At 33.7% G+C, this 278161-nt stretch overlaps 34 protein-coding genes and 1 long non-coding RNA gene across 63 annotated transcripts; 23 read left to right on the top strand and 12 right to left on the bottom strand.

Annotated features, from left to right (window-relative positions):
* Positions 1-11757: 11757 nt before the first annotated feature.
* On the bottom strand, positions 11758-16200 carry LOC137821882 (beta-galactosidase 13-like). Its single transcript, XM_068626675.1, has 17 exons — positions 15659-16200; positions 15462-15557; positions 15257-15369; positions 15108-15174; positions 14933-15025; positions 14704-14847; positions 14528-14622; positions 14331-14436; positions 14042-14245; positions 13788-13955; positions 13520-13698; positions 13316-13425; positions 13119-13228; positions 12902-13009; positions 12713-12817; positions 12464-12609; positions 11758-12365 (listed from the first exon to the last, which is right to left on the bottom strand). Exons 1-17 carry the CDS (start codon positions 15875-15877, stop codon positions 11897-11899), a joined length of 2532 nt encoding a protein of 843 aa, XP_068482776.1. The 5' UTR covers positions 15878-16200; the 3' UTR covers positions 11758-11896.
* A 7140-nt stretch (positions 16201-23340) lies between these two features.
* LOC137821364 (beta-galactosidase 13-like) lies at positions 23341-27633 on the bottom strand. The gene is made up of 17 exons (XM_068625920.1): positions 27268-27633; positions 27071-27166; positions 26869-26981; positions 26721-26787; positions 26546-26638; positions 26317-26460; positions 26141-26235; positions 25943-26048; positions 25654-25857; positions 25400-25567; positions 25132-25310; positions 24928-25037; positions 24731-24840; positions 24514-24621; positions 24325-24429; positions 24076-24221; positions 23341-23977 (listed from the first exon to the last, which is right to left on the bottom strand). Exons 1-17 carry the CDS (start codon positions 27484-27486, stop codon positions 23509-23511), a joined length of 2532 nt encoding a protein of 843 aa, XP_068482021.1. The 5' UTR covers positions 27487-27633; the 3' UTR covers positions 23341-23508.
* Positions 27634-28945: 1312 nt separating this feature from the next.
* Positions 28946-32294, top strand: LOC137821365 (uncharacterized). Its single transcript, XM_068625921.1, has 11 exons — positions 28946-29169; positions 29266-29437; positions 29548-29622; positions 29720-29957; positions 30063-30187; positions 30934-30967; positions 31060-31106; positions 31213-31356; positions 31482-31546; positions 31641-31710; positions 31806-32294. The coding sequence occupies exons 1-11, from the start codon at positions 29085-29087 to the stop codon at positions 31969-31971; spliced, it is 1221 nt and encodes a 406-aa protein (XP_068482022.1). The 5' UTR covers positions 28946-29084; the 3' UTR covers positions 31972-32294.
* Positions 32295-46005: 13711 nt separating this feature from the next.
* On the bottom strand, positions 46006-50277 carry LOC137821965 (beta-galactosidase 13-like). Its single transcript, XM_068626790.1, has 17 exons — positions 49950-50277; positions 49753-49848; positions 49551-49663; positions 49391-49457; positions 49217-49309; positions 48987-49130; positions 48811-48905; positions 48613-48718; positions 48315-48518; positions 48067-48234; positions 47798-47976; positions 47594-47703; positions 47392-47501; positions 47175-47282; positions 46986-47090; positions 46732-46877; positions 46006-46631 (listed from the first exon to the last, which is right to left on the bottom strand). The coding sequence occupies exons 1-17, from the start codon at positions 50172-50174 to the stop codon at positions 46163-46165; spliced, it is 2538 nt and encodes an 845-aa protein (XP_068482891.1). The 5' UTR covers positions 50175-50277; the 3' UTR covers positions 46006-46162.
* Positions 50278-52129: 1852 nt separating this feature from the next.
* Positions 52130-53148, bottom strand: LOC137820860 (heavy metal-associated isoprenylated plant protein 26). The gene is made up of 2 exons (XM_068625154.1): positions 52879-53148; positions 52130-52759 (listed from the first exon to the last, which is right to left on the bottom strand). Exons 1-2 carry the CDS (start codon positions 52957-52959, stop codon positions 52376-52378), a joined length of 465 nt encoding a protein of 154 aa, XP_068481255.1. The 5' UTR covers positions 52960-53148; the 3' UTR covers positions 52130-52375.
* Positions 53149-56642: 3494 nt separating this feature from the next.
* Positions 56643-58902, top strand: LOC137822278 (protein MAIN-LIKE 1-like). Its single transcript, XM_068627166.1, has 4 exons — positions 56643-56702; positions 57125-57358; positions 57433-58662; positions 58735-58902. Exons 2-4 carry the CDS (start codon positions 57125-57127, stop codon positions 58900-58902), a joined length of 1632 nt encoding a protein of 543 aa, XP_068483267.1. The 5' UTR covers positions 56643-56702.
* Positions 58903-59419: 517 nt separating this feature from the next.
* Positions 59420-61762, bottom strand: LOC137822277 (uncharacterized). Its single transcript, XM_068627165.1, has 4 exons — positions 61530-61762; positions 59906-61412; positions 59639-59830; positions 59420-59566 (listed from the first exon to the last, which is right to left on the bottom strand). Exons 1-4 carry the CDS (start codon positions 61760-61762, stop codon positions 59420-59422), a joined length of 2079 nt encoding a protein of 692 aa, XP_068483266.1.
* A 13756-nt stretch (positions 61763-75518) lies between these two features.
* LOC137822750 (probable BOI-related E3 ubiquitin-protein ligase 3) lies at positions 75519-76854 on the top strand. The gene is made up of 2 exons (XM_068627741.1): positions 75519-75997; positions 76269-76854. Exons 1-2 carry the CDS (start codon positions 75668-75670, stop codon positions 76824-76826), a joined length of 888 nt encoding a protein of 295 aa, XP_068483842.1. The 5' UTR covers positions 75519-75667; the 3' UTR covers positions 76827-76854.
* Positions 76855-80096: 3242 nt separating this feature from the next.
* Positions 80097-82100, bottom strand: LOC137821725 (chloroplast protein FOR GROWTH AND FERTILITY 2-like). The gene is made up of 2 exons (XM_068626460.1): positions 81662-82100; positions 80097-81123 (listed from the first exon to the last, which is right to left on the bottom strand). The coding sequence occupies exons 1-2, from the start codon at positions 81959-81961 to the stop codon at positions 80293-80295; spliced, it is 1131 nt and encodes a 376-aa protein (XP_068482561.1). The 5' UTR covers positions 81962-82100; the 3' UTR covers positions 80097-80292.
* A 6350-nt stretch (positions 82101-88450) lies between these two features.
* LOC137821396 (uncharacterized) lies at positions 88451-93875 on the top strand. Of its 3 annotated transcripts, none has more exons than XM_068625966.1 (13): positions 88451-89277; positions 89384-89521; positions 89622-89703; positions 89862-89938; positions 90135-90235; positions 90571-90700; positions 90950-91066; positions 91154-91236; positions 92095-92161; positions 92388-92466; positions 92788-92879; positions 93251-93394; positions 93479-93875. In XM_068625966.1, exons 1-13 carry the CDS (start codon positions 89167-89169, stop codon positions 93512-93514), a joined length of 1257 nt encoding a protein of 418 aa, XP_068482067.1. In that variant the 5' UTR covers positions 88451-89166; the 3' UTR covers positions 93515-93875. The 3 variants fall into 3 exon arrangements, 2 of the variants coding, with proteins under 2 accessions (XP_068482067.1, XP_068482068.1); XM_068625967.1 differs by having other exon boundaries at positions 88532-89277; positions 89627-89703; XR_011082790.1 differs by having other exon boundaries at positions 88629-89277; positions 92388-92523.
* A 7658-nt stretch (positions 93876-101533) lies between these two features.
* LOC137820322 (probable aquaporin PIP2-8) lies at positions 101534-103092 on the top strand. Its single transcript, XM_068624352.1, has 4 exons — positions 101534-102008; positions 102095-102390; positions 102488-102628; positions 102716-103092. Exons 1-4 carry the CDS (start codon positions 101729-101731, stop codon positions 102833-102835), a joined length of 837 nt encoding a protein of 278 aa, XP_068480453.1. The 5' UTR covers positions 101534-101728; the 3' UTR covers positions 102836-103092.
* Positions 103093-104461: 1369 nt separating this feature from the next.
* On the bottom strand, positions 104462-106878 carry LOC137822915 (uncharacterized). The gene is made up of 4 exons (XM_068627939.1): positions 106614-106878; positions 106387-106527; positions 105516-105739; positions 104462-105415 (listed from the first exon to the last, which is right to left on the bottom strand). The coding sequence occupies exons 1-4, from the start codon at positions 106714-106716 to the stop codon at positions 104651-104653; spliced, it is 1233 nt and encodes a 410-aa protein (XP_068484040.1). The 5' UTR covers positions 106717-106878; the 3' UTR covers positions 104462-104650.
* Positions 106879-111673: 4795 nt separating this feature from the next.
* LOC137821096 (uncharacterized) lies at positions 111674-144176 on the top strand. 2 transcript variants are annotated; one of them, XM_068625520.1, is made up of 28 exons: positions 111674-112269; positions 112356-112516; positions 112988-113053; positions 115171-115288; positions 115393-115502; positions 115605-115700; positions 117844-117967; positions 118623-118690; positions 119559-119645; positions 119902-120054; positions 120186-120281; positions 121330-121389; positions 121495-121613; positions 121749-121836; positions 122580-122684; positions 123393-123497; positions 123580-123632; positions 123720-123783; positions 126399-126533; positions 132514-132626; positions 132707-132800; positions 134952-135171; positions 135492-135622; positions 136783-136929; positions 137077-137205; positions 137518-137616; positions 137920-137958; positions 143473-144176. In XM_068625520.1, exons 1-28 carry the CDS (start codon positions 112032-112034, stop codon positions 143608-143610), a joined length of 3156 nt encoding a protein of 1051 aa, XP_068481621.1. In that variant the 5' UTR covers positions 111674-112031; the 3' UTR covers positions 143611-144176. The 2 variants fall into 2 exon arrangements, with proteins under 2 accessions (XP_068481621.1, XP_068481622.1); XM_068625521.1 differs by having other exon boundaries at positions 111693-112269; positions 123396-123497.
* A 1146-nt stretch (positions 144177-145322) lies between these two features.
* Positions 145323-146933, top strand: LOC137821095 (GATA transcription factor 25-like). Of its 2 annotated transcripts, none has more exons than XM_068625519.1 (5): positions 145323-145622; positions 145713-145855; positions 145953-146033; positions 146366-146465; positions 146552-146933. In XM_068625519.1, exons 2-5 carry the CDS (start codon positions 145725-145727, stop codon positions 146579-146581), a joined length of 342 nt encoding a protein of 113 aa, XP_068481620.1. In that variant the 5' UTR covers positions 145323-145622; positions 145713-145724; the 3' UTR covers positions 146582-146933. The 2 variants fall into 2 exon arrangements, with proteins under 2 accessions (XP_068481620.1, XP_068481619.1); XM_068625518.1 differs by having other exon boundaries at positions 146360-146465.
* A 130-nt stretch (positions 146934-147063) lies between these two features.
* LOC137821093 (glutamate-1-semialdehyde 2,1-aminomutase, chloroplastic) lies at positions 147064-149214 on the top strand. The gene is made up of 3 exons (XM_068625516.1): positions 147064-147357; positions 147428-147601; positions 147922-149214. Exons 1-3 carry the CDS (start codon positions 147184-147186, stop codon positions 148987-148989), a joined length of 1416 nt encoding a protein of 471 aa, XP_068481617.1. The 5' UTR covers positions 147064-147183; the 3' UTR covers positions 148990-149214.
* Positions 149215-150127: 913 nt separating this feature from the next.
* LOC137821094 (uncharacterized) lies at positions 150128-152576 on the bottom strand. The gene is made up of 5 exons (XM_068625517.1): positions 152407-152576; positions 152064-152328; positions 151691-151800; positions 151185-151295; positions 150128-150327 (listed from the first exon to the last, which is right to left on the bottom strand). The coding sequence occupies exons 1-5, from the start codon at positions 152509-152511 to the stop codon at positions 150166-150168; spliced, it is 753 nt and encodes a 250-aa protein (XP_068481618.1). The 5' UTR covers positions 152512-152576; the 3' UTR covers positions 150128-150165.
* Positions 152577-159464: 6888 nt separating this feature from the next.
* Positions 159465-165861, top strand: LOC137821154 (uncharacterized). 3 transcript variants are annotated; one of them, XM_068625618.1, is made up of 6 exons: positions 159465-159650; positions 159745-159776; positions 161142-161330; positions 164674-164721; positions 165420-165487; positions 165575-165861. In XM_068625618.1, the coding sequence occupies exons 1-6, from the start codon at positions 159574-159576 to the stop codon at positions 165632-165634; spliced, it is 474 nt and encodes a 157-aa protein (XP_068481719.1). In that variant the 5' UTR covers positions 159465-159573; the 3' UTR covers positions 165635-165861. The 3 variants fall into 3 exon arrangements, with proteins under 3 accessions (XP_068481719.1, XP_068481718.1, XP_068481717.1); XM_068625617.1 differs by having other exon boundaries at positions 165572-165861; XM_068625616.1 differs by having other exon boundaries at positions 165420-165861.
* A 1151-nt stretch (positions 165862-167012) lies between these two features.
* Positions 167013-171720, top strand: LOC137823033 (DEAD-box ATP-dependent RNA helicase 50). Its single transcript, XM_068628110.1, has 7 exons — positions 167013-167635; positions 167777-167971; positions 168087-168274; positions 169047-169260; positions 170757-170888; positions 170995-171170; positions 171264-171720. The coding sequence occupies exons 1-7, from the start codon at positions 167108-167110 to the stop codon at positions 171487-171489; spliced, it is 1659 nt and encodes a 552-aa protein (XP_068484211.1). The 5' UTR covers positions 167013-167107; the 3' UTR covers positions 171490-171720.
* Positions 171721-172668: 948 nt separating this feature from the next.
* LOC137823032 (protein FAR1-RELATED SEQUENCE 2) lies at positions 172669-177038 on the top strand. Of its 8 annotated transcripts, none has more exons than XM_068628104.1 (9): positions 172669-172805; positions 173555-175671; positions 175765-175821; positions 175904-175957; positions 176115-176180; positions 176261-176323; positions 176400-176468; positions 176554-176628; positions 176710-177038. In XM_068628104.1, the coding sequence occupies exons 2-9, from the start codon at positions 173587-173589 to the stop codon at positions 176782-176784; spliced, it is 2544 nt and encodes an 847-aa protein (XP_068484205.1). In that variant the 5' UTR covers positions 172669-172805; positions 173555-173586; the 3' UTR covers positions 176785-177038. The 8 variants fall into 8 exon arrangements, with proteins under 8 accessions (XP_068484205.1, XP_068484210.1, XP_068484206.1 ...); XM_068628109.1 differs by having other exon boundaries at positions 172678-172805; positions 176400-176465; positions 176714-177038; XM_068628105.1 differs by having other exon boundaries at positions 172678-172805; positions 176400-176465.
* A 3565-nt stretch (positions 177039-180603) lies between these two features.
* Positions 180604-182667, top strand: LOC137821955 (histone chaperone ASF1B-like). Its single transcript, XM_068626778.1, has 3 exons — positions 180604-180939; positions 181885-182000; positions 182097-182667. Exons 1-3 carry the CDS (start codon positions 180831-180833, stop codon positions 182445-182447), a joined length of 576 nt encoding a protein of 191 aa, XP_068482879.1. The 5' UTR covers positions 180604-180830; the 3' UTR covers positions 182448-182667.
* Positions 182668-184002: 1335 nt separating this feature from the next.
* Positions 184003-188764, top strand: LOC137820119 (uncharacterized). Its single transcript, XM_068623951.1, has 11 exons — positions 184003-185149; positions 186485-186598; positions 186681-186713; positions 186806-186977; positions 187074-187252; positions 187324-187460; positions 187592-187687; positions 187846-187915; positions 188005-188082; positions 188158-188275; positions 188488-188764. Exons 1-11 carry the CDS (start codon positions 184148-184150, stop codon positions 188547-188549), a joined length of 2061 nt encoding a protein of 686 aa, XP_068480052.1. The 5' UTR covers positions 184003-184147; the 3' UTR covers positions 188550-188764.
* Positions 188765-189757: 993 nt separating this feature from the next.
* On the top strand, positions 189758-195358 carry LOC137820120 (MLO-like protein 1). Its single transcript, XM_068623952.1, has 13 exons — positions 189758-190213; positions 190292-190548; positions 190635-190751; positions 190866-190926; positions 191172-191266; positions 191747-191821; positions 191930-192018; positions 192159-192208; positions 192586-192626; positions 194074-194283; positions 194459-194526; positions 194642-194702; positions 194797-195358. Exons 1-13 carry the CDS (start codon positions 190027-190029, stop codon positions 195025-195027), a joined length of 1542 nt encoding a protein of 513 aa, XP_068480053.1. The 5' UTR covers positions 189758-190026; the 3' UTR covers positions 195028-195358.
* A 906-nt stretch (positions 195359-196264) lies between these two features.
* LOC137820129 (UTP--glucose-1-phosphate uridylyltransferase-like) lies at positions 196265-205212 on the top strand. Its single transcript, XM_068623969.1, has 19 exons — positions 196265-197063; positions 197143-197231; positions 197337-197427; positions 197938-197998; positions 198197-198274; positions 198347-198397; positions 198480-198532; positions 200147-200219; positions 200435-200492; positions 200615-200661; positions 200753-200797; positions 201220-201252; positions 201433-201470; positions 201553-201628; positions 202662-202745; positions 202847-202945; positions 203023-203127; positions 204276-204347; positions 204728-205212. The coding sequence occupies exons 1-19, from the start codon at positions 196432-196434 to the stop codon at positions 204752-204754; spliced, it is 1812 nt and encodes a 603-aa protein (XP_068480070.1). The 5' UTR covers positions 196265-196431; the 3' UTR covers positions 204755-205212.
* Positions 205213-206478: 1266 nt separating this feature from the next.
* LOC137822276 (protein MAIN-LIKE 1-like) lies at positions 206479-207446 on the top strand. The gene is made up of 2 exons (XM_068627164.1): positions 206479-206712; positions 206787-207446. Exons 1-2 carry the CDS (start codon positions 206479-206481, stop codon positions 207444-207446), a joined length of 894 nt encoding a protein of 297 aa, XP_068483265.1.
* A 17-nt stretch (positions 207447-207463) lies between these two features.
* On the top strand, positions 207464-208337 carry LOC137821338 (uncharacterized). Its single transcript, XM_068625886.1, has 2 exons — positions 207464-208016; positions 208089-208337. Exons 1-2 carry the CDS (start codon positions 207480-207482, stop codon positions 208254-208256), a joined length of 705 nt encoding a protein of 234 aa, XP_068481987.1. The 5' UTR covers positions 207464-207479; the 3' UTR covers positions 208257-208337.
* Positions 208338-208550: 213 nt separating this feature from the next.
* On the bottom strand, positions 208551-212314 carry LOC137822858 (protein FAR1-RELATED SEQUENCE 6-like). Of its 2 annotated transcripts, XM_068627872.1 has the most exons (4): positions 211544-212314; positions 209285-211441; positions 209018-209209; positions 208551-208945 (listed from the first exon to the last, which is right to left on the bottom strand). In XM_068627872.1, the coding sequence occupies exons 1-4, from the start codon at positions 211694-211696 to the stop codon at positions 208799-208801; spliced, it is 2649 nt and encodes an 882-aa protein (XP_068483973.1). In that variant the 5' UTR covers positions 211697-212314; the 3' UTR covers positions 208551-208798. The 2 variants fall into 2 exon arrangements, with proteins under 2 accessions (XP_068483973.1, XP_068483972.1); XM_068627871.1 differs by having other exon boundaries at positions 209018-211441.
* An 11-nt stretch (positions 212315-212325) lies between these two features.
* On the top strand, positions 212326-213657 carry LOC137822861 (large ribosomal subunit protein uL3c). Its single transcript, XM_068627874.1, has 2 exons — positions 212326-212983; positions 213235-213657. The coding sequence occupies exons 1-2, from the start codon at positions 212470-212472 to the stop codon at positions 213522-213524; spliced, it is 804 nt and encodes a 267-aa protein (XP_068483975.1). The 5' UTR covers positions 212326-212469; the 3' UTR covers positions 213525-213657.
* Positions 213658-214421: 764 nt separating this feature from the next.
* Positions 214422-216616, top strand: LOC137822860 (cytoplasmic tRNA 2-thiolation protein 1). Of its 3 annotated transcripts, none has more exons than XR_011083011.1 (7): positions 214422-215080; positions 215162-215254; positions 215333-215373; positions 215468-215534; positions 215621-215732; positions 215816-216155; positions 216389-216616. XR_011083011.1 is itself a non-coding variant. In XM_068627873.1 (6 exons), the coding sequence occupies exons 1-6, from the start codon at positions 214488-214490 to the stop codon at positions 215972-215974; spliced, it is 1065 nt and encodes a 354-aa protein (XP_068483974.1). In that variant the 5' UTR covers positions 214422-214487; the 3' UTR covers positions 215975-216293. The 3 variants fall into 3 exon arrangements, 1 of the variants encoding a protein (XP_068483974.1); XR_011083010.1 differs by having other exon boundaries at positions 216383-216616; XM_068627873.1 differs by lacking the exon at positions 216389-216616 and having other exon boundaries at positions 215816-216293.
* Positions 216617-225775: 9159 nt separating this feature from the next.
* On the bottom strand, positions 225776-232557 carry LOC137821098 (chromo domain-containing protein LHP1-like). The gene is made up of 6 exons (XM_068625522.1): positions 231813-232557; positions 231661-231686; positions 231482-231568; positions 230760-231410; positions 226221-226281; positions 225776-226084 (listed from the first exon to the last, which is right to left on the bottom strand). Exons 1-6 carry the CDS (start codon positions 232002-232004, stop codon positions 226037-226039), a joined length of 1065 nt encoding a protein of 354 aa, XP_068481623.1. The 5' UTR covers positions 232005-232557; the 3' UTR covers positions 225776-226036.
* Positions 232558-233675: 1118 nt separating this feature from the next.
* On the bottom strand, positions 233676-237293 carry LOC137821132 (uncharacterized). 3 transcript variants are annotated; one of them, XM_068625580.1, is made up of 5 exons: positions 237168-237293; positions 234917-235057; positions 234697-234815; positions 234461-234508; positions 233813-234046 (listed from the first exon to the last, which is right to left on the bottom strand). In XM_068625580.1, exons 2-5 carry the CDS (start codon positions 235011-235013, stop codon positions 233999-234001), a joined length of 312 nt encoding a protein of 103 aa, XP_068481681.1. In that variant the 5' UTR covers positions 235014-235057; positions 237168-237293; the 3' UTR covers positions 233813-233998. The 3 variants fall into 3 exon arrangements, 2 of the variants coding, with proteins under 2 accessions (XP_068481681.1, XP_068481680.1); XR_011082748.1 differs by lacking the exon at positions 237168-237293 and having other exon boundaries at positions 233676-234046; positions 234642-234815; positions 234917-235650; XM_068625579.1 differs by lacking the exon at positions 237168-237293 and having other exon boundaries at positions 234917-235141.
* An 822-nt stretch (positions 237294-238115) lies between these two features.
* Positions 238116-243002, bottom strand: LOC137821131 (RNA polymerase sigma factor sigB). Its single transcript, XM_068625577.1, is given in 11 exon segments — positions 238116-238596; positions 238700-238900; positions 239003-239088; positions 239091-239115; positions 239227-239457; positions 240350-240539; positions 240541-240593; positions 240595-240914; positions 240917-240953; positions 242551-242708; positions 242792-243002. Coding segments are annotated over 11 exon segments (1746 nt in total). The 5' UTR covers positions 242955-243002; the 3' UTR covers positions 238116-238314.
* Positions 243003-248200: 5198 nt separating this feature from the next.
* LOC137821649 (uncharacterized) lies at positions 248201-260479 on the top strand. Of its 9 annotated transcripts, none has more exons than XM_068626350.1 (9): positions 248244-248422; positions 252335-252484; positions 252586-253569; positions 256566-256626; positions 256707-256813; positions 258871-258961; positions 259656-259703; positions 260111-260176; positions 260387-260479. In XM_068626350.1, exons 3-8 carry the CDS (start codon positions 252728-252730, stop codon positions 260168-260170), a joined length of 1209 nt encoding a protein of 402 aa, XP_068482451.1. In that variant the 5' UTR covers positions 248244-248422; positions 252335-252484; positions 252586-252727; the 3' UTR covers positions 260171-260176; positions 260387-260479. The 9 variants fall into 9 exon arrangements, with proteins under 9 accessions (XP_068482443.1, XP_068482444.1, XP_068482441.1 ...); XM_068626349.1 differs by having other exon boundaries at positions 248247-248474; positions 252602-253569; XM_068626348.1 differs by having other exon boundaries at positions 248253-248474.
* A 1308-nt stretch (positions 260480-261787) lies between these two features.
* On the top strand, positions 261788-263251 carry LOC137821651 (uncharacterized). The gene is made up of 3 exons (XM_068626351.1): positions 261788-262560; positions 262630-262749; positions 262853-263251. The coding sequence occupies exons 1-3, from the start codon at positions 262003-262005 to the stop codon at positions 262862-262864; spliced, it is 690 nt and encodes a 229-aa protein (XP_068482452.1). The 5' UTR covers positions 261788-262002; the 3' UTR covers positions 262865-263251.
* Positions 263252-266592: 3341 nt separating this feature from the next.
* On the top strand, positions 266593-272656 carry LOC137821648 (alanine--tRNA ligase, chloroplastic/mitochondrial). Of its 3 annotated transcripts, none has more exons than XM_068626339.1 (12): positions 266593-266770; positions 266870-267162; positions 267230-267408; positions 267493-267571; positions 267686-267820; positions 267911-268060; positions 268168-268278; positions 268411-269328; positions 269429-269701; positions 270253-270462; positions 271487-271644; positions 271994-272656. In XM_068626339.1, the coding sequence occupies exons 1-12, from the start codon at positions 266680-266682 to the stop codon at positions 272328-272330; spliced, it is 2934 nt and encodes a 977-aa protein (XP_068482440.1). In that variant the 5' UTR covers positions 266593-266679; the 3' UTR covers positions 272331-272656. The 3 variants fall into 3 exon arrangements, 2 of the variants coding, with proteins under 2 accessions (XP_068482440.1, XP_068482439.1); XR_011082853.1 differs by having other exon boundaries at positions 266597-266770; positions 270253-270545; XM_068626338.1 differs by having other exon boundaries at positions 266597-266770; positions 267493-267820.
* Positions 272657-273992: 1336 nt separating this feature from the next.
* Positions 273993-275599, top strand: LOC137822569 (uncharacterized). The gene is made up of 2 exons (XR_011082941.1): positions 273993-274200; positions 274746-275599. It is a non-coding gene; the product is annotated as an uncharacterized lncRNA (long non-coding RNA).
* The last annotated feature ends 2562 nt before the right edge of the window (positions 275600-278161 follow it).

Raw genomic sequence — 278161 nt, 5'->3', positions numbered from 1 at the left:
TAAATTAATTTTCTATAAAGTAATTTAATATTTCTATTGTTTTAAAAGGTTTATGTATTTTTTGATTGTGTAAGTTGTTTTCTTCAAAACATCCAATGGTATTTATTAAATTTAATTTATCAATTTAAATTAATTTAGTAAGCTTTATTTTATAATTTTTTCTATAAATACTTTTCATATACTACTTGTAATATTAAATTTTCTTTAATTTGAATTATAAAAAATTAAAATATAATTTAATAAATACTTGTATTAGTGTAGTAATTGCTTATTTTTATGAACTTGAAAATATGTATTAGAATATAAAATAATTATAGTAATGGAAGCATTTTATTTGAGGGTTTTTTTTTTTTTTTTTTCTCGCGAAAATGTGTTTTTAATTAGCTTTTAAATGTAAGATGCTAAAAATTTGTGTTGTTTTTCTATTTTTAATATTAATAGTGTTGGATTTTTATTTATGTATATATTTTTGGTTTTATTTGTATTCAAAACATGCTTAATACATTATATACCAGTATAATGATTAAAGCGGCGCGAATGTTTGGACTCAATCAAATCGTTTTAAATTGACAATCTGATTTAAAAAAGTTTAAAGCAGATCACATAAAGTAAAATTTTATAATTTGATTTGGTTTTTACTTTTGAAAATTAAATTAATCAAATGTAACAGAATTTCATATTACATTGACTTTTCTTTGACATTTACGAATAAAATTACTTTGGTTTTAATGTAATCTACACTTTAGTTTTGTTTCCTTAATATGATAATCTGTTATTTTATGTTCATACAAATTTTAAAATTGTATGAAACTGATAATGAACTAGTTTACTGTAATGTAGGTTTCATCATGTGCTTTTTTTACTGATTTATTATTTGTAGTAATGTTAATGTTATTTTTCATAAGCTGTATATCGCCTGAATTTGCTTCATTAGAATAACTATTCAAAAATCAAATGGTAAAATATTTATTAAAAAGTTACAAGTATTTTTGTGGGAGACAATTAGTCTTGAACCGGGTGGAATCATTTTGTTCATGATCTTCATCATAAATCACTAATACATTGGTTTTAGATTGAACTTTACGATAAAAACTTAATTAAATCAAATTATATATTATCTTTTATTTATGTTTCTAATGAAAAAAATCTGAAACATAATCATATTGCACCGCTACTCAAACACCCTATTAATTGTTTACAAAGTGGAAATTTCGGCATGCTTTATGAGAATTAGGATTAAAGAGGACTATGATATTTGTTGGAAGTAATAATTTAGAGTTATTTTGGTTAATTTTTTATTATTATTGTACCCATGGGGCCGACAACAAATTGGCAAGAAAAAAAAAATAAATTTTAGGACATTTTGTCTTGTTTGAGTTTGGGATAAATGTACTAACGAATATTGAGATTATGAGAATTTATATTGTATTATCGAATACCGAGATGGAGAGATCCCATAATATGCTATCAAGTACTGAGATGATGAGGTTCCTTAGTATGTTATCGAGTACCGAAATGATCAAGTGTCATAGTGTAAGAACCAAGATGACGAGGACCCATTGTGTGATATCCAGTGTCGAGATGTTGTTCAACTCGACATCCCAACATCTTAACAACGTACGCGACAAACGTCTCCTAATCAAGATTAGAGGCTTAACAACGTAGTTAACAAGAATCATACAATAAACAACCAACAAATCATTAATGGTACATGGGCCTAACCTAGTTATTTGTACAATATAGGAGATTGATATTATCACTATAAATAGGTGAACATCAAAGGTGAAAAGGTAATGATTTTTTGACTTTATTATATACCCACAACTCGAACCGATAACTGACTTGAGCGTCGGAGTATAATTGTAGGTACCCATGCCTAGGTCTCGAAGACTGATAACTCGTGGGGATGACAATGTGGGACGACGGGTCGTGCAAAAAATGTGTGACCTATTTTAACCCGTTCAGGCCCGTCTCATAAAACCCGCAACCTGCATGGGCCAAATGCGAGGAAGGGCAGGGTGACCCGCATAACCCGCATATATTGAAGTTCTATAAAAAAAGTTGTAACTCCATAATTTCTTCTTGCACCCCCATACTCTTAAAAATTCAAAAATTATTCATCCTATATTATACAATTTGAAATACAAATTTGTATTCAATTATACCATCAAAATCACAAATTTTAACTTCCATATTCTATAACCCAAAAAGTCTCCAGATTCCACATTCTAGAAAAAACGTTCAATGAAAAACGTCACAAAATAATTAGAGACTTTTTTGAAGTATGGAGTGTAGGAAGAAATTGCCCTTAATCCCTAATTGGTAACACCTTCACAAAATAAGGCTTGATGATTTTTTGATATTTAATAATGTGTATATATTTAATAAAATATTTTATTAATCAATTTATTAGTACAACTAAAATCCAAATTTAATTGAAAATCAGAACATCATTATAATTTTTTCTTACCCATATCTTATCATACATATGTCGTGAGAATAATATTATGAGACAATTTATCTAGTTCATCTAAATAAGAAAACGAATTAATTTAATAAAAAAATTATTCAAAAATTATTTTTTATTAATTTAAAAAAAATATTTTTTATGCTAGTTGACTCGTAAATCTGTGAATTGACTCTTATACCTGACGGGTCAAAAGCAGGATAGGTCATATCGTATTATCATTCCTAATAATTCGAATATTGAGAAGTCGAAGACCAAGAATGACAATAATAAAAACAATTATAAAATATTATAGGTGTTTTAATTTAAAATTAATTGACATATTATGGTTATATTTAGTGATTTAAAATTAGTTTTACATAATTTTTAAACGATTGGACGTTTACTTTTTTTTTGAATTATATCTCTACAAAATGGTCTTAGATGAGAGCTTGGAAAAAATTATTACCAAATAATAGTATCGTTGTTTATGAAATTCATATCCTCCAACTATTTTTATTAAAACAGAAGAGCTAAATTATCTTATTATTTGATAAAACTATTAATAATTAAAAATTTATGACATTTATTAAAACTTAAAAAATTATATTTCAAATAAATTTTAATATTTACAATTAAAAAGAATGGTGCATTGTACAAATTAGTGTATGGAGTATTACATATGTATCACGACCCATGAAACATTAGTTTGAAACAATTTTTTTTAATAATAAAAAAATTCAATGAGATATTTATAATTTGTTTTGTCTTTCATAACAATTTTTTAAATAAATTATGTATCTGGGTTGGAACTAAGAGAACGATTCGAGCACTCCTTCAGTCGGTCGGTCAACTCTTATTCCATTCCTCTTGAAACAAACTCCTCGCTCTCCTTTTGTTATTCTACTCCTTGTGTCCGTGAACTCCAAGCTTGAATGATACCTACAAAAGGCACTCCGACGCTCAAGTGAGAATTCGGTATTCGACACTTGGCGCTATTAATAATGTATGATGACGTACTTGATTCTTGGAATCTGTGCCTATTTATACAATTACCATGAACCTTTGTTCTTGGGCCAGATTAGGGAGCTGGGTCATGCTTAGGAATGCATTACCTAACTCTTGAATGTTGATTAGTCTCGTTAATCCTATTTAGGTGTAACGACTTTGGTTGTGTCGGTCGATCTTGGATCGGAGGCCGAGTCAGAGTGTCGGTCGTGCGGACTGTATCGGTACATTTGCCCACCCGGCTCGAGGATGGTTAATCCGAAGAGTCTTTATCCAAGGTCGTAGTGACAGTTGGGCTTCCAAGGTTGGACGTGACGGTGGCGGCACCAAACACGTGACGTGACACATATTAATGACGAGGTTTTTTGGCGCCACTTGTCGTGAACCGTTAGATCCAAGGAGATCTAACGATTGAGATGAGAATGACGCTTCGTCTTCCGACCTCTCCAAAGGCTATAAATAGTGGTCCCCTCATTGTTTCGAGTCACTACTTCCTTGTTCCGACATCCGAAACCTACTCGTCCTGACGCACTGTCTTCCATACCTGAGAGGTTAGTCACGTCTTCCTTGTCATCTTCTTCGTCCTCCTATTCGCTTCCTCTTTTGGCTCCTCTACGACCAAGTCCATGTCAGTTAGGACGATTCAGGTATTGCTCCCTATGGAGGATGTTGTAAGGGCCGATGACCCAGAGGTGCTGCCAACCGGTCGGATCCCTTTGAGCAGTCGTTCCACCTCTTAGGTTTGACTGGGTAGACCTTGAGGTAAATAGATTTAACTCTACCTTCCTGGATGGACCTTCCATTTCTTCTTTTATAGGAAACACACCATTTTGAAGCTGGATGCCAACAATGGTATTTTGACTATTGATTATTGTCGATCAACCGATACCATATGTATGGTCGGTCTCCCGAAAGGGTCCCTTCTTCTTCATCTATTTCTGTTTTTTTTTTTCTGACCTACACTTCACCCTCCCTTTTGATGATTTCACCATGGGCGTCCTTTAGGCGCTCAATGTGGCCTGTTCTTAACTCCACCCAAACACTTGGGCTTCGCTCCAGACCTTCCGCTTCATATGTGACATGTTTCACCTCTCTCCGACTCCTTCTACCTTTTTGAGTTAATATACCTCTCATCTGATCGAGCCTGTTAGCTGGTTGTCGCTTATCAGTCGGTCGGGTAACATTTTGTTTAATCCTTACACCACCTCATACAAAAATTTCAAAGGAAAGTTATTCAAATTTTTTGTTGAACCTGAGGGCATGGGGCTTTTCTTTGCTGAAGCTCGTAAGTCCAAGTTCCCCTTATATTGGACTAGGAACCCTACCCGGTACAAGGAGTAGCCTCATTCGGCTCCGAGTGTTGAGGAGCAAGAGATTTTTATTCTCTCTTTGACAAGCTCCCTCGAAGGCTCCATACACGGAAGTTGTTAATCGTGTACAAGTCGTCTCAACAATGGACCTACTTTCAAGGTATGTTTACATTGTTTTTTGTCTCGATCGGTCAATGGTCCTTAAATTTTTATATTTTTTCTTGATGCAGATACTATGACTGTCTTTCGTGCCAAAGGCAAAGGCAGTATTGAAATGGTTGTGGCCAGCAACCCCTCATCTTTCGGAGTCAGTCCTTCAACTGCTGCCGACGAGGGCAAAAAAAAAATGTTAGGAGGGCTCCAACACTACCAAGATCACTTTGTCTCCAGGTGGCACTCCAAGGCATCCACTTCCTCGCTCCCCCATTCGGCTGCGGTCCACTTCACAGGTGGGATATGCCCCCTCACTCTTTTCTTTTTCTTCTCCCCCACTAGACTCATCATCTTGGTTGCTATACTCAACCCTCAATCTTAAGATCACAGTTCTCCTATTTGGGCATTGGGATGCTATGTGACCTCTTCCAAGACACTTAAAGCATTGGATGCCTCTACTGCGAGGTTGTGAGGTAGACACATATTTTCCTAAACTTGCTATGGTGGTGGGTTCTTCCTCCCGAATAGAGGTTCTCATCATGTAAAGCTCCATCTTTTTCCTATACTCCTCTACGCTCATGTTCTTTTGTTGGAGTCTTTGGAGTTTGTCCATTAACTCCCTATTATAGTAAGAAGGAATATGGCAGCGTCTCAAGGCTCCCCTAATATCATTCTAATATTATATGGGAGGGTCCTTGTGGAGGCGTCTATCCCTCTATAAGGTTGTCCACCAATACATAGCATTTCTTGAAAGCTTAAAGTGGCTAAGGGTACCTTCCTCTCCTCATTAATATGATGGCAAGCAAAAAGTTGTTTTATTTTCATTTCCTAATCTAGATAAGTTTCAACATTTTTCTTTCCATAAAAATGAGACAAGTCTACCCTAGTCTCTTTTTGGCTTTCTCTTATAGTTCTTCTAGGTGGAGGTTGATAATAGTCATTCATTCTAAGACTCCCCTCAACATGTGAGTCACTCAACCTAGAACTAGATGCATGTGAAGATTTTCTTTTTAATTTTCTTATGTATTCATCTTTTTCTCTTACAATTTTCAACTCTTCTTCCAATATTGCAAGATGTACATCTCTTTCTTTTTTATCTTCCAAAATTTGAACCTCATGTTGTAATCGTCTAAGTGATAGTGATTGAAAATCTCTAGCCAATTGTTTCATAAGAGATTTTATGGATTTTCTATCACTTTCACTATGACTTGAAGAATGAGTATACATGTTTAGAGTTATGTGATAAAAGTAATTTCCAAAAAGAAAGATAGGTGGAGTGAAGGAGGTAATTTCCCAGGAAAGGGAGGTAGATCGCTAGGATCTCTTAAGTACCAAACATTTCCTTGCCAGATACTATCCCCACAACACTTTCACAAACCTTTCTCTAAGCAATTTACTTAGAGCACAATCAAAGATGAAAACAAAGTTTTATGCAAGAAACAATGCAAAGTAATAAAACACAATTGAAAAATGCTATCTAAAAAACTTTTAAACTAGTCGAAATCCTAAGGTGAGGCTTTTTGGCACTTTGAACCTTGAAGGCACACTCACCGACTAAAATGAATTTTAATCCACTAACTAATCAAAGTTTTGCAAACTACAACTCAAAGAAATACAAAGAAAATTAGGTCAATAATATTTTATGCACAAAACTAAAGACCTATTCTATGCACTCCTTCACTTGTAGCTCGTTTGTGTATATTTTTATGTGAGTTTGTTGTTGTCCCTTGCTTTGCCTCCTTAGGATATTCAACCTTAGATATTCGGTTTTAACCTCTTTAGTGATGTGGCTTACACAAAAAATTTGCAGCTCCACAACTCACCAAAGCACAATAGGTTACTTCCACCAAAAGAGGCTAAACAATTTCAAAGCAACAAAACTCAAATTTAGAAATAAAGACTACTTAAAATGGAATCGGTAATTGAAATGACTTGAAAGAGTTGTCAAGAAATTCACAAGTAATAATTTAAAGTTAACAAGAAAAGGTAGCACACAAAATGGAATCCTAGTGAATGGAACTAGAATAGATGAATAAAACCAAAACAACACTACAATTTTTTTTTTGTGAATTTTCTTTTAACTTGCCGAATTTATGTTGGACATATTACTCTAAATTTAAATTTGAAATTTTAACCACATAAACTTCAATGCTTAAGCTCAATGTAGGCACTGGAATTTCACAAAAAACATTACGCCAGATAATTGCAATAATGTTTTTCAAATTCACTACTGATTCAAATTTTCCATGGTCATATTTTTTGTGCACTCTGGCCGTTTGTCATTTACCATTTTTTTCTATTTTGAATTTTTATATACTATTTTTTTTAAACTTTTTCTTAACACATCAAATTGCTCAAATCCAAAATTTCAATTTTTTTTTCACCAACACAATTAATTTTGATAAACATTTTCAACCAGTACAAAAACTGTGAAACAGAGGAAAACCTATACTAGAATTAAAAACAACATTGGAAACTTCAAAAACATAATAGAATTGGATGGAAAATGAACTTGTATGGAACTAACAACAAGTATGAACTCAAATATAAAAAAAAATAAAAAGGCACTAAAGCTCAAATTGAGAATATAACTTGTACTCAAATTAAAATCAATCAAACAAAATTAACAACAAAAGTACTACATAGAATTGATGACAATTTTGGATGAACATGACATTGACAATACTTGAATGGATTCAAAAATTAAAATGACTCAAATAAAATGTGAATGCACTGATTAAAACAGCAAGAACAACTCAAATAAAATAAAAACAAAACAGTTTACTCCATAGGAACCTAAAACAATTGAAATCGGAATGTTCAAGAACAATTAACAAAAACCACTGAACCGAAAATTTAAAACAACAACATAACATGAAATTGAAATTAAAACAACAAGAAAATTCAGAAACAATTGATGAACAACCCGAATATGAAGAAAACATAAAAATAAATGAAGAGAAGACACTTATCTCTTGAAGAACAAAAACTCTAGATACCAAATGATGGTGTTGCCGTCATGACCGATTGTTTTATGGAATTTTTGTTGGAGTTAGTGGAAACTTGATGAAGAAGATGGAACAAAGAGCGCTCTAATGGAGATATGAGTTCCTTGAAGGTGCATGAGAGGTAGGGAGAGTGATTGGTTGGGCCATATCACTTGGAGAGGTGAAGAAGAAGATCAAGGTGTTTATCCTAGAGTGTCTAGACAAGAGAGTGAGAAAGCTTGCAAACTTGGGCAACAATTCACTTATATATTGATCTTAGAATTTCATGAGCCAAGCACCTCTTTATATAGGGTAGAGGTCTGACCAATGTACAAAGCAAATGGTGGGAAAATTCAAATGCTAGAGGTTTGAAATTGGCGCCTATTTTGGAGTCACAAGGCAAACATGACCAATGTGGGTTTCATATGACTCTTTTTAGATTTAGGACCAACCTAGGTTAAATTAGGAGTCTTCTAGAAACCTTTATTTAACCTAGGTTGGTTTTTAGGTTCCTAATTCAACCCTACTTAAAATGAAGAAAAAATACAAATAAAATTCATATTCTACTTTTGGCAAGAAAATAAATTCTACTATATAATTCTACATTAGGTTATGACATTTTTTAACATGTAGATGAAGGTGTTTCTGTCATCAGTAGTAGACTCCCAATCTTCTTGTATCTTCCTTGTCTTGGACCTAGTGATTGGTCCTGGGCTTGACCCTTCTTCCATCACTCGGGTGCCCACTCTCTCGCTCGAGAAGTCGACCACGTGATCATCATACGACTTCATCTCCTCCTCGGCTATTCTCATCTGTTTGAACGTCTTCCAATAGAGTATGTTCACTGAACTCCCTTGGTCCACCAGCGTTTTCATGATGGCGAACTTGTCAATATCGATCGATATCACCATGAGGTCGTCATACGAAGGGTCGACACCCTTGAAATCCCTATCGGTGATTGGGGGCATTCTCAATTTAAAAGAAATGGTGTTCACTTGATGTACTGCTCTCAGGTGCTTCTTCCTGGCATTGTTGGAGCTACCACCCCCAACAAATCCCCCAGTGATGGTGTTGATGACCTCTCGGCCACCCCTTCCTCCTTTCCTTCTTGGAGGGTCCTCCCTTCTCAGTCGACGCTCAGGTCGGTGGTCGTCTTCTCTCGTTCTCTAAGGGGAGTAGTCCCTCCACCTTGTCGCCTCTTCCCGTTGTGGGGACCGCTTCGATCCCCGGTCCCCTTGCACAAATTGCCGAAGCTGCTTGACTTGGATAAGTTCCTCAGTCTTATTTTTCAGTGCTTGCCACTCCTCAGTGGTATGTCCACTGTTTCTATGGTACCGACATCTATGGGTTAGGTCGACATTATGAGGGCATATGCAACCCTTCTTCGTGGTGTAGTTAGATCGACACTTAAGGCCTCATGTAGGACCTTTCCCTTGTCGGCGCTTAAGGGGGTGTATCTTGTGAACCGGTGCCCCCGGTTGTCTCTATGCCTATCTCCTCGTCTAGCCACTAGTCAGTTTTGGCTCTCCTCCTTCTCTTCTTTCCCCTTATCCCCACCTGTCTCGGTTCGGGCCTGGTTCCTGAACTCCCTTAACTCCTCCAGCTACATTTAACTTAACGGCCCTCCGCCTAAGCTCGTCCAGGCTTTCAGCTGGCTCCATGCACAAGCTGTCATTAAACGGTCCCAGCCGTAGGGCTATTACCATGTGATGTATGCCTACGTCCAGGCTTAGATTCCAAATGTTCATGGCTACTTTACCAAACTTATCTATGAACTTCCTCAAAGATTCCCCCTTCTTTTGGTGAATGTTGATCAGGGCGATAGAGGTCAGGTGATGCGGTCGGCTGGTAGCGAACTGTGTATCAAACGTGGACACCAGGGTCTCAAAACAGTCGATAGAGTTTAGAGGAAGATACGTAAACCAGCTTAAAGCTCATTCTTTCAGCGAGGTGGGGAAAATGTGGCACATAGTTGCATTGTTTGAGGTGTACAAGCTCATGTGCGTGGTGTACATGTCTATGTGCTCATCGGGGTCGGTCGTACTGTCATAACGATCCCTATTAAAGCCCTTCCACCTAGGGGTACTCCGATTATATAGTCGATGAATGGATGTTGGCAGGTTGGATCCAAAGTATTGGTCGTAGGGACCAACCTATTCAGATAGGACTCACCGTCAGCCTATTGGGTGTGGATCTTATCGTTCGGCTCCTCAACAATTTTGGGGCCGGTAGGGGGTGGTGAAGGACCTCCCAACAGGGTTGGTCGGCCTGACACATGGACCCCCTTCCACAAACTTCTTCTTCATCTCTTCATTCTCATTTTGGAGAGTTAGAATCTCATTTTCATTATTTCGCTTAGTCTCCTTGTTCCTTCTCTTAATCTTAGCCATCTGTTTTTGCAGAGACATAAAGAGCGACATCTGCTCAGCATAAGACATCTTCTCGTTCACCATACTTCTGGTTGACACCATCTACTTTCTTTTTCATGCTAATTCTCTCGGTCCCACGGTGGGTGTCAATTGTTCTCGAATGGGGTTGGAACCAAAAGAACGATTCGAACACTCCTTCAGTCGGTCTGTCAGCTCTTCTTCCCTTCCTCTTAAAACAAACTCCTTGCTCTCCTTTCGTTGCTCTACTCCTCGTCTCCGTGAACTCCAAGCTCGGATGGTACCTGCAAAAGACACTCCGACGCTCAAGTGAGAATTCGGTATTCAGTACACGACGCTATTAATATTGTATGATGACGTATCTGATTATTGGAATCTATGTCTATTTATACAATTACCATGGGCCCTTTGTTCTTGGATTGAATCAAGGAGTTAGGTCATGCATAGGAATGCATTACCTATCGCTTGAATGTTGATTAGTCTCGTTAATCCTATTTAGGTGTAACGGCTTTGGTTGTGTGTTGGTCTTGGACTGGATGCCAAGTCAGAATGTCAATCGTGTGGACCATATTAGTACACTATCAATTTTCAATATTTACCTAATAAAACACGTGTACATTCACAATTTTAAATATGTAAGAAAAACAAGTATAATAAATTCATTATTTGATTTTCGTAAGTGACATATAAGTGGTTAAATGGTCTTTATAGAGGTATTTTCTTTTTGCTTCTTAACAAAAGTATTATGTTGTAGTCTTTGCACAAAATTATTGTTTTAATATTTGTAAGAAAGGAAAATAACACCGGAAGCTGTTGAGTGCTTGTTGAAAAATAATTAACATAAAATAAAATGAAACTTGCAACGAACAACAAACAAAATTATTCACTATCAAATGAATTAATTAAGAAGTTTTTGAACGAAACACTTGTTAACTAAGTGAGTATATTGGTAACAATGATGCAATTTTTGGTTTCCAAGCATTGTTTTCACCCTTCTTCTAAAAAATATATTTGATCTATTAAAAATCAAAACAAAGTGTTTTAACACCAAGCTACGCTTCATTTATTTGAAGCATTTATTATTAAAAGCGGTCAAACGATAGACTTACGAGTCATTTTTTTTTTCTAAAATAAAAAATAAAATGTCACACAAAATTATGTAATATAATTATATAATTTTTATAACTTTGCTTATGCTGTTAACCTTTCAGCGAAAAATTTATTACAGGTGTGACATATATACAAAATTCATCATTTTTTAAAATGATACTGATATTTATAGATTGGTATATTTATATCATTCTAAATAAAAAAAATTAAATAGTTACAATATTATTTATAGGATTATATATATATATATATATATATATATATAGATAGATATATAGATATATGTAGATAGATATATAGATATATGTATGTGTGTGTGTCATGACCGAAGAGATTTCAAAAAAATAAAAAAGATAGAAGTTATGAACAAAATTGAATATAATGTAATCACTGAATTCAGTATGATGTTACAAAAACTCAATGACACAAGTTTGAACTCCTGGGCTATATTTGGCCACATCAAACCAACCATTTTGGACTCATTGCTTCATTGATTTAATAACACCTTGCTTGAATTGCAAGGGTTTTCACCAATATTTCTGGGCATGGATCCGCGCCATTTTGGTTCAACATTGCACGATCTAATGCTACCGTGCAAGTTTCTTTGCCCAAACATTGCTGCTCCACAATTTGCTTCGTAGCAGCAGCATTGCAGCTTCCCAAAACAAAATCTCCGCAGTAACCACTAGGGTTGCCAAAACTTGCAAACTCAATTGCCGTAATTTTTTTCCCAGGAATGCACTCTAGTGCAGCTTGGGGTCCAATATTTGACACGATAGGATGGAAGTTTCCTCTCCTAGACACCCATGAGTTCACATTGGCAGGGTCGTTCTCTGCAATGAAACTGCAAATTGTGTCTCTGTTCACGTTCAATACCTCAACTTGTCCTGGATTCATTGCCTCCTCTTCAAATATAACAAGCAAGTTGTCTTGTGGGTTGAGGAAAGCTCTTGGGATGTGGAACCTGAATGAGTGGTGCAAATTACAAAGGTTTTTAGTTAGACCAATATCAAGTTCAAGACCAAGACAAAGGTTTTCCCTTTTTTTCAGTGATTTACTTACTCTGATTGAGTAGGCGTTCCAAGTGGGGAGAGGAAAGTCATCCAGTGGCGTCCAATGCTTTGACCATTGACCCATATCAATCCTTTGCCCATTCCAGTCATCCTTATGGCAACTGGACCTGTTCCCTCTGGGGTGGCAAATCTAGTCTGTGAAACCAATGCATAATATTGTTAAATAGAAAAAGTAGAAAGCTTTTGAAACTGTTTCATAAATAAAATAGTTTCATTTAAGATGTGTGATATTTCTTACCCTGTACCACGTTAAAGGGCGTGGAACTGGAGCGAGTGGCATCCATTTTGCCCTCAATGATCCTTCCTCACTGAAAACTTTCATGCCTTCACCTTTGAGACCAACCTGCCAATTGAAATGGACCAACTTAGTTATGTCACTATAATAAGCTCAACGATAATTTTTCTACTGAGCAGTAATTCTACTAACCCGATGACCCCACATATTGTCACTAACATCAATTGTTCCGGAGTTGAGATCAAGGATAGATATGGACTTGGGTCCGGCGTATCTATGTTCCATGTAAGCTCCACTGTCCTGTATATTCAAAATTTCAAGAGATGAAACAATGTTATATTGTTATGCTCGCTAAAACTTGGATTGGTGTTCATTAAACAAACTAGAAGAAAAAAGTTAAGTCTCTTACAGGTAATCCAACAGTGCTAGCCAAGATGGAAATATAGTTGGTTCCAACCTTAAATGCTACTGGTCGCTGAAACTCAAAAGATTTTTCTTCATGGGTTCCATGAGCAGTTCCTAACACACAATAATTAAGACATTGACATTACTACCCTGTTTCCTCACCTTTTTAATGGTGTTTTTCTTTTAACTTTACGTGCTTACCAACAAGATCTCCGTTTACAAATGCAACCATTGAGTGTCCGAGACTCATAATACGAAGAACTGGGATAACTCCAGGCTTTGTTGGCAAGTCTTGTGGACTCAACTCAAAGCTGCAATGAATAAATAACTTAGAAGTTGGAGACAATAGTCATATAAAATGTTTCAAGAGTAAAATAATTAAGCATTCCTCGTACACAAACTCACCTGGTGGTGTACCAAGCATAATCAGTGGTGTCCTTGAGCAAGCTGTAAAGCTCTGCCGGAAGGTTCTGGTACGTATCCATTTTTTTGGTTGTTGGAATAGCCTCGATGAACATCTCCCATTGAAAATTGTTTGCAATGGGCGACCTCTCGTAGTTCCTTGAATTATGTTGTGAAACAATCTGTTACATGTGCCAAAAGTGAATAAATACCTGATTGTGAATTGTATATGATAATATATCAGAGATGAACAAGTTAGTTAGTTAATTACACTTTGCGTGTTGTAGACAACGGTCTTGCAGTCAGGGAGGACGCTAATGGAATGTGGAGGCAAAAAGTAGTTGGTGCCTCTAAAGTTAATAGTGGCTGCATCTATGGTGTGGTTGTTAGTGATGAAAGCAGCACACATGTTTGTTCCAAGCTTCTCAAAGGTTCTAATCTGCATTAAATAAAGTTATTTAGCTTAATATTTTAGTGAGACTACATTCTTTATCATAGACATCAGAAGTCGTATCAGATGATTACTTCATGGAATTGGTTCAACTTTTCTACATTGGTATCGCCACCAAGGATAGCCTTCCTGCACAAGAGCACTGCTTTGTGCACATCCCTCAAATGACTCCATTTTGGTTCTCTCTGTAGACCATATTCATCAAGAGGAGCCTCGTCGTAATAACGAGTTGTGGTAAAAGCAGAACTGGTTCTACCAAAGTTTGTTCCACCATGATACTACAAAAGTTGCAAATAGAGTTAGAAACAAGATATGGCCACAAGTTATATTAATACAACAAGATTTAGATGTCGAGAGAAACACCATATAATAGTTAACCAAGTTTCCACCCTTGGAGAAGAAACGGGCAACTGAGAATGCAATATCTTCTGCGGATCTTTGGGATGGTGGATCTCCATGTACTCGGTACCTGGAGTTGAAAATTACCACAAAATGTATTAAGATGAGTGCTCCTGATTATGAAGTTGTTCACTAAGGATAAACGTCAAGTCGTTTCTTACTGAGCGGTCCAGTTCTCTGTCCATATGGATGGTTTGTATGGTTTGTTTGGCCCTGAGAAGGTATCACCGCAATTTCTTCCATTGCATGCATTGATCTATGAAATGAAATCACACAAGGTGAGACTATGTTGGAAGAGTATTTGTGGTTATGCTACTGCTACCATATCATAACTTACCACTGGATCAGGTGCATCTCTTTGCTTGCACATGACCCATGGAACTCCGACATTCAGTGCTACTGCCATGTTTGCAGACCACTGGACGTAACTGTCTCCCTTCTCTTCATATGCAAGTTGAATATGGTTGTACTCGTTCTCAATCTGCAACCATTGAATAATGTCACGTGTTTATGTAGGTTGATTACTCAAAAGAAATTAAACACAAGTTTGGTTACACAATCAAAACCTGAGCTAAGATGATGGGTCCTCCTTGGGGAGCAAAGAGCTTCTCATCTTTCATCATTTGTACAATCTTTGTCACGAATGCTTGCATGTATTGCTTCAAATTAAAAGATTTTTCATGTTAATGCTTAAATTCTATATTAAATTTCCATAAATTATATATGAAGGATTGAGACTACCTTGTAAGGCTCATTGTCAGAGCGAAAAATGATGCCAGGAACCTCTCTAAGCCAATATGGAAGACCTCTGAGGAACAAAATTAGGAATGAGAATAAGAAAGGAAAGGAATCATATATTTGGAAATCAACTTGATCAGTGGATGTTTTACCCGTGGTTCCACTCAGCTTGGATGAAGGGTCCAACCCTAAGAGTGACAAACATTCCATGTTCTTGAACGAGCTTAATAAACTTCACCAAGTCATAATTACCAGCAAAGTTGAACTGCATATTGAGGGAAAAAACATATTTTCAGAATACCCCTTTGAGTTTTGTGGTAACAAAATAATTGAAAGAAGAGAAATGAAATATTTCACCTGTCCTTGTTGGGGCTCGTGAGCATTCCAAAACACGTAGGTTTGAATGACATTTATGCCTCCGCGTCTTGCATTATCAAGAAGGACAGGCCACATCTGCATTATTGATACGCACAAATGTGAAATGAGTCATGTGATTTTATTAGTTTGCATGAATAATGTAGCATTAGTATATGATTAGGAATAGAGTAACTTACATCTTGTGTGCTTCGTGGGTAATGGATGGAACCAGAAAATAGCAGCTCGCGCCTTCCGTTGATGAACATGGACTTACCATCATAAGTGACATTTTGAGCGGTCATGTGACGACCATGCGCTCCCTTATGATGACCGCGTGCATGTGCCGCAACCACAATGATGGAAAGCAATGCCATGAAAAGAAGGGTGCGAGACATGGTATTATTGGTGTGTTCCATCCTTATGACTTGTTATTGTTGCATAAGAATTGAAAGGAGAGATTGAGTGAGCCAATGCAGGGTTCCTCCTTCTCAAGAGAGGAGAGAGAGGTACCCAGGAGCTGATTTCCTCATTGCATCACCTTCCCTTATATACTACTCCCCCACACTCCAATTCTTCTCAGCCCTTTGAGACGAAATTTCTCTCTCACCCATTATTTTCCGCATTTTGTTACGATTCTTTGGTGGATCTTTCTTCATCTTTACCATGAAAACTCTAACCACTCACATTCCTCTTTTACGCCTCTTTTTTTTAGCTCAATCTACCATATTTACTCACCACCTTTCAAAATAACTAACAAATTGCACTATTATAGAAAATCAAATAACATCCATCTGTATTGGACTCTTTCAAATTATCTTTTTTTTATAAATATTTTATACACACCGTGTTTATATTATTTTTATATATTTTTTCACTCTTCTTTTTAGTGTTTTATCATATAACATATTATCCATTTTGCTAAACAAAATTTCTACTTTCTTATTTAATTATAAACGTGAATTTTTTTATTTTTTTTATTTATAATTGTTATAATTTAGGACATTTTTTTGAGTTATTCTAAACAAACACTTAACATAATAAATTTGAATGAAAACTCTTTTGCGGAAAATAATTTAGTTGATTATTTTTTAAATCGAACCTATATTTTTAATTATATTTTTTTATCCATAAAACTCAAATCTAAGTACCACTAAAATCAATTATTCTTTTATAAACATATCAAAATTTAAAGTGAATTATAATTAATATGAATTTAATTAAAATATGTTGAAAATGTAATTTTTTTTTAATATCTTCTATTATAGGTTATTATGAAAGATAAAATATTGGCTCTCTTTACAATTCATTTAAAAGGCATGGCTAATTGTTGGATATTTTTATTTTAAAATGCTTACCTGAAGTGTATATAAAATTAACTTTGATATGTTTAAAATGGCCCACTTGCTCTAGGATAAAACCGCAATCAACCATGATGGATGATCACCCTCCACCGCTTAAGAGGTCCATCAGTATCAACATGGTCATAGTCGTCTTCACCGACTTCTACATCAACCCTCTCACACATGTCTATTGAATTTATACCAACACCAATTCAACTATTGAATTGAGATACAATAGAAAACAAAAATAAATGTTCAGGAAAAGATAAGTAAAATGAAATGAAAGGGTTTAAAAAAAACAAACTTTAATAAAATAATTATTTGATTAGAAATAACACCGACTGAGGTAGGTAAGTGCATTAAGGGGTCCTAAATGATGTAGAAATGTTTGGCTTTCTTAATATCTGATCGTTGTCGTTTAGCTGTCAAATTAATATGATTCTAGCATAGATTTGTCTAACACTAGATAGATGATAGTATAATTGTGGTCAGATGACCCCAAGTCGTCTCCCAACGAATCCAATAGTGATTCAGTTAACCGAATTCAAAATCTATCTACAAGCAATGAAAAGTTAGTAATAACAATAATAATAAAAAGGGGTTTAGGATAGTTATGCATAAAATATAAAAGAGATTGAAATAGAAAATAAAAAGTGGTTGATCCCCAAGTTCTTCCACCATTGAATTCTTTGCACAGGTTCTCTAAAGATTAATCCTTTCTCAATCCTCCAACAGAGCTAAACCAGATTGAACATGCGCCGATCTGATTCAACTGAAACTCACTAGTAAAACATGCGTCTACTAGTTTAATCAATACCCACTTTGTTCCATGCGTATACTCCATGAGAATGTTTATCTCCCCTCTCTTGAACCATGTACCCAAGAAATTAATTAGAACAATGCGAACTAACTAAGAAACCAAAGTTTAAGATAAGGAAGACTCTCAATCATGCGTATAACCTCTCACAAAAACTAGTTTTCGAGAAGATTAGACAATAAAAACAACTGCTATAAAGAATTGAAAAATGAATCTTTTATTGAACAAAACCCCAGAACTCAATGGGGAATTACAAAAGAATCAACCATAAAGGTTTAGCCTTCCATGCGGAGGCAAAACAAAAGAATTATAAAGAAAAGAAACTAAGAAAACCCTATGAAGCTCTCCTTTTTCTCCTTGATGCTTGTGTCCTTTTATAGGCTTTTATGCTTCAAGGATATTGGGAAAATATTGTAGTTTATATTTTGTTAACAGTTTTCAACTTTCCAGAATTCATGTATTTTGCAGAAGATTTGCTTCCAATTGTGTTTCTGAGATATTGTAGATTTTATTTTCTCTTTCTTCTCTTCGGAATTTGTTTCCCGTTTTGGTTCAAGAAGCAACTTGGACTTTTGCATATTTGACCCATTCACAAAGGTAGATGCTTACTTCGAATAATTTACTCTAAAAACACAAAATTAACAAAAATAATAGTTAAGGCCCAAATAAACCCAATTATAAGAATATTAATTAAAATAATGGATTTATTTATTATTATAGTCCAATAATCTATGATTAAGGCTATTGAGTGTGAATAAATATATGCTCATCAATATTGATTGTGTTTTTCTCCTGTGTTTTTGTGGCCTCAATGTTATTTGGGTTCTGATATATTGACACCCTCTGCACATAACACACATTTGACGTTGCAAAGGTGGCATAGACGTGGTAAAGTGAGATAGCGTTACGTGACATGACAAAGTGAGATTGCGTTCGGTGATGTGACAAGTTTCTAAGGGCGAGTGTTTTACATCGGTTGGTAGTGACAACCGGTGTAATATATTGTAGTTTTTACTCATACGCCCATATTACACCGGTTTTAACCATGTAACTGGTGTAAAATATGCGCATATAAATAAATTTTTAGGTCAAATTAAGTCCCAGTTCCTTCTCTCTTGTTCGAGTGCAGTGTTTGAGCTTCAGTTGTTCTCAGCTTCTCTGTTTTGTTCGACTTCCGAGTGGGTGGTTGGTCTTGGGTTCCGTTTCCCTTCGTCTTTGTTGTAACAGTGATATCGTTTTGGCAATATAATACAAACCAAGCCAACAAGGAGATGACCAATGATGCACACTATGAGAAGTCATTTCAACAATCAAGTGAAGACCTCACCAAGGATCTGGCAGACCTCACCAGAGGGATAAATGGACACAAACTAGAGCATCTTATGTTCTTCCTTCTGGTCTTCTTAAAGATAAAAACAAGTTGTAAATAAATTGGGCTCACTTGAGGGGTTAAAATAGCAAGATAGGATAGAATAGTGCCTTTAGCATAAATAGGAGTGCTTATTGTGAAATGGGCTTGATCCAAGCCCATTTTTTCAAGACAAGGGACGTAGAATTAGGATTTTTGACCTAGTTTCTAGAAAGAGAGCCTAAAGATGCGGTTTTGACCTTAGTAAACCCTCCTTGGTCGCTCTTCCCTTATTTCCCATCCTACCCTTGCCCTTCTTGGGCACCAAGACACCCATTCTTATAAATAGGGTGTCTTACTCCATGTATTACATGTTAATTTTGAAGAGAAAAGTTACTCTACACAAATTGTGTGAGAAGTGTGTGAGGTTTGAATCCTCTTGGCTAGGTCTTATCTTTAGTGGTGTGAGAATCTCAAGTGGCGACCCTTCACTCATCTTGGTGGCTACCCCACCCCAAGTGGCGTGAACCCCTCTCACAAGCACTCCATAAGCTACTCTTCTTCCACTATTTTCAATTCATTTCCATTTCATATATGTCTTTGTTTTGCTTTTGCTAAATGCTTATGGTTCATTATTTGGTTCGGCCATGAACACCATTGATGTTTACCTTACTGTTATTTCCATCTTCATTGCATTCCATCTATCACTTTATATTGATTTTTCATCTTTGCCTTTGTGAAGTGAACCTTCACACTTACTTAACCATTTGGTTAAGTTCGTGTCCAGTGGGAATCTTCCTTAGGTTTTCACCATTAAATTGCTAAAATCCCAACTCTAAGTAAAGTGTCACCATAAAATGGAACCATCTAAAGATCAACTCACATCACGATGTGTTGCAGTTTATTTTGTTATTCTGTTGGTGTGGTTGTGGTTTCGTGTTTGTCTTGGTATTGTCTTGGCGAGTATGTGTTCTTTCCTAGGTTTTGTTGTGTTTTGCTTCGTTCATTTGGACATTTTGTGATCTGGCATTTGTTTTGTTTGTTGACTTTTTGTGTTGTTGATGTCAGGTTTGTTTTTGAAGGAAAAATATGGCAAACGAGTATTGTCTTAATGAAGTTAATGTATGTTTGTGTTAAAAGGTATATTTTGTTTTTTTATTTATTTTGTAAAGCAACTAATAAATTTACTGTTTGCAATTACAGATTAGGGTGAGACACAAGGTATGTATATAACATATCATTGAGATTAATGGTATGTTATCTTCTTCCCAATGTAAGAGGAATGAAACTACACCATTTAAATGGTTGCTCGGATTAGAAGAACCATTGAATATTTCAAGTACTATTTTAAAGGAGTTTGTTAGTAGGTGCTCTGCTGAGGACTAATGTTTTAGGATAAGGCAACATCTTGTGACATTTAGTCCTTTTAATGTCTGTATTAGTTTGGGATTAGGAATTAGTGGTATAAATGTAGAATTACAAGACGATGAGGGGGGCCTTGTTAAAAAACTATTTAGTGGTGAGGAGATTACAATTGTTGGCATTGGGTGAACACGTTGAATGACAGTAAAATAAAAAAAAAATGATGTTGATGTATTTTGTAGACTGTATATATTGCTTGGGTAAGCTATTTTCTATTTTCCGCGAACATCTAGGTCTTTTCGTAGTTTTCCGTTTAGTTTGTTAGATAACTTAGATTCCTTGAGTATGTATAACTGGGGTGAAGTCATCCATGGGTTACTTGTTAGCAGTTTAGGGCGTGCTTCTGAAACTTTGAACATGCAAAAGAATTTAGCCGGAGTACACCTGGTTGGATGTGTTGCAGGTTAGTTGAAGTGATTTTTTTCCATATTTTCATTATGGAAAATTCTTGTATTTTTCAAATTGAAAAATTAAAAAAGAACTTTGTTTTCCATTGTAATAGTTGTGGGCAGTTCAACATGTACGTGTTGGTGATGGGAGTCCAACATATTATTTTCCACGTGTTCTTCAATGGCCACGTGTAAATGACCGATCAGGCAAAATACATGTTGCATTTGCTTCGAATGAGGTATTTTCAAGTTTTTTTATGGAGTAATTGGTGAATGATTTTTTGAATTTTTTAAGTGGTGGTTTTCATTTATCTGAATTGGTTTACTGGAATTTTTTCAGATTGTATGGGATTGGGATTTGTCAGAGGAAGAAGAGGCGTTGGATGTAGTGGTTGAAGCATAAAAAATTGGTGGATAGTCCTCACCAAAATGTATTGAGAATGATGAATCCTCCTTCACTTCCATTGATTTGGAAAGGATTTTGTCTGAACAACGAAAGTGCCAACAAAAGTGCAAAGAAAAGACTGAGGAAAATGACATTCGCATTAACGCCATTGAAGAGAAAATAAGACTTCTACAGGAGCAAGTCTTCAAGGGCGACCATAATGTGGAGTCATCATCATACAGGACACCTACGCCAAGAAATACCGATAAGACGCATGATGATGTTGATTGTGAGCTTATTTACAGGACTTTGACCTCCGGTTGTGATGGATAAAACAATAGGTTTATGAATATTAAAGTGTGAAAATACCCTAAATAAAACAAATTTCTACAACATCGAAGCAGACCACGTATAAAATTAATTCCAACCCAATTTAATTAGAAAAAAATCATACATTAGAGGATCATGCATCATGATCAACACTTCAGACAAAGATGTTTACGTTTTACCTCATTTTGAACACCCTAGACCAACAAATGTTTGCTTTGGGCTTCAATTACAACTTCTACAGTTCTTTATCCCTCCCTTTGACAAGACTACGGTAATTTGTCCCTCCCTCAGGTAAGATGACGACACCACAAATGTTTTTTATGTGCTTCGATTACAACTTCTATGGTTCTTTGTCCCTCCCTCCCACAAGACTACATTTATTTGTCCCTCACTCCAGTAAGACGACGACATTAGGGTTCTTTGTCCCTCCTTATGACGAGGCTACGCTTCTTTCTCTCACCCTCCGACGACAATGCTCTTCGTCATCCCTTTGGCTCCAAATTCTCCCACTTCTACAACAAAGTAAAACACTAAACCCACACTCAAAGCCTAAACTTACCATTCTACCCTCATATAAATGAAGTTTCACACTGGTTTCCTAGACAAATTGATGTAATATACCCACACATATGAAACTGCCCTTAGTTTCAGAAACATGTGTTACACCAGTTGCATGTACAAACCGATGTAATATACCCACGCCTACGAAACTGCCCTTAATTTCAAAAACAAGTGTTACACCGGTTGCATGTACTAACCAATGTAATATAGTGAAAAAAAACATAGGACTTAATATGTTACACTGTTTGGTTGGAGTAACCGGTGTAAAAGCTACTTGCAAGTTTCAACAATTCCTAAACGAAAGAAACAAGCAGGGGACGATGGCACAACAAAGACATTTACATATTCTACAACGTTTGTTCTAGTCCCTTTTGTCTTTCCCTCCTCCGACGTTGACGTTTTCGGTACGTGCGAATCACTATTACACATATGTCCTAAGATATCTGCATTGCCCTTAGTGTCAGATCACTCCCAACACAATTACTATAAACTCCACTGCCACATTGTCAATTAATGACACACAAGCGGTGTCAAATCTGTGTTAGTGGCAAATGGTGTTAATAAAACATTTTTTATGTTATTTTGATACATCTGAAAGTTCAGAGTTTTCTTTTCTCAACAAAAGCAAAGCCTTAGGTGTTAACTAAACAAGCACATGGTATGACTTATCTTATGGTGTTGTTTGTTCTTTTTCTTTCTCTCTCTCAAAAAAGTGGATTAAACCTTGAGAGAGTAAATGGGTTTGTATGGGGACACAATTTTTAAATCCAAAGGAAATCATTCTTGCTCCCCGCCTTTACCAAGTGACACAATTGTGTCAGTGCTTTGGAGGTGGAGGAGGAGTTAGTTTCTACAAAAGGTAGAACCGCGGTACCAACGGAAGACATGTATGGCCGCTAGAGGAAGATGATTAGGGTTAGGAGACACATAGGGAGAGACAAGTGATTAGGGTTGAACGTAATGACGAGGCTTTAACATAAAGACATGTGTCCCACTCACAGTTGCCATGTCATCAACAATTAACGTTGTTAATGGAAATTTAATAGAAGGACCAAGTTTTATATTTTTAAAAAACCTCAAGAAAAAATTATTTTTAAAAAAATCACGATAGTAAATTGAATATGAAGACTAAAAAGGTAATTAAATCTATTTTTTATTGTTATTTATGGATAAATTGGTATACTTATATAATTTTAGATAAAACAAACTAAGTAGTTCAACTATTATTTATAAGATTATATTTATGTCATTACTAAAGAGAATTGAAAAATATAAAAAAGATATAAGTTGTTAACAAAATTGAATGGGTGAAAATTTTATTGCCACGAACATGAGAAATAATGTAATCACTGAATTGAAGTATAATGTTACAAAAACTCAATGACACAAGTTTGAACTCCTGGACTCTATTTGGCCAAATCAAACCAACCATCTTGGACTCATTGATTGATTGATCTAATAACACCTTGCTTGAATCGCAAGGGTTTTCACCAATATTTCTGGGCATGGATCCGCGCCATTTTGGTTCAACATTGCACGATCTAATGCAACCGTGCAAGTTTCTTTGCCCAAGCATTGTTGCTCCACAATTTGCTTTGTAGCAGCAGCATTGCAGCTTCCCAAAACAAAATCTCCACAGTAACCACTAGGGTTGCCAAAACTTGCAAACTCAATTGCCGTAATTTTTTTCCCAGGAATGCACTCCAGTGCAGCTTGGGGTCCAATATTTGACACGATAGGATGGAAATTTCCTCTCCTAGACACCCATGAGTTCACATTGGCAGGGTCGTTCTCTGCAATGAAACTGCAAATTGTGTCTCTGTTCACGTTCAATACCTCAACTTGTCCTGGATTCATTGCCTCCTCTTCAAATATAACAAGCAAGTTGTCTTGTGGGTTGAGGAAAGCTCTTGGGATGTGGAACCTGAATGAGTGGTGCAAATTACAAAGGTTTTTAGTTAGACCAATATCAAGTTCAAGACCAAGACAAAGGTTTTCCCTTTTTTTCAGTGATTTACTTACTCTGATTGAGTAGGCGTTCCAAGTGGGGAGAGGAAAGTCATCCAGTGGCGTCCAATGCTTTGACCATTGACCCATATCAATCCTTTGCCCATTCCAGTCATCCTTATGGCAACTGGACCTGTTCCCTCTGGGGTGGCAAATCTAGTCTGTGAAACCAATGCATAATATTGTTAAATAGAAAAAGTAGAAAGCTTTTGAAACTGTTTCATAAATAAAATAGTTTCATTTAAGATGTGTGATATTTCTTACCCTGTACCACGTTAAAGGGCGTGGAACTGGAGCGAGTGGCATCCATTTTGCCCTCAATGATCCTTCCTCACTGAAAACTTTCATGCCTTCACCTTTGAGACCAACCTGCCAATTGAAATGGACCAACTTAGTTATGTCACTATAATAAGCTCAACGATAATTTTTCTACTGAGCAGTAATTCTACTAACCCGATGACCCCACATATTGTCACTAACATCAATTGTTCCGGAGTTGAGATCAAGGATAGATATGGACTTGGGTCCGGCGTATCTATGTTCCATGTAAGCTCCACTGTCCTGTATATTCAAAATTTCAAGAGATGAAACAATGTTATATTGTTATGCTCGCTAAAACTTGGATTGGTGTTCATTAAACAAACTAGAAGAAAAAAGTTAAGTCTCTTACAGGTAATCCAACAGTGCTAGCCAAGATGGAAATATAGTTGGTTCCAACCTTAAATGCTACTGGTCGCTGAAACTCAAAAGATTTTTCTTCATGGGTTCCATGAGCAGTTCCTAACACACAATAATTAAGACATTGACATTACTACCCTGTTTCCTCACCTTTTTAATGGTGTTTTTCTTTTAACTTTACGTGCTTACCAACAAGATCTCCGTTTACAAATGCAACCATTGAGTGTCCGAGACTCATAATACGAAGAACTGGGATAACTCCAGGCTTTGTTGGCAAGTCTTGTGGACTCAACTCAAAGCTGCAATGAATAAATAACTTAGAAGTTGGAGACAATAGTCATATAAAATGTTTCAAGAGTAAAATAATTAAGCATTCCTCGTACACAAACTCACCTGGTGGTGTACCAAGCATAATCAGTGGTGTCCTTGAGCAAGCTGTAAAGCTCTGCCGGAAGGTTCTGGTACGTATCCATTTTTTTGGTTGTTGGAATAGCCTCGATGAACATCTCCCATTGAAAATTGTTTGCAATGGGCGACCTCTCGTAGTTCCTTGAATTATGTTGTGAAACAATCTGTTACATGTGCCAAAAGTGAATAAATACCTGATTGTGAATTGTATATGATAATATATCAGAGATGAACAAGTTAGTTAGTTAATTACACTTTGCGTGTTGTAGACAACGGTCTTGCAGTCAGGGAGGACGCTAATGGAATGTGGAGGCAAAAAGTAGTTGGTGCCTCTAAAGTTAATAGTGGCTGCATCTATGGTGTGGTTGTTAGTGATGAAAGCAGCACACATGTTTGTTCCAAGCTTCTCAAAGGTTCTAATCTGCATTAAATAAAGTTATTTAGCTTAATATTTTAGTGAGACTACATTCTTTATCATAGACATCAGAAGTCGTATCAGATGATTACTTCATGGAATTGGTTCAACTTTTCTACATTGGTATCGCCACCAAGGATAGCCTTCCTGCACAAGAGCACTGCTTTGTGCACATCCCTCAAATGACTCCATTTTGGTTCTCTCTGTAGACCATATTCATCAAGAGGAGCCTCGTCGTAATAACGAGTTGTGGTAAAAGCAGAACTGGTTCTACCAAAGTTTGTTCCACCATGATACTACAAAAGTTGCAAATAGAGTTAGAAACAAGATATGGCCACAAGTTATATTAATACAACAAGATTTAGATGTCGAGAGAAACACCATATAATAGTTAACCAAGTTTCCACCCTTGGAGAAGAAACGGGCAACTGAGAATGCAATATCTTCTGCGGATCTTTGGGATGGTGGATCTCCATGTACTCGGTACCTGGAGTATAAAATCACCACAAAAATGTATTAAGATGAGTGCTCCTGATTATGAAGTTGTTCACTAAGGATAAACGTCAAGTCATTTCTTACTGAGCGGTCCAGTTCTCTGTCCATATTGATGGTTTGTATGGTTTGTTTGGCCCTGAAAAGGTATCACCGCAATTTCTTCCATTGCATGCATTGATCTGCAAAATGAAATCACACAAGGTGAGTCTAAGTTGGAAGAGTATTTGTGGCTATGCTACTTCTACCATATCATAACTTACCACTGGATCAGGTGCATCTCTTTGCTTGCACATGACCCATGGAACTCCAACATTCAGTGCTACTGCCATGTTTGCAGACCACTGGACGTAACTGTCTCCCTTCTCTTCGTATGCAAGTTGAATGTGGTTGTACTCGTTCTCAATCTGCAACCATTGAATAATGTCACATGTTTATGTAGGTTGATTACTCAAAAGAAATTAAACACAAGGTTGTTTATAAAATCAAAACCTGAGCTAGGATGATGGGCCCTCCTTGGGGAGCAAAGAGCTTCTCATCTTTCATCATTTGTACAATCTTTGTCACGAATGCTTGCATGTATTGCTTCAAATTAAAAGATTTTTCATGTTAATGCTTAAATTATATATTAAATTTCCATAAATTATATATGAAGGATTGAGACTACCTTGTAAGGCTCATTGTCAGAGCGAAAAATGATGCCAGGAACCTCTCTAAGCCAATATGGAAGACCTCTGATGAACAAAATTAGGAATGAGAATAAGAAAGGAAAGGAATCATATATTTGGAAATCAACTTGTCAGTGGATGTTTTACCCGTGGTTCCACTCAGCTTGGATGAAGGGTCCAACCCTGAGAGTGACAAACATTCCATGTTCTTGAACGAGCTTAATAAACTTCACCAAGTCATAATTACCAGCAAAGTTGAACTGCATATTGAGGGAAAAACATATTCAGAACACCCCTTTGAGTTTTGTGGTAACAAAATAATTGAAAGAAGAGAAATGAAATATTTCACCTGTCCTTGTTGGGGCTCGTGAGCATTCCAAAACACGTAGGTTTGAATGACATTTATGCCTCCGCGTCTTGCATTATCAAGAAGGACAGGCCACATCTGCATTATTGATACGCACAAATGTGAAATGAGTCATGTGATTTTATTAGTTTGCATGAATAATGTAGCATTAGTATATGATTAGGAATAGAGTAACTTACATCTTGTGTGCTTCGTGGGTAATGGATGGAACCAGAAAATAGCAGCTCGCGCCTTCCGTTGATGAACATGGACTTACCATCATAAGTGACATTTTGAGCGGTCATGTGACGACCATGCGCTCCCTTATGATGACCGCGTGCATGTGCCGCAACCACAATGATGGAAAGCAATGCCATGAAAAGAAAGCTGCGAGACATGGTGTTATTGATGTGTTCCATCCTTATGACTGGTTAGTGTTGCATAAGAATCGAAAGGAGAGATGAAGTGAGCCAATACAAGGTTCCTCCTTCTCAAAAGTAGAGAAAGAGGTACCCAAAGGCTGATTTCCTCATTGCATCACCTTCTCTTATATACTACTCTCCCACACCAATTTTTGTCAACCCTTGGAGACAAAATTGTTCTCTCACCCACTATTTTCTACATTTTGTTACCATTCTTTGGTGGACATTCCTTCCTCTAACCATAAAAATTCTAATCACTTATATTTCCTCTTTTTTAAGCTCAATCTACCTATATTTACTCACCATCTTTGAAAATAAATAACGAATTCCACTATTACATAAAAACAGACACTGAGACAAATTCAAATTAATGATTTTTTAATATTTCTATAAACATATACTGTATTTATATTACTTTTAATCATCATTGACCTTTTCTCTCACTTCCTTTTAATTTATTTTTTGTGTGTTTTTAATCATATAACAGTTTCCCCTAGAAAAAGTCCTAATAAATTGCTTTCTGATTTAAATAGAAATTGTCATGCAAAATAAGTTGTTGATTTTTTATAATTGTTTTAAAGCTATAATTAAGAATATTATTTGAAATGGGTGATTCTAAACATAATAAACCTGAATGAAATCTGGTTTGCAAATAATATATAATCAATAACTTAATCTAAAGTTATATTTAAGAATATTAAATTTTAAGTATCACTTAAATTAATAAGTTTTCAATAAACATGTCGAATTTAAAAGTGAATTATAATTAATATGGATTTAATTAAAATATATTGGCAATGTAATTTTTTAAATCTGATTTATAAGTAGCTCTGAAAGGTAAATTGTTGGTTCTCTTAACAATTTCTTTAAAAGGCATGGCTAATTGTTGGATATTTTAAAGTAAGAATGCTTATGCTGAAGCACACATGAAAATTAAATTTGACATTATTTTTATATTATAAATTAATATACTCAAATTAACGAGTAAGATTTTCATTTATTCCATTAGACATTATCACTCTCTCTTTCTCTCTTTCTTTTATATATATATATATATATATATATATATATATATATGTTTTTGATTTTTTTAAATATAGTTTTATTTGCTACTTTTGATGTTCGTTAAAAAAAGGCTCTTAATATTTTTTATTTATTTAGCTATTTATTTATTCCCATCAACGTTCCATCCTTAAAAAGTTATATTTTTTTCTTTTTATCAAAGCTATTTATTAATTAATTAATAATTGTTAAGAATAAATTTATATCATAACTTAAACAATTGATTATAAATTTAAAATATAATTTCTATTTAAATATTTATTTATTAAAAATTAAAATGTTTAAATAAGTTATACATTTAAAAATGCTTATTTGTCTGAAATTTAAAAAATTTGTAATTTATAATATCTTATTGTTGATGTAGGAAAAGAAGGGAGGGAGAGTAAACTGATAAACTGAATTCCCTCCAAAACATTTGCATACCCTCTATGAATCTCCCTCCAAAATCAAAATCACCAAAACCCTAACCCTTTCTCTCTTCTCTTCTCTCAATGCGTTGAGATCTGTGACGCAGGGACAGAGCATTAGCCACAATGACAAGCCACGAAGATGACCTCGATCTTCTTCTCTCCCTTCAGGACCGAGTTCCCGACACTCCTCCCGCTTCTCCCACACCAGGTAGCATCACTATCACTATCACTATCGCATGCAATTCTTTTCTTTATGCATTTTCATTCCTTTGTTCCCTTCTCATTATCATGTCAATTATTGCAGGTTACCTTTCCGATGACGATTCGCTCAACCAAAGGGAGAAATCTGACATGTCCGTATTCAAAAACGCCGTTCAGGATTGCCTTCCCTACGATCCCCCCAAACCGCCCAAACCAACCAACAAACCTGTTACCAATGATTCCCAGCTTGAAAAGTTTTCAGGCCTTCGCATTAGGTTTCATTCTCTTCGTTTTCATTTCTCCTATTCACTAATATGCCTGCCTGTAAATTAACGCCTCTGACTGAACTGCAATTTATTCTCTATCTCTTTTTTGTTCTGTCTAGGAACCAATTGTTAACTCCTGCAGAGCTCAAGGAACATTTTTCAGACATTCGATTCGTTCGGTTATCTGTTATCAAGTAATCTTTTTCACCTTCTCTTCATGCGTAAAACGTTTAATCTTTTTTGCGAGTATTAAAGATTGGAATATTTAAGGATTTGATTTGGATTGTTCAGGAATTCGTTGATTGGGGATACCTTGTCTGGAAGTTGGGCCACTGTTGGTGTGTTGACTGAGAAGGGGAGTCAGAGGACGAGTTCAACAGGGAAAAACTATTGTATATGGAAAATTGGGTGTCTGGATGAGACTACCGTTTCGCTTTTCTTGTTTGGAGATGCTTATCAGAGGAATATGCAGGAACAAGCGGGAACGGTCTTTGCACTGTTTAATTGTACTGTTCGCAAGGATAATGCGGTATTGAATTGTTATGAGTAGCATCGGTTTTTCAGTTGTTTATGGGGCACAAAGGTTTGCCATAAGTTTTCTAATCTTTCTCTCTGTTTTTCAATGTTTTTGCAGGGTACTGGTTTTTCTTTGAGTATATACTCCGCCAGACAAATTATGAAGATGGGCACCTCTGTTGATTATGGAGTTTGCAAAGGGAAACGAACAGATGGGATGGCTTGTACGCTGGTCATAAATAAGTATGTAAATAACTGATTTTCCTTATTCTCTTTGGATTTAATGGCATTAGATTCGCAATAGTTTTTTTTTTAATTCTGTGAACCTTGTCCTCCAATATTTTCAAACGGAGTTATTCATGGTGATTTTTTTTTATTTGCATTTTTACCGACTATCCCTTTAGTGAACGTGCCTGATTTAAATTGCAATTTGGCAGTGTGTCCAAGTACCTTAATTTTGAGAAGCACGGTACATTTTTCACTCTGATAAGTAAAACAGAAGAGGAAGTACTTTAGGACTAATAAATAACTATAGGCCGACACTTTTTACGGGTGAAAAAGATAAGGTAAGATCATGCTAGATCTTGTTGCATAATTTGTTTTGAATGTTTGTAAGATGCATTTGAAGGAATACATTCCCTAGGGTGAACTTTAGAAAACGAAGAGCAGAGTGGGTGAATTAATAGTTTAGGTTTGTTGTTAGGTATCTCCACTTCAATAACAATCTATGGGATTTTTAAGAATTCAGTTTACTAAATTCACATTTGCCAAGCATGAGCAATATTAATTGTTACATGAATCCATGTTCTTTTCATAATTTCATTTTGTTAATTTGTTTTTCATGAGTATACCACGTTTAATATTAAAGGACTTGACCTTAAAACTATCCAATAAGGTGTACTCATTGATAAAGGAACTATAAAATAGCTTACATTATCTTAGTTTTCGTCATATACCGATTTCATAACCCTTGATCTTTGTTATTTCAGACGTCATGGGACATATTGTAAATATCATAAATCAGTAAGTAGCCTTTAATTCTTCTCGGTTTTCATGTATATTCTGTTGTGACAAGGATATTATTAGTTTCACTAACTACTTATAACACCATGTAGAAAGCATCAGAGAATTATTCCACGATGCGAAGTGAACTCAAGGGAGGGTGCGTATTTAGTTCTTTCAAGGTTCAATTTCCTATTGCTGGTGTAAAGCTTGTTCTCAACTTGTTTGATTTCACCTGTTTTAAACATGTATTTTTTTATTAGCAGAAACTTAAAAACAGCGTTTAAGTCTAGGAATTACCTCAAATCAGAAGGAATTTACTTAGTTGACCCCCTTGCTGACAAAACAAACTTGAAGAAGTCTCGGCCAGTGAAACTATTGTCTGCGGATGGCCTCAGAAAGGCTTTGAGGTTTGTCTTCTATTATTTTGGCCCGGGCTAGTGCTGAGTTATATTGTGAAGACCTTCTATTTTTTTTTTCTTTCCAGTTGAATCTGTTGAAGTCTAGTATTAATAATAATTTCTGTTTCTGTCAGCAATGCAGGAAAAGTAACAACAACAACTCATTCTCAAGGCATTAGGTTTCTTTCTCAGCTTGCAGGTGATTGGGTTACTTATAACTTTAATGACATTCACTAATGTACTCATTATTCATGATATTGTGTTCTTAGCTTACTTGTGTCTATATTATCCAGCCAAGTCGGATCCAAAAGTGAAGAATAAAGGATCAAAGATTCCAAATGAACAAAAATGTACGGAGAAGAGGTGAGATGGAAAAAACAAATATTCGAGTTTGTCACTTACATGTTATGGATGCCATTGGTAGAGGACGAACATACCAATTTGACTTATTATTTCAGGAAATCATCTTTTCCGAATGTGGGATCCTCTTCAGTCATAAGAAACCGACAGTTGGATGGAAAAAGAATAAAACCAGACGGCCAGGTTTTGGCTGCTACAACTCCGAAGTATACAGAAAAGATGATTGAATTAGACTTTGTTAGCTCGGATGATGAAGACTTCTAAAGTTTCTACATTGCTCTCATCCCCAGTTTCACTGTCGAGCATCGATGTCGGGCAAAAATGTGTTTCATGAGTAGAAAGTGAAGGTTTTCTACATAATAGTATCTTATGGCCTACGTACGTTAGTGTCCCCCTATAAGGTTTGATGCTTCAATTCAAAGAGTATTTTCTGTCAATATGCCATTATTTAGAACTATGGTTGAATTGATGTTTGAAGATTTAGTGAACGGAAATGGAGTAAAAAGTAAGCACTACCATTATTTAAATTTTGTAAATTAATATAAAGTTAGGATGGAATGGGATTAGTTCTACTTCATTTTTCTTTATTTGAGGGGTATTTTTTCTTCTCTAACATGAAATTGATTTGATTTTGATATAATGTTGCACTTAATGGTCCATTTATTGTGCTTTATGAGGAATATCAAATATATCCTTCATGGGCTTGCTCTATGTACACAAATAATACTTATTCTTATGGCTGCATACATTTGATATAGAGAGATGTTAAACATGCCTTCATCAATTTTGGTGTATTTAGGTACCTTTGTTTATTAATCTTATTTTTTAGTGTTTGGAAATCTACGAATTTGCTTTCAATTATGTGCAAGTTAGCTAATGAATTAATTTTGTAGTAAACTAAGGAAAATAAAATAGTTATTTTTTTTTTATCAGCAAATAATTAAAATGAATTAAAGGAATACTTTAAGGATATCCCAACTCTTATACTTCAGGATATTTCAGGGAAAAAAATTAGGACATAAAAATTATCCTAAAACCACTCAAAAAAACAGGATCACTAAAAATCCAGTATCTGTTTCATAAAGAACTTCCCCAAAACTACCCCTGCACTCTTAAAGAGAGAAGACTACCTCTCTAAGATCATTACCCACTTCCTCCACATCAGATAAGTACATTCTATATGACCCAGGAAATTCTTCCCAGTACCTACGTACAAATAGAGAAAAAGTGGTATAGCCCCCATTAACATTTGGTACCTACGGCCTCAGCATCATTACATGTTTGTTGAATTTACACTTGAACCATCAGTCCATTCTCACCATTTCTTCAGCTTTATGTTATTGGAATCATACTATAGCGATCATGAGCAACACACAAATCTTAAGCCAGCTAAAGCATGTCAACAAGTGGACCAGCACAAAATTCAAATACAAAACAACCTGTCACATAGTAGAATGGCGCTACACCATCCCCCTAATCCACCATACCAGATTTAGTTCAGCATAAATCCAAGACTCCTGACTTGACTAGATCAAACAACAAGTACACCATCTACACAATGCAAAAACAATCTACGCAAGGCTAGAAAACCAGCCCACACACCATCCTACACAGCAACCACAATCCAGAACTCTGACCAACCATCAGCTACAATCTCCAAAAACAGAACATAATTGAGACCTACTGCAATTCAAGGCCCTTTACTACCTAGCTTTAGTCTTCCCCTTCCACCATCCAGCAGCTCCATTCACAGAAAAAACCTTCACAGCAGCTTTAGCACTGCACCAAATTTGATTCAGGTATAAGCTTTCCTTAGCTTATGGCTGATTGTCGCACCATCTATTTATTAAACCTGAAGAGCACTTATAGACTAAGGAGTTTAACCTTAGTCCTCTTTAAACTACACACCATCCTCCATCCAGGACCATGCTTCCACTGCAATCATCAGCCACAGTACTCAACATACTCCATCGGCAAAACTAAGCACAAAGTGCTCAGCTAAGAATTACATCATCAATGTATTAAGCCCTGCTTACATGATCTACATCGAAACTGATGCACCTCACCCTCCTATTTAGACTCACCACATCTTTCTTTCTTCCTCCTCTACCGCCGCTTATTTAACACTACTAATGTAGTACATTGGGTTCAAAACCCAGACTGCAAAAGAGTAGTTAAAGTCGTGTTCTTTATGCTTCATCCATAACCACGATTTAAGTTGGGCCTTTTCGAATACTTCTTCTACATCTACAACTCCTTGGTTAAACACAACTGAGTTTCTATGCTCCCATAAACACCGGACTATAGCTGCCCACACCCCTTTCCAAGTTTTGTTTATTACTACTCTGGATCAAGTGAAAGCTCTCAAAATGGGTCATTAAATCATTATGTTGGACAAACAGAATTCTAATCCATCTAAAACACAAGGCCCACACACACAGAGCATGTTTACACTCTAAGAAGAGGTGCTGACACGACTCTTCCATAGAGTGACACAGAGCACATACAGTAGTATCCAACACTCTCTAGTTGGTACTCTATCCAACAGAACTCTCCACGCTGTGATCACCACATTAGGGAATGCCTTAACCTTCCATAGGTTCTTGAAAGTATCAATATATACACCCCTTTCAGGCTTATATAGGTGTTCATATGCAGAACTCACCGTAAAACCCCCAGATTCATCACCTCTCCACACATGAGTATCCTTTCCATCCTTTATTATTGTGGCCCTTGATATGTGCATACCAAGTTCGATTTCCATAGGGATCTCCCACTGAAATCTGTCACACCTCCATCTTAAGGTCCATCTCCACCCTGATTCTTCCCACACACCTACCTCTTCCACCTTTTGACCCTGGTGCAACGATAGGGAATACATTCTAGGAAACAGGGATTTGAGATTAGCATTCCTAACCCACACATCCTCCCAGAATCTTACTTTATCTCCACTCCCTAATTTCCAACCAACATCTTCTTGAAACCAACTTTCGCTAGATCTCTCCACCACCACGATTGAAATTTAAGTGGTGTTTTAGATACATCATGTTCCAGGCCTTACTTTGAGTCCAAACACTCCTTCCACTTCCCTTTTTCGTTCGAGATACAATGTCATTTCCATTTAGCCAAGAGCACTATGTTAAACTTTCGAATGTCTCTAATGCCTAGTCCTCCTTCCTCTTTTGGTTTACATAAGTTTTTCCAACTGACCCATGACATTGTTCTCTTCTCCTTACCCCAACCCCACAGAAATCTCCTTTGAATACTAATAATGTTTTTGCATACCGACTCCGAAGCTTTGAACAAAGACAGGTAGTAAAGCGGTAAGGCAGTGATAACAGACTTGATTAGACAAATTCTTCCTGCCATAGATAAGAATCTTCCTATACCCAAGTAGTTAAACGAAATTCCTATATGAGCACAGTTCAGGGTCCTCGTGTAGTAGTCAATATCTCTTTGTTGGACATTTATACTTGTTAACTTTGACTTATGAAAATTGATTTTCAATCCTGAGGCTAGCTCAAATCCCATTAAGATAGCCTTCAGAGTCACCACATTGTTGAAGGTGTTCTTGTAAAGGAACAAAGTGTCGTCTGCAAAGTGAAGGAAGCACAACTCAACCTCCTTGCTTCCGATTTTGATGCCAGATAACAAGTTCGCCTTCACAGCTTGCCTTATTAGCCCGGCAAGACCTTCAACCATCACTAAAAAAACAAATGTTGCTAAAGGATCACCCTGCCTCAATCCTCTAGACAGTTTAAATTCCTCCGTGGGGCACCCATTTACTAGCACAAACACAGTAGCGCTTTTCAAGCACCCTTGTATCCACATAATCCATCTATTGTAAAACCCCAACCTATGTAGCATATCATAAAGGAATTCCCATCTAACTGAATCATATGCTTTTTCGAAATCCACCTTTAAACACATGTCGCTTCTCCCTCCTCTCCTTAAGTTCTCTACCACCTCATTAACCATAAGTACACTATCAAGTATCCCTCTATCCTTCAGGAACGTCGATTGGCTTTCATCAATAACAGAAGAGAGCATTTTCTTAATCCTGTTTGCCAACAACTTTGTTATGATTTTGTACATAGCACCCACTAAAGAGATTGGTCTATATTGCTCTAAAGTAGAGGGGTCCCTAACCTTAGGTACCAGCGCAACGAAAGAGGCGTTGCAACCCTTTGGCATACACCCAGATTCCTGAAAGAGAACCACCGCTTCCACAACCTCATCTTTTATGACCTGCCAATTTTTCTTAAGAAAGTTAAAATTGAATCCATCAGGGCCTGGACTCTTTCTGCCTTAACACTGTCACATAGCATCCCTTATTTCCTTCTCTGTAAAGCCAGCTATAGTGCTCAGATTGTCCTCTACCGATAGGGACTTAAACTCGACTGCATCAAGCCTAACGCCAAAATCTTTCGTGGATTTGAATATATTCTCAAAGAGTTTCTTCGCTTCTAGGCGTACTGTACTATCAAACCATAGACCCCCGACCTCAACACCCTTTACTTCATTTTTGAGCCTTCTCCTTTTCAGAGTCGAGTGATAGAATTTAGTACATGAGTCCCCATTCCTGAACCAGCTTGCTTTAGCTTTTTGGCAAATAAGAGAATCTAACCTTTTATCAACTTTCTGCAGTCGACTTACCAATTCACATCTTTTTACTCCATCAGATACCCTGAGAGTACCATTGCAATCTTGGCAATCAAGATCCTCTATTTCCTGCACTATCCTCTTCTTACTTGTATACATGTTACCGAACACTTCCCTGTTCCACACTTTTAGATCACCTTTTAGACACTTCAACTTCTCTTTGATCTTCAAAAAAGTGCTCCCCTGAACTGTGTAAGAGTTCCATTTATCCTTCACCATCTCACAGAAGCCCCTCTCCGTAAACCAAGCATCAATGGTTCTGAAGGGCTTAGGACCCCAATCTATATCCACAGACTTCACCACTATAGCACAGTGGTCAGAGACTTCCCTTCGTTGCACATACTGTATGCACATAGGCCAAATTTCCATCCACTCCGCAGATACAAGCACTCTATCTAGTCTACTTTTTGTCGACCCATTAGAAGTAAACCACGTGAACTTTTTACCCACAATAGGAAGATCAAGCAAAAGAGGTTGGCATCGATGAAGTTATTAAAACCTTTAATCTCACTTGCATGGTTCTCCCTGCCCGTCCTTCCTTTCCTTTCCCTATGACTTCTAGTGGTGTTAAAATCACCACACAAACACCAAACCACATCTTGTGAGATGGCTTTGATATTAGACAACTTCGCCCAAAGGGTCTTCTTATCTCTCAGGTTGCAGGCAGCGTAGACGTTTACCACTACACATTTGTGGTTAGCTTTGATATGATTACCATAAATCACAATGAACCCCTTCCCCCCATCAAGTGACTATTGTAACTAAACGCTTCTTTATGCCACATTGACAGTAAACTTCTACTTCCATTGTCTCCTTCATAATGTAACCATCCAACTTTGTTGTCCCCCCATAAAGAGTAACATTTAGCATCTGAGAGCATCTTTGATTTTGTTTCTTGTAGACAAACAAATTTCGCTTCCTCACTCACTATGATTTGTCTCAAGTACCTAGCTTTCGTGCCTCCCCTCAAACCCCTTATATTCAAGTTCACGATTATCATAATACACCATTTACTTTACCCTCCTTACGACTGTTCATAACCTCCGAATCTCTTACTTTCATACTATCATATTCTTTTACAACCTCCTCTTCATCCCCTCGGCAATATAACCCAGTTTGCTTTCCAATTGCCCACAAATAAGATGATTTTGCCATGTTGCGGGGAGCAAACTAACGAGAATTGCAATTTATAATATCCCTATCTGAAATGGAAGCATTCGACATTCCGTCTCAGTGCATAGAAGAGGTACCCACCTGAGAAAATCTTTCACTGATCCTTGCCGACCGTCTCGGATGCGAAAGAGGTTCCCCCAAACTAGCAAGCCCTTTCTTCTTTCTCCGTCGTGTTGGGGAATTAGACTTACTTCTCTCCCTTACTGCCCCATTTCCTAAAAATTGTAATGAGGGCGACGCTCGTAGCACTTTTATTCCTGTTGCTCCTTTGTCTCCATTGCCACCATTCACGTATTGCACCCCATTGAACTCCCTCGTCTTCGATAATGTGGCATTCTCTGGCACAGTGACTCCTAAACTTCTGCTGTCAGCAATGGCCTTACGTTTTGCTTTGTTGACACTCACTCCTGGGCCTCCAATAGGGCTTTCGCTCGACATACTATGGTGACTTGTTTCGTCCCTTAATCCAAACTCTGCTTCATCTTACATGTCCTCAACCCCAATGTTATCCTCTTCTATCTGGGCTAACGAAGATGACCAACCCCCTACAAAATGGGCCTCCTTCTTTCTATCAAGGCCCATACCACCAGTGAGATCCTTTAGGTTATTTTCACACTCAATATCTATCACCATTTGTGACATCTCAACTTGTGAAGGGTTACTGATAAAAGCTGCACCACAGACAATGTCAGAGAAAGATAGCGTGTCAACACCTTCACATCCCGTTTGCCCCTTTCTTTCTACTTTCGTTACGGCTTTAACACCTTTCCACTGACAATATTTGCTTTTCAAAGTAGATCCCTCAAAAGCAAAATGTGTCTTATGCGAATACTGTTCATTGTCTTCCACTCTCACTTCTCCTTCCTCCTCCCTTTTTGATCGGTGCTCCTCCCCTTCCCATAACCTGTTCTCTTCCTTACCATTGTTCACCTCGAATTTTGTTTCCTTTATATATGTTTCCGAGGAGGAAACGCTATCGGAGGACTCAATGGAACAGGACGAGGCCAGAACTTCGATCACTTTAGAGAAGCAATCCTTGTTTCAGAAGGACAACGATAAACCGTAACACCTCACCCATACTGATTTGTGGCTCGGGCCACTGGATACCGACCATGGCTTAAGACTTTCAAACACACTATCAAACCACTCACTATTTAGCTTTATAATATTCTCCATGTTCTCCCCTTCTCTAGGTGTAAGCAATACTAAGTTGTCCCTCAGGGCTCTTAGTCGAACTATATTCAAGCCCCCTTTTACTACTTCCTCCCACAGCTGGTCAATGTCCATAACATCTCTAAGCTTCCCCACCACACTTTTTTCCATCCATGGTAATACATGTTGTTTCGTTTTAATGCTCAGACCCTTCCACCGCTCTTCACTTGCACCTATTACAGCTTCAACATATGACCTTTTCCCTTGCTTCTCCACCCACATCTCCTCACTTTTCTGTTTCCCACTAAACTCCATATCCTTCTACTGATGCTTCATAGATTCCTTTTGGCTCACCAAATATGGGGCTCTCAGGTTCCTCCTCTCTATTCTACTTAGAGCAGGCTGATGTCTTTGGTATTTTGGAACATTCACAAATAGCTTCCTGTTCCCTATGTATAATTGGTCCAACTCTTTCTCTAGACCCCCCACATTACTCACACCAAAGAATCTCACAAACCCAAACCTCCTCCCCCATTTATTAAGTCTTCGTGAGATAAAGACCTCTTTCACTCGAGCCCGTTTTTGGAAAACCTTGAGCATGTCTAGTTCACCGAGACCATTTGGGAAGTTTGAAAAGAAGAAGGTTGTGTAGTCATTTGCAGCCCCTTGATCTCCATACCGGTCTGAACGTCCTCTGTTTTGGACTCTTCTTTGCTCCCCCACCTAAGAGTTTCTCCATTCTTCACTCTCTTCCTTTACGACAACCCTCTTCATTTCCTTACTTATTTTTAGTGCAATTGTAAAATTGTTTTCATATTAAAAATAGTCACAAATAAAATATATGGTTAAGTTCTATATAATATAGTGGCAAATAAAATATATGGTTAAATTCTGTTTTAAATCCATAAAAAAGTTGTTAGAGTTATGTGAAATAAACTTAAATTTATAACTATTGTAGTTATGATGATAATTTTCTGTCACAAATAGTTAGTTTGCTTATGTGTTTACTATTTATGTGGATTGAAGGAAACATTTAAACGGTTGTTTTGATGGAAAGAGTGTATAATCAGTTATGTAATCTCTTACGGCATAATCAGTTATGTAATCTCTCCAACTGTTTTATTTTTTTGTCTTTCTTATTTTTTACTTGTTAAAGTTATAAATTTTGATTTTTTTTGTCTGAAATAATTCTTAATTTTTAATTTAAATGTTTAACTATTGGATAAATATTAAGTGATTGTAGAAAAAAATAATTTTAAACGTTAAATTAAATTCCTTTAATGAATCTAATTGCATAAAATAAGTGAGAAAAAATAATTAATATAATATTTTTTTATTGTATAATTTAAATTATATAAATTAAAGAAATATAAAATAAATTTTTATTAAACCTTATAAATATTTACATAATTTATCCAACTATTTATAAATTTATTCACTATATACTATCAGGGTAAAATAATGTGAATAATTTAACCAAGGAAAATATATTTGATATGTGAATTACTTTTTTATAATTTTCAATTAATTATTTAAATATATTAAATCTTAAATGATATTTTTTGAATATATAATTCATAAGATATTCTGTTGTTTTTTAAAAAAAACTTATATAGAATTGTTTGCTGATTATTATTTTTCTGTAATTTTACTTTAAATTAGTGTTTAATGAATAACTTGCAATTTGAGCGTGCTAGAATTTTGAAGTAAAAATTGATTACAGTACATTATTACTATATTAATTGGTTATTCATCACATGATCCATTATGCGGCACAAAAATCATAATTGATTATGTACATCTTGAATAACAAAAAACATGGAGTTGTAGAAAAAAAAAATGTTTTTATACAAAACCATCTAACATGTTTTATGTGAAATAAATGAGGTTAGTAAGTCAAAATTTTGCGATTGATTATTGTACTTTAAGAAATAAATTATTTAAATTTAAAATACTAAACAATTTTTTTTACATGTTATCTCTAGTTAAATGCAATTAAGGGATGCAATTATGAATGCAAAAGTTATGGATTTAATTTTTTTAAAGTAATTTATATTTACTTTGAATTCAAAAACTAAAGTGGAAATTAAATATGATAAAGATATTTAATACACAAAAATGTATTGGTGTTGTATTGGATCAGATGACGTAGAGCTCAGGTGGTCGGACATCAGTTTCTGTGTTAAATAGGTCAGCTTGGTTGTCGAGTCAAGACTGACGGACCATACAAGTGGATCCCAAGTATGTGTATTGACTCTCATTCATAAATTTAATATATTCCTTCGCATATAAGGCTTGCTCGGTCAGCGAAGAATGTTATTGGGCCTAAGGGTGCGTTTAGTGCATTCCGGTATAGTACAAGTAAAACGTTCTCCACAAGCCTGATCCCAAGAGTGTTAGGGTTTAAGGGAATAGGTCGCATGCATGGTACGTAAAAGCATGTATGCTTGTGAGAGACAGATTGGACTCCTGATGTTGGTACATGAGTTGGTACCCTAGTGATTATTCTTTTAAGATTTTAAAAGGGAAAAACATCAAAAGGGAAAAGCAGATTCCAACAGAGATAGACGGAGCCACAACTTGTCTTCGAAGTCAACCGGCGACCAGATCAACCCGCAAGAACAGTAAATAATTGTAATGACATTTTTTATTCACTTATATTTTAAACAATTTTTTATTTGAAATTGAAATAAATTAATTGAATATTAATTTGATATTAGTGTTTTTTTAATTTTGTTTTGTTGTAAAATAATATTAAAATTAAATTAAATTTATATAAGTGTAAAATTATATTAAAAATATAATTCTTTTTTTAATCTATGTAATTTTATGGAATGTTATTAACAAAATAACTTTAAATAATATTTCCAATTTTATAAAATAATTACTTCATAATTAACCATCTTTCAGTTTTAATTTATACTCAATTTTATTAAAACAAATTCAAGAATAATTTTGTAATTTATTATATTATCTAATTAATTTTTTTTCTATCACAACACCAATGAAATCTAATATAAACTTTTCATTTATTTTCCATTATTTTTCTTTAATCCAAACAACAGTATTTAATAAACTCACTTTTTTACTTCTCATTTTCATCTAAACAAAGTGTAAAAGAAACTTTCCTTATAATATACCCATATGATAATGTGTTATTTTTTACTTGTAAATGTTTGTGAAAGATCAAAGGGAGTTCTACATCAAACAACACAGATGCCTTACTTTTTTGTTTTTTTTTAAGTTCTAGATGTTATGAATGTATTGAATGTGGTTCTCTTCAAAAAGTAAAATGAGGGTAAAATTATTTTTATTATGTAATGGGATAAAAAAGTATCCATCTTATTTTAATATTTTATAGGCTAAAAACTAATTATTTTGTATCACTTTTTACCAAATTATGAATGTGGAGTAAATTTATTATGACAAAAATTGTTGTAAAAAATAATGATTTTATTCTATTCCACGTACTATTGTGAAATATATAAAAGATTAACCTACAACTCGATTTAAATTTTGATAAAGATTATTGTGATTCATTTATAACTATTAGTTTGTAGTTATTGAGTCTTTTAGGAAAAGATTTACAAGAAAGATCTAATACTAGTGAGTGGTGTTGCATTATGTATGAAATAAAAAAGAAAAAGAATGAAGAAGAACCTTCCATTGGCTCCAATTACAAATTACAAAGTAATTAATCCATTCCATTATTTTTTTTCCCTAAGGAGCATAGAGTTTACTTTGTGCAACATATAAAACCTGCGTTATGGTTTCAGTGTAAATGAATCAAAACAAGTGCTTGAGTAATTCACTGTTTTTTTTTCTTATAACATTTTTAATTAAATAACATGTTTTTATGAAAAATACTTAAAATAAATTATATAAAACATTCTTTATGAATATCAAAGTTTCACTCAACAATTTTAATTTTAAATATGACAACATGATTTTTGTATAATGCTACAAATTAGTAAATTAGTAACCCATTTATTATTTTTAACTGATTTAACCAATCATCTTAAAGGATGTGAATTAGTTAAAGGTGACAAAAAGGCATTAATGAATAGGACGATATTTTCAATCTCTAAGTCTTAGGTGTAATTATATAAATACTTATAAATTAAGTTTCATTATTAGTTTTAATTAAATAATTCAACATTTAAAATAAAAAATATTTTAATATATTTAATTAGAGATATTATTTAATTAATTAAGGTTTAGAAAAATATTCATATAACTAAGAGTTATTTTTTAATCTATATTTAAAGAATTAGTGGACTTATTATCAACGTGTTCTTTGGTAGATAAACTAAGACCCTCAGCCCATCTCGATTATGATGGGTTGACAATTCGTTTAAGAGAATTAAAAGTAAAATAGGACTAAAAGTATGGAATTAACCTATTTTATTATTCTTAAAAATTATTGAAAAATTTATAAATAATAGAATATTTAAATTATTTTTATCTTAACTTATAAATAATGTGATCACTATAAGAAAATCATTAAATAATAACTAAGAAAATCATTAAATAATAACTAAATTTAGAGACAAAAGATAATTAGTTATTATATTGACTAAATTATATATTAATTTAGAGACTAAAAAATTATTGATATTTAATGTTATTTTTATTATTAATAAAATATTATAAAATAGTTTTTAAATTATTATCTAAATTAGCTACCAAAGTTTTAGCTACTAATATTTTAAATTTTAAATTAGCCTCTAAAAGGTTAATAGAGACTAATTTAGAACATAAGTAATTAGTAGCTAAAACCTTGGTAGCTAATAGTTAGATACTAATTTAGAAACTACTTTATAAATTTTTATTAATAATAGAAACTATTTTAGATATCAAATTTTTTTAGTTTATAAAATAGTCTCTAGTTTAGTCAATATAGTGAGTAATTATTTTGGTCTCTAAAATTAATTTTTATTTAATCATTTTCTTGTAGTGGACGACGTATCAAAACAAGTATCTCATTCGAGGTATAAGGGGAACAAATTTTCCCTAATTGAGGGTTAAGGGAACAAAGATTCATCCTTAATGTTCCAATTTTAAGTCCATTGATATAACATCGTTAGAGTCAATCATCACATCCAATATATTGTCTGTTTTGAAGCTTGGAACTCCATCTTGCTTTTATCCTTAAAAGATGTATCAAAATGTTAAAATATATATATAAATTATAATTGACATCGACTCCTAAACAATGTGATATTATATTGAACCTACCGAACAATTATATAAAAATTAATCTAGTAGGTATATTTTTATTTATTATAATGAGAAATATATTACCTTCTATAAACCATTCATAAATGATTTTTTAATAAATAAAAAAATATTATTTTTTAGTATATTTCTATAAATTAAATTCTTTTATAATTACCTTTCACTGAATATTAATTCCTTAATATGAAAATCAATTAAAAACTAGGCTAATAGTATATATATTATTATATTAATTAAGTATATGAATATATTATATATGTTGTATCAATATGAATAATGTATTAATACATAGTAGAGACATTGAAAGAATGTAAAGAACGCAAACAAAATAGATTTTAATGTAATTTAGTCTATTGTAATAAAAAAAGATAAAATTATTAATTTTCAAAGGAAGTTGATGTTGGAAGGATTTTACAAATTTTGCCTTCTTTAACAATCAAAGTTTTAACACATTTTTATTCGATTTTGTTCATATTTTTACTGTTATTACTCAAACACAACTAATATTACAATGTTTTTACAAGATTAAGGTTAAGATGATGTTTGAAGTTGATTAATTTTTTATTTGAGAATAAAGGAAGATGATGTTGTAAGCTCTAAACTCTTCCATAATTTGGAGTTACAATAAAAAATGATTATAATATCTAAATCATATATAATAGAATTTCTAATGAAGAACTCAATTTAATGATTAGATCGTCTTGATGGAAGAAGAAAAAAACCATCTAACATATGAATTAGATCATCTAATATATGAATTAGATCATCTAATATATGTAAGGATCTTAATAATTTTTTTGTTATTCTCTTTACTTAAGTTTTATATAGATACTATTGTCATAGTACACTTTATTTTTCATTAAACTATATGTATAGAACTTCAGAGTGTTAATAAAAGTGTATTTTTTTTAATATTTTGTTGTTGTATTTATTTTTGAGAATCCAACCCTTTTAAACATAAAATATTTTAATAAAAATATAGTAAATGGTATAATAATTAAAATAAATTATATAATACCAAAAAGACCCTCACAATTTACTAAAATATTAAAAGTAGAAAAAAATTCTAAATTTAATTATTACTTCAAGTAAATATTTAAAATTGAATATTCTTGTATAACTAAGGAAATGGTATAAATTATTTAAATTTTTTAACATATTTTTTTAGTCAAGTAAGTTTATAAGCTCGTTAAATAAACTATAAAAGATAGTAAACATCACTTGTGAAACTCACTCTAAAATTTTATTTCAGAATTTAAAATATTTTTAAAAATTATAATACTAATAATTTCTTTTAAGAAAAACTAGTATAATAAATTTATTGTTTGATTCTCATGGATTAATTTCTACATGAAAACATGTGCAATAAAGCCAAATAATACAAGTCTATCATTATTCTTGCTTCTTAATTATAAATATTATGTGGGAGTCTATGCACAAAATTAATGTTTTAATATTTATATGAAAGGAAAATAATACCTATAGTGGTTGAGTGCCCATACTGTGACCTTAGGTAGCATTGCAAAAAGTTAATTAAGAAATGAATTAATTAAGAAGCTTTGAAAGAAACACTTGTTAACTAAGAGAGTATATTGGTAACAATGATGCGATTTTTTATTTCTAAGCATTGTTCTCTCATCTTTCTTCTAAAAAAATATATTTGATCTATTAAAAATCAAATAGTGTTTTACCACCAAGTTACCCTTCATTTATTTTAAGCATTTACTATTAAAAGCTGTAGAACCATAGATATCACGTGTCAATTTTTTCTTTTCTTTTTCTAAAATAAAGAATAAAAATGTTACACAAAATTATGTAAACTAATTATATAATTTTTATAACATTGCTTATGTTGTTAACTTTTCGGAGAAAAAATTATTTGAGGTGTGACGTATATACAAAATTTATCAATTTTTAAAAATCATAGTGATACTTATTTATTTATTTTTATTTATAGAATATTGGTATATTTGTATAATTATAGATAAAAAAAGTTAAGTAGTTAGAATATTATATATATATATATATATATATCATTACTAATAGACTTAAGAAAAATAAAAAAGATAGAAGTTGTGTACAAAATTGAATGGGTGAAATTTTTATTGCCAGGGAAATGAAAAATTGTAAATTGAAGTACGATGTTACAAAAACTCAATGACACAAGTTGAGCTCCTGGACTCTATTTAGCCAAAACAAACAAATTATTTTGGACTCATTGATTGATTGATTAATAACACCTTGCTTGAATTGCAAGGGTTTTCACCAATATTTCTGGGCATGGATCCGCGCCATTTTGGTTCAACACTGCACGGTCTAATGCAACTGTGCAAGTTTCTTTGCCCAAGCATTGTTGCTCCACAATTTGCTTCGTAGCAGCAACATTGCAGCTTCCCAAAACATAATCTCCACAGTAACCACTAGGATTGCCAAAACTTGCAAACTCAACTGCTGTAATTTTTTTCCCAGGATTGCACTCTAGTGCAGCTTGGGGTCCAATATTTGACACAATAGGGTGGAAATTTCCTCTCCTAGACACCCATGAGTTCACATTGGCAGGTTCGTTCTCTGCAATGAAACTGCAAATTGTGTCTCTGTTCACGTTCAATACCTCAACCTGTCCTGGATTCATTGCCTCCTCTTCAAATATAACAAGCAAGTTGTCTTGTGGGTTGAGGAAAGCTCTTGGGATGTGGAACCTGAATGAGTGGTGCAAATTACAAAGGTTTTTAGTTAGATCAAGATCAAGTTCAAGACCAAGACAAAGGTTTTCACATTTTTTTTCAGTGATTTACTTACTCTGATTGAGTAGGTGTTCCAAGTGGGGAGAGGAAAGTCATCCAGTGGCGTCCAATGCTTTGACCATTAACCCAGATCAATCCTTTGCCCATTCCAGTCATCCTTACGGCAACTGGACCTGTTCCCTCTGGGGTGGCAAATCTAGTCTGTAAAACCAATGCATAATATTGTTAAATAAATATAAAAAAGTAGAAAGCTTTTGAAACTGTTTCATAAATAAAATAGTTTCATTTAAGATGTGTGATATTTCTTACCCTGTACCACGTTAAAGGGCGTGGAACTGGAGCGAGTGGCATCCATTTTGCCTTCAATGATCCTTCCTCACTGAAAACTTTCATGCCCTCACCTTTGAGACCAACCTGCCAATTGAAATGGACCAACTCAGTTATATCACTCTAACATGTTCAACGATAATTTTTCTGCTGAGCAGTAATTCTACTAACCCGATGACCCCACATATTGTTACTGATGTCAATTGTTCCGGTGTTGAGATCAAGGATGGATATGGACTTGGGTCCTGCATATCTATGTTCCATGTAAGCTCCACTGTCCTGTATATTCAAAATTTCAAGAGATGAAATAATGTTATTTTGTTATGGTCACCAAAACTTGGATTGGTGTTCATTAAACACACAAGAAGAAAAAAGTTAAGTCTCTTACAGGTAATCCAACTGTGCTAGCCAAGATGGAAATATAGTTGGTTCCAACCTTAAATGCTACTGGTCGCTGGAACTCAAAAGATTTTTCTTCATGGGTTCCATGAGCAGTTCCTAACACACAATAAATAAGACATTGACATTACTACCCTGTCTCCTCTCCTCACCTTTTTAATGGTGTTTTTCTTTTAACATTATGTACTTACCAACAAGATCTCCGTTTACAAATGCAACCATTGAGTGTCCGAGACTCATAATACGAAGAACTGGGATAACTCCAGGCTTTGTTGGCAAGTCTTGTGGACTCAACTCAAAGCTGCAATGAATAAATAACTTAGAAGTTGGAGACAACAGTCATATAAAATGTTTCAAGAGTAAAATAATTAAGCATTCCTCGTACACAAACTCACCTGGTGGTGTACCAAGCATAATCGGTGGTGTCCTTGAGCAAGCTGTAAAGCTCTGCTGGAAGCTTCTGGTACGTATCCATTTTTTTGGTTGTTGGAATAGCCTCGATGAACATCTCCCATTGGAAATTGTTTGCAATGGGCGACCTCTCGTAGTTCCTTGAATTATGTTGTGAAACAATCTGTTGCATGTGCCAAAAGTGAATGAAATACCTGATTGTGAATTGTACATGATAATATATCAGAGATGAACAAGTTAGTTAGTTAATTACACTTTGCGTGTTGTAGACGACGGTCTTGCAATCAGGGAGGACGCTAATGGAATGTGGAGGCAAAAAGTAGTTGGTGCCTCTAAAGTTAATAGTGGCTGCATCTATGGTGTGGTTGTTAGTGATGAAAGCAGCACACATGTTTGTTCCAAGCTTCTCAAAGGTTCTAATCTGCATGACAAGTTATTTTAGTTATATTTTTGTGAGACTACTTTTCATATGAGACATCAGAAGTCATATCAGATTATTACTTCATGGAATTCGTTCAACTTTTCTACATTGGTATCGCCACCAAGGATAGCCTTCCTGCAAAGGAGCACAGCTTTGTGCACATCCCTCAAATGACTCCATTTTGGTTCTCTCTGTAGACCATATTCATCAAGAGGAGCCTCATCGTAATAACGGGTTGTGGTAAATGCAGAACTGGTTCTACCAAAGTTTGTTCCACCGTGATACTACAAAAGTTGCAAATAGAGTTAGAAATTTAAGCAGAAAAAAATGGCCACAAGTTATATTAATACAACAAGATTTAGATGTCGAGAGAAACACCATATAATAGTTAACCAAGTTTCCACCCTTGGAGAAGAAGCGGGCAACTGAGAATGCAATATCTTCTGCGGATCTTTGGGATGGTGGATCTCCATGTACTCGGTACCTGAATTTGAAAATTACAATAAAAATGTATTATTATGAGTGCTCATGATTATGAAGTTGTTCACTAAGGATAAACGTCAAATCATTTCTTACTGAGCGGTCCAGTTCTCTGTCCATATGGATGGTTTGTATGGTTTGTTTGGCCCTGAGAAGGTATCACCGCAATGTCTTCCATTGCATGCATTGATCTGTCAAATGAAATCACACGAGGTGAGACTAAGTTGGAAGAGTATTTGTGGCTATGCTACTACTACTGTATCATAACTTACCACTGGATCAGGTGCATCTCTTTGCTTGCACATGACCCATGGAACTCCGACATTCAGTGCTACTGCCATGTTTGCAGACCACTGGACGTAACTGTCTCCCTTCTCTTCATATGCAAGTTGAATGTGGTTGTACTCGTTCTCAATCTGCAACCATTGAATAATGTCACATGTTTATGTAGGTTGATTACTCAAAAAGAAATTAAACACAAGGTTGGTTACAAAATCAAAACCTGAGCTAAGATGATGGGTCCTCCTTGGGGAGCAAAGAGCTTCTCATCTTTCATCATTTGTACAATCTTTGTCACGAATGCTTGCATGTGTTGCTTCAAATTAAAAGATTTTCATGTTAATGCTTAAATTCTGTATTAAATTTCCATAAATTATATATGACGGATTGAAACTACCTTGTAAGGCTCATTGTCAGAGCGGAAAATGATGCCAGGAACCTCTCTAAGCCAATATGGAAGACCTCTGATGAACAAATTAGGAATGAGAATGAGGTTGAGAATAAGAAAGGAAAGGAATCATATTTTTTGAAATCAACTTGATCAATGGACGTTTTACCCGTGGTTCCACTCAGCTTGGATGAAGGGTCCAACCCTAAGAGTGACAAACATTCCATGTTCTTGAACGAGCTTAATAAACTTCACCAAGTCATAATTACCAGCAAAGTTGAACTGCATATTGAGGGAAAAACATTTTCTGAACACCCCTTTGAGTTTTGTGGTAACAAAATAATTGAAAGAAGAGGAATGAAATATTTCACCTGTCCTTGTTGGGGCTCATGAGCATTCCAAAACACGTAGGTTTGAATGACATTTATGCCTCCGCGTCTTGCATTATCAAGAAGGACAGGCCACATCTGCATTATTGATACGCACAAATATGAAATGAAGCATATAATTTTGTTAGTTTGCATGAATAATGTAGCATTAGTATATGATTAGGAAGAGAGTAACTTACATCTTGTGTGCTTCTAGGGTAATGGATGGAACCAGAAAATAGCAGCTCACGCCTTCCGTTGATGAACATGGACTTACCATCATAAGTGACATTTTGAGCGGTCATGTGACGACCATGCGCTCCCTTATGATGACCACGTGCATGTGTTGTAGCCACAACGATGGAAAGCAATGCCATGAAAAGAAGGGGGCGAGACATGGTGTTATTGGTGTGTTCCATCCTCATGACTTACTATTGTTGCATAAGAATTGAAAGGAAAGAATGAGTGAGCCAATGCAAGGGTCCTCCTTCCTCAGGTGTAAAGAGGTACCCACAAGCTGATTTCCTCATTGCATCACCTTCTCTTATATACTACTCTCCCACACCAATTCTTCTCTACCCTTCCACACAAAATTGCTCTCTCACTCACTATTTTCTGAATTCTGTTACCATTCTTTGGTGGACATTTCTTCATCTTTGCTATAAAAACTCTAATCACTCACATTTCCTCTTTTACTCCTGTCTTTTTTAGCTCAATCTACCTATATTTACTCATCACCTTTCAAAATAAAAAATAAAAAAAATCCATTATTATAGAAAATCAAATAACATCCATCTGTATTGAACCTTTTCAAATTATCTTATTTTTTTAATGTTTATACACATTGTGTTTTTATTATTTTTAATCATCATATTTTTTTTTTCACTCTTCACTTTAGTGTTTTAATCATATAACATATTTTCCATTTTGCTAAACAAAAATCCTACTTTCTTATTTAATTATAAACATGAAGTTTTTGTTTTTTTTATAATTGTTTTAATCGTTATAATTTAGGACATTATTTTGAGTTATTCTAAACAAACACTTAACATGATAAATTTGAATGAAACTGTTTTACGGATAATATCTTGTCAATAATTTAGTTGATTGTTTTTTAAATCGAACCTATATTTTTTTTATCCATAAGACTCAAATCTAAGTACCACTCAAATCAATTATTCTTTTATAAACATGTCAAAATTTAAAGTGAATTATAATTAAGATGGATTTAATTAAAATATATTGAAAATGTATTTTTTTAATATCTTCTATTATAGGTTATTATGAAAGATAAAATATTGGCTCTCTTTACAATTCATTTAAAAGGCGTGGCTAATTGTTGGATATTTTGATTTTAAAACGCTTACCTGTATATAAAATTAACTTTGATATGTTTTTATATTATAAACTAAAATTCAAAAATCAAAGAATAAGAGTTTCATTCTTTCAATTAGACATTCTAAATATATTTTTTGTCTTTTTTAATATATATTTCATTTACTACTTTCGATGTTCGTTAAAAAAAAGTATATTTCAATATATACTTTATTTATTGCTATTTATTTATTTCCATCTACGTTTCAACCTTAAAAAACTTACCATTTTGTCTTTATATCAAAATTAATTAATTAATTATTAATAGTTAAAAATAAATTTTATTATAACTTAAACTGTTGATTATAATTTAAACTATGATATATTTTAAATTATTTATTAAAAAATTATGTTTCTATATTTTAAAGTGCTTATCAAATATTTGTAATTGTAATATATTATGGTTGATGTACGAAAAGAATGAGAATCCTGTAGTGGAAATATTATCGGGTAATATACTGATAAATTGGATTTTGTTATGATTTAATTTTTCATCTGTTATTTACTATAACTTTCTAATTTCATTTCTTAAATTATCACTTAAATTGTTGTCAGGTTTTCATATTAGAACACTTTCGATGGTTGGTAAGAAATATGATTACTTTGTAGAAAGAGATTTTATTCCATTTAAAGTTTTCTTTTATAAAAAGACAATGTCATCATTTCTAAACATTGCTTTTCTGGTCGCTTTAAGTGTATAACTTGTTGCTTGAAACGCATAAATTCAGACTTAGAATAATTGTTTCGCTTAAAGCCAGATTACAAATAATTCTTTTTACATGATTATTTAAAGTAAATACATTGTCACTTAAACAACAAATTTATTTTGAGATAGTCCACAACAAAATATCGCTAATTATTTCAAATTATGAACATAAACCTATAAATTCAAATATCACCAAAAATTATAAAAAAAAATAAAAATCAACAAAGGTTCACAAATAACAAGATCCATGGTGTTTCTTTATGAATTGATAATTGAAGCAAGATCCATGAAAAAGAAAGATTTGAAGAGGTAATTAGCATATATTCAAGAGCTTATGACCCTGTAAACTCTGAATTTGAAGTATCCATTAGAGAAAGGTATCGATGAAAGCAAAGAAAACAAAATACTGGAAATATTATGAAACAAAGTTTGATTGAGCGAGATTCTGAAAACCAAAATACTAATATACAATGAAGTCGAACATAATAATGGTGGCAGCACACAGATGGAAAAGTTTGGGAACATGAAAGGCCAAAAGAAAGAGCGTCACATAACGGCACAAGCGGTGGGGTTCTCGTCACTGAAGGCGGTGGTGTAGCGGACTTCGGTGGAGCTGGCACGTGCGAGATGGGAATAGTGAGGGTCATCGGTGTTTCGCACGTAACCGGAGGGAGCTTTCTTATCATACACCCCGGGTGCGTAGGGGTGCGCAACGACGTCGTAAGGGACGTACGGCCAGAGCTCTGCTTTCTTGCCGGTGCGGTGAGCAATGCGTGCCACCACCTTAGAGGGATCCACGTAGCCCACCACTGTGACTTTGTTGGCCTTCCGATCCACCTCCACCTGGTTCACGCCTTTCATCCCCTCCACTGCTTTCCTCACTTTCCTCTCGCACCCTTCGCAGTCCATCTTCACCTTCACCTCCACCGTCTGATTCATTCATACACGCTCAACAACATACCAATAACAGTATATAACAAACTCAACTTAATTTCTCCTATCTGGATCTATCTCATATCGTCCTACAGTAATAATAATCAATGAATTACCTGCAATTGCTTCCGCTTCTTCAGTTTCGAACTGCCATGGGAGCAGTCAAAGAGCTCGGAGATGTGATCCAGAGCACCCATTTTTTCGCTTCAAACCAAAGGAATCAAACAATATTTGGTTCCAATATCTGATCTGAGTAAAGCAGTTGAGACTCTGAGACAGTGATACAGACAAAGTTAAGGTTAGTGAGAAGCGAAGATCTTTTGGGTGCTATATCAGGCGACGAAATGTGGGAGGACACGTGTCCATCTCTCCAATTGGACGGTGATGATTTTACGGGATCCATGACCGCCTAAAAAAAAACAGCGTCCGTTTCAAACCTTCTGTTTGGAGTGAGGTACAAGTGGGTGGGCCCACCTAATTCCAATTCCAATTCCAATAATTATGATAATCAAATCATACTTTTTAAACTCTTGAGGGTGGCGGGACCACTGCCCCAACCCCAACAACACACAACTTACCATTCTTTAACCCAACAAATCATTTCAGTTTCAGATTTTTAATAATAAATTCAAACCAGTAATTTTTAATAAGTAGTTTGTTATTTATTTCATCTCAATACGAACATTAAATCATTTATTAAAATAACTTATAAAAATACGAATATATATTATATTCAAAATTATTCTAAATATTATTTATATTTTCTTATATGTTTGGTAAACCTGAAAAAACATTTTTCTTAGGTGTATATTATAATCCTAACAAGTTTTTATGTAAACAATAAATAAAATAAATAAAAGGTAAGCCACAAAAAATTAAGATAATATTATATACAAGTTTTCTTTCTCATTTTTAATATAAATGTTTACATTCATTTTCTTTATCAGCATTCACCTCCTTAGTTAATATTCATTTTTTTTCATCTACAATCATCTTATTTAGTGACACACATTACTTTTACCCACACATATCTTTTTCATCCTCTATTTCTCTAATTTTTTCATTTAGAGTCATCTACTTCATTCACAATCATATCCTTCCTCCACACTCATCTTTTTCATCCACTATAATTTTATTTTTTTCAAATCTTTTGTTTATATTTTATTTTACTAAAAAAATATTGTTTTATGAGAAACTTTTTTTAAAATTACTATACAATTTAAATTAATATTAAAAATATAAATAAATAAATTTTAAAATAAAAAAATATTAACAATATCAAAAAGATGTTAAATTAAATAAATTTTAAAATAAAAAATATTAATATAGATCAAATAGTCGTTAAATTAAATAAATTTTAAATAAAAAATATTAAGACACTAAATTACATTAATTACAAACTTAATTTAAAAATAAGTGATAAATTAATGTTTACTAAGCTCATCTTCAAAAGTCGATGTAATAAATTAATATAAACAATTTTAGAATTGAACATAATATGACGTGAATTTTAAATCCAAATCAAATAAATATTTGTTTAGTTCCTTTTCGGTATTTCTTTTTTGTTATAGTGTGAATCGTTATAAATTTGTTATTGTCGTGATGCAACAACTGAGACCTAATTCACAAATTCACACCATCTTGAAACTAGTAGAAAGTTTTTTTCACATATAAAACTTCATTATGAATAATACCAATCATTGTTTGACAACTATTACTATAAAACTTCATTATGAAGAACACAAGTTTTAAGAATTTATTTTACATTATTTTTTTATCTGCATTAAGCATGGCATTAGGACTTTTATATGCAAATAAAAAAAAATAGACATTATAAAAACATTATGAGATGAAGATTCTTATATCACGTTAGAATGTGTACGAAGAAATTCAACTTATTTTTTATAACTTTTTTCTATTATATTTTTTATTTTCCGCTTCTGTCTGATATAAAAATGAATTAAGTTAATTTAACTCTACCAGGAAACAAAATGGATTTAAATTTATATTTAGAAAGATAAATTTAAAATTTTATAGTTTTGTAATTAAGTTGGTAAAAAATATTGTATTTTATTTCGTTTAATTTTTGTATTGAGTATATTTGTTATGTGAATGTGTGATATGAATGAAAAAGAGAGTTTTTCTTTTCTTTTTTCACATCGGTATATTTGGTTTCATATTGAATTACTCTTTCAAGTTTTATCGTAGGGTCCTTCGACAGCGTTATGTATAAAAGAGAAAATGAAAGGGAAAAGAAACATTAAAGTAAAGTGGAAATAATACTTTAAAAAGAAAGAGGACCACGTGCATGTCATTTTTTTAAAAAAAATAATATTTACAAGTTTCTAAAAGTATGATAAAACTTGTCTCTAATTTGTTTACTTTTTAATTATTAGACAATATTTTTAAGAAGTGGGATAAAGCTGTAATTTAAATAAAAGGTTCACATTCCAAACATTTATATAACTACTTAATAATTTATTGTTTTTTCTTCTTCTTTACACTTATAAAGGTTTAATTTTTAATAACCACATAACTCTTAAAAGTCACTATTAAAATGTGGCTATACAATTGTAGGTTAATTTTTTAAGTGCAGATTGAGAAAACTTAACTAACATCATATTTAGCCTAAGTTATATGAACAAAATATATTTAGATGGTACTACCTATTATGATTATGAATGTTATTATTGTGTTACATGTATTAGGACATAATATTATCTTAAAAAAGAGTTTTCATTTAATATAATTTTATAAAATTAATTTGTAAAATGAGAATTGTATTCCACTTATATATTCTAATATGATATTATTCATACTCAAAAACATTTTGTTCATCTCGACATGAACATCTTAAAGGTGGAATTAGATTGTTATGAATGATTTAAGAGAAATTCAGTAACATATGATAACCTAAAAACTTGATTAAAACATATTCTAAAATGACTTTCATATCACAATTTTTTTTCATACAAAAATTCGATCACATTTTATTCATTCACCATATACTCACACTTCACTTGGGTCCAATAAAGAAAACGTAAAGAGTATTTGGGCCATAGCATAGTTGGTTAGTAGATGGACTGTTTCTTCTTGCACCTCCATATGTTTTTCTCCCAACCTTCATAAATTTTCTTATTTTCAAAAATATTCCTATGTAATATTCCAGATTTTGTAATCTGAAAGTTATTTTTCAAATTCGTAATTAGCTTTCAGATTACATAATCCAAAAGGTCTTTTTCAGATGCATAATTAGTTTCTGAATTACATAATCCGAAAGTTATTTTTCAAATTTGTAATTAGTTTCCAGATTACATAATCCAAATTTTTTTGTTCATACGCATGATTAGTTTATGGATTACATAATTCGGAAGTCTTTCTAACTTCTGGATTATGTAATTCGAAAGCCTTTTTTCAAATACGTGTCTAGATTACATAATTCATAAGTTATTATCAAATTCAGACTTCCAAATTATATAATCCGAAATACCATTCTGGATTATATAATCCAAAATATGGAGGTGACACAAAAAAAGATAAAAAAAAGTATTTTCATGTTTTAAATGGGGTGCCAGAAGAACATATGGAGGTGCAAGAAGAAATAGGCTAATAGATGTTGTTTGTTGACGGAGGCCCATGTTTGAGAATGGAGTAAGTTTGTGGCTCATTCTCCCTGCACCCAATGCTTTGTGACTGGCACCCAATCAGATTTGTGAAAAGACCATATTACCCTTAATGAAATTAAAAACACTTAAATTATGATCTGCACCCAACAATAGGGTTCTTCTTCTTCTTCTTCTTCTTCACCGTGAAGCAGCAGCCACCGTGAAGCAGCAGCAGCCACCGTGAAGTTGCCGGGAGACACCGTGAGCCACCGTGAGCCACCGTGAGCAGAGTTGGTTTGCTTCGTCGTGAGTGCTTCATCGTCAAAGAAGTTGAGGTACCGTTCATGGATTTTTCTTCGTAGAGTAGTACATTCCGGATAATTTTATCCGCAGATCACCATTTGCTTCTGGATAATTTTATCCGTAGACCACCATTTTGTTCCGGATAAATTTATCCGCAGAGGAATATTGGCATCCGGATTTTTTCATCCGGACTTCATTAATGGCTTACGGATATTTTTATCCGTAGTGCAAGAATTGGTTCTGGATTTTTTTGTTCGTAATTCAAAAGTGGGTTCCAGATATTTTTATCCGTAAGCTACGTTTGACTTGCGGATATTTTTATCCGGATTGTTGTTATTGGTCTGCGGATATTAATATCCGTATTAGTGTGAAATTTTTCACAAGTGTTTTAAACTATATGTGTTATAATTTTGTTATATATGTTGGATTGAATGTTACTTTTATGAAATGTAAGATGGTGCGGACTAGAGGTGGAGGAAGTTCTAATTTGGATCGTGTGCGTCCAACTGCATCGATTAGAAGAAAACGGGGTGGGTCTAGTACTTCAATTCCAAATGAAGAGTTTGAAGATTATATTGAACAAGAAGAAGTTGAAGTTGATGATGAAGGCTATCCAGGAGGGCCATTGGATAAGTCCTTACTTGTTAATTATGAACATCACGTAGCCAAACAGTTGTGGGATGGTTTGGTAAGTAATGAAAAATAAATTTTTGTATTTGTTATGCATTCCTGATTATTGATGATATATGTTGATTATTGTAGGATCGTGGTGAGCTGAAGGTCGTTTCACATGGGAGGAAGATAAATAAGTTAGGAGCACCTCATGAGCGCATAGAAGCTGTTGTAGAATTGTCTGGCTTAGGTGGTCTGCTTCATGCTAGTTATGAGAGTCTAGACCGAGGACTGCTGTGTGCTTTTGTAGAGAGGTGGCATGCAGAGACAAACAGTTTTCATTTACCGGTTGGGGAGATGACCATCACTCTTGATGATGTGTCAAATTTGTTACATTTACCCATTGTCGGTCAGTTTTACACACAGGAAACCTTAGATTCTGATTCGGCGACTGATTTATTGGTAGAAGCCCTCCGTGTTGACCATGCACTTGCATCTGAAGAAACAAGACACTGTCGGGGAGCTCATGTGCGCCTTAGCTGGTTAAGAGAAGTGTATCAAGATGCATGCTCAAGGAGGCAGTGGACTGTGGCTGCCAGAGCATACTTACTTCACCTTGTCGGTTGCACTATTTTTGCGGACAAGAGTGCTACATCAGTAAGTGTGTTTTATCTTGGATTTTTTGTTGATTTGAGGCTTACCGGGGGATATTCTTGGGCAGCAGCTGCCCTAACTCACATGTATGAACAGCTAGGAGATTGTAGTTATGCAAATACAAAGCAACTAGCTGGTTATGCAACATTGTTGCAGGGGTGGATTTATGAGCATTTCCCGTCTATAGGGATGAGACGTATGCAAGCATTGTATTCTGAAGATCAACCTCGGTGCAGGCTGTATGATGCTGGAAAAGGTACTTCAATTGTTGTTGTACGATCACAGTTGGATACATTGACACCAGCTTCCATTCGGTTTTGTCCATACAACGAGCACAGGGAAGAACGTCCATTCGAGTGGATTTCCTTATTCTGTGGTTATTTGAGGCTTGGAAATTGGACACAGCTGCACATGCCAGAACGTGTTCTGCGTCAGTATGGCTATACACAGATCATCCCTCGCAACCCATCTGTAATTGGACATGGTCATCCGGATACAAATGAAATGGACCGTCGATGGTTACATTTCAATGATTATGTCATACATGACTATGCCATAGCACGTCATCCTAACGCTTGCGTTCAAGAGTACATGGGTTGGTTTAGATCTGTATCACATCCATGTGTGATTAATACAGATGAGGATGACCGTCCTGTACCGGTACCCTCAGATGCACGTCATCACGAAGCAGTGCCAAGTCATCATGAGGAGTCACATCCTGCTCTGGTATGCTTCTAACCTTGTTAAGATATTAATTTGTATTGTTTTTTTCTAATAGTATGTCATTCATGCTTGTAGGGTATTTGTCGTAGAATTACAGAGACATTGCAGCCATTAGTTGATCATGGCGATGTCGTGGAGGGCAGCCCTGTTTGGGAAGGCATACAAGCAGCCATTACGTTAGCACGAGGAGCGACTGATCAAAGAGCTGTTTATGTCAGGAGACATGCACGTAGGAATGATTGATTAGGATTTCTCAATATGTCAGATGTATTACGATTTCTTTTTATGTAATATTTTGATCCATGACAATGTATCTGAACCTTAATTATATGTTTCAATATGATCCTTATCGGTTCTTGCTTCACGTTACTTTTATTTTATATGTTTCAATATGATCCTTATATGTTTCAATATGATCATTAGTACAGAAATCACTGGCTTACGCATATATTTATCCGTAGGCAAAAGTATGACTTACGGATATTTTTATCCGTAGGCATAATTGTGACTTCCGGATTTTTTTATCCGTAGGCATAACAGTGACTTCCGAATTTTTTATCCGTAGGCATAACAGTGACTTCCGGATTTTTTTATCCGTAGGCATAACAGTGACTTCCGGATTTTTTTATCCGTAGGCATAACAGTGACTTCCGGATTTTTTTATCCGTAGGCATAACAGTGACTTCAGTGAATATTGTAGGACAACTGCAAATGTACTAAACATCCATAAATCTAAATTATGCTATTACAAATGTTATAATTACAAATATCGTCTAATGGACATTAGTTGGGTATAAACTTGTATCCGGCTAGTGTAGTATGTTGACCAAGTTTGGGCCGCCGGATAACGATGTGATGCCCACAATATATCCGTAGGTGGAATTGGACAACCATCTTTGAGCTTGACCTATAAAGGTAATAAATATAAGGTACACAAATCTTGATTTAGCACATCAATCTTGATTGGTTTAGTTTATACCTGGACAAAATGATTTTCGTGGACATGTCCAATTGCAATGATTCGGTGTTGACGGAAGTTACTTGGTGCTTGGGTTCTTAAAGGAAAAATACTCAATGATTGTAACATGGACAAAGAAACAAGAATGACATTATACCGATTTGCAATAACATATCCCATGTCTGGAATTGTCATCCACTTATCTGTTCCTGCCTGCAAGTACAATTGACAAACAAAGTTAAATAAAGAAATGCAATGTAAAAATGAAATGGTTTTAGTGGTTGGTACCATAGACATGTGTTCCACTAGAAGTGAGTTCTTCAAGTATTCATATCTATCATCACCACCAAAGAGTTGAACATATTCTTGTCTCCATTCACTTAGTTCTTTTAACAAATTCATTCGAACAACAGCCCATGACTCCTCTCCCATTCCCAATTGGGCAACAACAGCACGGTAGCCACAATGGCCATCAGCCCTAACGTCAACAACATCAACAATATATGGATGATACCCTACAGGGAACTGATCAAGGAAAGGAATACATTTTGCTGGTACAATTTCTGGTAAGCTTTCTTCATTAGATTTTTTGCTTGCACAACTATCATGTTGTGAGTGTAAGAAATCCACATGTTCAAAATAAGAAGGGATTCGCTTAGTTGATCTCATGAATTTGGTAGGACGAGACATCTTTACAGCACCTTTTGTTTTCACCTTATGATCTGGTGCGTAAATAGATGTTTTCTCTGGAAAGGCAATATCCTGCAATTTACTCTTGATGTTAACCTTACCAGCAACATCCAACTCTTTAAACCGCTTCGCGATGACCTCAAACTCTTTATCAATTGACAACTCAGATGAAGATTGTTCAGTAGCAATGTCTTCAAAACTTAAACGAGTCCACATCACATGTATTGATTTAAGTGGTATGCTACCAACACCAAATGAAGCCAATTGACACGCACAAGGAAGACCATGAGTACATGTAAGACTACATCCACACCTACTTTTATCAAACCCCACTGATTTAACCCTATCAAGTTCTTCTGAAATAAGGTTCAAAGCATATTTAGACACAAAACCTAACAATTTTTTGTAAGCTGTAACCTTGAACCGATGTCCAACCACATGCAAACTCTTTTGGAATGAATCTTTGATTGCATTATGTTGTAAAATAATCATCTTATTGATGGAATCCCAGCAGAAACATAAATCCCCCATCGAATTCTGAAGAACTCTCTTTAGGCTCCAGTGTGCCGCCTCAACTCTATTACTTGTTGTGTTTCCTAAGTGCATCACCTTATCTATCCATGCCTTGACAAATTTTTCTTTATGTGGACGTAACCATGTATCCATCACATAATCAACAAATATAGGCCATGGAGAACAGACAACTCGAAGAGCATTGACACGATCTTCAAAGGCCTCAACAATATCACAATCCACAACAGATCCCCACACTTCCATTACTTGATCCCATGCCTCTCTTGGATGCACCAACATTTTACATTTTGCTTTCACATTTTTATCAATGTGAAACCGACATTGCAAATTATAAGCTTCAGGAAACACCATTCTAATTGCATTCATTAAGGCAACATCTCTATCACATACCACCACCCTAGGGCATGAATCAACTCTTAAAAACAACCCTTTAAGTCTGTCAAGGGCCCAAAAAAAATTATTTTCCTTTTCTGCTGCTAGTAAACAAAATGCAACGGAGAAAGTCAAACCTGTAGACGTAATCCCAACAACCTCAAGTAACGGCATCCTATACTTGTTCGTCTTGTACGTACTATCCATTAATATGACAATGTTAAATGAGTTCACCAATTTTACTGAATCTGGGTGTGTCCAAAATATATCTTGCACAATATTAGAGACCTCATCGCACCTACACCAATGCACGTACCTGTCTCGCTCTAGTAACAACATCAGTTGTTGCATTTCTGTTCTGTGACCTCGTTGTGATCTTCGGTGAACAGTGATTGCATTATAAACCTGCTTAATCGTTGTCACATTCTTCTCATTTCTCTCTTTCATGGTTAGTAAAATATTTCTTGGCTTCACTGCAGTTTTACTCATATCCTCAACCATAACCTTTTCCTCTATACTTAACCTTCCAGCATAGGGATGACCCACCATTGTCTCTGCCAAGTCATGATTGTGAGAACGACAAATTAATTCAACCTTCCACCCTTGACCACCTTTGACTGGTTTGCCTCGCAATCTGAAAGGACACTCACACTTCCTACTTCCAGTTTGACTGACATCTACTTCTTTTTTATACCGTCTGTATTTACCTCCTCTCTCACAACCTAACAATACATAGGTCATCCTTCCTCGTTGGCCCGTCCATGTATCTGACCTTAATATAACAATGACAAACCCATAACTATAGCCAACACTTCTCGCCCAATCTAACAGCTCATCTCGATCACGAAATACCTACAATAACATTCTTAAAAATTTAAAAGAACATCTTGATCATCATGCCAAATTTAAAAATAATTCATATAAAAAACATTCACAACCCAACATTGACCATACCTCATTTGTAGAAAATGCCTCACTACATTCATGTGCCCTGTGTTCATTATCTAATGCGTTATAACTTGTTGACTGCTCCAGATCAACATCATCTAATCCATCCCACACATCAATCTCCCCTAAAACTCCCATGTATGACTCTGTTGTATCCATTCGGTTGCTGAAAAAAATTAACACTTCACTTCCGGATAAATTAATCCATAACCAAAAAAATATCAACAGTTAACTTCCGGATATATATATCCGTAAGGCAATATTATGAACTACGGATATTTTCATCCGTAAGGCAAATACTAGTCCCGGATATTTTCATCCGTAAGGAAATATTATGAACTACGGATATTTGCATCCGTAAGGCAAATACTAGTTCCGGATATTTTCATCCGTAAGGCAAATATGAACTACGGATATCAGCGTCCGTAGGCAAATCCTAGTTCCGGATATTATTATCCGTATACAAAATTTTGACTTCCGGATATTAATATCCGTAGGCAGAAAATTTGAATTCCAGATTCCGATATCCGGGACCAGCTGAGCTCGAGAAAATAACCAAAGACGAACGAAAATGGATTACTTACCTCATTAACTTGCCAAACGAAGCTTACACTCAACTTAGCAACAATGAACGAAGCACAACCTTCTCTTTTGCAGCTCAAACCAAAGCTTCACACATTCATGAACTTCTTCTTCCTCACCATTCAATGTTTTCATAAATGAAGAAGACAAGGGCATTTTTGGATTTTAAAAAATGTGTCGGGTGCCAATCACAATTGATCGGGTGCAGGAAGCAATTGCCTAAGTTTGTTAAGGGGAACTAAGTATGAGGTGGTTTGGTGTAGTGGCTAACTGCTATTTTACTAATGCATACCCACATTTGGTGTATGCACCCTTTTCTTTTTGTTGCTTTTGTAAAGGCTACAACCATAGCCCAAAAAGAAGCATGCTCTTTTTATAATATGATTAATATTAACTATTGACATTTTAAAAATAAAAGTCAATTGAAATTTAATTAAAAATAAAGGTAAATTAAAAAAAATGTTAAAATATCACTTATATAAACCTTCAACTTGATTATAAATATGTATTGATAATTCCACTCTATAGGTACTTTTATGTAATTTAGTTATAGAATATATATACAACTGAATGAGATTCGTCGAGTGAAATCTCATTATCATATCCGAAGCAGATTATGCAAAAAAATCAACAATTTTGCAAAAAAATAATAATTAAAACAGGTTTTAATTTCAAATTAACCAATTGATTCATTCTAGCAAGTCTAAAATGCATAATTATAACGTAAATAAAACTCATCAATTTACATACTCCCAAACACATAATAAAAAGTTATAGTGATAACATTTTTTCTAAATCAAGCTAAATGTTAGAATAGTTTTCCGTACTTGAAAATTATTTAGAGTCCATTAATGAGCAAAAGAGAATTAAAAAGCTCCCACATATTTAGGCATCTAAAAAGTTGTCACTAAACCAACTAAAACTACAAATCAAACATTGCCCTAGTTCAAAGAATATTATTTCTCAACTAACAAGACAAGTAAATTTCTAAAAAACACACACATATATACCTAGATAATTAGGTTGGGGCAGAGAAATATTTAGAGTAAAAATTATTTTACTCGTTTTATTGGACATAATTACTTCATACTCTCTTATCTTCTAATTGGTATAATCTATTATAAAAAATAATAAAAAATGATATTGAAGAACAAAGATAGAGAGAAAATATAAATAAAAAGAAGTGGGAAGAAAAACAGAACAATAGAAAGGAAAAATAATAAATAAATGGGTTACGGCGCATTTTTCTTAATATACATATTATATAAAATTATAAAGATCAAAGAAAATTATTTAATATTATTAAAAAAAAACTAGTAGTGAAGGCAACGTAACGTAAACATTCATATCTATCTTGACATAATAGGTTTTTTAGCCTACATTTGTTTCAAGTTTCAGGAATCACATTTTAGATCAGTATTCCAACTAGAATACTATTTTTGGACATATCTAAAAATATGTTTAGATAGTATTCCTATTCCTAGAGGTTCTTTTTAAATTAAAAATAGTTAAATAAAAATGAAACATATAGTAAAGTCAGAAAAGGATTTTCTAATTTTTCATGGAATACTTTTTTTTCCATCCTAGAGTGTGAAATAATCGTGTAGACACGGAAAAAGAAAATTAGAAATAAAATACTCTTACAAAAAAAGTTATGCAAGTTTGTAATAAAATAAGTTGTCGTAAAAAAAATGTCTCCTAAAGAGATCAATCAGTTTACTACTATAATAGTAGTTGAAGTTAGGAGGAATATTATCCTCTCTAATAGTGAAAAATGGCATTAGAAATGGTAAGTATTCCTAGTAGGGAGATCACTACAAGAAAATCTTGAAATAGAAACCAATTTGTAGAAACTAAAATAATTAGTTATAATAATAACTAAATTATGAACCATTTTAGAAACTAAAAAAAAATTATGGACCTAGAAAACTATTGAATAACTTCTTCTTCCTTCTTTCGGGTAGGTTGTTAGAGTTTCACTATGATCCTTCTAGCTTTGATGTCACTCCTTCGGGTTTCGGCCTCTCAGTCTGAGGTAAATGTCAAATGGATGAGGTACCTGCAGAAGAAGGCACTTCGACGCTCAAGTCAGTAAAATGGGTATTTGGCACTCGGGGGTATACAATGATAATGATGTACATTTGTTCTTAGAGTGTGTGTTATTTATATTATTTTAATGGGTTTACCTTATTGGGTCGGATTAGTGGAGTGGGTCACACTTAAGGGCGTATTATCTAATTCTTAATGGTAGTTTAACTTTACTGACTTTGGTTTGAACGTTAATGGATTAGATGTGTCGGTTGACCTGCACAGCTGTGCAGTCTCGATCAGTTCGGTCAAAAAGTTTGAATCGTAATAATGACCAATCGGTTCATACCATGACAATTAGAAATATGTAGAGTATGAATTAAAGATATAGAAGTGAGAAAGTAATGAATGATTAGTTTGTTTGGGAAGTGGGGAGAGAAAGTTAATTTGAGAAAAAAAGTAAAAGAAAAAAGATAGATAGAAATGGGTGTAGTGTGAAGTTTGGGAGAAGCAAGAAGTGAATGAGGAGGAAGAAGAAAAGAAAGGTATTTATGAGAAGAGAGAGAAAGAAGGATGAGTTTACTGAGTGACTCAGTGTGTGGTAAGCAATAAAGGAGAAGAAGGTAGTCAATGATATTACTCATCTCTTTTCCATGTGTGCAAGCTAAGCATGCATGGAATCTTCACTTTCATTATCTTAACCTAAGTATTTGGAAATAAAAACTATTGCCTCAAAATACTGACTAAAAGTTTTATATTCCATTAAATTGTCTTTACCTGTTTTAATCCTCTCCATATTTAATTAAGTTGCCAGCTAATATGGAAAACTGACCCGATTGATATATACGCTCATCTTCATCTTCAGTGGCACAAACACCAAAAACATAAACATATGCATGCAACAGACAGAGCAATAAACTACTGTAAACCTGCCAATTTGTTATTATACCATACTATACCATCATGTTCAGTGTCTTAAAAACATGGCAGGTGCGGTAAACTAAATATTTTATTCATTTCATTATTATGTATTATTAAAGTAAGACTCACATATATAAGAGAAGACATTTACATGACAATAATCGAAATCAACTTTATCTTCTGATATCTTCAAAGATGGGAAAACATAAGCATTTCGTACAGAGGGGTAGATGTTGAATAAGAACACATGATTGACTCATCGTAGATACAAACAAAAGGAAGAGAAAAGAGGTGATCCTTGTGAAGCAAAGACCCCGCAACTACGGCATCATTGTTTCACCCAAGCCATGTACGGATGAATTCACCAACTTTTTTTCTTCAATTATCCTATCCACCGTGGCGGTGCTTCTCATATTACCAAAACCATTCAATCGCCTCTTCTTTAACCTCTTTACATAATATAAAATAAAAGACATACCAAAAGTAGATGGTGCTTTTCAACTCAATTTTGTACTAGTGGAGTGGGACAGCCTTTTCATGTACTAACATAACACCATATATAATTAGTGCTGTTTCTAGGCTTTTTCATGTCAGATTAAATGCAGAAAACTCTATTACACTTGCATCATCATTTTTCAAAATATGTATGCATATGTCACCTACAGAATAAAATAATAACATTCAATCTACCTTTAGTATAGTAACTGTTTAGGACCCAAAATACTCAAATTCAAAACTGATATTAAGCATGTAGAAACCAAAAAATTTCATTAATCTGTATCCTTAACTTCGAAACAACTTAAATTTAAGAAGGTTTTATAAGGGTGGCTCAGAAGCTGGTACAACAAGTAGTTAATTGGACTGTGCCATTGCCCAAACTTTGAATTCATCATCACCACTTTCAAAACGTAGCAGTGTGTGGGTGTAGAAATAATGACAGTACCAAAGATTTTCCATGGTGGAAAATCAACCATATATCAAAGTTTCATGAGTGTGCGAAATCAAAGTCCAAAAGTGAACTATTATGACGACGTTGAACGACTTGATTTTTTAGAAAGAAAAAATAAAATTGTGACGCTTCTTTAAAGTCCTGGATAGGTAACTTGGAGGTGGAGATGGGAAGTTTAATGTCACTTTGGGCAAGGTTGAAAGCCAATAGAAGAAAAAGACAAGTAGTTGAGAAGTTGCTGCGAAGACTTTTTGCGTCAAAATACGATAAATTGGGTACGCGTAACGCGTAATGGAACAATATCCCATCTTTGATATATAGTTTTAAAAAAAGCAAACCCCATTTTCCACGAGAAAGATTATGGGTTTTGTTTGAGTAGAGTGATAGTGATAAGGAAATATAACGTTTTTCCAAAACAAATCTCAATTAATTGCTAAAATATATTGTGGTGTGGCCATGACTTTTCCCAAACACCAAGGGAAATCAAACATCATTTTTTTTTATTTTTATTGTTTGTTGTTGTCTTGGCTGACATATAATGTTTCCGTGATTTGGGATTCCAACGTAAGAGTCCAAACTCAAGGTGGCTCATGCTCGTGCCTTCCTCTGATTACATGTGCACTTCCAAAAAGATAGGTTCACTATAAACTCCAAAGTTCAACCCAAAATTAGGATCATTTCACATACTTGCTCTATTTTTTTATGAGCCATTTCTATAAAATAAAATTCTACCACTCTTTTGCTTTCAGTTATAGCTAACAACTCTGGTTGGCTCCCACTCCTCAAAACAAAGCCATATATATATAACTGAAACCTATTAGGTGTAGCTTTTGGCTTTTGGCTTTTGGTGGATGAGAAGGTTTATACATATCAACCACTCAGAAAGCAATATGCAATTAACAAAGGTTAAATATGCTTAAAACCCACATCATTCTCAACTAAATTCTGCCTAAGTCATTAGCTGATAACTTACATCTTGTCTTCAAAACAATGCCAAAGTTGTTCCTCCCATAGAACTGTACATTTGTAGAAAATGATGTGTGATTACAAACTTTTTTTTTATTGACAATAATAAATTAATAAATGCGAGTTATTTTAGGATGGTTCAACTCTTATACAAAAGAGACAAGTGATACTAAACTAATTAGTAGCTAAAACTTCCAAACTAACAAACACAAGTATTAACCAGACATAAATTTAAACTATATCAAGCAATCATTCTCATACACTCTAAAGGGACCATACACCAACTAGAAAAGGGAAACGAAGCGGACCGAGATCTAATATTAATCAAGACTAAACATTTGCTTGCACTCGTGCATACACTTTAGACGCATCAGTCACTCTCCTGTCGAAGATAATAAAATTCCTATGGATTCAAATTTCACCCACCACCCCAACCCAGATTGTGCGTCATATTTCATTAATCGACTCTGAAGACTGACTCATTCTAAATTGTGCAAAGTTTAACACAAGATCAATATGGGATACAAACGCCACCCCACTCTAGACAGAGGCAGAGGCAGAGGCACCAAACCCGCCAAACTACCATAGAACTTGTACATTTGTAGAAAATGATGTGTGATTACAAGCTAGTGTATGTGCCCAACAATTCTGCTTGCTACATAATTATAATAAATCAAAAACATTATGAAAAGTTTTTAGTTAACAATTAATATATTAGGATATATCTCGCTTTCAATTTCAGCTGCCATATCTTTAAATTACACCTTCTCATCTTTCAATTTTCAAACAAGAGATTCAAATGCTACATTATGTGCTCCTTTTGGTTTTCTTTTTCACCTTTTTCCATTTTGGCAATATTGACTGAATGCTGCTGTGGACCGCGTACCACATTATTAGTCTTATTTTTCTCTCTACAACGTTCTTTACATTTCTTTTATCTTACTTTTTAGATTGTCTTTTGATTTTTAAAAAGATACATTTTAAGTGTTTAACTCTCAAATTTTATAGTCTACTTATGATATTTTATATTTTGTAACCGATAAATTTGAAGTAAAAAAATCTTCAAATTTTAAGTTAAAACAGCATAAAACCATTGGACTTTTATGTTAAATTTTATTCTTTTTATACTCGACCACAAAACTATAAATTTATACGTTTACATATATATATATATATATATATATATATATTTGAAAATTATGTTTCCAATATGTAATGATATTTTTTTAAAATTTTATATATTGAATCTTGACGCGCTTTAATGTAAAATTCTTCCTGTCAACGTTTTGAATGAATTTATAAGTAGACAACTTTGATCTGCTACAAAAATAAAAAAAATAAGTCCCAATGCATTATCTATTTCTTATTTAATAAAATGTTGATTTAATTTTTTTTTATAAAGTTTTCGTGTTAGGCATCATTATGCAACTTGACATTTCAGCTAAGCTGACACCTCAAGAAACAACAATCATCTGCCATCACATGAAAAAAAATATTATTAAAAAAAAGAAAAAAGAAAGAAAATACAAAAATATGGGGGGACTAGACCAAAACCCATATGTTAACACAAACGATACATAAGTAGATTATACCTATTCATAAAGAATTCTAAGAACATACTAGCTGGGAGTTTATTATACCAATGAAAAGATTCTCTATGAATAAATCCTAAATTAGCCAACTTATCGGCACAAACATTCCCTTCACGAAAATTATGAGTTACCCTAAACCTGATTGTCCCACAAAAATTAAGACAAGTATTCCATCGATTCTGAAGCATCCACGGAACATTAGTCCTAGCAGTAAACGCAGCACAAACCAATGCAGAATCACATTCAAGTCAGACATATATATAATCAATTATAAAATTTTAGTTTAAGTTGAAAAGTATTTATTTATATTTTGTCCTTGATATTATGTTGTCTTGAAATATTTTAAAAAGTTTCTTTTGGTTGTTCAAAATAATTTTCTATTATAATAATTTATATGTTTTTTTATTATATGATGATGGACATTATTAATACTATAGCGGATACACATATGTAACAACACCGGTGTATTCGTATTTTCCTCTTTTACTCAACTTTCATGATGATAGAAATTTAACATATATATATATATAAATAATTTTGGATGAGTAAAAAATGAAAAACAAAAAATAGCATGTAAAGAAATGATGAATTGATTAAACAACATTTTTTTTCTTCTCCGGTTTAAGTCTCTCTTTTTCTTCAAAGTTTTTTCTCTTTTTTCATTGATAGTTTTGGGATTGGAGAGTGTAATTATTGAAAATGAATATTATTTTATTTTATATGTGAGATTTGGTGTGAAAACGTATGAGAGTGTATAATAATATTAAATTAAAAAATAGTTTTATACTAATAAAATAAGATAAATTAATAAAGATAGGATCGGAATAAATTTGTATAGAAAAAAAACGATTATAACAAAGAATCCTCTTTATATATAGGTATAGATAAAAAATAAAAATAACTTAGTGTATATTACCCTTCAATATTTTAGATCGTGTAATAGATGTCCCAATTAAATTGATACACAAAAACATACGCAAATAATATAAATCACTTAAATAAAAGTGTGTAATTAATTAAGTACCTTATTTTAAAAAATATTAGTTACTAAAAAGTCAAATATACATTAGATATATAAAGTTAATTTAAGTGTTTAAAAATAAAATATGTCCACCAATGTAACTATAGTAATTTACAATTTTATTTTTTTCTGATTACAGTTGTTTAATAACAGTCATTGACATTTTTGAAATTTTGAAGTTATAACATAAAACTTTTGAGGGTAGTCCTTAGGAATTGTCATTGAGAGTGGAGAAATGAAAATGTTGGTTTTAGGTCAATCATCATAAAAAAAATATATGGAAATAAAAACTTTGTAATTAATTAATGTACGAATAACACATTTTTATGATAATTATAAAGTGATTGTCGTTGTTTTGACACTTTAACTATTATTGACCTATGTTGTTACTATTATTACCGTTTGAACATCATGTTAATATATATATTAAAATTAAATTTATTTTATTATATTACCGAATTCATAATCATTAATTTGACAATTATCGCTTTGTGTTAATGAAACGATAATAATTGTAATTATTATTATATAAATTTTTAATGGTTTAAAAATTATATAAACTATTTCAATCATTTTTAAAAATTTCTTTCTAATAATAATTGTTACTCTTTATTTCACTATTACGTTTTTTATGTTTCTAATAATGATCATTACTCTTTATTTTACTATTACGTTTTTTATGTTTCTAATAAGGATCATTACTCTTTATTTTAATGTCAATCTATTAGGTTTTTATTATGATGTACTTCTTTAAGGAATTATATTACCTCCCCGTTAACACGATTCACTCTTATAATAAATTGAAAATTATGAGAAAATAAAGAGGAAAAAATAAAAAGATTGATGGTTATATATATTAAAATATATATGATATAATTTTTTATAATTAGTGTTGGTATTCTCTTAACATGATATCTTTATAAATTTGAAATAATTTTACGATTTGATTAATAAATAAATTTCTTATTTTTATAAAAAAATAACTATATAATTGATCAACTCCGTTAGTTATACGACTTTTCAATTAATCTTTACAGATTTATTTTTAATTTATTTTTAAAACTATATTTTTAATATAAAATTATAAATATACAAGAAAGCGTTCATGTTTCCACTAGGACGATATAAAAATATTATCTATATTAAAATTTGATTGAAGTTATCTTCCTGATAGATATTATGGATATACATGCGCCAAAAATTGATAATATATATATATATATATATATTAAATTCTTACATTATTAATATAATACACTATGAACATGGTATAAAATGATTGGAGACATTTATATATCAGATAATTTAGATAAAAATCTAATAGTTTTGATTTGTAATTTTTTACATTATTAATATAATACACTATGAACATGGTATAAAATGATTGGAGACATTTATATATAAGATAAAGCTTTAAATAAAAATCTAATAGTTTTGATTTCTATTCTGCTTTTTTTTAGCTTAGTGATATTTTTTATTTCAATTTGAAAAGAAAATATAATAACAAAATAGAATGTAATTATGTTTTAAAATAATAATAAATTAGGAAGAGTGGAAAAATTACATTATCTTACTATCACACAAAAACATTGTTAATATTTCTTGAAGATCTCAAGTCGATTAGATATTAGAACATTTAATAGTATATATTTTGATGAAAAATCATCTTATAAGTCGATTTTGATTTTATAAGGTTGAGTTGCACTTCAAAAGTTATGTAGAGTTTATACCACAGAGAGTTTGTTGGACTTATCAGGTCTCAGGTTCTACAATATCGGACCACTCATAAATATATATAGTTGTTAAATATCTCACATTGACTACATATTAAAATATTTCATAGTATATAAGTAAATGCAAACTTATTTTTATAAATCGATTTTCTAAGGTTAATTAGATTTAAAGTCCATTTATCAATAAATATTTATATTTTAAATACCATAAAATTTATAATAGACAATTATTAAATTCAAAAAAATAATTAAAGATGGTTTGTGTAATAAATAAATAATAGAAAATAATTAAAAGAAAATAAAATTTACTTATATTAAACAGAGGGTGTTAAGAATATACCTAGCAAGTCAACAAAGGGAAATAAATAAAAATATAAGTATTTAATGAAAATAAAACATTTATTATTATAAAATAACGTAATTCTGTTTTATTTTATTAAATAGTATTATTATTTTAATTTTATTAATTACTTTATGGAAAGCAATAACTATTTTAAAAAATTAATGAGTAAAACATATGTATTATTTAATATCACTACTCATTCTTTCGATTTTTTTTATATATACAAGTTTTTATGGTAGTAGTCATTCTCTTTAAATTATTATTATTTTTATATAAAAGTTTTTATGTTAGATATTAATATATAATTTTTATGTTAGATATTAATATATAATTTAATATATTAATTAGACTGACATTTTAAGTCACCACAATCGTATGCTATTATATAAAGAAATATTATTAGAAAAAAAAAATTATACCAAAACTCATATGTTTGATAAAAAAATATGTAAATAGACTATATTTATTGATAAAAAAATTAAAAACAAACTAGATGTAAGTCTATTTATAAAATTAATGCATAAAATTAATGTTTTAAAATTTATATGAAATAAAAATAATAACTATAGTGGTTGAGTGGTCATACTGTGATTTTGGTAACATTTCAAAAAGTTAATTAAGAAGCTTTGAAAGAAACACTTGTTAACTAAGTGAGTATATTGGTAACAATGATGCAATTTTTTTTTTCTAACAACACTTTACGATTTTTTTTTTTACATTTTCGGTATAACTTTTTGACAGAATTATCAGAATCAGTACTTTTATAAAAAAAACACAAATATGTGAAATCGCATTTTAAATTTTTTTTTTTAATATATAAAACATATTCTAAAATAGGATTTATACTAAATACAAAAGTAGTGGTTTGATTTTTTTTAAGTAATTTTTTAAAATACAATTTCTCTTTTTTTTTCTATAGTAAAATATATAATTTTAAAATATATTTACCTATATTCTATATTCTATATTTTTTCTTAATTATTTATTTCTTAATTTTCTTATAAATATTCTGAAAGGTAAGAAAAACCAATACAGTGAAAAAATATCAAATATATTATTTGATGATTTTTTACACAAATTATGAGATATACAAATAATTTTGAACACTTAAATTACTAAGGTGAGATTATGGTGTTTTGTAAAGGGTTTTATAAAAACTTAAATTATATATATATATATATATATATATATATATATTTCTAATTTCATTATATTATGAGATGAGAGTTGTATATAATTCTAAAAATTGTCAAAAACATTTTTTTTAATAAATCATTATTTTCCTTTATAAAGTGTATGAGAGGGTAAGATTACAAAGAAATTATAAAAATATTTTAATTTCTCACATGTATCAAAATCTTTCGTATTATAGTGCAAAATCTTATTGGAGACAAAATCAAGTATATTAAACATGGCGCATCTTTCAGTAAATAGTTAAATTTTGATTTACCATATCATTTCAAGAGATTGGCTCTTTTTATATTATATCTAAATTCAACTCTTATTTTTTTTATTTTTGTTAACAATTAATCTTAATAGATATTAAAATAAATTTAATCTTAATAATAAATTACTCAAAGAGGAAAGGCTGATAAAATGTCGTTAAGATATTTGATATTTTTGTTAATGAAATTTATAATATTTTTTCTGACATGCTTATAGTAACAAGTAAATGATTTTAGAATATCCAAACAAAGTATACAAACATTTAATTATCTAAATAAGAATATAATAAATTATAAACTACAAATATAGAATAAAACGGTGATATACTAAACTTCTAATTAATACAAAAAAAAAACCTCACATGTTGGCATTTATAAATTATAAGTGATATGATTAAAATAAATTAATGATACTAAGTTAATAGTATAAAAGTCATACTAATTATATTTGTTATCAATTAATAATATAATCTTTGTACACTGATATTATACTAATGGAACTCAAATTTTATAACAATTAAAGTTTGTGTGGCAAGAAAACTACTCAATTAAAATTTATAAATAACTTATCAATATGAATTAACCACAATATTTAATTGCCTTAAATTTATTATTCAAAAGAGTCAGTCACTTGGATCCATCTGGAAGTCAATAATCCTATTTGTAATAGTTAACATATAATTTATTATACTAATAAAAGCACAATCAATAGTTTCAACCTATAAATAGTAGATTGTTAAGAGTTATATTTTCTTTGAGTTATTTAATCTATTTTTTGAATTGATGATATGAAAATAGTTTTAATATTTAATTCTGATTGAATTGTTAAATTATATATTAATTGCATTTACATACGTTGACCAACATTTGACTTCTGGTCTACATATTAAAATGGTTCGAATTTTTTTCATCTTTAATTGAATATCAGGATGTAAAAATAAAGAAACACACCAGGTAACATGTAAAAAAAGAAATTAGCCTCTGACCATCATTATTGTACATTAAAAATTAATATTTATTTTATAAAAAAAATTGTTGATCAGTAATTTTTTGTCTAAATACAATCTCACAATATGCCAAGGAACTTTCATGCACGAAAAAAAGAATATTAGTTACAACTAAGATAATGGTTATTATATATAATTTGTCATGCATTTTCAATTTAATTTATTTACAGTATTAAAAAAAGTAGCTAAAAATGATGGATATTTGAAATCAGGAAAAAAGGATTTGACGCATATTTATTTATTAGGAAAAATAAGTTATATAAAAAAAGTGAGAAAAAAAGAGAAGGGTAAAAATGGTTGGCTTAGAATCCTTGACCTATGTGAAAGATGAAACTGCTGAAAAAATTCTGACAGTTAAATTTATAGTATTAAATAGAAACTTACTTTTTGACATTCACAAGTTTATTGATGTCAGTTTTGTGAGACAGTAGCAAATGAAATTGAATTCTTAAATTCAAATCCAAACAAACGGCTCTGACAGTCACAAAATGTCACAAAATGTGCATGTGGTGAGTGTTTGCTTAACGCGTCCCACACTTCTCTATCTTGAATGCTTATACGATAAATTGATAAAAAAGAGGAAGAAAGTTATGAAAGAAGAGAGAGAAAAAATTGCAGTATCCTAGGCCTTTTTTTTTTTTGTTTCCTTTTCAACTTGTTCAGTTACTATTTCCATTCATTCAAATCTATTCATTAATTTATTTCCAATTCTTTTTAACTTATCTCTTCTCTCACAACTATAAATATGTATCACTGCCACTCTCTCTCACAGACAACAACTCTTCTTCTTGGATCTTATGCGTTTCCACCAAATCACACGCTGTCTACTACTCTGCTCGTTTTGAGGATCTCGTGAAGACCTTCTGTGGTTTATTTCTTATGTGTTTGCTTTTCTGATTGGATTTATTTCGATCTTCATATGGCTATTGAAGCACAGTTGTATCCCAGCAATCAGTTTTATGGCTCAAAGAACTTGATGGTGTGTTTGAATTCTCAAGCTTATGGTCATAAGCATAATCTGCAACAACCAGAACAACAACAATGTCTACAACATCTGCACCATGCTAGACAGATGAATCAAACCACGTCTCTTGTTGATCCCACCTTTTCTTGTTTTTCCAATTCAAATGCCCAGAATAATGCTTTCAACAAGTACAACCACAACGCTCAACCCTTAGCCTCGTATCCTCAACACTTGGCTACTGAACTTGATGAACAGAGAGATATCGATCACTATATCAGATCTCAGGTTAGTTTCGTATAGCGTTACATTAACAGTTTTTTTAAGGTTTTAAAACTTCAACGAGCGTGATTCCGGCAGGGAATCTGGAAGGTCCACCACCGTACTGCCACGGAAATTGTGTTCCATCGGTTGTTTTTATCTGCAATTTCAAGGAGCTGCTTGACTTTTTTGCCATTGAACAATTGAGAGATTTGTTTGCTAGCTAACAATTTTTTTTTTGTCATTTTAGTTTTGTGTCACAACCAGTCTAATCGGTGTTTGTTTTGTGTTTGCGCAGAATGAAAAGTTGAGAGTTTTGCTGCAAGAGCAAAGAAAACAGCATATGGCGGAGTTACTGAAGAAGATGGAATTGAATGCCCTTCATTTATTGAAACAGAAAGATGAAGAAATAGTGCAAGCATCGAATAAAACGATGGAGTTGAAAGAGTTTTTGAGAAGGTTGGAAGTGGAGAAGGAATCATGGAGAAAGGTGGCTGAGGAAAAGGAGGCTGTGATATTGTATCTTCATAACAACTTAGAACAGATGAAGGAAAGAGCAGTGCATGGGATGACATCAGAGGATGCAGAGTCGTGTTGCGATGATAACATGAGAATCACAGCAGCAATGGGGGAAGGAACAGGAGAGAAGAGAGTGTGGCATAGTAGTGGGGTAGGAGAAGTTGAACAAATTAGGAAAAAGACAATGGATTGCAAATGTTGTAATTCTCAAAAATCGTGTTTTATGTTTCTTCCTTGCAGGCATCTCTGTTCGTGTAAAACTTGTGAGCCTTTTCTACAAGTTTGTCCTGTCTGTAGTATGCCCAAAAAGTCTAGCATAGAGACTTTAATCACATAATTTTATACAAAATTACTTTTTTGTTTTAGCACAGTTTCTTTCTCTTTTATGATTCTCTTTCATCACAGGTTCTAATGCAGAGCTAACCTTTTGAGTTTGGCCATGAACCTTTATGAACATGAACAATTACAAGTTATTTTTTTATGATGCTATGTGTCATATTCAAGAGGGATTCCTGATGAATGGTCTATTCATGCTTTCTGCCATTTCCAAGATATCGATGAATGGTCTATTCTGGATTCTGTGTCATCTTAGTTTCTCGGAGTATTTTCACCATAAAAGCTGTTCACACCCCAACTTTATCACCATCACCAGTTACTTGTGTATATGTAAAAACATATTTATAACTGTTTCTTTTCCAATGTCCACATTTTCATATGATGTTATTCAATTACAAATTATAATATTAGTTATTTTTCTTTATTTTTATAATGATATTAAACATGATTTACAATTAATTCATACAATTAATTCATAGTGTAAATATTTTATATGCATGATACATACTCATTAAATAAAAAAGCATGAAATATCTTTATGTTTGCAAGATTAAAAAGTATTTATTTTAATTTAATATTATATAAAATATAAATGATAGTATAACCTTCTCCAATATTTCTTAATAATCATCTCAATTTTTTCAAAATATCTTTAGTATTAAATACATACATACATACATATATATATATATAAGACCTTCTTTTAATAAATAAGAAGACTGATAAATAAAAATGTAAAAATATATATCCTTAATTTTCATTTTTTACTATGAATTTAATTATTTTATTGAATTTTCATTATTCTTTCATGAGTTGTTTAAATAAATTAAACTACAATTATTTAGGCTTAAATTCACTCCAATGTCTAATAAATTTAAAATGTGTAATTTGATTTATACAAAAATTTTATTAGATATTTTATTTTCTATTAAAAAATAAACAATTCTGATCCACTGTGATATAATTCACTGTTTTTTCAGAAAATATTAATGTAGCGGTCATATTACAAAGGGAATAAAGTAAAACAGTTTAATTATATATATATATATATATATTTAATTTTTTAATTTTATTAAATTAAACAATTGATTCATTATAATGTCCTTCATCTGTTATCAGAAAATATTAAAGTTTAGGTCGTAATAACATTTAATAGGAAAAAATAGGAAAGAGAAAAAGGTTGGTGGGTGAGTGATCACATAGCCTAGGACTATAGAAAGTGGTCAATAATATTCCAAGAGAACATAGAGTAAAAATGATTTAATTATATATTTGATTTTTTAGCTTTTTAAAGTTAATTATACTATAATAGTATTCCATAGTTGTCATAAAATATTAATGTATCAGTTATAATAAAATTTAATAAAGAAGAATGAAAAGATAAAGGAATAGAAATATAAATGATACAATTTTGATAGAGAAATGTGTAATAAAATATGTATTTTAGATTAATTATTATAAAAAACATTAATGTGCAAGCTACAATAACATAATAACATCTAAAGAGAAAAGAATGGAAAAGAAAAATAACACTTAAAAAAAAATAATAGATAGAAAAAATGTTGAACTATGATATATGATACTATGAAAAAATAAAGAATAAAATTTTTTCACTCTATAAATTACTCCGATATTACACAAAAGTAAATATATATAATCATACAATAACTTTAACTTCTCATAACACTAATATCAATAAAATTACCATTCAAATAAAATTATTATATCATTCATTTTTTTATTGTTTATAATAGGATATATTCTATATTAGATATTTTCATCGATATACAATTCATTATGAAAAAATATAAGATTATTTTTTTAGTTCACTTACCTACTTAGACACATAGTATGGAAGATAGGTATGGAATAAGGTGAGTCATTGTCCTAGCTAGTTCGTATAATAATAAAAAAATAATTTTTTTCTGTAGTTTCTCAAATTTCTTCCTGCATCTCACTAATTTTATATTAATGAATATTTGTCATATATTTGTCATGATTTCAGGACAACAAAGTTTTGATAATGTAGCATGATTTGTTTTTAAAACTTTAAAGTCATTTTCATATATTTCTTTTTAATAGTAACTTGAATTTTTGAATTATGAACTAAATTTAAATATTTGTAAAAAAAAGTTAAAAAATATGAATATTTTTAAGAACTCTTAAGAAAAATTATTTATATATTTACTTTTTTATCTAACTAAACATATTTGATACTATATTTGGTTTATAAATTTCTAAAGGTTAATAACATAAATGTATCTTCTGATTGAATTTAGGTATAAAGTCATGTATCAAAATAATTAATGGAACAATATTGAATATGGAAGAAAACATATATAAATAAGAATGTATAAGAATATAAAAATACGAGGAAGATTAATGCTAGTTTATAATTTTAACAAGTGCAAGATTTTAGAAAATTAATGAGATGGATAATTTTGTTCATCTGTAAAGAATAGGAATTAAACAATTATGATAACCATGTATAATTTATTGTTTTCTTTTAGCAATATCCAAAAAATATATTTTGATATAGATCTGTAAAATTGTGATTATGTATTTATTACGTCTTCTAAGTTTGGTACATTTTTAAACATATATCTTACAAATGTATCTGCAAGAAATATATTCAGTGAGGTTGAATTAAAACTTTTATTTGGATTGATGGTATTACAGCTGAACAATGTTCAGTGAAGGATATCTGCATGCCATTTACACCAGTTTAGTGAGGAACTGGTGAACATGATTTTGTGGATATAGAACACTGCAGACCAGTTTAGTTTTGATCGAAGCTGCACTCAAATGGTCAGAATTAAAATTTAAAACATAGTAAATCACTTAGATAGTAGTTGTATCTGCTTCAATTACATCATGATTCACACAGGACACAGAATTTGAATTCACTAAATTACACATTGATTAAAGAGATAAAAGATAAAGTAAATTCATAATATATAAGTACTGAAAATCTCACCTACAAGTTGGTTACCCCAAACAATCCACATGATGGAGAAGAAAGCCTCTTCAGAAAGAAAGACAAGGATCACAAGCATTTTTTTTAAATTTAAAAATCAAACTTCCAGGGATCCAAACTTACAAAAATGCTTTTATTGTATGGTACAAAACAATGTCAAATGTAATTTTAAAAACTAAATCATGAGATGAAAGAATTGTCATTCAGCAGTCCACTTCTGCAGAATCATGTTCCCAACAATTTAGGAACTCCCTTTGATAGCTAGGGAAAGAAAGAGGCTAATATTTCATCATGTTTTTGTCAGCAACAGAACCATTGAACTTACATATAGACACTCAAATGCAAAGTACATATTTAACAGTCAATTACACAAGTTGTCTGGATGATATACTTCCTCTTGAGGACCAAATTTTTCTCTAAAAGACTTTACTTTTTCTAAATACCAAAGCGTTGTTCGTAGGGAAAAAGGACCTTGCTGATTAACCATAACTTAATACAGACTAAACCCAAAAAACTGGCTAACAATGATAGCAAATCCGAGGGCTATTGCAATAAGAGAAGAAGCCCAAGTGAGCTTCTCGGTTATCCTAGGTACTCTATCTTTCAGTGCCTGGCTACACGAACCTATAAACACAGTATAGCTTCCCATTGCGATTACAGTTCCTATTAAGAACATGATGAGAAATGCAGCACCGGCCAAACGAGAAGGCAGAGCAAGGGCAGGCAAAACCATCATCAATGCATCCGGTTGCAGTCCATGAACTATCCCAGTGGCAAAAGTAGCAAATCCAATATTCTTTTTGCCTACTGTTGGATCGTCAAGTGATTCATACACGTTGACATCACTTTCTAAAGCAACACCCGCTGTATGTGCTTCTGAGGCTTCTCTAATTCCCATAGCACCAATTATTAGCAGGGTTAGACCCACCACTCTAGTGCCCCAAGTTCGGATAATTTCAATATGGAGTTTATCCTTGAGAATCAAAAATATTAACCCAAAAAGAACCTGACCAGCATCATGACCACAACCCCAAAGGGCTCCAACAGCAGCACTCTCCATTCGGGTTCGGCCAATTGACAATGGAGCCAAGGCGGCTAGGTGGTCAGGCCCTGATAGTGTGTGCAAGCAGCCAGCAAAGAAACCAGTCCAAGCACTACTCAGGAGCTCAGTGTGGATTAATTTTCTACCAACTGCAGCTGCAGCAGGACCACCAGTCCTCGCAGCAGTTTGAAAGGTTGCAAAAGCTGCTGGTGCAATAGCAGGATGGATTAAGATCAAGGCAAGAGCAGAAAGTATTATAAGAATCCGAGCTGGTATTGCCTGAGACAAAAAGCACGAGGATTCTTTTATTAAGATCTATTCATACACCACAATTTTAAAAAAACAATATATGCCACACGTAACTTTGTGTATATACAAGTCTCTATTCAATTACATATATATAACTCACAAGAAACTTGTTGATCTTGTTTTATTGGCATAAATATGTAACTCATGACAGAAATTGGTCACGCCATCAAGGTACAAAAGGGTCATAGACATGTTTGTTACGCTAGAAAAATAAGGGGAAAGAAAACAGAAGCATGGATACAAGAAAAGAGGCACTTAATTCTAAGTTTGTAAAGAAGATTCTTCAAACTTGGCACACATCAAATTCGAATTGTATAGTACGGGTGCCTGACATTTTAAAAAGGAAAAGCTGTATCACCCCTTACAGGGACATTTTATTTAATCTTTAACTCAAAAAACCAAATGGTGTTTTGCTCATGAAACATGAATTTGAAAATGACCAGAGATACAGAAACGAGAGAGAGAAAAGATTACGTAACAACAATGATTGCTCGGAGCAGAATCATACCTTTGGGTTTTGGAAAGTGACTGTTTTGATTTGATTGAGAGAATGGGGATCGGGTGGGGGTCGATCTGGAGAAGAGGAAATGGATGGAAAAGTATTGGGGTGTTTAGAAGATGGAAGAAAGGGAGTGGAAGACAAAAAAGGAGACGGGTTTTCATATCTGCAACAAATTGAGGTGACCCTCTTCAAGTGGGAACGTGTTAATGGAGATAAATTGATTCTTGAAGTTGCAGGTTGAAATGGGAAAGAGTTGGTGAAAGTTTTGAAGGAAGAAGGTGAAGGCGAAGACAGAAGCCAATCCATGTCTGGCTTCTATAAACAGAAACAGAGGAAGAGAAACAGAGCACACAACACAGATTATTTCCTTTCTTTTCTCCTTTTCATAGCTTATAAGTCCAAATTGTTGTTCTCAAAACCGAAAGCCAATGTTCAAAGGTTAGGTGGTACTTTGCCGCACCGGCCCAATCAGAATTAATAAAATTAGATTATTACTTTACGATATTAAAAATAAAAATAAAATATTTTTAAAATTTCAAATCAAATGCACTGTAATTCTCAAACTTTAATTTTAATAATAATCAATATTTTTGGTTTATTTTTTTTCAAAACAAAACATTATATCATTTAAAATTAGTAATGAGAACAAGTCCTTTGGACATGTTTTAGGTTTTATTTTCAATATATATATAATATTGAATATTTTTTTATATTTTTTTATTTTTTATTTTTCACTTTTATATCAATTATTCTAAAAATTTGTTTGATGATTAATTTAATTCAGACGACCAACAATTCATATTTTTTTACTAAAAATATATTATTAGTATAGTGAAAAGTGTGATGCTTTTTATTTTATTTTCAAGTGGTAATAATTGTTTGTGATAATTGTTTTTTATGGTTAAAGATAAACATTGGTAGTTAAAGTAATTTTGTGGAGTGTTTCTTAAAGAGAGTTGTGTTTTAATTTGTTTATTTTTTTTAGAAGACACAAAGCAAAATAAAAATAGAAAAACAAAAATATCCAACTACAGAAATGAAGTATAAAACTTTAAAAAAAAGTCACATTGAAAAAATATCAAATACAACAATTTTTCTTATTATCTTTCTCAAACACTCTCAGATGATAAAACTACTCTTTAAATCACAAGTATATGTTGAAGCATATTGAGAGAAAAGAACTTAAATGAATCATATCTAATACCAAATATTGTGACTAAAAAAAGTAGAAGAAAAATAAATTATGTTTTATTTAAGATTATTTAATTTTTTTTAAAACATTTTAAACTAACTTTTAATAATTAATATGAAAAAAAGAGATGTAGGAATGAAAATGGAAGGAAATTTAGAATTTAACAATTTAAGTAATGGTATTAGGTCCGTTGTGATTTTTGAGCATATAAGGTTTGTGGAGTCTGGTGAGATAAAGTAGAGATTAAATTAAAGTAATAAAAAAGAAATAAAAGTTGAGCAGAAAAGAAAAGGACAAAAAGAATAGCACACGATAACCCACCTTTTAACGTGCTTTGACATGTGCTTTCGTGTGTTAGGCACACACCGCAGACCCACTCGCCCTTTCTTTTTTTTCTTCAATCATCTCCTACATACTCATCACAACATTACAATCTGTATTCATAAAATAACAAAAATATTAACATTTGAATAATTGTTTAAGGATTTTAACTTTATTAATTTATATATTTTATTTACCAGTCGGATTCAGTTACTTCCTGAATAAATGGAATTCTTCCCGTTAAGACCACATACAATCTAAGCTGGGAGCATTTAGATCTAAGCTTGGAGTATTTAGATTAACCACAAATATAACAATTTCTTACCTATTGTTTTTTCTTTCTATTTTATTTATACATTCTTTATTATATGTTCAAATTATTTTTTTTTATTTTTTTTATCTGATCTTAGTAATCATTTTCAACAATAAACATTATCTCTTTGTTTAAGATTGATTTATCAGACTTGATTTACACTTATACGATATTAATATCATTAAATACGTAAATCTATAATTGATCGTGATAATTTCAAACTCGATCCATGATATAAAGTCCTAAATCACAACCATTAAAACTAAGTTTAAATTAACAAATAAGTTAAATCTTTAAATATCAACGACTAATTTATTCATGTTAAATTAGTTCTATTACATCACAATCCAATAATATAAATATATTTATATAGTAATAATAATATAAATATATTTATATAATAATAATGATAATAAAATAAATTATAAAATAAATGTAAACATTATAAAGTAATAATAAGAATAATACTTAAAATTAAAATATATATATATATAAAATAAACTTATAAATAATATTATTATTTAAATCTAATATGAAATTATTATTTTTACATTTAAATTTATTTTAAATTATAAAAAAATATTAAAATTTATTATATTCCAAATTTTTGCAGAAATTTATCATAATTATGAATATTAAAATCTTATTTTAAATTAAAAAAAATTGTCTATTGTTTATGCTTTGACAATTTTACATAATTTATATATTGTATGAAGTTAGTTTTTACATATTCTCATAATCAATTAAGTATATTTTTTAAATTATTTTTAAATATAAAGAGAAATTTATAATATTAATTTTTATTAATTAAAAAAATTATAATTTCAATTACAATAATTACATTACTCATAAATTTTTCTTTCACTTTTTATTATATATATCTTAATTCAAACAACCTTCTTCCTTTATATCTTTTTTAAATAATATCACATTTACTTTCCAAAAATCATTTTCTAATTCATACAAACTCAAATAAACTATTAGAGAGTTGATTCAAGAACCATTTCTCTCTACTCCATATATCAGGGCAATGAAAGAATTGTTCTATAAAATACGATTGCACTATTTTCTTAAAACAACCGTACGGATACTTAGCCAATGAGATTGTACCAAATGAGATTCGTTTTACCCATGGTTTTAGGGGTGTGTCCTTAGTAGCTACATAACTCATTTTTTAACTCCTAAGAAAGGAAGACAATCCCATTATCCTGCATAATTGAAAAGGAAAGATTGTCTAAAAGTAGGTGGGTTTTTTTTCTCCATTTTGAAAAGTCAAAATAGGTGTTCCTAAAATACTTTTTGGACATGATTTTTCCTCTTCCAAAATTTACTATCTATGTTATAGAATATGTATTTCAAAAGTCTTCTTATTTTATTTTGGAAATAGCTTTTTGATATGCATATAAAAACAATTTTGCAATTTTTTTTCATAAAGTCTATTTGTATCGGAGTTATTTAAAGTTTATTTTGACGAAAGTTTGTTGACATTATTAGATCACTTGTTGTTGGATCACCTATTATATAGTTTCACACATGAGTTAACTAGGATGTGTTTAAGATCCTATATCGACTAAAATTAAAAAACATTGTATAGTATATAAGTATGTGCAAATCTCAACTTATAAGTTGATTTTATAAGGTTGAGTTAAGCTTAAAGTTCATTTCTTAATATGGTATCAGGGTCATTTAAAATTTATCTTATATAGAGTTTATTGATTTTATCAAGTCACGCCATTAAACTAGAGATAAAAACATTTCATATTATATATATTAATGCAAATCTCACCTTATAAATTGATTTTATAATATTAAATTAATATTAAAGTAAACCAACTTTCAATATTTCATTGAGAATCAGAATCAGTACAAAACAATTTATTCTTAACTCAAACAACTAACTAGTAGATACAAAGTATGATTTTTTATTTCTTAGGGATTCTATACTACTAAACTATAAATTAGTATAAATAGAATATACTTTTTTTTATTATTTTGGTGTTATTTTTTAATTAAATAATTTTATTCTTAACCAAATAATTTCTTTGGTTGAAGAAAATAATCATGGACAAGTTTTACTAAATTCATTCTTATAAGATGATTACTTTTTTAATGTGTGTATTATATTGTTTCAGTGTAGATGTACAGACAAAGCACGTGTTTAGTAAGTAATCAAATACATAATTCAACCAAAGTTGATCTCATGGGATTACATTGATATTTCTGTAGCGTTTGACAATCCTATGGGGTGAGTTTTGAAAATGAAGAACATTATTTTTCACATGCATATCATATCATATCATGGAGTGTTTTATTAATGTGGATATTATGTATAGTGATTTTCATCATCATTATTTCCTTTACCCATAAAATAAAGAAACATTGCATTATTCTGAATGGTCACTTTCCATCTCCATCATCCCTTTCATGGTTATACAAAATATTAGCATTTTTAATTTACTTAAATAATGTACAAATGAAAAGGAACTCACGCTTATCACAATACTAATTAACTTTTCAAATGGTTAAGTTATTTAAAGAAGAATGAGGTTGCTTTAAAAATATTTATTTTATTTTATTACGAACGGAACTTTAAATCTAAGTCAACTCTATAAAATTGATTTTAATAGTCTATTACGAAGTGAACTTTAAGTCTAATTTAACCCCATAAAACCGATTTATGGGGATGAGATTTGCACTCACTTATATACAATAAATTGTCCTCATCTCTAGTCGATATGAGATCTTCAACACAACGTGATGCTGTTTCTGATCTTTGACGACTCCACTTTTGTGACCGGCCTTGATCTAAGGGTCGACGACGGCTTTGTACAGAACCACTAATTATTCGGCATATGCATGTACTCATTTTGGTTACATTCCATCTTTATGAATAACAAACTGTCGCAATACAACTTTTATATATGTTGTGTACGTCAAATTCAAATTAATTGGAGTTTTCAATCAGTAACTTCCATCTTTATAACTCTAATTCAAGGTAACAAGGTTGTTCCCTCATTACTCCAAAATCAACAATATGCAATATCTCATTGGTTTAGATATACAGTCGTAACCTTTTCACCAACTTCATCTCCAAAACTGTTCTTATACAAAAGGATCAAGACAACTTCTACTAAAATTTGAATCGGTTATTAGGTTCACATTTATTTTCACGCTTTTCAGACTAGTTTGACTTATTTTTCCTTCCTTTATTCTAGTTCCTTCATTCCAGTCAAACTCTTCTTAATTTCTTTCGCTCAGGAGTAGGGAGGACACATGCAGAAGGTGTTCTGACACTTAAGTAATTATTCGGCATTCGATGCAATTAATACGTGATAATAACATACTTTTTTTTCGAGAATTGTGATTATTTTTATGCTTATTATGGACCCGTTATTACTGGATCGTGATTAAGAACGTATTACCTGATTTTTTTTTTGTACGATTTAGACTTGTTAATTTCTTTCTAATCTTAATGCATTTTTGAATATGTTGGTTGACCAATATCAAATACCAAGGTTGCTCTTAGGTCTCATCTGATTTCGATCGACACAAATTCATTTTTGTGAAACCATGATCATAATTTTTAAAAGAGAAGGCTTCATTACACAAAGTCCGTTGTCAAAATATTGGTTTTGTGTTGTAAATTCTTTTAAGGGGGAATAGAAACGTTTGATTTCTTGTGTATTCTCTATATATATACACAATTCATGGCCAAAAGCTTGAAAAATTTTAAGGTCACATTAAGTTTTTCATTAATTACAGTAAAGTAAAGGTGTTAGACGCGATTTTGCATCTCAAAGAAATTTGAAGGGAACTCTTGTTAGATGCTTTGTAATTTATGACATGAGCTGAACCATGAAGTTAGTAAAGTTGTTTTTTATACAGAATATCAAACAAGTTAATAAAAACACTAAGGTTTTTTTTTTTTTTTTTTTTTTAAGTTCATATGTGTCTTGATTCACTATATGGAAGACTCCTCTTTAAAAAATAGTTAATGGCATTATTTTATTTATTAGATTAAAAGCTCCACATATTCTCTCTAGGTTTAAAAATATGTTGAACCGATTCTCCAAGTACAGGAAGCAATGACTTGCACTTGTGGTAAATTGTAGATCGATCCTCTTCTGATCACGAGTTTGGGTGCAAAAACTCTGTGAATAAAATTTTGGTGTACTAATCAAGTTGTCATTCGTAAAACTGAGAACAAAATAGCTGAAGGTAGTAAAATGAAGTAAAGTGGAAGGAGATGTGACTGTAAAAATAGTTTCTTATGGTCTGTTACATATATCTGAACGCCTTGATAAGTGCCAAAAGTTTGATCTCAAGGTGATAAGGTTGAACTCCAAACTGACAAAAATGGAATCAGAACAAAGTCTTGCATGTCTGTCACCTGTATTTTATTTTGTGGGAGTACGTAGGAGACAAATCAGGCTGCAAAATATTTCTGTCATTTACTTAATTCTTACCTAATTATCAATTACCATGATTATTAATTTCTATTTGTTACGGGAGGATGAGACTTAGAGAACTATTGAATAACCGGTTTCAGACAGGTTGCTAGAGTTTCACTATGATGCTTCTTGTCCAGGTGCTACTCCTTCAGGCCTCGGTCATTCAGTCTCAAGTGAATGTCGAATGGGAGAGGTACGTGCAGAAGGTACTCCGACGCTCAAGTCAGTAAAATGGGTAAAAAGAGGTGTTCGGCACTCGGAGGTATACAGTGATAATGACGTACCTTTGTCATTGGAATATGTGACGTACCTTTGTCATTGGAATATGTGACGTACCTTTGTCATTGGAATATGTGCTATCTATATTATTTTGATGGACTTACCTTGTTGGGTTGAATTAGTAGAGTGAGTCACACTTAGAACGTATTACTTAATTCTTAATGATAGTTTAACTTTACTGACTTTGATTTGAGTTTTAATAATTTAAATAAGTCAGTCGGTTTGCATGAACCAGGCTCGGTCGGCTCGGTCAAGCGGCCGTTCGGCCCATATGGATACATACCTAATTCATATATTTGGCCCTGCTAGAAGGAATGATTGGCGCTGCATTTGAAGGAACGTCTGGTGTACAGTGAAATATTTCAACATTCCTCTGCACTATAAATGCTGAAGCTGAAAGTAATTAAAGTTGTTGGTGAAAGTCATATCATATGTAAGTGTATGTGTGTCCCAATATCACTTTCGTTGTGGTTGACTACTGCTTGTGACAGTAATCCAGAAAAAGGTTAAACAGACAGCAAAACACATATATTAAATGCTAGTTTTTCTTTTATTAGAAGCTACATGAATTAAATAGTGGTTATAGAATGTGTATTAGGTAGAGGAGTTTAATATAGTAATATAATGGGAGAATGAGAAGGTGGAAAGAAGCGTAGTTGTAGAGTTGTAGTTAGTGTTTTGGTACTCAACAAACAATCCCAAGGGACCCAATCTGCTACCGCCACGCTGTTAAAGACATGGAACAACAACAGCATAAGCATATTCCCATTTTCCTAGTTTCTCACGCTTTTCCCTCGCTTCTTACACTGTGTTTGGATCCTAAGGGAGAAACAAGTCAAAACACTCACCACCCCCAAACCAAAGTCACACCGTTTGCTTTGTTTTGTTTGGTTTTGTTTTGTTGAAACAATCCGTAGTAGTTTGACGAGGATACTATTACTGCGCCTGCAATTCAATGGCTGATCCACGACCGTTGCTGCTCAACGATTCGGAGCCAACTCAACTCCAGGGCGGCAGACCCACCCGAATCGCCTCCCTTGACGTCTTCCGCGGCCTCTCTGTTTTTGTATCCAATTCTTTCACTCTCTTTCTTTGCTTTTAAACAAATTAATAAGCAAAGGTCTTATCTTTGTTCTGGGAATTGAACAAGGCTTTCCCTTTTTGAATTTCAGCTTATGATAGTGGTGGATTACGGAGGTTCCATCTTCCCCATCATTGCTCATGCCCCCTGGAATGGAATTCACTTGGCTGACTTCGTCATGCCATTTTTCCTCTTCATTGCTGGAATTTCCCTTGCACTCGTTTATAAGGTGCCTATTCCAGTGTCACATTACGTTTTCTGCTTTTCACTCCTTATATCAATCCAATTAATTAAAGCCCTCTTTTTTCTTTTTCCTCGCAATATGTCAGAGAAGGCCGCAGAGAACACAGGCTACATGCAAAGCTTTAGCTAGAGCAGTCAAACTATTTGTTCTCGGTATTGTTCTTCAAGGTACTTTCTTCTTACTTACTCTTTTCTATCCACACTGTCATGGTACTGTATAAGACTTCAATTCAACTATGTTCACCTGATTTTGCTGTACTGGCCAACTGCTTTTTCTGTTGTTCTAGCTTCATCGCCTCAATAAACAATATGTGTATTCATTTCAGGTGGCTATTTTCACGGAATAACTTCCTTGACTTTTGGTGTGGACGTTGAAAGAATTCGGTTGTTGGGAGTTTTACAGGTAGCTTCATCCATAAAACCATCTCTAGTAGCTTGCTGACTACTTTTCATACTATAAGTTGACAGTTGAAAGAAATGTATCTGATGTAGTTGTGATATATGACTCTACCTCATCACTAGTGGTTGATATCGGTATTGTTTCTATGCATATTATTTGAGGTAGCTAACGAATTTCATATGATGATCTATGAATCCAGAGGATATCTATTGGATACATTGTTGCAGCTTTATGCGAGATCTGGCTTCCACCTCCTCGATGGAAAGAAATAAATTTCCTCAAAAATTACTACTGGCATTGGTAAGGTTTTCATGTCAGAGCTATTAAATTTGAGGGCCCTAATATGTCGATATCTGTTTGCCCTTTTAATCAAGATTGTCTCTAACCCAAAACCATCCTTGATAAGTATAATTTCAGGCACCTATTGCTGCCACAGGATGTTTAAAAGTAAAACTTAACAACAGGCACTTTCCAAATTCAAAAGTCTCAACAAATGTTAGTAGGAAATTAAATGAACTTAAATAGCAGGATTATTCCATTTCACATTGAATGAAGTTGCCAAATATATTTATCTAGTATTACATCCAGTATATTCATATTCATTGGCGCATCATTTTACAAATATTTTTATGCAGGTTTGTTGTAGTGATATTGCTGGCACTTTACTCAGGATTACTGTATGGTCTATATGTTCCTGATTGGCAGTTTGATATATCAGCCTCGACCTCTTCGTTGCCTCCTATTGGTGGTGGTGTTGTTTACACGGTGAGGGTAGACCCAGCACCCTTCACTTCTCAACTTTTGTATCTTTTATTTGCTTCATTTTTTTGTTTAGAATTTGATTTCATGAATTCTTATCAAATTTTACTCGTTAGATAGCTGTCCTGCGCTTATTAATTGTCAAAAATGGCACGTGCTTATTCATGTTTGAAATTCATTTGTATGAGAATATACTGGTGTGGAATTCAAAATATTTAGTTTACGATGCTTACAATGTTCTCAGCCCAATATCAGGTCAATTGTTCAGTGAGAGGCGATCTTGGACCTGCTTGTAATTCTGCTGGAATGATTGATCGCTACATTCTTGGTCTAGGCCATCTGTATAGAAAGCCAGTCTACAGAAATCTTAGGGTATCTTATTGTTGATTCCATTTCTTTGTTCAATGCTTTACAGCATAATGTGACATGTTAATTCCTTGTTTATGATCTAACTTCCAGGAGTGCAATATGTCTAAGGGTCAAGTTTCAGATAGTTCACCTTCATGGTGTCATGCTCCTTTTGACCCAGAAGGCATTTTAAGGTAATAAGTATAAACTGCTAATATTTACCTGAGTCCATCAGTTAAAGTCCTTCCTCCTATGTAGAGTTGCCTTTTTATCTTGTGTAGTGCCTAGACAATTATGCTCTGTGCAACTGGAAGATTCTTTTGCAGATTAAAATGATCACTTTTTTAATTTGTGATATCGTGGAATTACAATCACAAATAAAGCCAACAAGGCCCGAGTAATATTGTTCTAATTTCAAAATCAAACCCAGTTGATTTTTCTTTTTGTTCCAAGAGATCAGAGGTATTATCCATTATGCTTAACAATTTTATCTATGGAAGACGCCCTTAAGAAAGTAGAATATATAAATTATCTTTGACCTTTACTTCTAAATGACCTTTACTTCTAAATGAGCTGGGACTTTTGTGTAACCTAGTTAGGACATGTTGAATCATCATACTTAGGTAATTTAATATAAATAACTTTTGTGGCATCTTTCAATACCATAAACATTTTTTCCACAAGTGTTTTAAAAGTTTTTAATTTTAAGGGAAGATCGAGTTGTGTGATGTGCTTTCAGTTGATGACCCCCGGTTTCTGTGACTGTTATCGCTTTCTGCATTAGTTCCTTCTGTTGTATTCTAGTTTCTATTATTCTTTGAAGAACCTGAAAGGTTTGTTTTCTATAGAACAAATTGTAGATGTTGATAATCTATATATTTATTCCTAGTGGGTTCTCACGTTCTTTACAGATGTTTTAATGATAGTCTGGCAAGAAAATATTTATTGAACAGCAAATTATATATATGGGTCGTAGGTTTTGTCTTAGTATTCGAGTTACATTTACTGGTAATGGCAGATGATAGTCTATAATTATCTTCACTTGTTCACAGCTCCATAACAGCAGCAGTTTCATGCATAATTGGACTTCAGTATGGTCACGTTCTTGCCCACTTACAGGTGAGATCAGTATCAAGTTTCCAAACCTCAATAGCCTGTAAAATTTAGCATTTTCAATATGAGTTCTTTAAATCCTAACTATGATCTGATAGTGCACTTCCCTTTGTAGAATTTTTTTGGCATTGAATCATCACAAGTACTGTAAATTGTGGCTTTGATGTCTTGGTTGGTAATTTGGTAGTCCTTAGTGGCTGACCTTTTTCTTTTATTTATGCTTGTCCTCTAGGACCACAAAGAGCGCCAATACAACTGGATGTGTTTTTCCCTTTCATCTTTGGCTCTTGGATTGTTCCTGGCCTCAACAGGTCCGTGCTGTAAACCATGTGTGAGATGTTGGAGATCCCATATCATCCATAAATAAAGTCAGTTTACAATTATATAAATCGGGACAATCTCACCTTACAAACTAGTTTTATGAGAATAGATTAAACTTAAACTCAGTTCTTAATATGAGAATCCTGTGTTTGTGGAACGCCCACTGAAAGTTATTTACTAATAACAAATCTCACATTCTCTTTCCATGATCATAATTGTTCGGGATTTTAGCAAATGAATTTCTTTATGTTCTTTAATGCCATAGAAAGTTTACAGATATTTATTTTACCCTTTTTACCTTTTGTTTTCAGGAATTCCAATAAATAAAGCTCTGTACACCGTCAGTTATATGCTACTAACTTCTGCAGGTTCTGGTCTCACATTCATTGCTTTATATTATCTGGTGAGTGCCACGTGATGTTATAAGAGAAAACTATACAGACAGAGATACAGTTCCTGCTTTATTTATTGGGTACTATTTTAGTATGAAGATTAAACCTGTGATCTCTTGCAATTTTCCAAACTTTTGACCACTATATCCCATCCCGAATGGCTTACATATTATTTAGATTACCCCGCATGTTCCTGATCAAGTTTAATTTTTGGCTCGCGGGTTCTTTCTTCGCCATTATCTTCCATTACATCATTCCTTCCGCATGCATCGTGTTTTGCAACATTCATTTTTTCCCTAGCTAGTTCCATTTTCTGATCATGGGCGTCATGTTCTCTTTGAAGACCAATATGATTACATTGTAATACTTTACCCAATTGTAGGTAGATGTTCATGGCCACAGGCGTTTGACAGCGGTGTTGGAGTGGATGGGAAAACACTCTTTGAGTATATTTGTTCTTGTATCTTCAAACTTAGCCGTGATTGCTATTCACGGATTTTATTGGAATAAACCCGAAAACAACATCGTAAGATACTGTTGAACGCTGCTGTTTTATGCCAGAAAATGTTCCGGTCCCCCAAACCAAAAATTGACTGTTACTTTTATGCAGATAAACTGGATTGTGACACGTTTCGACCGCACATAACCTCCTCGTATCTAACTGGTGTTAGATTTTGATGCCTTGCCTTTCATAGTGTACATATTGAAACCAGGAAAAGAAGGAAGAAGCAAACAATGCAAAGTAACACCATTGCATTGAAGTAAGGTTGTTTGAAGATGGGGTCGTGAGTGAGTGCTTATTGAAGTGCATAGGTAGTTTGGAATTTTGCATGACATCAACTGTATATTTTCCTTAAGAACTACCATGTAATTGTGAAATGGTTAGTGCTCACACTATCTCTTCTCTGTTTGGCTGGCCCATGTTCTATTCTGTCCTAAAAGGAATGCTAAATGTCTCATTCAATCCTTTCATGTGTTCAAAAGTAAAGAGCATACCTTAATAATTATCTCATGATCAGTTGCTTCTACAAAGTGACAAAGGCCATACCTTAATTATAAATATTCTTTTATTTTGTTGATTCAATAACTTACATTTTTTGTAACTCTTTTGTCCAAAAAGTTTTAAACAAATGTCAAGTCATATTTTCTAATGCTAAAAAAATTATAAACAACTGTGTTTAGCATCAACCACTTCCATTAAAGATGTCATTAGTTTTAATAACTGTTTTAAGTATGCAATTTTAGTATAACTGTTATTCTGTCATCAACTTTTTTTACAGAAGTTATTGACGTGACATGATGATTGTGTCACCGACTAATAACTATATGACACTAATATGGTGTAACGATTTGACAATTTATCACGTGTTAGGGTGACATTCACTTGACATTCACTCATAGACTAACGTGACACTAGTGAAGATTGAATATAAGGGTGAGGAACATTATTGATTTAAGAAAAAAAAAATCGGTTGTTTGTATTAAAGTAACAACGGAAAAGGAAATGAATTGAAAAAATAAATAAAAGTTTCACTACAGTAGTTATTACTTATAGTGGTCTAAAGCATAAAACTAAACCGTGATTAAAGCATAAAAATCGTGGTCTAAAGTTTAGGCAATAGTTTTTAGCCGTGGTCGAGGTGAGTGTGACCGTTTGTAATAGGTCACGGTTTTTATAAAAACAACAATTTTAAAATCGTTGTATAAAATCTTTATAACAACCACAATTTTAAAAGTGTTGTTGAAAGTATTGACAAAAACAACAATACATTTTTTTAATTTTAGAGGAATTATTCATACAAAAGTTCATGATGAAAAAAATAAATATTGAAGGATAATGTGTATTGAAATAGAAGTGACCAACAAGAAATCTCATATGGATGTGTTCAAACTACATAGTCAAAAAAATTGTCTTAAAGTATAATGATAACAATCAAGTCTTCAAAATGAAAACTACAAACTTAGTTAAAAAAAAAAATATAGTGTATTGTTTCTTTACTACATATAATAAGTTCATTCTTCTTCAAGATTGTTTTCACATTCTTTATTGCTTTCAAGCTGCAAAAAAATACATAAATATATACTAATTAAATCTAATTCAAACAAAATAAATATAGTAACTACCAAAATATAATTGTATAAATAATCAATAACATGTCTTAATCAAATCCATTAAGCTTTGGTGTAACACTAGACAATTGCATGTATATGTTTACAACACAAAATCAAGAGCACCACATAATCCAATTCATATCACTAAACTTATTAGCATAAAGTGATCCTTCCCCCACCGAATACACACAGCCTGAACATGATCCAGAACAACAATCCCCTTTGGATTGAAAATATCCTTTACTCTTCAATGGTCTGCAACGCCTCTTGCGTTATCCCTATCTTTGTCATATTAAAAAAAGAACATAACTCGTTATACTAAAACATAGGGTTTCAACAGACGATACAAGAAAGTGTTCATCAACCAAAAAAGAATGCTAAAACGAACCAATCATAAAAAAAATTACAGATGAAACCTTTGCTCCTAAATTACATTATGTGAAAGGAAACCTTTGTCCCCAAATTAAACTCAACTAACATGAAAGATTAAATGAAAGTAATGAAACCAAACAAAATCAAACAAACCTAACCAAAACAAAATTCAATCAAACCAAAAATTGAAACCCTAAGAGAGAGTACCTGAAGTGAGTGAAAATGTCCACTAATGTTCAATGAGGATAGAGTGCAATATACCTGATTGACGAAAATGAGAACGTACAGTCTAGGTGAGAAGTGGGGAGTAACACGCAGTGAGGAAAAACACCTAGTGAGAAGGTATGAAGTGAAGAAGAACGTCACAGTGACAAGTGAGGGAGAACGTGGTGAGAAGGTGAAAAGTGAGGGAGAATGAGTGGTGAGAAGTTCGTAATAGCGCATAGTGAGAAGTGAAAGGCCTGTGAGGTGCATTTTTTCAGTCACGAGAGAGGGAAGAAGAAAAGAATTCCCACAAAAAATTGAATTTTGTTTATATTTTATTTTAATCTAACAGGCCACGTGTAAATAATCGTGGCTTAAAGTGTTAACGCTTTTATAATCGTGGCCTAAAGTACCAACGCTTTTATGGCCGTGGTTTCTTATATATTTTAAGCCACTTTGATAAAATTGTGGTCTATACTACATTTAGCCAACACTTTTATACTCGTGGCCTATTTTAGCGTTATCTAAAGTAAAAAATGTTGTAGTGGTAGATGCCTAAATTTTTTAATTCTCTCTGTCCTACTTGAAACAATTTTCTATAGCCACAATTAAGAAAATGATGCCTTACTGCTAATTGGTGTCTTTATTGTATATATATATTTTTTTTTTGCAGTTGGTTAGGGGAATAATTGTCCATTTTGAAAAGGGAGGAAAGCAATGTAAGTAAGGTTTAATAAGTTCTATTCTACATGATGCTGCTAAGAATTTTCCTTTCCAGTCGTAAGAGAGTTTTCCACTTAATTAAAGTTGGATCTAGACAATTTTATGTTGTTAATAAGAGATTCAGCAAAACCTAAAGATTGCCAGAGTCCAATACAGAGCCTCCATCTTTAACCCTCAGTAATGAACTGGAATAAAGATAATTCAGTTTTTTATCATACAAAGAAGAGAAGTAACTTTTTTATGTGTCAAAAGCAGGCATGGAAGACCTCCTTTTTGCCACTCTCAAAATGTTTGCGGACTCTCTCAACACACTGAGAAACGCTTCATGCATAGTCGCAGGATACCGCTTGTTGGTTGCCTCTTTAACAAAGAACACTCTTCCATTCCAAACACTCTCTGCAAGAATGTCATAATCAACTCCTGAAAACCCAACAACAACATAAGAATAAGATCCATATGCAAAGTGATCCTTCCCCCACCAAATACACACAGCCTAAACAGGATCTGGAACAACAATCCCCTTTGATTGAAAATATCCTTACTCTTCAATGGTCTGCAATGCCTCTTGCCTTATCCCTATCTTTGTCATATTAAAAAAAGAACATAACTCATTATACTAAAACATAGGGTTTCAATAGACGATACAAGAAAGTGTTCATCAACCAAAAAAGAATGTTAAAACGAATCAATCATAAAAAAAAAATACAGATGAAACCTTTGCTCCTAAATTACATTATGTGAAAGGAAACCTTTGTCCCCAAATTAAACTCAATGAACGTGAAAGATTAAATGAAAGTAATGAAACCAAACAAAATCAAACAAATCTAACCAAAACAAAATTCAATCAAACCAAAAATTGAAACCCTAAGAGAGAGTACCTGAAGTGAGTGAAAATGTTCACTAATGTTCAATGAGGATAAAGTGCAATATACCTGATTGACGAAAATGAGAACGTACAGTCCAGGTGAGAAGTGGGGAGTAACACGCAGTGAGAAGGTTAGAAGTGAGGAAAAACGCCTGGTGAGAAGGTATGAAGTGAAGAAGAACGCCACAATGACAAGTGAGGGAGAACATGGTGAGAAGGTGAAAAGTGAGGGAGAATGAGCAGTGAGAAGTTGAGAAGTTCGTAATAGTGCACAGTGAGAAGTGAGAGGCTTGTGAGGTGCATTTTTTCAGTCACAAGAGAGGGAAGAAGAAAAGAATTCCCGCAAAAAATTGAATTTTGTTTATATTTTATTTTAGTTTTTTTTAATCTAAAAGGCCACAGTAAATAACCGTGGCCTAAAGTATCAACGTTTTTATGGTCATGCTTTCTTATATATTTTAAGCCACTTTGATAAAATCGTGATCTATACTACGTTTAGCTAACACTTTTATACTCGTGGCCTATTTTAGTGTTGTCTAAAGTAAAAAATGTTATAATGTTTGTGAGTTATATGATAGGTGTGATTAAATTTTAATTTTTTTAATTGATAAAAAAAATAAGATTACAAATTTGTTCTTGTACTTAAAAATAATGAAAATATATTATTTATTTATTTGTACATTTTAGTTTGTTGTAATTAAAACATTGTTTTCGATGTTTTCAAAGAACTAATTCTGAAAAAATACAATAATTCATAATCGAATATTTATGAACCATAATTGATTAACATTTACAAACCAAATAATTGGTTAACACACGAACACATTAGTCATAATTGATTATCAATGCATACATAATCGGTTATAACACACAATGTAAAATCCATTACTCCTCCTCCACATTCAATTATGCTTACATTTATGCGTTCCTCTTCTATTGACTAACACCACACCACCTCAACAACGACCATATCCATAGATTTGAACACTACAAAACCAGTTTTAGCCAGTTACACACACCACCACTACCCTTCTTCAATAAGGACCTCACACATGAAGAAATCACACAAAGACCTCACACAGCAAAGAAGAGTGCATCACCAACGAAAACAAGAGTGAGAACTCAATACACACCCATAACTATTTAATGCAATTTTCAAACTCCATCTACCCTTAGCTACCCATGGTTAAGGAATCACTATATTTTCTCCATGAATCTTGATGTGCATGCGCCTAACAATGAAAAGCAAGTTCTCATGCATAGATAAAACAAGGTTAATTTTGTTCTTTACGTATCCATTTGTCACTTTGTTCTTGTTTCTCACAATGTGAAAGAGACTATGATATTTCACAATCCACATTTTTTTTTCACCTTCATTTTGTTGCACTTTAGCTTAAGCAAATACATTGAAGGAAACACACTCACTACAAGAAAATCATGAAATAGAAACCAATTTTTAGAGACCAAAATAATTAGTTGCAATAGTAACTAAATTAGAGACCATTTTAGAAACTAAAAGAAAAATTGGTTTCTAAATTTATATCTAATTAGCAACCAAGATTTTAACTACCAATTATTTAGTTTTTAAATTTGGTCTCTAAAACCTTGGTTGCTAATTAGATACCAATTTAGAAACTATTTAACAATAATATAAACTAATTTAGAAACCAATTTTTCTTTTAGTTTCTAAAATGGTCTCTAATTTATTTACTATTGCAACTAATTATTTTGATCTCTAAAAATTGGTTTCTATTTCATGATTTTCTTGTAGTGACTATAATATATTAACAAAAATTACAATTATAATTCTTTTCACAATTGTATAATTGTGATTTTTATGAACCAAAATTGAATAATTAATTTTCTCTATTTTTTATTTTCTTTATACCTTTGCATTCAATTTGTTTAAAATTATTAATTGATTTGTAAATTAAAATAATATTCATTAACAAATAAATAACAGTGAAATAAAAAATTAACAGATAAAACAAAAATAGAAATTATTATGATTTGATCACGTATTAAATATCATATGTACTTTACATATTCTATTAAATTTCTAAGTTAGTTTAATTTATATTGACTTTTTTTGACAAATTAAATCATCATATATACTGAATAAAGTTGTATATAAATATAAATTATCATCATTGTATTAACCTAAGAGAGCCAGTTTAGACAAAAAAAATTTCTGTAAATTGTTTTGGAAGAAAAGTATTAAAAAAAATTATAATCTAAAATTTGCTTATGTACGCGTTAAAAAAAGTTAAAAAATTATTAAAAATTCTACAAATTATTCTGTGTATTTATTTTGTAGGAATTACTATTTTTTTTTTAATTATTTATATCTCATATATAAATCCTTATGGAAAGACTTAACATACCCTAAATATACATAAAAGAATCTAGGATACAATAGTTAAAAAAAAAAAACTCTCTCGTCAAATTCTATTCTTGAAATGATTCCACAGTGTTATTACTTTTAAACAACTAGCTTAATACTTTTACAAGTTTTTTTATTAAGAATGAAATCTTGTAAGAATTTACATATTTAGAATTTGTTTTGTTTACATTTCAATTTTTATATTTAAAAAAGAATTAATACTTAAGAACTTAATTTGATTATTAAATTTTTTTTACCGTTAAGACATCATACATCAGCTTCTTCCAATGATTTTGTTATAAAAACATAATTCTTAAAATTAATATCAGTCTTCAGATTTATCATTATAAGCTATATATTCTTGCTGATAAATAAAAAATTAAAATTAGAAGCTCTTCTTAGATACTTCTCTTTGCTTTTTTGTGAGACTGATGTGTCAAATGGATGAAGAAATATTTGCTTCACTTGCATCAGCGGATAAGAAGAGATGTGTACTGGAACTATGTACCACATACATATCTACACGGACATACATATTTACACGGATACACGATACCAACATTCACATACCTATAATTTCTAAAATATAAGATATATATTATATAATTATTAATTATATAAATTGATAATAAAGATTTATGTTAATAATTATGTTTTATATTATTTTTTGGAAAAAAAATGTGTTTTATGACTGATTCGTTTCTTATTTTTATAATTATAATAAAAATTGATACAATAAGTTTAAATTTTTAGAAAATTAATATATTTTTTTAAAAAAAAATATGTTAGAATCGTGTTAAAATTGTCAGAAATCAAATAAATATTTTTTTGAATTAAACACTTCATATATACATATCCTACGAGTGTTATACGAGTGTCAGTGTCGGATAGGTGTATTCGACACTGACACGCCATTTGAGATAAGTGTCTGAACTTCATACGTATGGAACGAATTATGATATTTTTTTCTTTTTATCACAAATGCAACATGTAAATTAAAAAAATACAAATTTTGTTATTAAAAAATAAATACTTTAAAATTCAATTTATCCATAAATTAATTATGGTATTTTTATAATTTATATTAATCTTATAAGAGTTCTTATAAATTTGTAAATAAATTTTAGATATCTTTGTTTTAAAGAATGTTCTTTAAATATATCCAATAATACATGCGATTGTAATGAATTATAAATGTTGTTTGTCGTAATAAGAATAATAATAATAAATGAAATTATTTGACTTTTGACTTAATTTAAGTAAGTTTACTTTTTGATTTAAATTGATTTGTTCCTTAGTATCCAAAGAGAGGAGATTCTTTGGAGAGGAGAGTGGAGAACGGCACGCAGCTCTATTGTCTGCCAGCTAATCCTGTTGGACTCTTTATGTCCATTGCTCTTCCTCCCTCACCCTTTCACTTTTCCACACCAGAGAATGTCTCTACTTATACTCTCCCACACTGCTTTTCAATTATTAACATTACCTTTTTCATTATTTCCATTCATTCATTTTATTATTTAAATCATCTCCCTTCTTTTATATTTTTATTAAAAAAATAGTTATCAATAATGGTAAAATACGATAAAATTAGGAAAATAAGAAAAAACTTTCATCATTTTAACCAACATAGAACACTTTTTGGTGTGAAGTACAACGCATTGGTTGCTTTAGATTCAAACTTTCGTAAAAAAGTAAAGAGTTTCATGTGGGTAAAAAAAGTTGAATACAAGGTAGGAAAAAAGTTATTGACACGTGATAATAAAATATATAATTCATATTCTTTTGTCTGTTACCTTTAATTGAATTGAAAATAGCATGATTTGAATTTAAGTTGAGAAGGAAAATGAATTTGAAATGAATAAATGAGAGAGAGAGAGAGAGAGATATGAACGTTGTGTTGTTGTAGGGGTTGCATGCCATGCCAGGCTGACAGAAGAAGAAGATGAGAAGAGGGCCCACCTCTGCTCTGTCTACCCATTATATCATTACCCTTCACATGTTACTCTGTCCCACACCTCACTCTCTTTTTCTTCTCTTTTTTTAATCCCAAAATGCCCTTCTCTTATCCACACCACACTCTTCTCTCCTCCTTATAACCTACCAACCCAACCCAACCTCCACTCTCCTTCTTCTTCATCTTCTTCTTCTTTATCTTATTCTTCTTCTTCATTTGTTCCTCTTCCTTCACCAACACCACCACAATGTCCAAGGAAGTCAGCGAAGAGGGGCAGCAGAGGAAGGACTATGTAGACCCTCCACCAGCTCCTCTCCTCGACTTCGCCGAGATTAAGCTCTGGTCCTTCTACAGAGCCCTCATCGCCGAGTTCATCGCCACGCTCCTCTTCCTCTATGTCACCGTCGCCACCGTCATCGGCCACAAGAAGCAGACCGGCCCTTGCGACGGCGTTGGCCTTCTCGGCATAGCATGGGCCTTCGGTGGCATGATCTTCGTTCTCGTCTACTGCACCGCCGGCATTTCCGGTAAACGACTAACCCAACCCAACCCACCGCTTCCGTTTCTTTTTTGCTTGCAACAGTTTTTAACTTTTTGTCACAAAACATGACAGGTGGACACATAAACCCAGCGGTGACTTTTGGCCTGTTCCTGGCGCGCAAGGTCTCGCTCATCCGTGCGCTTTTCTACATTGTAGCGCAGTGCCTTGGTGCTATCAGCGGTGTTGGCTTGGTCAAGGCCTTCATGAAGCACCCCTACAACTCCCTCAGCGGCGGTGCTAACTCCGTCAATTCCGGCTACAGCAAAGGTACCGCTCTCGGGGCAGAGATCATCGGCACCTTTGTGCTTGTCTACACCGTTTTCTCTGCCACCGACCCCAAGAGAAGCGCGCGTGACTCTCACATCCCCGTATGTTCTCCTACACCCTCACTACTGCTGCATCTATGCCACTTTTAGTAATAAAAGTATATAAATAAATGAATGAATGTGTTGTGTTGTTGTGCAGGTGTTGGCCCCATTGCCTATTGGCTTCGCCGTTTTCATGGTTCACTTGGCTACCATACCCATTACTGGTACCGGGATAAACCCAGCTAGAAGCTTCGGAGCTGCTGTTATCTACAACGATGCCAAAGTTTGGGATGACCATGTAAGACTCTAGCTTGACGTGCGTGGATGCGTGGTTGTGCTGTTTTAAATTGTAACTGATGATAATGTGTGGTGTGTTTTGTTGCAGTGGATCTTTTGGGTTGGACCATTCGTGGGAGCATTGGCGGCGGCGGCGTACCACCAGTACATACTGAGAGCAGCGGCTATTAAGGCGTTGGGGTCGTTCCGGAGCAACCCTACCAACTAGTTGATGATGATGATGGAGAGACAGAGAGAGAGAGATAGTGTAGAGGAAGTTTAATTGGTGTTTGCATTCATGATTTGTTATTCGCTTGATGTGTGTGTATGTGATGATGATGATGACCCATTCGTCTTTTCTTTTGTAATTTACTTATTTATTTATTTTTATTATTGTTACTATTTATTTGGTTTGTTTGTAGTTTGGTTTCAGAGGAGAGATTATGACCGTTATTTAATTTTATATTTATATGCCACTTTTCTTTACCCCTCCTCGTCTTTTGCGACATAAATTTTTGTTGTCTTCTTCTTCTTCTTCCTTTTACCTCCTCGTCTTTTGCAACAACATTTCTCTCTAACGGTTATCCGCTACTGCTCGTCAAATGATTTATGTTTGCCAACGTGATTTACAGCATCCATGTCTTTTTCTATACCTGATTTGTGCAAAGAAAATTAGAGTTACCATTCAATTTTCAAACAGTTTAGTTGGCCCAGTATAATAAATCCATCTTATATATCCAAGAACGTAATGGAGTAATTTCATCGTAAAAGTTGTCATTTTGTGTAAAGTTTTTAAGGTATAATAAAGTTGTAAATGAAAAATTGTGTTGTATTTGATTTAAAGTGAATATGGTAAAGTTTGGGCATAGTAGGAAATTTAAATAAAAGTTTTATGAAATTAAAAAGTTGTGATGAAAACGTAATACATTGGTTAGCATTATGAAAGTGTGGGGCGGAAGAGTGAGATTAAAGTGGAGTGAATGGAAGGTTTGGAAAACCTAATGCCTATTCTTTTCATCAAATATTTTCACTTATTATTTTTCTCTGTTATTCTGGATTATCTATCTATCTATTAATCATTCTCTTATAATTGCCCAATCACTTAATTATTTATCTATATTTAACATGTCCCCTTCTTCACGTCTTAGTTTGGCCTGCCCTTGAGAAATTGAATTCTTCTATTGCATATACAAAGAGGATACACTATTTGTTAATTTCATTTGGTACCACTTTTTAATTAAATAATTGTACCCTTTAATAAATTAGAAGTAATTGAATATAAGTTTTCTTTATTTTAAAACAATTAAATAATTTCTCTTTCTAAAAATAATGGTTATATAATTTTTTAATACTATTTTCACAAAATTATTTATATTTTAAACTATATTATTATTTTCAATTAATTATTCATAAAAATAATAAATCTATACAAATATTAAAATTATATATATATAATTTAATCTAATAAAAATATGAATATATATTTACGGGCATATGTTTTGCTAGTAAAAATAATTAAGATTGAATAAAAAATTAGTCTAAACGGTCTCACAAACATCCCCTTCACAATGGAGAGTTGTGTAGTTTGTATGTGAGCGTATAATGATAGGTTGATAACTCCAAAAATTATATACAATCTTAATGTGATTGGATTAAAAAATAAATATATATAATAAAAGATAAATTTGTAATTAAATGATGGATGATGATATATTGACAATCCTATATTTTTAATACCATCACATTACCATCCTCAATATTATTATTTTAATATTTTTCATATCATTTAGTTACAAATTTATCTTTTATCATATATATTTATATATAAATAAACCGTTTCAAGAATTGTATATAAGTCTCATAATTATCAAAATATATATTTTTAAATAATATGAATAAATATTAAAATAATAGTATTGAGTCGGCATTTATCATACCTAATAAGAAAAGATTGTTCTTCATGCATTTATTCAGTAACCTATTCTACCTTTAAGCATTGCAAATTTGCAACTTATTAATATGCGTGCACCCCAAACGAATTTGTTCAACATAATAGTTCATCTACCAACGATTTGATAGGCAAATTGTCAACATTGGACTTGATAGATAGCATGTTTTTGGTCAGTTCTTCTGACTTGAGTTCGACCTCTCTCAAACGAGCTCTGATCTCAGGAATTCGTGCTTTGATATCAGCAACCTCTTGTTCTTTCTGAGCCAAACTTCCCAACTCTTGTTCTAGCTCCTCTTTTATTGTCTCCACTTCCTGCTGCTTATTAATCAGTTCAATATTTTCAGCTAATTCGTCGAGGGCACTACGCAACCATGCAACATGAAGTTGAGCAGATTCCACATCCTTAAGAAGGGCCAACAATTCTTTCACTTTGGAGTTGCTTAATTGAATTATTGAGGTGGAGTGTAGCTCTTGCACCACAAAGCATACACATTCAATGTAGTATGAACGCATCACAACTGATTCCAAGTGACAACTTGCTCCTATGTCCCCGTACCTGTCAAGGATAGACTGCAGGATCGAAACAAAACTTTCTTTTACTTTATATCTTCCAACTTGAAGACGGGGTTCTGAAGTCACTGACTCGCTCTCTCCTTCATCGTTTAAATTTTCTTCATTTCGAATACCAGAGAAACTGGAACCTACGGATCCACCGGCTGAAATATTAAGACCCAATTCTTGAGTGTCATCAACATGATGAGTTACTGGAACAACTTTATGAGAAGCTGTTTTTTCCTTGTGATTTGTTGGCATTGGGTCGGCAACATGATCCCTTGGTTGGTCTTTGAGATTGAAAGGCTGCAAAAAAAGCACATGCAAGACATGACATCAGTTTGTGTCGCTCTTTCTTAACTCAAAGATTGGAAGGCATGACGTGAGACAAAAGAGTGACCACTACCTTTACAACTGGATCATGTTTCTGTACAGAAATTGGCTCAGAGGGAACGTGCTCGTTTTTCACTGTCTCAGCCTTTTTCTTCTCAGAATACTGTGATATTGGTGATGAAGCATCAGATAGGTAAATTGCTCCAACTTTTGAGGCAGGAACGCTGTCAAGAACAGGGGGTTCTGGTTTAGAACCTAGCTTATTTTTCCTGTCTAACTTTAACGGAGGAGGGGCACCTACAAATGCAATTAGAATGGACAAGAATCAGAAACATATTTATTCATCGGCATGTGAGAGATCTTCATCAACCACCCGTTCATCAAGTCAAGGACCAACTTTTATACCTCTAAAACGACTCTAGTGCCTATACAACTAGTTTCATATTTTTCTGTCATATGAATTTTCTTATAAATGTGGATTACCCGAGTTAAATCAAACACACCATACATACACAATAACACATGTTACTACTTTAAATACTTTTTAAATTTACAAGAATTCAAATTAATAGAATTGTTTTTAGATAACTAGAATTAAATTTTATCATACTCACGTGAACTAACAGTATTTGTGAACTCAGCAATCTATTTATAAGTTTGTTTAACAGATAATATGAACATGAATCCTAATGTTTTGTCGAACAGTATGGCTACAGTAAATAAAATCCATGTTCTTAAGATGTTAATTGCATGATCGAAAGATGTCTAATTCTATCGCTATTTATTTAGCCTGATTTAGAGGCTAAGTTAAAACAGAGACGTTGTTTTGCATGAATTATAATTAAAAAGATTGGACCGAGATTGAATACAATAGAAGGGTACTGAAATTAAAAAATTCCTCATCAGGTTTGAACCTGAGATGAAAAGAGAGAGAAAGAGGGTACCTGAATCCGATAATCTTTTGTAACAGTTGTGATCACACTCGTGGTAAGGATTAGACGCTTTAGGACAACCTGAGTAAGTTCGTTTGTGTTGCTTATGAACCTTTTTCCCAAGCTCACCATCTGTCACACTTCGACCATAACCTTAGCAGCCATGCAAAACTAAATTTAACAGACGGAAATGGTTCCAAAATACATATACAGAATGAAGAGAGGAGAAAAGAACTAACCAGAATTAATCTTCTTTCTGTTGGTTTGGTTGGTGGCTTTGGAGCAAGCTTGGGTGCATTGATGGTAAGGATTAGAGAGATTAGCACAGTTAGATGATGCCATCTGCTGCTGTTTGATTCACCTCTTCTGTGCCGTGTAAGAATCACAAAACAATAATACGAACCATCTATTTATTCATTGCTCCATTCCTGATCAACTTCTGGACATTGTTTCTTTGACCAAATTAAATTCCATAATGACGTGTATTGATTTTTGAACATGTTCGGTTTGATCAAATTCTAAGACTTTGTTTTATATTGTGTCAAAGTCTTGTCTTCTAGACACTCGCGCGCCAACAACGACCATTTTTTATGGCTACGCATTGTAGAAAACTTTTTGACACAAAAACAGTTGCTGCATTATTTAATAGGACGGAATTCTGATATGCTACTTTAATAAATAATAATTGTAAAGCATTTAATTAAGTTATTTGTGTCAAAAGGGTTACCCATAAGTAAAAAAAGACACACATTAAAAAAACACGATTTGGCAATATAATTTAAATCAGAGAAGACATGTTTGATAAAGAAAAAAAAAACAGATAAAAAGAACGCGGGAACAAGATACCGTTCCCACGCCGCATGCAAACAGCTTCAAATGTGACTAATAATAAATTATCAATTTAATCTTAACAATTTTGTCCATCAAATTGATGATTAAAAGGTTGTTTATTAAATTAAAATAAGAAAATTAGCGTTTAGAATTAAATTAATTTATAATTTATAATTTTAAGAATTAATTTTCATTTTATTCATTTTTAAGATTTATTTCAAAGACTGCACACCATTACCATTTGAATGACTAAATTGATATTTTTTAAAATAAATAATACAATATTATTGAGTAAAATAGATTTTGTCTCTAAATTTCAGCATGATAATTGATAAATCATAGGTTTTATTATATTTTTTAATTCCTAAAAATTATAGTAAACCCAATTTTGATATTTCAAATTTAAAAAATCATTTTAATTCCTAACATATTTTGAAAAAACAATAATTTCAATCTCTAAATATTGAATTTGAAAAATTAAAAATATTAAAAAAAAACATAATAGCCCTTCAATTTTTGTGTTTTGGACCTAAAACCTTATTTTGTAAATTGTAAATTTAAGACACTACAATATTTTCTTAAATTAGAGAGACCAAAATTAGATTTAGCCTAAATTTCAAAAACTACAAAAATAACTAAACCAAAGTAATTTTTATGTGAAACTTATTAAGGTAAAATATTCCAACATAAAATGAATTCACTTTAAAAATAATTTTGTAATCAATTTTATTTAAAATTAAATTTAAAAACGCTCATCTAAATATACTAAAGTTAGGCACTTGATTTTCAAAACAACTATTTTTGACAGAAATATATGAGTTTGACTTGTTTACATAATTCAATTTTTTAAAATTAGTATTCTTACATTTCTTTATTTTTATTTATTTATTTTTATCAAAATTTCTCAAATAATAACAACAATCATACTTTTCTCTTAACATTTTTACTCTTAAGAAAATGATGATCAGAAATGAAAAGTAAAAGTTTCATAATTTAATTTTCGATGAAAAGTGTTTGATTTTGACAAGTTTGCATTCTGCAAGTGATGAAATATTTTAAGGAAAAAACCACGATATTATTACTTTTGCTTTAATTGTCTTTATTATATCTTTCTATCCTGTATATTTTTTTTATTCTTATAGTAGTTTTTTAAAATAACAATTTTGTGCTGTTTAAAACCAATAGACATAAATATTTCTTCCTTTTGCATTCTTAAAATAAATAAAAAATTACACGGTTAGTAAAAAAAAAGTCCTGAATATCATACTGAAAGTAATTGTTATGAAAATTAATACATTTATTATGCATAACAATATACAAATTAAAAACCGTGTGAATTTTTTAATTAATGGGTTATAATTAAATTCATAAAATATTTGTTAAAACTGTCTATTGATTGTAAAAATAACTGTTATATGGAAAATATATTAAATGATATTTTTTATTACATCATTTAGATACTGTAGCTAACTATCGAAATTATATATTATTTGCTATTATTATTACTGTATATATATATAAAATTATATTTTGAATTTTTTTTAAACATAAAATACAAAAATATATGTCTTTTTAATCAGACAAACATATCTGTAAAGTTTGGTGATTTAATTGAGAAATAATAGGTTGGTCAATAAAATTAATAACAGGTTGATTGATATTAGATTGATTGAGAAGCACGTAAAACAAAACGTGAAGGCACGAGTGCCATTCACGTTTGTGCGACAAGGGCGACCTAGTATATTGGTTATACAAATAACTGATCGTAATTTTTATCACGTTACTCAAATAAATAGTGATTTGGAGTATTATCTCACATTTTTTACATCGGTGATAATAAAGAAAATATTAATGGTATATACATTAAAAGAACTAAGAATAATGTCCATAAGTATTCTATTGATTATCAGTTTCATATATATATATGAATAGAGAATATCAATATGACTAAACTTAAATTTCACACAAATTTATTGCAGCAATAATTTTGAGAGGTGTTTTGATTAAATTTTCTAGCAGAATCAACAAAGAATCCATAACAACTAAAAATCAACAGATCTTTATATCAAAAAGATAATCTACAACGTATTTATTGTAAGAATACAAAACGTATTTATCGTAAGAATACAAAATGTGAGTGGTATTTGGAATCATAGGAATTGTGTGTCCTTTGATAGGGGTGGTAGATGCGCTCGAAGTATTCGCCTTGGTACAGGTAAAAGTTTGGTCGTGGATTTACGCAAAGTCTCATTGTGCTTCCTTCGGGTACTCTAATTGGGTTTTGAACTCAGTAGATTGTATGAGGATGATAATTTAATGTTTTCCTATGGTTAGTTTGGTTGTTCCTTAGATATTCAGGTAGGTGTTTCGTGGTAGGAGTATGGTAAGGTGTTTTGCTCTTTATGTATAAGGGTTGAACCACTCCTGAAGTGGTTCCCATTTATTTATTTTTTATTGCCGATAAAAAAAACAAAATATAATGAGTATATGATAAAATATGAGTTGAGAGTACTTCTTGTTGTGTATTAGATGATCTTTTCCGTGGAGCATAAACTAGTATATATAGATTGAATTGTAACATATCTCTGCCTTTAGTCATGATTCTGTCTTAATTGTGTAATGGATTAATTGATTGAGATCCTTTGACTTGTGTTCTCTCATAACGTTAAATACATAGGTCGGAAAACAACCATAAATGACAAACTATCGGATCAGGTCCATGAGTTTACTAACAGGTAATTGATTTTGTTATCCGTAGCGTGAATATTCAAGATTGATGTTGTTTTTAATAACTTTAGAGGATAATTTTTTTTATACCTATATCTCCATATCCAAATTAAATTTTTTGTATATGGGTTGATTTTCATTTATATAATTTGTTGTTATTGATTAAAAAAAATATTTATAGATTATTTTTCAAAGAATAATTTTGTTGTAATTCTCCAACAAAAATCTTCAAATTCCATTTATATATCCAAATATTTACACAAATTATTAAAATTCACTATTGTAATTAATATATACTTTTAGACCATTTCAATAGCTAGCAAGCTGAAATCCATTTTTTTAAAACACCTTCATAGCTTACTCAACCTCTCCAATTATTAAACTCCTCTATCTGGTTGAAAAACTACCATCCTCCACTATTCACAAAAGGATGATACCTTATTCAATTCACCACACTATTCTCATCAATATTTATCTGAGCTCACATAAAAGGCATAAACTTGTGTTATATCACATGAATTTTTGCCCTACCCTCACTCAACACAACAAACAAATGCAATACATGGAATCCATTTTTTAAAAAAATCTGATTCAATACAAACAAGCACAAGATCCATCTTTTAAGTTTAAGCAAACTGAATAAGATGAATGTTGCAAAATTTTAGAAACACTCTTACATATTAGTTAGGCCTTTTATTCACAGAGAAAATCAAATTTTGTTGGAGGAGTTTGTTAAGGTGGTTAAGAAAATTATATCCATTTTGGGTAACAAAAATAATTTTGGTTTTAAAATATTAGGTTGAAACAAATTTAGGTTCTCAACAATGTTTGGTTAAAGTGTGTCCAAACTTTAATTGGCACAATAATAAGTGCAACAAAACATAAGAAGTAACAACCAAATAACTTGCAAAAACTTTAGGATTTAAAAGTTCCGATATTTCAAAAAATAAAAAAAGGTGTTACAACAATAAGTAGAACACACCAATAAATAATCAAAAGCCTCTAAGAGGTATTTAGGGAGGGAAAAAGCAATGATGAAAAGAAGATCACAACAAACACAAATAGAACATGTTCTAAGACCTTGATAGAAGACATTGTCTATAATTGCATGTTTTGATATTTATGACACTTCAAGACAATATCATTTTATGTTATTTTTTGTTTCAATAAACTCCACTAACACACACAAAGGGGAAGACATAGTTGAGAAAATGGAAGGTTAGGCTTGCTAGGATTAATAAACAATAATTTAGATTTAGTTTTTGAGTTGTTATATGAATTTAAAGGTCCAAATAATGTATAAATAGATTTTAATATTTTGAATATCTTTTCATGGACCACTACATATAAATAAGCTATAGAAAATAGATGAATTGAAAGGAAATATCATTCCTTTTTTGTCATATAAAAATTTAAAATACACATAGAACATAAAAAGACAATCATCCACTCTATTTCATTCAAATGCTTAACTTACGTTTTTTTATTATAAAAAATGATATTTTTATTTTATTCCAGATGAAAAATTAATATAATTTAAACATGCAAATTCTACTAATAAATAGCTATTACCTTTTCAAGTTTGTAATATGGAAGTAAAAAATGTTTTTTCAATCATTTTCAAATTTGATAGAAAATAAATGAGTTTTTTTTAGCGAAGGTAAATTATTCTTACAACCCGGTTATTTTCGCATTTATTTAAAAAATAAATAAAACACAGTCGGTGCATGAATAAAAAAACGGAAAGTATTTATTTAAACAGTTTTTGTCGTTCACGCATAACATAAACGGGAGAAAAGAAAAGAAAAGAAAAAAATCCTTCTAACAAAGAAAGAGATTGAGAAAACCTAGATGGATCAAGCACAAGAATTTCTTCCATTTTGCCAATGCGATGTGATCGTGGTCCAGCAGTTGTGGTAGAACCCAATCCTCTATCCACTCCGATTTCATTTCGTTAATCTCCTCTCCACCTTCCCCGTCTTCTTGCGGTTGCCGGCGGCACCTCCCCGTCATCGCCGCCGCCTTGTTTCTGTGGTCGCAACCCTAATCATCGCCCGTAGTGAAATCTGAGATTTGTGTGTGCCGAATCTTGATGAGCGATGGAGTTGGCACAACTAGAAGCATTGTGTGAGAGGCTGTACAATTCGCAGGACTCGGTAGAACGTGCTCACGCGGAGAACACACTGAAATGCTTCTCTATGAACACTGAATACATTTCTCAATGCCAATACATACTTGATCATGCCTTGACACCCTATGCATTGATGCTGGCTAGTTCCAGTTTGTTGAAACAAGTCACCGAACACAGCCTTGCCTTGAAGCTTCGCCTAGATATATGTATTGTTTCTCTTTATTTCACTCTTGTCCCCTCTTCGGTGACTCAAGATGCTGCAATTCATAGAACTATTTTTAATGCATGTTAGGGACGTACCTCATAAACTATCTAGCGACCAGAGGACCCGAGTTACAGCCATTTGTGACTGCTTCTTTGATCCAACTTCTGTGTCGAGTCACAAAGTTCGGATGGTTTGATGATGACCGATTCCGAGACCTGGTCAAAGAATCAATGAACTTCTTGAGTCAGGTGATATAAAATCGATTGTTTAATTTGCATGCAATACGGTATCTTGCATCGAAAGACGATTTTCTTGACTCAAGTAAAACAAGAAAAAACCTTGACATTGTGGCAAGAATCGCGGTTGCTTCATTTTAAAACCACGAATGTGGCTTATCCTCTTTTGAACATCACTCAATATCTCCTAAACTAAAAAAGGTTTCTCAGTTTACTTGAAGTGGTAGCCCTGAACCCCACTTCTGATTTCGGCACCTTCTCAGATGTGTAGTAACTGTGTACATAAGCTATTATTCTTTATGTTGTGACCTAATAATTTTACCACTGATAGTAAGTGCTTTGGTTTCTGCAACTTTTTTCTTAAATCCTATTAAGTTAACCAGAAATCAGTATGTAATCTGAAATTGTTGCATTGCACACCATCTCAATTGGTAGATTTCTGTTTCTGAGACATATTGCTCATAACATATTTTTTCAATCCAGGCAACGCCAGGTCATTATGCCATTGGTTTGAAGATCCTAAGTCAGCTTATCTCTGAGATGAATCAGGTTAGAGTTTAATTTGTGCTACTTGAATATCTGTAGTGCGGACATTACAAATTACTGTTGGCACGGGTTTGTGGTTGTATGTGTCTGTTTATGGAGTTCATCCAATGATCTGGACATTGAACAGTAAAAATGGGGGGGATGTTGGTTCCGTGCCTTTTTAGGGGCGGGGGGGGGGGGGGTGTTGAGTAATAACAGGACGGTTTTCTACTGGAGAAGTTGTACAAAAAACAGATAAAAGATTCCTTGATTATTTACCACACAGATTTAAAGTAGTCAGCTGAAGCAGCTGTCTTAATATTCTTATTTTATTGTTTTCTGTATGTACTTTTTTATTTACTAGAATATTCATAACATCTTGTTGTGCTTCTTTATATTGAAAATGATTTGCTTGTCACTGATTATATCCTTTTTTTGTTATAACAATATGAAATTTTACTTAAGTGATATTTAAAATGAGTGTAAGATCCTTTGAAGTTTGGGTAAGTATCTGTCTTGGGTTGGGGGAATTTCTCAAGATTCCTTGGAAATTCCGGGATATAGGAGTTATTTTCTTCCTGGATTTTTTCCCTTCTAATTGTGCCAATATACTTGTATCTCTAATGTTGTCAAGATTGCTGGGTAGGTTGTGAGATTGGTCGATTTATGATCTTCCATTCTTGTCCTGAGTTGGATTGTGCATTGAATCATGTTGTGCACAGGTGAGATCGCAGTGAGATTGTAGCAAATTTGTGAAATCTGATGAATTTCATGATCCTGCAAGTTGGTCTTCGGTCTGGTTGAACAGCCCAGTATATAAAAAACCCCTATACCAAAAACCCCTTTTTTTGTGCCCTTAAATTCAATTTCTGCTCCCTAGTTTCAGTATAGCTTTGAAGATGCCTTAGTATATGTGAGCCCTGTTCTCTCTTGAACATTTCCTCTACCTCTCTTGTCTGTTTTGCATGTCATCTCTCTCGACCTTCTTTATTGTCTTGCAGATTCCATGTGTCCTGCACATCTTAAGCTGTGACTTATTTGTTTATGTTGACTTATTTGAGATTTAATTTTCTCAAATAGATTATGTTGGTACCTAAAATTTTCTATGGTCCATGTACAATACTCTTGTTCTTTTTGTGGGATCCTAAACCAATTTTTCCTTTAATGTTGTCATCTTTGTGTGTGTGTGTGGTATATGTGTACATATATCTGTATGTATGCATAATTTTATATTTTAGTAGCATCCTATGATCCTACATTTTATCACTTTGGACCCACTCCTGATCCTAAGGATCTTGATTTTGACAACATTTGGTATCTGTGTGAATGTTTCTTGAGGGTTGGAGCTAAGGGACTTGAAAAAGAAGAATATGATAAATCCCTTGTGTATATTGAACACATAGGGTTATATAACTTATGTTTATATAGAAAAAGAAACATATGAGCTAAGTCCATTACATAAATAGAAATATCTAACAATATCTATAATATCTCTTAATATCTAACACATGTTGTCACATATTCATTAATGAGTTTAAAGCAATGGTCATGTGCGGAATATATGCTTCATGAGGTCATCACATAAATTTGTGGTAACCTCATTCCAAAGGTTTGTGAAATTTGAATATCTGTGTTGGTTATACTTTTTGTTAGGTCATTGTTAATAAAATATAAATGAAAAAAAAACTTATTTGGCGAATGAGTTTTGTTGGAGATTTCACATCGATTAGAGATAAAACTAATTTACAATATATATAAGTAGGGGTAATTCCCCTTACCAAGCTGGTTTTGTGAGGATGAGTGCGACTTAAAGTTCATTCTTAATATAGTATCATAGTCCATCCTAGTGAGGTTTGTTGGGTCTATTGTGCTAGCTACTATCGGGCCGCTATGGGACCAACCACAAATATCCAGTTCCATGCTCGAGATGTATATGCCTTGGCATGAGTGGGTGTATTGCAAATCTTACATTGACTAAGGATAAGACCAATTTACAGTATATAAGTGGGGGTAATCCTCACCTTACCAAGTTGATTTTGTGAGGATTTGTTAGCTTAAAACTCACTTCTTAATAAGTTTCATAATCACTTCTACTCGTTTTTTATTGTTCTTTGATCTATTATATCTAAATCCTTCCTCAGGCTAATGCTGGAATGCCTGCAACAAATCATCGAAGGGTTGCTTGCTCCTTTAGAGACCAACATCTTTTTCAGATATTCCAGATATCTTTAACATCCTTGGGTCAACTGAAAAATGATGGTAAAAATGGAATACTCATACTCTTAATTTCCTCCTCTCTTTTAGTACCTTGTTTCTTACTTTTTCTGTCATGATGTTGAGATTAGAGATTGTATAATATGCAGTTGTCAATCAATTGCAAGAATTGGCACTTGCTCTTTCTTTGAAATGTTTATCATTTGATTTTGTGGGGACATCTGTTGATGAAAGTTCAGATGAGTTTGGCACAGTTCAGGTATCAGTTTTTCTTTATTTAAAATTTTAATTTTTGGGAAGTACCACAAAAGTTACTTTTTTTGTTGGTTCATCTACTATCTTGTAATATGGTGGTTTGCAGATTCCATCACCTTGGAAGCCTGTTTTGGAGGATTCTTCAACACTACAAATATTTTTTGATTACTATGGCATTACAAAGCCCCCTCTTTCAAAGGAGGTCTGTATATGCTTTTTTTCAATGATCATATATTTCACATTTAGATCTTGAAGTTCACCAAAACTAAAATTTTAATCTTTTTTGCTTTTTGGAGTATTACTTACATTGATTATAGCCCCCTTAATTTAAAAATATCATGTGAGAGCACTAGCTTAACCTGAATGATCAAATTTGATTATAACCATTTTAAGTTAATATGCTTTCTACATATATCTATGTTATAAATTAGTGTTAACATATCAAGGGCATACATGATGTATCTACTGCTATTTTATTTCTTACTTTTCTCGGTTTATTTAATTTATTCTCATTCAAAGAATTTTGTCAAACCATCAATGTTCATTAGTTTTATTTTCTTTCATGACCTATTTGTAGGTTTTATGCTGCCACTTGTTAGACTTCGAACTTATAAATGTAGGCTAGCTATTTGAGATTTGAAATTGGCAATGATGACATAGCCTTTAGAATGGAAAAAGTGTTGGCCAAATCATGATTAGGTGCTATTTAAATGTTTGAAAAGTAATTACAACGTTATAATGAGGCAAAAGTGGGCATGGCTGGTGTTTTTAATAGTGATGGTGTTATACTAAGTCTGAAACAAAAACCTGTTCTTTTGAAAGAGGATGACTGGACACTTCTTGGCAAATTCTGGTGGGATTCCTTGTTGTTGCAGGAATGTTTTATGCTGTAAAGAAGGTGTCGGTTGAACGTTATTTTAAGTGTTTATTATAATGAGGCAAAAGTGGGCATGGTTGGTGTTTTTAATAGTGATGGTGTTATACTAAGTCTGAAACAAAAACCTGTTCTTTTGAAAGAGGATGACTGGACACTTCTTGGCAAATTCTGGTGGGATTCCTTGTTGTTGCAGGAATGTTTTATGCGGTAAAGAAGGTGTCGGTTGAACGTTATTTTAAGTGTTTATTATAATGAGGCAAAAGTGGGCATGGTTGGTGTTTTTAATAGTGATGGTGTTATACTAAGTCTGAAACAAAAACCTGTTCTTTTGAAAGAGGATGACTGGACACTTCTTGGCAAATTCTGGTGGGATTCCTTGTTGTTGCAGGAATGTTTTATGCTGTAAAGAAGGTGTCGGTTGAACGTTATTTTAAGTGTTTATTATAATGAGGCAAAAGTGGGCATGGTTGGTGTTTTTAATAGTGATTGTGTTATACTAAGTCTGAAACAAAAACCTGTTCTTTTGAAAGAGGGATGACTGGACACTTCTTGGCAAATTCTGGCGGGATTCCTTGGTTGTTGCAGGAATGTTTATGCTGTCGGTTGGTTAGAAAAAGATACACAACTGAATCTCCAGTTTGTAGACTACCAAAAAGTGAAGATGATCTACTTTTTCTCTTGGGGCAATAATTTTCTTTATTGTGAAATAAAAGCATAATTTTATTTGAAGGGAGATAAAAAGAATGACAAAGATGACTTGATCTCAACCATTATAAGGCAAAATATATAAAACGCTAGTACAGCTTACAGCCTTCACTTAGAAGCTCCCTTCTTTCATAAGTATCTCAGACTTAGACTACCTTTCTCTTTGCCTTCATCCTGCCTTGGGATTCCTATTGTAACCTCCAGAATAATAAATGTTAAAACAGAAAAGGGAAATGAAAACAAGCAAACTTGAAAATACTCTTCAATCTCCTGGCATGTGTGACTAGGAAGAGCAGTTTGAAAACCTTTGTTAATGACTTTGCCGAAACCTTTTTATTGGTATTGAAAATTTCAAAGTAAACTCCCTAAGCTTCACCAAAGTAAGGTAGTGAAAGGCTGTGGGGCAGGTTAAAGTATCATTTCCTTATGAAATCAAGCAACGCACCTCATGGAGAAAAATTATTATTCAACATTACCCCATCCTTTGCATTACATTTTACTTGAAAATTGAGTATGACACTAATGTACTATCAAGGTATTAAATAAGATATCTTTTGTTGAATATTTTTCAAATTTTTATATTATCACTTGTATTAGATGACAATTTGTTTGTTTATTTTGGAAAATCGAGAATTTAGGTATTTCTTGACTAATGATTGGTTAATGCTTATTTTATTTTTGTGAAATTTTCTTATTGACGGTTCATCGGCCTGTACTTTTGAGCCTTCTTTCTCTCTTAGGCATTAATTATTTTTCTTTCCAGGCACTGGAGTGCTTGGTGCGACTAGCGTCTGTAAGACGCTCTTTGTTTACAAATGATGCTGCCCGTTCTAAATTTTTGGCCCATTTAATGACAGGAACCAAAGTAATCCTGCAAACAGGGCAAGGTGTTGTAGGCTTGTTACTTCTTCACTTGTTTTGTATTGTAATGACAAACTGGAAATATTATCTTCCATTATTATACGTGAAAGGAAAAAATGTCTATTGTTCAGTTTTTTTGGATTTCTTGTTATATATTCATTATGAGCAGCATTAAATAAAACAGAACATCTCTCTATCTTACTTTCTTTTTGTGCATGTATTTGTCATCATGACAATTTATTCTGTCTTAGCTTGTTCAATCTTCCTGCCTCTTCAACAAACCAGTCAGTTATTTACTGCCAGTGTAGGGAGTGAGAGTTTGTAGAAGCTCTTACTCGACCTAGGTAAAAAGCTCTTGGGTGAGATTTTTGTAATTACAGGTGAAATTGGGCTGCACATGGTTGTCATTTATAAGCCATTAGTCAGGAAATAGATTAGTTGAATTTAAGATTCAATGTACTCTATTTTTCAGTGGCATTAAAAGGGGAAAGCCATAGTAAATCTCTCTAGGTTCAGCAAAGCAAAAAATGTTGTGAAGAAAGAAGTTATACACGACAAACATTGGCCAGACTTGCATATACATTTTGAAGCTCTACTTAATACTTTATTTCCAATTCATGTTTTTGCTCTCTTGTTTGGTATTGGCCATGCATTTACAATTTCAACTGTGTTGGAAAGCAGGTCTTGCAGATCATGATAATTACCATGAATTTTGTCGTCTTCTTGGTCGTTTCAGAGTGAATTATCAGGTAGCCTTGTGTGCGGTTTTTTCCTCCTTTTGTGGTCTATCTACTGGTTTCTATTTCTAATTGGTAGTAATGCAATGTACATAAGCAGGGACATGGGGTTCATGCAGTGGAGGCTAGGTACATACTTTGGCTTAGAAGTTAGATGGGCACTGTACTGTGTGCACCATACAAATTGCCCCTAGTAATTCTTGTGGAATTTTAAGTTTTCAAACTTTAATACACACCATGATAGGATAGTAACTTCGAAGACCGACTATAGTTTTTATAATTACGTTGCCACTGTTTATTGTAGTTAGCTAGAATATTATTTAAATTTTATGTAATTAGTATTAGTATATTAAAGAGACAAACAAGTGCCGGAATATATTCATAATTTACATATCATTGCTTTCTATATTACTCTGCCAATGTTTTGAATACTTCACTCCTTACACCTGAAACAATTCCATAAATTTTATTATTATTTGTGTCCTAACGGAATAATTACATGCATAAATGTTTAATTTATACTTATAAACTGGAGCAGTTCAAGTTAATTATCACAGGGCATACTAAAATTTTATGACTTTTTTATTTGTATCTTGTCCTTTATGTCTCAACCAACTTATGTTTATTCCACTGCTTAAAAGTTTAGTGTTCAAATATGAAAATCAACCTTAACTTATCTCTTCCCCAAAACTGCTGCCTCCAAACCATGAGGAACTTGACTTTTCTGATTTGTTAATACGTGGAGAATTATGTTGAAAAACTTTAGCGGAATAACTCTGCATGTTCTATAATTTATTCCATCCGAACATCCTTTTGGTATTACTTTTTTTCCCCAATTGCCTTGAACTTGTTACCTAAATTTGTAAACTAAATGTTGCAGTTGTCGGAGCTTGTTAATGTGGAAGGCTACAGTGATTGGATACGTTTGGTTGCAGAGTTTACTCTCAAATCTTTGCAATCATGGCAGGTTAATTATTGTGTTGCTTTAGAAAATTTCCCAGAGAATACATGATATATAGCGGCTCAAAAATCATATTCTGAAGTATTTTTTGAGCAATTTATCTTTGGGACAATGGTGGCAGTGCCAGGAAAAAAATTCGTGACTACGTCTTGTGATAATTATCAATAAGATATACTTCATGAGTTTATTAGGTTTCAACTGAATGTTTGCATGTATATTTTGAAATATTGAGGTATTGATTAAGCTGATATTTTCTTGTCAGTGGGCAAGCAATAGTGTATACTACCTGTTAGGGCTGTGGTCTAGATTGGTGTCTTCTGTTCCATATTTAAAAGGTGATGCGCCAAGCTTACTGGATGAATTTGTTCCCAAGATTACTGAAAGTTTCATCACATCAAGATTCAATTCAGTACAGGTATTTCCAATTATCCATGCATGCTTTACATGTTGCCTGCTGCATAGTTACAGGCTGTATGCATTTAATTTTAAACATTTGTTTATAAGACATTTGTCATAAATGTACTATCTTCTGTCTGTTTTATATAGGCTGGATTGCCTGATGATCTTTCTGAGAACCCCTTAGACAATGCAGAGCTTCTTCAAGATCAATTAGACTGCTTCCCATACCTATGTAGATTTCAGGTATCATCCATATTTAATATTTTCATTCTTCTATTTTTAATAAAAGAAGAAATTTATAAGGCAAAAAGGATATAAGAGGAGAATATGACAGATCAGTAGAATATAAAAAGCTAAAACAAACAGGAATATTAACAAAACAACTGTCCAGCTTCCGTGCTCATTTAATGTGATAAAGAATTGATATAATCTTATTAAGTAAAAATATTTGATCTTGGTGGGAACTGATGAATTCCAAATAAAGTAATTCTGGATCAAAGCCTAAGTTACTGAGGTAAAAAAGGAAGTTGCAATAAAAGAAGAATTAAACAAGTTTTAGGTCCCTAATAGACTGAATTTTGTTTTTGAGTACCCAATAAGTTTTTTCTTCAATTTAGATACCTTATAAATTAACCGTTTTGGTTTAAGTCTTTTCTGTTACCTATGTCAGTTGTATTGTCTATATTTCCATTAAGTTATCACATGTGTAATGTTGAGCAATAATCAATATTAAATCCCTTCAATTACCTGTATTGAGATGATACATCACCATATGATGCAAAACATATTGGTTATTATGATAAAAAAAATATTGAGGGAACAAAAGAAAATTTAAAAATGTTTCATGGACTTAAACTAAATATTGAATTTAGGGACTTTAATAAAAATGATTAATTTATTAGGTATCCAATTTAATGGAAAAATTTACTGGATACTCAAAGAAAAAATTATATATCGGTAACCTTAAACTTTGTTTTATTCATAATCATATTCTCTTTAAATTCGTTATATTGAGCAAAGTGGCTATAATAAAGCTACACAAAAATGGGTTAATGGAGATAAGTGACTCAAACAACTGAATTAGGTAGTGACATCAAGAGGCAACCTTGATTTAATTTATTATACTGAATTCTAATCTTTTGTGTATGATCAAGGAATGAGATAGATATCATGGTTGTTACTCATTTGCTGCAGATAGGAAATACTTTATTCATTCTTAAATACTTTTTTTGCAATTCTGCTGCAATTTATTGAACTATGATTGCTTGACTCCTTTGTATTCATTGTGCAGTATGAAAGCAGTAGTTTATTTATAATAAACGTAATGGAACCAGTCCTGCAAATATACACGGTATGGTTATAGCTTTCACTGAATGCTGATAGTTACCCCTTTTGTAATTTTTGTTGAGAGAATTTGTTATAAATTGATGTTTAACTGTTCTCAATGACAAAATAGGAAAGAACAAGAATACATGTTCCTGATAACAGTGACCTCAGTGTGATTGAAGATAAACTTGCTTGGATTGTTCATATCATTGCTGCAATTCTTAAGATAAAACAATGTACTGGTTGTAGGTAAAAACCATTTAGGCTCTTGCCTTTTTCTTTTGGAATGATGTGGATCATCAAAGAAGTTCTGAGCAGTGTTCATAGCTTATCAAGTATCAACTTATTTGTAGTCTTATTTTCATGGGGCATTTATATATGCAGTTTGGAATCCCAAGAAGTGCTTGATGCTGAACTTTCTGCTCGAGTTTTACAGTTGATAAATGTAACTGACAATGGAATACACAGCCAGGTACTGGCTCAACGTTAGTTTTTTTCATTTGGCAATCCGTTGTAAATTAGCATGATGACATTTAAATTTAATTGAAAAATTCTTTGGTTGTAAGTGAGGACATCTATGTTAGTATCTTGTATTTGTGTTGTTGGCCGAAGGATAATCTATTGTATAAATAATTTTGGTATGAAAGTATTTTTTTAAGAGTAGCGCAGTACATAATTTTGGTGAGCATAAGGCATCCTTGCCACAACACAAAAAAAATGTGCAGAAGAACAATGGAAAAACTAAATATCAAAATTAAGTGATGGTAAAATCCTTGTAAAGTTCATGCGCTCAAAGGATTGCTTGAAGTGCATATTGCCACAAATTTGGCCTTCCTATTCCTACCAAAACATTTGAACTTTAGGGGATCAAATTGATGAAACTAACCTATAAAGGGTAGGGTATCTTCCTGAGACTATAACACAGTTTTACTCTATTTTTATTGCAAAGTAAGGTTCCTATATGATAAATGGAAGTCTTTTATTTTTGCCTTGTAATTGATTAGTTCACACATGCAACTGGTTGAAATCACATGGTCTTTTGGAGAACTACCAGTCATAGTATTATTCTATTAATGCAATTACAGAATGGAATCTATGTCTTAATCTTATTTTGTTTATGGTTTCTTTTATTTTGTTTTTCTTGATGATAAATTTAGTCAATGATGTGGTTTAGAAGAATGAATTTCTTACTTGTTTGTTTTTGGCATTTGACAGAGATATGGTGAGATAAGCAAACAAAGACTAGATAGGGCAATTCTTACTTTCTTTCAGCATTTCCGAAAGTCTTATGTAGGAGATCAGGCTATTCATTCTTCCAAGGTAATAAAATATTTTAATTATTGAGAATAAACTATTTTGCATGGATGTACCAACTTTACAGGTATAAAATGTTAATTTTTAAAAATTCGAAAGTATTGGTACGTTAAAAAGCTTTATAATTTTTTTATTGATTGATATTTATATATAGACACATGCACACAAATGTATGTATTATGCAGGAAATGGAATTTATCTAATCAAGCTGGCAGAATTATATAAAAGATAAAAAATCGTGTAAATTTAAGATAACATAAAAGGACATATTTGTAAATTGTGAAAATATTTGTAATAAAAAAAGTTAGCTAGCTCAATTTGATCTGCTAAATCCTTCCAGTTGCATATTGCTGCTGTTGCTAGTTGAGTTACTTTCCCAACTTGCTGTCATCCCCATGTGTGACTAGAAACGGCACTTTTCCTCTCAAAATGCTTGCGAGAATTAATGAGCTTAATTGAGATTGTATAATATATTGAGAGAGAGAAGGAAAAATATCTAACTTTAACTGAAAGTGATTGGTTGGTTGTACTTGAGGCATACCTAAGTGTACCCAGTTACATTAATCCTCGTAAATACATACCCAGATATAGCCAATATGTACCTGTTATAGGTATGGCTCACAAATCGCAGTACCCATGCTTCAGATTAATAAATTCACTGGACATAAATTGAGCTTTCTATGCACCTGTTCATTTATATATTTTATGTTGCAGCAGTTATATACCCGGTTATCTGAACTTCTCGGTCTACATGATCATCTATTGCTGTTGAATGTTATTATTGGCAAGATTGTGACTAACCTTAAGTGCTACACAGAGGTATTTTTATAGCTTTTCTTTTTTTTCTGATTTAATTTTTTTTCCTGATTTAACACACTAATTGTGTTTGTGCTTATTTCAGAGCGAAGAGGTCATTGATCACACCTTGAGTTTGTTTTTGGAGCTTGCATCTGGGTTAGTCTTAGTTGGATTGAAGAGTATTAGCTACCTCTTTTGTAGTTAGGACAAGCCACTAGAATTAACTGTTTTCTCTTGTTACAGCTACATGACTGGAAAGCTACTTCTGAAGTTGGACACAGTGAAATTTATTGTTGCCAATCATACGGTAGAATATCCTTTTTGTCATTTGCTCATTAATTTGTCTTGGATTATCATTCACTTCGCACTAGCTAAAATGGGCAGATGATGTACTGTCATATAAATTGAAAATGGAAACTGAGTTTTAAATGACACAATCCATCATAGTTCACAAGTGACTTGACTAAGAGTGATTTAATATGGAGTTGTATAGTATACAGTCAGCTCTTGCTTTTTCATGCTGATATGTGAATGTTGATCAAGATCGCTCTTAGGTTATTTTTCTGGTTAAAACTTTAACTGGATGGGTACTATCTAGACTTCTTTTCGACTATATCTAAGTTGTTAAGTGTTCAATAATTCAATTAAGTATTCTATATGACAGTGGTCTAACTATGTTGCATATGAATTAGCTGTGCTTTAAAACTCAGACCAAACTAATAGGTTGAACTGGTTTAACTGCAAACAGACCAGTGACCAGTTTGGTCACATTTACAGATTGGAAATGCCATTGACCCGTACTAATGTCCTGATTAAGACTATTAACTGCATTTCTATGTTGTCCAACAATGCTTGGTTCAAGCATGAAAAATAAGATTACGAGTTAAGGCCACTGCACTTTGACTATCACAATAGATTGCAGGAGGACCGTACGATATTGTTGGAGATCCACATCGAATAGAGATTATGACATTTCATAGTATATTAGTGAGTGTAAATCTCACCTCAGCCGATTTTGTAAGGTTGAGTTAGGTTTAAAGTCTACTTCTTAGTATAATATAATATATAACCGGGTGCAAACCTCACCTTATGAACCGGTTTTGTAAGGTTGTGTTAGACTTAAAATTCTTGACCATTATCTATATAAATATGTTTAGGACCTTCAAAAGGAATATTTTGTTTAATATTCTAACTTTCTCCAATAACATGAAAAGAAGCACTAGAATCATAGCATAAGGAGGATGTTGTGAAGTGGAAAGATGAGGTGAGGGAGGACGATAGTTGGCAAGTAGGTATTGATGAGGTGGAGAAAAAGATTGTTGTTGTTGATTGAATGGACAAAAATATCCTTGACCAAACTGATTTGTATGTCCTTGATAATTAGAGTAAAAATTACTTGGAGTGGAAGGTTGAAAACTGTGATCAAATCTGTAATAACAGAAAGTAATACCGTGCCTGGTCTTGAAGCATAATTGGCATTGAACATTGGCAAAATGCCCTCTACGATCACATCCTCTAAAACCAGTTCCATGACTACTATGAAAAGTAGTCAAAAAATTGTTGACCTACACTTGAGTATTTTGACTAGGAGTAGGTAAAGTCAAAGCAGTAGAAGGTTCTCCATCGTTGTTTGAAATAGAATTTGTCAAAGGTGCACAAGTCAGATTAAGAGAAGCAAAATCAATAACACTTTTCTTGTGGTATTTCTCAAGACGAGACTCATGTATAAGAAGAGGTTGAAACTTACTTTCAATGGCAGAAATAACAAATTCATAATCTTGAGACAGCTCTTAAAAGAATAACATCAATGTGTTCTTGAAGAGAAATTGGATCTCCTACAGAAGTAAAATAATCAATGAAAGATTTTATTTTAAGAAGAAAATCACCCATGGAATGATGATCATCAAGAGTCATGGAACGTAGTTCAGGGTAAAACTCCCGTACTATTTCTCTTGTTTGTTAGTGAAATAATCATGTATTTTGTCCCAAACTTGATAAGAATGAATACATCTCAAAATACGTTAAAGAAATGATCTTGATAGAGTGGACTGCAACTAAGACAACATCATCTGATCTTGTTGTTCCCAAGAAACATAGGCTGGATTAATTTTGCCAATATCTCGATCTATTTCACTCAGAAACCAAATAGGAATAGATCAATTATAGTTTAAACTTTAAATCAGAACGGGTGGATACCAACTCAAAGGGCAAGCATACGCTTGTTAGTTGTTTCCCTAAATACTAACTTTGGTTCTCACCTATGGCTTTTGGAGGATGCTTATGGGTAGAAGTGTAAATCTTGGCTTTCCCCCTGATTTTTCAATGTATTTGCATAATTCAATGATTAATGCTGTCTTTCTTCTCCAGAGTCTTCCTCATTTTGGTAATTTCATTTCCACATGGTCTTAATTGACATGGAAGCTAGGAAACTTAAACTCCTCTAGGTTGTTATTGTATCATGTAAGCTTTGAACTAATCTAGAGCCTAGATCTGAGAATGTGTCATCTAATGCATTTTATTGGAGTTAAATGGTTGGAACTTTAGGGCATATATCTGTTCCTGAACTTGCAATAGTGTTTTTCTGTGGTCTTTCTACATAATTTGGCACATGTTTGCTTCAAGGGAGTTTCCATTTTAAATATATGAAGAGATTGGGCTGACTTGCTGCAGTTTTTACTACTGAAGTAAACTCCTCTGTTTGGAGGATTTTTCTTCTCCTTTTGGCTACACCCTCCCCATTTCCCTTCTAATGTAGTTCTATTTCTATTAAAAAATGATATACAATGATCTTTTAGATTGGACATTGGTGTTGCATTTCTCCCCTCACTCTCTGCTCCATTGTTTTTCTCCACATTTCTTTGTTTATGGAATTATATTCCTGTGTCTTTTTTCTAAATTCTTTTTCACTATAATTAATCTCAGAGGGAGCATTTTCCATTTCTGGAAGCAAAAAGATGCACTCGCAGCAGAACTACATTCTATTACACTATTGGCTGGTTGATATTCATGGAAGATAGTCCCATGAAATTTAAATCTTCGATGGATCCACTCCAGCAGGTACTCTGCCACTCATCTCATTAAAATGCTTGTATAGTCATTTTTTTAATCTCATGTCTCTCTATTAATTATTGCGGATTGGATTGTGCAGTTAGTGAAGTGTTTTAACATTATTGGACATATAAATATGACTGGATTTTATGTTTTGCTTGCATGTGATGTGCTGTTAAGCTTTATGCAATTTATAATTTATTCATCGGTAGATATAGTTTTTATCACTCAATTGCACATTAAATTTGAATAAACACCAAACATGAGACATTCACATTATGAAAGAGCATACATCTGATTTAAGGGTAAAGAATCTCTGGACTGAAGTAATGGGGGGATCTATACTGAAGAATCTCCATCCAAATTCCCCTTTTTGATATACCTAGTGTTGATTAAGTACAAAGAGGAGTGCTTGTAGTTCTGTATCTTGTATACACCTGACTACTTTTATTTATAATGAACAAAATCAATAACTAATAATGAGAAATTTTATTCATTAAGATATTTCAGTATTTGATGTAATAAAATCATATCATATTTCTCTATTTAATGTTGTCCAATCATATCATATTCCTCTATTTAATGTAGTCAAATCATATCTTTAACATTCCACCTCAAGCTAAAGCATATTTATCATATTAGTCAAGGTTGCCAATTTTCATTAGCACGAGACCTCTTGAGAGACTTAGTAAACATGTAAGCCAATTGGTTGTCGGGGCTAAAGAAGTCAATAGTGTAAAGCTTCATGCATCGATTTGGTGTAGGTGTGTGAAGGTGGGGTATCAAGGAATTGGTAGCAGTTGGCCATGACTTAAGAAGCATGGTGGTCAACAAAGAAGGATGGCTTTGATCCAGGGATCCCATTAGAGGTTGAAGAACAAAAATGTTTGGAGGGTTCGACTATCTAAGAGCAAAATTTCTTGGAGGGTTTTTGTGGACAATTTGATAGCAAAAATGCTCAAAGAGAATGATGTGTGCTAGTGATAAAAATGCTCAGAGGGTGCAATAGTAGTCAGAGCAAACAAGCTTGAAGGGTGTAACAGCTATTGGAGACCAAAATGGATATAGATTGTAGTGGTTTTGGTAGAGAAAAATGTTGCAATGGGTGTTGTTTACCCAAGGTAAAAAAATGTTAGTGAATGAAAACTGCGAATTAGAGGGACCAACAAAAGAGGTGAATAATTAGAGTGCCATTTAACTTTGTTTAGGGGAATGTTGGAACTACGAGTTGTTTTCTATATTTCAAATTTTTTACAATGAAATTAAAAATCAATTTGGGATTTCCATTCGAATTTTGCGCAGTGATAATGGACGTGAGTATCTTTCTCATTCTTTTCAAAATTTTATCGCTTCTCATGGTATTCTTCATCAAACTTCATGTGCTTATACACCTTAACAAAATGGGGTAGCTGAGCGCAAGAATAGACATCGTGTTGAAACAACTCGTACTATTTTAATCCATGGTGATGTTCCTCAACATTCTTGGGGTGATGCTGTTCTTAGTGCATGTTATCTCATTAATCACATGCCATCTTCAATTTTAGATGACAAAATTCCTCATTTTATTTTATTTCCACATGACTCTCTCTACTCTTTACCTCCCAAGGGTTTTGGGTCCACATGCTTTGTTCATAATTTTAGTCCTGGTCTTGATAAATTATCTCCTATGTCACACAAATGTATCTTTTTAGGGTTCACTAGATCACAAAAAGGATATAAATGTTTCTCACCTTCTCTAAACTGTTATTTTATTTTTGCAGATGTCACCTTTAGTGATTCTTCCCTTTACTTTAAGTCTTGTCCTTCTCCTTCTATGTCTTCATCTAATCAGGTTAATATTCCTCTTGTTGTGCCTAGTGCACCTAAAGATTCACCACCGCCACCAACTCTTCAAGTGTATTGTTGTCTTCTCATCGTCCATCAAATGACTCTCTTCTAGTGCCAACACCTCATCCCCCTCCGGCTCTAACAATTGAACCTAACATTCCTATTGCTATTCGTAAAGGTATACGTTTTACCCGTAATCCCCCCTCTCCACATTATACTGCTTTGAGTTACCATAGACTATCTCAACCCTTTTATACCTGCCTTTCATTTATTTCTTCTGTATCCATTCCAAAATCTATATGTGATGCCTTAGCCCATCTTGGTTGGCATCAGGCCATGCTTGATGAAATGAATGCGCTTCAGAATAATGGAACTTGGGAACTTGTTCCTTTACCATCTAGGAAATCTGTTGTTGGTTGCAGATAGATTTTTGCTATCAAAGTTGGTCTTGATGGTACTATTGATCGTCTCAAAGCTCGTCTTGTGGCTAAGGGTTATACCCAAATTTTTGGTTTAGATTATGGTGATACTTTTTCTCCAATGGCAAAGATGGCTTTTGTTCGCTTATTCATAGCCATGACTGCTCTTCAACAATGGCCTCTTTATCAACTGGATGTCAAAAATGCCTTTCTTAATAGGAGTTTGTTGGAAGAAATTTATATGGAGCAACCTCCCGGTTTTGTTGCTCAGGGGGAGTCTTCTAGATTGGTATGTCTTCATCGCAAATCCTTATATGGCCTCAAGCAGCCTTCTAGGGCTTGGTTTGGAAAATTTAGCAATGTTGTTCAACAATTTGGTAACTCGCAGTGCAGCAGATCATTCAGTTTTTTATCGTCACTCGAGTGTTGGGTGTATCTATCTTGTAGTATATGTTGATGACATTGTTTTTACAGGTAGTGATCACCATGGCATCTCATAAGTAAAACAACACCTTTGTCAACACTTTCAGACCAAAGATCTTAGCAAATTCAAATATTTCTTGGGGATTGAGGTAGCACAATCCAATACTGGTATTGTTATCTCTCAAAGAAAATATGCATTGGAGGAAATTTGGTTGATCAATTCGAAATCTGTTAATACTCCCATGAATCCAAATGTCAAGCTTCTATCCAATTAGAGGGAGCCTCTTTCAGATTCTGAGAAGTACAAGAGATTAGTTGTAAAATTGAACTATCTCACTGTTACTGGTCCTGATATTTCCTTTGCAGTCAGTGTGGTGAGTCAATTTCTTAATTCTCCAAGTGAAGATCATTGGAATGCAGTCATTCGTATACTGAAATAGATTAAAGACTGTCCTGGAAAAGGTTTGTTATATGGTCATAATAATCATACTAAAGTCGTTTGTTATTCAGATGTTGATTCGGCAGGATCTCCATCTGATAGAATATCAACTTCGGGTTATTGTGCCTCCATTGGTGATAACTTTATCACTTGGAAGAGCAAGAAACAAAGTGTTGTAGCGAGATCTAGTAGAGAAGCAGAATATAGAGCTATGGCCTCGGCTACTTGTGAGCTTATTTGGCTTAAACAGATACTTAAAGAATTGCAATTTGGAGAGGTCACTCAAATGACACTTATATGTGATAATTAGGTTGCTCTTCATATTAGCTCAAATCCAGTTTTTCATGAAAAGACCAAACATATTGAGATTGTTTGTCATTTCATTCGAGAAAAGATTATATCGGGAGATATCAAAACCGAGTTTGTTAATTCAAATAATCAATTAGCAGATATTTTTACTAAAGCTTTACGAGGGCCTAGGGTTGATTACATTTGTAACAAGTTGGATACATATGATCTATATGCACCGGCTTGAGGGGGAGTGTTAGATATTATTAGATATAATTAGATATTATGAGATATTATTAGATATTTCATATTTATGTAATGGGCTTAGCCCATATGTTTCTTTTCTCATATAAACATAACCCTATGTGCTCAATATACTCAAGGGATTTACCCTACTCTTTCTTTTACTTTAATATGGTACCAGAGTCATTTTTGAGCCTATTCTAGTGAGTGTTTGTTGGGCTTATCAGGCCACCCGCTATCGAGCCGTTGTCGAACCACCCATAATATGTTATCACACGCACGAGCTGTTACTCTCGGCGTGAGGGGGGTGTGTTGGAGATCCCACATCGACTAGAGATTAAGAAATTTCATAGTATATAAGTGGATGCAAACCTCACCTCATAAGCCGGTTTTATAAGGTTGAGTTAGGCTTAAAGTCCACTTCATAATAGGGAACTAAACAACAAAATTGTGACAAAGCATATCACAGAGGATTGTACCACTCAGATACCATGTAAAGTGGATTACTTGTAATTATGTGTCTTGTACATACCACTATGATACCATGTAGAGAGGACTACTTGTAATTATGTATCTTGTGCATAGTAAGTAGTTTTATTTTTAGCAAAAAGAAATACAATAATAAGGAACAAAAATAGTAATAAGTAATCATAACGATCATATGTTTGTAATGCATTGTATGTCCCATAATTGGCCATACTTGTTTACCTTTTACCGGTAATGACTATTCATAGCCATTACTTTGACATCAAGCAAGAGTTTGATCTAATCTTGTTTAGGGGACTCAACCGCAAAAATGTGACAAAGCAGATCACAGAGGATTGAACAACTGTAGAGAGGATTTCTTGTAATTATGTTTGTTGTACATATGGATCTGATACCATATAAAGAAGATTACTTGTAATTATGTATCTTGTAATATATGTAAGTACTTTTGTTTATAGCAAAAAGAAATACAATAATAAGGAACAAAAACAATAATCAATAATTGGAAATATTTTCTAAGATATTTCCCTAATTGATGTAATAAAATCAATATCATATTTTCCTATTTAATGTCAACAAAAGTGTCTTCAAATGTAGGCTTAGGCTTAACTCAACTTCAAAAGCTAGTTCATAAGATGAGTGTTGTCATTATCTTGACAGCATAGCTGGTCAATTTGACTTCGGTTTTTTCCAAGATATCTTAGATAACCCAATGAAAAAAATGTGCTAAATAGTTATTTGTTGATGTCTTATCCACGCAAAGTATAGTAGAGTCTTCCCCCAGAAATCGGGCACTAAGGGAAGAGATTCCAGTTTAAATGGTCTCATGTTTCTCTTAGAATTAAGTGTTAAGCTTTGACTTTATTAGTGATAGAATTACTTCTACAATCAAGATAGTTTTTTTTTTTTTTATGTCTTATCCACAAAGTATTGTAGAATCTGCCACTAGAAACCAGATGCTAAGAGATGAGAGCTTCCAGTTTAAAAGGTCTCATGCTCCTTCTCCTACAATTTAGTGTGAAGTTTTGACTCTGACACTTTCCAATTATTTATCTTCCTTATCTCTAGTATTTGGGTCATGACTTGTTCATAGATATTACTATCGTGAAACTGAGCAAGACTGGTGGGTTTTGTTATTTTGATTGGGGTTTCTGTTGTAATCCAATTGGTTTTCTACTCTTAGCTAGCATGTTCATGGGACCTGTTTCTTGTAACTCATTATGAAATTCTTTGTATATTTCCAGAAAAGCAAAAAATTTTAGACATGATTATGCTTGTGATAAGGACTTGGGCATCGTGCATAAGTCATAAATCGAGTTATATGGGATGTTCAGTGGAGTATTTGAGTCTTGGTTCTACCCCTTTAAGAACTAGCTTTAGAGAGTGAATTTTCCAAGTGCTCATGGTATCTGACTCTGGTTGCCAGTGTCCTGAAAAGGATACCTATGAAGGTTTCTGATCGGTGAGGGTTTTAACTAACAAAGGAGTTGAGTGAAGTGTCACGGAGCAAATTATCGTAGTGATAGCCACCAAAATATTAGCTCCAAGAGCTATGTTATGATAGGGACTTAAGTATTATGGACCCTAAGTATATATTGACTAGTGCAGGATGCTTGGTTGAGTATTTAAGTGCATGATTTTCTTCTTTAACAATTAGCTTTTAAGGGTGGTTCTGAAATGTTCAGGTACTTGTCAGCTTATGCCTTAGCTCTTTGACTACTTTATTTATTATTGGTTAGTGAAGGATAATAGCAATTGTTGTTTATTTTATTGTGTTGATTATAACACCTAGATGGGTTTTTCTTATAATTAGTTGCTTGGACTTGTGGTCTTGGATGAATGATGTTGCCTCCTCCTTTTTTAGGTTTTTCTCAGTTTGGAATCAACCCCTGATGCAGTATTTCGAACAGATGCTGTAAGGTTTGCACTTGTTGGTTTGATGAGGGACCTTAGAGGAATTGCAATGGCCACAAACAGGTTGGTAGTCATGCTGTTTCTGTTATTCAAAATGAGGGAAGCAATTGAACTGACCTCTTTTTCATATTTGTATTTCTTAGCCGCCGAACGTATGGATTTCTATTTGATTGGTTGTATCCTGCACACATGCCGCTACTCTTAAAAGGCATCTCACATTGGACAGACACCCCAGAGGTAATGAACCTTTTGGATAACTTTTTATACCTACATATACACTGAAATAGGGAGTTTTGGTCCCATTATCATTTTTTAGATGCTAGCACATTGCATGAATTGCTACAGGATGTGCCAGTTTGCTTAAACTTAAAATAATTGTTTTTGAAATAATCAATTATTTAAAAAATCACTTATTTGAGATTCAGTTAGAATTTATTTATTCAAATAAGTAGAAAATTGTTTATATGAACAAGAAAATTAGAACCAGAAAAAAAAAAGTAAAACGTGCTTAATTTATTAAAATAAGCACAAAGAAACTGAACCAATATTACATGGGCACAAATTATTATTTGCAGCCCTGTTTTCAGCAACTGGGTTTTGTAACTTTTCTGGCATTACCTCAGCTATATTTACTGTAACTTTTCCTGTCATGACGTAAAATCATTTAATTAATATCTTTAGTGTGGCAGATGGCTGAGGAGATGAGGGTGGCTTATGGGGAAAACCACAAGCACCTTTCATATTCTTGGCCATCTCAGTAGAGTTGGCAGACATGTGGTATCACTTTTCTTGTGGGTTTGCTAATGCATGATATGGCAATGCTTCCCTCAACCCTGCATTGACTCATGATATTTCTTTTGTTGGTTCTTTTACATTGAATTGTGATTAGCAGTTACCTTATTTGAATTCAAATGCTAATGCTTTTCTAGATAAAAAAGATTCTGTGTAGAAGAAAAAGCTATTAGTCGGTCAATCTGCAGAAAATCATAACTTGCAACCCAAGCTAAACATTTTATTTCTAGAAAGCATTAATATTTAACTGATAATAATGTATGTGCTAGCTGTCATGCTCCAGAGCAGATGAATTATGGAAGGGGCGTGTGCCAATTTTATCCTCTAATTAATCTTAAGACCATTGAAATGATTCAGATTGAAAGTATTTTCCTGTGTAAGAGCAGTGTGAAATCTTATTTCGAAGAAAATATGGAAAGTTGCCTAAGTAGGCACTAAAGGGTTGGACTGCCTTATCAGTGGCTAACCACAATAACACCTACATCTTACCTGGTTTGGCATTGAGGGGCTGTGAATTGTTCAGCAAGGACCTGTCAAATTTCATATTAAAACCAGTTGAGATCAAGTGAAGTTGTCTAATAGATATATAAGTTGCTCTCCATGAATCAAGGTAGGTGATGTGGAACTTCCCAACACACCCCGTCCACAATTGCCTACCAAACTAGACAAGACTACCAGAATAGGCAATTACCAAGATGAACTATAAGCTCTATGTCAAATTTCATCTTAAAACCAATTGGCCTTTAAACAAAGTTGTCCAACAAATATATAAGTCGCACTCTAAGAACTGAGACAAGCAATATGGAACTCCCCAAGAGAGCCAATTACCTAATAAAAATGCCTATGCCTCTACAGGCCTAATGCTGAGAAGCTGTGATTCACCTAAATGAATGACCGACTTGCTAACATGGCCTTATATGGATGACCTACCACATCTCATAGTGCTTGTATATCTGGGCCCTGTATTAAGGTTTCTAGATCTTTCTTATAATCTAGTTGAATTTCTCTTTGTGCCACCTCTTGAAAACAATGGGAACAGTTCGGGGGAGGAAACCTGTTTAATGTGATCAATTCATATACCCTTGTCACACATTCTTGGATTTACAATGAGCGAACTCTAGTGTGAACAAAAAAATAATTAGTGTAATACTTTTTGAAGAGAAAATAATAATAATTAGTATAATTTGAATATGGAAATTAGTAGGGAAAGCTTTGACTTGGAAAATAACACTGAACATTCTTTCATAAAATATTGTCTTGAAGAGCTATCAATAAGGTAATAAAATACTTAAGACTTAAAGTAGTAAAGGCTAGAGACTAAAGTTGGACCACATGTTCGATTATGTTAAAAATAAGTATCTTGATTATGTCTTAGAATAATAAAGAAGTATTTAGCTTCTATTCTTTCATATTTTGTGTTTCTTTTTTGTTTTTGAGTTTTGTTGGTGAGTGATAGAAATGTGCAATAATAAAAATGTTGTGTTCTAATTTTCCATCTACAAATTCCCTTTGTCATGTACATGTGGAATTACTTCCTATACATATATTCTGATGTATGCTCCTCTTACCCCTCCTGGCGTTTGCTTGATTCTGCAGGTTACTACCCCATTATTAAAGTTCATGGCTGAGTTTGTGCTAAATAAAGCTCAACGTTTGACATTTGATTCTTCTTCTCCCAATGGCATACTTCTTTTCCGGGAAGTTAGTAAACTGATTGTTGCTTATGGATCTAGAGTTCTGTCTCTTCCAAATGCTGCTGATATTTATACATACAAGTACAAAGGAATATGGATTTGTTTGACTATACTTTCAAGAGGTGAAATCCTAGCCCTGTTTATTTCTTTTTTATTTCTGAAGCATGGTCTTGTGTTCTGCCTGTGTTTTGGTAGCTCTTGTTAATTTCTGCAGCTAGTACAGTTATTTTATGATTTTGCAGAGTTATATAAATGGGTGTATCTATGTATTGTACTTAAGGTTTGGTTCATAAAAACTTTTGAGTATTTTTATGAAATGTTTGAGTTGCTTCAAGGTTGTGTAATAGAGTTACATGAATGAGTATCTATTTATTGGGACATAATACTTTAGAGAGTAGATTGTATGTGTGGGCTAAATTTAATATCTTGCATCAAATGACAGCCCTTTCAGGAAATTATGTCAACTTTGGTGTGTTTGAACTATATGGTGACAGAGCTCTATCTGACGTTCTTGATGCTTCTCTAAAGATGACACTGTCAATTCCTATGTCTGATATATTGGCTTATAGGAAGGTATGCAGACTATTTTTTTGCAATATAAGTCATATGTACACTTCAAATTAAATTTGCAATAATAAAGTGAAGGATATAAAGCTAAATGATTGCATGGATAAAATTTTCTTAAAGAAATATTTTTATGAAGTTGAAAGAAGCTCAATTGTGTTGAATGTTTAATCGCCAATCTCTCTTTTAAAGGTAAAGATTTATTTGATGTGGAGTCTAATTCAACCTCAAAATTGGCATGCTTCGTGAGAATTGTCCTCCAATTATATGCTATATTTTGGTCATTTCTCTAGTCAATGTGATACTTAAACACCACCCTTGAGGTTGCAATTAAGTTAACCCCCTAATAGGCCTCAACTAAGACGATCTAGGGGTAACCTCAATTAAGGTGACTTTCAACCACTTCCTCATGCCCAAGATTTCCAGCCTGGAACGTGGCAAAATGCTGGTGGGTCCAGCAATGAATATAGAATAGGTTTTGATACCACCTTAGAATATGAGTTTAGAATTTAACTCAACATGACAAAATCGATTTGATTTGTAAGGTAAAGGTTGTCTTTCACTTATATACTATATTTTGGCCATAGTTGATGTGATGTGAGACTAAACCACCACTCTTGAGATTGCAATTAAGGCAACCCTAATGAAACCATAACAGAAGATAGGGAAACAAACATCCCATACCTTTTGATGTTTACTACAAGGAGCTATGCATTTTTTAAAGCAATGATTTTTTTATGCTAGAGGATGAGAAATATTCAAGTCTTAGAATTTGAGTCTAGGCCTAAGCTAACCCGAAAGCTGGCTAGTGAAGTGAGGTTCTTCAAAATTTCTGATTCAAGAGCCTTTGCCACACGGCTTAAACTTTTAGGTTGTTGATTGATATGGTATCAAACTGCTCCATGATCAAGTGATTGAGTTGTACCCTTTCTTCCTCTATTTTAAATAAAAGTTGGGTTTTGGCATAATGCACAGTGGTTTAGCATTATCCACACTAAGCCCAATTGAGCTCTTGCCTGAGGAAACATGTTAAATATAAAACCATCTGTGAGCCTTCATAGTTTATCTAGGTTCTGTTTATCTCACTCCTGAATTATTTGTTGGCTTAGATTTCTGTCAGGTTACCAAATACTATTACAGTGAATCACACAGTTTTTGCTTTTATGCAGCTAACAAGGGCTTATTTTGCATTCTTGGAGGTTTTATTCAATAGCCACATCACTTTTGTATTAAACTTGGACTCAAACACCTTTATGCATATGGTTGGCTCCCTTGAGTCTGGACTTAAAGGGTTGGATACAAGTATCTCATCACAGGTTATGGCTACAAGATCTCATCCATGTTCCTGTTTTCAGGCTAAAGGACATTTTTCCATAGCATTTTTTAGGAGATTCTATTGATGTAAACATTATGTGTTTGGTTTGTAACTGCCTTTGTCCAAATCTTCTACTTTCTGATTACAGTGTGCATCTGCTGTTGATAATTTGGCTGCCTTCTATTTTAACAACATCACTATGGGGGAGGCTCCAAATTTGCCTGCATCTGTCAACCTTGCTCGTCATATTGCAGAGTGTCCCAATCTGTTTCCAGAAGTAAACATTTTTTTTTAATAACCATCTGTTAAAAGTTCATAATTTTTGCACTAAAGTTTTTACAAAATTTATTTTTCTGAAATCTGGAAAAATTAAGGTGCAGTTAATACCATTATGTGATCATTTTAGTCCTAAATCTCACTTGGTGAAAATCTTCACTAAGTTATCTGTTGTGTGTATAACTTGTTCAACATACTTGAGACAGCAAACTACCATTTTATTTTAGGAAATATTTCCTACTGTTAAACTGGGAACGAGGGACAATTTTAGTTAAGGTTATTTGACTTTGGTGTCTCTCTTTTGCATGCCAAGATTTTGAAGACCCTATTTGAGATCATATTGTTTGAAGACTGTGGGAACCAATGGAGTCTGAGCAGGCCAATGTTGAGCTTGATACTCATTAATGAGCAGGTAGTGAACTTTTTCAATTTGTGTTCTATTTTCATAAAAATTTCTGCTGACAGTTATATATGTATTATTTAAGAAGCTTTGGTAAATGATATATATACTCCAACTTGAAGTTGAGTGTAATATTAATGTGCATTTATTGCCTTACTAATCAGTACTCCAGGATAAGAATTAAGTCTTCATGTAATTAGTCATTTATCTGGCATAAATGCAATTATAGACTGATTTGCCAGACGATTGTAGCCACATTTTCTGTTTCTTATGTGACACAATCAAGTTAGAGACTGAGTTGCTATTTATGTGCAGATATTCTCCGACCTGAAAGCTCGAATCTTGTCATCACAGGTATTTTCTTTCTTGGTGTAATCTGAAAGTTGCGCTATAAAAATTTGTGGTGTTTTTTTATCTGGATTACAGATCAGGTGTTGAGAATATAGGGATGAGTGAATTCAGCCTCTCATTTTTCACACGTAAAAGTAGAGACTCAAAGACAGTAAATATTGCTTCACTAATGGGCACTGATCGTAGTTATTGTGTCAATCTCACTCTGTACTTTAGCATACATCAAGTGGTGGCAATAACTTGCTAATAAAGTGGTTCAGTTTAGTTATTGTTATAATATCTTACATGTTTTTGAGTGGTTAGAACCATGAGTTGAGTGGAAAGAAATAGATGAAATATATTTCTGAGATATCTTACAAATGTGATTACAGTCTCTATTTATAGACTGTTTTACAACCTAATTAAGGAAAGAAATAATAGGTAATAAAAGCCAGAAATAATGGGTGTTTAAAACTGTACAAATCAAATCAAATCAAATTATTAACAAATTTGTCCTAATAAATATAAAATGGAATCTGCACTTAATTATAACATAATTCTCCTGATTATGCAATATTCCCCTCAAGTTGGTGAATGTATATCTATCATTCCCAACTTGCAAGTAAGATCTTCGAATTGTTTTGTGGGAAGTCCCTTAGGAAACATATCTGTCAATTGGAGTCTTGAAGGGATGTACTCAGTGACTATAAGACCATCATCCAACTTGTCTTTAATAAAGTGTCGGTCTATCTCTACGTGCTTTGTTCAATCATGTTGAAGCGGATTGTGTGCAATACTTATAGCGGACTTATTATCACACGCCAAGCCCATGGGAGCTTGATATTTTATTTTTAGGTCATCAAGTATGATCTTCATCCATAAGAGTTCACTCACCCCTTGAGCCATGACTCTAAATTCTGCCTCTGCACTTGATCTTGCAACTACATTTTGCTTCTTGCTCCTCCATGTCACCAGATTTCCACCCAAGAACATGTAGTAGTTTGTGGTGGATCTTCTATCAACAATCGATCTTGCATAGTCAGCATCATTATATACTTTCATGCATAAATTGGCTAACCACACTAACTGCATAGGCTATGTCTGGCCTAGTATGTGATAGATAAATGAGTATCCCACAAGTCTTTGATAATGTGTCTTCTCCACTTTTGGTTTTCCTCATCATTCCCAATCCTATGATTTTGCTCTATTGGCACTCTAGTGGGTTTACAACCCAACTTATCGGTCTCTTTGAGAAGATCAAGGATGATTTCCTTTGAGAAATAAAGATGCCCTGTCTTGAGTAAGCAACCTCTATCCCAAGGAAGTACTTTAGCTTCCCAAGATCCTTCATTTCAAGTTGAGCAGCTAGTCTCTCCCTCATTTTTTTTTCAATCTCATCATCACCTGTAATAATCATATCAACTACATAGACCAAAAGTAGAGTGAGTTTACCATTCTGAGAATGTTTTATAAACAAAGTATGGTCACCTTGGCTTTGTCGGTACCCCAAAGATACCATAGCTTGAGTAAACCTTCCAAACCAAGCACGAGGTGATTGTTTAAGACCATATAGGGCCTTCTTAAGTCTTCAAGCCTTATTCCCTTCATTAACAACACCATAACCAGGTGGAATCTCCATGCATACTTCTTCCACCAAGCTTCCATGCAAGAAGGCATTTTTAACATCAAATTGATGCATTGCCCAACCAAAGTGTGCTGTCAGGGAGAGAATAATCCTGACTGTATTCATTTTTGTCACTGGAGCAAAAGTCTCCTCATAATCGATCCCATAGGTTTGAGTGTACCCTTTTGCAACCAACCTTACTTTATACCGATCCAGTGTGCCATCAGACTTATACTTAACTGTGTATATCCACCTACAACCTATTGCTTTCTTATCTTTTGGTCTCTCTACAATCTCCCAAGTCTCATTCCTTTCTAACGCGCTCATTTCTTCATTCATGGCTCAAATCCAGTTCTCATCTTTTATGCTTTGTTTGGATTGGAGGGTGTGGGGGAGTGGAAAGTTGAGGGTGTGGGGGAGTGGAAGTGTGAAGATTTGTGAAGAAAGTTGATGGTGTTTGGATTGAGGTATGTTAGAGTGGATGTGTGAGGAAAGTTTATTGAAATATGTGAGTGATGTGATGGTTGTAAGGATATTTTGAATTATTTTTAATTGTGTAAATTGTAAGATTACAAATTTACCCTTCTATATAAAAAAAAGAAATAAATGATAATTAATTTTTTACACATTATATTTAATTCAAAGAAATTAATAAATAATTTTGTATATTTAAATATATTTGTATTATTTTCCATTTAAATCAATTTTTTTAATTAAGTTAATTTATTTAGATAATTTTAATATTATTTGTTTCTTGTATATAAAATAAGAATAAATAATTATTAATTTTGTGCATATTTTAGTTAATTAAAATAATTTAAAGTTTTATTTATAAATAAAATAAAAAATGTAAAATTCAAAGAAATAATTAAATATAATTTTAAATATAAGTATAATTTTATCATTTTCTATTTTATTAATTTAAATTTTGTTATTTAAGTTAATTTATTTAGATAATTTTAATATTATTTATAATTATTTAAATTATGTTATATATATACAAAATTATTACTAATAATAATTTTCATTATTATTATTAACAAAATTAATATATTTTAAAAAGTAAATGGATATTTAAAACATAGATGTCAAAATATATAATATAAAACTTATTAATTTTTAAATTATAAGGATGATATAAGAATATAAAGGGGTGCAGGAAGAAACAAAGTAATGTAATTTTTTTTTTGAAAAGTTGAAACCCATAGTGAAAAAAAGTGAAACCCAAGTTATATGAAAACCTAAATTTGAAGCAAAGTGCAAGAGAAGAGACACTGAGAAGAGAAGCCGCAAAGGAAGAAGAAGAAGCATGGGGCGCGATGGTAATGGCAGTTTACACTGTGGAAGGTGAAGAAAGTAAGGGCACAATAGTATTCCATTAATCTTACGTGGGTTTCCTCTCTAGCCACTCTCCTTTCTCTTCATATTTGGGAGCATCCGAAAATCACCCATGTTTCCACTCAATCTCACCCTCACCTTCACTCTCACGGAACCAAACAGGGGTGGCACTCTTAAATTCGTCTGTGCTACAGTGCCACCCCCTGATCCAAACACATGCTTAAGGCTTCTTGTACCGATGTAGGGATTCTGATAGAATCAATAGCTGAAAGTTTTTTTGTACACACAAATTGAGATATAGGATATTTGGCACAAGATCTTTTTTCTTTTCTCAAGGCAATAGGTAAATCATTTAGGTTAGGTTCAAAAGCAGTATTTAAGGTGTCCTCAAGAGTGTCACAGGTATGAGTTCTTACCTCAGGTTCGGACAATTGAAAGTTGTTGTTCGACCAAGACAGGTTCTTGTTGCCTTCGCTGATATAGTTTTCCAAAATATTTGTCTTCATTATTCTTCTCTAGTAATGATGTTGGTGCAAGGTCTTTGTCATCCTCCTTAAGAATGAAATCCTGCAACAAAGGAAAAGGTGGCAACTCAAGATTCTCAGCTTCTTTAATACTCTCCCCGAGAACTAGGAAAGAAAGATTTTGTTTCATGAAAGGTAACATCCTTGGAAACATAAACTTTACGACTCTGAGGGTGATAACATTTGTACCCCTTTTTGTTGGGGACATAACCAATGAAGACACATTTGATGGCGAGAGGATCTAACTAACCCCGATAAGGACTATGAACATGGACAAAAGCAAGACAACCAAATACACGATTCTGAAGAGTAGTCAACATGGGAGTAATACCCTCTAGAACCCAAGAGGGTAATTTATTAATCAAATAAGTGGCAGTCAGGACTGCATCCCCCAATAAGATCTAGGAACAGATGTTTGGAAAAGTAAAGCTCGAGTAACCTTAAGGAGATGACGATTTTTCCTTTCTGCAACCCCATTTTGTTGAGGAGTGTAATTTATGAACAACTCCATTTTCTTGAAGGAACTTGGAAAGGTTTTGGTTCACATATTCTCTTTCATTATTAGAACGCAATCTCTTAATTGGACTTTCAAATTGTGTTTAAATCATTTTATAAAACTTTACAAACAGGTGAAAAACTTCAAACTTATCTTTCATGAGAAATATCCAGGTAATCCGAGTACAATCATCAATAAATGAAACAAACCATTTTACACCTAAGATATTAGGAATAGGTGAAGGTCCCCATACATCTGAATGAATAAGATCAAAAGGTTTAGAACTTTTATTACCATTGGGAGGAAAAGTTGTCCGATGGTGTTTAGCAAACTGACAAACATCACAATGAAATGACTCAGCAGACACTTTTGTAAATAAATCAGGAAATAAGGAGTTTAGGGTACTAAAGGGAGGATGACCAAGACGTCTGTGTTGAAGTCATATCTGAGAGGATGACCAAGATTCACGACCTTACTGGAAGTGTGTGCATGTAGTCTAGCATACTTTTTATCTTCATGCTGGAAATAATATAACCCGCCCTGCTCTTTAGCAATTCCAATAGTCTTCCCCGTGACAAGATCCTGAAAAAGGGAAGAGAAAAATACCATTGCATAATTTAAATCTTGGGTAATCTTTTGAATAGACAAGAGGTTATTGGATAGTTTGGGAACATGAAGCACATTTTTTAAAGGAAATGAAGGTTGAAGGTGAATGTTACCACAACCATTAACGGGGGTAGTGGAACCATTAGCAACAGTAATATATGAGTTACCAGATAAAGCAGTGTAGGATGAAAAAGAAAAGGAATGAGGTGTCATATGATCAGTAGTACTAGAGTCTATAATCCAGATATTTTCAGTACTAGAAGCATTAAAGGATAAAAAGCTAGAACTCTTACCACTCATGGTGAAGGAACAATAGCTAGATGGCTTACTAAGGGAGTCCATGAGAGCTCAAAAGCAACTGAGTTTTTCAGATTGGCAAAATTTGATTCGGTTCAAAAAAAAAATCGGCTAAAAAAAATTTCCGATGGCAGTTTCCGGCGAGCAGTGGCAGTTTTGGCGAGTGGCGGAAGTTTCCGGTAGGCGGCGGTGGTTGGTGGTGGTGGTCGGCGGCGGTCAATGGCGGTGGCAGTAACCGTCAATGGTGCAAGGTGGTGGTGGTGGTCAATGGAGAAAAGATAAGGAAAATAAAAAGTTGCAACAATTAAGACTTTAAAAAAAAATAATAATCGCAGCAAAGGAAAATGATTACAACAATAAAGGCGGCTAAAAAAAAAGACAACCTAATTAAGGAAAAAAATAATAGATAATGAAAGTTAGAAATAATAAGTGTTTAAAGCTGTACAAATCAAATTTGTAACAAATTTGTCCTAATAAATATAAAATGGAATTTGCACTTAATTATAAATCAAATCAAATTTGTAACAAATTTGTCCTAATAAATATAAAATGAAATTTGCACTTAATTATAACATAATTCTCCTGATTATGCAACAAGTTGTGTTTTTCCACTCTGCATGCGTTGCATGACTAGGGTTCGTTAATTTTTTCAGCCAATGGATCAGCATCAGCGGCTATCTTCATGCTTTGATAAACTCATGGCAGATGTTACTCTCAGCATAGATTCAAAGAACAGGGACAAGTTTACTCAGAATCTGACCGTATTTCGGCATGAATTCCGTGCCAAATAATTCAATTTATACAAGTATATATGAGAATGTTTGGTGTCTGTATATTGTCTGTTTGGAGAATCTGCTTCCATCTTTTCTGGTGGCACCTTGGACCTCTCGTGGAAGAAAGAACCGCATTATGCGTTTTCTTCGTTTTGGTCTTGCATGTAAGAAATGTATTCTTTGTAATTACTGTTCATGCAGTGTGGACGATAGCTGTATACTTTTGGTGGTACCAGATAACTCTTTATACACCTCAGATTTGGATGACTCATTGTTCGAAGATGAAGGAGAGAAGATTTTGAAGATTTATGGATGTGATTAGTACAAAAAAGGTCATGGCAAAATTAGTGGAGGGATGGATAAATCGGAACCACCTGAAATGTAGAGTGATTGAGTTAGATATATTCTTTTTAGAACTCATGTATATTATTATCGATGATATTCGTTTAGAAACATTCTAGATATTATTTGATATCTTGTATAATTGATTTCTTTGTACCTCTATTCTAAACCAGCAAAAAAGGGGGAAGATGTGTTTAGATGGTGATAGAATTATAGAAGAGAAATGGTAATTTTGTTCTCAATCTTTTGAAAATCTTAAAACATTGTTTTGCAACTAATTAACTATATTAGGGACTTTTTTTATGTGGCTTAACTTAATATCTGGAAAAGGGGAAAAAAGACTATAAAACACCATTATTAGGTTGTGTCATGTACCGGCAAAATTTAGATGCAGAGAAAAAGGTTTTATTTTTCATTAGCCAATGTGTATATGATTGAGTGTAATTTTGCTTTCCCTTCTATAACTCTATAGTCAAGAGTAGCTCTAGTAAAAAAAAATGGTTTATGATTTAAAAATAAGATATTCATTAAAGTAATATATATATATATGTATATATATATATACATATATATATATATATATATAAAGTGTGTGTGTGTGTGTGTATTTTTTGTATTTATTTTTTTGCTTTTATCAACTTTTTTTTATCCTGTTATGTGAAATCTGTAGTTGTCAAATATCCTCTCTTTTTTTTCATCTAATATCGCTTTCTTTCACTCATTTTCTACGTTTATAATCCATAAAATTTTGAAAGTTCTTTACTTTGCATAAATGATCTATGCAGGTGAAAAAGGATAGTACTATACGTATTAATTGACAAAAATAAAATATAAAATACCTTTTGTAAATAAATTGTCTTATAGTAAAAACACAAATTATTTAAGTAATTAAAAATATTTAATGTGCATTGGATGTTGGCTTTGTATATAATGCATGGGATATATATATTACTATAAAGAAGAGGTCAACAAAATACTAATATTATAAAGAGAAGTTATCTTTATATAATAAATATGTATAAATTTGTGTACAAACAGATAAAGTGTGATATAAAGTTGTAGCAAGTTATAGAGAAGTTATATGTTCAATCATTCTCGTGGTGTTAAACTCTCGGTATTATTCAAAAATATAAACCCAAAAGATGTGTACATGAGAGGCGAGAAAAGGAATAAAATTAATATAATTGATGATAAGAATATAACAAGAAAGAAGAGATAAAAAAAAAGTGTAAAAGGAGTTTATATTATTTAGGTGTCCAAATATTATGGCTGTGTCAAACATTAAAAATTGTACATTTATTTCTCTTGTCATGCAATTTCTTTTGCAACTGCAATTATAGTTGTGAAACACATGAGCTTCAGAAAAAGAGAGGTTGAGTAAAATGACTTGTATGTATCTAAGTACATATGTAGTATATATGTGATATTGAGTGGTAGTGAGAGTGAGTGTGGAAGTGCATGGAGATGGGTGATGATGATGGTGCTAGTGCTTCCTCTCATTGTGGTTTAACCTTTGAAGAGGACGCTCATACTAATACTCTTCTGGAGGATCCTTCTGTTACATTCTTTCCTCCTTTTTACTATTATAACTTCTTACCAAATTGCCTTTATCAAATTACAAATTTTCATGTCTTGAGCAGATACAGTGTGTGGAGATACCACCTCCAAACCAAAATCAAAACCGAGAGGTGATATAATTAATTGATTACCAAAGCTTTAATTTCAATGTAATGCCATTTTTTCTTCCGTTTAGCAATTTGCATGCTGTATTGCTCTAGGTCGCAATACAAATGGAATGCGAATATGAATACGGTGGTGAATCACACCGAGCAGCCTCGTTGAGTAGGTTCCGTCAGAAGAGGAAACGAAGATGCTTTGCTAATAAAATTAGATACAGAACCCGTCAAGAAGCTACTCTCAGGTCAGATCAGATCATAGTTCATTACTTTTTTCTTATTCAATCTGAGAGTGAGACAAATCCATGACAATTCTTCATTTTTCTTGTTTGTTCATCCTAGGGTACATCGTAGTAAGAGCCAGTTTATTTTGTCCAAAATCCAGGACTCAGCAGGCCAAGATGTCATTCACTCAGAAATTTTGTGAGTTTTTTTGTCTCCGTCAAAATCTTGTAACCTCTAACTTTTTATTCTTCCCTTCACACTGTCTTCAATTTCTGCTGCTTTCATTTCATCTGAATTATTTACCAGCTTCATTAGCAATTTTCATTTTGGCCCAATTCTCAGAACTCAAAAGTTCCATAGCCATTTATTTAATAAGGAGATCTTTATCAAATGTCTTTTAAAAGGAACAATGTTTGGTAAACTCACGAAAAAGGCACTAGTTTACCTCCCAAAAGCTTCCCATTTATCTAAGTTTTATTATTTGTGCTTTTATTTTAACAATTGTAAATGATCTCATTTGTCAGATGCAGGAATTGTGGCATCAGCTCAAAATGCACTCCTATGATGCGGCGAGGGCCATCTGGGCCTGGAACACTTTGCAACGCTTGTGGGCTTTCTTGGGCAAACAGAGTATGTTTTCTTCAATTCACTTTTTTTTGTTTATGTTCACAGATATCTCACAAATAACTTATATTCTGTTGTCCTTACTTGATCAGGGTGTCTTCAACTGTAATAAAGCAGATTAATTCATCTAAAGAGGGTTAAGGAATAACATAAAGATCTGAATGATAAATGATAACTCTCTGTTGAACATAATAGTGTGTGGAATAGAGGGTGGTTCAATCTCAGTTCAGTTAAATATATAGATATTAATATATATTTTTTAAAACATACTATATAAAGATAATGATTTTTTTTATGTGAAAAACATGTGCAACTCATTTTCACTGTGACCATTTTTTTAATCATTCTATTAATTTGTCAAAAAAAAAAAACTTAAATATCACAATGTTTATGTTTTTTAATAAGATAATATTGTTATTTGTACTGTTAAGAGGTGATCGATAATTTTTTTATTTTTTTTTTTAACAAACAAGCGTGTGCTTCTTTGTTTAGGTAAAGGTATCTTTGACATTTCAACAATCTCAGAATATTTTAATAAATTTAAGAAATTATACATATACATATACACACATTTATTTATATTATATATATATATATATATATATGAAGAGAAGGGAAATGTGGTATCTTGTGGCGAGAGGGTAAGGTTTTGGTGTTAATTTGAGAAACAGAATCTTATCTCTGAGTGGCATATCCGATCTCATCAACTTCACATTCGTCTCTAATGGCTGTTTCGGCTATCACTGGAGCGAGGATAACCCTAGGGAGGCCTCTTTCCTCTCCCTCACTCACACGCAGAACAACTCCTCCCTCGCTCGTTATGGCCGTCTCCATTGACCACAAGACCGACAAAAAACTCACTCTTACCAAGTCCGAGGAGGCTTTCGCCGCTGCCAAGGTACGATACCTCTTCCTCTGCAATTGGAATCACACTCAATGATTTTATTTGATTTTGATTCTGATGTTAGGAGTTGTTGCCTGGAGGTGTGAACTCCCCAGTTCGTGCCTTCAAATCGGTGGGTGGCCAACCAATTGTGATCGATTCGGTGAAAGGGTCTCGCATGTGGGACATCGATGGAAATGAGTACATTGACTACGTCGGTTCTTGGGGTCCTGCTATTATTGGTCACGCTGATGATCAGGTAAAAACCAACCTTCCCTTTTTCCATTCATTCGTTTATAAATTTTAATAGAAAAAAAAATATAGGGTTATGATATATTACTAGTGGTTTCAAGCTCGAATACTGAAGATGGAACTGTGTTAATTACTCTCAGAATGAGAGTCTAAAACACCGTAAGAAAAAAAGAAAAAAGGTAGGGTTATATTACTGGATTTAATTAGAATGAACTGTCAGTTCCAAGGTTTTTTCCATTGGGTCAAATTTTTCTTATTGACAGAGTAAAGGTCATTACATTGACTGAATGAAAATTAAACCTCGTATATGTTGGAATACATTGGCAGGTGCTTGCAGCTCTAGGTGAAACCATGAAGAAAGGAACAAGCTTTGGCGCACCCTGTTTGTTGGAAAACACTTTGGCTAAGCTGGTTATCGATGCCGTCCCTAGCATTGAAATGGTTCGGTTTGTCAATTCTGGCACAGAAGCTTGCATGGGTGCTCTCCGTCTTGCACGTGCTTATACAGGACAGAATAAGATCATCAAGTTTGAGGGGTGTTATCATGGCCATGCAGATACTTTTCTTGTTAAGGCTGGTAGTGGAGTTGCCACCTTAGGACTTCCTGATTCCCCTGGTATCCCCAAAGCTGCCACAAATGAAACCCTTACAGCCCCCTACAATGACATATTGGCCGTTGAAGAGCTCTTTGAGAATAACAAAGGACAAATTGCCGCCGTTTTCCTGGAACCTGTTGTTGGAAACGCTGGTTTCATTGTTCCTACACTTGAATTTCTTAATTTCTTGCGCAAAATCACCAAAGAGAACAATACACTTCTTGTGTTTGATGAAGTTATGACCGGATTTCGATTGTCATATGGAGGTGCTCAAGAGTATTTTGGCATAACTCCTGATTTAACAACTCTAGGAAAGATCATTGGTGGAGGTCTGCCCGTGGGCGCTTATGGTGGGAGGAGGGATATTATGGAGATGGTGGCACCAGCTGGCCCAATGTACCAGGCTGGGACCTTGAGTGGGAACCCTTTGGCCATGACTGCAGGCATACACACCCTGCAGCGTATTAAGGAGCCAGGAACTTACGAGTACTTGGACAAAGTCACAGGTGAGCTTGTTCAGGGCATTATTGAAGCTGGGAAGAGGGCAGGTCATGCAATATGTGGTGGGCATATAAGTGGGATGTTTGGGTTTTTCTTCACAGAAGGACCTGTGTATAATTTTGAAGATGCTAAGAAGAGTGATACTGCCAAGTTTGCTAGATTCTTTTGGGGAATGCTGGCAGAAGGTGTCTATTTGGCACCTTCACAGTTTGAGGCTGGCTTCACCAGCTTGGCACATACTTCTGATGACATTAAAAAGACAATAGCCGCAGCTGAGAAAGTTTTCAGAGAGATCTGAATGTTAAATTTTGTTTCTTTGCAACTTTAGTTATTTGGAGAGTGAATTTTGTAGGTCACTTGAGATTATTGTTATGGCAATTGTTTGTTTGTATCTGTATTATTTTCCAATCCTGTATCTACCCAGTGTATTATCTTGAGGTGTAAGTCACTTGAATTTGAAGCTTGTAAGCATTCGAATTCATTGTTTAACTCCTAATTCTAGTGCCACTTGTTATCTCATTAATGTAGGTGTGATACTTTGGTTATGCATTAGATATCAGGATACATCTTTGTGGACTTGATTAGATATGCAATGAATTATCATAATACCAGATAAATTGAAGATAGACTTGATTAATTTAACTTATTTTGAGCTCTTTTGAATCCAGTGCTGAGACTATTCATAGATTAACATTATTAATTTAATGGGTGGATCAACTTGAACAAGATCTCCGTATTATAAAAGAAGCAAACAGATAGGACTATCAACATTTTTCTGTTGCCTACAGAGGATGGGCTGTTAATGAAAAATTTTCTATTTAATAATACCAAAATGCATAACTTGTAGATTAAACTGGGAAATTTGCATAAGCTATTCATTAAAATTATACTAATGGTATGCGTATTTATTTCTCTCAAGACAATTATTAGCATGAGCCCAGTTACATAATGGTTTGATTAGCAAGGGTTCTTTCTTTATTTGCCGTTTGAGAGCGAGTATAGTTGACATGAGTGCCTCTCGAAAATTCCCCCAACATCAATTTCCAAGTTCTAAAAATCTACGAAATAGTGCACTCAGGGTTCTGAAAACTTCCATGTACTATAATACTCAATAGGTTGAATGTTTATTGCAAACTTTGGGCAAATTTGTTTATTTTTCGAATAAATGGCAGCGACTTGAAAATAATTAGCTGTTGTATTACTCGGAGGGTTTTTCAGAAAGGCCAGAAGCAAGGCACATTATGTCGAATGGAACAAAGCTATAGGTTTTTTAAGGTAAATTGTGTTCCGTTGTTTTTATTTTCACAAATACTTAATGCAAATAACTTTCATTTTTTGTATTCTCAAGTTCTACGCCCAACATATTTTTTTCTACCACCGCATTACCCTAGCCATGCATATTAGAAACCAAACAAGATGAAGCAAAACAGGAAATATAAAGAAAACTCTTTGATATAGTTTGAGCCTATGATACTTATATGACAACCTCTAATGTATCGCAACCTTCACATGAAATGTACAATGCAGTTAAATTAAATTTTGTCTTCATACAAAATTTGGGTTTCAATCTGCAGCCTCTGTCAAGATGCTCCGTGTGGACTTCAGCCAGCCGATCTCGCAAAAAGTCCAAAGTAAGCTGGAACTCAAAAGAAAAAAGATGATGTTATAAGTGTCTAAATAAAGCCGAAGTGTAATAGCAGATGTAGTTTTGCTTATAACTTATATCCTCGTGCATATATGTATGTGTGTGTAGACTCAACTCTAACAATAAAAAAACCAAATATTTACGAAAAACTGATTCTCCTCTGCAAGAGATGAGATGCTACACTATGAGATGCTTCTTTGATTGGATGTTACATGAAGGAACTTGTTATTTTTTATGCTTTCTTTACTTACATTTACCATTAGCCAATTTTTAGAGGTTATTAATTTCCTCTTAATGTCTTGTTAACAACTTAAAATAAAATAAAATACCATTGAGCTTTCTAAGTAACTAAAGAAAGAACAGCGAACAGATTACGACTAGTAGTTGAAAAAAAAATGTAGAATAACATGTATGATAAAATATCATCGTATTTAAGATATTCTAGAATATGCAATATGTAAGATATTCTAAGATAATATGCAATATGTAAGATATTCTAAGATAATATGCAATATGTAAGATATTCTAAGATAATATGCAATATGTAAGATATTCTAAGATAATATGCAATATGTTAGATATTCTAAGATAATATGCAATATGTAAGATATTCTAAGATATGGTAAGTTATTTTCCTATATTCTAACCGAACAGAGAGTTGGAATCAACCCAGTGCAGAAGTAAATTCAGTTGTAAGATATTGACAATCATCAGATGCTAGCGTGTGCAAGTAGTGTAGTTAACAAGAGAGCTATGCGATCTCAGTAAAATTACAGAATCCTTGATGTTCTATTTCATGGCCAGAAATACCATAGAAAACATAGCACTGAAGTAGCAAATATAAGTACCTCACTAGCTTTGTTTAGTTGAAGTTCACAACGAGAGCAGTATATAAGATTGTGACTATCTTTGAGCTCTCCTTGCTTACAAATGGGACACCAAATCTCTTTCCCATATGCCTATTATCAATTTTCATAATCAAATCAGAGACTTCATTCTAATTAAAGAAACAAAATTAAGGTTGCTTCGAAAATAGTATGAAAACACTACAAATAAGTACACTTTTTCTAAAACATAGCACAGATTCTGTACTCAGCGGCAACGTGGAAATGTCACTGATTATGATGTGATCTAAGAAGCCAATGCACAGAAATGACCATAGGAAGGATACTCAAATTTTGGTTTATGTTACAGATACAGATGCAGATATTGGCAGCAAAAATAACATGTTTGGGTAGCAGTGACTGAAGAACGGTATAGATGCAGAATCAAAATCTAAGACTACTGTTATTGAGAGATGCCAATATCTAATTAGAAGATAACTTGGGAAACTTTCATGTTTTAAATCGTGTACCTCCTTTTCATTTAGCTGCATATGCTCATAAACTGCACGAGCCAGGTACTCATCCACTTCAAGGTACTCATCCACTTCATGTTCCCAAGTTTCAATATCGCTTTCTAACTCTGCAGGGAGAGAGGTAAGATGATCATATTAAAAAACAGGAGCAAGTTAACGCAACTTGAATAGCAAAGTAGACCTACAAGCAAATGCCCCTTTTCCACCATTTTCTTCTGTTTCCATCTACTCATCAGGCATGATCATTCACACACACGAACACACTCACCGATGCAGATACATAAATACAGCCACGTGCAATGCAATGATACTCATTCGTAGAACATAATATTACATAACAGGGAAAATGACAGAATTGGGAGTGAGTTACCTTGTGGTTGGGATTTGAGGTCTTCATAAAAGATCTTTTGCATTTCTAAGAGTATTTCTTGATATTGATCCGGGTCAGTGGTGAGAGGAGAATCTTCATACTCCCATAACACCTCATCCCTTCGTTTCATTTTGTGGAATTCATCGGATACAATGTCTTCCAAAGCAATACTCACAGTATCATCATTTTGCTGTTCATTGCATCTGAATTTCCACAGTAGGCGAGTTCGGTCCTCTCGCACCCTTTTGTAGCAGTTCTCCCTGAACTGCCAAACGCACCCAACTTCTCTCGCTTAAGCCGTGTTTGGAATGAAAATAGAAAAGGGGAATTAGGAAAAACTGACCTTCTCTTTCCATAATTGATATTTGTTGAACGGAGAATCGGATTTCAGGGATGGTCGCGTGGTGCTTGCGTTCTGCTTCTCGCTCCCATCTTCTCCTTCTTCCATCTCTCTCTGCCCTCGCTAGGTTGCGCTTCTTCTCTTTTCATCTCTGTCAATTTTTTCAATTTCAATCTTTTACTCTTTATTTAAATAAGAAAATATAATTCAATATACACTTTATTTAAATCTCATTTTTTATTAAATAATTGAGAGACACTCTCCTAAAACTATCTTCTTTCCTGTAAACCTAAGAAAGTTGTATATGTAAGTTCTTTTAATATAACTTAAACATACATAATAATCTATGTACACATAATTTTCCATTATAACCGTTTTCTTCCACATAAATTTTTTCTAATTTTATTCTTATTTAATATATCTCATTTTATTAGTACAATAGAGTATTTGTAATTTCATTAACTATTTTTTAATTTAATATTAATATACAGTTTTTATAGGCAAACTGACTTTTCACTCTTTTCTTAATTCTTTATTTTAACAGGAAGAAAAGGATAACATATTCTCACATATCATATCAAATAATATAATATTCATTTTCAATCACTCTCTTCACTCCATTTCAAACAACTATATTCTTTGGTAAAACTATTATTCTTTTGTATCTACCATAAAGTCAATCATAACTTTAACCTGAACATCATCACTCTCTGATCTCAAAACTACCAATGGAATAAGAGAAAAAACTTGAAGAATAAGAGAAACTCAAACCGGAGAAGAAAAAAAAAAAGAGGTTGTTTAATCAATTCATCAATTTTCTTTTACATGCTATTTTTTTGTTTTTCATTTTTGATATCCAACATGTTAAATTTTTATCATCGTGAAAATAGAGTAAAAGAGGAAATTACGAATACATATGTGTTATTGCGCATGTGTTTCTGCTAGTAATAATATTATATATACATAACACAGGCAGTGTGTATAGAAATCATAAATCATATAGACTACACATTACAATATACATTCAAAATGAAGAGAGTTTTTGTTACAACATATTAGTTTTGCTTAATCCACAAATCATAATGCAATCTTAAATTCTTATCATTCTCAACAATCACTATCATACAACAAAATTTATTTAAACAAAATTATAAATCAATGAATTACAAAAAATAGTATTTTATTTACATTTACATTTAATATTCGCATCAGATCCATAAAAGAGATCAAACAAGAAAAAGAATGTTCAATTCGAGCAAATATTGTTTCGTCAACAAAAATTTCTTCTTCTTTTGAATGAAAATCTAGTCAAAAATAGGGTTGAGTTGCAACGAAGAATTTTGTTTCGCTTAAATAAAAATAAGACCAAGAGTAAAGTTTGGATCTCAATTTTATTTTCTCTCAAGCGAAAATCTCTCCTTTGTGAAAACATAAGAAAAATTAATCAAATTTATTTTTAAAATTTTACTAAAAACTAGCTCGATAAATAGAACTTTAAACATATTTAAAATTGTATCTAATCCATAATTTGCTCAAATATATTTTTTAATCATATCAATTCGACTTTTATTGTACGAATTCAATTTTAATTCCCATTAAGCTTGTAAACTAACATATGAAAAAAAACATAAAAAACTAACTATACTCCTTTAAAATCATATTCAAAATTATATAAATTATTATTTATCTTAAATTCAAACATTTAAAACATTCAAAATAACATATAATCAAACTCGATTATCATCACGTAACTTTCAATAAACAAAATAAATAACTTTCATTATCTATAATTTTCTATTCCAAAGAAAGTTTCACTCTGGATAAAAGAATTACTCAAAATCTAGATTAAAATATCTAAATATAATATATTTTAACATTGTTGAAATAAGCTAAATAGAAGAGTTAGGTTGTTAACTCTAATTATCCAAAACTTAAAGCTAGGTATTTATGTTATTAGAATGTTTTTAATTCATTCTGTTTTTAACAGCTATAAATAGCATTGCTTGTATTGTATCAGTACAGTTTTTCTAATAAAAATATTTTAGTTTCAATTTCAATTATCAATTAATTCCCAACAGATTGGTATCAGAGCATAGGGAGGGGACTGTGTGGTTTCCTGACAGTGAGGGTAAGACTGCTGCTGGAACTTTGAGCAGAGGATGATCTATTGTTTTGCACGCCAAGAATTGGAGGTTGACTGTTGTAGGTGATAGCTGTCATGGCTGCATTTGGTGTGGTTCTAGGGAGTCTTCCGGTGTTTGATGGGAAGGATTATGATGATTGGATTGTGAAGATGGAAGCCGTTCTTGATTTTCAATAATTAGAAGAAGTTGTCAAGATTGGGTTTCAAGATTCAACCAAGCTTGAAAGAAAGGAGCAGAAGAAAAAGTCTGAGAAGCAATCAAAAGAAAATAAAAGGATTGATTGCAAGGCACGGATGTTACTGCATCAGTGTGTCTCAGCTGCCATTTTTCAGAAAATCTCAAAAGCTGAATCTGCCAAGCATATTTGGGACATACTGGAACAAACCTATGGAAATACTGGTAGGGTTAAGAAGGTGAGGCTTCAATCACTCATAAAGACAATTTGAATTGTTGCCCATGACTGATCAAGAATCAGTGTGTGATTACTTTGGTAAAATCCAAGCAATTGCAAATTCCATGCGAGATTGTGATGAGCACTTGCCTGATTCAAAGGTGGTTAAGAAAATTTTTAGAACTTTGACTCCTGCTTTTGATCACATTGTAGTGGCAATTGAAGAATCCAAGGATCTTGATGAAATGACACTAGAAGAACTCCAAAATTCTCTTGAAGCACATGAGCAACGGTTACTTTCAAGAAAATGTAAAGAAAAGGTAGTAGAGCAAGTTTTCCAGACTCAAATTGCTGGTAGAGGCAAAGGAAGAAGTGGCTGGAAAAAGAAAGGAAGAGGAAGAGGAAGAAAAGGTCAATCAAGTGACTGGCCTGCTTCAAGCAATCAGAACCAGAGTCAAAATAGTGTGCAGAAGCAGAAATTGGCTGCTGGTAGAGGGAGTCAAGATCATGGATCCAAGAAATTCCAGGATAAAAGAAAACTGCAGTGTTATAATTGTGGAAAGTATGGTCATTTTGCAGTTGAATGTTGGGGAGCTGATAACAGTAACAACACTGGAAAAAATTTCAAGAAAGATGAGGCACATCTAGCTCAAGAAGATGAAGATTCTGATTTAGATCAAGTGTTATCAATGGCCACTACAAATCAGGATGAAGATGCTTCAAGTTGGTACTTAGACACAGGTTGTTCCAATCATATGACTGGCAACCGGGAGTGGATTATTGATTTTGATTCTAATGTCAAAAACAATGAGAGATTTGCAGATAATAGTATGATCTCTGCTGAAGGAATTGGCAAGGTCAGATTCACTTGTAAAGATGGAAGAGTTGGTTGTATGAATGATGTCCTATATTTGCCATCAATGAAGAATAATCTTCTCAACTTAGGCCAACTACTGGAAAAGGGATTCAAAATGTCAATGGAGCATAATTATATCAAGATCTATGATCAGAAATCAAGGTTAGTTCTTAAGGCACATTTGTCTAAAAATAGGACTTTTAATACTAACCTTAATACATCAACTGCACAATGCTTATCTTCAATTGGGGATAAGGAGGAAACAAATATGGTGTGGCACTACAGATTTGGCCATTTGAATTTCAAGAGTTTGAACAAACTGAGCAGTAAACAAATGGTCACAGGGTTGCCACCAATCAACCTATCTCATAAGACTTGTGAAGGTTGCCTATTTGGGAAGCAATCAAGAAAGAATTTCAAGAAATCAGTACTACAAAGAGTAAAGAAGCCTTTGGAGGTTGTATATTCAGATGTATGTGGCCCTCTTGATAGTAATTCACTTGGAGGTAATAGGTATTTTCTTACTTTTGTGGATGAATTTACTAGAAAAATATGGATTTACCTATTAAAGGAGAAATGTGAGGTGTTTGGAAGATTTGTAAAATTTTGTGCTAAGGTTGAAAGGCAATCAGATTATGCCTTAACCATTTTCAGAACTGATGGAGGTGGAGAATTCAATTCCAAAGAGCTGGAAGAATTTTGTGTTGCAAAAGGAATTGAACATGAAGTTACAGCTCCTTACACTCCACAACATAATGGAATTACAGAGAGAAGAAATAGAACTTTGCTTGATATGGCAAGGTGCATGCTCAAAGGCAAGGGGCTGCCTCATAGCTTTTGGGGAGAGGCTGTCTCCACTGCAGCCTATATTCTCAATAGGTGTCTTACAAAAAAAATTGGAGGCAGCTGTACAGAAACAGTTTGGTCTGGACTTAAACCAACTGTTAGTCATTTGAAAATATTTGGTTCCTTGTGCTATAGGCATATTCCAGATGAGAAGAGGAAGAAGTTGGAAGATAAGAGTGAAGCTTTTATCTTAATTGGATATCATCAAACAGGTGCTTACAAGTTGTTCAATCCAGTAAACCAGCAAATTCTCATCAGCAGAGATGTTGTTGTAGATGAGAATGCATCATGGAATTGGAGTAAATCTGTAAAACAAATTCATTGTTTTTTAGAAGACAGTGGACAACAGCAAGATGAAGAACATGAAAATATAGTTGAGCCAGAATCTAGAAGATCACAAAGGCAAAGATTTCCTTCTTCTAGATTAAGAGGTCATGAAGTTTACAGTGATAATTTGATCACTGATGAAGGAGAGTTGGTTTACTTAGCATTTGTGGCAGACATTGAGCCAATCACTTGGAAGGAGGCAATAGTTGATAGAAAGTGGAAGAGTGCAATGATTGAAGAGCTGGAATCACTGGAGAGAAATGAAACCTGGGAATTAGTGGCTTTGCCAAAGGGAAAAAGACCAATTGATGTCAAATGGGTTTTCAAGATAAAACTCAAGTCTGATGGCAGCATAGCCAAGCATAAAGCAAGATTAGTTGCTAAGGGTTTTCTGTAGAAACATGGAATATACTACATTGAAGTCTATGCACTAGTGGCCAGATTGGTGATTGCTGTGGCCAGTTTTAGAAACTGGAAAATCTATCAAATGGATGTTAAATCTGCATTCTTGAATGGAATTTTAGAAGAGGAGGTTTATGTGACTCAGCCACCAGGTTTTGAAGCAAAGGATGCCAGCCACAAAGTGTTCAAACTTAAGAAAACACTTTATGGACTCAAACAAGCTCCTAAAGTGTGGAATAAACTGATAGATTCGTTTTTGCTCAAGCTAGGCTTCACAAAGTGTTCAGTAGAATATGGAGTGTATGTAAGAGAGTCACAAAGTCAAAGCTTAATCTATGTATGTCTATATGTGGATGATTTGTTAATCACATGGAGTTTAATGATAGAGATTGAGCAATTCAAAAATAGATTGAAGGCTGTTTTTGAAATGACAGAGATTTGGGAATGCTTAGCTATTTTCTGGGAATGGAATTTGTATACACAGATCAAGGTATTATCCTACATCAAAGGAAGTACATTAATGAAGTGCTCAACAGATTCAATATGAATCAATGCAATGGAGCTAGGGTGCCTGCTGCTGGAAATTGAAGCTGACAGAAGCCTTGGAGGAGATTGCAGTAGATAGTACTTTGTTTAAACAGATTGTTGGAAGTTTGAGGTTCATCTGCAACAGCAGGCCTGACATAAGCTATGCAGTTGGACTAATAAGCAGATTCATGTGTAATCCAAGAGCCCCTCATATGGCAGCAGCAAAGCACATATTGAGGTATCTTAAGGAGACAACAGGGTATGGCTTACTTCCAGTAAACTTGAATGAAGTTGAAGACTGTTTGGAGGCTTGGAGTGATTCAGATTGGTGTGGTGATAAAGTGGGAAGGAAGAGCACCTATGGATATTTTTTCAAATATCTGAAAGCACCAATTTCTTGGTGTTCTAAGAAGCAAACTGTAGTTGCTCTCTCATCTTGTGAGGCAGAGTATTTAGTTGCAGCAGAAGCAGCTTGTGAATGTGTTTGGCTTGAGTTTGTGCTTGATGATTTGAAGCTGGATGATGTGAAGCCTGTGCAACTGTGTGTGGACAACCAATCAGCCATCAACCTTGCAAAGAATCCAATCTCACATGGGAGGAGTAAACCCATAGAGACCAAGTTCCAGTTCCATTTCTTAAGGAAACAAGTTGGAAAAGAAAAGTTAGAAGTGAAGCATTACAACACCAAGGAGCAAGTGAGTGATATTTTCACCAAACCACTTAGACTAGACAGATTTGAAGAACTAATTTAGCTTAAGGAAGAGTGTTGAAATAAGCTAAATAGAAGAGTTAGGTTGTTAACTCTAACTACCCAAAACTTAAAGCTACATATTTCCATATTTCTGTTATCAGAATGTTTTTAATTCATTCTGTTTTTAACAGCTATAAATAACATTGCTTGTATTGTATCAGTACAGTTTTTCTAATAAAAAGATTTTAGTTTCAATTCCAATTATCAATTAATTCCCAAAAAAACATAACCTTAACAAATATGAAAGAATCACTTTTATCTAATTTCACACAAATTTATAACAGATTAAGAAACAAAAATTAAAATACACATAAATTTTTTCTATTTAAAAATATAATTAATTAAAAATACCATTAACTCGATAAAGGTATGATCCGATTTTATAAAAAATAAGATTTATAGAAAAAAAATTAGAGACAAGGGATATAGAAAAAAATAATTGAGAGAGAAAAAAAGAAGAATTGAAAAATAAATGAAAGGATTTGTTTGCAATTTTTAAGTGATAATTTAATATTAATGTACTTAATAAAGTATCACTTCACCCATTAAACATGAAAACAAAAATATCATGATAATGTGAAATTGTTTAACACATTATTCGACTTTAAATTTTGCTATTATTTATGTATAATGGATCTAAACATAAAATTATCTAAACTTATTTGGAAATTTTGATTAGTTAAAATTTATTTACGAAGCAATTAAGCATCCGCACGTGTTGATAAATCGCATTGTTTAACATAGGCGTGGGTCGACCCGAATACCCGATCCAGGCACATCTTAATTATGAATTAGTGACGATATATAAGTTTATGGTAAGAGGAATGTGCTTTCTCTCTCTTTGAATTCTAATTCAACTCTTCTCTTTCTCTTTCTCTCTGTCTTCTGTGGAAGACGAGGAAGTAGTAGAAGCAGTTAGAGAAAGATGCTGGAGAATCTTCAGGCTGTTCCGGCGACGGAAACCGCCCCAGTCGTCAAGCGCTATGCTCCTCCCAACCAGAGGTATTTTCTATTATTAATTATATTATTTATTACTTCAATTACGTTACCCACTTTCCTTTTCAATTCCTAATATTTCCCATTCCTTCTTTTGCAGGAACCGTTCTTCCAACAGGCGCAAATCATCTGGTCAGTTCACTCCTGTTTTTCTTCCAATCAATTGATCCTTTTATATCTATTTCGATGTCTCAATCACATGCCTTGTCTTATTTATTACTGCAATTCCAAATGGGTATTTAGTAATGTCAAAGAGGTATAGATATAGTCCCTTTTTGCCCAATGACCACTAGTCTGCGTCTTTATTTTACTCCTCAACTCGATCCCTTCCTTATTAGTTGCACACGTCATGTTTGGGCTGCAAATTTCATTTGCTATAGCTCAATTACTTCCCTTTTACTGTTTATCTTTTGTCTATAAAATGGGAAGTACTTAAGTTAAATCCAGTGTTCCTAGTTTGGGATTTTTCCTGATTTCAAATACCATCCTGTAGTTTCAACTTTATTCCCTAACATATCCATCTTCAGCTCATGGAAGTGTAAGCATAAAACTAGTCATTTTGAGGAAGCTAACAATAAAAATGACACATTTTACCCCTTTTCGCACATACATGCACCCCTTACCCCTCACACATCGTCATTCTGTGAAAAAAAGATATAAAAAATGGAATAGGTTGGTTGTATGGTAATGGAATGAATCTCAGGAGGAAATTGGACAAAGTTTGAACAACAAGGTGCGACATTGAAATGGGGACAGACTGCAGGGTGAGGAAATGAATATATGTCAGACACAACACGATATATTGAAGTTAGCTTTGCTCACCCTACATATGCATGAAGTTATACGAGTTTATACAAAGAAAAAGAGCAGGCTTAAGCCTTGTTCACTCCTTTTAAACTCTTAATTTTATTGTGTTTATAAAATAACATCAAACACTAATGATTTTCTTCTGTATATCAAAATATTGTCAATCAAACATTGTTTTGCTTGAAAAATCTAAAGGCTAGATAGAAATGAATTTTGAAAAGGCCAAATATAAACTGAATCACCCCACACATCCCTCCCTGTTGACAATGGACTAATGACACCAGTGTTGGCTTCATCCTTCAGGCGTTGTCTTATGGGTGAGGATTTAAAAGAAATATCACATGAGAATAACTGTCAGTTACCATTGGTTTGCAAAACATATATGGTTAAATTGTTGAAGTTGAGAGGAAGTCTCTATACTTACTTAAGGTGCTACCGAACTTTACTTTTTTAATTTTAGTGCTATGTTCTCAATTAAGGTACTTACTATTTACAGTGACTAGAACAAAAATTAAGGAAAGAAAAATATAATATTTTTTTCAGTGGCCTTCCTTAATGACAAACCACTAATCTCATTTGCATAATTCAAACTGAGCAATGGCAAAAGCTTTAGGCACATTTTCTGTTAGTCCCCATTTTAGTTGGTTTGTTTCTAATTTCTAGTTGTTTGGTTTTAATTAACTTATGTAGATCGTCTTGATCGGACAAACAGTATTGGGAGTGAGTTAGAAAAGAATCAAGTTGCTTCTTCAAGAAGTGTTCACATTCCAGATCACGGAGATGCTGGTAGCAGTAATCTTCTTAACGAAAACCACTATTCAAGATTCATAACTTTAGAAGGGTGTAGTTGCAGTGCAGCTTCCCAGCTTCTCAATGATCGTAAGTGTATCCCAAACTTTGCTTGAAGAACTTGCATATATTGAGAAACTGAATATTCTTTCACTCTGATATTTTCTTATAATCTTACTAGAAACGTTGCTGTTAGTCTGTCCGTGGCAAATGACAATTGCTTTCAATTAGTAAGCATCGGTTTGACATCTGCAGATTTTTGGGGCATATGAAACATATGGTTTGGTTTCAATGAGCTTGTTGGTGGAATGGGGATGCCTAAGGCCCTCTTTTAGTTTTATCTAATCTGGTTTATGTTCACCTATTCCTGTTGGAGTCCAGAACTGTTAGTTTGCATTCCATTGATTTGTTTCAGACTCATCCTCAGTAAAAGCAGGTTGAGCAATTATAGTCAGGAGAATTTAGTGAATAACTAAGTGCAAGGTTGCTAGTAGCAGTTAGGCCAACAGGAAGTAGGAAATAATGTAAAAAGAGGTGATAGAGGGAGTAAGGAGGATATTGTGTATGCAAGAAAACTGAGAGTCGGCACAGCCTTTAGGTCTGTCAAAAACCAGGAAGTGTCATTAGGAGAGAATTCAGACCCTTGTATACACTAGTCCTCAGATCAATTATCACATTCATATCATTTAAGGCATTCATTTTGTCATCAAATTTCCTACCTCTGTTGAGAATAATTTTTGTTGTGTTATTATTCTTACTATTGTACTACTATGTTTCCTAATTTCCTTTTACTGAGCAGACATGTATATCATGTCATGATAAAACAAAATCCAAAATTAAAGAAATTCATGACATGATAAATAACAAGTAAAAGTTTTTACACACACAATCACCATCCATCTAGGAGCAATAGGAACACAGTATTGAAGTCAAAGAATGAAAGTTGATTGTGAAACTGGAATATTATCACTAGTTATTTTCAGAAAAAGTTGTGTTAGTTTAGAGTAACTCAGTCACGGATATGTTTGCTCCCCTACTTTTACCATAGGTTGCAAGTAGGATTCTGCATCAAGATCCATGACTCGATCATAATTGAATGTTCATAACTACTTTGTATTAGAGCTATGTTAATTGACAGAGGGAATTTAGCAGCAAAGTTAGATGACTTCATGGAGTACCCGTATGTTAGGCAACATGCTATTGAAGAAACAAACAATGGTAATTAAGGACATATCAGAGGTTCAAAAATAGAAATGAATCACAGCGTGGGATCCATGGTTCCATGATAGCCTAAAATGGAATTTCCCACTTATGATGACACCAAAGATCCTTAGGATGGTTGTAACACTGCGATTGACTTTTAACAAATTGCTAAAGGAGACAAGGTGGGATTGAATGCATTTCATGTCTTAGGAGAAGTGCAATTATGGTTTTACTAGATGAAATAAGAGGAGTCAGAACTGGATTGGATTCACTTCAAGCAATGTTATCTTATACAATTTGCACCTTTCAGTAATAAATTTCGTGGTGAACTGACCCATTTGAAGTACTTGGGTTCTCTAGAAGATTATCAATGTCCAATTCAATCCTTGCTAGCCTATACCTGCAATCTTAGACCTTACCAACAACTGGATCTTTTTACTGCTAGTTTGATAGAAGAGTTAAGGATTGATATTGAACTTCAGCAAACTAGGTAGGCTTGGCATTGAGATGAATATGGTCAAAGTATTAGAATTGTGCAAGCAAAGCAGCGCTAACACCATGACATTCTATGGGAAAATTCTTCAATTGTGCTTCTTTTACCGCCACTCAAACAAGTTAGGAACTAACGAGGAGCCCATAAATAAGCTAGATGGAGATAGTATCATAGTAATAAGGGGAAGAATGACTGAAAGAAGAGCTAAAGGGCATGTGTTACAATTGTGATGAAGTTTAAGTAGTGGGGGATAAATCTAAAAGGTTGTTTTGAATTCAAGTACCTGAGAAGATGGTAACCCAGTTGCAGGGAACCTCTTGTTCAACTTTAGACAATTTATCTTGCGCTGGAGGACCTAGTCGAAAATCGAGGCAAGGAGTAATGAGGTGGACCACTATTAGGATTACTACCGTATCTCTTACTAAAATCATGAACTACTTTAGCTTATTTTGTTTCCTCATATCAATAAGATGTGAAAATCAAATATCAATAAGATTTGCAAATCAAGATCTTTGATTTTAGATCCTTAGCATTATTATTTTTATTTGCATAATTGGTAGTTTTGATCCTAATAGATAGGGATCTCTTTATTGTTTGTTTTATCAATTAGGATAATTGTTAGATATTTTATCTCAATTAGAGATATTTTGTAGGCTTTTAAAGGGAAAATCTAATTAGAATATTATCTTGATTAATTATTTTAAAAAAAACTTGTGTTAGACTAGGAGAACTTTTGTCAAGGATGACTTTGCTTCTTAATTTCACTATAGGTTGCAAGAAAGATTCTTTTGTGCCTAAGACTATGAGTCAATCTTAGGTTCATAGCAACTTTTAGGGAAGTTTCCCTAGTGATTTGGTGCTTATCAGAAACCTAAACTAGTTCCACATCAAACCAAATTGTCTAGCCTTGGGGTACATATCGAAGGAAGTGATTCTTCTTGTCTTGCATCCAATACCTTGGATCTTTAAATCCCAACTCAGTCGGCTTACCTATGGAATAGCCTTGAGAAAATCTTATTTGCAATACCGTAGTTTCAACCCCTCTGTAGATTCTAGGAATCCTAACAAAAGAAGAAGCATTGATGGGAAGAAAATTGGGTTTGAGTCACCAATGAAGAGATGTGTGCATTGAACAAAAGTAGAACATGGAATACTGTGAAAAACTTGATATAGAAGTCCAGATGGGTGCAAATAGATCTACACTATGAAGTATACTCGAAAATTTAGCATTGAGTATCAAGAGACATATGCACCAATGGCAAAAATGCACAATCATAGTAGAGACTTTTTGTTGCAGACTTGTTGGAAGAATAGTATAGCAGTGACATTGATAAAAGGAAAGCTTGGATTAATCTATATATTATGTAACTACCTTTGTACAGAATATTCATTGGTCAATGTTCAGTCTATCTGTTTCCATAACGAATTATTTTCAATTGTCAAGTCTAAGGCAATGTCAACATTCTCCTAATTTGTTCTGCTTATTATGAATGCGTGTTTTCCCTTTAGTTCTATGTCTACATGGTTGCATGCCTTTTGTTTCATTAGGGTTTTATTGTCCTCAGCATTTTAACCATTCAGCTCTGCGCAACACATTAAGTTTATTGGATTGTGAAGAGAAAGGGATGGGTGGGTGAGGCTGGAGTTTGTTCATTACTTACAAGCCCTTTATGTTTTGCCCATATCCGTGGTTAACATTGCCTGTTATCTTTGTTGATCATAAATTTATGTTTTCAGGTTGGACAGCTGCAATGCAGTCCTACAATAATCCCAAAGATTCATCTGGTTAGTGCACAACCATAAAATATTATATTTTTTCCATTTTATGAACACTTGCAAACTTTGTTTATAGTATTTGATGACTATGAAACTGAAACTTGTTTTGTATGTCTAAGAAGTTCTCAATGTATTAAATTGAGGTCATCACTGAAACTATATATATGAAATTATTCGGACTGATTGCTTGTATCATATAAACCAAAGTAGCTCAAAATCCTGCTCATGTAATAAATATGCATATTATTTTGTAGCATCTAATTGAAAAATTGTTTATTACCAATTGGATAAATCTTGTGTCTTCTAATTGATGATTAGATATGAAATGAGTGATCTATGAGATGCTTATGAGTGTTTTGTTATAATCAAGCAACTAAAAAGTGTTTTCTTACCTTATACACTAGTTAGCAGTGCTTAAAGGGTTTTTTCTTCTCCTGAACATCTCCACCACACGCTGTATCGGTAATTCTGTCTTTTGTTTATGATTTTTATTAACATTTTGTTGTCCTGTTGATGCATTTCAAGTTGAAGCATCATCCTTTAAACAGTGGCGTTTACTATTTTTGTTTCTATGTTGCTTTTGGGAATTGGGATCCCTTGTTTTACCATTTTATCACTGCTGTTGATAAATACAATCAATAATAAATTGTGCTGCATAAGAACTGTTAAGCATGGGATGAAGTCTGGCTTTTACTTTACGATTTCAGACAAGCCAGTTATGTATTCAAGTGGGGCGTCAGTGTGGACTCATCAGCAGTTTAGACATCCTCAACAGGTAATGACTTTCCCTTACCTTGGCATCACATTTTGTTTCAGGTTATGCACCCAGCTGAGTGCTTCTTCCTCTTGTGTGTCACAGCAGGACTTCCTGGGAGAACTTCGTCGCCAAATGCACAATGCTAATCCTAGTTTCACCACATGATGGCTGACTTGGATGCCTTGTCTAATAAAGTTTTTGGAAGAACGTGGATTTGCCGACTGCTTTAAGAACACTTCCATACTTAAGCTACTTCTTGTTTTTGTCAAACTCATTACTAATACATGTAATGTAACTGAATTTCAGATCATCCACCATGCCTCTGTTTGTGTAAATTGGGATGTCGCACATTCAGGATTCCTATTTAAAGATTTATTCTGTATTCTTTCAAACTCTTCATTTCTTTATTTGTAGAGCCCTCCCTAGTGTTCACATTTTTTAGTTCCAAAAAATAAAGAAACCAAAAAACTAAGATATATGAAATACCGGTTTTATTCATCCAAGCTAAGTAATTTTATCGTTGTTTCTGTTGATATCCCAACATATCTAAGATTAATTATGTTACATAAAATTGACAACTGAATTTTTCACTTTTACTTCAAAAGTATTACCTGATTGCCCATCGAAAATTTACTGCCTTTTGAAATTGCAACACTGAATATCTGTTGACATGTTGTAGTTAACAATGGTGAAGAAGCAATTAAAAATATATTTAAACTTGCACCTAACAGTAGGGTAATTAAATTCATCGTTCCAGCTATGACTTCTAAAGCTATGTGGACTGTTCCTTCTAGCACCTCTATACCTTCTTCTTTCACTTTCAAAAATTTTCAAATTTTCAAAAAATGGCCTTTATAATATTCCAGATTACGTAATTCAGAAGTCATTTTTCAAATTTACAATTAGCTTTCAGATTATGTAATTCGGAAGCTTTTTTTTATATGCATGATTATTTTGTGGATTACATAATCCAGAAGTCTTATTTAACTTTCGAATTATATAATCCGAAAACTAGTTGGGGATGACAAAAAAAAGATAAAAATGTATTTTCATATGGAGGCGACAAAAGAGGATATGGAGGTGCAAGAAGAAAGAGTCAACTATGTGTCCAAGAAAATCTACATTTTTATTAAGTTTGCTTAAGTAATTGATTTGAGCGAGTCAATTTTGCTTATAAGAAAATGGTAGAATTAAAAAAACATGAAATTAAATTAAATCTAAACTTTAAAAATAAAAACAATTAACATCTTTAACCATATTACAAAATAAATACATTTATTTTAAAATAAATTAGAGTACATGTTAACATGATGTTATTGAGTTTTTTTATAAGACCAGTAACAATAACTTCAATTTATCTCAAAAAGATATTAATTTAATTACATTAGGTTAGATAAAGTAAGTCGAGAACACTGTTAATTTATATATTAGAATAAAATATATTTTTTAAAAATTATTATTTTATTTTATTTAAAATTGAAAAGTTGAGATGTTTGAAAATAGTGTGTTTTGTTTATAAAATTAACTTCTCTGAAGATATATTTTATAAGTATGTATAAAATATGTAAATATATTTATAAAATGGAGAAAAGAAGGTTATCTAGAGAGTGAGGAAGAAAGAGGAAGAAGAGCAGAGAAATGGTGGTTGGAAGAGTTGTTGTTCTGAATCCTCCCTCCAATCTGTTCCACAATCCTTCTTCTGCTGCCACGCTCATACCTCCACACACTCGTCTTCTCTCTTTCTCCGCTTCCGCCGCCTCCTCCTCCTCCTCCTCCTCCGCCGCCAATCGCACTCGCCACACTCCCACTACCAACAACGACTCTCCCTTCTCAGCTTTCGGAAGACTCAAGGATCAGAAACCGAAGACTGTGCTTCATAGAAGCAAGGACCGAAGACGCGAAGAAGAAGAAGAAGACGATAACGATGATGATGAGGACTACAATGAGAATCACGCAGCCCCCAGACGCAGACCTTCTCAGTCACGGTCTCGGTCAGGTGGACGAGAACGAGGAGGATGGGATATCATTCCCAGGTTTCCCTCACAAGCCAAAACCACCACTGACACCAACTTCTTCAGTCTCAAGTCATTTAAAGAAGTTGGGTGCGCTGACTACATCCTTCAATCCCTCCAAAAAATCTTCTTGACGCGCCCTTCCCATGTGCAGGTACCTATTCATTCATTCATTCATTAATTCTTACTATCACTCACTCACACTCGTATATCCTTTGTTATTACTTTGGGCTTTATGCTATTATTGACAAGTTCGAGTGCAGTGAGTCATTTGATTGTTGTATTGAATGTGTAGGCCATGGCTTTTGCTCCTGTTCTCAGCGGAAAGACTTGTGTCATAGCTGACCAAAGTGGTTCTGGAAAGACATTAGCTTATCTTGTACCAATCATTCAGCGTGTTAGACAAGAAGAACTTGAAGGACGTAGTCAATCCTCTTCACAAGCTCCTAGAGTCCTTGTACTCGCACCCACTGCGGAGTTAGCTTCTCAGGTCAAATCCTCCTTATTTTCTCATTCCCAATCTAGCTTATTATTTTGCTTCTTTCGACCCTTTGAGAGTGGTGTAACTCCATTGTCCATCTAATGCACTATTGCCTGCTTTGCAGGTCTTAGATAATTGTCGATCCTTGTCAAAATCTGGGGTTCCATTCAAATCTATGGTTGTCACGGGAGGTTTTCGACAAAGGACTCAACTGGAAAGTTTACAGCAGGGAGTTGATGTCTTAATAGCTACGCCTGGCCGTTTTTTGTACCTCATGAATGAAGGCTTCTTGCAGTTAACAAATCTAAGATGGTAAAGCTTGCTCTCTTATTGATTGAATATCTTACTACCATTACGGATTTTTACATTTATTTTCTGTTTTATCATCAAACAGGCAGTGTAACTAATTTCCACTAGTAATAAGAGTTTTTTTCACACAATGCACAACAATGAAATATGCTTGTGTAACTTGTACTAAGTTGGTTCTTGGATTGCTTGGTCTAGTTGCTGGAGACATATCTTTAGTCTTTGACTCGCGTAGTATGGCATAAGAAAATGGACATAATTTTAATTGTTGTTTAACATGTGCTACAAAATTGGTGATCAAGATTACATCGCATCAGATTTTATCTGTTGCTGTTGATTGATCTGCTGTCATTATGGCACCAATCTGTGGGAATTGATGTTGAAACTGCATATCATATCATGAATAAGGATATGGATACTACACTAGAAAGAGGAGTGAAAAGTGAGAAAGTGATTGTGTATTTGCTATTGATTTAAAGTGGGTTAGGTGGTTCAGTAATCCAAATCTACAGTAAATACATTTGTACTATCACTTCATACTTGTGTTCACTTCATAGAAGTCAAATTCCTAGGATGAATGTTACTCGATGTGGTGTGAATATGTATCCATTGGGATATCTGACTTTTAAGTTCTATTTTGATAGTGACACTTTCCTGTTAGATTGATAAAAAAGAAGTACCAGACTTCCATGCCCTTTCCTTCCTCTACGCGTCTATTTAGGATATTTTATCTATCCACACTGATTGTGAAATTTATCTTGACTACAATTTGTTTCAGTGCTGTGTTGGATGAGGTAGATATTCTCTTTGGTGATGAGGACTTTGAAGTGGCTCTTCAACGCCTGATCAGTTCTTCACCGGTTGACACACAGTATCTATTTGTGACTGCAACTTTACCAAAAAATGTTTTCACCAAATTGGTTGAAGTTTTTCCCGATTGCGAAATGATTATGGGACCTGGTATGCATCGCATAAGTTCTCGCCTTGAGGAGGTCAGGTTTCAGTTGTAACTTTCATTTCTTTCTATTTCATTTTGTTAGATAGATGACAACATTACGGAATATCAGAAGACTTATCTAAGAATATGTTAACTTAGTACGGAAAATTCAATGGACTAAGTATGAGAAACATAATTACTTCTTGTCTCCTACCTGATATTAAATTGACTTATATTTTACTTAGTAGCTATATATAATTTGGACCTTCTATTTTATTTTAGATCAATGGCTCATAATAAGTACTTAAAAGGCTATCTTGATAAAGCAGTGACTAATCATCCCATAATAGTCTCCATAACTATGAACAAGAAGATAAAAGTAGGAAGTGGAAAACAAAATTTGCATCAAGATTGGCATTTTAAATACTTAATTTGAGCAGTTAATCTAGAATAAAATAGAAGGTTCAGATTAAGAGTAACTCATTATACTTGTGCTTGGAGTAAGTAGATTCCTCTACCACACATACACGCACACTCTGGTGGGGAAAGATTCTCTGGGTTGGAGATACCTCCACAAGAAAGGATAAAGGAAGAGGATCAGTATTGTATTCAGCACCTCAATCAAGGAAAATCAAGGATATATATAGCCAATATAGGCAATGTGCTCATTTTAACAGAATTCAATTTAACTACTTTAACAAATTGCCAACTCAGCATAACAAAATCTGAAAGCAAATTATAGAACTTATTATTCCTCTCCTCTTAGTAATAAACATATTCTGAATTTATTTTCTGTTTAGCAGTCCTTTTGGGCCCACTGGTCTGGGCCTCTTCTACTTGCATGTTCACGTCATATACTTTGTACTGTGGTGCATAGCTATTAGAATTTTATTATTCATGAATTGAAAGATACCATTTGCTATAGTTGACTACCTATCAATTCATATTATGCGATGAATCTCAAATGATTTTGAATCTTACAATATATGAATGAGTCAGTGTAATTTTGTATCATGGATAGATTCACACTATCCCAGTATTTTATTTACCTTTCTTTCATGAAATTGAAAAGTCATAATAAAGCCAAAATTTTCGTTCTTCTATAATAGGAGTTTAACAAACTCAGATATAACTCAACTCTGTTATATGAGGCTTATGGTTAAGTTGTTTTATCTAATGCTAGTTTACAATTATTACCTTGAACGCTGTGTACCATTTATATGATATGCTTGAAGTTATTTTTCACTGTCTTTGAGTCTTACAATTTGATACAACTTGTGATCCGTGGTTCAAAAATTAACTTGGCTATGACTATTTGAATCTCGCGTTGGTAACACGATTGCTAGTAGCAAATTAGAAAAGTGGTATCATATACTGTATTATATATCTGAGGGTGCTGGGTTGTTTTGGTGCTATATTATATTCTAGTCTAGACAACTATAATACAAATCAATATTTGTTATGTAACTGATTTCTATGCTAGACTACCAGTATTTTGAGTCATCAGTTTCTATGTATCTTGATGTGATTATTATCTTCTCATTTGTTCAGATTCTAGTAGATTGCAGTGGAGAGGATGAACAAGAAAAAACTCCTGATACAGCATTTTTGAACAAGAAAACCGCACTTGTGCAGCTTGTGGAGGAAAGTCCTGTTCCAAGAACTATTGTGTTCTGCAACAAGGTACTTTACATTCTAACTTTTGAGACTTATCTTTTATAATTTTCGTTTTCCATGCAGCATTTGTCCTTTTATTTTGGTGTAATTCTCCATAAAATAAAAATTGCAGATTGAAACATGCAGAAAAGTTGAAAACTCATTAAAGCGATTTGATAGAAAAGGAAATCGCATGCAAGTTCTACCCTTCCATGCTGCCATGACACAAGAATCACGGCTTGCTAGCATGGCAGAGTTTACACGTTCTCCGTCACAAGGAGTCTCCCAGTTTATGGTTTGCACTGACAGGTATTTATCCGTGTTAACTCATTTTTTCTTTGCCTTTCTGACGTTTTGTTATGTAAATTTTCACTGGTAAGTGATTATGGTAACTTGTCACAGGGCTTCACGGGGAATAGACTTTGCAGGAGTGGATCATGTCATACTCTTTGACTTCCCGCGTGATCCAAGTGAATATGTACGGCGTGTTGGAAGAACGGCCAGAGGGGCGAAGGGAGTAGGAAAGGCATTTATTTTTGTGGTTGGCAAGCAAGTATCCCTTGCAAGCAAAATAATGGAAAGAAGTCGGAAGGGTCACCCACTACATGATGTGCCTTCGCCATATTAGCTGATGAAGTAGGAAGTTGAGTGAGAACCTGAAAAGGTTGCTCTCAACTCGACTGCTAGCAGCTGCTTAACCTCTCTTTTTTTATCCAAACCACCTTATTCAAAGCAACTTGGCTGATGCATAGGTGGCTTATTAGTAGCATAAGCACAAGGTGGTTTGCCACAGTTGTAGCTAAAACATGACTGTTTATTATCAAGATCTTTGAAGTATGTAATGAAAGATTTTCACCTACGCTAGTTTTTAGGTGCATTTTCACCTTTCGTAGTTTGCAAAATGTTAACATTAACTCATTTAGTTGTGAATAAAACTAGTAATACAAGAAAATTTTGACGTCACTTTGGTCTTGAATTATGGCTGGTCAATTTGGTCGTTACGAGAGTATTTTGTCCATTACTTTAGTCTTTGTTAATTTCAATACTTAACAGACCTGCTCACACGTCACCTTAAGATTCATGTAAGAGTAGATGTGGTTAATATCTACACAATTTTCTCTTCCTGAGACTAAAATGATGGCATCTGTTAAGCCAGTTTAAGCAAAATATAAGTCTCATGGTTAATATGGGACAATTTTTCTCCTTTAGCATCTAAATAGTATAAATGTAGACACATTCTGGGTGAAATTATTTTACATTTTTAACATTAATAAAGTTATACATAATATCATAAGTTGTGTAATTCTCTTATTAGAATTGGAATTTTACTTAACAATATCACTTAATTGGATTATTTGTCACCAAATTATTTATTAGGTAATTATTGAGGTAAAAATTCAAATATGATCATGTAAACAAGTTGTCTTTTTTTTTTTTTTTTATAAAGTTTTCGTGTTAGGTATCACTATCCAACTTGACATCTCAGCTAAACTGACACCTCAAGTAACAACAATCATCTGTCATTACATGAAAAAAAATAATTTGAATTTTAGTTAAGAAAAAATCAACTAAATCTATAAAGTTAATCATTTTCTTATTTTAATATTTTTCAGTTTCACTAATTAAGATAACAGTTTGTTCATTATTTTATTTTTGTTGAGTGCCAGAATCTTTTTTCAATGTGCCATCAATTTAATAATTATATATGATGTCAAAATTCCAAAATAGTGTCTTGTTATAACAGTGTTAAATAAAAAAAAAACACACACACACACATATATATATATATATATATATATATATATAGTTTAATAACAAAAACTAAGGTTGCGTGGTTGTGTTGTGTAGCCTGCAGTGGAGTGAAGGGAGAAAGCAAAGCATCTTCTTCATTTTGTCTTTCTTCATCTTCTCAGCAATGCCGCCTTCGTCAACAACTCACTTTAGGTTTCTACTTTCTTTCAATTTCGATTTCCTTCACTTTCTCTTATTTTCATTACCATATGCTTTGACCACCGTATCTGCTTTATTATTCAATTTGAATATATGGTTTCTTCAAATTGAGATGAGTGGGTATTAGATTTTGGCTCACCCACTTCACCACTCATCCTTTCAACCCTCCACCTTACCCAATGTCGCTTATTCTTTATTAGTTTTTCAAGTAATTCGTATTATCGTATTTCTTTCTTCCCTATCAAAATGAATGAATGCAGCGGTCAGACAGTTTTTTCTAAATTTATAAAACTCGATAATGTTTGTGGGATTACTCTCTAGTGTGTTGTTTTTTTACCATGTGCATATCAACTTTGTTGAGATCTTGCTTGAGCAGGTTGACTGAACAAGACGGATTTAAAGTATTGCTAGTATATAATTTTGTCATGTATTTGTACAGTACACACACAAAATTGGGCGACATTGAACTTTTTTAAAATGTGGGGGTTGAAATTGATTTTTGGCCCTTGATATAGGAATTAAAAAGGTAATTAAGCCATTTAAATATTATTCCGTTCACTGCAGAATCTTGAAATTGTACATATTCTGAAGATTTATTTGCTTCTGTTTTCTTCATTGTGTGTTAAATATGATAATTCCAAATGTTTTTTTGTTTTTATGCCCTTATTACTTACACATTGGATTGTACTAGTATTTTGCCTTTATAAGATTCTGGTTGCTCATTTATATTCGCTCCATTTCAGATACTGTGATACAAGTTCCTTCTCCTTTTGATATGTTCTCCTCCATGGATATTGATCTTGAGGTACCTATATGTGAGCATGAGAAGCTTAATATTGGATCTAGTGGAAATGATGTTACAGATACAACATGTGATTTATGTATTGAGGAGCATAACATCAATCCTTTGTCAATGACTGCACACTGTAAGGAAGTTTTAAGTGAAAAAGCTTTCTGCTGTCAGGATCCAGTGGATTTGAATTCTAATCAAGTGGATGCTATTGATAAATTTCCCATTAAAGAACCACAAAATGGCTTGGAATTTGAATCAAAGGAGGCTGCCTATTCTTTCTACAGAGAATATGCCCGCTTAGTGGGATTTGGCATCACAATAAAAGCCAGTCGGCGCTCAAAAAAGTCTGGTAAATTTATTGATATTAAAATTGTTTGTTCTAGATTTGGAAGTAAGCGTGAGTCCGGTACAGCGGTTAATCCACGACCATGTACAAAGACAGACTGTAAGGCTGGAATGCATATGAAGAAGAAGCTTGATGGTAACTGGATTATATACAATTTTGTAAAAGAGCACAATCATGAGATCTGTCCGGATGATTTTGTCAGGGGACGTAGCAAACAAATAAGTAATGTAGCTTGTCATAAGAAGGGCATGCAATTTGCTCTAGATGAGGGAGATGTACAGTTGATCATCGAATACTTTATTTCTATGCAGTGTGAAAATCCGAACTTCTTCTATGCAATAGACCTGGATCAGGATAGACATTTGAGAACTGTATTTTGGGTTGACTCAAAAGGAAGATTTGATTATCCAAACTTTCATGATATTGTGTTGATTGACACTTTTTACCTGAAAAACAAATATAAAATTCCTTTTGTTCCTTTCGTCGGAGTGAACAATCACTTCCAGTACATTTTACTTGGATGTGCACTGGTTGGGGAAGAGTCTGTTTCCGCTTTTATGTGGTTAATGCGAGCATGGCTCAAGGCAATGAGTAACCTACCTCCCAAGGTGATTATCACAGACCAGGAGCAATTCTTGAAAGAAGCTGTTAAGGAAGTGTTTCCAGATAAATGTCACTGTTTCTGTCTATCACACGTTTTATGTAAAATAACCAAGAATTTGGATTATATCATAAATCAAAATAATAATTTCATGGAAAAATTTGACAAATGCATTCATCACTCCTGCTCAGATGAGCAATTTGAAGAGAGATGGTGGAAATTGATGAATAGAATTGAACTAAAGGATGACGAATGGGTTCAGTCATTGTATGAAGATCGTAAAAAGTGGGTGCCCACACTCATGCGGGACATTTCTTTTGCTGGATTGTCAACAATTGTAAGGTCTGAGAGTGTATCATCTTTCTTTGACAAGTATATTTGTGTTGATTCTTCCTTTAAGGAATTTATTGAACAGTATAAAGTTTTCTCTGTAGACTGTTTTGACATTGAAGCCAAAGCTGACATTGAAACAAAACAAAAGCAACCTACATTAAGATCTTTATCACCTTTTGAGAAGCAGCTATCTACAATTTATACAGATGCCATATTTAGAAAATTTCAGTTGGAAATATTGGGAATAATGTCTTGTCATCTCCAGAAAGAAACAGAAGGAAGGGAAAATCTAACATTTCTTATTGATGATTTTGAGAAGCAGAAGAAATTTATCGTTTCTTGGAAGGAAGCAGATTTGTGTGTCTGTTGTTCATGTTGTTTATTTCAATCCAAAGGTTTTCTGTGTAGACATACAATGCTTGTCCTTCAGAAGTCCGGCATAACCAGCATTCCATCCCATTATATTTTAAAACGATGGACGAAAGATGCAAAGGCCAATCAATTTTCTGGTGACATAATTACCAGGACTGCTAATCGAGTTCAACGTTTTAATGACCTTTGTAGGCGGGCAACTGTATTAAGTGAAATTGGATCTTCATCTGAAGATACTTACCGTGTTGCATCTCAGGCCATGGAAGAAGTGTATAAACACTGTGTGAACATAAAATATTCTTCTAGAAGCACTTCAGATCCCAACAAGTTGGCTCTTAATGCTTTTGATGTTGAAGATAAAAATAATGGCTGCCACAGGGCAAAACCTACTAAGAAAAGGAAATTCAATCAAAGGGTTAGTTGATGATCAACTCTTACGGTGCTGCTATAACTTGTTTTGACTTGTAGTAAGTGGTGGGCCTTCTTAAACAGATTTTGTATATTACAGGAATGCTCTGATCCAGAAAGAATCAATATCAAGATGATGGATGATTTCCGAAAGAGGGTTTGCCCATTTATTACTTAAAGCTTAGAACTCTTCTATTGCTCATACTTTGTAGGATCATCAGTGTTATCTTTATGTGCAGGAACAGAGAATTACAAGAGCGCACAACTTCAGTAATTGTTACATTTCTCAGCAGGTATGCAAACTGTGGTGCGGGATATTTCTCTGCCCACGATTGTCCATAAAGTATCTAAAGATAGTACTTTAACACTAGCAGTTTTCGTAAATGTTCATTCTCCTTTTAATTTCTATTTTATTCTTTGGGTACTTAAGATAATTTTTTGTTCTCACAGGACTTGGATTCTAGAGCTTCGACCCTTGATGCCTATTATGGGACTGAACAGAGTGTGGTTGGAGATGTATTATCTTGTCTTATCTGTACTTTTTTTTGTAGTTTGATAGTGTATAAATTAACTGCTTATACTTTTCAAAGGCGCAGTTGAACTCAGTCTCTATCATGCATGATGGCTATTATAGCGGTCAACCGGGCGTTTTAGGGCTGGTAGGGCGCATGGACTTTCTCCTAGCCTCTTTTCATGAGAGATGTTTAAGAATCTCATATTTTGTTTCAATCTCAGGGGCAATTGCATTCCATGGCAAGCCATGGTCCGCATTATGGGATGCAGCACAGTATACAAAGACCGGTAGTAAGTTATGGCTTACATTTTGAAACTATATGGCTCAAAAAATTTAATCCAACATAATTTAGCTTCTGCTGGTTTGTTTTCACAGCTTCAAGGACAACTCACTTTCAGAATGCCAACTGCACAAGGGTGTTTTGACCTTCAAGATAGTGTAGAAGCTACAGTATGCACTTAAATGATTCAGTTATATTTGCACTTTAGTTTGCAGTGCCAAGTATATTCATGAGATGTGATTTTGTTTCAGGAAGAACCTATTAGGGCTTCACAGTTCCATGGCATTACAACGAAGCAAGTAGAAGTTGATAAATCACTTTCCTGATATCTGGAAGAATACAGTTTTGTTTCCATGTTAGATTAAAGATGTAGATGTATATGTACTAAACAAAGTTGTTTTTGCTTGGGGAGTAGGCAAAAATTGCACTCTAACAAATGTGGTAAGTGGAGTGATGATAAAATAGTGTTCATAACATAGCCCAAAATAAGATCTATATTTTATATTTAAATTCTGTTGTAAAAAATATGTTTATAGACAACATATATGGATATATAATTGTTGATCAGCTTTTGAAGTAATTTTTTTTAATAATGTGAAGATTTTACTTTTGTCTACATTAAAACTATTTTTTGTTATCAACTGTTTTTTATATATGAAATAAAAATAGAAATAATCTTTTACAATATTTCGGTACTCATATTCTCTTTAACAATAGGAAAGAGTGATAATTGTGTATCAAGAATTTAATCCTTAATTTACATCTATAATAATGTTTTTGGAGGAAATTAATTTTCATTAGAATCAGAGAATCATAATAAATTTTATAATTGTTAATCCTTAATTTGATCCCACGTTATATTTCTCTAATTAAATAATCAATTATTATTATTTTTCAAAATATTAGAACATTTGTTGGTGTGTGATAAAAGAAGGGAGACATCTAACAATATTTCTCTATGTCACAATAGTATGATGTAACATAATTCTACTTTCAAGAATCATTAGAAAAATAATATGATATTTTTTAGCATCCTTTAGCATTCTCAATTAACTCTAAAGTATGGTATAAATGTTAAACTTTGGTATAAAAACATTTTTTATCTTTCATCAAGGTTTTGATTTTATTATCAAATTCAAAATCATTATAGTTAATAAATATCTTTTTGAATAATCATTAATCCATAAAGATTTAACTTCTTATGGCTAGATCCAATCTCCTAATCTTGTAGAAAGGAAAAAGAATTTCACGTTCTTCCTTTCGGGACTAATCCAAATTGATCTTGTAATAGATCGGCTACAGAACACGAATACGTTTATTTTTCAAATGATTTATATAGTCAAGCAGAGTATTCTAAATTCATGTCAATCTACCTTTCGGAGGAAAGCATGTGCTTCTAAAAGATCTTTATCCTGTGACCAATCCCCAAGTTAGTTCTATACATATAGCCAACAACTAGAAAAATAAATGTAATAGCCAAATGATGGTGTGCAATATCGATCAACCATAAACTTTAAGTTTGCATATGATTCAGATCCACAACGATGGGTTCAAATGTACTATATCTTGTAGCACTTAACAATGAGATCCTATTGATTAGTATTATACAAAAATTATGGTAAAATATACACTTCTTCGGGAATGAAAGAAAATTGATCTACTTTAATTTGGTATTTTGTCTTAACTTCTTTAACTCCTGGATACTCTTTAAAAATGTAATTGATATATTAGTCCTATAATAGTCCTGTATTTAGTAATTCGCGTGTATGAATTCAATTTTAAAAAATTGTTGAAATAAAAAATGAATGTTTGTGATTTTAAAATGGACAGTTAAGAGAGAATTGAATTTTCGATCTCTACATTTAATCATGTAAAACATAAACAGTAATAGATAATTCTGAAATGATGTCTTTCCAATTATATATATGTTAAGAATTTTTTTATTGATATTATAAGATAATACTAATCATTAGAGAATCCCATTTGATTCATCCATATGTTTATAATCTACATATGTAAATTAATAAAGAAGATCGATTAATCTTCGTCCAAGGAATACTATTACAAATATATTTACTTATTTTTCAGATTCTTTTTATAACTATTCTATCCCTGAAAAATAATATAAATTAAAATTGTAAAAGACTTGTGTCTTATTATTATAATCTCTATTATAGTAACAAGTTTAAAATTATAATAAAAGATTTTATCAAAAACAACTATTATATAAAATAATATAAATGTGATAAATAAATAAAAATTATTGCAAAGATAAGACTAAGTAATTGAATCTCAAATATACATATTTCCTGAACCAATGTACCTTCATTCCTTAGGGTTAGTGATCCGAGTTCTAACTATAAATAAGATGAATCTAAACTCAAAACACTTGAATTGATAACTCTATAAATTGGTTTGCTAGCTGTAATTTAAATTGGTTTGTTAACTGTAATTTAGTAAAAACATACTTAAGAACTTCTTCTTTTGAATACTCATTATTATTGGTTAAAATTAAATAAAAACTATAAGTTTTGTAATCCTTATTTGTTATTAATAATATTACTTATGGTTTTGTATTTTTTTTAAAAACAGTGAATTATAAAAATGTATTAAACAAAATATATGATTTTATTAAGGAAATGTCTAATTCAAAATTCATAGTTAGGTTTATAAATTTAAAATATGAATTTTACAAAAAAAAAAAAAAAACTTGATCAAGAAATGGGAGATGCAAAACTCTTAGTGATCTTAAATAACATATTGAATTATAGAAATAAAAAATAACTTTTTATTTTTCAAAAATTGTACATGTATTAAAATGTAAATAAATAAAAATTATAAATGCGTTAGTCTTATTTATATTAAAACAAAACTCTTAATAAAAAAGTAATGTGAAGTGTAAAATCATATAAAATAAAATAATAAGATATGAATATTTTGAAAGTGAAGTTGGTTGAATGAGTGAAATTGATGATATTAGGGTTGGAACCAAAATGTAACTTCCTTATCCATCATCATCTTTGTTATTGTCTTCCCCCGCTTCCAAATCTTCCTAAGTTTCACTTATTACTTGACAATCTTATATTATTTACATTTATTTAAGAAGTGAATTTATCTTAATCACTCAAAGATTACAAATCCTCTTCACACTTTAGTGCATAATTCTCCATTGAGTGTTTTTCTACGCAAATACTTATTTTTCCTTTTTATTTTGAAATTAATTCTCACCTCAATCACATCTTCATCATATACCACATCAATTTTCATATTACCTTCACATTTGATTCATTTTTATACCAGGTTCAACATGCATATCTCGAAGTTCTTCAATTACTAAAGTATCTTCATCTACACCATAATTTGATTCTCCCTATCTAAGAATAATCTTCTGAAACCTAATCACCCTCCTCCACATCAAACTACACCAACTACATCACCTAGATCCACATACCCCACCCCTTTTCATATTCCACATATTTACAGTCTCAACTTCATTCTCACTTTTAGCCTCAACCTCGTTCTCATTCACAATCTCAACATTATTCTCACTCATTGTCTCTTCATCCTCAGTCTCATTCCCACTAGCAGCTTGAACCTCCACATTCTCACTTAGCGAAGACATTGATTTTTGAAATTGAATAAAAAACAAGTCAACTACACGAATCGAAGAATGACAAAATCACAAGTGCAATTGACGCCCATCCATCACCATTAAACTAAAAAAAATATGTCTTCAAATGTCACAAACATTCCACCAACAAAAAAATCTATTCGTTTGAATATTAGATTTTGTCTTCAATCTTCCCAAAATATTATTTTTCACCTCACTACATGACTACAAAAGTAACATAATATCCATGTAAGCTTAACATGCTACGTACATGTCATTTCTGATTTTATGGTTAGTCACTGGAATAACGTTAATACAAAAATCACATTAAATATTTTAACAAAAATAAGAATTATATTAAAAAAATTAAGAAAAAAATCGAGGGACTGAATTGATATTGCATCAAAAGATCAATTAAACCATCTTATTGACAAATTTTTTTGTAAAAGTGAGAAAAAGGTATTTGGGTGGGTTTTTCTTACACGAGTTGTTGGTGATGTAAATAAATTACAAATAAGTAATAAATAGTGTGAGCGTGGGAATAGTGTCGTGAAATGAGTTGGGAGTGAAAAGCGAGGTCTTTTTTTCTGTCTTCAAACCCTCTCCCGCCAACAACACCAAAGTTGGGTTCTTGGCTTCCCAAGATTGTTTGATTCCTTCATTCATTCATTCATCTGAGAAGAGAAGAGAAGAATCAGCATCACCAGTAGCACCATCATCACCACCACCATCATCATCATCATCACCAACAACAGCATCAGCATGAGTGCTGTGAACATCACCAACGTCACCGTCCTCGACAACCCTGCTTCCTTTCTCACCCCCTTTCAGTTCGAGATTTCCTATGAGTGTCTCACCGCTCTCAAAGACGGTAACTTCTTCTCTCTCTTCCTTTAGGGTTTCTTCTTCCCCTCTCTTTCCAACCACCATGTCGCATATTCATTATTCTACTGTTTCCTTACAAATGCTTTCAAACCCTCACTCTGTAACGTTAATCGCAACCCCTCCCTCTATCTCTCCCTTTCACCCCTTCCATGAGGATGCCGGATCTCTGCACCCTCTGTAACCCCCTGCTTTTCTTATCATTATCTTTGCAACCCCCAATTTCCCCCCCCATCTAATTTAATACCCAAAACCCTGCTTAATCGTATTACACATCCTATTACAATTTACCTTGTCTTTCATCTCACAGTCGATGCTGAAGTAACCGATATCTAAATAGCATTGCAAGTTGACGATTCTCTAAGACGATATCTTTTCATAACTTAGGCCTTGTTTGTTTAGTGTTTTTTGTTCTTGAATATGTATGCCTGCTGAGCACATTCGAAAGCGTTTGTTCTTGACCAAATTCATGTTTCCCAGAAAATTGTCTCTCGGCACTTCACTACTCGGAGAAAACAGAGTTGAATGGAAAAATATCTTTAGCTGTTTCTGTTAATTGGTTTCTAAAACCTTTTTTTTTCAAAACTTAATGGATTTGGAGTGAGAATTTGATTGTTGAGCGCGTGAAATCATTTAGAAGGTGCTTTTTAAAACAAAAAAATGAGAAGGGTATCAAACAACCGTACTGTTTGACCTTGTTCTGGTAACAGTTATTTTAAATTTTGTAATCTATACCTGTATAAACGAAAGCCTATTGAAAATATTTTCTTGTAAGTGATTTTCTCGGAACAAAGTTGTTGTAAATCATCATGTTGAATTTGGGTCTAGAAGTGATTCTAAAACCTATTTTTCTAACGTCTTCACTGTAATCTTGCTTCTGTGGCCTACTTTAACAAGTCTGGTTTTGACAATGTATGCTGTATTGTGGGTGCAGATTTGGAATGGAAGCTCATTTATGTTGGATCTGCTGAGGACGAGACCTATGACCAATTATTAGAGAGTGTGCTTGTTGGTCCTGTCAATGTTGGAAACTATCGCTTCGTTTTACAGGCAAGCGTTATGAATACTAATCTTGCGAATTCTGTGCTGCGCCATGCAATTGTTCATACTCTCACTCTAACTTTGAAAATACTATTTGGTTTGCAGGCAGATCCACCAGATCCATCAAAGATTCGTGAAGAAGATATAATTGGTGTGACAGTGCTTCTGTTGACCTGCTCTTATATGGGACAGGAATTTATTCGTGTTGGCTATTATGTGAACAATGATTATGATGATGAGCAGCTGAGAGAGGAACCTCCACCAAAGGTTTTAGTTGATCGGGTTCAAAGGAACATTTTGTCTGATAAACCCAGGGTCACGAAGTTCCCCATCAATTTTCACCCTGAGAACAATGAAAATGAAGAGCAACCCCCTCCGTCCGAGCATCCATCTGAAACTGGAGAAGATCCACTTGCCTTAGTTGACCGTGAACCTGCAGCTGAGAAGGATTCTTAACATTTTGTAGGTATACAGACCTTTCAATTCCTAAATCTCCATTAAATTCACTGTATGGATAATGATGCCGTTTTTTTGAATCTCTGTTCGATGATGTGAATGGGATTTGTGAGCCCTTTTGAAGTAGGGGCCTTGGAGCACTAGGTTAAAAACGACTGTAATGTATGAAAACCAGTTTCTTTGAATGAAGTTTTGCAATGCAAACCCAGTTTTATGGATAGCCTACTGTTTCATAAATCATAATCTTTATGATTTCTAATATGCAAGAGGTTTCACTGTATTATTTAGGTCATTTTTTGAGTTTTCTTTTGTTCGGTTCTGAGTTTTTGCTTAAAAATATATGATGACTAGGGCAGGCCTGTAGGTCAAATGTTGAAATCTCTGGGATTGCAGCATCCTTTGTAAGGGCAAGGCTGTATATATTTGTCCTCCCTAAACCCCATTAGGAGGACTAGGAGGTAGTTTTGCACCTGGCAGCCTTAGTACAGAGAGTCTTAAGTGCTTATTAGAACTGATCAGGGTTGAACCTGACATCACCCAAATTAAAAATTATGGGTTGATCGATATATAAATATGGATGAACCTGAAACAGTAAATTTCATCTGTTAGGCAAGTTCATTCTACTATTTTCTTTAATTAGGTTTTTGTTAGGCAAATTGTTTAGGGTATATATCTGTCAAGGAGTATTTTGCAATGTAGGAAGGCCTGTTTCTACCATAAGACCCTGTCATTCGTAAACTTCATCAAACAAATAGTTTAGCATGTTTTAATCACTGTTCCAATTTACAATAGAAAACAAATGTATGTTAAAATTTTTAAAGTTTTGCCATATAATTGCTTTTATATACAATCGTGGGTTTGTCATATTTTCTCTAGAAAAACAGCCGATAGTTTATTTTACTTTTCAATCTCGAATGAATTGAGTTTAACACGCTCGAAAAGTCACGACCCTTGTTTGTGCTACTGAATGCCATCATAATTGATAAGCTAAATAAAGAAGTGATATGGACAAAAAAACTGTTTATAAATTTTAACTTTGACATAAATTTGTTTATAAGTATCAAATTATTTTAAAAAAGTGGAATAAGTATGAAAATATAATAATCTTATGTTTTAAATTAAAATACATAATATATAGAATGAGACTATTACCACTTTCTCAATTAAATATTCTTAATGGTTTTCTCTACACGTCACCTTTGTATATCTAGCAAAAGAAGTTCTTAACTATCTCAAACTTTTTCATCTTTATTTATCTTACTAAATATTCTAAACTGTGTATCTCTTTCGATTTGATTTTATAATTAAACTTTAATAATGAAAGGAAAATGTTAATAACTAAATTAATCTCATAATATTTCAAATTATTTACCATAAATTTATATTTTTAAATATATTTCTTTATTATAAATTATAATGACTTATATAAGGTTTAACTCTATTATAAGGGTTCAATTTTTTTCACGTATTGTTAACATTATAGTTTTTGGGAGAAATTAGTTGTGTAAAGCAAACATGTTGTATTAATTATATAAGGTTATGAGTATTAGAGAGTTGGCGTGGTGAAGATGAAGAGGTGGAGGACCTTGTGAATAACGTCATAAGCATGGATATCATCGCTTGCTTCCAAACCTCCCTCCGATACAACACACGCACTCATATCATCCTTCTCATTCATCACCTTTTACTTTGGCCTAAAAATGGTGAGTGGCGAACACAACCTGCCAAGTCCAACCTTGAAACAGTACAACGTTAACGTCTCCGATCAGAGCATGTCGAAGAACCACATCTCACCCACACCACATAGGTTTCGGTCCAGAAGGAGGAAAACCACTTCTGCTTGGCCCTTCTCATCGCTCAGCCTCCGCGAATACGGCATCCACAACACTAACAGTCCCTACTACAAGGGTCTCACTGATCAGTCCCTTGCCATTGTAGACGCCATACCCTCCTCCTGCACTCAACCTCAACCTCATCCTCTTCCTCATACCCCTCCCACCGACCTCCTTTCCAGTCCTTACTATAAAGGGCTTACAGACTATTCCCTTGTTATTGGCCCCTTGACCTCTCACCACCATCCCTCCTTCTCTTCCACCCCCAGTCCTTACTATGCTGGTCTTCTCACTCACTACACCCTTCTACTTCATGCACCCTCACTTGATCAACCTCCTTTCACTCACTTCCAACCTCCTATCCAAACTACTCAAGGGATAACGCCCCCTCCAAACCTCAAGACCGACTCTACTTTGAAGGACTTGATGGTCCACGCTGACCAAGTTGACTTTCTTATTCAAGAAACCAACCAATTTGGTAATTATGCATTGGAAGAACTTGGCCAGAGAGAGAATGATGTTGATGTTGATGTTGATGTTGAGATGGTGATTGAAGAGAAGGCATGGGAGAGTGTATTCGAGCATAAGTTTGAGGCTGTGTTAGAAGAAACAATGTTGGATGTGAGGTTGATGAGTGATGATGTTATTGAAGAGACACCATTGGGGGAGAAAGGTTCAGAAAGAAGGGAGGATGCAGTGGAGATGGATGTGTGGAAGGAAGAGGAAGTGAAAGTGCATGAAGAGATATCAAGAGTTTTTGTTTCATCAGAGGGAGATGTGTACGACTATACATGGGCAGCCAAACACCAACCCATGACTTTGGCAGACTTCATCTGCAACAAAGATAAAGCACATCAACTCAAAACAATGGTAAGATATATCTTTATTTAAATTTAAATACATACTCATATTTTATTTCTATTTTAAAATGCATTTTGCTGCACACTCTTTTAAATGGTGTGTGTCGGTGTCTGATATCGATACTCATATGACACATATAGGACACGTATCCGTGAAGTGTCTAATTCAAAAAGTATTTGTTAAATTTTTAACAATTCTAATACGGTTCTAACACAATTTAAAAAAAAAAAATACATTAATTTTCTCAAAATTCAAACTTTATTGTATAAATTGTTATTATGATTATAAAAATAAGAAACAAATTCTTGTGAACCGGTCATAAAAACATCTTTTTACTCCAAAAAATAATCTGAAACTTGTGCACATAAATCTTTATTATCAATTTATATAATTCATAATTATATAATATATAGATTCTTGTCCTATTTTCTTACATTTTAGAAATTTTACGTATTTCCGTGTCCGTGTAGTATAATATCCGTTTGAGTGTCTATGGTACATAGTTTGCTTCTCATTGCTTCTATTTATTTATTTTTCAGATTCTTTTAAAGGTAATATGTTATTAGCTTTGACCAATAGGTGCCTATCAAACTTATATAGCTGTGTTTGTATTAGGTTGCTGGGGAAAGAAAATAAAGTAGAAAAAAGAGAAAAGAAAAAGTAAAACATATGAGATTGTTACCTCAAGCAAAATCCTCTAGAAATAAATAAAAAATGTGTATTAAATTTGATTGGTATGATAAACAGATTAAATTAATTAAATAATATAATAAGTTATAAATATATTCTTAGTTTAATTTTAATAAAATCGAGTATGAATTAAAATTTTAAAATAATTAATTTATAAAATTAAAAGAATATTTTAATATTATTTATAACATCTTGTAAAACTACATGAATTTAAAAAAAAAATTAATATAATTTCCTACTTCTATATAACTAGTTTATTTTGTTAATATTTATTTTATAAGAAAATAAAATCAAAATCACTAATATTAAATTAATTAAAAATTTAAGATTTATTTAAATCATCAATGAATAAAAATATTAATTATTTTAATATATTTATTTATTTAAGTGTTATTACAATTATTTGTACTAAAATATTTTTAAAGTGTCATTTTTTATATTAGATATAAAAACTGTAACATCAAATTTGTCCGAAAGTATTTAATATATTGATGAAAATATTAATCTATTTTCAAATCCTAAATATACAACTTAAATTAAAGAAAACAAATTATTGTTACCAAAAATTTCCATACAAAATATTGGTGAAATATTAGAGTTTTGTAATCTTTTAAATTCATGATGAAATTAAAATTAGATTTGATAATTGCACAGGTAAAAGATGGTTGTGGGTGCAGTCACTTTATATTTGAAGGACCACCCAGTGTGGGAAAGAGATCCATGATAAGGGCTATGCTTGGAGAGGTATTTGGAGCCGACAGGGTCCAGGTAATAAACTGTTTTAATTCATATATATTTGTATATTCTACCAAAACACTCATAATTTTACCACTGAATGACAACATCACAGGTCACAGAAGAACATAAAAACTTCATTTTGAAGGTATCTTCCTTCTTCATTTATATGTTGCATTTTCATCAATGATAAACTGTTTCTTCCTCAATCAATGCCATTTATTCTACATATACACGTAGGGAGAAATGGTTGATAGTGTGCAAGTGCGCGTGAAGAAATCACTCCATCATGTTGAGGTGAATCTGTCAGAGACAAAGGGATACGAAAAACATGTTATTGTTGATTTATTCAAGGAAACATATGGTCAGGTGATAGATAACTCGCAGCCTTGTTTCCCAGACAATTGCAAAGGTACGTACGTAAGTAATTGTAATTGATGCAAAAGGTGATGATTAGGTAACAACATATATGTCTGCTAACTCTCTATGTCTGTGGTTTATTTGAAAGCAATCGTTTTGTATGAGGCGGAGAAGCTATCCATAGAATCGTTGTTGTATATAAAGTGGCTGCTAGAGAAGTATGAAGGCTGTAATAAGGTTTTCTTCTGTTGCTCTGATGAATCCAAGCTCCAACCTGTGAAGCCACTTTGTATCACTATCCGTCTTTCATCGCCATCAACCCAAGAGGTCCCTTCTCATCCTGCATTCTCAATACATATCACACATAACATGCTTCTCATTACCTTTTCACTCAACAGCTAGCTAAGATTTTGGAAAACATTGCAAAAGAAGAAGGAATTCAGTTATCACGCCACTTACTCGATACCATAGTTTTGAGCTCCAGAAACAATCTACGCCAAGCCATTCGTTCGTTAGAGGCCACTTGCCGAAACAGGTGAGTCGTTTCCATATATATAAGCAGTGTAGTATGTTAATGAATGCTTTCTTTTTCTTCCTATTTATTATGCAGAAAACTTGGAGAATAGTAGTGTTATAGATGAATATTGTCTGTTATTTTGCATGCAGGGATGTTCTGAAAGACGAGGATGTGATTCTAACAGGGTGGGAAGAAGATATTTTGGATATTGCCAAGAACATAATCCAAGAGCAAAGTCCACGACAGTAAGGAATCAGTTGCTGCTTATATATCCCTTGAATGCTTAGGGTGTAAAATCATAGGCTAGAATGTGTTTGCATCTTTTAACTTTTTATTCAAGTATTTAGTTTTGAAGTTCATGGTTTTTTACAAGAAGATAATATACAAATATCCTTTGTAATAGACTGTACGCCATTCGTAGAAAGCTGCGAAGTCTTATGAGCCATGACGTTCCTCCTGACTATATTTACAAGGTAAAGAAATTACTTTTTTGAAGTGAAAAGAAAAATTGAAGCAATGCAAAAGATGTTAATAAAGTAAGTTTTTTGATGCATGCATGCAGTCTTTGGTACCAGAGTTAACCACTCTTGTTCATCACTCCCTACGCCCAGGGATTGCCAAACTCGACAGGGAGTTCATGGTAAATAAATACTCAAACTCTTTTCTCTATTTCACTTTATATTTTGTTTTGATGCAATTTTTTGTCCCTTCTCAGAGACCCAGTGAAACTACGAAGCAGCACTTCTGTCATGCTCAAAACAAACAATCGGAATCTGACGACAAGAACAATGATTCAACAAAAAGGAATACCTTAACTTACTTAAAATTGGAAGGTAAAACATTTTCTGACTTTCTGTCATTTACCATTTACTGTCTTCAATATTTTTACAATTCATTTCCAACACGTAACTTATTAGTTGATGTGTTTTGGATAAAGTTCTCCGTTAGAAAGTGTGAAAAACGTTTTGGACCAAGTGAAAGGTAAATTGAGAAAGGTGACAGTAAGTATGTTAATTATTGATGATTGGAATTATATTGTTGGCAGAGTTTATAGCGAAAGTGATGAGCTGGTACAAGAATTGGTCTGAAAAAGACAATAAGCAGTAGTAGCACGTGCAGCAACACAGTGTGTCTGCTTAAATATGAACCAATAAATCATTGCCATGAAAATGTTGCAAGAAGATCTTTTTACACAACAATATATTACAGTGAATGTTGGAGTGCTTCATTTATTAATCTTGCTAGCTAGCTGCTGTGTAATTATTGGATACTCCACATCTGTTACAAAACCAAACCAAGGTAGTTCATAGTATATCTTTGTCCTACGTATGTGTAATGTTTATTCCTTACTTCAATACAAACAATTTTATTTTAAAATAATCATACATTTTGGAGTGTGCACTTTCTCCTGTGTACTTTAAACTGTATATACAGAAATTTAAAACTTTTTAAAAATATTTTAATATCTTTTTTATTTTACTATGGCGGTTAAAAAAATATAACGACTACATAATAAGTTATCACTGTTGGTATAAGTTAAAACTAACTAATGCATTAAATGAAAACTCTTACATATATATTTAAATTTTTATTTATAACTTATATAAAAATGGTTAATAATTCCTTAAACTTATTACAATATTAATAAATAAGAGATATAGAATGACGTGGTATATATATATATATATATATATATATATATATACTAGTTTGATTTGCTTTGCGTTTGTTAATAAATGAAATAGAAAAATCTATCGATCAATTTGTAAATATTTTCCAAAAAAATCTGTTGATTGTGTAGAAGCTTCCTAGAAATAAAGAATGGTACTTCTTAGCCACAAAAATCTAAAATGAGTTTGGCCCTTTCACATGGCAACAGAGAATTTGGTTTCGTTTTCATTTTCAACTAATTTACTTCATATTGATGGCATCCCATGCAACTAAAAATCTATACCTAATCAATTATCAACTATTACAAGTAACAACAACTCATTGCCACACCAATCGTCACTCGCCATGTTTAATTTCGTCTTCATTACTTATCAAAATAACCATTTTTCGTAAAATTTAAATTTTAACACCTACCGTATTTATTTTCTAAAAATATTATTACACTCGTTCACTTCCTTTAAAATATTTTATCCAATTAAATTATAATTACTAATTGACAACTAAAAGGAACGAAAAGGCTTCAAGTAAAGTAGTGGTTTTTGTTAGTAATATATGATAAGACCGTTCAAATAATAAATAATCTACACTTAAAAGTAAATTTGATTTCAGCAATAATAAAACTGAATTTAGATATTTGAGAAGCCACTATTGTTGAGAAAGTTATGATTTAGAAAGGTGAGAAAAGTGTAATAGAAAAAAGTAACTGTATGAATATGATTATTTTATTGAAATGGCGCAAGGATTATTCACTCGTGATATTTATGATTCAAATCGAAAACGAGAGGTGTATTTTAGATTTTTTTAATGAAAAAAATGTTGTGTTGGAAGGTTTGTTTGATGTTATGATGGTGAAGGACAACTGCGAATAACTATCTAAAACACAGAGAGAGAGAGAAAGAAGACAGAGAGAGGGATGAGTGGCGGAGGAGGAGAAGAGGGAGATAGTCTGGAGTTCACTCCCACCTGGGTAGTGGCCGCCGTTTGCACAGTCATCGTCGCCATATCCCTCGCCGCAGAGCGCTTTCTTCATTATGGCGGAAAGTTTCTCAAAGCCAAGGACCAGAAGCCGCTCTACGAAGCTCTCCAGAAGATCAAAGAAGGTTTTCTTCTTTTTCTTTTCTTTTCTTTTCTTTTTCCCTTCAAATCCAAATTCACGATCTCTCTCTGTACTGCCTCAGAGTTGATGTTGTTGGGCTTCATTTCCCTCCTTTTGACGGTTACGCAAAACGGCATTACCAAAATCTGCGTTCCGCCGGGCTTCACGCGCCACATGCTTCCGTGTAGCCTCGACCTCGCCCCCAACCACGAATCTCATTTCCAGACTTTTTATTTCCCCGGAACACCCAGACGCCTTCTTGCTGCCACTGCGGAGGAACACGCGCCGCCCCACTCCAAGGCTGAGACTGAGACCGCGACTGGTTTCTGCTCTCGCAAGGTCGCTCACTAATCGTAACTATCATGAACATTGCATCGCATCTTCTGATTACCCCACCCACGCCCATTTCTCTTTTCACTTTTCAGAACAAGGTACCTTTGTTGTCTGTGGAAGCACTGCACCACCTCCACATCTTCATTTTTGTCTTGGCTGTCGTACACGTCACCTTTTCCGCACTCACCGTTATCTTTGGAGGTGCTAGAGTGAGTTCTATGTCATGTCCCCTTTCCCCACCATCAACTCAACTCTTTTCTCTTTTCTTTTTTCTCTTTCTTCACTTTTCTCTGTTCATGCAATCGCTCTCATTCTATATGCAGATTCGTCAGTGGAAACACTGGGAAGATTCAATTGCAAAACAGAACTACGCAACCGACCAGGGTAAATTATTTCTTTTATTTCATTTCCTCAATTCTTTCTACACTCTCCTCTCTCTGTCTTCAAATGCTTTTATTATTCCTGTGCATTTTGTATTTGTTAATAAATATAATATGTTTTATGCTTTTGGTACTGTCTAATTTTACTGTGTTAACTGAAGCATCAAACCTTTGCAAATAATTTTCTAGTTCGTTTTTAAATCTTATTATTTCCTCGCTCCCTCTTACATTTCTTTTTCTTTAATGCAGTTCTGAAACCAAAGGTGACTAATGTTCAGCAGCATGATTTTATCAGGGACCGTTTTTCTGGTTTTGGCAAAGACTCTGCTATAGTCGGTTGGTTGGTAAGTTAATTACAAGTTTGTCATGGTCTGTGTAAGTTTAATGAATACGATAAATGAAGTTATACTGATGGCATCTTTGGGTTCTTGGCACTTGCAAGCTTTATATGGCTCATTTAGAGATACCCTGATGAATCTTTGGTTGGTTTCTTAACATTTACAAGCTTTATATAGTGCAACCGCACATGTGCCATATTTTTTCATTAACCCTGCTGATTGTCCAGTCTTGCTTCTCCTCAATCCATATACTTCCATCTGTTACACTTCCAGTCTTATCAAAGTTTTTTAAATATTGGTTTGTTTTAGATCTTGTTTTGAATTTTGATATACTTTTTCCTTGATGTTTGATTACCACCATGTAGTTATTTTCTTCACCACACAAAACAAATAAACTTTGAAAGTCAAAGCTAAGCTAGTGTCTTTTTAGTGTTTTTGTTTCTTTTTATTTATCTCTCTCGCCTAATCATTTGCTGCTTCTTTCAGATATCCTTTTCTAAGCAATTTTATGGATCTGTGACAAAATCAGATTATGTGACGTTACGACATGGTTTCATTATGGTAAAGCTCTAGTGTGCCATATTTGTTGTGAAATTAATAATCTCTCAGCCAGCTATTGGCCAATGGCTTCGATGCTTGAGTAGTAAAATTTATCCTTTTATTTTTTAGACCCACTGCAGGACAAATCCAAAGTTTAATTTCCACAAGTACATGATCCGTGCCCTTGAAGATGATTTCAAGAAAGTTGTTGGTATAAGGCAAGTTCTTCTATGTTATTGCTTCTATGTCTGTATGACAATTATACATCATTTAATTGCCAATAAAACTTTATTGTCACTTGTCTCATTGTGTATAGTCATTGGTTCTTTGTAATAAGAATTACATTTTCTGGTTGCAGTTGGTATCTTTGGCTCTTTGTGGTTATCTTCTTGTTGCTCAATATCAATGGTATGTTATAAAATATAAAGTTATGTTTTTGTGTTTACCTCATGGTCTTGTTTATGGACTGTGATAGTCTTATATTTGTCTCTTTGTGTGTTTTTTTGTAATGTAAGTTAATTTAAATAACATTCTGAAGTAAAATAGGAAAGGTTAAGAATTACATTTTATGTTTTGGTGATGAATATCATGCATGACAGTTAACAATAATGACCAATATATGTTTGCCTATTATTTTTTTTGACTTGGTGATGAATATTAAGCATGCCAGTTAACAATATTGACCAATAGGAGTAAGTAATTGATTTAGTTACTTTTGGTTTTGTTGATTACTAAATAACATCACTTGGAATCTTGTTATTAAGGCGTCTGCTTAACTTTTCCAGGTTGGCATACATATTTCTGGATTGCTTTTATTCCTGTCATTGTAAGTATCTTGATTAAATTTTTTACCCTTTTTGAGTGGACGTGGACATTTACATGGCCGTGCATTCATTTTACTGGGCTTACATACCCTTCTTGTCTTAATTTTGTTCAAGGGATAATTTGTTTACAATGTTGCATGGAGTTTCTTAATCAAATCAAACAACTATACAGTACAAGACTATTGTTTCTATTAAACTGGTGTCGTACCTTGGTTTTCTGCTCTGCATAGATACAAGGTGATTGGTTCAACAATTTCCTTAAAATTTCTGTAACTAGTATAATATTATATCTTTTAATATTTGAAAAAAAAATGCCTCATAAATATTATTTCCGGACATATTTTTAGAATCATTTCCACCAAATCATACTCAGGTAGGCAGGTATAGTTTTTTTGGGTTAAAGTTAATCGAGCTCGGTCTCCAAAAGATCTTGGTGGATCACTTTTTCTGCTCAATGTTAATGGTGAGTCTCCGTATTGGTTCAAAAGACTCGAACTATGTAAGAAAATAAAGATTGATTTTACTGATAACAATCACATTAATTACACCAAAACCTTTAAAAAAGAAAATAAAAATATGCTGAAATAAATAGGAAGATTCTGAAAATATTTTTTCTAAATAACTATTGCAAAGGCACCTTAACACCTACATCAGTAACATTATATTGGAAGGGTGTGTGTATCTTGTGTCTCTGTTTGTGGTCTATTTTGTTGTGCTTTGCTGGGAGTCATGTCTAGGGCAGCTGAGAGTGGCCATTATATTAGGTAATCCTCGTTGAATGTGGACTCCGTTATTGGCTGAATATTCTAGAACCCCTTGCAAGTGAAATGTTAAGAGATGCTGTCACTAACCTTTTTGGGTCTTATTAGTGTACATATACTTGGTGAATTGGGCCCTTGCTACTTAGTCCGGAACAGAAGTTATCCATGTGACATGTCTTACCAAATGGGTTGTGGGAGGGAAGAAGAAAATTTTGTTTATTTTAGTTATGCTTTTGTCTTGTAATTTCTGATAAAATATTATTGTCAATCAGTTTTTAAGCCTTAAGAGTACCAACCAATTGTAGGCTGGACAGATTTCCAGGTGTACCTTTCGTATGAGTATTATTCGAAGAAATTTTGATCCTGGAAACAACTAGTATTGTTTTATGTCTTCTGAAACAAATGCCCTTAAGAATTATATTAGTTAGTGGTTACTTTGGGACTCTTTTTTTTGCAATTTTCCAATTATTATTTTTACTGATTATTGGAGGAGAGCCACATTTGTGCTAGTGTTTTGCTTTCTACCGGTGCTTTCTTGTTAAACCTGTATGCACTAGCATGATCTATTTGTTCGAGCAAGTTGACGTATAGTAGTAGGTTTTCTGTTTGGAATATCCTTATTTTTTTATTGTCCCGCACTGTATCTCCCCCTTCATTAATTTCATGATTCTGGTTTGCATTCTTTCAGCTATTGCTTTCTGTGGGCACTAAGCTGGAGCATGTAATAACCCAACTAGCTCACGACGTGGCTGAAAAGCATGCAGCCATAGAAGGTGACTTAGTTGTGCAACCATCAGATGAACACTTTTGGTTTCATCGGCCCCGTGTTGTCCTCTTCTTAATTCACTTTATCCTTTTCCAAAATGCTTTTGAGATAGCATTTTTTTTCTGGATATGGGTAAGCAAATAATTCTCTTGAAGAATAAGTTGGGATATTCTCGGTCAACCCTTTTCTTATTCTTTTTTTTTAGTTTCGTTTTGCTTTTTGGTTTAGGGAGGCACGATGAGTGGTTGGGGTTAATTATATGTAGTTGTGGTGAATATAATGAACCCCTTGTGGTCTCACTTCTCAGGTTACATATGGATTTGACTCGTGTATAATGGGGCAAGTTCGATACATTATTCCAAGGCTCGTTATTGGGTAACTGTTAATTTTCTTTTCAGCAATATGAATTCCTTCTTCGTGACTATCAAACTTAGCTGAAACTTTTCTCTTTTTATCCTTTTTTATTTCCTTCTATATATTGGGATTACAGGGTATTTATTCAGGTATTATGTAGCTACAGCACTCTGCCACTCTATGCATTAGTTACGCAGGTAGGCATGCGTAGCTCTTGAAACTAAAATGCAGATTAATTATGAATTTAAATAGTGTCCTCTTTGCATTGACTTCCATTATTTCACACTGTAGATGGGAACTCACTATAAGAGGGCAATATTTAATGATCATTTGCAACAAAACATTGTTGGTTGGGCACAAAAGGCGAAGAGGAGGAAAGAACAAAATGCTGATGGCAATCCTGGCCAAGGAAGTTCTCAGGAAAATGGTAATACAGGAATCCAGCTTGGGTCGATTTTCCCGAAGAAGGCATCTGGTCCAGGAAACAGTTCTTCTGCCCCCAAAGCTGACCGAACCAGCTGAGTGTGCATATCTAATGGAACAATTACTATCTAATTCTGTAAAGTTGCACACAAATTGCACTTTTCTTTATATTATTTTCTTTGTTGCTTAGTTTAGCATTTCGGAACATCGGTTTGAGTTGGTGTAAGCGTTTTAGCATAAGTTTGAAGTTCCCTGAGTAGATGCTAGTGAAGGCCATTGTCATTTCTAAGATCACTCTCAGTCATTGGATTAGGATCACCTGCACTGCAAAAAGAACCGCAGGATCGTCCAGTTTTAATACAAGAGTGTGAAACATTTTAGCTTTGTATTTTTATTTTGTAGTTTAATGTATAAAATTGTTTTCGATGAATGAGAGATATATGCAATTGAAATTGTAAACTGCAAAGATAATTGTGAAAAGCCAATAAATAGTAAGTAATAACTCCAGAAAAAAAGGGTGCTTAGATAACAAATACATGTCATTGTGTACTTAAAAAACCAATATTTAGAGAGAGGAGTTTAGAATGTTATAAATGATGGAGGGAAGAAAAATAAAAATAAGAAGTATGAATTGTAAATCACTTTTGTAGATTAGTAATGGTATGTTTGTGCTAGAAATCAAACCAAGAGAAGGGAAGAGCAAAAAATGATAAAGGTAAGATAGTTTTGTAGTGATGAAAAGCTTATTAAGAAAGATTGAAAACATTGGTGAGTTTAACCATTTTTCCTTTCTCTAATTCTTAAGTGCTACCATACTAAATAGTGAAAAATTGGTTGTTTTACTTCTGTTCCTTTCTGTTTATACTGACTAGCAAAACAAAAAAAATCTTAATATATTTTTTATAATATATAATTTAATAATTTTCATAAATTTAATATTCCTATAAATAATTGATTGAAAAATGTGAATATAATACAATTCTAAAAAATATATAATATTATAAAAATAATATTAAAAATTAATGTGACAAATTATTTTAAAAAATTATTTAATTATTTTGAAATGGAGATAAATCATTCAATTATTTATTATATTAAATAATTGACACTAGTATATATTCTTTTATATAAAAGTATTGATATATTTGAAGAAAAAAAAGAAAGAAAATATATTTTAAAAGTATATAAATTTCAGGGTCTTTGTTAAGATTTAAAAAAATCCATGTAATTATAACATAAATAAACAAATAGTTTGTGTATAATTACATTTTTATAAAGTAAAATTTATTTGTGAATATGATATTCATAAATAATGTTTTATGATTTTAAACTATCTGTGTGTTAATAAGAGTACGATGAGATAATAAACCTGTGAGTGGAATGTCCAAATTTCAAATATTGGAATACCAAATTTAAGAACAGAATGGTCTTATAGTAGTAAGAAAGGAAAGAGAAATCGAAAAACCCTAGTGGAGTGAGGGAGAGAATCGAAGGAGGAAGATCATGACGATTCATTCGATAGTGATACAGAAGCTGCTGAGCACGAATGCGCAAGTGGGTCGACGAGTTGCTGCTCACCATTTCAAGGGCTACACCTATGGCTTCCGCAACAAGATGGCCATCATCGACTCCGACAAAACCCTCATTTGCATGCGCAGCGCATTCAATTTCGTCGCCTCCCTCGCCCGCCACAACGCCCGCTTCATGTTCATCAACACCAACCCTCTCTTCGACGACATCTTCAACCTCATGACCAAGAAGGTTGGCTCCTACTCCATCTCCACCAGCTCCCTCTGGCGCACCGGCGGCTTCCTCACCAACAGTTACAGCCCCAAGAAGTTCCGCTCCCGCAACAAGAAACTCGTCTTCGGCCCCACCCAGCCCCCCGATTGCATCGTCATTGTCGACACCGACCGCAAGTCTTCCGTCATCAACGAGGCTTTCAAGCTTCAAATTCCCGTTGTTGCATTGGTCGACTCCGCCATGCCCCTCGATGTCTACAGCCGCATTGCTTATCCTGTTCCCGCCAACGATTCTGTTCAATTCGTTTATCTGTTCTGTAATTTGATTACCAAAACACTGCTTCATGAGAAGAGCAAGTCTGCTGCTGCCGCTAATCTCAACATTGATTTTCGGTATCACGCCTTATCTCATTCTCTTTCCCATTTCATTTTCTCTGCTGTATTTACTCAATTCTTCTCCAATGAATTAAAGAGATGAAGCTCCGCGCAAGGGCAAGAGCGATTTGGATAAGGTCGGCATAACCGTAGTTCCCTATTCTAGTTTAGCTCCTTCATCCGAAGGTAAACTAAACAGTAGTTGCAAAACGAACTTAATTGCTTTCTTTTTTTTTCTCTTCCTATCGCTTTTTACAAAGTTTACCTGAGCAATTTTCACATTCAAAGCAGATACAGAGGAAACTAAGAAGCTTTTGGACAAACTTGTTGTTTTGAAGTTTAATGGTGCCCAAGGAGGAAATATGGGCTTTGAGGGTCCCAAGTAAGCCACTTACCCAACACCTCGCTTTAATCTCCATCTAATTTGGATTTGATGTAGCCTCCTTTATTTAATGTATGTTTTACATAAAAAAGGCTTGTTTAATTTGAGCAATATGTTTCTATATATAATTTCCTAGTTGAAGGCAGACATCTCTTTGTCAAGTCTGAATTGGACCTTTTGTTTTGGAGGGGGTTCACACTTTTTTACTCCATATTTGTTCTATATGCATTTCCCCTCCTGTTTGTGTTGTTGCTGTTTTCTAAATTCTACCCCTTTTTGTTCTCTTCTACTTGTAATAATCAAAATATTATGAAAAAATTTAGTACTTTTTACTTATTTTTGTTTGTTTAGGTATGCATAAGTAAGGCATGTCTGTCTATTTATGCGCATCCAGTGTTTAGAGTAATTTTATTTTTTTGCACTTGTACTCCCCATCCATGTGTTATTCTAAACTTTACACTTCATGAATTATTTAATTTACACTGACATAATGTTTTGACTCTCATGTAGATCTGCAATTAATATTAGTGATGGACAGACATTTCTGGACTTGATCATTAACCAGATTGAGGTGAGACATTTATACATAATGTATGAGTTCATGATAATCATATTTTCTTACATTACTGTACTCCTATGCAAATCATTGGTGTATTTCCTTGTTTTTTTTATGAATGATCCAGATTGTGCACATACCTTACCCAGTATCTTCAGAACTTGTGTTCCCCTACTATATGGTTGCCATTGACTGGTTTTCTTTGGTTCTTAGATGCTCAACTCCAAGTATGGATGCAGGGTTCCGTTGCTTCTTTTCAACAAAAATGACATTCATGATAGTTCTCTAAAGGTGAAATGCCATATCAATTATGTAATTGTTGACCTCAGCTTATGTTGTAATCTTCAGCTTCATCTTCCTTAGGTTTTGGAGAAGTATTCAAAATCAAGTGTTCAAGTGCAGACATTGAAGCAGGTTTGCGTTTGTTTCATTTCAGATGAAATGATATTGATTTGTGAGTTCTCATGATCAATACATTATAGTATATATTTCGTAGGGTGAAGGTGGAGAATTGAAATTATCGAAGGAAGATTCCAGTGAGGCGGAAGTGTATGTCATCCTTCAAACAAATATCTCTCTATTAAATTCAATCCTAAACTTGCTTTTTATTTGCATGTTTATTGAGTAATACATCTTGATTTTGCTCTGATTGATGGTTTTGTTATTATGTTATGGACATTTTAAAATACTTTTATTTGTGTTACCCCTGATGTATGCTAGACGTTATAGAAGTAATTTAGGTGTGTGGAAACAATGCATAGAGTCATTGGATTAACTATTTCTGTTTAACTCAATAACTTTTTGTATTATTGTGAGGCAGGCAAGGTTGCATCCATAATTGTTTTTATACTGCGCAATTGATCTAGAAATACTGATAAGCTATGAATTGGCTATAGTTCTACATAAAGTGTTTTAATTGACATTTCAATTTGGTTTGACATGAAAATATAATAAAATAAAGGGTGACTTGGGGCACAAAACTCTCACTTAGTGGGGTTTAGGGAGAGTAGATATATGCAGCCTTTCCACTGCAGGCTGAGAGGTTTTTTCTCGGATTTCAACCTGTGACCTAGGTCACTGTTTGGATCCAGTTGCAAGGTATGGGACTTGAGTCCCACATAAAAGTATGGGATTCTAATGTGTGGTCTATAACTTATAAGGTCTTGTACTCTCCAACAACAAATAACTTTTGGTGGTGTAGTTCTCTCCCTCCTCCCTAGGTTCTTATCAGTCATACTGGCATGTAAAGTCAGTGCATGAAAAAAAATGTATATTCAAATTTCTTTATTATTCCATGATATATTCACATTCATCAGTTCAAAACTTTTAATGGTATGCTGATGACATGACGAGTGACCATTTTTAATGGATCTAGGAAAACCCTACACTAACTTAGGAAACATATTTTAAGCTTAATTCAATTCTACAAAACTGACTTGTAAAGGAAGATTTGCATCCACTTATATACTATAATTTGACAATCTTTTTAGTCAATATGGGATTTCCTACACTCCCAAAACATGGATTTCCTAGAATAAAACTTTAAAGATGACAAATAGTTATTGTTTATTGGATTGCAAATAAGCTATTGGACTTAATAAAGTACTTCTCATTTACTTTGTAAGCTGATTGGTTTTCTGTCACATCAGAATTAGTTAATGCTGTTTGGGTTCTGCCACTTCGGCATAGTTAGTTCATGTTTTGTAAGCTGTTTGGCTTCTGCCACTTCAGCAAGTTAGTTAGACTCTCTTGTACTCTTCTCTGTAAGTATATAAACTGATCTCAAATCTTGTGAGATCAGAATATGAAAAACAAAGTTGTCCGAAATTCTCTCTCTTTTAGCTTCTAGGTTTTCTACAGGAAAACCTAGAAACGATAATGTCTAAGTATCATGTTACTTTGAAATACCAATAGTTTTATACTTTACCGTTGTAAAAAGTTAACAGTAAATATTTAGTAGCTGTAAATTAAGAGATGTCAAATAATTTATCAGCAACTAAGGTACAAAATTTTCTGTGTGGTCAACATATAATTACCAGTAAATAAAAAACAGACAGAATATATATTTCAACCTATTGAATTGTGTAGTCCATTTCTTGCAAATTGGCTTTCATGATAAATACTTCATCATTTTAAACTAACTTGTTAATTCTACATGCAAAGGCATCCATTGGATGATGTTGATGTGTTGCATTCACTCATGACTGGTGGAACCCTTGATTCATTATTGTCACAGGTATGAACTTTTTATGCGGTTGAGCACTCCTTCTACCTAAACTGTTGTCCTGTTACGTTAAAATCTATCTAGATCTGTATGAGACTTAAAGCTGAATTTTACAACTGTAACAATACAAGGCTATAATTAAATATTTCATATATTTTCATGTGTGGGGAGGGGATGTGCATAATTTTGTGTGCAGTTTTTACTAAATTATTCATATTATTTTCCAGGGTAAAGAGTATATCCTAGTGTTGAAGTCAGACAATGTGGCAACAATTGTTGATACTAGTATCCTTCATACGGTTTTTATCATTGATGACAGCATTTTTTGAAGCCATTACTTGTTACTTCCTAACCTAGCTTTGAGATTAACATATTTTTTATTTTTATCAACCTTGACTGTCTTGTAGATATACTAAATCATTTGATGATAAATGATATTGAATATTGCATGGAGGTAAGCAGAATTATTTGTATCCAACATAAAGTGCTACCACTTCTCTCAAGGAATATGAGTTATCTGCTTCATTTTCTTTCCTTTTTTCCAGGTGACACCAAACCATAACTTATTCTTAACCGCAATGAAAGTTAAGGTATACTTTCATTTGCTTTACTTCTAATTCCCTTTAGTCTCTAATATTTGTCAGACTTGGAATTGGTAGTACTTGATCAACTGGCATATTTGTGCAAGTTTTACCATGTGCCACTGCCATTATATATGGGCATATATTGCATATTAAGATATACGGCAAAAACATCTGCCCTGCTAATAAGTGGAGTTTGTTGGAAGTTGAAATTTTCATTATCATTGGAGATAACGTAGGGAAAAACATTATTACAGTTTGACGTGCATTAGTAGCTCTTGAGGATAAGTGCTCAAGACCTATTAACTCTTATTAAATGCTGATAAGGTAACGGGGGAAATTTGGTTGCTAATAACCTGTTAAAGTGGTTCTATGACTTATATAACATGAACAGCTTTGGCTAAACATTATATATTTGGTAACCTGTGCAGCTTCGTGAGATTGCTCGAAACCAAGATAAAAATGTAAGTTATAATTTCTATTTTATTTTATTTTCATAACTTTTACATGCATTTGTAATTTTGTTTTCATTTTAAGTAATAGTTTGAGGTTTTATTGTGAATTTCTGGCAAGGCTTACGAGAATATTACTACACTCTGTTTCTTTTCTAATTTAGTTTATTTTTCCTGATTGGTGTGTTGAAGTTGAAGAACAATTTCAAACTCATTGATACAACAAATATGTGAGTGAAATGCTTGTTTTTCTTAAATAATGTATTAAAATTTACCAAAAGTGCTAAATTCTTTGAGTTGTACTTCCAATAGGTGGGTAAGCTTAAGAGCCATCAAGAGATTTGTTGATGCTGATGAACTAAAGCAGAAGAAGCCCTCAGTTTTGAAGGTATGATTTCCCAGCTGTTGTTAGGTCATTTTTCTATTGATAACTTACGTAAGAATGAATTGAATGTGTTACTACCACCAAGAAAATATCAATTTTCTACGGGATACAGCAACCAGATCAACTATACATGTACATGCATAGTTCTTTATGGCTTCTCTAGTGCTTTTGTGCTCGTGCCTCTACTTTTTATTTTCGCTTATGCATAAAATAGGATCATACCTAACTTTGAGGCAGCCTTAATTGCAGACCCTGAGTTTTGAACAATTTATTTACAGCCAAACATATCAATCATGATTCAGATGTATGTTATAGTATGATTTTAGAACGAACATGTAGTTAAAATATTGTGGGATGTTATGAATTATTATCTAAGCTTTAATGGAAATGCCATTCCTTAAAAGGGTAGAATATTTCCCCCTATATTTGATTAAAGAAATCTCCCCGTTGATATAGCAATCATGGATAAGAAAGAAGCCAAAATTTGTTTGAGCAACTCATTTTTTTTATTTGGGTAAAAGAAATTTCTTAGTCTCATTTTTTTAATCTTTTTGAATTATCTTTTTCTAAGATTTCTTATCCTCCAGTCATTTTGTAGTTATGTTTCTTTCACTCACTAATTTTTCCAACCAATTCCATAACAGCTAAGAGTGACAAAACAATCTATTTATTAAGCTTCCATTTGGTCCATCTGCAAGTAAATACATTAATGTCTCACATCAGCTTTTGGACCCTGGTCCACATTATCAATCTTGGACTGCATGTTCATATTATATGCCTTCTAAAGGTCCAGCCATGCAAGTTCAATTGCTTGTTAATAGGATTTTCATGACTTACATATAATATTGTGATTACATGTATTAAGCACCACCGGTGTTATAAATACTTTAATTAGATCAAATTAAATATTAAGTTGTGTGACAATGGCCTCTGGCTTCTTGAAATGAGAGAGGGAAAGCAAGAAGAAACATTGACTGGTTTTTCCTGCTAAATATGAAGTTTCTGATTGCTGTTTTTAATGTATTTTCTTCGGCAGTTCTTTGATAATGTAATTGGTGTCTCTGTGCCTGAGTCTCGGTTTCTTCCATTGGATGCAACGTCAGATCTATTTCTTCTTCAGGTGACACTGACTTCGATGTATATATGCAAATAATGTTACTGAAAACATACTTTGTTTTCATGCATGACTGACTCCCTTTCACCAATTATGTATTTTTGCAGTCAGATCTATACACTTGTAGAGAAGGTGTTTTAACTCGCAATCCAGCCAGAACTAACCAGTTAAATCCCATCATAGACTTGGGACCTGAATTTGAAAAGGTGAAATTTTAGTTTTTTCTTGTCTCTTGTCTTATCTTCTGCATATTTATTACCTTATGTATGTGTTTTATTCTCAGGTTGGTGACTTCCAAAGTCGTTTCAAATCCATTCCAAGTATCATTGAGCTGGATAGTTTGAGGGTGAGAGGTGATGTGTGGTTTGGAGCTGATATTACTTTGAAGGTACAATTGATGTTCCTCTTCCTCTTGATCGTATCATGTTGAATACTTGCTATTTTGTTCTTTTCTGTATATGAGGGATTTTTGTCACAAGTTATAGGAGCCTTCATATTCCAATTGATTTTAATCTACCCAATTTATAGCAAGTGTTCAACTCTACTAAAGATTTACGTGAAGCTCTAAAGTCACTAGAACATGGATTGCTGGATATGTCCAAAGAGGCCCAATAAAGCCCCTAGCATGTCCTTAATATGGTCCTACCTACGTACCACTAAGTAAAATGGGGTTGAGAGACCAGGACGGAAATAAGACATTCACTTGCAGAACCCACATATAGTGGTGTAAAGATTTAAAGAATTAATCTCTTCCCATAAGAGTTGAGGCAGTCATATAGCCTCTCTCCCAAACGTAACAGAGGTTTTTTGGAAGATGGTGTGCAGTGTGGGGGCTGGTAGAGTGGGGCTCCGATAATAAAAGAAGATAATTTAGCGTTTTCAGAAGATAGTAGAGGGTATATTATGTGTGAAGTTAAAACAGAAATATCAGAAGATAATTCTGGTCTCGTGGTCAAACACCATATTTCTGTTAAAAGATTAAGCTATGAAATATATGTTAATATCAACACATCCGCTCATGCAAGAATGCACTGGACTTGAAGATGTAGAGGCTCTTATGCAATGTCAAGGCCCATAAACTGTTGGATGAAGGCCAACAGTTGGTTTTGTATTTCTAACACTCATTATCCTATATCAACTATGGAAAATCTCTGGGTAATCCGGAAAAGAGATAAATCACTTTTTATTTTTAATTTAAAGTGATAAATCTCTGGATATCAGTAGACAATGGACAGTACCATGTTAAGTCATCTTATTAAAATAATTGGAGGGTTCTTTTCTCTTTTACAATTTTTCTTGTTAGACTCTTAAGGTTTCTGCTTATTAGAAACTTGGGTAAATTTTTTGCTTTTGATATGGTATAGAAAATTGAAATAAGGTGAAGTGATAGTATAATACAAATTTCTTTATAACTTATTGTAAGCATTCAAATTCAGTGAACTTCGATTCATATAATTTGTTGTCTGAACTGCTGCATGAGAAACTTATTTGTTATGATTTTCTTGTATTTATCTGATTATTAACACTGATTTTCAGGGGCAAGTGACTATTGCTGCAAAACCTGGCTTGAAATTGGAAATTCCAGATGGGGTGACGATTGAGAACAAGGTATAATACTAACTTTGGTATGGGCTTTTTGGGAGTCTTTTTATTACAAAATTTCACCTGATCATGGGTTTTATTTTCCCTATTCTGTTGGGGTTTGAGGGGTTGTAGGTGGGATGTTAGTTGGAAGAAGTTTTGTTGGAACTGGTATAATGGGGATTCATAGCGTTTTTTTACCTTTTGTCATCGTTGGTTGGATAAGCCTGACTGACTCGCAAGCCTAAGCAGTATTGAGGCGGGTCATATTTTGTGGAGACTGATGCCTTCCAGCATCCTGACACAGCAAGATGATTATGCATGATTCTCTAGAATTCAATCCATAATTATTAGTATAATTGGATATTATGGTGTTTTCCTGATAGGCACATTTTGCTTCTTTACAGGAGATCAACGACCCTGCAGATATCTAAGGATGAATGAACGGTTTGTGGAAGTTGTTGGAATTTCGTTCTGATGACTGCTGAACTTTAATTTGGAGTGGTATACAATTTAGTTTGTCTATTAGCAGCCACCAACCAGCCATCTTTTAGGTTTTTATTTGCAGAGAACTAAAAGCTGCAGAAGAACACAGTTCCTTACACTTTTTCTCTTTCAAGCGGCATGATGATGGTGATATAATTTGCACATCTATGTATTCATTCGATAACTTTTAGGGCAAGGCTTGTTAGCACAGTCACAGCTGAGGGCAGAACATGAAATAGGAATGGTTTCAGTTTTGCTGGTCTTTTTCTTTGATACTATTAGAATCACACCAATTATTTACTGCACCAATGACTTGGAGCATACAGAGCAGACATTTTTGTCCTCCTATAACCTACTCCAAAAATTCTTGTCTTTAATAAAAACAGATTTTTTACTAGATTGAAAATCTTGTTGTCATTTTTGCGTAGTAGTATTTGTAAGGGATACAAGTTGTAATATTTAATGTTAAAGTCATAAAGACTTGATAAAAAAAATAGCTAGAACTTTACTCTTACCAGACTGATTTAAATAACATGATGGTGGATAACAGTCTTCCTCATGCAAAACTGATTTTTTAGGTCCCCGTCGATTTTAATTGAATTGACTTGAGTTTATTTAAATTGTCTTTTTTAAAATTATTTATTAATTAAAATGTCACATAATTTTTATCTCTAGATAATTGTTTTGTGAAGGATACATATTAAATTCCATGCAATAACATTTTTATAATTACCCTAAATAAAAATATATAACAGTTAATTAAATTAAATTTGTAATTTATTTATTATTCTTACTTAGAATATTTTTTTACAGCAATACTTAGAAAATGTTAAATTAATTTACCAAAAAGTGAAAAGAAAAATGCGTATTGAATTCAATCCATCTTGAGTAGATTTTATTTGAAAAGTAAAATAAAAAGTTGACTGTTCCGGAATAAAAAATTGAAGTGATAGATATAGGGCACATTCTCCCTGCACCCAATGTTTTGTGACTGGCACCCAATCAGATTTGTGAAAAGACCATATTATCCTTAATGAAATTAAAAACACTTAAATTATGATCTGCACCCAATGCCTCCACCCAACAATAGGGTTCTTCTTCTTCTTCTTCTTCTTCTTCTTCACCGTGAAGCAGCAGCAGCCACCGTGAAGCAGCAGCAGCCACCGTGAAGTTGCAGGGAGACACCGTGAGCCACCGTGAGCAGAGTTGGTTTGCTTCGTCGTGAGTGCTTCATCGTCAAAGAAGTTGAGGTACCGTTCATGGTTTTTTCTTCGTAGAGTAGTACATTCTGGATAATTTTATCCGCAGATCACCATTTGCTTCCGGATAATTCTATCCGTAGACCACCATTTGGTTCTGGATAAATTTATCCGCACAAGAATATTGGCATCCGGATTTTTTCATCCGGACTTGAATAATGGCTTATGGATATTTTTATCCGTAGTGCAAGAATTGGTTCCGGATTTTTTTGTTCGTAATTCAAAAGTGGGTTCCGGATATTTTAATCCATAAGCTACGTTTGATTTGCGGATATTTTTATCCGGATTGTTGTTATTGGTCTGCGGATATTAATATCCGTATTAGTGTGAAATTTTTCACAAGTGTTTTAAACTATATGTGTTATAATTTTGTTATATATGTTGGATTGAATGTTACTTTTATGAAATGTAAGATGGTGCGGACTAGAGGTGGAGGAAGTTCTAATTTGGATCGTGTGCGTCCAACTGCATCGATTAGAAGAAAACGGGGTGGGTCTAGTACTTCAATTCCAAATGAAGAGTTTGAAGATTATATTGAACAAGAAGAAGTTGAAGTTGATGATGAAGGCTATCCAGGAGGGCCATTGGATAAGTCCTTACTTGTTAATTATGAACATCATGTAGCCAAACAGTTGTGGAATGGTTTGGTAAGTAATGAAAAATAAATTTTTGTATTTGTTATGTATTCCTGATTATTGATGATATATGTTGATTATTGTAGGATCGTGGTGAGCTGAAGGTCGTTTCACATGGGAGGAAGATAAATAAGTTAGGAGCACCTCATGAGCGCATAGAAGCTGCTGTAGAATTGTCTGGCTTAGGTGGTCTGCTTCATGCTAGTTATGAGAGTCTAGACCGAGGACTGCTGTGTGCTTTTGTAGAGAGGTGGCATGCAGAGACAAACAGTTTTCATTTACCGGTTAGGGAGATGACCATCACTCTTGATGATGTGTCAAATTTGTTACATTTACCCATTGTCGGTCAGTTTTACACACAGGAAACCTTAGATTCTGATTCGGCGACTGATTTATTGGTAGAAGCCCTCCGTGTTGACCATGCACTTGCATCTGAAGAAACAAGACACTGTCGGGGAGCTCATGTGCGCCTTAGCTGGTTAAGAGAAGTGTATCAAGATGCATGCTCAAGGAGGCAGTGGACTGTGGCTGCCAGAGCATACTTACTTCACCTTGTCGGTTGCACTATTTTTGCGGACAAGAGTGCTACATCAGTAAGTGTGTTTTATCTTGGATTTTTTGTTGATTTGAGGCTTACCGGGGGATATTCTTGGGCAGCAGCTGCCCTAACTCACATGTATGAACAGCTAGGAGATTGTAGTTATGCAAACACAAAGCAACTAGCTGGTTATGCAACATTGTTGTAGGGGTGGATTTATGAGCATTTCCCGTCTATAGGGATGAGACGTATGCAAGCATTGTATTATGAAGATCAACCTCGGTGCAGGCTGTATGATGCTGGAAAAGGTACTTTAATTGTTGTTGTACGATCACAGTTGGATACATTGACACCAGCTTCCATTCGGTTTTGTCCATATAACGAGCACAGGGAAGAACGTCCATTCGAGTGGATTTCCTTATTCTGTGGTTATTTGAGGCTTGGAAATTGGACACAGCTGCACATGTCAGAACGTGTTCTGCATCAGTATGGCTATACACAGATCATCCCTCGCAACCCATCTGTAATTGGACATGGTCATCCGGATACAAATGAAATGGACCGTCGATGGTTACATTTCAATGATTATGTCATACATGACTATGCCATAGCACGTCATCCTGACGCTTGCGTTCAAGAGTACATGGGTTGGTTTAGATCTGTATCACATCCATATGTGATTAATACAGATGAGGATGACCGTCCTGTACCGGTACCTTCAGATGCACGTCATCACGAAGCAGTGCCAAGTCATCATGAGGAGTCACATCCTGCTCTGGTATGCTTCTAACCTTGTTAAGATATTAATTTCTATTGTTTTTTTCTAATAGTATGTCATTCATGCTTGTAGGGTATTTGTCGTAGAATTACAGAGACATTGCAGCCATTACTTGATCATGGCGATGTCGTGGAGGGCAGCCCTGTTTGGGAAGGCATACAAGCAGCCATTACGTTAGCACGAGGAGCGACTGATGAAAGAGCTGTTTATGTCAGGAGACATGCACGTAGGAATGATTGATTAGGATTTCTCAATATGTCAGATGTATTACGATTTCTTTTTATGTAATATTTTGATCCATGACAATGTATCTGAACCTTAATTATATGTTTCAATATGATCCTCATCGGTTCTTGCTTCACGTTACTTTTATTTTATATGTTTCAATATGATCCTTATATGTTTCAATATGATCATTAGTACAGAAATCACTGGCTTACGCATATATTTATCCGTAGGCAAAAGTATGACTTACGGATATTTTTATCCGTAGGCATAACTGTGACTTCCGGATTTTTTTATCCGTAGGCATAACAGTGACTTCCGGATTTTTTTATCCGTAGGCAAAAGTGTGACTTACGGATATGTTTATCCGTAGGCATAGCAGACTCTTCCGGTTATTTTTATCCATAGGCAAAAGTGTGACTTACGAATATTTTTATCCGTAGACAAATATTTTTATCCGTATTCACAAACTTCAGTGAATTCAACATTGTGTGTAGGACAACTGCAAATGTACTAAACATCCATAAATCTAAATTATGCTATTACAAATGTTATAATTACAAATATCGTCTAATGGACATTAGTTGGGTATAAACTTGTATCCGGCTAGTGTAGTATGTTGACCAAGTTTGGGCCGTCGGATAACGATGTGATGCCCACAATATATCCGTAGGTGGAATTGGACAACCATCTTTGAGCTTGACCTATAAAGGTAATAAATATAAGGTACACAAATCTTGATTTAGCACATCAATCTTGATTGGTTTAGTTTATACCTGGACAAAATGATTTCCGTGGACATGTCCAATTGCAATGATTCGGTGTTGACGGAAGTTACTTGGTGCTTGGGTTCTTAAAGGAAAAATACTCAATGATTGTAACATGGACAAAGAAACAAGAATGACATTATACCGATTTGCAATAACATATCCCATGTCTGGAATTGTCATCCACTTATTTGTTCCTGCCTGCAAGTACAATTGACAAACAAAGTTAAATAAAGAAATGCAATGTAAAAATGAAATGGTTTTAGTGGTTGGTACCATAGACATGTGTTCCACTAGAAGTGACTTCTTCAAGTATTCATATCTATCATCACCAAAGAGTTGAACATATTCTTGTCTCCATTCACTTAGTTCTTTTAACAAATTCATTCGAACAACAGCCCATGACTCCTCTCCCATTCCCAATTGGGCAGCAACAGCACGGTAGCCACAATGGCCATCAGCCCTAACGTCAACAACATCAACAATATATGGATGATACCCTACAGGGAACTGATCAAGGAAAGGAATACATTTTGCTGGTACAATTTCTGGTAAGCTTTCTTCATTAGATTTTTTGCTTGCACAACTATCATGTTGTGAGTGTAAGAAATCCACATGTTCAAAATAAGAAGGGATTCGCTTAGTTGATCTCATGAATTTGGTAGGACGAGACATCTTTACAGCACCTTTTGTTTTCACCTTATGATCTGGTGCGTAAATAGATGTTTTCCCTGGAAAGGCAATATCCTGCAATTTACTCTTGATGTTAACCTTACCTGCAACATCCAACTCTTTAAACCGCTTCGCGATGACCTCAAACTCTTTATCAATTGACAACTCAGATGAAGATTGTTCAGTAGCAATGTCTTCAAAACTTAAACGAGTCCACATCACATGTACTGATTTAAGTGGTATGCTACCAACACCAAATGAAGCCAATTGACACGCACAAGGAAGACCATGAGTACATGTAAGACTACATCCACACCTACTTTTATCAAACCCCACTGATTTAACCCTATCAAGTTCTTCTGAAATAAGGTTCAAAGCATATTTAGACACAAAACCTAACAATTTTTTGTAAGCTGTAACCTTGAACCGATGTCCAACCACATGCAAACTCTTTTGGAATGAATCTTTGATTGCATTATGTTGTAAAATAATCATCTTATTGATGGAATCCCAGCAGAAACATAAATCCCCCATCGAATTCTGAAGAACTCTCTTTAGGCTCCAGTGTGCCGCCTCAACTCTGTTACTTGTTGTGTTTCCTAAGTGCATCACCTTATCTATCCATGCCTTGACAAATTTTTCTTTATGTGGACGTAACCATGTATCCATCACATAATCAACAAATATAGGCCATGGAGAACAGACAACTCGAAGAGCATTGACACGATCTTCAAAGGCCTCAACAATATCACAATCCACAACAGATCCCCACACTTCCATTACTTGATCCCATGCCTCTCTTGGATGCACCAACATTTTACATTTTGCTTTCACATTTTTATCAATGTGAAACCGACATAGCAAATTATAAGCTTCGGGAAACACCATTCTAATTGCATTCATTAAGGCAACATCTCTATCACATACCACCACCCTAAGGCATGAATCAACTCTTAAAAACAACCCTTTAAGTCTGTCAAGGGCCCAAAAAAAATTATTTTCCTTTTCTGCTGCTAGTAAACAAAATGCAACGGAGAAAGTCAAACCTGTAGACGTAATCCCAACAACCTCAAGTAACGACATCCTATACTTGTTCGTCTTGTACGTACTATCCATTAATATGACAATGTTAAATGAGTTCACCAATTTTACTGAATCTGGGTGTGTCCAAAATATATCTTGCACAATATTAAAGACCTCATCGCACCTACACCAATGCACGTACCTGTCTCGCTCTAGTAACAACATCAGTTGTTGCATTTCTGTTCTGTGACCTCGTTGTGATCTTCGGTGAACAGTGATTGCATTATAAACCTGCTTAATCGTTGTCACATTCTTCTCATTTCTCTCTTTCATGGTTAGTAAAATATTTCTTGGCTTCACCGCAGTTTTACTCATATCCTCAACCATAACCTTTTCCTCTATACTTAACCTTCCAGCATAGGGATGACCCACCATTGTCTCTGCCAAGTCATGATTGTGAGAACCACAAATTAATTCAACCTTCCACCCTTGACCACCTTTGACTGGTTTGCCTCGCAATCTGAAAGGACACTCACACTTCCTACTTCCAGTTTGACTGACATCTACTTCTTTTTTATACCGTCTGTATTTACCTCCTCTCTCACAACCTAACAATACATAGGTCATCCTTCCTCGTTGGCCCGTCCATGTATCTGACCTTAATATAACAATGACAAACCCATAACTATAGCCAACACTTCTCGCCCAATCTAACAGCTCATCTCGATCACGAAATACCTACAATAACATTCTTAAAAATTTAAAAGAACATCTTGATCATCATGCCAAATTTAAAAATAATTCATATAAAAAACATTCACAACCCAACATTGACCATACCTCATTTGTAGAAAATGCCTCACTACATTCATGTGCCCTGTGTTCATTATCTAATGCGTTATAACTTGTTGACTGCTCCAGATCAACATCATCTAATCCATCCCACACATCAATCTCCCCTAAAACTCCCATGTATGACTCTGTTGTATCCATTCGGTTGCTGAAAAAAATGAACACTTCACTTCCGGATAAATTAATCCATAACCAAAAAAATATCAACAGTTAACTTCTGGATATATATATCCGTAAGGCAATATTTTGAACTACGGATATTTACATCCGTAAGACAATATTATGAACAACGGATATTTGCATCCGTAAGGCAAATACTAGTTCCGGATATTTTCATTCGTAAGGCAAATATGAACTACGGATATCAGCGTCCGTAGGCAAATCCTAGTTCCGGATATTATTATCCGTATACAAAATTTTGACTTCCGGATATTAATATCCGTAGGCAGAAAATTTGAATTTCGGATTCCGATATCCGGGACCAGCTGAGCTCGAGAAAATAACCAAAGACGAACGAAAATGGATTACTTACCTCATTAACTTGCCAAACGAAGCTTACACTCAACTTAGCAACAATGAACGAAGCACAACCTTCTCTTTTGCAGCTCAAACCAAAGCTTCACACATTCATGAACTTCTTCCTCACCATTCAATGTTTTCATAAATGAAGAAGACAAGGGCATTTTTGGATCTTAAAAAATGTGTCGGGTGCCAATCACAATTGATCGGGTGCAGGAAGCAATTGCCTAGATATGTTTTTGAATAAAAAATTCACATGGGCCGGGCTTGAGTACTAAATGGAACGGGTCTATCGAGAGAGAGAGAGGGAGAGGATAAGAGTTTGAGCTTAATTCCAGTGTGGTTCTCTAACTGTGAATCTGTGACGCTCAGTCAGATAAGGAAGCAGAGCAGGCATGTCAATCTTGTCCATTCCGTCGCCGATATATGGTTCTACTCATTCCTCCCTCTCAATTTCTCGGCTGCCGTCTTCTTTAACGGCTCAGCCACTGCAAGTGAGAAGAAGAGCAAAAGGGAAAGGTGTGGTGGTAATGAGTATGGAGGCAGGTATCGGAGTCATGGCCACCAAATTGGGTATGATGAGCTTCTTCCAACCCGACGGTGTGGTCGTTCCTGTCACTGTCGTTGGCTTCAAAGAAGGGAACATTGTCACACAGATCAAAACTGAGGCTACCGATGGCTACAGCGCCGTCCAGGTTGGTTACCGAAGGATCAGAGACCGCAAATTGACCAAACCCGAAATGGGTCATCTCGAGAAGGTTGGTGCCATTCCCATGCGTCATCTTCAGGAGTTCCGTCTTCAAACCGTTGATCAATTCGACCTTAACCAACGCCTCATTTTCGATGAACTTTTCAAGGAGGGTGATCTTGTTGATGTCTCTGGCACCACCATTGGCAAGGGTTTCCAAGGTCATCTCTCTTCAACTACTTTCATCTCTGCCTTTTTCAACTGTTTAGGGCGTCCTTATGAATTTTTCCAATTCAAATTCTTGCCAATTTACTTCATCTTACTGAATACATATACTATAAGTTTCATACCGGAAAAATTATGTAATTGAATGACTTCTGTTATTAGGGGTTAAGAAGCTCTCTTTTTTATCCCTTTTGTATATTGAACTTGAATTCCCTCTTGCTCATATGAACATTGAAACATTTGACAGGTGGAATCAAGCGTCACCACTTCAAAAGGGGTCCAATGAGCCATGGTTCGAAGAGTCATAGACAACTGGGATCAATTGGTGCTGGAACCACACCCGGTCGTGTGTACAAGGGAAAGAAGATGCCCGGAAGGATGGGAGGAACCAAGAGGAAGATAAGAAAGCTTAAGATTGTCAAAATTGATAAAGATCTTAACGTGGTAATGATCAAAGGTGCTCTCCCTGGTAAGCCTGGAAATCTTCTACGGATAACTCCAGCCAAGATTGTGGGCGAGAACATCCCAAAGAATTAGCACATCTTTCCTTTCATTAACTTGTCTGTAATTGTTGCATTCCTGTGTTAGCCCTTAGGTGCTACTTTATGTATACCTACTACTATTGCTCTTTTTTTTTTACTCCATTGAATTATAGAGCACCTTACGAGTATCGGTTCCGTTTCTTCTTTCCAAATGAAATCACTTGATTAGTAGATTTATGTAATACTATATGCAGTTGATGCAATATGTAATGTCACACTCGCACACCGCTGTTATATTCTTATCAATTATCTAACAGAATATGGGAAGAGGAGCTTCCGGGGTGATCTGAATCTCAAGGGAATATAAAAAATATAGAGAAATTAAACCACAACTTCATTGATTTAGCCTGTCTTTGGGTTGTCTTCACTCTATTTTATTCATTCTACTTTACCAACATGTTTTAGATTGATTGAAAGGAAGGAACTTGAATTCTTTAAGCATGATTTTTTGGGCAATATTTTAAGGAAGGAAAGACTCCCTTAGTACTTGATTATATGTTCAGGGATTGGCCTTTCACCTACCAAATAAATTCTCTTTTAGGAGCTTTTGCCCTATGCATGATGATTAGATTTTTCAAATTTTATATTTTACCTAGTACCTCAAAATATATTATTTTTTAATTTCCATTCAAATCAAATATTAAATATATTCATTTATTTAATTTATTGTTTGGATAAAGAAAAAGATAGTAAAAATTGAAGAGGAACGAAGAAAAGGTTGTTAAAAAATTTATAAAATGATTAAATTGTCTTTATTATTAGAAATTAATTTTGATTAAATATTAAACTATAGTTTTTTAATATTTTTATGATTATTACATTATATAACCTAACATAATTAATTATGTTATGTTTAATTATTAAAAATATATTTGGTAGGGGAAGTTGAGGAAAAGAATAAAAGTTTGAAAGTTGAATAAATAAAGCGAGGAGAAGTGTAAACCCTAGTTTAGGTTGAATGGAAGGAGAAGGAGAAAGAGAAAGGAAAAGAGGAGGGCGTGTGTGTTGCGTTTGCAATGAGGCAAGAGCTTCCGTGAAGAGGCCCAAAACCTTACAGCACATGTGCAGGGAATGCTTCTTCCATGCTTTCGAATCTGAGATCCATCACCTCATCCTTAACAACTCCCTTTTCAGCCCCGGTGAGCGCGTCGCCATCGGTGCTTCTGGCGGCAAGGATTCCACCGTCCTTGCCTACGTCCTCTCCAAACTCAACCGCCTTCACAATTACGGCCTCCATCTCTTCCTCTTGTCCGTCGACGAGGGAATCACCGGCTACCGCGATGACTCTCTCCAGACCGTTCATCGGAACCACCTTCAGTACCAACTCCCTCTCCAAGTTGTTTCCTACAAGGACTTGTACGGATGGACCATGGACCAAATCGTTGACGTTATTGGCTTCAAAAACAACTGCACTTTCTGTGGCGTCTTCCGTCGCCAGGCTCTTGATCGAGGAGCTGCTCTCTTGAAGGTGGACAAACTCGTGACTGGCCACAACGCCGATGACATTGCCGAGACCGTTCTCCTCAATCTCTTGAGGGGAGATGTTGCCAGGTTCCTTCTCTCTCTCTTTTCTTCCCCTCCCTCTCTTACCCTGCTTCTTTTTCATTTCTTTCTTTCTTTCTTTCTTCGTAGATTGAGTAGGTGTACTTCTATTACCACCGGTGAAGATGGTCCAATTCCCAGATGCAAGCCTTTCAAGTATACGTACGAGAAGGAGATTGTTATATATCCTTCCACACCCTTCCCCAATTCAATTTTAATTTCCATTCATTTTCTGTTTTGCTTCCTTGACTAATTCCCTACGTATGCATATTTCAACCGGCTTGACTACTTTTCCACCGAATGTAATCTCTATTTTCCTATAATCTGCATACTCATGTATTTAATCTTTATTTTCCCATCAAACGGCTTAGTAAAACATTCTGATTACAATTGCAGGCATCTATTCTCCAAATGCATATCGAGGTTTTGCTCGCGAGTTCATCAAGGATTTGGAAAGAATCAGGTAAGTTGCTGCTTTACTTATGCCACCTCCTATTCTTGCACTTACGGACAAGTTTGTGGTGGGTTTATGTTTAACGTGAAATGCAGACCTAGAGCCATTCTTGACATCATCAAATCGGGGGAGAATTTCAGGATTTCTACTACTACCAAAATGCCCGAACAGGGAACATGCCAACGGTGTGGTTATATTTCTAGTCAGGTATTGTCCTGCGTGAACACGAAATACGAAACCATACAATATAATGCCTCGTTTCAGTAAACAAATATGTGCTTTATGTGCAGAAATGGTGTAAAGCTTGTGTTCTGCTTGATGGATTGAACAGAGGTTTGCCAAAACTAGGGATTGGTCGAAGTCGTGGCAGTGTTGGCTCTGAGAACGGAAATGGAAGTAAAGTAGAAAAGAGCATCCAGGGAAAACAGTGTGGAACTCTAGACTTCTGATTTGTACTTGTGCTTAATCAAACGTAGGTGTAGTAACCATCTATAAGAGAATTCAATTCAATGGCAGTTATTGACTGTGGAATTATCTATCTACTTGGGGACCTCCAAACTACAGTTCCTGGATTAGTTCCCTTGACAAGATAAACAGACTCAGCAAGATCTCCGGCAATGAATATGAAAGGTATGGTGGAGAGAACATGTTGAGAGTTGTATACAAATATTTAATAACCTTAGATTTATTAACTAAATACTGAATACTTATGATTTATTTTTTATAAGCTTTATAATCATTTCATATTAACATTATTTTACACATTAACTTTGAAGAGTGTCTTTCTTGGTTCTGCATGTCTCTTTCATTTTGCAAATGTTGAAACCATCACACACAACTGTCATCTTTCGCCGCAGCTACAGCCCACTCTCCCGCCATCACCTGAATGTCGGGTTTGAGATCCAAACTTTTATCAGGGTTTTACTTTTTATACCTTTATAATACCCCTTGTGTCTCTTTAATTTGAAATAGTAGCTTCACCTCTTTTGTAAACGCCTTGCTCCGTGCTGGTTGCTTCATGAATGTTTTCTTAATTCCCAAAATGTAAGTTAACATTCTTGGCTATTCATTCATTTGATGCATTTGGTCAATGGTATGTTGGGTCAAAGAGTCGATGATTATTAGTTCAATTAGCGTTTTAAAAAAGTATATAATATATGTTAACATAATTTGATAAATCTTACTAAATTTAAATTTTTTTATTGCAAAATACTAAGTGAAATAATAAGTTAAAAAGATGCAATTCTATAGTTTAAATTTTAAACAATATCATAGTAAAATAATATTTAAAATAAAATCATAATACTAACACAAATTTATATATATTATTGACCTTTATGTTAAAATAATTAGATTAAATAAATTGGGTTGATCGGGTTTTTATTTGTTCATTCAAATCGAATCAATCTGAATTGATTGTATTTTTTGTTTAAACATCTAGATTCGATTTACTCGTTAAATCTCGATCGAGTTTGTTCAATTTTTACACCAAATTTTAGCAGAAATCAATTTAACGTTATACCATGATTTAATTATAGCATATAAAATCCCATACAGAATTGGGTTTCTTATAATCCATTATTGATATCAACCGCATAACTACCCTAACTTCAACTCACCAAATTATAACCCTCAAAATGCAATTTCTTCCTGCACATTTGTGGTGTTGATTAGCACCCAACGAACATTCTAAAACCCTACATGAAAAGGCGTGTAGGGTGTGCTACAAAGAACTTTAATAGGGTGTGCTACAAAGAACTTTAATTTGACTTTGGTGATGGTTTGAGCTAGTGTGGTGTTCGAGGGACGTTTTCAGGTTAAGGTGTTATGCATTTTGCATATATGTATCTAGAATGGTGAGGTATATTTCCAAATTTGGTAATGTGGAAGTGTATTTTTTGTATTATGGATTTTTTTATCCGAAAGTTAAGTGATGTTTCTTTTTTCAGCCTTGCCAATGGATTTAGAGGACTCATTCATGGGAATTTCAGGAGAGATTGATGTGTGAGATGAATTAGATGATGTTGACTTGGAGCACTCAATAAGTTATAACACGTTAGACAATGAATATAAGGCACATCAGTGTAGTGAGACATCTACTACAAATGAGGTATGATAAATGTTAGGCTTCTGAATGTTATTTTTATGAATGATTTTAAAATTTGGCATATGTTGGTCATGATGAACGGTTAGAGTGGGCTATGAGTGTTGGCTATAGTTATGGATTTGTTATTGTTATATTGAGGTTGGATACATGGACGAGGCAACGAGAAAGGATGACCTACGTATTATTAGGTTGTGAGAGAGGAGGTAAATACAAACGGTATAAAAAAATGTAGATATTAGTCGAACGAGAAGTAGGAAGTGTGAATGTCCTTTTAGATTACGAGACAAACCAGTGAAAGGTGGTCAAGGGTGGATGATTAAATTAATTTGTGGTTCTCACAATCATGATTTGGCAGAGACAATGGTGGTCATTCGTATGCTAAAAGGTTAAGTGTAGAAGAAAAAGTTATGGTTGAGAATATGACTAAAACTTTAGTGAAGTCAAGAAATATTTTACTAACCATGAAAAAGATAAATCAGAATAATGTGACGACGATAAAAACAAGTTTACAATGCAATGAGTGTTCACTGAAGATCACAACGAGGTCACAAAACAAAAATGCAACAATTCATGTTGTTACTAGAGCGAGACATGTACGTGCATTGGTGTAGGTGCGAAGAGGTGTCGAATGTTGTGCAAGATATATTTTGAACACACCCAGAATCAGTAAAGCTAGTGAACTCGCTTAATATTGTCATATTAATGGATACTACATACAAAACAAACAAGTATAGGATGTCGTTACTTGAGGTGGTTGGGATTACATCAACTGGTCTGACTTTTTTCAGTTACATTTTGTTTACTAGCAGCAGAAAAGGAAATAATTTTTTGTGGGCCCTTGACAAACTTAAAAGGTTGTTTTCCAGAGTGGATTCATACCTTAGGATGGTGGTATGAAATAGAGATATTGCTTTAATGAATGCAATTAGAATCGTGTTTCACGAAGCTTATAATTTGCTTTGTGTACGAAGACGCATGCTCAAGGATGCAGGGGACTGTCGCTGCCAGAGTTTACTTACTTCACCTTGTCGGTTGCACTAGCTTCGCCAACAAGAGTGCTACATCAATTAGTGTGTTTTATCTTGAGTTTTTTTGTTGATTTGAGGCTAACCGGTGGATGTTCTTGGGCAACAGCTGCATTAACTCACATGTATGAGCAATTAGAAGACTGTAGTTATGCAAACACTAAGCAACTAGCTGATTATGCGACATTGTTGCAGGGTGGATTTATGAGCACATCCCATTTATAGGGATGAGACGTATGCAAGTACTGTATTTTGAAGACCAACCTCGGTGTAGGATACATTGACACCAACTTCCATTCGGTTTTGTCCATACAATGAGCATCGGGAAGAACATCCATTCGAGTGCATTTCCTTATTCTCTGGTTATTTGAGGCTTGGAAATTGGACACAATTGCACATGCTAGAACGCGTGCTGGGTCAGTATAGATATACACAGATCATCCCTCGCAACCCATCTGTACTTAGACATAGTGATCCGGATACAAATGAAATGGACCGTCAATGGTTACATTTCAATGATTATGTCATAGCACCTTATCCTAGCGCTTGCGTTGAAGAGTACATGTCTTGGTTTAGATCTGTATTACATCCATATGTGATTAATACGGATGACGATGAGCGTCCTGTACTGGTACCCTTAGATACACGTGGCCACGGAGCAGTGCCAACTCATCTTGTAGACTCACATCCTGCTTTGGTATGCTTGTAACATTATTAATTTGTGTTATCTTTTTCTAATACTATCACATTCATGCTTGTAGGGTATTTGTCGTAGAATTACACAACCATTACTTAATCATGGTGATGTCATGGAGGGCAACCTTGTTTGAAAAGGCATATAAGTAGTCATTATGTTAGCACGATGAGCGACTGATGATAGAGTTGTATATGTCAAAAAACATTCACGTAAGAATGATTGACAATGTATTAGGATTCCTTTTTATGTAATATTTTTATCCATAACGATGTATTTCAACCTTATCTTTATTGAATGTGGATTTTAGTATTGTTATTTACAATGGTTTGGGATATTCAGTTATGAACACTTAAAAAACCATGTTAATAATTGGCTTCGGCAAGACACTTCCAGATATTGCCATCGGTAGGCACCTCCATGACTTCCGGATATGATCATCTGTAGAGACTTTCATAAGTTTCGGATAAGGTCATCCGTAGGCACTGTCATGACTTCTGGTTACGCTCATCTGTAGACACCTTCATGAGTTCCAGATATTCCTATTCGCATGCACCTGATTCAATACCGGATTTTGGCATCCGTACATAGCAATATCCTTTCCGGATATTCTCATCCGTAGATAGCATTTCATGTACTGGATATTCTCATCCACAGGCACGTTAATTGATTCCAGATTATGGCTTCCATAATTGTATACGATAATTCCATAAGTGATTAAATACATTATGAATGTAGTCAATACATTGATTCAAATACGATACACATCCCTATACATAAACATTAAGTATCTATTATAAATGTTATGATTACAAATATCGTCTAATGGACATTAGTTGTGTATAAACTTGTATCTGGCTAGTGTAGTATGTTAACTAAGATTGGGCCGTAGGATAACCATGGCTAGCAGAAACATAAATCCCCCATCGAATTCTGAAGAACTCTCTTTAGGCTCCAGTGTGTCGTCTCAACTCTATTACTTGTTGTGTTTTCCAAGTGCATGACTTTATCCGTCCATGCCTTCACAAATTTTTCTTTTTGTGGACGTAACCATGTAGCCATCACATAATCAACAAATATAGGCCAGGGAGTACAGACAACTGAAGAGCATTGACACCATCTTCAAAGGCCTCAACAATATCACAATCCACAACAGATCCCCACGTACTTGTTCTTCTTGTACATAGTATCTATTAATATGACAATATTAAACGAGTTCACTAGCTTTACTAAATCTGAGAGTCCAAAATATATTTTGCACAACATTCGACACCTCATCACACCTACATTAATTCACGTATTATGTCTCGCTCCAGTAACAACATGAATTGTTGCATTTCTGTTCTGTGACCTCGTTGTGATCTTCGGTGAACAATCATTGCATTATAAACTTGTTTTATCGTCGTCACATTCTTCTCATTTCTCTCTTTCATGGTTAGTAAAATATTTCTTGGCTTCATAGAAGTTTTAGGCATATTCTCAACCATAACATTTTCCTCTACACTTAACCTTCCAGCATACGAATGACCCACCATTGTCTCTTCCAAATCATGATTGTGAGAACCACAAATTAATTCAACCATCCATCATTGCCTCGTGTCCTGTAAGGAAACTCACACTTCCTACTTCCCGTTTGACTGATATCTACATCTTTTTTATACCGTTTGTATTTACCTCCTCTCTCATAACCTAACAATACGTAGGTCATCCTTCCTCATTGCCTCGTCCATGTATCCAATCTTAATATAACAATAATAAATCCATAATTATAGCCAACGCTTCTCGTCCACTCTAACCACTTATCTCGATCACGAAATACCTACAATAACATATGCCAAGTTTTAAAATCATTCATAAAAAAAACATTCACAACCCTAACATTGACCGTACCTCATTTGTAGTAAATGGCTCACTACACTCATGTGCCCTATGTTCATTATCTAACATGTTATAGTTTATTGACTGTTCCATATCAACATGATCTAATCCATCTCACACATCAATCTCCCCTACAATTCTCATGTATGAGTCTGATGTATCCATTAGGATGTTGAAAAAAAATAACACTTAGCTTCCGGATAAATAAATCCATAAGGCAAAAAAAATCATTTTGCATCCAGAATGCATAACCTAATTCCGGTTAATCGTATCCTTAAGCCATTTTTCACCTACGGACCTTGGTGTTTGGAAGCTACAAAAGCAAATGTTGATATTACGGATTTCTATATCTGAAATTTGTTATAACTGCTTTCGGACACCTACATCCATAATGCAAAAACCAGGCTTCTAGATGACGATATCTGGAACCACCTCAGTTCGAATGAAAAGCGAAAAACGACTTCAAATGTGTTCTTACCTCATTTCCTTAGCAACCGCACCTTAGAGTGAAACGTCCATCCACAACCCCACTAAAACCACCTCTTCTGCAGCTCAAAGCATCACCAACAGAAAATCAAGTTCCTCTATACCTCTCCATTCACTATTTTTCAAAGTGAAGAAGAGAAAGATACAATGAGATTTTAAAAAATTCGTCATGTGCCAATCAAAATTGATCGAGTGCAGGAAGCAATTGCCTTATATAGGTTTAAGTCTAATGGGTTGGGTTGCAGGTTTTTCTTCATGCACCCCAATAATTCCTAAATGCATCTTATAATTTTAAAATGACTCTTTTACCCTTATAAATATGATTTCCAGCTGCCAGTTCTTGAAATGTTCCAAAACAATTTTTCTTTTAGAATTTTCACATTATTTTCATAATAACATTTTTCGAACAAAGTTTTCGTAACAGAATTTTTGGAACAAACTTTGAAAAACACAAAATAATACATTCCAAAAGACACTGAACAAATTTTATAACACCTGAGATACTTTCTACAACGTGTTTAGTAGAACAAGCTTTATGAAATAAATTTTCTAGAAGATATATATGAAATGCATTCCAGTGAAAATTGATTTCCAAAACAAGATTTTTAGAACATATATGTGATACCTTATAGAACAAGTTTTTCAGAATAAACTTTACAGCACATCCATCGTGTTACTCTATCTCCCTCTTCCTCTCAAAGATTGCAGTTAAGAACATAAGTGTATTTGTAGGTTCAACGGGATGACAGCCACAACACTATGACGTGGCGCAACAGTAGAGTTAAGTTTTACTTTTAAGCACAAATTAAATTTAAACCTATTTAATCCAACACAATCATAGTTTAATTTGTCGTCAACCTAAAAATGTTATAAAAAATTAGGCCTTATCTTCTTTTCTACTCATTATCAATATAATATAAAGAGTCTGACATACATAAGGTAGTAAAGTACAAACAGACGGCACATGAACACTACCACAATATAATCTTTAAAATATAGAATACATAAACATAAATTTATATATTATATAATTATAAATTATATAAATTGTCTTTAAATATAAAATACATAAACACAAATTGTCGATAAAGATTTATGTGCATATGTTTTAATTTTTTTACAAATAGAAAGATATTTTTCATAACTGGTTCAAAAGAGTTGTTTCTTTTTTTTTAATTATACTAAAAATTTATATAATAAGTTTGAGTTTTTATAAAATTAATGTATTTTTAATTTTTAAAATTGTGTTAAAATTGTCAGAAAATCAACAAATATTTTTTGAATTGAACATTTGACTAATATGTGTCCTACGAGTGTCGGTATCTGATATGTGTATCTGACACGGACACGTTATTTAAGAGAAGTATCCGAACCTCACAGGTTGATGCTAAAACTTAAAACATTGATAAAGTTATTTTACTTTAAAAAGTTTTAAAACTTAAAATTATAAATCAACCAAATGGCCATATGTTTTTTGGTTTTAATTTTGTCTACTTCCCAAATGAAAGATAAGTCTAGCATATTTACTTGACACAAACTTGATACATTGTCTTTTAGTTAAAATTACAATTTTTTTCATATTTCTAAAAATTAAATGATCAAACGGAATAAAATATAAAAATTAAAAGTTATCTAGATAATTTAGCTTACAAAAATAAAACTTAGATTTAGATATGTTTTGTTGAAATTATTTATTTGAGATTTGCTTGTTACTTTCCAAAATGTCTGCTTAGGATAATTTAAATTCCAAAAGATGTAGGTTGATTCTCCCTGCACTACATCAATTTAGATCTGCACCCAACACACTTACATAAAATGTTCATTTTATTCTTAATGATTTAAATTTTTGCCTTCCGGATATTCATATCCATAAGTCAAATTACAAAGTTCTGGATATACAAATCTGGAACTAATATGTCACTTTCGGATTTTACTATCCAAAAGCTTATGTAGACAACATAAATGACCTTCCGAGTGTCAAAATCTGTAAGCAAACATAAATGAGTTTTGGATCTCAATCCTCAATACCATTTACAACACACCATTCCAGATATGAAAATTCAGAACTCATAACTTTCGAATATGATCAAGGTTAAATGAAATATGAAAATGATCTTCCAGATTTCAAAATCCATAATGTATAAAAATGACTTCCGAATATTGAAATCCATAAGCAAATGTGTGAAAAGGGCATAATGAGATTTTAAAATTTCCGTTGGGTGCGAGTCAAAATTGATTGTGTGCAAGAAGCAATTGCCAAAGATGTATTCTAGAATTACTTTTTTTCACCCATTCTTTGGGGATTGAATCTCCCTGTACCCGATGATTTCAAACTGACACCCAATTGTAGATAGGAAAAGACTAAACTGCCCTTAATGAATTTAACATTAGGTTAAGTGAGATATGTGCACCCAACAGTTATATGTTCTGGATATTGTCATCCATAGGCACCTACTTGATTTCTGGATTTTTCCATCCATAGACATGTGTATGACTTCCAGATTTTTCCATCCATAAGCAGCTCTTTGACTTTCGGATTTTTTTTATCCATAGGCATCAATATTGGATTTCAAATAAATCCATCCATAAACACAACAATGTGTTCCAAATATTGTCATCCGTAGGGACCATTGTGTGTGTAGGATACATGCTTCAATGCACATAAATGCATCACAAATGAAATGAAGCTTTCATGAATTATGTTGTAAAATAATCATCTTATTGATCGAATCCCAACAAAAACATAAATCCCCCATGAAATTTTGAAAAATTCTCTTTATGTTGATTATGTCATAAATGATATGGCCAGAGCACTTTATCCTGGCGCTTGTATTGAATAGTACATGTCTTGATTTAGATTTGTATCACATCCATATGTAATTCATGCGGAGGATGATGAGCGTCTTCTACTGGTACCCTCAGATGCACGTGGCCACGGAGCACATTCTGAGGAGTCACATCCTGAACATCCTACTCTGGTATGCTTGTAACTTTATTAACGTGTTAATTTGTGTTATCTTTCTCTAATACTATGACATTCATGCTTGTAGGGTATTTGTCGTAGAATTACATAGACATTGCAACCATTATCTAATCATGGTGATGTCATGGAGAGCAACCCTGTTTGTGAAGGAATACAAGCAGCCATTATGTTAGCACGGAGCGACTGATGATAGAGTTGTATATGTTAGGAGACATTCACGTAGGAATGATCGAGCATGTATTAGGATTCTTTTTTATGTAATATTTTTATCCATGACAATGTATTTGAACCTTATCTATATTATTGAATGTGGATTTTAGTATTGTTATTTACAGTGTTTTGGGATATTAAGTTATGAGCATTTAAAAAAATTCATGTACTGCTTTTATCTATAACATATATATGTTCTGGAAATTGCCATCAATAGGCACCTGCTTGACTTTCGGATTTTTCCATCCATAAACACGTGTATGACTTCCAGATTTTTTCATCCATAAGCAGTTTTATGACTTCCAGATGTTTTTATCCATAAGCACCAATATTGGGTTCCGGATAAATCCATTCATAAGCATCAATATTAGGTTCCGGATAAATCCATCCATAGGCACCAAAGACAATGGCATAGTTGGATTTTAAAAACTTCGTCGGGTGCAGGAAGCAATTGATTGGGTGCAGGATGTAATTGCCTTCTTTGCACTTCTGATAAAAGGAAAGGATATAATATATTGAAAAAAAAAATTTAGGGGTGCAGATGACTTGTACTTGGTGCAGGAAGAAAAAGCAGCCTGCATGGCATCCCTTTCTCACAGCCACACAGTCACGGTTGTAATGCTTGGCTACTTTGATTTCCCCAAAAGCAGGGCTAAGAAAAAAAAAAGATTATTCCACTTCCGGATTTCTTCTATCTGGTACTTATAAAGGAATAATATAATAATAGGATAAAAATTTAGATCATGTTCAATTACTTCAGATATAACAATGTCTAGTTATTAAAAATACTCACACCAAAGATAACTATAAATGTCACCATAACTATTTTGGTGTCTCAGTCTTGGACATGTTAGTGAGTCATAAAGAGGATAGAATGGATAGTAGAATATTTAGATTAAAGAGGTTTCAAAATACTTGAAATACAATTTCCTAGCCGTGTACGTGTCTAATACCCATGCAGGCAGGCATTGAAAACAATTGGTCTAATGGTTGTATCATCATACACTAACCAAAAAGCATTACCTTTACGATCCGCTGCATCTACAAAACTACATTGTTATCACTAACGACAAACAAAGGAAGATCTACCATACCTGCACAAGGAAGTTGCTTCATTACCCTGTTCAGTTACAATGTAGGACTATACCGGAGATGCAACTCATAGAAATTAATCAGCTGAAAAATTAAGAAAATCATTAGCTTTAGGTAAAAATGAAGGCCAAAGCAACATTTTCAAAAAATATTAAAGCCATGAGAAATTGACTATGAAATAAACAATTCAATCTAACTCTGCTGTGAGATTGAGGATTACCAGAAGTGGATTGTATGCCTTGAGATATCTGTTATTCACCATCACTTCTGTTCCATCAGACCTGTTATGTTAATCAGGTAAGCTGTTATGTGAAGAAGCATGCAGTATGATTATGGAAAATAATCCAGTTTGTTTCAAATTCCATAAAAGACTTGGATAAGATACAAACTTAGTAAAGGAAATGAAGTTCAAGATTCATAAAATCGGGTAATGTTATGCCAAAATCACTTTTCACTGGCTACTTTTGTGGACGCCTGGTATTTCATTTAAACAATGGCTTTGGCTTGTTTCTTTAACTTGGGAATTAGTACCAACATCATATTACAAGTTTTTTTTTTTTTTGAAAATTGAAAAAACAAAAGTTTTATTGATAAAAACCTCATAACTCAATAGGAAATTACAAAGAAATCAACAAAAAAGGTTTAATCTTCCATTCGGAGGCAAAACAAAAGAATTACAAAGAAGAAAATAAACTAAGAAACCCTTTGAAGCTTCCTCAACATCATATTATATTACAAGTTTGCAGTGCTCCCATATTCCAAAGTTCATCATCCCGTGGATCTGGTATGCGATGGGATCATTTTATTGCATCCCCGTGATGTTTGTCTGAGTTTCTTCAATGGACTCTCTATGACAGATGTACAAGGGGTCTAAACAGCTTTAATGTTTCTATCTTCTAAATTTCGTGGAACAGTTAAATGTTTTAATTTTCTTTCCTCAAATACTTTAGATCTGTGCTTAGCATGCCTTCTATTTTTTCATAGACATTCTATTTTTCAATAATATTTATCCTTTCATATGCAAAGAACAGTACATAGCTAACATGTCCCTAACTGGCCAAGAATATAGCCAGAATGCTTCTTACAAGACTGTCAATCCAACGCCTTTGAATTAGCTTTAAGGGTTGAATTAATGTGATATTTAAGTCTATCCAGTCTTAATTTTCGGTCACCTACACATGTCCAATTTTCGAAACTCCATGTTCCAAATGTCTAGTTTAGTCTAGGCATGAAAGGAGTGTGTTAAGATGCCCCACATTGACGAGGAATATGAGCAAACTCCTACTTCCGAGCTTGAATTATCCTCCCTTTTGAGCTAACTTTTGGGGTTATGCTATGCCCAGTCCATTTCTAAATAGTTGAGAGGAGGAGCCCTTATTAACATTTAAGACTCTTGATGTGCATTCCATGACACAAGTGGTTTACCATTGTAGCCTGTGAGTCTGTTTGGGTAAGTTTCTTCATAAGCACTCGAGAGAAGAAAAAAAATGAAATAAACATTTGCATAAGCTAAAGTTAGTTTTATACATGAGTTACAAAATATCTTTTAGAGAACCTAAGCTTCTACAGTTAACTTTTACATTAACTAATATTAACTTCTGAATAAATTCAATTCATCTTTTTACTTATTTTTCTAACTTAAAACTGTGCGTGTAGTTTACCTAAAGAAATCTTTATATTTGATAGTCTCAAAGTTGGGGATTGTTACATGTTTGAGATTAATAAAACTAATACTGAATCTTTAAGGAGCAGCTTAAAATATTAGGTTCAATCTTGCTAATCCCATTCTACTAATTAAAAAAAGGTTTAATTTTTGGGCAAGATATGTTCGAGCCCATATGCCTAGGGTGTCAAGGATGCATCAGAAAGAAAAAAAATCAATCACAAATTGGAAGGGTTTTAAACAAAAACCTTATATGACATTGTATGTAGACACACAAATCCACAAACAATTCACAGCAGTCTTACAAAATGGAAAAACACACCATCATGCCAATACTCTTTCCTGTAACCACACCACACCACACACAATTAGATAACTGTTACATAACTTCCCTATTGCAGTTTTACACATAACTGCCCAATTATTGATTCGGGACAGCTTATTACAGCATAAATTCATAACTATGCTACCCATATGATATAGCTTCACTATTATTTATTAATTCTGGTTTGTTATTTTCTTACTTCTCCTAGAGCAAATAAGTCATTTTTTCCGTAATTGCTATCTGCACAATCCAGAATTTAGCTCATATATTGACTATTGGTTGTAACATGAACCTTTAGCTAAACTAGAAAATAATGTGTTTGTTGCACATAAAAAAAGAATGAATATAAAATACTATTAAGAGACAAGTACAAAAAAGGAAATAAGTATATAAAATATAACAATAATATAATAGTAAATTCTCTAAAAAATTTGCCAAAGTGTCAATGTAATAGAAAAAAAAAATATAATGGTATAAATTAATGCAACATAATAGTCTGATGGTAAAAGTAAATGTTTCATTTTACTAAATACAATCCATTTTGTGATAATTTGTCTTTATGTGCACATGCTAGGCTCATAAGTTGTTTTTTTCCTAATTTGGTTTTCTTTAAGCTTTGCACGAAGATTGTTTTTTTTTATCATAGGATACTGTGTCACTTAGTTGTTAAGATGAATTTAAATTCTTAATAAATGTCCAAAGTTGTCTCTCCATAAATATGTTGTTTAATATGCTTCAATGTCTTATTTTAGAATTGCCTATGTCAAGTGAATGGTTTTCTTCAATTGATAATATTGTTTATTGTGTATGTTAATATGCATCTATTATTGATCTTCAATTGATAGTTTTGTGTCTATTGTTATCAATGTCATTAATGGTTGTACAAATTGTAAATATTTTCAGGTGTTTTCCGTTAGTGAATAGAACATTATTACTAAAATGTCAACTCTATCTCATTTTTCATAATTGTTACACTTTTAAACAGACAAAAACAACGTCTTTCTATAACCACACCTGACAATTAAGGTTTCTATGAATACATAATATACAAAGGGTTGCTCTCCCACTTAATTTATTTGTAGTTTGCAAAGTACAAATGATTGTTGATAAATACTCTCTCCTACCTAATTTTGGTTTGTGACTAATTATGAAAGAAATGGTGTGAGTATTTATTTAAGATAATATTGGAATAAAATTGAAATTATTGCATTTAAAGAAGTGAATTTGAAAAATTATCAAAAAGCTTAAATAACATATAAAGTGAAATGTAGGGAGTATTAAATTATCATTAAAAGGTACAATGATGACAAGTTAAGCCAAAATATAAAATATTAATGCTTTAGATTTACATATAATTATGACTAGATAATAATTCCCCTTCCTTTATACTAAAAAAGTAAACTTGTATTATACTCAAACAAAAACCTTAAGATAATAAATTTGTGAGTCTTTGGCACTAATATATTACTCAACTTGTTTATCTACACACAACATGGGACTGCAATCACTTTTGAACTCCAGCAAAATGTTTCATCAATTTAATAAAGGAAGTAATTAATCATGCAAATCTTAAGGTGGCCTATTTTATTAAGAGAAGAACCAGTATTCTTTCTCAAAGGAAAATAATAAAGAAATATGTCTTAAAACTAATTTAACAAAAAAGCATTTGGTTTATAACAAAAATTAGTTACTAAATAATAAAGGAAGTAAATGGTCACCTTGAAATGTACAAAATGTTGTATCAATTTTAATAAAGTAAATGATCATGCAAATCTTAATTGCTGGTCTATTTGGTTAAGAGAAAGAAAGAACCAATATTATCTCTCAAAAGATAAAAATAAAGAAAATATGTCTTAAAACTAAGTTAATAAAAAAGCATTTTCATTACAATTGCATAATAACAAAAATTAGTTAATAATCAAGATTATTAAACAAACCATCTTGAATACTAATGAAAAAATTGATCAATCACACCAAACATGTCAGTGTTAGGTGGAGTAATGACATAGTCAAAGTGAAATTACAAGAAATAAGATGACTCGAACTGGCCGAATATGTTGAGCACACACCAGCTCAGTTTAGTCAAAGTACCAATTTCCAAGGACAAACAATACACCAACAGCTTTTGATATCTTCTCATTGAATCATATAGGTTCTTACTAAAGCAAACAGTTTTAATAGAATTGAATGACGAGGTAATTGCAAAACAGCTTACTTATATAATAGAGGCTTAAGATATCTTTTAGTTAAAAGTATTCCCATTTCGATACTAAATGCTGTTATGTGAGGCATTGAATTCTAAATGAACTTGCTATTACGGTGTCATCTGATGCACAAATAAACTAGAGGACTATACAACTGACCTGGCAGAATCACGTCCCACACAGTTTAGTTTAAGTTTTGATAACTATGATCACAAGTGATCGAACCCTTCAGCAATGTAGAATAAATTTTGAGTAAGACTGAACTTTGGTACTTCAATAATTCTACTCATTCCATTCACTAGTCAGTTGTTTGAGGTTTTTGTTTTTTATTTCGTAAACCAATTGCTCATTATTTGAGAGAAAAATCATATCCAATTGAAGACATAGTTATCCCCGTTTCAAAAGTGACAAACTAAACCATGAAATCCAAAACCTTTAAATTATAAATATCAATTTAGTTAGTAAACTTATTCATAATGAAAATAAATACAAATATATTTTTTAATCAAAAGTGGAAGTGTGCATGCGAAACCATAAAATTTGGAGTTGTTGAGTTAAGTGACAAACCTCATGGCCATAAATGTCACTAAAACATCCTGCATATTGTCGGATAAAGAAGATGAATAACCTATTGGCTTCAAAATCTTGACAATATTGCAGGCACTTTTAGCATCATCCATCTTCACAGGACTATCATTCCCCACACAACCAGCGGTTCTCGTGCAGCCTGGTTCAACTGCACCAACAGGCAAGCTGACTGCATTCTGAGCATCAACAGGCTTCCCTGCATCTGTCTCTCTCTTGAAGCTCTTGACAGAACCAGATTTTCTCCTTTTTGCTCCTCTACAGCACCCAGTTTGAGTTGGTTCCGCGCAATCCAGGTGACCACCATTGGCACTTGAAACCTTAGGTTGCCGGAAATGCATTCCAAGGTTATCTAGCTCAAGGGCAGTGTTTGTTGTTGCCTTAAGTTCACTGAGCTTTGGATCATAATCATTTTGGTGGTGTTCTGGAAAGGCATTTACATTGGTTGGTTGGGGTTGAGGAAGGGTGGTAGGATGAGGTTGGTGAGGGAAGATGGGAGTTTGAGAATGGGGATTGTGAGTTGGAAAATGTCTAAGGCTGTAAGAAGTGGTACAACGTTGGGGGTGATTCTTGACCTTGGTGTGATGAACGACATCCTTGCGCTTGCGCTTGCGAACTGTTCCTGACTTGAGACTTGCAAAGAAATAAGAAATGTAATGAGAGATGAACGATGAATATAGGGTAGAAGAAGAATAGGCAGCTACCTGTCCTCAAAAGCGTGAAGAAGATCAGGAACGGACTGTAGATTTTCAAGAGGCTCCCAGGTGTTGGCAGTCTCAGGCCATCCACGCCTGCCAATCACAGTTTCACAACCTCACTCACATGAATCGCATCTATTACGTTACCATGTTAACAAGTAAAGTAAATTAAAGCAAAAACTCACCATTTTATTAGGTACTGGAGCTGACCCTATTATATTCATTGAATCGCATCACCATTTGCAACATCCACCGTCACAACTCAGAAGAAGAATAGAATAGAAGCATATAAAGTGAACAAAAAGAGTAATAATTATTAGTTGGTTGATTTTGTTACCTTGCGTACCCTCTTACGGCGTATGGTTTCGATTTCATAGAAGCCGTCGCCGAGGTTGGGGTTGGGGTTGGGAGGCACGAGGGTTTGTTCTCCATTGTCATTGTGTTTGTGAAAGAGAAGAATAGCAGAGGATGGAGGTGATGAAGATGGTTCGTTGGTTACTGAAATAGAAGTACAAGTTGTGTTCTTCATTGCATTTTCTATCTTTTCTTTTCTTTGCCAAAACCCAACACCGCTACTTCTGCTCTTTCCCCTCTTCTTCTTCCCATCCAAATCAACCCATCTAATGGGACCCAACACCACCCTCTTCTATTCATTTACTTTCCAATAAAAACATTACTAATTACGCATTCCAATAATTATAACTATTTAATTGTTTATAACTTACATGTTCTTTTTCAGTCCATTACCTATTTAATTGATTTCTTTGCCTCTTTCTTTCTCCTGCTCCTGTTCTTCACCTGTTTTCTCTTTTCCTTCTACGGCTTAGGATAGTCTCAAAACATTTAATCATTCTAAAGTATTTAATGTATAAATCTGAAATGAACCATAAAAAGCAAGTACATTGTTTCGTACTTTGCCTGTGCCTCTGTAGATTTCACATATTCGAAGCTAACCAATGGCTTCAGTCAGTATTTGTCTCCTGACAAAACCAAAACAACACAATGCAAAGAAACTTTAAATCTGTTAAATTCCTGCATGGCTGTTAGTAACTTACTGTCAAAATACATCTATTTTTCCGTTCACCTTTCCATGTGGGACTGCTGTATTCACTTTATAATACACTCAATTCTCTCATCGGTAGCATATATTCGCAATCGTTGAATTTGAAGGACAGAGTTATTATTTAACGTTAATAGTGGCATTTTAAATAATAGTACGTACGGAAATTTTACAGAATAAACTTACAAATACAAGTATTTAATATAATTTGAGTTGGGAACAGATTTTAAAATTTTGAGTACACGAAACAACAGTGATGACAACGTCTATAATCAATAAATAAACTTTCATTCCTCTTGTTTTTCGTAATTTCTTGTCTCCAGTCTACTTGATTATGAATGTAAGGATGAATTGTTTGGAGCGAAGAAGATGGTGAAATAGAGCTCGGAGTGATGAAGGAAACTCTTAATAAAAGAATATATAATAAGATTCACCACGGTTATGCAATTAGTAAAGTCAGTTGTGTACTCTTTTAAGAGGAAAGATGGTTTGATTTGATGGATTTAAGAGAGTAGAGAATAGAGATATGAATGAATTGCGGACAGGTCAACTTTCTACCATGAAAATTGTGTATCCAATACCTTTACCCATCAATTTTCATCAAACTAGACTACAAAAAATTTGTCAGGGAAACAACAAATAGAAGGGATTGTCCAAATCACAAACTTCATCGTTTTTTGGTTAACCTAACCATAAAACTTGACAAATTTAAAATCTTCAAATTATTGACTTGAAGATCTTTTGCTTTATATTTCAGGTACTGTGTCTTTAAGAACATTTTGTCAAATCTGAGAGTGTTTAGGTGCATTAGAAATTAGGCTTATTATTTTCTGATAACTTGCAGGAAGAAGAGGGAAATAATGCTGCTTATTTTGTTATTTTATAATAGATATGTTTTAGTGGGGAAAGTGGTTTTCTGCAGTCTCATTGAAAGAGAATAATTTGAGTAAGCATATGCATGGAGGACTGGGAAACTGTCGAGCTGATCAAACCAGATAGGAGTTTATACTTTTTTTTGCATATTCTGCCTGCCACGTTTCATCGGGTGGTTGTCAGATTTCCTTAGGAGTTAAACGCAAAATAGGAAATTTTTTTGAGTACATAAATCTAAATTCTTACTTCCAAAATGACAAACCAAGATGGCATGAAAAATTAAATTGAGCATCACTCGGATATGGAGTCCCTCAGATGGGCGAAATTACACCCAACTTATGATGGTCCATTGCACTGTTTCTGCTACCCGCAATACATACACATGTAAGGAAAAAAGAAAAGAAAAAAAAATGGAAATATTATATTGGAAAGCCACTATCATCATGTCATGCCTTAAAAATAGAATAACAGTGGAAGGCATGAGCATGGAACATCTAAAAATTGGGTTTGTATGGGGGAATAGTGGAGCATAGCATAGTATGTACAAGAACAAAAATATCCAGCTCTCTAACCAGACTTCAATCCTTATTTTATGTGCAATCTGATTTTTTCCGTTTAGCAGCAACTCGTGGTCGTAGCTGTATGAGCATGTAAGTAGGTAAACTTTCGTAAGCAAATGCAATATAGTAGTATGGGAGGGGGGAAATTGAAAAGCAAAAATGATATGGACTGTGTTTCAGCATGTAAACAAAAACTTCCATGGAATGACGAGAGGTATATGACTGCCATGAGGGCCATAAGAGGATGATTGGCCAACAAATAGTCTATATTCAATATTTCTATAACTTCTTTTACTAGGATGCATTTTAAAAGCCTTTGCCTTTGTCCTTGTCCCTTACTAATCAAACCAATTCAAGTCTCGTTAAATTATTAACCCTAATTTAATTAGCACACAAAACAGAAGTATAAACCAAGAAACGCAAACTGTCAATCAATCACCAAATATTCCTTTGACATAAAATACAACAATAAAAGTTATGCAGTTTGCATACCACTTCCACATACTTCAGTTGCTTCAATACTTGATCTGTTTCAAGCTCCTGCAGCAAGGAAATAGGGGAAACGGATAAGATTCAATGAAAGATGATAATATCTGCAGTGATCAAAATAAATGATTTAACATGATATTTTGTTTTGTGTAATTTATGATAAGAATACACTGAGCTATAAGACCTTGTCCTAATCAATATTCATATCGAACACATTATACTAGCAGTTGATGTCTGACCAAAGCTTGAGCAGTAAGGATCATCAGCATGACTTTTATTTTCCTCCACTGGTTCAGCTTTTCTACGCCAGTCAAGAGGGTACCTATTGCATTTGAGACACACCTGCCAAGTTTCACCACTAGGCATCCGGTCACAAAGAACATCTTTCCCATAATCAGATACATAACATAGACCAGCTTCAACTGAACTAAGGAGAGAAGTTTGTATTAACATTATCACCTGAAGCAAATTCAGAAAAAATGTTGTATATTGCTACAGAGCCCCAGAGATAGAGAGTCGAGACAATCAAGTTTTCGTGTTTCGAATTAAAGATCATTGAGTTGTTGGAAGCATGTCCATCAATCTCATCTAGTCAACACACTAATGGCCACTTGGTTTTAAAATCACGAACAGAAGTAGGAAAAAAATATAAGAAACAGGTATGGGCAAAAACAGACATCCTATCATACATATACAGACATAGCTGTCTGTTTTTGGCATTAAAACAACATTGAAGCAATTTTTCAATAACTGTAAATTTGAAAGGTTCAAAATATCAGGATGAAGGCCAACAGCATCCTACAAACTAAATCAATGCCGTCTTCATTGACCTGAAAAATACATGTCAGCACAACACAGTATAAACATTGCAATGAATCATTTGAAGACAAACCCAATTATAGATGTTAAATTTTCTAACCAGACCATAAAACCAGATCACCAGCACTTGGGAAACTCTCCCTTAGCTAGCTGTCAAGGGAGAACCAAAGACTTAAATATCCCATCAGACATCGTATTCTACTAACATTCCACAAGATTTCACTCAACCTTTTGTTCGCCACTTTGTAGGATGCTCTTTTGGACACACTAGCAACTAGCTCTCATAGTAAATAACAAGCAAAGCAACCAAACACTTGGAAAACCCTCCCAAAAAATGTCAAAAGGGAGAGAATGAAGCAGTAAAAAAGTCCATCGAGCAGCCACACAACTCGATGTCGATTTAAACACCTCATAATATCCAAGCCCTTGTTAAAAAACCCATTTATTTTTAAGTTCTTTAAGAGATTAACCTCATGGCATACACATTAAGCCCGTAATAATTCTTTATTCATAATTCCTTCATTTATTTATATAAACAGAGAACTATTATGAAAGAAGGGGAAGATAGAAATGCAACAGGATAAGGAAACCTCAAAACTAAACAAAATAAGAACAAAAAACACTTAGTACATTATACATGTAACACAACGCAAAAATCTCAGTTTATATCTACCAAAGAAAAGACCTTCATTAAAATACCACAAGTTAAGTGAACTACTTGACTCCAAATGAACTCAAGAAGCAACATTTGACCAAAAAAAATTAGAATTTCTGCAAACCACATCCACCAAACAGTACTAAATTGAGAATGACGTCAAAGCCTTCCAGTATCTCTATTTATTGATTACAAAACTTCTAGAATTAACACATAGTAACTTCTGATGAAGGGGAAGTCCTGAGAAAGCAGTGTAGAAACAAATAAGAAGCACTTTCATGACTCAATTTGCATATGACACAATGATAAGGAGAAAAAGCTGTTATACATATTTGAATTTTAAATAAATACTTGGTATAGTTTAATTTAGTCAGTTTAGAACAGCAATCAGAACAAAAGAATTAACCCATAAGAGCAACTGATTTTCAAGTTGGCTGGTCTTGGAAGGAAAGAATTACTAGATGAAGTGAGAATCTGGAAGTAAGATTTGGAAGAAAATAAATCTGATTGCTGGTCTGGATTTGGAGTGATATGGGTTGAATTCGGAAGACAAAAATGGACAGTAATTCAGAGAATTACCTATCATGCAAATTTCTGAGTAAAGATTCCCCACAATACAGTAGAATTTGATGAAGTAAAAATATGAACTTAGCTTTATACTTAGAGAAAGAAAAAAGGAGGTTTGTGGAGGGTAAAATCACCATAAAAGAGGTATAAAATATATATAATCTACACAGAATGCCCATATAACTGGTAGTAGGCTGAAAAAATATCTCGTCCAAATTATAAAATACAACTTATAAGCTCTTATTACAAAGTGGACTCCCACTTATATACAATGAAATGTCCTAATCTCTAGTCGATGTGGGATCTCCAACACACCCCCTCACACCGAGACTGCCAACTCGTGCGTGGGACTATATATTATGGGTGGTCCGACAGCGACCCGATAGCGGGTGGCCTGATAAGGCCAACAAATACTCGCTAGGATAGGCTCGAAATGGCTCTGATACCATATTACAAAGTGGACTTTAAGCCTAACTCAACCCTATAAAACCGGCTCATGAGGTGAGGTTTGCACCCACTTATATACAATGAAATGTCCTAATCTCTAGTCGATGTGGGATCTCCAACAGCTCTGTATTAAGCTTTTAGATGGAGGGTGTAGATAAAGAGAAGTGTGGAGGGTAACTTGCCTTGTTTAGATGTTTAAGTAATGAAAAGAGGAAGACTTACAAGTGTAGAGGAATTACATCTTCCTGCCAACCCCGCTAATTCAAGAGGGAAACTTTACCCCTTGAAGTCATCCATCCATGTAAGGTTTTAAATCACAAATTTCACCTCCTAGTCTCACTCCTTACCTCCCATCCAACAACAAATTTTTTGTTCTACTAGGACAAGTTTGGCTTTCATGAATTAGACAACACCATTAAACTAGGTTAATGACTCTTATAAAGTGGACTTAGACCTAACTCAACCTTACAAAACCAACTTGTAAGATGAGGATTACTCACACTTATATATTGTATTTTGACTTTGTCCCTGGTCAATGAGGGACTTTGGTTATTCCAAATAAGGACAAACTCTCAAAGAAATTATTCATCTTAAAATTCCTCTTGAAAAAATTCTCCAATGTCCTTGGTCTCTCTCTTTGACTCGCCCCCTATTCATGGGATTAAAAACCATGCAATGTCTTCACTGATGTCTCCATTGACCTTCTTTGTACATTACCAAACCATCTTAAACGACGATTGTCGTTTCCTCAATCAATATCACACCAATATCTCCTTGTATAGAACCCTTTTGTATCTTGTCCTTTCTTATGTGACCACCACACATCCACCTTAAAAATATCCCTTTTGCAACTCCCAAAATTTTTCTGCTGCTGTCCCTTTAAAGCCTAACAATCACTACCATAGAGTATAGTTAGACGTGTAGCAATACAATAAAATTCAACTTTGAGCACAGCAACTAATTTACAATCACAAATAACTTTTTATCCCTTTCTCCATTATAGCCATCGCATTTGTATCCTGCGTGTGACAACCTCATTAATTTCCCCATCATTTTATATCATAGATGCATATTAACATACACAATAAACAATGTTATCAATTGAAGAAAACCATTCACTTAACATTAGGCAATTCTAAAATAAGACATTCAAGCATATTAAACAACATATTTATGGAGAGACAACTTTGGACATTTATTAAGAATTTAAGTTCATATTAACAACTGAGTGACACAGTATCCTATGATAAAAAAAAAATCTTCGTGCAAAGCTTAAAGAAAACCAAATTACGAAAAAACAACTTATGAGCCTAGCATGTGCACATGAAGACAAATTAATACAGCGGTTTAACATCAATATTTGGTAGGGTTATGGAACCAAATACTGCTGGAAATGTTTGGTTCTCTTCTTGTTCTTAAGCTTCTTAAAAGCACTTGACTCAATTAGCCTAATTCTCTCCCTGCTCACACCCATCATCTCCCCGATCTCTTGCAGGGTCTTCGTCCTTCCATCATCCATGCCAAATCTCCATCTTACCACCTGTCTCTCCCTTGAAGTAAGACTGTCCAGTGCCTCTTGCAGGTCCTTCTTCATGAATTGCTTAAGGAGCTGTTCTTCAGTTGTTTCGGCATCAGGATCAGAAATTATTTCCTGGCAAAAAAAAATACACAAGTTTCACCAAAATAAACATCATATGAAAGAAAAGAGTTTTTTTTTTTTCTTAAGCGCAAATTTGAACAAGATTAGGACAGACTGAAGGTTTAAGATTTTGGTTGATTCCAATCTTCTGTTCCAGATATCTGGGAGCTTTTGGAGTAAAAAATACAGCAGTAAGCCTCTTCATAGACAACCCAGCTGCTTCAGCAACTTCTTCATCATCAGGCTGTCTTCCATTTTCACTGTACAGTTGTTTTCTTGCCTCCTTCACTCTGTAAGTCGCCTCCACCATGTAGAACTCTCAAAACAAAAGTATTACAATCATAAAGTCCCTTATAAACATTAGAGTAATTTCAACTCCTAACAAATTTTAGCTTGTGATTTTTCACATAATACTCACTGGCAAGCGAATAGTTCTTGACTGATCAGAAAGTGATTTCCGAACAGCCTGTTTAATCCACCAATGAGCATAGGTGGAGAATTTGAGCCTTTTACAAGGCCTCGACATCCTTCCTGTAAACCAATGACAAATACTAAAACAATTTATTACTGGAACAGTTACAGCTGCCATGTTTTCCACCATCACTAATTATTTAAGCAAAAATCAAACAGGTGAGAATGTACCTGGACAAGATCTTGCAAATTCATCCCAGATCCCTGATAACTCTTTGCAATTGATATGACAAATCTTATATTGTTTTTAATCATTTTGTCTTTGCAAAATCTACCATGACTTAAACATTTCCTAAGTGTCTTCTGGTCTACCCCTGCCACTGCAGCCCATTGAGCAAATGTGCGCAGACCACCACATCTTTCTACAAGATCGTCCTGGAGTCTTTCAAGCTTTAGAAGGTCCTGAATTGTATTGGCAGAAGAATGGGCAAATGAACTATTAGACAATAAAAGCAAAATAGTAAAATTATACACATTAATCAGAAAAAAACTATGCTGGCTTTACAACCTCAAGTATTAAAATCACCTAAATTATATAATCTCCTGATTCACTGTGATTAAATTAACATTTGCTAACTTGTAACGTTCCCATTCCAGATGGTCCTGAACTAAAAATCTTTTATGATTAATACATCTGAACAAGCTGAGTTGAAATGGTTAAATGAATAATTTGCTGACTTCCTTGTAACACTCTTTTTCCTTTCTGGATGATTCTCAACCCTAAGAATGTCCAACCAACCAGTAAGAAGAATCTTGAAGAGCATCCTCCCAACCAAAAAACATAAAAACTCCATACTTAAGTATATAATAAAGGTGTGTGAATAATGTACAGCCCTCTCAGCCCATAATTACGAAAAAAGTGTAAGATAATGTCAAGTAAATGTGAGAAATTACTCTTTTATATACAACTCTAGGAAAACATAATGATCATAATGAGGTGGAAATTTAAATTTATGAGTTTCCATTTTAAGCACACGTAGGATAAAATAGGAAGAAACATTGAAGCAGCCAGCTCAGAGAAAATATATTTAAATGGTATCTTTTGAAGCAAAAGACTAAGTGTTGTGGTAAGTGGTGCTGGAAATAACAAGCCAGATAAATGAGGATTGTCTCAAATGAAGAATGACAAATATTGATTTCACAAAATCACAAGATCAGCATACACTGTGAAGCTTTTATACTGATTATTAGCTGATTCAGGAGCATATCAACAATCAAGGGAGTTAAGTGCATGGATGATTCTACACCACGTGGCCCTAAAATACTAATAACGTCACTAACACACAAATTCCACCTGTATTCCTTCTGACAACTTGATTTCTTCAGTTGAGGTGAGAAGCCTAGAAGTAGTGGTTGTTGTTCTTAAGTAACGAAGTGGATCTGAATAATCTACTTCTTGCATGGAAACACGCTTTCTTCTTCTGGAGGAGCCAGGCTTAAAAGATGCAACATTTGTGGAAGCCTTCTCTGCTGCTCTGACTCTTAGCTTTTCTTTCTGGTTGGCGCCTTGATCTTACAGCTATACTGTTGGAATTTGGAAAGCTGTTCCTGCAGGCTCTCAAGTTCCTCATGGGAAGGTTCTACATAAGATTCCTCTTCGCTGGGGCTTAGGTCAACACCTTCCATCATTTCTGCTCCAGCACCCATGGATTCCCCTGCTACACAACCTACCACATCCATATGTTGAAACCATTTGAGAAACAAATCATCAGATTTGAAAGAAACATGGGATCTATACTCTGCTTCTGCTTGGGGCTTCTTTTTTACTAGTAAAGCAACATCCTTTGCAACCTTCACAGCTTCTTTAGCAAGAGCAAGGGCTTCAGATGCAGCAGTAGCTATTACAGCCTCTTCATTATAAGAAGCAATTCCGTAGATAAGGTTGATTTAAAGTTTGCCTGCTTAAAGGCATAAATATGTTTAGTTCCTGGGTAAGTTTGACATGTCTAATTTTTTTTTCATGGACAAAAGCTATAAAACCCAAAAGTAATTGATCCAAAAACAAAAAGTACAAGCACTATTGAAATTTGCAAAATAAAAGGTAGAGAAGAAAGTTTAAAAGAAGCCAAATGGGAAACTATAATAGTTCCTACTTATGTATTGGTTGACAATGGAAACAGGATGAATATAGCGTCTAAGAGAGATCAAGGAACTATATTTACTATTTCGGAAGGAAGAAAGTTTGGGAATAGGGGATAAAGTTGTCCTATTACAAAATCAGAGAATGAATGAAGGCCAACCAGCCCCAAGACCATTTTTTATCATGGGAAAGGCAATTGAATCTTACCTATCATCCTTCACATGGCTATCTCTAGGAATTCTGGGAATTCTTGGAATTCTTGAGTCTAGGGCAAAATTTATGTCTGAGGCATAATCTAATGCAACTCATTAATCATATTTTATTTTTCAAGCTCTTTCTAAGCAACAAAATTATAAACCAAAGGTTTATAATAGAAGAATTTGGATATTTTACTTATAAATAATATGGCTAGCCCATTTGAGCTATCTTACAATTAGTTTATCTCAAATACAATTTAAGCAATTTTAATTTTGAACAACTTTATTTTGTTAGCACTTCTAACAATACTTTCCATTCTAAAAGTAGATCAAGACCATCAATGTCAAAAGGTTCACCAAAACTTCAAATATTTTCAAGATTGATACAATATTTTAGCAAGTCATCATCATGCAAAGTTTTAAATCGCTGTATTTCAAATGAAAATCAAAGAGTTAAATATTCTAAAAAAAATCAAAACATCTTTCAATAGAAGCAATATATTGATATGTTATGTATATAACACAACTGTTATGGCAAAAGATGAGGACAAAACAAAAAACACAAAAAGCAAAAGAAGTACATGATTTGGCTAATGTGACCTACGTCCACACACAATCAGAGAAATTATATTTCTTACACAGAAAACAAACAGAAGAGTTACAAAATTTACAATGAATGACACTACTTTTTTTACTCTAAACTGCAACTCAATAAACCAGTTCACAATCAAGGAAACACATAACGGTACCCCTATTAACAAAATCATTTTCCTCATAACTTGAGTGGTACGACCTTTTAATGATATACAGCAACATCTACATTACATAATATTACTGAAGGAATTAACAACAAACAATATATCATATCACACAAAATTGATTACCTAATTATACAAGTTGGCAATAAATAACTTTTTTTTAAAATATAAAAAAAAATGGGGAGCCTTGTGTGACTGGAGTTCTTTGGGGACTGCCTCAATTGCCTTAAACCAACTAACCTTCATTGGAAGTAAAAATTCAATTATAGTAACGAAATGATGATAAATATTTATGCAACCCTAAAGAATAGAAGTTGAGCACGCTGTGGTAACCTGCACTTGAACATTGCTATTACCAACCAGACATAGGGTAAAATTACGAGATTCCCAATACAAAGTCTAGGTAAAATTGATTAGCTATTGAGTTTTAATATAAAAAAGATGGTTGTAGAAGTGTAACCTGCGTGGGAGGGGCAACAGCTGTGACATAGGGCCAAGACGTGTTTGGATCAGAAGAAGCATCCAATGCCAACTTCTTTTCCAAATTAAACAGAGTTGAAGAAGATGTGGCGAACAAGAGACATTGAGGCTGGAAACAGAAATTTGTTCTTGTTCTTGCTGCAAAAATCGGGGGACAAAACAGGAGTGAGAGAGAATAAAAGGCAATTGAGAATGAGAGAGAGAAAAGAGAAAGCGGTTACATAGATGGATAGGAAGAACATAGGGATGATTCTTGAAAGCGTCGAGGTGGCAATTGAAGTGCGGCGTTGTTGAAGAAGATGAAGACGAAGAAGAAGAAGTGAGAACAACGAGTGTTTGTGACAAAACACAACAGAAATTGAGGATAACCCTCGGCTCAAGCATCCTCACAACAACACAAATCTTTCGTCTTTCGCTTATTTTCTTACCACCCTTTCAATTTCTTAATATTCACCAAAAACTATTTCTCCCTTTTTGTTAAATTACTTTTATCACATTTTTTAAAATTAAATAAAATATTGGACAACATTGATGTTTATTTATTTTCTTATTTTATTATATTCTTATAATGTTTTATCTCATCCTATCATGTTCCAACCATCAAACAAAAATGCAGATTTATTTTAAATAAATATGATGATGTAATAATTTGTTTTAAATGAAAATAATAAAATGAAAGGAGACTGGGTACTAGTTATTAATAAGAATATTTCAAACAATAATGGGAAGAATGTAGAAAAAATACTTTTAAGATGAAAATAACATTATAATTCAATATGGGTCAAACACAAGTATAAAAAGACTGTAAAGTTAATAAGGTTAATAAATATTACATATAAAATAACTCGAGTAATACATGTAATAAAAACGTTCCTATCCTATTAAATAATTTTCATAAATATATTCAGTTGCTTATAATACTTCTTTGGAGTTTTTTTTATCTAAAGATAAATATTATTAATTTTTCTATTTTTAATGAATTTTATGTGAGTTAGATATTGTGTTCAGTTTTCTTATTTCGATTTATGTTTATATGTCATTGCATTTTTTTTTCTCTCCGTATAAATTAAATTAAGGATATAATTAAGAAAAAATATATTATTTTGAAATTTTAAAATGATAGATAAAAAAGAAAAAAAAAACTATTAAATAACTTCAATAATGTTTTTTATTATACGTATTTAAACTAAAAATAAAAATCAACTTTAAATTATAATAAACAGACGAAAATATATTTAATTTTAAAAAATAAAAATAAAACGAGTGTCTGCCATCTCCAGTAATTGTGTTCTCTTTTTGAACTCTTCAAATTTATTCTATTGATTATATAGTTGTTTTTTTATCAATTTCAATAACACTATTACTGTGAATATTTGAACAATTTGAATAAGTTAAATAGAAATATCTTGTATCATGCAATTTCATATTCATTACCTATTTTGCAACAATAACTTGATTGTTGAATGTTTATTAAAAACTAAAACTGTTTAATTTATCTTTCAAAATAAGTTATTCATTTTATAGGAGAAAAAAAAACAAATAGTTCACAAATATTTATTTAAACTTTTTTGGATGTGAAGATGTTTGTATTATCAAAAGAAAACCATCATTGGACTTCCTAACAAAAAATTTCAATTTTTAACTAATGACGAAATCAGTAAATAATTTGTATCAATAACATAGTTAAAAAAAATATTATCAAATAAATTATTACAATTTATTCTCACAGCTTAACTTTCAAAAGTTTTAGAGATATATAAAAGAACGATAGTACTTTTAGGTTATTGAAATGTTGTTAGAGAAATTTCTATAAAAGTAGATTAATTTATGTAGTTATTAAGTATGGAGTGAATTGTAAATATTATTTTAAAAATATTAATTTTATTATTTAAGGTGAGTCTATAATTTTTCTCTAAGAATAGTAAAATATTATGTGTAATTCTATTTTTAGAATTATTTGGATTCTTTAAAAGAAGTTTCAATTTCTTGATTTGAACCCGAGTATGAGAAGAAAAATACGTGTGTAACGTCTGTCAAATTTGTGCTGCAAAGGTAAGACTCACCATTTGGGTTAAAATCGGAGTGATCATGGACGCCAGAAACCATGCAACCAACAAATTATCTTGTTGCTTGTAAGAGATGAAGGAAAGATTGGGACTGAGAGTGTTATCGGCAACAGAAAGCAGTGCAGATGAATGTTAGTTTCGTCAAGAAACGAAGAAAGCAACAACCCATCAACAGTGGCAAGACCTGTTGTTTCCACAACAGACAATTTTTGTCATCCAGTTTGAGCGGAATAAGAGTAGTAAGGTGATGTAGAGAGACGGAGGAGGAGCTCTTGGTGGAGAGAACCTAGGTAGACGAAGATGATGGTGTAGAAGAAGAAGAAGAAGGGAAGCCATGAAAGAAAAAAAAAACTTTCTAGCTCGTGATACCATGTTATTATGACGAGAGAGAGAAGAGAAAAGATTCTTATATAAAACTGATGTGTTGATAGAGTAGCTATTTATACACAAGGTAACACATGGGTACCCTTAAGAGTTGTGTTGTATGGTTTTTATGTATAATTTGTGTGAGTGTGCTAAAGAAGCTTCATATGCTTTGAATATTTCATTGTTTTCTTCAAAATGTTGTTACTTTTTTTTGGCACGTATTGTTTGGTACATACTTCGAATGTAATAGTCTTTGGTTTAATATTTTTTTTTTCACCTTAATAAGTTAATTAATTACATTTGTTATGATAGTGTTATTTTTTTTTATCATTTTTGCAAGGACATGTAGGTAACTAATTGTGTTTGTGAATTTCTTGTTGTGAAATATTTGTCTATTAACATGATCCTCTAATAGGTAATAAGATTATTTAGGTATGTGAAACTGATTTTTCAAATATAACATTAATGGTGATTTTTTTTATATTTGACTTAGTGATTTAATTGTTTTTTCATTTTATAGGGACGTTTCTTCCATGAGAATGGATTGAGACGGAGTGATTTCTAAACATAATTTTATGTGGTTAAAGTTTTTGTCTAATATTATTAAATATGAGTGATCTATAAATAAGTTTGACGATGATCATAAATTTATTCATACTTAATAGCTTTAATCATAGATTATTGAACTATAATAATGATTAAATTCATTGTTTTAAGATTCATATAATTGGTTTATTTAGACTTTAACTATTATTTGTGTTAATTTTGTGTTTTTAGAGTAGACGGTATAAATAATGTGTCTACCTTTGTGCAAAATATGCAAAAATCAAAGTTGTTTCTTTTAATTAAAACATAAAACAAATTTTCAACAAATTTGGAAAGTTGAAAACTTAAAACTTGTTAACAAAATCTAAACCAAAATATTTTTCCAAAATTAAAAAAACCTATAAAAACACACAAGCCTGTCTTGAGGAGAAAGAACGAAGCTTCACAACACAATATTTATTTAGTTTATTTTTTCTTTGTAATTCTTTCGTTTTTCCTCTGCATGGAAGGTTAAACTTCTTTGGGTTGATTCTCTTGTAATTTTACAATGAATTCTGAGATTCAATGTAATTAAATTTGAACAATCTTTTGGATGCATGATTCAAGAGGTAAAAGATTAAAAACTTTATTGAATAAACACATGGAGACGAAGTAAGATACTAAATAAAATAGTGGACACATGTTTTGTTAATGAGATTCGATTGTCTTTAGGTGACATATGTTTGGTCAATTCAATTATTCAATTTTGTTTAGATGACTGAATGAATAATATATTTATCAGGTGATGAATAATTAACTGTTGGAAAAACTTGAGAGTCAACCTATTTCTTTTTACGGTTTTATAATCTCTATTTTGTTTTTTCTGCACAACTATTTGAATAATCTTTTCATTTTTATTGTTATTGCTAACTTTTATTATTTACGTATAGATTATAAATACTGATTTATTGGTTCGCTATTAGATTAATTGAAAGACGACTGGAGTTATCTAATTATAATTATATTATCATCTATTTGAAATTATACAATTTAATACCTATTAAACGATTTATACTGGAATCATTTTAATTTGACAGGAAAACAATAATTATCATATAACTTACTTAATTTCAATTTGCTTAAACTTATTTACACAACTTTTTGCCAGTCTCACTTGTTTTTTCATTTATTTTTATTTTAATTCCATTGGGGACATGTTTTAGATGATAGACAAACTAATCGAGATGATGATGTTTAAGGTGTCATAAAAAATTATTAAATGCAATTCTTAAAAATATTTATGATTTAAGACAACTAAAAATATGTGTATTTAGTGGTAGCAAGTTTTATAATTAGATGACAATTTATAATATCTTAAAAACATACAATTTATAATATCTTAAAAACATACACTTTACAACTCAAAAAGTAAAAAAAAAAACTAAAATAATTAATATAAGAACAAATAAACAATACTTTCCTTAGAGGTTTTTATATGAGTAATTATAATTATCTTTTTAACAGTGGTAGATTTAGAAATCACAATATTTTTCATAAACATTAAGAACTTAATAAATTTGCATCTTAATGGTTCAGTGCTATAATTTCATCATTAAACATTGAAGTTAATAATAAAGAAATACATTTACACCTGTCATTATCCTTAGAACTCATGAAAATAAATAAGAAATTGTTTCACTAATATAATAAGAAAATATTAATTATTTCTTCAATTTTCATTTATTAGAGTAAAATAACTTTAACTTCCAATTAATTAAATCATTAATGAAATATTAACTACAAGTTACAATAATTAATAAAACTAAGTAATAAATATTATGTTAAAAAGGTAAAACCTATAGTATTTGTGTATTTATTTTCCCGTGAGGGTCAAATACAAATAAACTAGTCAACCAAACTATAAAATATTTTCTTATTTTAACTTCGGATATTTTATTAGGTTTTTCATTCTTAAATCTTTTCATAAAGAATGCAAATATGTGTTTTTTATTTAAAATATAGAGAACCATTTTTCAATTCCTATTGAAATTTATAATTTTCCAAAAAAGAATGCTTAATTTGAAGCACAATAGAAAAAATATCTAAGGCACAATTTTTTTAGCTTTACATACTTAAAATGTTCAGTTTTATCGTAGAGTTTAACAAATAAAGAATATTGTTCATATAAGTCCACTAGATGTTTATTAAATTAAAAAAAAATCGAAACTAATATTTGCAACTCTAAATAATATTATATATCCCAAATCTAATGTTTGAATTTGATTCTGTTTTATGTTTATGTCTTTATATGTCATTTCTTATAACCTGAAGCATGTACAAATATTTTTAAAAAATGTGTAATGTTAGATACTTTGGTCTTTATTGGAATTACATAATTTATGATTGCTGATAAAAAAAAAAACATAATTTATGATTGCAACCATACTTTGGAAACAGAAAATCAGTCAATATGTTTTCTTATAATAGTCAAGTTCTTTTCATCCAAATGAAAGAAATAAATTATCATGTAATTTAGAAAAATGTGAAATAATGAATAATATTTTTTTGATTAAAAAGGCCTAATATTAAAAATCAAAGGAAGAGCATGTTGTAGAATTGTTGGTGGTAATGGTTTAATAATTTGAATTTATGAAATTGTTAACATGAATGATTAGCATAGTTTCCTTAATAGAAAAAGAGAACAAAATTTGGGAGGAGAGAGTTTAAATTGAATTGAGGAAATTGGTGCAATTGTGCAGGGCGTTTAAATGAAGAGAGTAGCAATAGAAATATAATTGAATGGAGAGAAAGGATGGTCTGTGACTGTGAGCCACAACACTGTTTTTGGAACAACATGGATCCATCAAGAGACTCAAACTGAAACACAGACCCAAGGTTAAAACCCATTCGCTCAATGCAACACCTTTACCATTTCTGATCCGATTGGGTGATGCTTCGTCCCTCTCATTTCATATCTTTCACTGTTTGTCATTTATTTCCATTGTTAAAGCACCAAATTATTCTCTGTTTTATTGTTATTTCATAGAGAGGTTTAGGAAGATTTAATTTGTTCTTGCTTTCAATTGCCTGTGCTTTCTACCCGATTGGAGATGCTTATACCATTAACTCTGCCCTCAAGCCCTAACCAGTAACCTTGGCTATTGATTTTTATTGAAAGGTTTTATTTGGAAAATCTTGTAGCTTTATAAATTATTTCTTACTCATCAAGGATGTTGAAATTGTAATGATCCACAGGTTTGGTCATATGGGGAAAACCATGAAAGTATTTAACTTCCCTTCCTAATAATTCAAGAAGTCACGCCTTCTTATGCTTTGAAAGATTTTCATGGATCAGCAAAAACATGATTCAAGATTTGATTCTTGTGAATCCCTTTGCAGAAATTAAATAAAGATTAAGATAGAAATTTATTTTAATCTTGAAGGAAGGTTTTATTGCCCTGGTTTGTAGTCACTTGTTTATATGGAAACAGGGAGAGCAATAGTAAGCACTTGTGTAATGCATTACTGAAATTGATTACCGAACTATTAGATTCATTCTTTCTTTGCATTGTTAAACTATCATGTGGTCTTCTATGAATTCAATGTTACCGTGTTTATATGTTATGCTATCTTCACGGCCTATTTCAAGCAAGGGTGGCAACTTGCCCCCTTTACATATTCCTAATCCGTCGCTTTTTCAATTTTATTACCGAAAAATGAATTAAGTTTTGGGAAGTCGGGGCCTCATCCACAACTTACTAGGAGTTTTTTCTTAATTCTTTTAATTTAAGTTTTGGTGTATACAAGTTCAATTTTCCAATATTAGTTGCATTTTTATTTGCCTAACATGTTTTAGTGAGTTAAGGTTACCTTATCAAGCACAGGCCTGTTGCCAAGTAATTTTCCATTGTTCACTCCCTTCATATTTTGTCAAACAGGTTGGAGTGGATCAGTGTGTTGTATTTTTTTTTTGTGAGAAGGTAGATGAGGAGAGATCTTGTTTAGTTCCTGTGAAGGAAAGTGCTCTGGCATTTTGCGTTTGAAGGGGACAATTATTAAGTTGTACAGAAAAAAAAATTAGGGGATACAATGTGGTGCTGGTAACTTTTTCTAGGAAACTTTGTCTTTATCGTAATTAGTGGTTATATATTTGAATTACTTGGTTTTAGAAGGATTTGGACTTGATAATTGATACATATTTGGTATCAATGTATCATGCTTGCTTGTATTGGCTTGATTTTTATCCATGGTTTGATGAGAGATGTCTTACCACAAATTTTCAAGTTAAAAAATACGGGATCACTGATATGAAATGATGGGTAAATTAATGAGGTTGTCACATTCAGGATACAAATGCAATGGCTATAATGGAGAAAGGGATAAAAAGTTATTTGTGATTGTAAATTTGTTGCTGTGCTCAAAGTTGAATTTTATTGTATTGCTATACATCTAACTATACACTATGGTAGTCATGGTTAGGCTTTAAGGGACAGCAGCAGAAAAATTTGGGAGTTGCAAAAGGGAGATTTTTAAGGTGGATGTGTGGTGGTCACATAAGAAAGGACAAGATACAAAAGGGTTCTATACAAGGAGATATTGGTGTGACATTAATTGAGGAAACGGCAATTGAAGATCGTTTAAGACGGTTTGGTCATGTACAAAGAAGGTCAATGGAGAGATCAGTGAAGAGATTGCATGGCTTTTAATCCCATAAATAGGGGGCGAGTCAAAGAGAGAGACCAAGGACATAGGAGAATTTTTTTAAGAGGAATTTTAAGATGAATAATTTCTTTGAGAGTTTGTCCTTATTTGGAATAACCAAAGTCCCTCATTGACTAGGGACAAAGTCAAAATACAATATATAAGTGTGAGTAATCCTCATCTTACAAGTTGGTTTTGTAAGGTTGAGTTAGGTCTAAGTCCACTTTATAAGAGTCCTCAACCTAGTTTAATGGTGTTGTCTAATTCATGAAGCCAAACTTGTCCTAGTAGAACAAAAAATTTGTTGTTGGATGGGAGGTAAGGAGTGAGACTAGGAGGTGAAATATGTGATTTAAAACCTTACATGGATGGAGGACTTTGAGGGGTAAAGTTTCCCCTCTTGAATTAGGGGGGGTTGACAGGAAGATGTAATTCCTCTACACTTGTAAGTCTTCCTCCTTTTGTTACTTAAACATCTAAACAAGGCAAGTTACCCTCCACCCTTCTCTTTATCTATACCCTCCATCTAAAAGCTTAATACAGAGCTTATAAGTTGTATTTTATAATTTGGATGAGATATTTTTTCAGCCTACTATCAGTTATATGGGCATTCTATGTAGATTATACATATTTTATACCTCTTTTATGGTGATTTTACCCTCCACAAACCTCCTTTTTCTTTCTCCAAGTATAAAGCTAAGTTCATATTCATTCTTCATCAAATTCTACTGTATTGGGGAATCTTTACTCAGAAATTTGCATGATAGGTAATTCTCTGAATTACTGTCCATTTTTGTCTTCCGAATTCAACCCATATCACTCCAAATCCAGACCAGAGAATTTTTGATCTCTTAATACCTCAGATTTATTTTCTTGCAAATCTTACTTCTAGATTCTCACTTCATCTCAGCAGTGATTTTTTCCTTCCAAGACCAGCCAACTTGAAAATCAGTTGCTCTTATGGGTTAATTCTTTTGTTTTGGTTGCTGTTCTAAACTGACTAAATTAAATAGATACCAAGTATTTATTTAAAATTCAAATATGTCTAACTGCTTTTTCTCCTTATCTGTCATGTGCAAATTGAGTCATGAAAGGGCTTCTTATTTGTTTCTACACTGCTTGCTCAGGACTTCCCCTTTATCAGAAGTTATTATGTGTTAATTCTAGAAGTTTTGTAATCAATAAATAGAGATGCTGGAAGGCTTTGACTTAATTTAGTACTGTTTGGTGGATGAGGTTTGCAGAAATGCTAATTTTTTTTGGTCAAGTGTTGCTTCTTGAGTCATTTGGAGTCAAGTAGTTCACTTAACTTCTTGTGGTATTTTAAAAAAGGTCTTTTCTTTGGTAGATATAAACTGAGATTTTTGTGTTGTGTTACATGTATCATGTTCTAGGTTTTTTTTGTTCTTTAAATTTTGTTTAGTTTTGAGGTTTCCTTATCCTGTTGCATTTCTATCTTTCCCTTCTTTCATAATAGTTCTCTGATTATATAAATAAATGAAGGAATTGTGAATAAAGAATTATTACGGGCTTAATGTGTATGCCATGAGGTTAATCTGTTAGAGAACTTAAAAATAAATGGGGTTTTTGACAAGGGCTTGGATATTATGAGGTGTTTAAATCCACATTGAGTTGTGTGGCTGCTCGATGGACTTTTTTACTTCTTCATTCTCTCGCTTTTGATGCTAACTTTTAAGGGAGGCTTTTCCGAGTGTTTGGGTGCTTGTTATTTAGTATCAGAGCTAGTTGCTAGTGTGTCGAAAAGAGCAACCTACTAAGTGGCTTACAAAAGGTTGAGTGAAATCTTGTGGAGTGTTAGTAGGATACGATATGATTCATTGCAATGTTTATACTGTGTTGTGCTGCTGACATGTATTTTTCAGGTCTATGAAGAAGGCATTGATTTAGTTTGTAGGATGCTGTTGGCCTTCATCCTGATATTTTGAACCTTTCAAATTTACAGTTATTGAAAAATTGCTTCAATGTTGTTTTATTGCCAAAGACAGACAGATATGTCTGTAGTGTGTATGTATATAGGATGTCTGTTTTTGCCTATACCTGTTTCTTATATTTTTTTCCTACTTCTGTTTGTGATTTTAAAACCAGGTGGCCATTAGTGTGTTGACTAGATGAGATTGATGGACATGCTTCCAACAACTCAATGATCTTTAATTCGACACACAAAAACTTGATTGTCTCGACTCTATCTCTGGGGCTCTGTAGCAGTATACAACATTTTTTCTGAATTTGCTTCAGGTGATAATGTTAACACAAACTTCTCTCCTTAGTTCAGTTGAAGCTGGTCTATGTTATGTATCTGATGATGGGAAAGATGTTCTATGTGACCGGATGCCTAGTGGTGAAACTTGGCAGGTGTGTCTCAAATGCAATAGGTACCCTCTTGACTGGTGTAGAAAAGCTGAACCAGTGGAGGAAGATAGAAGTCATGCTGATGATTCTTACTGCTCAAGCTTTGGTCAGACATCAACTGCTAGTATAATGACGGAAAATACTACACCTCAACCTAAGATGGTATACAGGAGAAAGAAGCTTCGTCGGGACTCAAATTTCAAGCTAGAGCCAACTAATATGCAGGCTAGTGCAAACTACCCTTCAGCCATAAGCTCTGCTGCACATTTATCATCAGCTGAGGAACAGCCAGCTGGTTTTCGGGTAAATCATGAAATTGAAGTGGTTAAAAATCCTACTACACCTTCAGTCTTGTTTGATGGAGTAGCCAAGGATAGCACCCACAAAAACTTAGGTATTAGCAGTGTAAATGATAGTTGCTCCTCTTCAAAGCCAGATATGGAAACTGAAATGGATGGAAATGGTGAATGCTCCTCCTCCAGTGTAATAGTCATGGATTCCACTAGGGAAGAAGTGACGGAAAAGGATTTCTGCATTAATACTTTAAGAACCCATGGACTTCTTAGAGAATATTCTCCTGAAGATAATGTGGCTTCTGGGGAAGATGCTGCCATCACTGGTAATAGCTGCTGTTCCAGGTCGTGCAAAATATGTGATCGTTTAGACAGTTCACTTAACATGCTTTTATGTGATCACTGTGAAGATGCATATCATCCGTCTTGCTACAATCCACGGTCGAAAAAATTGCCAATTGATGAGTGGTTTTGTCATTCATGTCTGAAGAAAAGGCAGAAAAATCTCAAGGAACCAAGTATCCACAATGAATTGGGCAAATGTAGAGCTACCTCAGTTAAGGGTGAAGCAAATCCCATACTTTTGATGTTGAGAGACACTGCGCCACATACAACTGCTGTGCGGGTTGGTAAAGGATTTCAAGCAGAAGTTCTTGACTGGTCAGGTCCGATAAAAAGGTAACTTCTGTTTTATTCACAAATGTCTGGAACCAAATTTTCTATGGCATTCTGTAGTGGGTGTTTTTTTTTACATTGCTTTAAATATGAGCTTTTACTATTATTTTGTGTAGTAAACTATTCTTCAAGGATTTAGTAGAATAAAGAGGTTCTATCTCTTGGAGTTCTAGTTTGCCCTTTCACTTTGAATGGCAGCTTCGGAGTTATAGAGCTAGTTCTCATGGAAGGTTACATCCATGGAGTGATAGTGGTAAAGTAAAGTAGCATTTGTAACTTTTTTTATCTTGAGATTTGAGTACCCTATGAAGGTGCATTTGTGGATTTAGGGTCCATTTGTTGTAATGAGGCTAATTGTCTGGGACAAAGGCAAAACATCCAAGATAAAGGGGAATAGAAGTTAGGATCCCAGTGTTATATAAAAGGGTAGGGTGTTTGGTGCTGAATTTGTGTACTTTGGAAGACATTTTAATGATTAAGTGGTTTGTAGAAAAAAAAACTTCTTCACCGAATTGCATATAAGTCACCATAAGTGGAATGGTGACATCTATCCAAGGTTGTCAAACTTGAGATTATATAAACTCATCGAGAGTCCATAAATTCCTCTTGAAGACAAGTGAACTTGCAAGAGTTAGCTGAATGAAATCAAATATAAGATTTAAAGCAGCTAATCATGGTATCGAAATAGAATATACAATGCATTAAACGACAGATATTCATCACAATATACTTCTCTTCACCTTATAAGACTTCCTTCCAAAAAATCCCATTTAGCATTGAAAGTCTGAAAAGTCTTATCAATTTGTGAATACCAAGTGCTTTAGTTCTTGAGAATATCCTAGATGTATTGAGTGAAAGCCTCCCTTATTCTTGTGGGTTTTGTTGATGCAATTATTGGTTTCAAACGTTTAGTGACTGGTAGGTATATAGAGTGTCTTGTTCACCGGGCAAGGACTAAAGGTATCAACTAGTCAAGGATCTTCTTCATAGCCGATTTGGCGTAGTAAGTATCACCTACCAGAGATCATTTTTGTTGTTGTAGGTATTGTTTGTCTACCTAACACTCATTGGAGGGTGGTCATGGCCTTCAGATGCTTATCTAGGGAAAGCCCTATCAGGTAGGCCATGGTAGTTGGTTATCTGGTGGTCAATTTGAAGCTGTTTTCTCTCAGATGAAATTGCTCAGTCAAACAGAAATCATAAGAGTAACAACAAAGTTGTTTCCCTAGTCATTTGTTCCTTGCTTTGGTTTCCTTGAAGAACAGATACACAGAACTACAACTGTTACTCTTGCAAAGAAGAGATAAAAGTGTAATCGAAATCCTGTAATTAAAACACATCTATCCCATTGCGAGGCTTAAACTCCTATTTATAGGCTTGCAGATCACCATTCTTTGTTTGAGCATCCATTGGTTGCTTAAGTGAACCTTTTACATGAGTGGTAAGCTCAATCAATCATGTCACTTGAGCAAGCCTTTTACTTGTGTGGTAAGTTCAATCACATTGCGTGGCACCTATCTGTCACTTGAGTGACGTCTTTCTTCCTCATTAAGATGTGCATATCGCTTAAGTGTCGATTAGTCGCTCAAGCGATCTTCTTGCTTGACTCTACAGTTTTCTTCATGGCTTGAGCTGTGGTTTGGAATTTTGAACTGATTTTTGGCTCCTTGCTTGAGCGTCCATTTGACCTCTAGTGTGCTTCACAATTGGCATTCATCGCTCAAGCTCTATTTGGTTACTGGAGCAACCATTTCTTTGCAGAGCAACTGGCATGTGTTGCTTGAGTGATGCTTTGGTGCTCAAGCGGTGGCTTCACTTGGTTTTTCCTCTCTTCTTTTTCTTCATTTTCTGCAAAAAAAAATGTATTTAGAATAAAAGTAGAGTGATAATATTGAAAAAGTATATTATTTAGACTTTTGGAGATCAATTAATCTATTGAGTGTGGATAAGTGCTTTAATTTTGATAGTTAGATTTACTTGAATTTTGCACTTGTCATTGGAACAAAGGGCATGCAGTCTTAATAGAACAGAGAGAAACGAAAATAAAATGTATTAGAGGATAAATTAATTTCATTGAATAGAAACTGTGTAGAACTATTTATATCTAGCTAGCTGTTGACTCAGCAGTCTGATACAGATGAAAGTTAGTTATAAATGAAACTTCCTGACTAGGTACTTTAACAACTATAAAATACAACAAAACGGTAATTCTAGATATCTCTAATATGTCTATCAGTTTCCACATGCTTGATCAGTCATGCTGGACAGGTTTCTAATCAGTATATATGGCAGCTTTGTTACTGCAATACAGTTCACAGGGAGAGTCATTGAAATTGTAGCTCCTCAAGAATCCTTTTCTACCACAAAGCTTCACATACTCCTTTTTCCATGTCTCTATATTCAGCTTCAATACTACACCTTGGAACTATACTTTGTTTTTTGCTTCTCCACATAATTAAATTGCCCCACAGGCCCACTCTAAAATGGTATATCTAAATGTAGACTGTCTATCTGTGACCGAGCCAGTCCAAACTTTGAATGTTCTTTTGTCAGCTGCCACACGACATCTTCTCTATGAGGCATTGAGGCTTTATTAGTCTTTACATGGTTCAACATACATATGTTGATGGGAGTTCCTGCATAAATTTATCAGTAAACTTTACCTTGAGTTATTTTCTTTCACCGTGGCCTTTCCCTTTTGCTACACTTGTTAAACCTTGTTCTTTACCTATTTTTGGAGGTTCATTGGCAAAGAACAGAGGGGCTTAAGCTTTTACGTTGCATTTTTAAACAGATCCTTTGATAAAATAAAACAAATGTAGCATAGAAACAGTTGATGAGATTACTCTCCTGATTGGTTGATGGGTTTAATTTTCTTAGGTGAAATTATGCATATTTAGATTTAGTGTGTCTATCCGTCTGAATTGTTCATCAGGAGTATATTTTAGCCATATTTCAGTATTAAGTTGCTTCCAACATCATTTTGTTGTTTCTTGCAGTGAGGAAGATGCCCTTCCTGAACCATTCGAAATTAATCCTTCGGACTTCAATCGGCTACTGGTAAATGTTTTCCCATTTACTTTTTTATCTTCATTTTAATTTGAGCCTCCTAGCGATGGAAATACTTTTCTGTTCTGCAGGAAGAGAACACACGAAGTCCTACTAAACTTAGTGCCATTGGTAATTGGATTCAATGCCAGGCAGTTATAGACAGAGCCAATGGAACTATATGTGGAAAATGGCGCAGGTAAGTCCTGCAACATTGTTGTTTTGAATATTTTAAGTTATGAAGCAAGAAAATATGACTGTAAAATGGTGCAATTCAAACTTAATGAAAGGTTGTTTCTTAGGGTTTATATTATAAGTTATTATTTTGAAGAATAGTCTTTTTATTTAAGATAACTTTAAGACTTTAAGCGAATCTTGAAGTTCAATGTGAGAGAGAAAAGATAACTAAAATGTAATGCAATCATATTATTATGATCATGTTATACCCTACAAGATAGAAAACTGGCTATATATAGTCGAACCCAACTAACAATGGGCCAGGAACAAGACTGGTTCAACATACGCAAATAAAGAGCCTGTGCAAGGGAAAAATAACATCCTGTACATTTATCTTTAATAATACCACCTACAAACTCAAGCGGATGCATCAGAAATATAGGCTGAACCCCTTTTTTTGAAGTTTGTGGTTCCACAGGAGAAGAAATGAGTTTTGGCATCTGTGATATCATTTTTTTTCAAAATATCTCCAGTTTATTTGCTTTGAGTGAGATAAAGGGACCCATGGAGTCGGGGCTTGACTTTAATCCCAGGAAACTTTACTTGAAATACTAAAAAGCCAACTTCAAGCATACCATAAGGAGTTAGTAACAAAATATCAAGTAAAAACTATCCCTATTTGATCATAGTATCAACATAGTGAAAATACCTTAATTTCTGTAAGTTTCAAAATATCATATGTAACTTAAGTTCGAATTAATATTATCCATAGATGAACAGGGTACTAGTGGTCAAACAGCAGTGTCATCTGACAAGGTTGCAGACAGCAGTATCAGCACCAGTGAGTTTGCAGACTATAGTATGATGGATTTGTCAAACAACAGAGGAGATTTTGGGAATTTAGCATGAGGAGTGAGTCACTGTTCAAAGTGAGAAAGGCTTTAAAATTACACTGAACAATGGCAATTCTGAGGTGAAGTCATCAAATTTAAAAATTTAATGTAAACACAAACTCACCCTTAAACTTGTAATTTTACAAGTTTACCATAGAGTTCACTGGGTGCATCCATGTTCAACATATCCAAGTCTCACAAGTGTGGTCCAATGTAATACTGGATTTTATTGGACGATAGCAAGTGCTATAGGGCTCGATACAATATTATTGGTGATGGATAGTTGACTAAATATGCCCATTTCATTGCAATGGCTCACCCTTTTACTACCAATGAGATTGCTGAGGTATTTCTTAAAGTGGTGTGTTTCAGATGTTTATCCAGCTTATTCTGGGAAAAATTGTTTAAGTTAGGTTGTGCTAAACGCCTTTATAGTTAGTGTTGGAGATCTCACATCGACTAGAGATTAGAGCCTTTCATTGTATATAAGTGGGTGCAAACCTCAACCCTATGAGCCGGTTTTATGGGTTGAGTTAGGCTTAAAGTCCACTTCGTAATATGGTATCAGAGCCATTTCGAGCCTATCCTAGCTAGTGTTTGTTGGGTTTATCAGGCCACCACCCATAATATGTTATCCCATGCACGAGAGATCCCACATCGACTAGAGATTAGAGCCTTTCATTGTATATAAGTGGGTGCAATCCTCACCTCATTGAGCCGATTTTATGGGGTTGAGTTAGGTTTAAAGTCCACTTCGTAATATGGTATCAGAGTCATTTTCGAGCCTATCCTAGCGAGTGTTTGTGTTGGGCCTATTGTGCCACTCGCTATCGGGCCGCTATCGGACTATCCAAAATATATAGTCCCACGCACGAGTTGGCAGTCTCGGCGTGAGGGGGGTGTGTTTGAAATCCCACATCGACTAGAGATTAGAGCCTTTCATTGTATATAAGTGGGTGCAAACCTCAACCCTACGAGCCGGTTTTATGGGGTTGAGTTAGGCTTAAAGTCCACTTCGTAATAGTTAGACTTGTCACCATCACCTTTGCACCGTCGTACTCTTTCTACTTATTTCACATACAGAAGAGATAAATGAATAAAGCTTGAGAAAGGAGTAGTGTGTGAGAGAGAGTCTCTTGTTTGTGCTTAAATTGCATTAATTTAGCCAATATTTTTTGTTTGGCAGGGCACCTTTTTTTGAAGTTCAAACTGATGTCTGGGAGTGCTTTTGTGCTATCCATTGGGATCCATCTCATGCTGATTGTGCTGCACCTCAGGTGAAATATATTTAACTCTTCATTCAGCTTTCTCCTTTCTGTTGATTGTCTTGTCATGAAGGTGTTACTTTTTAATGCTGAGTTGAAAAACTCATTTTTTTTCTTCATTTTTTACCTATTTGCTTTACAAAGCTTGAACATAAAAATATTATGCTGAAGTATTTCATTTTAATTTGTTTATGATTAAAGAATTCCTTTTACTTTGGTTGAATATGGCCAGAACTCTATATGCTCTTGCACAGACAATGTTGTTGTGTTCAATGGAGTGCATGAATATAACACAGATTCAAGTATTCAGAAGAATCAACACAGGGGACACAACATATAGGCAAAAATATAAGACACAATACCATCACAACTAATATATCAATGAGTATTAAATTTTATATAAAATATAATATTGAGATGTTAAGCATGAAACAGTTAGCATTTGTCAGACATGTTCAAATATATAATATTTAAAATATTTGATACTGCAATCCATTTTAAATTGTAGGAGAGGTATAGTGAGTAGTATTTTGTGTGCCTTGCATGTATTCGATTAATATAGATTAGGACAAGGTCTTATAGCTCATTGTTTTCTTATCATAAATTACACAAAACAAAATATCATGTTAAATCCTTTATTTTGATCACTGCAAATATTATCATCTTTCATTGAATCTTATCCGTTTCCCTTATTTATTTGCTGCAGGAGCTTGAAACAGAACAAGTATTGAAGCAACTGAAGTATGTGGAAGTGGTATGCCAACTGCATAACTTTTATTGTTGTATTTATGTCAAAGGAATATTTGGTGATTGATTGACAGTTTGCGTTTCTTGGTTTATACTTCTGTTTGTGTGCTAATTAGGGTTAATAATTTAACGAGACTTGAATTGGTTTGATTAGTAAGGGACAAGGACAAAGGCAAAGGCTTTTAAAATGCATCCTAGTAAAAGAAGTTATAGAAATATTGAATATAGACTATTTGTTGGCCAATCATCCTCTTATGGCCCTCACGGCAGTCATATATCTCTCGTCATTCCATGGAAGTTATTGTTTACATGCTGAAACACAGTCCACATAATTGTTGCTTTTTAATTTTCCCCCTCCCATACTACTATATTGCATTTGCTTACGAAAGTTTACCTACTTACATGCTCATACAGCTACGGCCACGAGTTGCTGCTAAACGGAAAAAATCAGATTGCACACAAAATAAGGATTGAAGTCTGGTGAGAGAGCTGGATATTTTTGTTCTTGTACATGCTATGCTATGCTCCAATATTTCCCCATACAAACCCAATTTTTAGATGTGCCATGCTCATGCCTTCCACTGTTATTCTATTTTTAAGGCATGACATGATGATAGTGGCTTTCCAATATAATATTTCCATTTTTTTCTTTTCTTTTTTCCTTACATGTGTATGTATTGCGGGTAGCAGGAACAGTGCAATGGACCATCATAACTTGGGTGTAATTTCGCCCATCTGAGGGACTCCATATCCGAGTGATGCTCAATTTAATTTTTCATGCCATCTTGGTTTGTCTTTTCGGAAGTAAGAATTTGGATTTATGTACTAAAAAATGTCCTATTTTGCGTTTAACTCCTAAGGAAATCTGACAACCACCCGATGAAACGTGGCAGGCAGAATATGCAAAAAAAGTATAAACTCCTATCTGGTTTGACCAGCTCGACAGTTTCCCAGTCCTCCATGCATATGCTTACTCAAATTATTCTCTTTCAATGAGACTGCAGAAAACCACTTTCCCCACTAAAACATATCTATTATAAAATAACAAAATAAGCAGCATTGTTTTTCTCTTCTTCCTGCAAGTTATCAGAAAATAATAAGCCTAATTTCTAATGCACCTACACACCCTCATATTTGACAAAATGTTCTTAAAGACATACTACCTGAAATATAAACCAAAAGATCTTCAAGTCAATAATTTGAAGATTTTAAATCTGTCAAGTTTTATGGTTAGGTTAACCAAAAGACGATGAAGTTTGTGATCTTGGACAATCCCTTCTATTTGTTGTTTCCTGACAGAAAATTTTTGTAGTCAAGTTTGATGGAAATTGATGGGAAAAGGTATTGGATACACAATTTTCATGGTTGAAAGTTGACCTGTCCGCAATTCATTCATATCTCTATTCTCTACTCTCTTAAATCCATCAAATCAACCATCTTTCCTCTTAAAAGAGTACACAACTCTGACTTTACTAATTGCATGACCATGGTTAATCTTATTATAGTATTCTTTTATTAAGAGTCTCCTTCATCATTCCGAGCTCTACTTCACCATCTTCTTCGCTCCAAACAATTCATCCTTACATTCATAATCAAATAGACTGGTTGAAAGTTCATTTATTGATTATAGAGGTCGTCATTCATCACTATTGTTTCGTGTACTCAAACTTTTAAAATCTATTCCCAACTCAAATTGTATTAAATACTGTATTTGTAAGTTTATTCTGTAAAATTTCCGTACGTACTACTATTTAAAATGCCACTATTAAAGGTAAATAACAGGTAAAAAAAATGAAGGCAAAAATCTTTGGAACTGAAAATTTGGAATTCAAAAGTTCTCCAAAAATAAATCTGAAATAGACTTTTATATTCTGGAAATGTAATTCCAAGAAAAATCAAAATTTTATTAAAAAAACAACTTCGAAATGAAAAAAAAAAAATTCTAAATAAGGAATTCTGGAAAATAAAATCCAGAACTAAAAAAGGGATTCTGGAAATCTAAATCTGGAAAAACAATCGAAATATAAGATCCTTTTTATTCAAGAGTATTTTTATGATTTAATGTAGAAATCAGTATTCTGATTTGATCAGGTGAAGGAAGTAATTGGCGAAAATGAATTGAGATAGGGGAAGAAGCGGGCCAAGGCCCATGGAGCATGGGGAGAGTGGCAGGCCTTGGCGGGTAGAAATAAAGAAAGATTGAGAAGGAAGGAACGGAAGTGAAGGATTCGTGGATATATAATCTGGTCACAGCAAACGATCGTATTCAAACATCAGCATCGGAAGAAAAGCAAACCCTCAGTAAGATGCCGAAGAAGATGGGGGTGAACAGCAAGGCGGAGGCGGCGAGGGCGCGTAAGAGTGCCGCGGAAACGGAGCGCAAGGATAAGGAGACTCGCGAAAAGGTTGATCAGTACTGGCAGGAGGCCGAGGGCTCCAAGTCACGAGCCGCCAAGAAGAAGGAGGAAGAGGCCGAAAAGAGGGCCGAAGCAGCCTCGCGTCGGGCGGAGGTGCGTAGATTGGCGGAGCAGGAGGAGAAGGAGATGGAGAAGGCGATGAAGAAGGTGGACAAGAAGGCGAACCGGGTGTCGATCCCGGTGCCGAAGGTGACGGAGGTGGAGCTGAGGCAGCGGCGGGAAGAGGAGCAGGCAGAGGCTGAGAGGAAGGCGGTGGAGGCGAAGAAGCGGCAGAGTCGCACTGCTGCGGAGGAAGAGTATGAGAGAATGGTGCTGGTGTCCAACACTAATCGCGACGATTCCGTTATCGAAGCGAGATCTTTGGATGATGCCATCACTCAGATGACCATCGTCGACAGCTTGCCTCCCGATCGCCATCCCGAGAGGCGCCTCAAGGCCTCCTTCAAGGTATAAATTTATCCTATTTATCACTTCATATCATTTATTTGAATTCGATCCGCTAATCATACCTTGCAGGCATTCGAAGAAGCTGAACTCCCTAAGCTGAAAGAAGAGAAACCTGGTCTTACTCACAATCAGTACAAGGACTTGATATGGAAGCTATGGAAGAAATCTCCTGACAATCCTCTTAATCAAGTTAGTCATCTTTTCTTTTATCAGCGATAAGCGTTGCATCTTCTTTTGCACAATGATTCTATTTCAAGTTACTTATACTGTTGATTGCTTGTCATTCGGACAGATTGCAGAGTGAATGATCAACTGCAGCTGGATTGTATCTGAATGCAACACCTTTTATTGGCCATTTTCATGGTGTGGTGGATCCACTTCTAGTTGGTAAAACTATAATGCATGCTCATCTGCATACACCCCCAAATTCCTAATTAGGCGATTGAAACAGTTTACCTTTCTTCCCCCTGTGTCTTTAAACTCACCAAATGTTATCACAGGCTTCATTTCCTTTCTTGTTCTGATCTCGCTGCAAGCAGAGAGTATCAGTTTGTTCACTTTCTGGACATGCACAGACATTGTTGCCATCAACTTTGAGTTGGACTGCTCTGCTCGGGATAAGGGGTTTCTGAAATACATTGTATTAAATTCAACAAATCATGGTATATTACTCAGTTCCTACTTTCTCTCATGTGCGATTTTAGTCCCACATAATTTTTAATTTGTTAATTGGAAAAAAATTGGATAGAATGTTTAAACAAAGCTTGCAATGAAATGCCAACAAACTTGCAAATGATGGGGATGGTGATGACAAAGCCATTGGAGGGTACTGGGTCCATTGAGTAGGATTTGGCCTAACTCCCTCTGTTGACCCTCATAGCTCCCATGCCTGTGAAACTACCCTTAGCAAGCTAAGTCACACTTTGTGAACTGCATTAAGATCTTTGTCTTTGTAACTTAGGCTCTAAACTTTAGGATATCCTTCTTGAAAATTCTTGCCAACTTCAACAGTATGCATAATCCACTGGCTTACCATTCCTGAAACAAAAAATAAAAAACAGCACTTTCACCATGTCAATGTCAATGTCAAAACAATTATCCGTGGTTGATTGGAATGGAATTGACGTTAGCATATTCGTCTTCATTAATTTAGCTTGTAAGTACTCATGTTTTTTCGAAATCCATCAACATTGCCTCACCCATGCGTTCATCTCTCTATGCTAAAATATGACTTACTCCAAACACAGTAACATATACAGTATTTGGGGGCATCCATTGGTGTTGATGAACAAATGGAGGCTGCTAACTAGGCCATGAGGAAGGCTGCAAAGACCAAAGTGTCATATTAGGACATCTTAGCGGGCATTAAGGAACGGTGAATGTGATGGACAAAACAGAGGAAACTCACATCTGTAAGAGAATTGAGAAGAGCAAACAGAGAATTTTTTGTTTCCAAAGTAACTCATGATCAAACATTTTTAAATCTCAGTTTCATTCAATAGTGGCAATTTACCAATTCACGATACTATTGAATGTTTTAGGATCATCTTACTAACATTTGACACTAAGAGAACTTAATGCTATAGGTTGATGGCAATTCCGGCATATAGAAAAAAGTTGTCATTCCAATGCCAGTTCACGAAATATGAATTTGTTAGCAGTGGCTAATAAATAATTTAATTTTTGAAAATAATTATGATTTTTAAATCAATTAATAAAGTATTGATTATTTTTAAATTAATGTAGGTTCATTAACGAATAGCGCATTTTTGTTATGAGCACAACGTAATGAGTTGATATGACAGTTGTATAGTTAGAGGTTTTATTGACCTTGAATAGGTAATAGAAATTCACTATTGTTATATTTAGATAAAGTTATAGTTAGAGACATAAATAGTAAGACACTTGGGATTCGTAAGTCTTTGTTAAAGAAACTTTATATACTTTCAGATTACGAAAGAAAAAGGAGAACAGTGTAAGGCTAATGTGCCTTAGATATTGTTGTTGGAAATATGCCTAATGCTAGACATGTGATTAAATTCACTATAATAACTTTGTTCGTCATTATATCTATCAAACAAACCTTGTTATCATTCATCTCATGTTCACATTTTTTGAGAAATCAAACGTTCATGCAAATTAAATTTATGCCCCAAATCGTTTAATGCTTTTATGCACGATTTTTCAAATTGCTTCATCCTAATTCTCTGACTCTTTAAGATATCAAATAATGAAAAAAAAGAAGGAAAATTGAGGAAAAGTGTAAGTATATTAATTTTATATTTGCCTGATTTTATCGGTGTGAATTCAAGAAAATAGGCCTGATTTAGTCTGTCAGTTCATACAATAGTTTGGATTAAGTTTAAAAAATTAAAAGTTTAAATTGAAGTGAGTGAATTTTAATTTGTATTTTTTAATATGTGGCTTAAATAGACTTATAGTTCAATTAGTTTCTTAAATTATTAACAAGTTACTTTTCTACACTAATATAAGAAACACTTTTAATATTAAAGATTTACATTAATTATCAAAAAATGCTTTAGTATTTAAGACAATAATTATTTCTTGTAATATTTGGATAAATATCAATTATTTCAAGTATCATAATCTTATTTTGAATTTTACTTATGTTATATTATTTTCAAGATATTTTTCTTTTACTTTATTATAATAGTTTCATAAAACTTACACTTTTTTTTGTTATACTTTAACTTTTGAAAATTTTAAAGATATTTCTTATTTTTATAATTCATATAGAGTTTTATTCATCTCAATGAAATATGTTATCAAATGTAAATTTTAAGCTTATAAGTTATTGGTCTAGATTGGAAATGTCAAACATGAGATCTCTTTCTGAAACTTTTTTAAAAAAATTTTGAGATTCTTTTGATAACACGTACAAGTAATCATTTTAGAATTTTTTAATCAATTTAGAATTGTTTCTGAATATGGTCTCCCATCTTTAAACCCATTAAAGAAAATGTTTTCTTAATTGGTTTCTAGTATATCTAATTTATAAATTCACTTTGTAATTTCAGTAACACGCTGGTACTTTTGTTATAACTATATTTTCAAACTTTGTTCTCTAGTTCTAAGATGCATTTACGGAAGCATTTTTTCAAATTGATGAACTGATTTATAATATCAATATTCTTCCTAATATAAATTTGAGTTACATAACATATTTTCTCTAATTTTTTCCGTTTTCATATTTTATGGGTATCCGTGTGCGTTCATTTTTTAAACCTTTCTTTAGATAAACGTTCTTACTCATATCAGATATGAATGAATGCCAATCTCTTCCTCCAATATTATTATATTTTTTGTTTTAATTTTTTATTTATTTTAAATTTGTGTTATATTCATTCATCTTTGATGAAACTTTTATTATTACTTGAATAGAGGTGAATGGTTATAATCCAGGAGCATATGAGAAAATGTTATTGTTAGGGAGATGATACCTAGAAAACTATTGAAAGTTTCGTCTTCTTTCTTCTTTTGGGTAGGTCGCTAAGACTTCACTGTGATCCTCCTAGTCTTCGCACTACTCCTTTGGCTCTCAGTCTCGGGTGAATGCCAAATGGGGGAAAGTACCTGCAGGAGCACTTCGACGCTCAAGTCAGTAAAGAGAGCATTCGACACTCGGGTGTGTACAGTGATAATGACGTTTAAATGTGCACTATTTATATTATTTTAATGAGTTTACCTTATTTGGCCCAATTAATGGAATGAATCACACTTATGATTGCATTACCTAATTCTTAGCGGTAGTTTAACCTTAGTTTGAGTGTTAATGGTTAAGTGTGTCGCTCGGACAGACCGTCCGTGAGAGTCATCTCGATCTCGTTCCATACCAGCACAGAAAATAAATGAAAAAAAAATAAAAATCTAACTTGTAATAAAAAGAGGGTATCGTGAAATGTAAAAGAGATACAATTTCCTCACTTAAAAAGAACACTCTCACTTTGTAATGAATAAATCTTGCATTTTAATGTTTGAAATAGATTATATATATTTATAATATTATGTGGTGTGGTGGTGGGGAGCGTAGTGAATAGAGGAAGAGTTATCTATCCGTTAGTGAGAGTTGGTGTTGGTGGCATTGGCATCGTTATTCCCATGGAAGGGTTGGCGCTTCTTCCATTTGCAAAGCTTCCAAAGCTTGCCGCCATTCCCAGTTCTAACAATTATAATATTAATAATACCAATGGTTCGTTACTTCCTTCACTTCTAACTTTCTCTCATCTTCTCTATTAAGATATCATTCTCATTCTCATTCTCATCGTAATCCTAATTCCATTATTCTCAGGATTTCTCTCTCACAGACCGCACCGTACACGCTGCTTTCGTTTTCGCACTTCATTCTTTTCCAAGCCACAGGACCTTCCTCTTCCCCAACACCAACAACAGCAACAGCAGCAGCAACAAGTCACAGTGAATCCCAATTGTGTGAGTGGGGATTCCATACGTCAGAGATTTCTTCATTTTTATGCTTCCCGCGGTCACAGCCTCCTTCCCAGCGCTTCTCTCGTCCCCGATGATCCCACTGTTCTACTCACCATCGCAGGGATGCTCCAATTCAAGCCCATCTTCCTCGGCAAGGTATGCCCCCATGCCTCACCTTCAATCGCTTAAACTAAACCTCTCCTATCTAACTTGCTAATTACAGGTTCCAAGACAAGTACCTTGTGCTGCTACTGCACAGAGATGCATCCGCACTAATGATATCGACAATGTTGGCCTAACTTCCAGACATCATACCTTCTTTGAAATGCTTGGAAACTTCAGCTTTGGTGATTACTTCAAAAAACAAGCTATTCTATGGGCGTGGGAGCTTTCCACCTCAGAGTCAGTACATTTTCCCCTCCACCCCACCTCTTTCTTATTTCAAAATATATTATCATTTATCTTCTCTTCCAATTACCCTTTTAGGTTTGGTTTGCCACCGGACCGATTATGGATTAGTGTTTATGAAGATGATGATGAAGCTTTTCAGCTATGGTCTGACGAGGTTAGCTACAAATTGTTTTCCTCAACCGTCATCTTATCTACTTACATAATTAACTTCTATTTTGACAAAGCATATTGGATTGTTGTTCCTATTGCTTACTTGATTTCCGTGCAGATTGGTGTCCCAGTTGAACGTATAAAAAGGTTGGGAGAAGAAGATAACTTCTGGACCAGTGGAGTGACAGGTCCCTGTGGTCCTTGCTCAGAAATTTATTATGATTTTCATCCTGAGAGGGGATATGCAGATGCTGTAAGTATGCCTTTTTTAGATTGAAAGATTAAAAATCATTTCAGTGACATGTATTCTGTTGGGTGGTTGGGACCTGGGGGATGAAAGCAGGATCTCAATGATGATACAAGGTTTATAGAGTTCTACAACTTAGTCTTCATGCAATACAACAAAAAGGATGATGGTTCTCTTGAACCTCTAAAACAGAAGAACATAGACACTGGCCTTGGACTGGAGCGTATGGCTCGTATTCTACAACAGGTATATGTTCACTATGTTGATTTTTGTTGTAAAAGAACCGTTTATATTTTAAGATAATTTCACATGCTCCTAAAGCCCATCTTATATATAGCCAATGCTTTCTGCAGGTTCCAAACAATTATGAAACTGACTTGATTTTCCCCATCATAGAGGAGGCCTCTAAGTTAGCAAATGTTTCTTATGGTATTGCTGATGACCAGACAAAGAGGAATCTCAAAGTAAACATGACTATCTTCATACAAACTGCAGTAAAACCTTAGCTTATTTTAACCTAAAGTTGTCTTTCTTATTTTTAATGTCTTTCATTTCATTTTTTTTTGTTTTGCCTTTTTTTTTCTGATTTATCTTAGATTATAGGAGATCACATGCGTGCAATTGTATTTCTCATCTCTGATGGAGTTGTTCCATCAAATGTTGGGAGAGGTTATGTGGTTCGACGGCTTATTAGAAGGGTTGCTCGTACAGGAAGGTTGCTTGGTATAAAGGGTGATAGTAGGGGAGACCTTGAAGGAGCGTTTTTACCAATTATTGCTGAGAAGGTTGTGGAATTAAGTACACACATTGAGGCTGATGTGAAGAACAAAGCACCACGTATATTTGAGGAGCTGAAGAGAGAAGAGCTTCGGTTTGTGCAGACACTGGAAAGAGGAGAAAAGTTGCTTGAGGAGAAACTTGCTGATGCCTTATCAAGTGCAGAAAGAAATGGAACTGTTCCTTGCATGGCTGGCGAAGATGTGTTTCTGTTGTATGATACTTATGGATATCCAATGGAAATAACAAAAGAAGTGGCTGAAGAACGTGGTGTGAGCATTGATATGGATGGTTTTGATATTGAGATGGAGAAGCAAAGGCGTCAATCTCAAGCTGCACATAATACTGTCAAACTTGCCATTGAAAATGGGGAAAATATTGCAGAGAATGTACCTGACACTGAATTTATTGGATATGACAGACTTCATTGTAAAGCAATGATAGAAAGCCTCATGGTGAATGGAAATCCAGCTGTACAGGTCAGTGAAGGGAGTAATGTGGAAGTTTTACTGAATAAGACTCCATTTTATGCTGAATCAGGGGGTCAAATTGGCGATCATGGTTTTCTATATATTTCAGAGGGTGATAATCAACCAAAAGCTGTTGTGGAGATAATAGATGTTCAGAAATCATTAGGCAACATATTTGTGCACAAGGGTACAGTCCAAAAGGGTGTTGTAGAGGTTGGCAAAGAAGTGGAAGCAGCAGTTGATATGAAGCTGAGGCAGCGAGCTAAGGTGCAAGAACTGTTGATTTGCTTGTTTATAGTCATATATTTTCAAATTTTCAAACTTACAAGTTGTTCAAGATTATAATAAGTATAGTTGGGTTTTGTAGGTCCATCATACTGCTACTCATTTACTACAAACTGCCCTTAAAAAAGTTATTGGTCAGGAGACCTCACAAGCTGGTTCACTGGTGGCATTTGATCGTCTCAGGTTTGATTTCAACTTCCACCGACCACTTCATGATACTGAACTTGCTGAAATTGAAGTGCTAATCAATGGATGGATTGAGGATGCAACACTACTTCAAACCAAAGTGATGCCTCTCACTGATGCAAAAAGTGCTGGGGCTATTGCAATGTTTGGAGAAAAATATGGAGAAGAGGTAGGATTTACTTCAAACACTTGTAGTATTGACCTTCAAAGTTCAATTGTATTACTTTTGTTTTAGTAGTTCTTAGCTTGTAGACTACGTTTATCATGACATGTGTATTCAAAGTAGGTGAACTTCAGGTAAGGTTTAAAATACAACTAACGCTCAAAACAATACTTCTTCTGACTTAAATTCCCTTTTTACTATTGTTAGATTGCTACTCATGCCAAAAAAATTGCAAATTTGAAATACGTCCAATTACAATTGTCATTTCTGATGTACTAGTAATTTTCCCTGTATTTCTGACATGCGCTTGCACATGGACCAGAGTAGTAAATCATGTACAGCACAGTAAGATACTAGGTTCTGTAAATCCTATTAGGAGAATATCCTGTTAATGAAACTGAAAATAATGTTTAATCCTAATTGCCCATCACTTCTATGATAGATTACAGTTATTTGTTCCAGATCTTCTCATCAATCAAGGAAAAGATTAAGAATATGTATTTATGAAGCTGATGTATTATGCAGCTTATTTTGGCTTCAAATTTGGTGTACTGCAGGTACGTGTCGTAGAGATTCCTGGTGTATCAATGGAACTATGTGGTGGGACTCATGTCAATAATACTTCTGAAATTCGCGGTTTTAAAATAATATCAGAACAGGGTATTGCATCTGGAATCAGGCGTATTGAAGCTGTAGCTGGTGAAGCCTTCATTGAATATATCAATGCCCGAGACTTTTATCTAAAGCAGCTATGTTCCACTCTCAAAGTATGTTCCATGATCTTGGCTTTGGAGTTTTCAAAGCCTTGCCAAAATTTTGAAAAAGTCATAGTTCGCCCTCGGATGAACCAGTTAATATTCATTTTTATCTATATGGACCGAAATTTTAAAATCACCTTGTTCGGTTAATATCTATGTGTTATTCAATTATTGTGATAAATTATTAATTATAAAAGTTTGTGGGCATAGACATCCTTTTGTTTTCCCTCTTACGCTTTTGTTGGGGGGGAAGGGGTACGGATTAGAAAGGCAAACCATCTTATTCTGTACAAGATGGCATTGAGCATAGTCTGGAATGGTTCTCATCGTGCCTTTCAAATGCTTATCAATAAGGACTTAGATATTAGGGAATACCTAAATTTCATATCGAGTAGTATAGGATGTTTGGTGAAGTACTTACGTGGTTTGATTCGCCTCCTTAGCAACTAGCTTCTAAGGGAGGATTCCTCAAATACTTGGGTATGAATAAATTAGTATTAGAGTTGGTGGTTGGTGTCTTGAAAAGAGTTACCTTTGAAGGGGTTGAATACATAGGCTCAGTGAAGAGTTGTAGAGTATCAATTGCTAGACCTTGGCTTTCAGGGACGGTATGAGGTGCTTAAATTCCACAGTAAGTAGTAGGGTACGCTCGATGAAGTACTTAAGTAGCTTGATCCTTCCCCCTTTCACAAATCCCTTTTAAGAAGGGGGGTGTTTTAGGTGCTTATCACTTAGCTTTGGGATTTTAATTTTCTTTATGCCTTATAAGGATTTCCTGTCTAGTTTCTCCCGCAATGAATTAAACATATCAGCTAATGAACTTTCTCAAATACATAATGTATGTCCTTTATTTGTATAATTTTTAATTAGTGTTTTCGTAAAATAAAAAATTCCAGGGCTGTTGTTGGCTTGGTCATTTTCAGCATATTGCACCATTTCTTTCAAGCACTTTTGAGCATACGTTCTTCTCGGCAATATTGATTTTGCATGTAATTACGTGTTATAATTAATATATTAATATCACTTTATGAAGGCTAAGCCAGAAGAAGTGACAACAAGGGTAGAAAACCTTTTAGAGGAGTTACGGGCAGTGAGAAATGAAAATTCTGCAGTACGTGCAAAAGCAGCAGTCTACAAAGCTTCCGTTATTGCGAGCAAAACATTGTTGGTGGGGAATTCAAAACAGTACAGGTAATGTTTCTCCGTGTGATGGTATATGTTGCCCTGATAATGGGGGAGAGGGATCTCTTCAGTTTTAGCTACCTGAAGATGTTTCTTTGATATAGAAGTTTTGCAACCTTTTCTCACTTGAAGTTTTTATCGTCAAAACCAAACAAATCTGACAATTAAGAAGCAGATTGCATCACATCACTGGTAGTCCCTTGAATATATAGTTTTATGATCACAAATTATTAGAAATTAAGTTGAAAGGATGTCCCTTGTATTTATATTTCCTTGTTGTCTTGTTTTTTTTATCGAGTATTCCTTAGAAATTGAGTAGATGTATCGTTTTTATTTATTTCTTGTTGAAAATTTGCAGGGTACTAGTTGAGTGCTTCGATGATGTTGATGCTGATTCACTTAAAAGTGCCGCAGAATATTTACTGGAAACACTAACAGATCCAGCAGCCGTGGTACTGGGCTCATGTCCTGGTGAAGGGAAGGTTAGCCTAGTTGCTGCTTTTTCACCAGGGGTGGTTGATCAGGGGATTCAGGCAGGTAAGTTTATTGGCCAAATAGCAAAATTATGTGGCGGTGGTGGAGGTGGAAGGCCCAATTTTGCTCAGGCAGGTGGGAGGAAGCCTGAAAATTTGTCAAGTGCCCTCGACAAGGCTCGGTCAGAACTCATGGCTACTCTATGTGAAAAAGGGAATTGAATTCTTATACGCTTAGCAAATCTTTTTATGCTAAAGCAACAGAATATATTGATTTTCGCTGTCTGGAAAATACATCACAAATCACAGGATAAAAGGGTCGGAAGCTGAAGAAAAAGTATTCTGGCAATTCCAGTGGCATGTAATGGAAGTTTCAAAATAGTATAGAGCTAGTAAAATGTTGGTTATTAGTGTGACTTTATTCTCCTGACACAAACTGGTATGGTATGCATTCATACAATCCAACTGGTAAATTTTGGCATGCGCATCTCAGATTCGATGCAGTATGTAAATGCAAACACTATATACATGAAAGATAGTTTTGCCAACTGTTGTGGGTGAAACGCTACTTAAGAAAAAAAAAAAAAATAGCTTAATGTTGTTGGACTCCAAGAGGTTTCCTGAAGCTGAACCACATTTACAATACCGTCATGAAGATTGAATAAGGGAATCCGATTCAGAAAGAAAAGAGGATGAGTTGGGATATTTAAACAGCTCAACATAATAAATAAAACACAGAGCACCCAGTAGGAAATCTGCCCTTAACAAGAGCCTGTTCAGTCTTCCAATGTCGCTCTTCATCAAACACCTTGCCGTAATCTACCAAAAAATCATTTTAGAACATTTATTTTAAATTGTTTTATATAGCTGTTCCATAATCATAAATTTCATTACGAGATGTTCCGGAACAAATCATAAGAAATTATTTAACATCACCTCTACAATATCGATTTAGAAAGGGAAAAGAATGCTTGTCGTTAAATGTTAAATTATGTTTACAAAACTTTTATTTTGAAGTGTTAAAAAAATGTTAGTATTGCATGTCATAGTGTTTTCTCATTTGCATGTCGTCTATTGCAAATCAATGAGAAATTATATATTCTAAGAAAAATAACAATATTAATAATGACAATTATATAGAAAAATAGTGGATAATTACAAAAAAAATATGTGGATGGTTTATAATGTGTTGTGTTATTTAAATATGTGTGAAACAAATGTTTTTAGTAATTTGATAATTTATTTTAAAATATAATTAAAAATATAAAAATATAAAATGGGAGAAATTTTTTATAGACCTGTTCTAGACAAAAGTAGGAGTAACCTAGTCCTAGAACATATCCAAGTGATATAGGATAAATGTACCATGTACCAGTGCGTAAAAGATATCTTACTTGTTGGTGTTCTCCTTAGTATATATCGACCATACCCTACCTATCATTTCTGATTTTGCTTTCATTGAACCATCAAAGATGATTAAATCTAATTAACTCAGGATACTTCTTCTGCCATTAAATATCGAATTACACCCATTTATAATACGTTGGATCCAAGCCCATCACTCTACATGTCTCCAACCTCTAACGCATGCTATCGAGACTTGTCATCACCATCCAATAGTTCGAGTGACCATCAACCATTAAATTGGATTCAAGTTATCACTCTACATGCCCTCAGCCTTTGGCCTAAGCCATTGAGGGTGCGTAAGAATAGCTAAAGCCTTTCCTCCCCTCGATCCTTTATCCTTTATAGGGATTTGCTTGCGCATTTAATACTCTTCTACCACACATCACATCGTCTGACCCTTACTCTTCCCGATAGCCACGTGTTGCACTCCCACTGGTTGACGTTGCTTTGCACTACCCGCGTTTCTTCTTCTTCCTTGCCAAACACTACCCCTTCGTCTTGTGTTCCCATCATTTCCCCTTTTCTTCTCTTTTCACTCTTCAACTTTTACTTCTTACTCCCCATTCACGCTCCAACCTCGCCTTCATACACTATCTCGCATTCTGCTACATTCATCCACTGTACCTCACGTTCTTTCCTCTGCATCCATTCTCCTCCATTCTCTTGTTTCAACTCCATCCCCTAGGTACGCCCTCGATTGTCTCATAAACTTGCCTGTATTATCACTGTTTTCCATTCGTGTTCATTGCATATAATGTGTGTGAGTTGCTCATAGATTATTATTCTATGTATCCTTGGCTAAACTTGACATTATCCGTGAAATTTTTGTTTTTACTTCTACACAAAGAATTTGAAAACTCTGCCACGCTCAATCTTTGAGTCGTACTAGCTTTGAAAAAAATGTAATTATAATACCTCATGGGCCTTTGTTAGTGGTGTCAAAGGTCGAGCGATTCGTACGCGATTTCAATCCTCATATAAATCTTTCAAAGGTAAATTTGTGAAAATCCAAAAATCAGAACATAACCCACTCTTCTAGAAGGATTCCCCTTATCTGTTGTCTCACCCTCGGTGTCAACCTAATCATTAAACTCCGATCCTTTTAAAGCTCGAGTACCGACCCAAAGGCTTAAAAGTTTACTTCGGTACCTACCTCGACCAACTTCTCTTTGCTTCCTTGCTCTTTACTACCAACTAACAAAATCTTTTTCTCTTTTTTTTTTTCTTCAGATAACTCCATGCTGCTAACCAAAGCTGAGATGGCTCGCCGGACCAGAGGGGTTGCTGCTAAGTCTAGTGCCAAAATCACGCCAATCGATTATGAGAAAACTGCTACCATGGTAGTTGGAAAGAAACGGTCCATTGACCATCGTCCGCCAGCCGATCCTATTGACTTGGAGGACAACTCCTCTTATCACCAAGGTTCATCTGAAGCCAAGTCTTGTAAAAAAAGTGACAAGGTTGTGGTGCTTGCCCACCAACCATCTTCCTGGCCCAAGCTGATAACCCTTTTTGATCAAATGGCCCATAAATTAGTGAGACAAGATTCTGAAGAGGCTCACAAGGTTGCCCAGGAGTTGGCCAAGGTGAACAAACTGACCAAAGAACTCAAGACTGCCCAATCCTGGATATCCTCTTACAAAAACAAAGTGGCCGAAATAGCTAAGGACAGGAACGAGGTTCTAGGTAAGCTGCAGCGAACAATTGAAGATTATGCGCGACATCGAGACAAACGCCAGGCAACTAACCGATCTTGGGAGGACACAGAAGCCATGCTTCAAAAACAAGATTTCCACCCTTGACACTGCATTGGAGACTGGCCAAAGATAAAATCTCATGATCCTTTGTTGAAGGCTTCAACGGTGCCAGTGAACAAATCAAAGTAATTCAACCAAAAATTGATACATCGGTACTAGGCCCTTTCAAGAGTGTTGTTGACGGTCAAATTGTTGATGAGTAACGAAGGTCGAAAAAACCTTTTGTATCTTAAAAACTTTATATATCCCTATCATATTTATGATTATTATTTGTAATCCAAACTTGTCTATTATATTTGCTACTACTATTATGATGTTATCCTATTATATTTGCTATCACCATTCCGATGTTATCCTATTATATATGCTATCACCATTCCAATGTTAACCTCAAAACTTTCTAAAGTTATTGTTATCATATACATATTCCGAACAGATGAGACAAACTTATAGAACATCACATATCTTACGATTTCTACACCCAGAAAAGCCAAAACATAGGCGTACTTAGCTTAACTTCGAAGTCTATCCATAAGTCCAAAAACTAAAATCAACTTTATTTTGTAATCATCATGTTTGCCTTCCAAGCATAAATAAATAATAATATTTTCTAAATTGCACATCAAATTTCATACCTTGTTTTTGTGGACTGAGACTCCGCTTGGACCATGGTGGGTGAACACCCTATCATGGTTTTGTTATTGGACCGAGCTTTTAACTTGACACCATGGAGGGTGAACACCAATCCACCCTACCATGGTTTTGTTGTTGGGCCGAGCTTTTAACTTGACACCATGGAGGGTGAACACCAATCCATGGTTTTGTGGAACAAGACTCCGCTTGGACCATGGTGGGTGAACACCCTACCCTGATTTTGTTATTGGATCGAGCTTTTAGCTAGACTCCATGGAGGGTGAACACTAGTCCATGATTTTGTAGACCGAGGCTCCACTCGGCACCATGGTGGGTGAACACCCTATCATGGTTTTGTTATTGGACCGAGCTTTTAGCTCGACACCATGGAGGGTGAACACCAGTCCATGGTTTTGTGGATCGAGACTCCACTCGGCACCATGATGGGTGAACACCCTATCATGTTTTTGTTATTGGACTGAGCTTTTAGCTCGGCATTATGGAGGGCCCAGTCCATGGTTTTGTGGACTGAGGCTCCGCTCGGCACCATGGTGGATGAACACCCTACCATGGTTTTGTTATTGGACTGAACTTTTAGATCGACACCATGGAGGGTGAACACCAGTCCATGGTTTGGTGGACTGAGGCTCCGCTCGGCACCATGGTGGGTGAACACCCTATCATGGTTTTGTTATGGACCAAGCTTTTAGCTCGACACCATGGAGGGTGAACACCAGTCCATGGTTTTGTGAACCGAGGCTCCGCTTGGCACCATGGTGGGTGAACACCCTATCATGGTTTTGTTATTGGACTAAGCTTTTAGCTCGACACCATGGAGGGTGAACACCCTACCATGATTTTTTTATTGGACCGAGATTTTAGCTCGACACCATGGAGGGTGAACACCCCCCTTCCATGGTTTTCGTGTTGATCCCTGCCTAACAAAACAAATATTATAATAATACTTCTCATTTATTATGCAAAAAGACATATTTGTGTAAATTGTTTCTGAGCAGGGTATGAAAAGAAAATTTGAATAAAACACAACTAACTGTAATAGAATCGTAAATTGGCCACATTCCATGTCCTTGGCACACCTCCACCATCCAGAGTCTCAAGGAAATATGCTCCCTTTCCCACCACTTCACGTACTCTGTAAGGCCCAACCCATGTTGTGTTTCTCCCGCTTTCCTTAAAACAGGGTCTCTTTCCCTAAACTTCCTCGCATATACCTTACTTAAATGTTTGGTCTCTACTTTCCTTTTCCATGTTGCCTTCGCAAGCTTTGCTTTGTTTCTCAATTCATTAATGGTGTCTAGCTGAAAAAGTCTCCCTTCTTCCGATGCTCTTTCCGAAAAATCGCCTACCCTTCTAGATGTCATTTCTTACTCAATTGGTAATATAGCATCTCCAACAGAAACCAAACTGAACAAGGTTTCATTTGTTGTTGACTGCACCGTTGTATGATACGACCAAATCACTTCAGGCAAAATTTCCACCCACCTGGCTTTAGCTGCGCCAAGTGTTTTCTTCAAACCTTGTAAGATAATTTTGTTTGCCGCCTCAACTTGTGCATTAGATTGAGGATGCTCTACTGTCGAGAATATCTACGAATTCCCATCTCTTCACACATGTCCCTCATTTTCCTGCTAGCAAACTGTGTCCCATTGTCTGATATGAGCTCCTTAGGTACACCAAATATGCATACTATCGACTTCCACACAAACTTCGTAATCTTTTCTACTGTAATGGTTGTTAAAGGCTCTACTTCCACTCACTTTGTAAAATACTCAATAGCCACCACGATGAACTTAAATTGCCTTAACGATATGGGGAAAGGTCCCAAAATGTCAATCCCCCACCTAAAGAAAGGTCACGGTGCGATCAATAAGTACAGGCGCTTAGTGGGAACCTTAATTTCTTTTGCATGTTTCTAACACTTATCACATCTTTTGACATACTCTAGACAATCACTTCTTTAAGTGGACCAATAGAAACCAACTCATACAATTTTTACCGCTAACGATCTTCCTCCTATATGAACATCTTGCATTATCCTCTCCTTTCCATCCTCATCTACACATTTTTTAATAAGGGTAAGGAAAATCCCTATCTAAATAAAAAACCCTCAATCAAGTTGTATTTATTCTTATTCCTTCTCAAAATACCTTGTGCTTTACTCTTTTCCCTCCATGAACCACCTCAAATTCATATCCATCCAACTATGTTGACTACAAATCTGCATCTTCTCTCCTA

This window comes from Phaseolus vulgaris, chromosome 9 (genome assembly GCF_000499845.2).
Source record: "Phaseolus vulgaris cultivar G19833 chromosome 9, P. vulgaris v2.0, whole genome shotgun sequence".
In the NCBI taxonomy this organism is placed as follows: Eukaryota; Viridiplantae; Streptophyta; class Magnoliopsida; order Fabales; family Fabaceae; genus Phaseolus; species Phaseolus vulgaris.
The sequence above is the reverse complement of the archived record's forward strand: the minus strand, read 5'-3'. Positions and strand labels throughout refer to the sequence as shown.

What these genes read in the sequence shown, in the direction of transcription:
- LOC137821882 (XM_068626675.1), bottom strand. Translation starts at nt 15,877, where the DNA reads ATGGAACACACCAATAATACCATGTCTCGCACCCTTCTTTTCATGGCA. An exon ending in GACCCATCATCTTAGCTCAG is followed by an intron (nt 14,848 to 14,932) that starts GTTTTGATTGTG and finishes CAATGGTTGCAG; the next exon opens with ATTGAGAACGAGTACAACCA. An exon ending in TGTAAACGGAGATCTTGTTG is followed by an intron (nt 13,229 to 13,315) that starts GTAAGCACGTAA and finishes ATTGTGTGTTAG; the next exon opens with GAACTGCTCATGGAACCCAT.
- LOC137821364 (XM_068625920.1), bottom strand. Translation starts at nt 27,486, where the DNA reads ATGGAACACATCAATAACACCATGTCTCGCAGCTTTCTTTTCATGGCA. An exon ending in ACCCACGAAGCACACAAGAT is followed by an intron (nt 27,167 to 27,267) that starts GTAAGTTACTCT and finishes TCAATAATGCAG; the next exon opens with ATGTGGCCTGTCCTTCTTGA. An exon ending in AGTTGAACCAATTCCATGAA is followed by an intron (nt 25,568 to 25,653) that starts GTAATCATCTGA and finishes TATTTAATGCAG; the next exon opens with ATTAGAACCTTTGAGAAGCT.
- LOC137821365 (XM_068625921.1), top strand. Translation starts at nt 29,085, where the DNA reads ATGACAAGCCACGAAGATGACCTCGATCTTCTTCTCTCCCTTCAGGAC. An exon ending in TCCCGCTTCTCCCACACCAG is followed by an intron (nt 29,170 to 29,265) that starts GTAGCATCACTA and finishes CAATTATTGCAG; the next exon opens with GTTACCTTTCCGATGACGAT. An exon ending in CAAAAATGTACGGAGAAGAG is followed by an intron (nt 31,711 to 31,805) that starts GTGAGATGGAAA and finishes TTATTATTTCAG; the next exon opens with GAAATCATCTTTTCCGAATG.
- LOC137821965 (XM_068626790.1), bottom strand. Translation starts at nt 50,174, where the DNA reads ATGAGGATGGAACACACCAATAACACCATGTCTCGCCCCCTTCTTTTC. An exon ending in CTGACAATGAGCCTTACAAG is followed by an intron (nt 49,310 to 49,390) that starts GTAGTTTCAATC and finishes TTTAATTTGAAG; the next exon opens with CAACACATGCAAGCATTCGT. An exon ending in ACAGAGAACTGGACCGCTCA is followed by an intron (nt 48,719 to 48,810) that starts GTAAGAAATGAT and finishes TTTCAAATTCAG; the next exon opens with GTACCGAGTACATGGAGATC.
- LOC137820860 (XM_068625154.1), bottom strand. Translation starts at nt 52,959, where the DNA reads ATGGGTGCTCTGGATCACATCTCCGAGCTCTTTGACTGCTCCCATGGC. An exon ending in AGAAGCGGAAGCAATTGCAG is followed by an intron (nt 52,760 to 52,878) that starts GTAATTCATTGA and finishes TGAATGAATCAG; the next exon opens with ACGGTGGAGGTGAAGGTGAA.
- LOC137822278 (XM_068627166.1), top strand. Translation starts at nt 57,125, where the DNA reads ATGGTGCGGACTAGAGGTGGAGGAAGTTCTAATTTGGATCGTGTGCGT. An exon ending in AACAGTTGTGGGATGGTTTG is followed by an intron (nt 57,359 to 57,432) that starts GTAAGTAATGAA and finishes TGATTATTGTAG; the next exon opens with GATCGTGGTGAGCTGAAGGT. An exon ending in AGGAGTCACATCCTGCTCTG is followed by an intron (nt 58,663 to 58,734) that starts GTATGCTTCTAA and finishes TCATGCTTGTAG; the next exon opens with GGTATTTGTCGTAGAATTAC.
- LOC137822277 (XM_068627165.1), bottom strand. Translation starts at nt 61,762, where the DNA reads ATGGTGGGTCATCCCTATGCTGGAAGGTTAAGTATAGAGGAAAAGGTT. An exon ending in TAGTGGAACACATGTCTATG is followed by an intron (nt 59,831 to 59,905) that starts GTACCAACCACT and finishes TTGTACTTGCAG; the next exon opens with GCAGGAACAGATAAGTGGAT. An exon ending in ACGAAAATCATTTTGTCCAG is followed by an intron (nt 59,567 to 59,638) that starts GTATAAACTAAA and finishes TTACCTTTATAG; the next exon opens with GTCAAGCTCAAAGATGGTTG.
- LOC137822750 (XM_068627741.1), top strand. Translation starts at nt 75,668, where the DNA reads ATGGCTATTGAAGCACAGTTGTATCCCAGCAATCAGTTTTATGGCTCA. An exon ending in ATCACTATATCAGATCTCAG is followed by an intron (nt 75,998 to 76,268) that starts GTTAGTTTCGTA and finishes GTGTTTGCGCAG; the next exon opens with AATGAAAAGTTGAGAGTTTT.
- LOC137821725 (XM_068626460.1), bottom strand. Translation starts at nt 81,961, where the DNA reads ATGGATTGGCTTCTGTCTTCGCCTTCACCTTCTTCCTTCAAAACTTTC. An exon ending in TCACTTTCCAAAACCCAAAG is followed by an intron (nt 81,124 to 81,661) that starts GTATGATTCTGC and finishes TTTTTGTCTCAG; the next exon opens with GCAATACCAGCTCGGATTCT.
- LOC137821396 (XM_068625966.1), top strand. Translation starts at nt 89,167, where the DNA reads ATGGCTGATCCACGACCGTTGCTGCTCAACGATTCGGAGCCAACTCAA. An exon ending in CCCTTGCACTCGTTTATAAG is followed by an intron (nt 89,522 to 89,621) that starts GTGCCTATTCCA and finishes GCAATATGTCAG; the next exon opens with AGAAGGCCGCAGAGAACACA. An exon ending in GACCCAGAAGGCATTTTAAG is followed by an intron (nt 91,237 to 92,094) that starts GTAATAAGTATA and finishes ACTTGTTCACAG; the next exon opens with CTCCATAACAGCAGCAGTTT.
- LOC137820322 (XM_068624352.1), top strand. Translation starts at nt 101,729, where the DNA reads ATGTCCAAGGAAGTCAGCGAAGAGGGGCAGCAGAGGAAGGACTATGTA. An exon ending in CTGCACCGCCGGCATTTCCG is followed by an intron (nt 102,009 to 102,094) that starts GTAAACGACTAA and finishes AAAACATGACAG; the next exon opens with GTGGACACATAAACCCAGCG. An exon ending in CGCGTGACTCTCACATCCCC is followed by an intron (nt 102,391 to 102,487) that starts GTATGTTCTCCT and finishes GTTGTTGTGCAG; the next exon opens with GTGTTGGCCCCATTGCCTAT.
- LOC137822915 (XM_068627939.1), bottom strand. Translation starts at nt 106,716, where the DNA reads ATGGCATCATCTAACTGTGCTAATCTCTCTAATCCTTACCATCAATGC. An exon ending in CAAAAGATTATCGGATTCAG is followed by an intron (nt 105,740 to 106,386) that starts GTACCCTCTTTC and finishes TTGCATTTGTAG; the next exon opens with GTGCCCCTCCTCCGTTAAAG. An exon ending in AACATGATCCAGTTGTAAAG is followed by an intron (nt 105,416 to 105,515) that starts GTAGTGGTCACT and finishes CTTTTTTTGCAG; the next exon opens with CCTTTCAATCTCAAAGACCA.
- LOC137821096 (XM_068625520.1), top strand. Translation starts at nt 112,032, where the DNA reads ATGGAGTTGGCACAACTAGAAGCATTGTGTGAGAGGCTGTACAATTCG. An exon ending in AATCCTGCAAACAGGGCAAG is followed by an intron (nt 117,968 to 118,622) that starts GTGTTGTAGGCT and finishes GTTGGAAAGCAG; the next exon opens with GTCTTGCAGATCATGATAAT. An exon ending in TTTGACTATACTTTCAAGAG is followed by an intron (nt 135,172 to 135,491) that starts GTGAAATCCTAG and finishes ATCAAATGACAG; the next exon opens with CCCTTTCAGGAAATTATGTC.
- LOC137821095 (XM_068625518.1), top strand. Translation starts at nt 145,725, where the DNA reads ATGGAATGCGAATATGAATACGGTGGTGAATCACACCGAGCAGCCTCG. An exon ending in GTCATTCACTCAGAAATTTT is followed by an intron (nt 146,034 to 146,359) that starts GTGAGTTTTTTT and finishes CTCATTTGTCAG; the next exon opens with ATGCAGGAATTGTGGCATCA. An exon ending in GGCTTTCTTGGGCAAACAGA is followed by an intron (nt 146,466 to 146,551) that starts GTATGTTTTCTT and finishes TTACTTGATCAG; the next exon opens with GGTGTCTTCAACTGTAATAA.
- LOC137821093 (XM_068625516.1), top strand. Translation starts at nt 147,184, where the DNA reads ATGGCTGTTTCGGCTATCACTGGAGCGAGGATAACCCTAGGGAGGCCT. An exon ending in AGGCTTTCGCCGCTGCCAAG is followed by an intron (nt 147,358 to 147,427) that starts GTACGATACCTC and finishes TTCTGATGTTAG; the next exon opens with GAGTTGTTGCCTGGAGGTGT. An exon ending in TTGGTCACGCTGATGATCAG is followed by an intron (nt 147,602 to 147,921) that starts GTAAAAACCAAC and finishes ATACATTGGCAG; the next exon opens with GTGCTTGCAGCTCTAGGTGA.
- LOC137821094 (XM_068625517.1), bottom strand. Translation starts at nt 152,511, where the DNA reads ATGGAAGAAGGAGAAGATGGGAGCGAGAAGCAGAACGCAAGCACCACG. An exon ending in TGCAGCTAAATGAAAAGGAG is followed by an intron (nt 151,296 to 151,690) that starts GTACACGATTTA and finishes AATTGATAATAG; the next exon opens with GCATATGGGAAAGAGATTTG. An exon ending in AACTAAACAAAGCTAGTGAG is followed by an intron (nt 150,328 to 151,184) that starts GTACTTATATTT and finishes TTTGAGTTCCAG; the next exon opens with CTTACTTTGGACTTTTTGCG.
- LOC137821154 (XM_068625616.1), top strand. Translation starts at nt 159,574, where the DNA reads ATGCTGGAGAATCTTCAGGCTGTTCCGGCGACGGAAACCGCCCCAGTC. An exon ending in CAACAGGCGCAAATCATCTG is followed by an intron (nt 159,777 to 161,141) that starts GTCAGTTCACTC and finishes TAACTTATGTAG; the next exon opens with ATCGTCTTGATCGGACAAAC. An exon ending in TTCCCAGCTTCTCAATGATC is followed by an intron (nt 161,331 to 164,673) that starts GTAAGTGTATCC and finishes TTATGTTTTCAG; the next exon opens with GTTGGACAGCTGCAATGCAG.
- LOC137823033 (XM_068628110.1), top strand. Translation starts at nt 167,108, where the DNA reads ATGGTGGTTGGAAGAGTTGTTGTTCTGAATCCTCCCTCCAATCTGTTC. An exon ending in CGCGCCCTTCCCATGTGCAG is followed by an intron (nt 167,636 to 167,776) that starts GTACCTATTCAT and finishes TTGAATGTGTAG; the next exon opens with GCCATGGCTTTTGCTCCTGT. An exon ending in CTGCGGAGTTAGCTTCTCAG is followed by an intron (nt 167,972 to 168,086) that starts GTCAAATCCTCC and finishes CCTGCTTTGCAG; the next exon opens with GTCTTAGATAATTGTCGATC.
- LOC137823032 (XM_068628102.1), top strand. Translation starts at nt 173,587, where the DNA reads ATGTTCTCCTCCATGGATATTGATCTTGAGGTACCTATATGTGAGCAT. An exon ending in AAAGGAAATTCAATCAAAGG is followed by an intron (nt 175,672 to 175,764) that starts GTTAGTTGATGA and finishes TGTATATTACAG; the next exon opens with GAATGCTCTGATCCAGAAAG. An exon ending in AAGATAGTGTAGAAGCTACA is followed by an intron (nt 176,629 to 176,709) that starts GTATGCACTTAA and finishes ATTTTGTTTCAG; the next exon opens with GAAGAACCTATTAGGGCTTC.
- LOC137821955 (XM_068626778.1), top strand. Translation starts at nt 180,831, where the DNA reads ATGAGTGCTGTGAACATCACCAACGTCACCGTCCTCGACAACCCTGCT. An exon ending in TCTCACCGCTCTCAAAGACG is followed by an intron (nt 180,940 to 181,884) that starts GTAACTTCTTCT and finishes TTGTGGGTGCAG; the next exon opens with ATTTGGAATGGAAGCTCATT. An exon ending in ACTATCGCTTCGTTTTACAG is followed by an intron (nt 182,001 to 182,096) that starts GCAAGCGTTATG and finishes TTTGGTTTGCAG; the next exon opens with GCAGATCCACCAGATCCATC.
- LOC137820119 (XM_068623951.1), top strand. Translation starts at nt 184,148, where the DNA reads ATGGTGAGTGGCGAACACAACCTGCCAAGTCCAACCTTGAAACAGTAC. An exon ending in CATCGCCATCAACCCAAGAG is followed by an intron (nt 187,253 to 187,323) that starts GTCCCTTCTCAT and finishes TTCACTCAACAG; the next exon opens with CTAGCTAAGATTTTGGAAAA. An exon ending in GAGGCCACTTGCCGAAACAG is followed by an intron (nt 187,461 to 187,591) that starts GTGAGTCGTTTC and finishes TTTTGCATGCAG; the next exon opens with GGATGTTCTGAAAGACGAGG.
- LOC137820120 (XM_068623952.1), top strand. Translation starts at nt 190,027, where the DNA reads ATGAGTGGCGGAGGAGGAGAAGAGGGAGATAGTCTGGAGTTCACTCCC. An exon ending in GAACTACGCAACCGACCAGG is followed by an intron (nt 190,927 to 191,171) that starts GTAAATTATTTC and finishes TCTTTAATGCAG; the next exon opens with TTCTGAAACCAAAGGTGACT. An exon ending in CTTGTTGCTCAATATCAATG is followed by an intron (nt 192,209 to 192,585) that starts GTATGTTATAAA and finishes TAACTTTTCCAG; the next exon opens with GTTGGCATACATATTTCTGG.
- LOC137820129 (XM_068623969.1), top strand. Translation starts at nt 196,432, where the DNA reads ATGACGATTCATTCGATAGTGATACAGAAGCTGCTGAGCACGAATGCG. An exon ending in GGCAACAATTGTTGATACTA is followed by an intron (nt 200,493 to 200,614) that starts GTATCCTTCATA and finishes ACTGTCTTGTAG; the next exon opens with ATATACTAAATCATTTGATG. An exon ending in GAGCTGATATTACTTTGAAG is followed by an intron (nt 203,128 to 204,275) that starts GTACAATTGATG and finishes ACTGATTTTCAG; the next exon opens with GGGCAAGTGACTATTGCTGC.
- LOC137822276 (XM_068627164.1), top strand. Translation starts at nt 206,479, where the DNA reads ATGGTGCGGACTAGAGGTGGAGGAAGTTCTAATTTGGATCGTGTGCGT. An exon ending in AACAGTTGTGGAATGGTTTG is followed by an intron (nt 206,713 to 206,786) that starts GTAAGTAATGAA and finishes TGATTATTGTAG; the next exon opens with GATCGTGGTGAGCTGAAGGT.
- LOC137821338 (XM_068625886.1), top strand. Translation starts at nt 207,480, where the DNA reads ATGAGACGTATGCAAGCATTGTATTATGAAGATCAACCTCGGTGCAGG. An exon ending in AGGAGTCACATCCTGCTCTG is followed by an intron (nt 208,017 to 208,088) that starts GTATGCTTCTAA and finishes TCATGCTTGTAG; the next exon opens with GGTATTTGTCGTAGAATTAC.
- LOC137822858 (XM_068627871.1), bottom strand. Translation starts at nt 211,696, where the DNA reads ATGGATACAACAGAGTCATACATGGGAGTTTTAGGGGAGATTGATGTG. An exon ending in AGGCATTTTCTACAAATGAG is followed by an intron (nt 211,442 to 211,543) that starts GTATGGTCAATG and finishes ATGTTATTGTAG; the next exon opens with GTATTTCGTGATCGAGATGA. An exon ending in ACGGAAATCATTTTGTCCAG is followed by an intron (nt 208,946 to 209,017) that starts GTATAAACTAAA and finishes TTACCTTTATAG; the next exon opens with GTCAAGCTCAAAGATGGTTG.
- LOC137822861 (XM_068627874.1), top strand. Translation starts at nt 212,470, where the DNA reads ATGTCAATCTTGTCCATTCCGTCGCCGATATATGGTTCTACTCATTCC. An exon ending in CATTGGCAAGGGTTTCCAAG is followed by an intron (nt 212,984 to 213,234) that starts GTCATCTCTCTT and finishes AACATTTGACAG; the next exon opens with GTGGAATCAAGCGTCACCAC.
- LOC137822860 (XM_068627873.1), top strand. Translation starts at nt 214,488, where the DNA reads ATGGAAGGAGAAGGAGAAAGAGAAAGGAAAAGAGGAGGGCGTGTGTGT. An exon ending in TTGAGGGGAGATGTTGCCAG is followed by an intron (nt 215,081 to 215,161) that starts GTTCCTTCTCTC and finishes CTTTCTTCGTAG; the next exon opens with ATTGAGTAGGTGTACTTCTA. An exon ending in TGACTACTTTTCCACCGAAT is followed by an intron (nt 215,374 to 215,467) that starts GTAATCTCTATT and finishes TTACAATTGCAG; the next exon opens with GCATCTATTCTCCAAATGCA.
- LOC137821098 (XM_068625522.1), bottom strand. Translation starts at nt 232,004, where the DNA reads ATGAAGAACACAACTTGTACTTCTATTTCAGTAACCAACGAACCATCT. An exon ending in GCCGTAAGAGGGTACGCAAG is followed by an intron (nt 231,687 to 231,812) that starts GTAACAAAATCA and finishes TGAATATAATAG; the next exon opens with GGTCAGCTCCAGTACCTAAT. An exon ending in AGGCATACAATCCACTTCTG is followed by an intron (nt 226,085 to 226,220) that starts GTAATCCTCAAT and finishes TTAATTTTTCAG; the next exon opens with CTGATTAATTTCTATGAGTT.
- LOC137821132 (XM_068625580.1), bottom strand. Translation starts at nt 235,013, where the DNA reads ATGATCTTTAATTCGAAACACGAAAACTTGATTGTCTCGACTCTCTAT. An exon ending in TCCTTACTGCTCAAGCTTTG is followed by an intron (nt 234,509 to 234,696) that starts GTCAGACATCAA and finishes TCCTTGCTGCAG; the next exon opens with GAGCTTGAAACAGATCAAGT. An exon ending in AACTGAAGTATGTGGAAGTG is followed by an intron (nt 234,047 to 234,460) that starts GTATGCAAACTG and finishes ATGCTCATACAG; the next exon opens with CTACGACCACGAGTTGCTGC.
- LOC137821649 (XM_068626340.1), top strand. Translation starts at nt 252,491, where the DNA reads ATGTTAACACAAACTTCTCTCCTTAGTTCAGTTGAAGCTGGTCTATGT. An exon ending in TGGTCAGGTCCGATAAAAAG is followed by an intron (nt 253,570 to 256,565) that starts GTAACTTCTGTT and finishes TGTTTCTTGCAG; the next exon opens with TGAGGAAGATGCCCTTCCTG. An exon ending in CTGATTGTGCTGCACCTCAG is followed by an intron (nt 258,962 to 259,655) that starts GTGAAATATATT and finishes TATTTGCTGCAG; the next exon opens with GAGCTTGAAACAGAACAAGT.
- LOC137821651 (XM_068626351.1), top strand. Translation starts at nt 262,003, where the DNA reads ATGCCGAAGAAGATGGGGGTGAACAGCAAGGCGGAGGCGGCGAGGGCG. An exon ending in GCCTCAAGGCCTCCTTCAAG is followed by an intron (nt 262,561 to 262,629) that starts GTATAAATTTAT and finishes CATACCTTGCAG; the next exon opens with GCATTCGAAGAAGCTGAACT.
- LOC137821648 (XM_068626338.1), top strand. Translation starts at nt 266,680, where the DNA reads ATGGAAGGGTTGGCGCTTCTTCCATTTGCAAAGCTTCCAAAGCTTGCC. An exon ending in AGAGGGGATATGCAGATGCT is followed by an intron (nt 267,821 to 267,910) that starts GTAAGTATGCCT and finishes GGATGAAAGCAG; the next exon opens with GATCTCAATGATGATACAAG. An exon ending in GAGAAAAATATGGAGAAGAG is followed by an intron (nt 269,702 to 270,252) that starts GTAGGATTTACT and finishes GGTGTACTGCAG; the next exon opens with GTACGTGTCGTAGAGATTCC.